At 47.1% G+C, this 285,443-nt stretch overlaps 7 protein-coding genes across 26 annotated transcripts; 3 read left to right on the top strand and 4 right to left on the bottom strand.

The window, feature by feature from the left end:
* The first annotated feature begins 7,443 nt into the window (after positions 1 to 7,443).
* Positions 7,444 to 23,189, top strand: LOC128332655 (tektin-2-like). 9 transcript variants are annotated; one of them, XM_053267224.1, is made up of 12 exons: positions 7,444 to 7,632; positions 7,963 to 8,114; positions 8,277 to 8,334; positions 9,953 to 10,120; positions 14,545 to 14,670; positions 15,839 to 16,044; positions 16,861 to 17,004; positions 18,139 to 18,253; positions 19,265 to 19,372; positions 20,922 to 21,065; positions 22,131 to 22,210; positions 22,749 to 23,189. In XM_053267224.1, the coding sequence occupies exons 4-12, from the start codon at positions 9,965 to 9,967 to the stop codon at positions 22,960 to 22,962; spliced, it is 1,293 nt and encodes a 430-aa protein (XP_053123199.1). In that variant the 5' UTR covers positions 7,444 to 7,632; positions 7,963 to 8,114; positions 8,277 to 8,334; positions 9,953 to 9,964; the 3' UTR covers positions 22,963 to 23,189. The 9 variants fall into 9 exon arrangements, with proteins under 9 accessions (XP_053123199.1, XP_053123203.1, XP_053123202.1 ...); XM_053267228.1 differs by lacking the exon at positions 7,444 to 7,632 and having other exon boundaries at positions 7,861 to 8,114; positions 9,956 to 10,120; XM_053267223.1 differs by lacking the exon at positions 7,444 to 7,632 and having other exon boundaries at positions 7,862 to 8,114.
* Positions 23,190 to 25,356: 2,167 nt separating this feature from the next.
* ADPRS (ADP-ribosylserine hydrolase) lies at positions 25,357 to 33,396 on the top strand. 2 transcript variants are annotated; one of them, XM_053267231.1, is made up of 6 exons: positions 25,357 to 25,882; positions 26,709 to 26,805; positions 28,290 to 28,497; positions 30,005 to 30,189; positions 30,302 to 30,402; positions 31,747 to 33,396. In XM_053267231.1, exons 1-6 carry the CDS (start codon positions 25,645 to 25,647, stop codon positions 32,037 to 32,039), a joined length of 1,122 nt encoding a protein of 373 aa, XP_053123206.1. In that variant the 5' UTR covers positions 25,357 to 25,644; the 3' UTR covers positions 32,040 to 33,396. The 2 variants fall into 2 exon arrangements, with proteins under 2 accessions (XP_053123206.1, XP_053123207.1); XM_053267232.1 differs by lacking the exon at positions 25,357 to 25,882 and adding an exon at positions 26,005 to 26,225.
* Positions 33,397 to 33,750: 354 nt separating this feature from the next.
* TMEM35B (transmembrane protein 35B) lies at positions 33,751 to 46,512 on the bottom strand. The gene is made up of 3 exons (XM_053267233.1): positions 45,828 to 46,512; positions 38,808 to 38,988; positions 33,751 to 37,221 (listed from the first exon to the last, which is right to left on the bottom strand). The coding sequence occupies exons 1-3, from the start codon at positions 45,933 to 45,935 to the stop codon at positions 37,091 to 37,093; spliced, it is 420 nt and encodes a 139-aa protein (XP_053123208.1). The 5' UTR covers positions 45,936 to 46,512; the 3' UTR covers positions 33,751 to 37,090.
* A 2,673-nt stretch (positions 46,513 to 49,185) lies between these two features.
* On the bottom strand, positions 49,186 to 58,112 carry LOC128332554 (uncharacterized). Its single transcript, XM_053266935.1, has 2 exons — positions 57,868 to 58,112; positions 49,186 to 51,329 (listed from the first exon to the last, which is right to left on the bottom strand). The coding sequence occupies exons 1-2, from the start codon at positions 58,012 to 58,014 to the stop codon at positions 50,841 to 50,843; spliced, it is 636 nt and encodes a 211-aa protein (XP_053122910.1). The 5' UTR covers positions 58,015 to 58,112; the 3' UTR covers positions 49,186 to 50,840.
* Positions 58,113 to 58,949: 837 nt separating this feature from the next.
* On the bottom strand, positions 58,950 to 77,515 carry SFPQ (splicing factor proline and glutamine rich). 4 transcript variants are annotated; one of them, XM_053267130.1, is made up of 13 exons: positions 76,502 to 77,513; positions 71,997 to 72,185; positions 71,576 to 71,877; positions 71,354 to 71,449; positions 70,634 to 70,830; positions 69,979 to 70,063; positions 69,576 to 69,735; positions 69,282 to 69,330; positions 69,083 to 69,204; positions 63,667 to 66,547; positions 60,922 to 60,969; positions 59,532 to 59,598; positions 58,950 to 59,046 (listed from the first exon to the last, which is right to left on the bottom strand). In XM_053267130.1, exons 1-10 carry the CDS (start codon positions 77,234 to 77,236, stop codon positions 66,410 to 66,412), a joined length of 2,073 nt encoding a protein of 690 aa, XP_053123105.1. In that variant the 5' UTR covers positions 77,237 to 77,513; the 3' UTR covers positions 58,950 to 59,046; positions 59,532 to 59,598; positions 60,922 to 60,969; positions 63,667 to 66,409. The 4 variants fall into 4 exon arrangements, with proteins under 4 accessions (XP_053123105.1, XP_053123107.1, XP_053123104.1 ...); XM_053267132.1 differs by lacking the exon at positions 63,667 to 66,547 and having other exon boundaries at positions 76,502 to 77,515; XM_053267129.1 differs by having other exon boundaries at positions 60,922 to 66,547.
* Positions 77,516 to 103,390: 25,875 nt separating this feature from the next.
* Positions 103,391 to 177,645, top strand: ZMYM4 (zinc finger MYM-type containing 4). Of its 5 annotated transcripts, XM_053268028.1 has the most exons (31): positions 103,391 to 103,705; positions 109,637 to 109,807; positions 131,730 to 131,775; positions 133,983 to 134,184; positions 135,347 to 135,874; positions 136,360 to 136,427; positions 138,826 to 138,996; positions 140,495 to 140,573; positions 140,705 to 140,957; positions 142,705 to 142,879; positions 144,911 to 145,123; positions 145,961 to 146,111; positions 146,329 to 146,444; positions 148,543 to 148,818; positions 149,977 to 150,127; positions 151,371 to 151,543; positions 153,814 to 153,997; positions 154,689 to 154,835; positions 155,416 to 155,453; positions 156,199 to 156,343; positions 156,791 to 156,912; positions 159,928 to 160,096; positions 161,113 to 161,166; positions 162,257 to 162,436; positions 162,643 to 162,737; positions 165,143 to 165,314; positions 166,650 to 166,801; positions 167,694 to 167,805; positions 169,288 to 169,536; positions 171,622 to 171,748; positions 174,932 to 177,645. In XM_053268028.1, the coding sequence occupies exons 4-31, from the start codon at positions 134,178 to 134,180 to the stop codon at positions 175,137 to 175,139; spliced, it is 4,515 nt and encodes a 1,504-aa protein (XP_053124003.1). In that variant the 5' UTR covers positions 103,391 to 103,705; positions 109,637 to 109,807; positions 131,730 to 131,775; positions 133,983 to 134,177; the 3' UTR covers positions 175,140 to 177,645. The 5 variants fall into 5 exon arrangements, with proteins under 5 accessions (XP_053124003.1, XP_053124005.1, XP_053124002.1 ...); XM_053268030.1 differs by lacking the exon at positions 133,983 to 134,184; XM_053268029.1 differs by lacking the exons at positions 103,391 to 103,705; positions 109,637 to 109,807 and adding an exon at positions 128,202 to 128,300.
* Positions 177,646 to 192,049: 14,404 nt separating this feature from the next.
* MAP7D1 (MAP7 domain containing 1) lies at positions 192,050 to 278,983 on the bottom strand. Of its 4 annotated transcripts, none has more exons than XM_053268351.1 (18): positions 278,257 to 278,983; positions 227,724 to 228,188; positions 222,439 to 222,507; positions 219,851 to 220,014; positions 216,901 to 217,015; positions 213,568 to 213,678; positions 207,693 to 207,815; positions 206,051 to 206,193; positions 205,079 to 205,200; positions 203,736 to 203,992; positions 202,406 to 202,595; positions 200,462 to 200,642; positions 199,529 to 199,633; positions 198,477 to 198,530; positions 197,774 to 197,837; positions 196,078 to 196,186; positions 193,642 to 193,844; positions 192,050 to 192,871 (listed from the first exon to the last, which is right to left on the bottom strand). In XM_053268351.1, exons 1-18 carry the CDS (start codon positions 278,321 to 278,323, stop codon positions 192,861 to 192,863), a joined length of 2,553 nt encoding a protein of 850 aa, XP_053124326.1. In that variant the 5' UTR covers positions 278,324 to 278,983; the 3' UTR covers positions 192,050 to 192,860. The 4 variants fall into 4 exon arrangements, with proteins under 4 accessions (XP_053124326.1, XP_053124325.1, XP_053124328.1 ...); XM_053268350.1 differs by having other exon boundaries at positions 206,051 to 206,196; positions 278,257 to 278,982; XM_053268353.1 differs by lacking the exon at positions 213,568 to 213,678 and having other exon boundaries at positions 278,257 to 278,982.
* Between the last annotated feature and the right edge of the window lie 6,460 nt (positions 278,984 to 285,443).

The following is a 285,443-nucleotide window of genomic DNA, read 5'->3' as shown; positions in this document are numbered from 1 at the left end:
GAACTGTTCATTTAATCCCCCAAATTAAACATCTTGCAAATCTGCTGAGAAGCAGATTCACTCTTCAGATACCCCGTGGTATGAAGGCGTGTGTGAATAACTCCCAGGGCATTTTTCACACAGGGCTTTTAGCTCACATCTCATCACAGATTTTCCCTGAAGTCCTTGCGAGCTATCAGGGAGCATTTCACACATGATTTGGGTTTTTCACTGTGTGTTAGAGTATAGCCCAATTTATATCCAGGGTAATATATCTGGGTCCACTTTTTGTGTCGTTTTTGGGGGGCAACTTTGAATTTGCAGTAAAGCCTTGCAATAAACTTGTGGTAAAGCCTGCTGTGTGAAAATATGCCCAGATAGTGGTCTGGGAGAAGTATTTTGCCTGACCAACTCACTCATTGGTGATCAGCTTCATAATAAATTCTCAATTAAAGCAAAATACCTGGTTGACAGGGATAGTCATTGGTGTGGCAGCTCCAACTGAACTGCAGAAAGTGAGGAAATTTGAAGGCCCATGATGTGCACATCATGTGAGCATATGAAAACCTGACATTAACATAGAAGCTAATAAAAGCGGTTTTCTTAATCTGTAGAAATTCAAAACTCAATCATTTATTTTGACAAATCTGTGGAAGGCCCTCATACAGAAGACAAATGATCAAAAGAGACCTTTCCCAAAGAAATTGAGTCCATGTGGGCTTCGCTATTAGTTAGCAAATCTCCAATTGTAAATATGGGTTCGGGAGAAGACTCAACCGTGTGTTAACGATTTTATGTGCACTTTTCAGCTTCTGCTCCTCATAACATAGCCATTTCCCCACAGATTCGTTTTTTTTAAAATGACACACTTGTTGAGCAGGCAATTCTGCATCTTAAAATGCCTATTCTAGCACAAATGATGCAAAAGGAAATCCTTGAGAAACCATGGGAGGTCAGTGGTGGGGAGGTGGGGTGAAGTAACATGACATGACATGCAGTTTTTCCTCTCCACCCATAATGCACAGGCAATCCCATGCCTGTGTAATTCGCCGCCACCTAACAACAGGGATTTCACAGCTGGAAGCTCCAGTTCCCCATGAGGCCAGGTGAGGCAACCCACCTTAGGTGGAAACTGCCCCAGGGGGGTGGCGAGTGGAGGCACCTCGTCCCACTCTCTGCCCTGGGTGTTGCCTCCCTTGCCTGCCCCCACTGCTCCCCCCTCTCAACTCTGCTCTGCCATCCCTGGGCCCATTGGCCCCCTCTGCACCCTCATTGGAACCACTCCCACCTCACAGCCACTGCCCTCTTGGCCTTCGTTGCCAGGCTCAGTAGGTGGGGCGTGCTGGCATCTCCATTGCCGCAACAAGATGACACATTAAAAGTTCTTCGCTGCGTATAGGCTAAGTGTGCCTCCATATGAACTGTGTTTTGACACCATTGTGGGTGCGGTGACAGCAAGGTTCCGTGCATACAGCTACAGCCTGCTCCCAGGTTTTATCTTTGTGTTTCTGTCTTTCGATGTGGTATGTCTGTTAGAAAACAGATAGCTGTATTTTCCCCTTTTAGGAGGGCTGTCCTGCTGTTTCTGAGGTGTAATGTGGAGGGTTCATCCAGCAATTCGACATTTCAGTATCTTACTCTCTTCTCAGCTTTTGAAATGATCCTTTAAAAAAAAATTCCTTGGGATTCTTGCACAACAGTGCAGTGGTGCAATTTCCTTTTTATTTGCTTTTCCTCTTCCTCCTCCTCTGTTAAGGTTATATCCATTGAATAATATTTCTTTTTATATTTCTGTGATTATATTACTTTCTGTAGAGCTGTAGTCTTCCTTTCCTCTTTCAGTCTCCACCACTGATTTAAATAAAATAAAATAAAATCCTAGCTACTCTTGTGCAAAGTTGTCAGGGATACCAGTGAGTGTATCAAAATTGCCTCCATAGCCACTGAGCTGATCAGGCAGCAGCAGCTCTTTCTCAGAGGAACATAGGAAGCTGCCATATACTGAGTCAGACCCTTGGTCCATCTAGCTCAGTACTGTCTGCACAGACTGGCAGCAGCTTCTCCAAAGTTGCAGGCAGGAGTCTCTCTCAGCCCTATCCTGGAGATGCTGCCAGGGAGGGGACTTAGAACCTAGATGCTCTTCCCAGAGCGGCTCCATCCTCTGAGGCGAATATCTTTCAGTATCCTATTCAAATGCAAACCAGAATGGACTCTGCTTAGCAAAGGGGACAATTCATGCTTGATATCACAAGACCAGCTCTCCTCCCCTTCTCTCTTTTTCTCCCCTCCAGCAGTGAAGTTGTGAGATGACAAGTGTAGCGTATTGTGGGTAGTGGAAAATTCCTTTCCTGACTCAGGCCAGGTTACCAAACAATCTCCATGACCAGTTCTGCAGCACAAGGGAAGACTCTAGTTCTGAGTCTTCCCTTTCCTCTGCTTGAGAAGCAGACTGGCTGGCTTAAAAATTTTCAACTTTCCAAAACCCAGAAAGAACGATATATGAATATTCTGGTAGGGTAACTCTCACTGCCACCAAGTCACCTCTATAGAATGTCTTTCCCAACGGGGTTTGGGGTGACTAGCAATCCCCGTTTCATTTTTTGTCCCTTGCCAGTAGGCAAGAATAAAACCTCTCTCTCCCATGTGTCTGCCTGCACGTGGAGTTAATTCTTAATTGTCAATTTGGCCAAACTATCTTTGAGAAATCCCCCTTATCTTTGAGAAATCACGCCCCCTTGCTGGGTTAATAACCAACTGTGTTAATAATCCTCTGAGGCTTGTAAAAAGAACAGAGGGGGGGAACTTTTATTCAATTACTACAGACTGGTTCTGTCTGAGGCTTTTGGCTTTTTTAGAAACACTTCACAAATAATTAGTTGGTTACAAGAATACTTCAAAAGCACCTTGATGATGCTGGGGTGGCACACTAAAATTTAGTAACTTAGTTGCAAATAACATATATTTAGGAAATGTGAAGCACACACACAAATCAATATAAATTTCCTGACATAAAGTCTGACTACATAAACTGTTCCCGAAGCTGGATTCCCAAAGCCACAAAGTCCTGGCTTCTCTCGTTGACTCACCAAACTCCTGATGAGAATCAAGCCTCCTGCAGATCTCTCACCCTGAGAGATTATCCTGCAGCCTCCAGCCATGAGGCATCCAACCTCATGCTAGTCTGCACTCTCTGTCCCGACTTCCTTTCTTGTTCCCAGAATTTCCCCGTGCGCTCTCATGCCCCACCCACCTGTTGGACTGATTGATCAAGCCCTCGAGGTCACCAGCCTGTCAGTCAAGACAGGGATTCACTTCCTACTAACTCTTTAGAGGGAGGGGGAGACTGGTCACTACAGGAGGGTGGGGCCAACAAAGGAGTGTGACAGTATGAACCCTGTGTCCTGCCTAGGGGTGGGGCCAACAAGTGGGGCAGTGTGGTTTGCTGCTGTTCACCCCACGTGGCAAATGACAACAAGCTGGCACTGACAGTCTATCAGCCATCCTGTGAGGAATGGTGAGAGAAACTGGGTGTGTTTAGCCTGGAGAGAAGAGAAAGCCCAAGAGAAGCCTGGGAGCCATCTCCAGTTATCTGTCAGGCTGTTTCATAGGAGGACAAGCGGGTTTTGCCTCGCACGCGGGTTTGCCCTGCTCTCCTGCCTGGAAAAATCCCTGTGGACATCCATGCTCGGGGCAGGACTAGAAGCAATGCAATGGGTGGAAATGACAAGGAAGCAGATTTGGGCTAGACATTAGGAGGATTTTCAGGACTTTAAGCGTTATTTGACAGTGGAACAGTCTGCCTCATGAAGTGGTGGGCTCTCCTTTGCCAGAGATTTAGGTTGGATGGCCGTCTGTCAGGCTGGCCTAGAAGACCTCTCAGGTCCACTCCTCTAACATTCTATGAGCTCTTTCTCACGATCGGTGAGAAAGGACTCGAGAGAAAGTGAGGAGGAAGGCTGCTAGCGCTTAGGTCCCCTTAGATGATCCCTCTTCTCTTCCTGTGTGGGCAAATTGCCTGCCCACGGGATTACCAGTATCTGCCGGCAACGCAGAGGGTTGTGGGCTGGGAAGCAGTGCCGAAATGCCCGAAACACAGTGCGCGGTGCATTGTGGGATTCCCCTGACGCCAGCTGGGAATCCCGCAGTCTCCCAGCCCTGGCTGTTTGCCGACGACCAAGAAAAGGAGGTTAAGAGACTTCCACTCATTTTGCAGAAGGTCTCCACAAGCGGGTTTGCTGTGGCAACGGAGGATAGATAGATAGATAACGTTTATTATGGTCATAGACCAGCCAATTACAATTTATATATTACAGCAGCAGTGGCGGCAGTCACTTGCCTCCTGCTTGGCAATACTTGCCATGTAATACCCCAGATTGATAACTGTGTCATCTCTCTCGCAGCTTTTGAAAACCGTCTCAACAATACCATAACCTAAAGTTTCAATAGGATGTTCTTTGCAGAAGACAAATTTGTCTCTGTTATTTTTTAAAAGTTAAGGACACTTGAGCACAACATACATGCACAGCTCCCCCTAGCGTTGAGCTGATCTGGCTTCCCCCACCCTTTAGTTCAACTAAAAACAAGTAAAAAAATATCCATTTCACTAATTACGTAGATGGATGAAAAAGAAAGAAAAGAAAATACAAAAAAGGCAAAGCAAGCTTTAATCATTTGCATAGCTTATAAGAAGTGCTAATTTTAATATTTTTTGCGGCGGGGAGGGGACCTTCCAAAGACATCTCTCTTTAAACCGCCAACAGATTGTTACAATTATACCACATTTCTAAAAACTCTGCCATTCCTTCAAAAGAAAACCAGTTTAAATGCCAACAGTGAATACACATCAGTTATCCAAAGTTGGAGGTCAGGAGTGGGTCCTTACAGGGAAACTCTCTATGCTAACAATAAAGCTAGGTGTGCCGTCGAGTCGGTGTCGACTCCTGGCGACCACAGAGCCCTGTGGTTGTCTTTGGTAGAATCCAGGAGAGGTTGACCATTGCCATCTCCAGTGCAGTACAAGATTATGCCTTTCAGCATCTTCCTCTATCGCTGTTGCCTGATATAGGTGTTTCTCCTAGTCTGAGAAACATACCAGTGGGAATTTGAACTGGCAACCTCTGGCTTGCTAATCAAGACATTTCCCCACTGTGCCATTAGGTGGATTATGCTAAACACACACACACACACACACACACACACACACACACCTCTCATTCATAGATAGATAGATAGATAGATAGATAGATAGATAGATAGATAGATAGAATAGTCCAGAGAGTACTGACCATCAACACTTACTGAAATCCGCTTATAGGAGCATAGGAAGCTGCCTTATACCAAGGCAGACCCTTAGTCCATCTAGCTCAGTACATTGACTGGCAATGGCTCTCCAAGGTTACAGGCAGGAATCTCTCCCAAGCCCAGCCCTACCTGGAGATGCCAGGGGGTGGGTCCTTGTGGATTCTCTTTCACTGAGCTATGGCCCCATCTCCTGGGGGGGGGGGGTAAGCTTAACAGTGCTCACATGTAGTCTCCCATCCAAATGCAAACCGGGCAGACCCTGCTTAGCAAAGGGAACAATTCATGCTCATGATTGGGCTTCACATAGACCTGCATTTCTGGTTCATCCTTGCTTTGGCTCCTGGGACCACACATTATTTAGCCCCAGGAGGACCTAGGAAGGGAGTAGAGAGTGCACCACGAAAACAACTGCTGTTCCATACCTACCAAGGGAGATGACCTGAAGCAGAAGAGCATCTGACTCCTTCTTGCTTTGACTCTAGGGGCATGAGAGAGCTCTTCAGCCCCAGCGAACAGCATCCTTCTGCTGCCTAAGGAAAGGGTCCCATGGGGGACATGCAGGGCACTTTCCAGTTAGCCACTCAACAGCAACATGCTTCTGTTCAGGCAAATCACATTCAAACATAAATAGCAAAGCGCCCACTAGGGGGAGCAGTCTTGTGAAAACTAACAACCCGGAAAAACAGCAACTTGTTTACACAGGATACACGACATCATAGCACTATATTGCAATGTTTAAATTCGAAACAAGGCATTGAAAATATGAACGGCACCCAGCTGTCAGCGTAGGGACTGTGGTATCACAGCACAGGAAGTGGGGAAGCACACTTTAGGGATTCGTCGTAACCCCGTTGCAGGGTCTAATCTGGAACGTGCCTGGCTGTCTTGGCTTCTTTGGAGCCAAGAAGATCATGAAGTGACTGTTTCTTTGATTAAAAACAAAAATGGCATCGAAAGAATAGTTACTATACTGGCACTTTTGTGCCAGTATCATAAAGTGTTGGGAAGGGGTTCGCTATGGCAGAACCATCCCACATAGTGAGGACTAAGGTCCTGGAAACACATACATAATCATCTGATCTCTACCCTACATTCCATTAATTTCCTAGCCAACATGAAGCTGGAACACCTGCATTATCTGATGATGGGCAATGCTCATGGAATGAAGAAGAACTGCGACATGGGTGAAGTTATTTGACCTTGGGGCCCATGAACACTTCTGTACACAACAGCTTCTTCTGCTTAAAGGACAACTGTGCTTATCTGCATTTCTGAAATCTGAACAGTGCATGCACAAACATGCAGTTCTCTTTAGTTTTAAAATTTTTGCAGAAATGCAGTCTCTTCACTATTTTCTCTCCCAGAGTAACTGAGTAGCATCTGTACTAGCACCACAGCAGAAACAGAGGCTGACAGCATATTACAGTTGAAGCAATCCATAGATGTGCTGTCAAATTATTATTTGGGTGGCTGGTTGGAATACTGCCCAATATGTCATGAGGGGCAGCCTGTTATCAAGAGGGGTCTATATGAAGCAGCTCCCTTTGCAGTCCTGAAGGAGCTCAGTATTGTCAACACTGGCTGGCAGCAGCTTTTCCAAGGTTTTGGACAGGGTCTTTCCCAGCCCTACCTGGAAATGCTGACACTGTCAGGGATTAAACCTGGGATGTTCTGTATGCAAAGAGTCACCAAATACAGAGGAAAATGTGAGATAAGTCTTGGATCTTGAATGGGAGGGGAACTATGTAAACTGCTTTGGGAACTTTTTTTTTTTTTAAGCAGGGTATAAATATTCGTCGTCATCGTCATCATCATCTCCCAGCCTTGGGACACAAATGTCATGCCAGGTGAGGAAAGTAGAATGTTTGGGGGATAGTTAGGGGACCACCCCAAGTTGTCCCACTCTTCCAGTTGGTTCATCCTTTAGCCAAGACCAAAGAGCTTATGGGGGCAAGCCATGAAGGCCAAGCATATTTGCCCCGTGGCTTTGTCACTCCTACAGGGGTTCCTGTTAGAGGCAGTTTGCGTATTTTTTGTTTTGTTTATTTTTGTTTGTTTGTTTGTTTGTTTGTTTTGTCAAAGGAAAGGCTAAGGCAGGTGGGAGACGCCTCCCCTCTCATTACTTCTTCAAGTGGGGCTTCTTCCGACCCTGTTTTCTGCCCTGCAGTTTGCAAAGCTGAGTGCAGAGCTGACCCACGCCAACTCCTTGGGCTACAACGGGGCCATCCTGCAGGCCTTGGCCGTTCACTATGCCCTCCAGGGGGAACTGGACCGAGAGAAGTTCCTGCAGCTGCTGATCGGCCACATGGAGGATGTGGAAGCGGACGACAAGTCTGTGGCTGACACACGGCTGTAAGTCACGCCTGGGGCTTAGGCAGGGGTGGGGGGCACGGATGGGAGGAGGGGCGCATGCATGCTTTTATGTGGATGTAACACAAGAGAACTGCCTTGGGGTAGTTTTAATGAAAGGCACTATACAAATTTAACAATAAAAAATAAGAATAAAGGGGGCAGTGAGCATGCTGGAGCAGCTCTCTCATCCGGTCCCCTCCTCTCCAGGCTGGGCCATTCCCAAGCCAGGCGCCCTGATGAGAGCACTGCAGGTCTGCCCTCCATCCGAGCCCTTCTGAGTGGCTGCCTTCCCGTCTGGAGGTCGCCATGGTTTCTCTCCTCCCTCCCTAGGAAACAATGGCAGGAGGATTCCGACCGGCTTCTTCGGCCTAGCACATGGCTGCTTGGCAACGGCATCGAGCGTGCTTAGCAACCAGGCTGATCCCAAACAGCTGCAGGAAGCAGAGCCCAAGCAGGAAGGCTGGCCGGGGAAGAGAGAGCCGGTGAGTCGGTGGAGGGGCGGGAGGTCCGAGCCGGAGGTTTCGCCCTGGTTGTGTCGCAGCGTCCAAGGTGGTCCTGCACTTCCTTCTGCACAGACCTCCTGCTTGGTACCTCGCTCTGACCTGGTTTCTGTGAACCAGCTTTCCTCCCCTCTTGTGTTACAGGTGCAGTGGGAAAAAGCTTGACTAACAAGCAGAAGGTTGCTGGTTCGAATCCCCACTGGTATGTTTCCCAGACTATGGGAAACACTTAACTTACTACACTCTTAACTTATACTAAACTCTTAACTTATACTATATCCACTATGGGAAACACCTATATTGGGCAGCAGCGATATAGGAAGATGCTGAAAGGCATCACCTCATACTGTGCAGGAAGAGGCAATGGTAAACCCCTCCTGTATTCTACCAAAGACAACCACAGGGTTCTGTGGGCACCAGGAATCAAAATCGATTTGATGGCGCCCTTTACTTTTACATTACTCAGCTTCGGTCCTCCAGCTGTCTTTGGACTTCAGCTCCCAGCATGCCCAGCCACAGTGGCCAGTAGTCAGGGATGATGGGAGTTGTAGGCCAACATCTGCAGGAGGGCCAAAGTTTAGTAACCATGCTTTAGGCTTGGCTGTTTTCCTTTTATGTCATCAAATCAGGGCTGGCCCAGGGTGTTTGGGCATCTGAATGGGAAAACCCACCTGTATTTGTGTCTCGTGTTATTTATTTAGAATACACTCCATCTGTTTTTCAGCCCAAATAGCTTTCAAAATGGATCCCAACAGTGTAAAACTGCCAAATCACAATTATAAAATGTGAGGCTCTCTCCAGACCCACTAATCTGAGTGGCGAGAAAATCCAGGGTTGTAGGATGACTTGGAACCGAGAGACTGGAGATGTAAAGTGCATTTGTAATATTTGGTTTAATTCATACAATTCTTACTGGTTGAGCACAGCGGGGAGTTGGAGGACAGCACTTTGTTTACCATTACATGAGTCAGCAGTGCTAGCCATGAAACCCTCTCCTTCCCTGTCTCGTCTCTTTTGGCCCATCCCTCTCTTCCTTTTATCTTTTAACATTCAGTCAGGGTTGCCAGAATTATTTTCACACCTGAGTCAGAAAATCCAAATGTATTTGTGTTTTAATGATTTAGTTACAAAACCTGTCATCCATTTTTTCAGCCAAGCAGCTTTTGAAATGGGTCCCAACAGGGTAAAACAGTCAAGTTACAGTCATAATGTAACAAAAAGCTAAAACAATCAATACATGGATGGTTAAACCCTGTTCTAGTCCAACACTAACCACCATGCAACACTGCCTCTCTACAATCTCCATTGTCTCAGAGGCTGGCAACTGAACAGGGAACCCGACTTGCAAAGGAGTCTCTTGTTTAAGGGATCCTGTGTTTAAAATGTGTGCCCCATTTCAAGGCACTAGCAAGACTCTCCCTAAGGCAGTTCACATGATCCTAATTAGGGTAGGACAAGCGTCCTACCCAATTTCAGGAGCTGTGTGCACTTCGGATTTCTGATCATCTGTGAGTAAAAAGCAAGGTAGGAGCAGGAGGAAGTGATCACCTGCCAAGCAGTGGCTGGGTCAGAGGGCACCGTCCTTCCCAGGAACCGTACCCAGCTCTTTAACAAGGTAGGAAGAAAAGCCCTCGGATCCAACTGCTGCTTAGCAGACAATCACTCCCTCCTCCTCCTCCTCCTCCTTCCTTGCTTTCTACACACAGACAATCTTTCTTGATTGGAGTGCACTCATCTCCCGAACTTGGGCAGGACCCTCGTCCTCCTCCCCTAACCAAAACTGTGAGAACAGCCTTTCTCTCTGCTTCTGCCTTCCGCAGCAGACAGCTGCCATGGCCACTCTGAGCATGAAGCCGGGCCAGAGGTTCACCCTCCCAGACTGGTACACCAACGGGGAACTCCTCTCGACCAACGCCGAGCGCCAGCGCTTCGCTTCCCACCAGATCCGGCAGGAGGCCCGGACCCTCCGCAACGAGACCAATAACCAGGTGGGTGCCCTTGGGGTGCCCACGTGGCACATTTTGGAGTCTGCTCTGGGCAGGGGCGTAACGAGGCTGGAGTGGGCCCAGAGACAAAATTTTAAAATGGGCCCCTCACTGATACACACACACTCACTTCACATGTGGCTTGCCTCTGGGGGGCCCCTTGAGGCATGGGGGCCCCCAGGCAGCCACCTCCCCTTGCCTAATGGTAGTTACGCCCCTGGCTCTGGGGACATATCCAAGACTTCTCACTGGGCAGTTCCTGCCCAATTATGTTGGTGAGGCAGAAGCCAGAAATGTGGGGAGGGCAATTTGAGCAGGGAATCACTGCCGAACAGATGGGACATAATTCAAGCTGAATGTATTTAATATTATTTAAGTGTATTAAATATCTTTATTTTTATTTTTTTTATTAATGTAATAAAAGAATGCAGAGTACAGAATACAGATAAAGAAAAATAATTTCAAATATAGTAGATAGCATCTCATATATTGTTTTGTATATCGAACCAGAAAACAACACATAGATATCTTTATTTCGGTCATTGACCAGCAATAATAAACAGACAGCAGCTACCAACAGTAATCAGAGGGTGAGTTCTTTGCGAATTTTACAAACTACATAACAGAACTTGGCCACATTCCAAGACATTGAGTCTTTAAAATTTGACAACAAATAATCCAAATAAAACTCATCGGTGTGGCCAGGAAATTCCATTAAAAAAGAAGAAATAAAATGAATTCGAATATCCTTGTAAAATGTACAATAGAGTAATACGTGTGCAGTTGTTTCTATACAGTGGTCCCTCGACTTACGTAAATAATCCATTCCGAACGCACGTTCGGAGGTCGAAATTTTCGTAAGTCGAGGAGCGCACCATGGAAGTCTGAAAACATTCGTAATTCGAGGAAGCCGCATCTAAACATTCGTAGGTCGAGTAAGCTGAATCTAAACCGGCAACTACTTCCGGTCTTTTTTGTCGCTCGTAACTCGAAAACAATGTAAGTCGAGTAGTTCGTAGGTCGAGGGATTACTGTATCTCCCGAACCACAAGGACATAAGCGGGCTGAGTATGGTAATTTCTTAAACTTCCCCTCTAAAACTGCAGTGGGAAGTGCATTTAGCCAAGCAAGGGTCATAGCTCTTCTAAATTTTACTGTTGTTAGGTTGATTATTTTTTTTATTATTATTAGTAGTAGTAGTAAGTTTATTACGGTACTTAGACCAGCTTAACATTTAAAATAATACATTTATAATTTACAAAATATTCAAGTTGCTAGTTAGGTTGATTAGGTATTCAGCAGATTTTACATTTGAAAACTGATTACCTATTTAAATCCCTCTAGGCAGCTTGGCTGACTCTTCTTGCATTTCCATATCAAATTCACACTGTTTGATGACCCATATTGCTTGTTCATAACCCATCCTAATAAGCTCCTCCTAGGAAAGGCCATAGGATTGTAGCTTCTGTCTTAACATCACCTTCCAACTTGAAGTGTAACTATCTATAAGGGTTAGGGGAGCCCACTTGGGAAAATAAAAACTTCAGCCAAAATACAAACACACTCAGCCAGAGTCTTATTTCTAATCTAAAAACCTCTGCCTCACATCTGAGAGCTGTAGCCAATCATCTCAAGGTCTCCTCCTAACCACCCGCATTCTAATTAGAACTTTCAACCACCAATCCCAAATGTTCAAACAGAACATCCAACTAAATATCTAGATATCAAAATTAAGCAGTATCCAAAATTAAGCAGTATCCAAATTAAAGCAAACTCGCTCAAGAATTAATTAGCAGGGGAAATCCAAATCTCGGATGAGGTATCCGACCCTGGGACAAATTATAACATATAAAGGGTTCCCAAATAAAGCCAAACTCATCTTCTGATTTATTTTTTATATATGAGGTAATCCTAGCCATTGAAGCATATTCCCAGAGTTTAAGATGCCACTCCTCTAACGTCGGTAACAAATGAGTCTTCCAATAAGAAGCATAAAGAATTCTAGCTACAGTTATCATGTATAAGGACAACTCCGTATATATTCTACAGGTATATAAGGCTTAGTAATATTTAACATAATCTCTGGAGAAAAATGAAAGTCTATTTTTAACATTTGTTGCATCTTACCGTGAATTAACTTCCAAAATTTTAAGTGTATTAAATATCAATACAGTTATAGATATATAAAGTAATAACCTCCTAGTGCTTTCTGTGGGGTATGGCAGAAGCCGATATTCCGTGCAGTCAGGAATGCAGCGTTAGGGACCCACCAGGGTTGCTGTGCAATGTGAAGAAGCACTCAGAGAGAAGCACTCAGGGAGAGTCTCTGCCTTCCACATTGCACAGGAGTGCTGGTGAGTCCCTAACATTGGCGTCCCACTGTGTTGCATCAGGGTCTTCTCATTCATTGGCAGAAGAATGGAAGGCGGGTGCACTGGCTCCCCTGCTTCCATCTTCTGGCCAATAGGAGATCCAAATGTAGAAGCAAAGGTCATGCGAGTGAGCAGAGCTGAACCTTCCTGTAACTTGCCTCCCTGCAGCCTCCCCTACCCGCCCCCCCAAAGTGCTTCTCGCTCACTTCCAGTATCACAGCCCCATTTGGAGGAGAAGCAAGTGAGGGGAGGGGCTGTAAGGAGCAGGTGGGAGGATTCTGCAGTCCTCACCCTCTTTGCTTTTCACATCAGGTACCACCGTTTCCCACACGATGGGGGAAATACCTTTTTTAAACACAGAGAGCAGCACCATCATGTCTCTTTTGGTTCTTACTGAAGTGAAAGATCCAATTCTACTTCCTAACTACTATTTGGGTAGGGATCCGTTTGAGATCATAGTTGGGAGACCCATATCCTCTATGCCACCTTTTGGGGATAGGGCCATAGATTAGTGGTCGAGCATCTCAGGGTCCATGGTCCATGCATTCTGAAGTCACCAGGAGCAGCTCTGTCTGCCTGATTATTTAAAAAATGAATACTACTACTAATAAATAACAACAAGAATGAACCAGAGTGGTACAGTGGTTAGTATACTAGCCTAGAATGGAGAAATCCAAGTTCAAATCTCCATTCAGCCATTAAACTCACTCTGGGACAGTCACTTATCCCTCAGCATAACCTTCCTCACAGGGCTGTTGGGAGGATAAATGTATCCATGTGCACTACTCTGGGCTTCTTGGAGGAAGCAGAGGCTATGCATGTAAACGTAAATACATCTATATTTTATTTATTTATGTATTGTTAAATTTTTATACCACTTTTCATTAAAATGATTTCAAGGCGGTTTACAAAACATTTAAAGCAATATAAAATCATAAAAACTACACAATAAGAATTAAAATGGAATATAAAAATACAAATCTAATTAAAAGTTTTAAAAATATGAACAATATAGCCATAAGATACAAAGCAGCAACAAACTATCAATGATTTTATTACTATCAAAGATCAGTCATAGACACAACCAACTATACAACATCCAGATAAGAGATCTATCATACAGTACACAACAAAGTAAATGTTTTATAGTGGGATCTAGAAAGCAGAAATTAATTGTTGGCAGATCTTAAAAGTGGCTGTGCAAAATTTAGCAACCTTGTGTGTTTGGTACATCTATATCAGTATTGTCTACACCAGGGATTCTCAATGTTGGGTCCCCAGATGTTATTGGACTTCAACTCCCATAATCCCCAACCAAAGGCCACTGGGGCTGGGGATGATGAGAGTTGAAGTCCAACAACATCTGGGGACCCAACGTTGAGAATCCATGGTCTACACAGACTAGCAACGGCTTCTCCAAGGTTGCAGGCAGGATTGTCTCTCAGCCCTATCTGGAGATGCCAGGGAGGAAATTTGGAACCTTCTGCCTGCAAGCATGAGGATGCTCATCCCAGAGCGGCCCCATTCCTTAAGGGGAATATCTTATAGTGCTCATACATATCTTCCATTCAAATGTGAAACAGGACAGACCCTGCTTAGCAAAGGGGACAATTCACACTTGCTACCACAAGACCAGCTCTCCTCCACTGGTCTACAGTGCTTATACATGTCTCCTCACTGCTTGCAAGGAAGGGCTGCAGCCTGCCTGCCTCCCCACGTTTCTCTCCACCCCACAACCAATATCTACTGGTTTAGGCACAGTAAGCAAGAGCTTTGGTGTCTTTATCTAGAGAAAATTATAGAGAACAGTAAAGCTATCCTGTCCTGTAAGAGCTTCTGAACAATAAACAAAAGTGAGGGCCCAAACTCACAAATTATCTCAAAGTCGGGGTGTTTGAGCTGTACATGCTCAAACGACAGAAACTCACCCAGGCAGGGGATGGACAGTCTTGAGAACTTCCTCCTCCTCCTCCCCCATCAGGTTGGGGCTGCCCCATGCCCACCTAGTCTGGAAGCATGATTTGAGTCAATTCCCCCCCACCCTCTGTTTCCCAGACGAAATGGGACGAGCACGACAACCGCACACGTCTGAACGAGCGAATTGACATTGTCAATCGATGTAAGGAGACCCTGGACAAATACCTGACGGACGTCGACACAGAAATCAACGCCTTGACCCAAGTATGAGGGATGACTCTGCACAAGGGGGTTGGGGGTGGAGCCCATACTGCAAACACCCCAACACAACCCCCTCTCTCTAAACAATAGGCAGGTGCTGTGCGGTAAGTGCGGAAGAGTCACCAGATTTGGTACTATAAAAAGAACTCAGCTTTTGGGGAAATCTTAGCTTTTATTTCTCCAACAAAAAAACCAAATTACTTTATGAGCCCTTGTGGCTGAGAAGAAAGAGGCACTGTCTGATTACTGCTCTGAAGCCCGAGTGGGATTTGGTGGGTTTCCCCTGATCAGGTAGTGAGGCATCGATTCTCTGCAACCGCTCATAGTTCCCTTTCTGTGACTTGCAGAACAGATTATGCAAATGAAGGAAGCATATGCAAAACAGTTTGCATACTACGTGATTTATTCAGGCTGAAGAACTGACCTTTTCTTGGTGCAGAATTTCATCTTGGCTGAGAATGTTCAAGCTCTTTTTTCAGCCCATGTAGCCTTTCCTATAATGTCAGAGGCCTGGTCACTTATTCACCTTGTCTGTCCCTTCCAAACTCTGCCACTAAAGGCCAAGCCACACAACCAAATTGGTGTCTTGAGAAACTGAATTCAGTGATGGTCAACAATATTTTTTTAAAAAATGAGAGGCAGAGAAGAAGCAAGGTGCATTACGGAAGGTGCACTTTGCCCCCCCCCCATCCTTGAGAGAGAAATAATGGTGCACAATTAATGTCAAATTAATTAATCCTAAATGATTTTTCTCTAAAGTAATTCCTATTGATTTTTGGTGGAGTTAGCATGCTGCGGATTGCAGCCCCCTTTTAATTCACGGTGACAGGAGTCAGAAATGGGGGGTGAGTTACTTCTCAGGGAGGGGTACCAGTGCCTGCCCTGCCTCAGGCTAGTTGGCAAACTCCCACCCAGTAGTCACCCAGTGGGTTTCCGTGCCACTGAAAAGCTGCTGAAATTAAATTTCAGTGAGCGGCGCAATCGGTCTGGGTTGAGATGTGAGCTGATCTCCTGGTGAAGCCATCACCTGGTTGGTGATGTGCCAAACTCTGCCAAAATCTGTTTGACCTGACTGGCCCACAAGCCCCCGATGCTCAAGGTCTTGTCTCCAGACCCTTAGTGTCCTGGGAGAGGGAGAGGAGGAGATCCCATGTTAGCTCTTCCCCTTCAGATGAAGGAGGCAGCAGAGCGCGCCCTGCAGGCGAAGAACCTGCCCTTGGACGTGGCCATCGAGTGCCTCACCCTCCGGGAGAGCCGCCGAGCCATCGACGTGGTGAAGGACCCTGTGGAGGATGAGCTGCACAAAGAGGTGGAGGTGGTTGATGCGACCAAAAAGGACCTCCAGCAGAAAGTCAGCGAAGCCTTTGAACAGCTCTGGTGAGTCTTCTGCTGTGGTGGTGTTTGAGACACCAAGCTGGGTTAAAAGGTTTCACATTATTTATTTTATTAATTGGTTGATTGGTTGATACCACCTCATGTCATTGTCATATCAAGCTGAAGGAGGTAGGAGGGAAAGCCGTCCAGCCCAGCAGGAGGCAGGCTGATCATCACTGCCTGCGCCACCTCCCTTGTGTTATTACTAGCAGATGATCAGAAAATGGGAGCATGCACAGCTCCTGAACTTGGGTAGGATGCTTCTCCTACCCTTTTTCTCATCGTGTGAATGAGCCTATTATCTGGAGCATTTGCCACTGATGCTGTTCAAGAAGCCAAGTTAAAGGTGTAGAAAGCTGCAAACCAACACCTTGGAACGAAGGTGGAAGAGCTCCCAATCGAGATGCAGGAGCCATGTGCGTTCCCGAACATGGATCGTGTGGGTGGGGGGTAATGTCGGGCAGAGGACCGGGAAGTGATCGGGTGCTAGAAGCAATCCCAGTCGGGTGTCAACATCAACATCAGTGATCTGGGATTTGATGTAGGCCTGCCTGGAATTGCTTGTAGCACACATTTGTGTCCCGGTCCTCCTCCTGACATTGCACCCACTCTCACAATCCTTGTTTGGAAGCGCACACGGCTCCTGTATCTCAGCCGGGAGCTCCTCCACCTTTGCTCCGACCGTGCGTGAGAACCAGCCCCCTGAGTCTTTCTCTCGCTTAGCGTCTGCCTGTTGCACCCTCCCTGCTCCCCCCTCCAATTTAGCATTGGCCTCTAGTTTGACACTGCCCCTTTTAACATTTCTTTTTTTGGTCACAGCCTCTTGCAGGAGGCTCGCCAGCAACTTAACATGGACCATCGCGGGAAAATGGAGGCCCTGGAGATCGACCGGACCTGCGTGTCCCTCAACGTCAACTCTCCCAACATCTCCTACAAAGTCAACCCCACCCGCGTGCCCATCGGGTAAGGCTTGGCCCACATCTGTCCAGGGAGCTTGCCCTCACCTCCCTCCCAGCCTCACCAGAGGGCCGGTTGGCAGGGTGTGAGGGGACCACCTGGCTGGAACGGCTGCTCCGGCAGTGGCGGCAAAAAGAAACCCACCAGGCATGTCCATCCGGCAGAGAACTGGGTGGAAGGTTCATCCCCCCATTACACACGGGAGAGGAAGGCTGGAGACAGACCACAGGGCCATTCACACGATGATTACCAGGGTAAGAGACGCCCTCACTCGGGAGCTGTGCATGCTCCCGTATTTGATCATCTGCGAGGGGAAATCGAGGTCGGAGGTTTCTTCTGTGATCGTGTGGTAAGCAGCAGCTGGGCCGGAGGGCTTTTCCTCCTCCTGCCTGCAACAGTCGGGTATGGCTACGGATAGGAGGGAGCCCCCTGACCGAGGGGGCTGCTGAGCACACGACCACGAAAGGAGCCTCCAACCTTGTTTCCCCCCCCCCCATGGGTGATCAAATATCGGGTGCTCGCACAGCTCCTGAACCAGGGTGGGAGGCGTCTCCCACCCTGGTATTGATCATGTGATCACCCTGCCATCTTTCAAAAGAGCTCAGCAAGGTGGCCCAGCAGAGGCCTCCTTCCCCAGGGTGTGCTTGCCCATGTGTTTTTGCCCCTCTGCCTCTGGTCAGTTTTGCCGGTCCTGTGAACTGAGAATGGTGCCACCCCACAGGCAGTGGCTCTCTTGGGCCGCATTTAGCAATGGTCTGTTTCCAGCCTCAGTGGTCCAAGAGGATAGGCTGGTGCAGGTGAGGGGATGTCAGGGTGGTCATGCCGGTCTGAAGGCCCAAGAGGAGGGGGAAGATCTCCTGCTGCCACCACATGTCTCCTCAATAGGCCCTCCCCCCAGCAAGCTTACTGGGCACTGGCAGGTAGCAGCAGCGGATGCCACCCTCCTCCTCCTCCTCCAGCAACTTGATTTCCCAGATGCCCCCTGACTCAACCTGCCACTCCCACATTCTCCCTCCCTCCCTGAAGAGCTACTCAGGTAGTGCTGAGGTCCCCCCTCCACCTGGCACCAGCCCTGAGGTGCATAGAGAGAGGTTTTGAAAGCAAAACCACCCAAGGCACTAATCCTGCTGGCTATTGCAGATCCATCACTGCAGAGGAATGGGACCAGTGCAGCCAGTACAACAGGGACCGAGCCGAGGCAGAAATGAAAGCAGCGACCGAGTTGCGGGAAGCCATCGCACTCACCATCGCCCAGGTGAGCCGCTCCGACTCCTGCTGGCTCACAATAAGCTGCTGGTGGTGAGGTTAGAATGGCTGCAAGACCACAAGGCGCAGCTGCATAATTCAGGCGGGTTGGTTGTTTAGTGTCCTGCCATTTAAAAACCGGAATGTTCCTCTAGTCAGAAAATCAAGACAACGTGACCTAAAGGCATGGATGTTGATGCGGAGAATCTTCTCAGTGAGGGGCATAATTGGATGGAAATTATTCCAGAGAAATATGATGACGTGTGGATAAAGTATAGCTGTTTAAAGAAATTGCATTAAGGGTACCCTGCTTGCAACCAATTTTCCCCCTTATTGTTCAGAAGCCCAGTTTGCAATATTCTGCCTTGGTCACACTCTAGCAACATCTCTAGGACTGCTGAGAAATGGAGCCCAGGATGGGACAGTGTAGATGAAGTAAACCCCGGAATCAGATTCCCAGAGAGAGCCAATTAATCTCAGAGTGCTTCGCCCTCAGCCAAGTCAAACCTCACTCCCTGTCTCTCTCCAACACCCCCACCCCGAAGCCAGCTGTGGCTGTAGCCTAGCTCTCTCAGAGGTGGTTACCCCCTGTCTGTACTGCTGCTGCTCTGTAGCTGGGAGCTCACATGCAAAGAATTATATTGGTATTTTTAATAATTATTAATAATATATATAATTCATATAAGATATTCTGCTCTGGGCTACTTGGAGGAAGGGTGGGAGAAATGGGTCATCCGCCTTGGGAAGTGGGGTGACTGGAAATGGGGAAACAGGCAACCGAAGGTGGTTTGAAAGAGGGATTCCTGCTTGTGGCATGGACAGCTCTCCTCCTGGTCCAAAGGTTGGTCAGATTTTTGTATGTCAAATATCTACCCGACCTTTTGAACCAGCTGCAAACAGTGAGGCAATAGGAAATGTTCCTAGGCCCTGGGCAGTGATGCCTCTCTCAAGCCCCTTTCAACTGTCTTAGGAACAACTGTCCGTCTCCATCCTGATCTTCTGCACGGCCTTTTCCCTCTAGACCGACAACGAGCTAGAAGCTCAGCGCACGGCCTCAGAGTTTGCCTTCCGGAAGAGGATCCATGAACTGGAAAGAGCCCTTGACGAGCTGAGGTGGCAGGAGAAGAACGTGAGTCTTCGGTTTGCCTTGGAGAGCAGCCAGGAACTGGGCTGGATCAGACCATGAAGCGATTCAGCCTGATTTCGTCCCATCGTGAGAACCACCGGGTCACCCGCTTATGAAGCCTGGCACTTAAACCGGGTTTGCAGAGCGAGCGCTCCACAAACCCGGTTTTTCTGCTCGTGAGTTGCCACGGCGCGGCTTCATGCCGCAGCTACTCACAAGAAGACCCCCGACCAGGAGACTGAAAAGGGGTCTCTCCAGCACGCCCTGCATGCTTGCGGACGGCATGCTGGAGCTTCTGGGGGCCATGAGGCCCCCGAACTCCCCAGCCCCGGCTGGCTCCGTGACGGAGCCGGAAGTCGTGTGGGCGGCCACTGCGGCTGCCCAGAGCAGACTATCTGCTCTCCCCACAAACCCTCCCCATGTGGCTCCCACTGATCGTGGGAACCACTTCCATGTGTGCGGGAGATTTCAGCCAGCCTGGTACTGACCATTCTCCCCATCCCAGTCTTTTCCTGTCACATATCCTTGATCAGGAAAAGACAACTAGCCTGGACTGCAGACCTATGCACACAATTATTTGGGGCTGGGCTAGAGGGCAGGGGAGATCCTGCCCTAGTTGCAGCACACAAGCAGAACCTCTGTTTGGGTCAGCAAACAATCAAACCAGGCATTGTTGAAATCTGGAGTTGCAAGCATGGAAAGTCCTCCAGGCCTTGCAGGCCTTCCCAGCATGCTTTGTGCTGCCAGTAGACTGAAAAGCATCATGACATCAAAATTGCACTCTGATTGGCCACAAAGAGCAGAAGGTGGACCCAGCCCTGCTGAAGCACTCAAGCAGCAGGATCATAGAGTATGCTTTGCAGAGTGGCACATCCATGGTCAACAGCCCTTGAAGTCACAGCTCTCTACGTCCAGGCCTGTTTCCAATGTAGAAAAGGTTCACACAACCAGCAGAGCAAGGTAGGAGGGCTCTCTTTTTTCTCCTACCTTGGTTAAGAGCAGGGTAGAGAATACCTTGGTTTGAGAAACCTGGACTGGAGGGATTTTTGTGAGTTCACACAAGCATTGCGAGCTGTCAAAATGTGGATAGCCCAGCTTTTAATTTACTTTTGATGATTGGCTATTTTCTAAGAGGAATCTGCTCCACTTTCTGAATAAGTTTGAAAATGTCAAGCAAGCTTCATTAATAAGGTAAATAAATTAATGAACACCATTGATTACTTCACCTCTATAAGTACTTAATGTGTTGGTTCACGGAATCATTCAAATCTAGGTTTAATGTGAGTTACTGACAGCGTGACTGTGTGAACCTACACCAAAGTGGTTTATGGCCTGAGGTGAATCTCCCACCTTGGCATGGATTCACACTATCACGCTAATGTTGGCAACCACATTAAACTTAGATTTGAACGATTCTGTGAACCATACCATAGTATGGCAAAATCTTCACTCCTCTAATAACTTTCTTCAGCACTCCTTTACTTTCCCAAAGGAGTCTTCTGGAGTTGCTCCTATTCTGTGCGGCTTCCCATTCTGTCCTTGATTTCTTCAGATCCTGGAAGAAATTGCCGAGATGGAGGAAGACATCCGGCGCCTGGAGGAGGATCTCCGGAGGAAGGTGGCGAACCTGAAGCTGGCCCACACCCGCCTGGAGACCCGGACTTATCGCCCCAACATGGAGCTGTGTCGTGACCAGGTATTGTGAGCCGAAGGGAGGCCGTGAACTAAACTGCTCATGCGTACGCCTTTAAGTGTCTGAAGCGAACCTCAGTCATTGGCCCTGTGAGCACAGGGTTTCTCAACTCACAGGCTGGAAAATGGTTGCTGGGTCTGGGAGAGAAGCACAAGAGGAGGTGGGGGGGATAAAACTCCCCCAAAGCCCCCCCCCCATAATAGCCCAGTTCAGGTATCACCTAAACCAGAGGTTCCCAAGTTTGAGCCCCCAGATGTTGTTGGATGACATCTCCTATCATCCCCAGGCACGAATGGAGAACGGAATATTTTGGCTTTTGTTTGAGAATAAACCATATGAACTTGGAATTAAGCAGAGCTAGACTGAGCCAGAATATTAGCGAGATCCTGGCTTGCTCTTCCTAACTCTAGTTAGTTTACAAACGGCAGTTCCCCAAGTTTGTATGTGATGCAGCACTTCAGATTATTCTAAAGTGAAAGCGACAGCTTCTCGTCCTCTTGCGGAGGGGGAGCGGGGCGGTCCTTTCGTGAGGCGAGGGAAGACGGTCGCCTCAGACAGCAGATTATGGGGGCACCAGCAGGGCAGCGAGGTGCCTCCCCCCGGTCAGAGCAGCTCTTGAGACCAACCCTCACTCGCAAGCTTGTTTGCCAGGAGTGCCTTTCACACTCTTTGCACAACTTGGAAGAGGTGCAGGAGAGAAGAGGAGGCTGCTGGCAACCATCCCTCCTCCCCGCCCCCTGCGCCACTTCCAAGCTTGCAAGGGTCGGTTTGGGAAAGGGGCTGCCCCCCACCAGAGCTACGGGGCAAGGCAGCACATGGTTGCCTGGGCCACACCACCTTGGACCCCTCCCCCCCGAGTGGGGGAGCATGCAAGCCTGAGTCTTGGGCAAATGGCTGGGCCTGGGGCTGCTGCAGCCACTGGGTGGTGCTGGCGGCAGCCAGACGAGGGTAGCAATGGGGGGGGGGGAAGCAGGGCCGGCTTGGGGGCAGCCACATCCAGCCTTTGGGGAGAGAAGCCCCTGGCGCGTCTCCTCCACTCTGATGGCCTCTCCTGTCCTTGGCTCTCAGGCGCAGCACGGCTTGACCGACGAGGTGCATCAGCTGGAAGGCACCATTGCCGCTCTGAAGCAGAAGCTGGCCCAGTCACAGTACGTCCCTCCGTTTCCAGGCGTTTCTTAAAAGGCTGGGCAGCGTTTGCTCCTCTGGCGGCTCAGGGCGATCTTGCCTCAGGGAATGCTCCTATTTCTTCTTGTGACCATTTGTCAGGATCAGCTGGATTGTAAGAATATCTAGGATTTGTACTGGGCTTTTTGAGTGTGCAAAGCATTTCACAGGTATAATAATCCTTACTACTACTACAACCCTGTAAGGTAGGCCAGTAGGATTTCCCCCATATTGCAGCTGAAGATCATGTGTAAGTGGTCCTGGGGTTGATCATTTTAGGGGGAGACCCTGCCACGAGGGGAGAAATCCTTTGCGATTACTGTCTTTATCAATGTAGCTGCATCTGCTGCAAATATGATCCGAGAGACTTCCATTGAAAACTAAGTGCTTTTTTCCATGGCCAACCGCCAGTTCCGGCCACATAAGGGCAGGTTTTTGAACAATACCGATAAGGGGGTCCAAAGCTTTGATTCAGCGATCCCTGGGGTGAGCCCCTGATCCCCTCCTCTTGGCTTCCCACAGGGACGCCCTGGACGCCCTCTACAAGCACCTGCACCGCATCCAGACAGACATCGGCTACAAAACCAACTCCCTGCTGCTGGATAACAAGTGCGTGGACAGCAGACGGAAGCTGACGGTCCCTGCTGAGAAGTATGTGCCCGAGGTGGACACCTTCAACCGGACCACCAACCGCACCCTCTCGCCCCTCAAGTCCCGGCAGCTCGAGCTGGCCTAGCGAAATGGCACCGGCCGTCACCCTGACAAAGGAATTGGTTGGAAGAAGAGGCACTGCTGCCCCCCATTTCCGTGCCAAGGCGAGCGGAAACACCCCGTCCTGGCATGACCGCGGTTCCCGGCCTCCCCTCCTTCCACCCCCTCCCAGAGTTGTAGAACCGCCCCTTGTTTGACTCTCTTTACCGTCTGCAAAGGTGTGATAACGAATAAACCCATCTCCACTTCCGAGTGCTGCTGTCTTCTGGCCACTGCTCTGCATGCAACACCTTCCTGGCACTGCCGGTTTATGTTTAGGTTCCCACCCGGCTTTTCTTCCAGGGTGGAGCTCAGGGTGGGGGGCAGGAGGCTCCCAGGCGACCTCCCATCCGGGGTACTGGCCAGAGCGAGGCCTGCGTAGTTTAAAGCAACTGGATCATGTGAGGCAGAAAATCTGTTTGGCATCCCCTGGCCTACTAATGAGCACGTGGCTAAGACCGCTGGGAAGTGGTGTTCTCGTGCACACCTTTCAAGGAGGAGGAAGTCGAGACGATCCTACTAGATTGCCCCCTGCCCCACAGGACAGTTCTCCGTGGTCTCTCTCATCTTGCTGACACCTAAAATCTATCACTGCAGCGGCTGCTTGTCGTTGAAACCAGGTTTGGGAGGGTGGGAGAGCATCCTTTGATCCTGATGGGTGCCTGTGAAGTAGGGATGTGCACGGAACCGGCGGCGGCTGGTTTGAAGGCGGGGGTGTGTGCAACTTTGAGGGTGGGGAGGATGCACTCCCCCCCCCCCGCCGTGTTTCCCCTGCCAGCATTCGGTTCCTTAAATATCCCCCCGGGGCAGCAGCATACCTTCCTGCCGCCCCCTTCGCTACGTTTACCAGAAGTATCCGGAAGTAGCAGATGCGCCTGCATGCAACATGCGCAAGTGCGCACATCATCAGGAACTGAGTGCTGGTGGTGGAAACAGTGGGAGGGGGGGAGCCCATCCTCCCCCGCCCTTAAAGCTGCAGGCACATACACCTCGCTGTCGAACCAGCAGAACCGGCCGCCATTCGAACCAGTTTGGAGACCCATAAAGTTCAGAGGCCCGTTTAAAATATTTATATCCTGCCCTCCAGTGCAATACTGCTTGGGTTAACCTTCAAAACCAGTAAAACATAAAGGGCCTCTGAACTGGTTCTATGCGCAAACCAACTGTGAAGGGCTTCGATCCACACCACCCAGGACAGACTAAAGAGGTTTGTGGGGGCCCAGAGGCTGTTGAGGCCCTGGAGGAGGAAGAGCACCTCTGAGGGCAGCAGACTCTGACTTGAGCGTCAAGAGCTGCAGCAAAGCGCCAGAGAACCAGCTGCTCTGCCTTATCCGCAAGTGGGAGGCAGTGGAGGCACTTTGAGACCCACAGCAGAGAGAGACGCACTCCTTTACTCATATATATCAGGGCTCCTCAAGCGTGGTGTAGTGGTTAGGGTGCTGGACTAGGACCGAGGACAGCGGAGTTCAAATCCCCATTCAAACATGGAACTAGCTGGGTGACTCTGGGCCAGTCACTTCTCTCTCAGCCTAGCCTACTTCACAGGGTTGTTGTGAAAGAGAAACTCAAGTATGTCGTACACCGCTCTGGGCTCCTTGGAGGAAGGGCGGGATATAAATATAATAATAATAATAACAACTTTGGCCCTCCTGCAAATGTTGGCCTGACTGATTGTTTGATTAAGTGCTTTCAAGTCGATGTCGACTCATGTGGTTTTTTTAGTGACCTTATTTTAGGGTCACTAAAAGTTTTTAGTATTTTAGTGACTCTTAGTGACAGCAAAGATTGATTCTCTCCAGGATGATCTGTCTGCAACTTGGCCTTTACGGTCTCTCAGTGGTGCATCCATTGCTGTCGTAACCGAGTCCGTCCACCTCGCTGCTGGTCGTCCTCTTCTTCTCTTGCCTTCAACTTCCCCCAGCATTATGGACTTCTCAAGGGAGCTGGGTCTTTGCATAATGTGCCCAAAGTATGATAGTTTGAGCCTGGTGGTCACTTGTGCCTCGAGTGAACATTCTGGACTGATTTGTTCTGTGATCCACTTGTTTGTTGGTTTCCCTGGCTGTCCACCATGGTCTCCTCCAAAGTCTTCTCCAGCACCCAAGTTCAAAAGCGCCAATGCTGGCCTACCACTCCAGCGATTGGCCACTGGGGCTGGGGATTATGGGAGTTGTAGTCTATCCAAATATGGTTCATTTTCTAAACAAGAGCTCCGGGGAGTCTCCCGAGCTGCCGCCAGCCACTTTCTGCTGCGGCAACTACTCCAAAGACGCGCAGCAGGGTGGGATGCTTTTCTCTTCCTCCGGCCCGCCCCAGCCATGGGAAGCCGCGCTCCTCCTGCTGCGCAACGGGGCGGCTCCGCCCCAGCCAGCAGGAACCGTGCGCGCGGACTTTGGCGTGGGTGGGGGACGGCCGGGGGTCTCGCTTCCTCCCTCTGAACTGAAAGTTATGCGCAAAAACGCCATTATGAAGACTGCGTGGCACCAGCGCCAGCCCCGTCCCTGCTTCGGCTGCTTTTGCTCTCCCGCGCCGCCCGCATCTGAAGCACCGCTCCGGAGGCCTGAGTGGGGAGGAGCCGCCGCCGCGCCCCTCCCAGGAAGCCGCTCCGTCCTGCCTGCCCAGAGCCGCCCTCTGGCGCCGCCACCACCAGGCACGCGGGCCGGGCAAGATGGCGATGGCGGGGAGCGCGCGGGGTCTGGGCCGGAGCCGGTTCCGCGGCTGCCTGCTCGGGGCGCTGCTGGGCGACTGCCTGGGCGGAGGCTTCGAGGGCATGGAGACGGTGGACCCCGCTGCGCTCTTGCGCTTCGTGCGCGCCCTCCAGCCGGCGGGGGCGGCCGCAGCCGAGGAACAGCAGCAGCAGCAGCAGGAGGAGGAGGAGAAGGAGAAAGAGCCGGAGCGCAGCGACAGTGAGTGGGGCCGCGGGAGGAGAAGGGGCTTGGCGGGGACAGGAGGCGGCGGCGGCGGCCGGGGGCGTGCTTGGCGCGGAGGAGCCTGCGCCGCTTGGCCGGGGCGGCTCCTCCTCCTGGACACGTGCGCGGGGCGGCGCCGGTGGCGCTCTCTGCTTCCCCGCCCTCAGTCCCAACAGCCCTGCGAGGGAGGGCAGGCTGAGCGGGGGCGACCCGCCACTGGCCCCAGAAGGTCCCTGCGGGGCTGCGGAGCCCCTTCCCCGCCAAGGAGGCACCTCCTGGCCTGACACGACTCACCCCACCGCCTGGCGCTGTCTGACTCCTGGCCAAGCCAGGCTTCAGGGTGAGACTCCAGGGCCTTTGACCCAGTGTGTGTCTGCATTGACCTGGCACGCCCGCCTGCACATATCTTGGGAAGGTTGCCGGAAAGGGGGTGTGTGTGTTCATACATGCACTCTACACATAAAAACCTAGATGCTCTTCCCAGAGCGGCTCCATCCCCTGAGGGGAATATCTGATAGTGCTCACACTTCTAGTCTCCCTTTCGTATGCACCCAGGGCAGACCCTGCTTAGCTAAGGGGACAAGTCATGCTTGCGACCACCAGACCAGCTCTCCTCGGCAACGTGTTAAAAATACTGTATTTGTCACGGGGTGTGTGTAAAGGGATGATACTTAACTTGTATTGGGGGGGTTCGCCCTCCAGCAAAGGGGGTGTGTGTGTGCTCCAAAGGCCATTAGGTCTAGGCTCCAAAATTGCCTAGGTGCACCTCTGGCTGAGACAGAAGGATAACCTTAGATCTGGTGGTTTCTTTTTTGCCTTCCAGAAATCCTCTGGTACAGTGATGACACCGCGATGACCCACTCTCTGGTGAGGTCGCTGTTGGCCAAGCAGGATTTTGACGAAGTGGATATGGCCAAGCGGTAAGGAGAGCCCCGTAGCTGCAGCTTGAGGTCCTTGAAGAGGAGGGCTGAGAAGACCTCCACTCCAGGCCTGGGAGGGGTGCTGCCAGTCAGTGGACGGTCTTGGCAGGGGTGTCGGAACACCACCGGTGTTCTCTATAACAGGGCTTCCCAGATGTGGTTGACTACAACTCCCAGAATCCCCAAGCAAAAGCAGCTGGGGATTCTGGGAGTTGTAGTCAACAACAACTGGGAATCCCTGTTAGAGGAAAAACTGGAGCTCACCAGCAGCCGCTGGACAAGCTTCTTGCTGGAGACTCTCTGCTCCCCAAGGCTTGCCTTGTGCGCTCACATGGGTGCATGCCAGCCACAGCCCTATATATGACATCATATGTAGGGGCACGGCCACTGTAGGACCACGCTGCCTTCCTGCCACCTGCATTCGGTGCTTCCTTCCTGCGATGTTTGGGTGCGTTCTTTCTCTGTTCTGAGCAAGGCAGAGGGAAAAGCACCCAGCCAGCATTTGAGCAAAGCCGCAGCTGGCAGAAAGGGCCACGTGGCCACTCCTCCTGCTAGTGGCCTTGGGGAGAGAGGATGGATGAGTCTGGCAGCCTCCACAGAGAGCGAGCCAGGGTGGGGGGAGAGCCTATGGTGTGGCCCCTGGAGGTGTGGGGAGGGGGAGATGAGTCTCTGGTGGCTCCAGTTTCTGGTTGTGTGGAAGCAAGGGAGGAGGAAAACCTGGGTAGCTCCCAAACCCAGGTACAACACAGTTTTTGATTACTACATGGATTTGTTTTGTACAGTCAGACCACCATCCAGCTCAAGGCCCAGGCACGTGGCTACTGGGCGGGGGTGGACGCTGCGGCCACCCTGAGCACTTCTGGGTAGCTTTTCCCTCCTCCCTTGCTTCCACACAATCACTTCTACCCAGGTTTCCCTCCTAACTTGCTTCCACACAACCGAGAATTGGGAGTACACACCGCTCCCAAACCCACGTAGCACACAGTTTTTGATGGTGCGAATGGCCTCTGTGTTCGTCTTCCTCTCTGATTGCTGGTCGAATGGCCGTAACAATCAAGATTTGATTTCTCTCTCTCTGATGATCCCAGCTTCCCTGATTTAAATATTAGTGAAATGGGATCCTGGGGGCATTTTGCTTGGCACGGTGGGAGAAGCAAAGAGAGTTCGATCAGCTCTCAGGGTTTCAGGACTCTCTCCCTTCCTCCACTGACTTTCCCGTGTTCTGCCTCTTGAATAGCAGCAGGGGGAGGAAGGGCTCCAGCAGCTCCAGGCAAGGAGGTGAGGCAGCCAGCACTGATGCACAGAGATAGCCAACGTGCTGCCTTTGCCAGCCTGCCACTGCAGGCAACCGCCTCGCCTCCTAGCCGGGCACTCCTGCCTTCGTGACTGGCCTCTGGGCCAGACAGGCCCGTCACTCTTTTTTCGGTATTAGTAGCTGCCCTTGGCAAACTCTGTCAGCGCTGTAACCAAGTCTCCCCTGGCAGGTTTGCTGAGGAATACAAGAGAGACCCTGAACGAGGCTATGGAGCGGGCGTGACTACTGTGTTCAAGAAACTGCTCAGCCCCAAATGCAAGGATGTTTTGGAGCCAGCCAGGCAGCAGTTTAACGGGAAGGGGTCCTATGGGAACGGCGGCGCCATGAGAGTGGCGGGCATTTCGCTGGCTTACTCCAGCGTCCAAGATGTGAAGAAGGTGCGTCGATTCCTTATCTGCTTCCTGCCAAAAGAAGTCTGTTCTTATCACAACTAACCGAGCCAAGAGGCACCTTTTTAAAGGGGTGGTTCTCTTTATTGAGCGGGCGAGAGCAGCTGGCCCTATCCAGCCCCAGCACAGTATCCCTCCAGTGGCTGTTGCTGGTGTCTTATGTTGCTTTTTAAGATTGTGAACCCTTTGGGGACAGGGAGCCATTTATTTATTTATGTATATCTACCTAAGCCACTTGGGGAACATTTATTGAAAAGTGGTATATAAATATGCATCATTCATTCAGCATACCACAGAGTGATCAAGGGGCTTCACACCCTACCTAAGTAAGGTAAAGTGTGCTGTCAAATCGATTTCGACTCCTGGCGCCCACAGAGCCCTGTGGTTTTCTTTTGGTAGACTACAGGAGGGGTTGACCATTGCCTCCTCCCTCACAGTATGCCTTTCAGCATCTTCCTGTATTGCTGCTGCCCGATATAGTAGCATCTGGGATTTGAACCAGCAACCTTCTACTTGTTAGTCGAGCATTTCCCTTCTGCGCCTCTTAAGGTGGTCTCTTAACTCAGTACTTTGCGACAATTTTGTAAGGGCAGCCCAGGGTTTTAGGGTGTGTGTCTCCCTCACCCCCACTGAGGTCATTTATTGGCTGTAGTGCCTTGAGGGTTGCAGTTCAGTCTGGTGCAACTTGTGCCCCTGGGGAAATTGATGCTCTCATGGCCACCATTCTGGTGATGTTTGGGGTGTTTCAGGGTTGTAGAATTGAGAACATTACCTTACAGCCTACAGCCAGAAGTTGGGCAGAGGACCAGAACTAGGGAGCATGGTTTAAATAGGTTGAAGCAGACTCTTTTGCAGAATAGTAGACAGATTCATTCAATCTGCTGTTGGGGAAAGTTGTGGTACAAGAGAGGCTAAAGTCAGGTTCATCGAGGAGAGATACAGCCAAGCAAAGGCAGTCTTGGCAAAGCCAATTCGAGGTACAGTGTTTCCAGACGAAGGCTGGCTTTGCGCTGGGTTCCTCTCTGAACACACACGCACACACTCGCTCACTTGCCTTGTCTGAACTTTGGCGAAAGCCATTGGTAGTGGGGGGGGGTGCTCCCCCTCTTACGAAATGGATTTGTTATCTGGTCTGCTGGCAACGTCCGTCTAGCACCCTTAGTTGAGATGTGTTCTTAGTGCCTGCCAACGCTTCTAGCTGCGCCTTTGCTGTTCAGCATGACTGAAAGTGAAGATGTGGCCTGAAACAGCGACTTCTGTTTTATTCCTTCATTTTTATCCAGTTTTCCTCATAGACAAGGAAGTCGTAGAGGTCAACACACAGTTCATTAATTAAATCAGTTGGCTGGGAAGGCCAAGCAGGTTTGCCCCGTGGCTTTGTCACTCCTACAGGGATTCCTGTTGCAGGAAGGTGGGACGCCTCCCCACTCGCCGGGCTGGTGACTTTCCCCTCTTCAAGTGGGGCTTCTTCCGACCCTGTTTTCTGCCCCTGCAGTTTGCAAAGCTGAGTGCAGAGCTGACCCACGCCAACTCCTTGGGCTACAACGGGGCCATCCTGCAGGCCTTGGCCGTTCACTATGCCCTCCAGGGGGAACTGGACCGAGAGAAGTTCCTGCAGCAGCTGATCGGCCACATGGAGGATGTGGAGGCGGACGACAAGTCTGTGGCTGACGCACGGCTGTAAGTCACGCCTGGGGCTTAGGCAGGGGTGGGGGGCACGGATGGGATGCGGGGCGCATGCATGCTTCTGTGTGGCTGTACCCACTCTCTCCTCCGGCTCTCTCCTCTCCAGGCTGGGCTATGAGGAATTCCCCTTTTCAAAGCGGCTGAAGAAGATCAAAGAGTTTTTGGAGCAGAGCACCGTCCCCAAGTCGGACGTGGTGTCTGAGCTGGGTGAGTCCATTCCTCGCGGCAATCAGTCATCGTCTCCCCCCACCCCACCCTGCCCCCAATCCTGTGCACAGAAAGCACGGATTCTGTGATTCATAGGACTTTAAATCCTAGTACCTGGTTTACAAAAGAACAAGCTATGAGAAGGAAGTGTAGAGAGAGAATTCATTCTGACTCATCATAAAAGAATGGAGTTTGTGTGCTGGGAGTGCATCTAGTTGGGACTGATGGGCAGAAAAAGTCTGAGACAAAAATGGAGTCTCTCCACACAGGGCCCATGGAACTCATTGCCATGGGATGTTTGGTGGTATGTAAGTGGCTTAACAAAGAGACAGAAAGAACGAGTCCCTTGGGGTTAGCTCTGTTAATAGGCATGAGAGGTGACAGCCAGGAATGCAGGTTCTGGTTTTAGAGACAGCACACACTTCCCAGTATTGGGAACAGTAAAGATAATCTCATAACATGTTTGTGGATTTATCTGGGACATTGAGCTGGTTTGTTGTCTGAAGACAGACAGCAGTGCTCGGTGGACCACGGATGTGACTTGGCATGGCAGTTCTCTCTGGGCCCACCCCATGGCTTGGCCGTTCCCTCTGCCCCTGCTGTGAGGGGTGAAGCCATGGCCATCTCCCTTGCTTCTCCCCCAGCCCAGCTTTGTTCACCTCCCTCAGCCAGGCCTGGAGAACCTGCTGCTTCTGCTCGTCTCTTGGTCGCGCTGGAAGGAGACCCAGACCCTAACAGCATTCCCAAGCATAGGATTTGAAGTGTGGTTAATGTTATTTTCACTATTATTGCAGCTAAATGTGCTGGATAGTGTACAAAAGTTAGAAATAACTCATTCTTTCGGTTTGCAATCCAAAGAAAGGCCATTCATCCCTTCATCGTATATTTATACCGCCCCATTTTATAGCTCTGGGTAGTTTACAAGACATGTCACACTAGGGGGGAAAGGAGAAGAGCATTACCAGCATTAGATCATTGAACTTGGGAGCTCCTCTGCGGAGTGCATCGTGTAAATTCCTGTTATGCACTTGGGAGAACGGAGAGAAGACAAGTGGGCCCCACAGGGTGTCTGGACCGACTTGGGCCTTGAAGCCCAGCCCCCCGGTGGCCAGTCTGCACTCTGCCCAGATAGAGTTCAGGGTCATGGCTTCCCGGGTCGGGGTAGTACCCTCAGTGGCGCTGCAGGAACAAAGCCGAGGGTCACCTTCCGAAATATCCGCCCGTGCCTCAGCTCCACACAGTTAAATCCCGGCAGGCTGTCAATCCTGAATGCCGCCGGAGCGTAGGGCAGAGGGCCGGACACATCTGCCGGCCCCAGCTAAAGGGAGGCGCCTCTCTTGGCAGGCAACGGCATTGCTGCTCTGCACTCGGTCCCCACGGCCATCTACTCCTTCCTGCGCTGCCTGGAGCCTCAGCCGGACATCCCCGAGGCCTTCAACAGCCTGCAGCGGACCATCTTCTACTGCATCTCGCTGGGTGGGGACACAGACACCATTGCGACCATGGCTGGGGCCGTTGCCGGGGCTTACTGTGGGGAAGAGCAGGTGCCTCCCGGCTGGAAGCAGAGCTGCGAAGCCTTCGAGGAGGCGGAGAAGCTGGCCGACAGCTTGTATGAACTCTACAGCCAGCGGCACTGACCCCTGGAGCGGTCAGAGCAGCCTCCCTGGCGAAAGCCGTCTGAATGAGGGACTGGTTCTTCGAGGGCAGCATGCCTAGGGAGTCCTGTGTGGCCAAGAAAGGCTCCTGCTGTCTCCAAGCGCTCAGAAGGACCCCCCGGCCACCTGCATCGTCTCTTATTTTCTGCTACTCTCTCTGACTTCCAAGATTTCTGTTATTAACTCTTGGCTGCAGGTAACCCTCTTTGTGTTGGGCATCTCGGCGTCTCAGGCTGCTGGGCCCAAAATGGGCTTTGTGGGGTTTGGCCGGCATGTTCTCGGCAGAGTGGTCGGGACCCTCTGGGGCTGGTCTCTGCTGGTAAGGGCAGAATGAAGAGCCGCAGCTTGGAAGGGTCTCCAAGGTTGGAGACGTTGCACTCCAAGCAACGTTGGGGCGGAAGTTCATTGTAGGGAAGCTGCATTCTTTGTGAAAAGCCAAACCTCGTTACTAGTGGGGTTTCCATTTCTCCCTTACCACCGTGAGTAATGGAACTGCAAGTATTGAGGCATTATACCTTTGGGAAAAGAAGGATTAGGTTCCAGAATGGGGGAAAAGGATGAAAACACAAAAATAATGTCGACTGCCAACTGTAAAGTGCTCTCATGTGCTCAGGAATGCCCCCCAAAACTGCAAAAAAATTGTGGGGGAAAGAGTGGTTTTTATTTTTTAATTTTTTTTTAAAAAAAAAGTCACAAAATGGCTCCTCCTGTCTCTGGGCTCCTGCAGACAAAATGGCAGCCACAGTCACTTCCAGGCCTCAAGGAACCACGGACACATAGATTTTAATCATTTAGTATCCACGGATACTGGAAATAGGTGTCAATTAGACATCCGTAAATACATGGAACTACCAGTCACAGTTCCACCAACAACAAGGTTCTACTGTAATGATCTTTCCCCTCTCTAATTCCTGCAGAGGGTTAGGGGCACCAAATTAGGAAACTGACCCCAATCAGCTTATGTTGACAAATCCCAGTTCTCCCTCTCTATCCCAGGCTATTCTCTCTCCACTCAACCCCACATTTATGATACACTGATATGAAGGAGTTAACACCCTTTTGGAATGGCTTTGGTGCAATGTCTCCTCAGGAGTCCCCAGCGCCACTGAGTAAATTCAAACCAGTTACTGGGGGAATTAAAATCAGCTGCAGTACAGATCCTGCCCAGTAAACTTAAAAAACAAAAAAAAGTGTATGCCAGATAGCACCCAGCTAACTAGTGGTGGTAGACTAGCTGGCACTGTATTTTCCTATTTACGTTATATTGTTTCTTTTCTGTGCCTGAATCTTGCTCACTCCTTGTTCCGGTTACATGAATAAAACCTTGGTGTTTCTTGCAGCTTACTGGTGTTGAATATGCTCTGGGAAGGGAGAATTTTTTCTACTCAGGGGCTTGTTCCTTAGTAGGGCTATAGAGTTAATTCTTATTGTTGCAAGAGGGAAAACCTGGGCCAGATCTCACCCTGTGAGAAGAGCAGTGATGACAGGCTCTGTGTCAAGGACAGCGCCAAACGGATGTTCTCAGTTCCCTGCCACTGAAAACCGAGACTTCATTCAAAAACAAGTGGAGAAAGAGAGTCAGCTCTTTCAGTCTTCAAAGTCTGTGAATAGACCGCCAAACCAGTTCGTGCAACCCCTGTTGTGAACCCCTTCAGCACAGAATTGTTTCCTATGTAAATCGCTCGGGGAACCCTTTTGTCTAAATAATCAATTTTCCATTTATTTATCTGTTAATTACATTGTAATCCCATCCTTTCCTTAAGGAGCTCAGGGCAGTGTACAAAGTTATTTCTACCACCACTTTACCCTCACAACAACCCTGTGAGGTAGGTTTGGCCAAAAGATGGTAACTTCCTCAAGGTTACCAAATGAGCTTCGTGCTGAGTGGGAATTTGAACCTGGCTTCTGAGTCCAACCATTTCACCACAATGGCATTCATTCCATGTAGTCTTTTGCTGCCAGTTTTTTGGCAGAACTGGCCTCGACTGCTGTAGGGTTCACCTGCATCAGCTGCAATTTGATGTCAAGTTCCAAGCATGCCAAGGTCACTGAACAGCCAAGTACGGATGTCCTTGGAATTGAGAGTGAATTATTCTGTTCTCCCAAGCAGAGGTTGCTGAGTGTGGTGTCCACTTCAACAGCTGCCTCTTCGTCGTCAACTTATTTTCATTCTTCTCGGAGACTGGACAGATCCCAAAGGGGCCTGTGGCACTATATATAGAATTCACTTTCTAGGGAATCTCCAAGTTCAGTTGTGTTTGAGAAAAATCACATTTCTAGCCCCTGGGACACCTGAAGCACATGGAGAACCAATTTGCATTATTTATACAGGCCACAGAATTCTATTTGGGGGCAGTGATGGTGGAATTTTTATTTTTTAGCTCTAAAGTACACACAGAGTTTAATCCTCACAGGAATGGCAAAGTCCTTCCAGTGAGGGCTTTGTGCAGGTACTGTGGAAGTAGACTTATTGTGGTTTTAAAGGTAAATCCAAACATTCCCAAAGGTTTCTGCCACATTCCCTCTACTCTTTTTTAGTGCTGCAGTGAATATTCCACTCATTCTGCAAACATGCTAGTGGTGACACAGTTACTTATCCCAAGGAACTCAAGGCACATAAAAGCCCCATATTTCTAAGAGGTCATTTCCCTTACTTTTGCTGTGGTTCAAGCTCAAACTTCTTGATGGTGTTTTTTTTTTTTTTTTAAACAACCTCAGAAGCTAAGGGGTCACATTGTGTCAAGACACATTCCTATATCAAAGTTTTAGAGAAAATCCAGATGGAATGGGTCTCCTAGTATAGGGTAGAATAATATGGCTGCTTTGAATTAAGTTTTGTTTGGCCCAGATACATAATATATGCCCCACATAATTTCTTAACATGTTCCAATACTAATTGTCAAAAGTTCTAGTATCTGAGAGGTATATCTGTCCATTGAAATACTACATACCCAGATCTATATAAACTTTATTCATATACATATTCGTAGTATAAGGGTGCTGTTGCAGATTAGGAAATGGCTACTAGTCTCTTGGCTCTTTTGTCAGGCTGGTAGTCCAAGGGGGCAGTGCATGTCTCAGAAGGAAAAGTTAATTGCCCTGAAATATTCCGAGTGGAGAATAACTAATCCTCCTAATTTGTTTAGATTGTGAACCCTTCTGGGATAGAGAACAAGCCCAAAAGCATTTTAAAAAATAGCAAGCCCTTTTAGGATAGGGAGCCTTCTTATTTATTTTTCTGTTTAAACTCCTTTGAGAACTTTTGTCGAAAAGTAATATATAAATATTGGTAATAGCAGCAGAGTCTTGCAAGACAGCATGTACTCACCTCCACCTGATTAGTGAGAAGAGAGAACAAAAGAGACTCAGTTGCTGACTTGAGTGGAAGAGACAAACGGGGGCCTCTTCTTCTCTTGGATAAGAGGGATCTCTCCTTCCCTTGTCACGGTAATGGGCTTTAGGAGCCATATAATATCATGACACAAGCTGTGTCCCCTCTAACCTTTTTCATCAGTGTACGGAATGAGTTTTGTTCTGGGCGGCAGTATCAAGGCAGTGTGTGCATACCTGCATTCAGAATGGAGCCTTCCTGATTCAACCTGAGCGGGATCTAAAATGAACTGAATGGACATCAAACAAATGTTAGAGGGAATATTGGACACAAGCCTAGACACACCCACCAGTGGCCAGCTCTGATACACATGGTATTTCAAAGGCTTCAACCTTGCTCTTCCACACCCGTTAGCCTTCAGGGCGGCTTACACAGCCCACAAAAGCAAGAGACGCTTGAAACCATATCGAAATCAACAGATTAAAACACCATGGAAACCATCAGCATTAATCGCCAAGAAGATTCCAACAAAAGTGACAAAATACTGTACAAGGTATACATCAGCCAATCAAAACAGCAGAAAAGCCAGCAATAAAATACTTCACTGAACAGGCAGAAATACCACCCAAAGCTCGGGCAAACATAATGCGACTAAATCTCACAGAAATGGCACCAAGTGAGAAGATACTTAGGGAATTCACAATTGGGGTGCAACCACAAAAAAGGCTTCATGCCAGTTGCCACCTGCCTAATCTCTAGAGGCAAGGGACTCTGACTACTGCCAGCTGGCTGGAAAGTTCATTCGGGAGAAGGTGCTGCTGACCAGTTAGCCACTGTTAACTTATACCATCACATTGCAAAGGTTGGTTCCACATAGCTGCTTGCCCCAGATAACAAGCCCTGTCTACACAGCCAAGATAGTTGAAGGTCAAGATGTTTTTCTACAGAGCTCTGAACACCTACCCAAGATCACAACACCTGCTGCCACTCACTTAAGCAAGGTAATGGAAGAGAGGCGAGTCGAGAGCTAAGGAGCTCACAAGGGTTTACTGACTCCTCTTAGACCTCAACTGTGCATACAAAAAGCAGAGCTTGGAATGAATTCAGAAGTTCTTATCCTGGGATAACAAGCTGTGTAAAACCCAGTGCTTCTTAGAGAACATTTTCTAGGAATCCTTCAGGGAGGCTACAATACTTTTACAGTTTTGTTTTGTTTTTTAAAACTTCCATATACCTGAAATGTAAAAAAATACGAGGCATTTTAAAGGGTAGAAGAGGTTGAAATTTAGGCTGCCAAAATTCTTGGGCACCTACCAACAAACCCCACAGAAATGGCTCACTCTAGGTTGGTCCAAGGAGCAATTATCTTGTGCAGTTGTTGTTTTCAGAGTTCTGTTTTGGAGGACTGGTCCTCTGGGTTGGAAAAGGAAAATGATCCCCTGTTTCCTCTTGACCCATACTGTGAAACAGGCTGATCTGGTTGGGTTAGCGTGGTATGCAATGCCTCTCTATAGGCCAAGAAATGGCAACTTGATAGACAGAATGGGTAATTTGGACACATCATTTTGATTGACCACCACAAGAAATCTCACCAGCCAAAAGCCCTCCTGGATCACTGATCAGTCATCCCTGGACCCAATTTATCCCATCAGCAAGTGTTAAGGGGCTGGGAAAGAAGGAGGAAGAACTCTAGGTGCTCCTCTCACTCAAATTTGGACTTGGCAGATCTCTCCCTTCCTCGGATGTTGAGGAGAAGCAAGAGGCCCAGGCACACGGTTGCCGGAGCACACATAGCTATGGGCTCTTTCAGAACCAAGAGGGTGTAGATTGCACCTGCAGAGAGAATGGGGGAAAGAGAGAACAAGCAGCAGGTCAGGGGCAAAGAGAAATAATAAACTGCAAGCAAAACTCCACCAATCTCTAGTTTGCATCCGTTCCTACTCGCACGCCTCAGCTATCCTTGCATCACCCTTCACTATCTTTCTCAAAGCTACAGCTGAAACTTATTCTGTGTGCACCTCAAGGCAGGGACTGTGTAGAACACCACATACGGTCATGGCCCTATATGTGGCTCGCGGATTTCAAGCAAGTTCATTCCAACGCGTCAATGTCTTAAAAGCAACATGCCTTATACCAAGTCGGACCATTGGTCTATCTAGCTCAGTACAGTCTACTGGCAGTGACCCTCCAAGGCTGCAGCAGGAATCTCTCCCAACCCTACCAGTGTTCCCTCTAACTGGGATTCCCAGATGTTGTTGACTACAACTCCCATAATCCCCAAGCAACAGCCCATTGTAGCTGGGGATCCTGGGAGTTGTAGTCAACAACATCTGGGAATCCTCCGTTAGATGCTGCCAGGGAGTGAACCTGAGACCTTCTGCATGCAAGCAGATGCTCCGTCACTGACAGATCAATAATATGAAGCTGCCAGACAGAGTCAGACCACTGGTCCATCTATCTTACTATTGTCTACACTGACTGGCAATGGCTCTCCAAGGTTTCAGGCAGGAATCTCTCCCAGCCCCACCTGGAGGTGCCAATGACCTTCTGCATGTGTGTGTTTCTCTTTATTGAGCACGGGGAGAGCAACGGGCCCTATCCATCTTCAGCACAGCATCCCTCCAGTGGCTGTTGCTAGGGTTTATCTTATGTTTCTTTTTTAGATTGTGAGCCCTTTGGGGACAGGGAGCCATTTTATTTTTTTTACTTATTTACTTTATTTCTATGTAAACTGCTTTGGGAAACTGTTGTTGAAAAGCAGTATATAAATATTTGTCGTATTCATTCCAGTGAACCCCGGTCCCATCCCCTAAGGGGAATATCTCACAGCAGACAGCGCTCATATACAGTCACCCATCTCAATGCCAACCAAGGCAGACCCTGCTTAGCAAAGGGGAAAATTCATTTTGCTAACTCAAGACCAGCTCTCTTCCCTAACCCCTGGGAGGCAAGAGGAACCAGATGACCCCCAAACTCAAACTGCTTTGGTTGTCTCTTGTCCTATGAATTCCACCCCCCACCCCCCAAAAAATTCCTCTTCAGCACTGATCCACCTTAACCTGAAATTTAGAACAGGCCCTGGCTGGGTTTAGAACTGGGGCCTTTCAGGCAGAGCTGCTTTCTAGAAATTAACCACTGGATACCCCTTACGTAAGCTACCTAATGGCGCAGTGGGGAAAGGACTAACAAGCCAGAGGTTGCCGGTTCGACTCCCCGCTGGTATGTTTCCCAGACTATGGGAAACACCTATATGAGGCAGCAGCGATATAGGAAGGTGCTGAAAGGCATCATCTCATACTGCGTGGGAGGAGGCAATCATAAACCCCGCCTGTATTCTACCAAAGACAACCACAGGGCTCTGTAGTCGCCAGGAGTCAACACCAGCTCGATGGCACACTTAACTTTTCTTTACCCCTTACCTATCATGATGATTGTGAGAACAAAATTGCTGATTTCCTGTAGGAGCTGAGGTCCAAAGGCTAAGAGCAAACCGGCCACCACTTCTATCCAACCCATTGTCTCCAGGTACCGCCCTGGCTCTGGCTTGTAGCCGAACTCCTTCAGGGGGAAAGCATCAGCAAACTGGACAAACTGGGATTTCTGGAACAAAGAGGGAAAAGAGGCTTGTGAAAAATGTCTTTTCTTCAACCACTCACTTGATCAGCACTGGCAATCTGGAATGCATTTAGAGGCAAGTGTCTTCCTCAAAGCTACACCTGAAATTTAATCTGTATGTGCTTCAGGGCAGAGACGATCTAGAACCCCATCTACTTTGATGGCCCTGTATGCAAACATCAGAAATTTCAAACAAGGTTATCCCAGCTCATCAGTAGCTTAAAACCAACCCCTGGGTTATTCCCCCTAAGATAGAAGAAGCAGCAAACCTCAAGCTCACCCTGCTTTTCTTGTTTCTTTCCTCCTCCTTGTTTCTTTTTAGAATACCCTCTCCTGCTAACTGAGCAAAGAGGCACCTTTGAAAGTGGAGATTATCTTATGTTTAGCAGGGGAAGAGCAATGGTCCCTAACCAGCCCTAATACAGACCACATCCCTCTGTAAAGGTAAAGTGTGCCGTCAAGTCGATTTTGACTCCTGGCACCCACAAAGCCCTGTGGTTTTCTTTGGTAGAATACAGGGGCACCCCCTGCCTTTGAACTGGCAGATCCACCTGCCATTCGTACCGGTTCGGAGGCCCATAAAGTGCCTCCAAACCAGTTCCATGCACATCCGTAATTTGAATTCTTTATTGGAATTTAGGAGCCCTAAAGACCTACCTGTTCGGCCTGGCCTTCCAGTGTTCATAAATTGTTTTAAAGGGTCTTTAATGTATCGGGTTTTTATAAGTTTTTAAGTTGTTTGACTTTTAAGCTGTTTTATTGTATTTTTAAATTTTTATGCCCGGTCATTGATTGATTTTAATTGTTTTATGATGTCTGTGAACTGCCCTGAGCTATTGTGTAAGGGAGTTCTAAAAATCAAACAAACAAACAAATAATCCCTAGATACCATCCCAAATATTTGTAAAACCATACACATTAGATTCCCATAGCCAAAAATTATAGCCAACTTAATCTACAAGAGTTAGCACACAATAAACCTCGCCTATCCTATACAGATTTTGCCCACCGTGGCCATTTTAAGTGTTTCTGGTCAATGACAATAATTGTTTTTATAGTGGATTTGTGTTCTGACAAACTAGTTGAAGATTGATCCCAACACCCATCTCCCACAGATTAAAATCAACTTTTTTGACATTCTGATTTGTGATTGCTGAACTAGTTTTAGTGTTTGCTGAACTGGTCCAACGTGAATCCAGATTCCCACTCAACACAATCAGATGAAACACACCTTTTGGACATTGTTCAGCACATCGCAAGAGCAGAGGTCACAGGAAGCCATATCAATTTACTTCCACTTTGAACCCACAACTGCAGAGTATTCCTAGCATGTCGCCCAGCCCCACCCACCCCAGCCAAGACTCATAGATCAACCTAGGATTCATTAGATCAATGAAAGAAAGCTTGAATTTGGATTCACTCTGGGAGCCAATTTTGATAAGAGAAGTTCCCCCCAGCTTAATTTGGGGAGAACGTGTAGGTCAGAGGCAGAATACCTGCTCTGCACACAGAAGGTCCCAAATTTGATCCTTAGCACCTCCAGGCAGGGCTGAGAGAGACACCCCCCCCACACACACCCCATCTGAAACCTGGGAGAGCTGCTGAACTAGATGAACCATGGGTCTGACTTGATAGTACAGGTAGACCTTAGTATCTGTGGGGGTTCTGTTCCCCGCTAATACCACGGATGACAAAACCACGGATACCGAGGCAATAAAGTCTATGGGATTGGGGGGATTAGGTTCCCGGAGGGTTGAAAATCACAGGGGGAAACAGACAAAAACCGATTAAAAGGGCAAAATCAAGTGCCCTACTGTGTTCTGTGGGCCTCCAGCTAACCAGCAATGACCCCCAGAAGTCCACATTCTTCAATTTTTCTGTGATTCTTCACCGGGGGGTCACCTAAATGAGCCACAAAATGGCAAATCTGCCTCCAAACTACAGATATGCGAAATTAACCCCTTTTTGGTCAGGTTTTTCCACATATGTCAAGGTCAATTACCCAACCGTGGATATGCAAAACCACGGATGACAAATCCACATATAGCGAGGTCCACCTGTATAAGGCAGCTCCCTATATACTGCTAGGTTCAGAGGCATTATACTTCTCTGTACCAACAGTGGAAAGCAACAGCAAGAGAGGTCTACAACTTTTGTGGCCTACTTGTGGCCTTCCTGGAGGCTAGGGATTAACTACAGTGGGGAACAGTGCGGAGGCAGGTGGACCTTTGGTCTGGGGGTTCCTCTGGTTATCTTAGCCCAGAACGCTAAATGGAACCTCCACGTTCAAAGGCAGTCTACCCCTGAATACCCATTGCAGGGGAGGGCTATTGCCTGGGGGGGGGCTTCCTGGAGGCAACTGTGGGAGTTGGGATGTTGGACTAGATAGACCTTTGCTTTGATTCAGTAGAATATTTCTTATGGTAGCTTTCCTTTGTTAAACCAGAAGGTTGTTTTATTCTTGTTCTAATATTATATCATCATCATCATCTAGAATATGTACATGCTGCTTTTTCTCAGAGCTGTCAGTGTTGGCAGTACTAAGCAAAATGGAACAGTGGTCTAACCCAGTATAAAGGTAAAGTGTGCCGTCGAGTCAGTGTCGACTCCTGGCGACCACAGAGCCCTGTGGTTGTCTTTGGTAGACTACAGGAGGGGTTGACCATTGCCTCCTCCTGCACAGTATGAGATGATGCCTTTTAGCATCTTCCTATATCGCTGCTGTATACCAGTTGCAGGGGAGTAACAGCAGGAGAGAGGGCATGCCCTCAACTCCTGCCTGTGGCTTCCAGCGGCATCTGGTGGGTCACTGTGCGAAACGGGATGCTGGACTAGATGGGACTTGGGCCTGATCCAGCAGGGCTATTCTTATGTTGCCCGAAACAGGGGTTTCCCATAGTCTGGGAAACATACCAGCAGGGATTCAAACCAGCAACCTCTGGCTTAGTAGTCAAATCATTTCCCCACTGCACCGTTAGGTGTAAGGGAGCTATATTTGGGCCATAGCTCAGTGGTGGAACATCTACTTTGCATGCAGAAGGTCCTAGGTTCAGTGCCTAGAAGCATCTCCAAGTAGGGCTGGGAGAGACTCCTGCCTGAAACCGCTGCCAGTCAGTGTAGACAACGCTGAGCTAGATTGAACAAGGATATGACTCAGTATAAGACAGCTTCCTACATTCCATAGCAGAAGGCACCTACATTTTGCTTTTGCTGGTATTTAAATTTAAATACTCGCACATTAAATCTACAAGTGTTGTACACTAAATTTAATGTCAGAAGGTTGCTGATTAATCAGCTAAACCTCTGCTAACCGGCAAAGAGGTGCCATTTAAAGTGGCAGTTCTCATTTAGCGGAAGCAAAACCCTCCCTGTCCAGCCCAGGCTTGCATCTCTGGAGCGGATATTTCTGGGGTCTTCCTTTTGCGTTTCCTTTTCTGACTGTGAGCCCCTTTGGGACAGGGCAGGGGTGTAACTACCATTAGGCAAGGGGAGGCGGCTGCCTGGGGGCCCCCACGCCACGAGGGGCCCCCCAGAGGCAAGTCATATGACTATATATTGTGAAGTGTGTGTGTGTGTGTGTGTGTGTGTGTGTGTATCAGCAAGGGGCCCATTTTAACATTTTTGTCTCTGGGCCCGCTCCAGCCTTGTTACGCCCCTGGGACAGGGGACCATCTTCAGGCCCTCTTGTGACACACAGTTTGGGAATCACCCCTGCTAACTGGGCCAAGAGGCAGTTTTTCCAAGTGTGGCTTGCCTATGCCTAGCAGGAGAGCAAGACATTGTTGTAAACCGCCCAGAGACGTAAGTTTTGGGTGGTATAAAAATGTTTTAATAAATAAACAAACAAACAAACCACCCCTCCGGGTCCAACAACACAGCATCTCTCTCCCCCACTCTCCAGTGGCTGTTGCTGATATTCCCACCTCCACCCCACCTGCCTTTTTATTTCTTAAATTGTGAGCTGCTTACAGGTTCACTCCCTGGCAGCATCTCCAAGTAGGGCTGGAAGAGACTCCTGCTTGGAACCTTGGAGAGCCACTGCCAGTCAGTGTAGACTAGGGATTCTCAACGCTGGGTCCCCAGATGTTATTGGACTTCAACTCCCATAATCCCCAGCCCCAGTGGCCTTTGGTTAGGGATTATGGGAGTTGAAGTCCAATATCATCTGGGGACCCAACGTTGAGAATCCCTGAGCTAGAGGGAACAAGGCAGGGTCTGAACAAGGAAACATCGAGGCTATTCCCACGATCACCCAAAAGTGGGCTAAGGGAGCCCAGCCCACTTTTGGGCGATCGTGTGCTGCAACGGGAGCGGCACGGCTCCTAGAAGCTGGCCACAATAAATCCCCCTCTCCTTAAACGAAGTTAACGGAGCGATCACTCTGTTAACCTTGTTTTTGGGCTCGGGTGTGGCTGCAGTGCACAGCGACACAGGAGCAGAGCCCCGGCCGGGAGGCTGCAAGCAGCCTCCTGGGCTCAGGGGTCTCTCCAGGATGCCCCCGCACACTCATGCAGGGCATCCTGGGGCCCACGCGGGCCCCCGATCCCCACCAGCTCCGTGACGGAGCTGGCAACCGATCCGGCCACCCAGCTACAAGCGGCTGCTCATCTGTGGGGAGAGCAGGCTAAGCCCACTCTCCCCACAGCACCCCATCAGGCATTTCACACATGTTGTGAGAAGCGCGTTGTCTCTCTCCCCACCCCCATGGACACAATCATTTGGCCTTTTTGTTTAAAAGCAACATATACAAAGACGATGAATATTTATATACTGCTTTTCACCCAAAGCGGTTTACATAGATAAATAGATAATAAACAAATAAAGATGGCTCCCCTGTCCCCAAAGTGTTTACCATCTAACAAAGAAATATAAGGCAGAAACCAGCAACAGCCACTGGAGGAACATAGGAAGCTGCCATCTACTGAGTCAGACCATTGGTCTATCTAGCTCAGTATTGTCTTCACAGACTGGCAGCGGCTTCTCCAAGGTTGCAGGCAGGAATCTCTCTCAGCCCTCTCTTGGAGATGCTTCCAGGGAGGGAACTTGGAACCTTCTGCTCTTCCCAGAGCAGCTCCATCCCCTGAGGGGAATCTCTTACAGCGCTCACACATCAAGTCTCCCATTCATATGCAACCAGGGCAGACCCTGCTTAGCTATGGGGACAAGTCATGCTTGCTACCACAAGACCAGCTCTCCTCTCCGTTGAGGATGCTGTGCTGCGGGTGGATAGGGCCAGTTGCTCTCCCCCGTAGGTGCCCCCTTTGCTCAGTTAGCAGGGGGGAGTTATTATATACACAATAATATTCATTAAGCCAACAAGCCTATTTTGCTCATGGAGTTCCACCCCAATGCTTTTTTTTTACTAGAATGCGGGGGGGGGGAGAGCAGGGGGGAGGTAATTTGTTCAGTGGGGAATGTTGTGAGCCGCCCAGAAAGCAATTTGTTATGGGAAACTAACAGATAAAGTTCAAATCAATCTTTATTACGGTCACAGACCAGCATAAAGTAAAAAGGGTGGTCATTACAAAAACCAAAGTAGCAATAGATATTATACTCTAACACACTACTAGCATAAAATGATTTAAAATATAGACTATAACTATGGCGAAAAGAGACATGTTAAAAAAAAAAGGCAGAAGGATGCACTAAAACCAAGTAGCAATAGATATTGCACTGCATGCATATAACACAATAAAGGATTTAAAATGTGTCTATTACTGACAACGTTTCTTCTTCTTATTTCATGGCCAATTATTCTATCTTCTTGCTTTCCCTCTCTGGCTCTGCCTAATGGGGATCCTGCTGCAACAGTCCTCTTGCTGGCCGGCCCGGGCGGGGCGATTCCCGCCAGCCCGATGACATCTGTGCAAGTGAACCCGACAAGCAGTTTCCTTCCTGGCGCGACTCGACACCCGCTCCCAAGATTCAAACGCGCGCCTGATTCGCGCCGAAACGGCTTAAAGGCGGGCGGAGAAAAGGCGGCCGAGAAAGCGAAACACAGCGGAGGCAGCCAGCCACCCCCAAACCCATTTCCTAGGGAGTAAGCGCTGTGCAGCGAGGCGGCCTCCTTCCGAGTAAAAGAGGCAGCGAATTGCAGTGCACCAAGACATTCAGAAATCCCGCCCCAGCCCAGCAACCTGCTGGAGGCCTAGCTTAATTCGGAGCGATTCCGAAGCCGTTTAAACAAGAACCAAGCGCCGCTGAAACCGAATCCTGCAAAGATAAGATTCTTTTTTTAAAAAGAAAAAAAAAATCTCCACCCCACAAAATGCGCATTGGAGACCCAGAGAAATAGTCACGAATTTCGGCTTTCACGTGTTTCAATTTCGGTTTCAACAACCGTATGAAAAATGAGATCCGAGAGCGCGGCCCGATCCTCACACGTGGTTACTAGGGCAAACCCTACGGTGCTCCAAGGTGCTTGCCTCCGAGGAGCAAATGTGCTCGGGAGCTCGGCCTGCCTCGCGGTCGTGCGATCATCCCCGGCACAGCAGGTCTCCTCCTTGGGAGGAGAGGAAAGCGGCCCCCCTCCCTCCGAGGAGACCTGCACGCAGGCTCGGGCGGCGCGGCCCCAGCTGGAGCGCGCGGCGCTTCTGGCCACTAGCGAGGGGTGCTTCCTCGCAAATGCGCCCGCGAGACTCTGCGCGCGCCCTGTGGCAATGCAAGCTGCGAAGCGAGGACGGCGCCGGGGAGAGGTCTTGGCTCGCAGGCTCCCCTCCGGCACTGCTTCGGCGGGGGTTGGCGATGGCCGAGCCCACGCGAGCGAGCACCCACCCACCCCGCGCGCGCGCGCCGCCGCCTGCCCGCCCCCCCCGGCCGCTCACCAGCTGCTGATGAGCTTCTCCCGAAATGCGATCGGTGAGCTTGATCGCCCCGCAGACACAGAAGAAAAGGCCCAGGAGCACGCGGAGGGCGGAGAAGAGGAACGCCATGGCTGGCTGGCTGGGTCTGGTGCTGGCTGGAGGAGGAGGAGGAGGAGGAAGAAGAAACAAGCGCCTGAAAAGGGGGAGGAGAGAGAGAGAGAGCCGTGCCGGCCCCGCCAGGCAAATCCGAGCCCCCACCCGCGATTATCGGCTGCTGCCCAGTTGGAAGGAACCAAAATAGTAGCAAGCCGAGCTAAGAGGAAAAGGGGCTCCGGCAGCCCGCCTTGGGCGTTGCCTGGCTTCTCTGCCAAAGGTTAGCCACAGCCAGCAGCAGCCGCAGCACGCCAATTGTGGCGCCTCGCAGCAGCAAAGCCTTGGGAGGGGTCTTGAAGGCCGCCCAGTCCAGCCCCCTCGGCGGGGCAGGAAAAAAGCCGCAGCATCCCCAACAGAGAGGGCCGCTGTCCGGCTTCTGCCTGGGGGGCTCTCCATTCCATGGTCTCTGAAGGCAGGGGGACTCCCCACCAAAAGGGCAGCAGCTGGTTTCCTCCAGGTGAGGCCTTGCGTGCTGTGGTTGCTTTCAAAGGTTCGCCTTGCAGCTGGCGCTTCCAAGGCAGATCAGACTCCATAAGAGCACCGCTAAGAACACCAGTCCAGCCAAATCAGACGCAGACCCCAGAAGCAACAGTGATAACTTGCTCCTTCCCAATTGTATCCATCAAAACTATCCAGGAGGACAGGCTGGACCTAGCTCCAAAATGCAACCCAGGAAGCTACCTTCTACTGAGCCATCTAGCTCAGTTCAGTTTAGTCTATTTCAGTCAATAACCAGTAATCACAACAATACAACAGAACATCAGATAATACATTTTATTGTATTTATTTATTGTTGCTTTATACTGCCCTTAGGGCAGTATAATTTTAAGGCAGATTGCAATTTGAACCAAACCACTAAAACCTAAAAATGATGTAAAAAATTTAATATTACGATCAATAAAACCTTTAACACATCATAAATGGAAAGTCTGGTGAAACAGGTGTGTTTTCAAAAGTCATTTTAAAAACAACCAGACCAGAGATGGGGAGGTTTTGATTTCATTTGGGACAGGGTTCCACTCCACAATCCTGGGGCAACTCAAGAGAAGGCCCAATTTTGGGTCACGACCAAATCAACTGGTGGTAATCACAACCAGCCCTCCGCTGATGATCTTAATAGGCAGCAGGGTTCATGAAGAAGATATAATATAAATACCCAATATCCAACCAGCTATAATCAATTACATATAACTAACCACTGTAACCCCAAACATTATTATTATTTATTATTATTACATTTATATCCTGCTCTTCCTCCAAGGAGCCCAGTACTACATACTTGAGTTTCTCCTCACAACAACCCTGTGAAGTAGGTTAGGCTGAGAGAGAAGTGACTGGCCCAGAGTCACCCAGCTAGTCTCATGGCTGAATGGGGATTTGAACTCGGGTCTCCCCGGTCCTAGTCCAGCACTCTAACCACTACACCACACTGGCTTAAAACTTAATAACATTAACCAGTTTATATCCCAACACTTAGTAATTATCAGTGTCACCGCTCATGAATGAATAATTCTACCTAAGAACATAAGAACAGCCCTGCTGGATCAGGCCCAAGGACCATATAGTCCAGCATCCTGTTTTGCACAGTGGCCCACCAGATGCCTCTGGGAGCCCACAGGCAAGAGGTATGTGTATGCCCTCTCTCCTGCTGTTGCTCCCCCACAACTGGTACTCAGAGCATCCTGCCTTTGAGGCTGGAGGTGGCCCACAGCCCTCCGCCTCTCCTCCATGAAGTTACCCAAACCCCTTTTAAAGCCATCCAGGTTGTTGGCTGTCACCACAAATTGTGGCAGAGAATTCCACAAGTGGATCACGCGTTGTGTGAAAAAGTACTTTCGTTTGTTGGTCCTAGATTTCCTGGCAATCAATTTCATGGGATGACCCCTGGTTCTAGTGTTATGTGTGAGAGAGAAGAATTTCTCCCTATCCACTTTCTCCACACCATGCATGATTTTATAGACCTCTATCATATCTCCCTGTAGTCGTCTTTTTTCTAAACTAAAAAGCCCCAAGTGTAGTAGTCTTGCCTCATAAGAAAGGTGCTCTAGGCCTCTGATCATCTTGGTTGCCCTCTTCTGCACCTTTTCTAGTTCTACAATGTCCTTTTTAAGATGTGACCAGAATTGTATGCGGTACTCCAAGTGTGGTCGCACCATAGTTTTGTATAAGGGCGTTATAATAGCCGTTTTATTTTCAATCCCATTCCTAATGATCCCTAGCATGGAATTGGCCTTTTTCACAGCTGCTGCACATTGAGTCGACACTTTCAACGAGCTGTCCACCACAACCCCAAGATCCCTCTCCTGGTCCATCACCGACAGCTCGGTGACTGACTAATTGTATTAAACTGCTGCACAAAATTTAGCCACCGTTGAGATAAATCTTTGGATTCTGCCCTTCCAACATCTATAACATGAAATGATTCAGAGTGTCCTGGAAAAAAGCAAGCAGGGGAGGGGTGGGTTATAAACGAGTTCCAACTTTCACAATAAAATTCATTCACACACACACACACACACGTTCACTTGATTCCACCTCACCTGATCCACAGGGACAAACCCTTTCCTCATATGGTATTTTAGAAAAGGCTCCTCCAAGATAGGGCTGAGACAGATTCCTGCCTGCAACCTTGGAGAAGCCGCTGCCAGTCTGTGAAGACAATACAGAGCTAGATAGACCGATGGTCTGACTCAGTAGATGGCAGCTTCCTATGTTCCTATGTACCAAATAAAACCACTGAAGGCAAGGCATTACACCATGCCAAGGTAAAAGTTCTTCTATGGTTATGAAGTGTTGAAGTAAGAAGGTTGTGTTTGTGTTGAGGTCAAGAATAATGTTATGTATGTTTAGGGTTGCCATATTCTGGCTTTCCAAATCTGGGTGCCTAATTTGCATATTATGTAAATTGGCTTGAAAATAATTTCTGAGCAGAATAGAGACTGCACGTTTTTCTCCTTAATGCCGCTTCTACAAGGGCTAGAGCTTAGCTTTCTTTTCCTTTTCCTTTTTAATGAAAGCTGAAATTCGGTCGAATCTGGATGGGCTAATCAATCTGGGTGAGATGTTTAAAATCCGGGTGAAACCTGGAATTCCGGGGCATGGCCACTCTATGTATGTTAAATGTTCTAGGACAGGGGTTCCCAACCTGTGGTCCTCCAGATGTTGCTGAACTACAACTCCCATCAGGGCATTGTAGTTCAGCAACATCTGGAGGACAGGTCGGGAACTATGGCTGCCAGTGAGGGTGGGGCAGGGGGAGAGGTACCTTTAAAACTCCTTACCATCTATACTGCTGTCATCTGCAAGCCGTGGGGAACAGTGTCTGCCCCACCGACTGTACTCACCTGACCCCTGTGTGTGGGGTGGTGGTGACCATTTGCATGGTCAGCAACAGCCAAAGGGACTAGTGGTCCCACCCAGCATGGGTACTGCAGACCACGCAAATGGCCACCATGGTTGCGAAGAGACCAAGTGATTGCCAATAGGCTGGACAGCCACCACTCGTGATGCTGGTGGCACACCGCAGTTCCTCACGGCTTGCAGGTGCCAGCGGTACGGCCAGTAAGGAGCTTTTAAGGCGCCTCTTGTTGCACTGGCTGCCACAGGTTGGGAACCTGTCTTCTAGGACAGCACTTGCTACTTTGAATGTTTTTATCATTATTATTGTTGTCATTCATTCATTCATTCAATTTCTATACCGCCCTTCCAAAAATGGCTCAGGGTGGTTTACACAGAGAAATAATAAATAAGTAAGATGGATCCCTGTCCCCAAAGGGCTCACAATCTAAAAAGAAACTTCAGATAGATAGACCCCAGCAACAGTCACTAGAGGTACAGTGCGGGGGATTTCTATCCCACCTTTTATTAAAATTAAAATTTTAATTTTAAAAATTAAAATTTAGAATTTAATTTTTTAAAAAAATTAAAATTAATTTTTTTTATTAAAAGGTGGGATAGAAAAATAGCAAGTGCCTTCTTCTGTATGATCCCCATCACACATTGAGGTCATCTGGAGAGGTCCATCTCCAGTTACCACCGGTATGACTGGTGGCGACTCGGAACCTTCTCTGCCTAAGATGATCCTGGCCTACAGAATGCACTCCCAGCAGATATCCATAGTCTCTGGGATCATTGTTGGGTTTTAAGAGAGCCCTAAGAACTTACTAGTTTGGCCTGGCCTTCCAAGGTTTTTTAAATTGTTCTTAAGTATTTTTAATTGGTTTAAAATGGCTCTGAGCTGTTTTATATTTTGTTTTTATATTGTTTCAAACAGTTTGTTTTAAATGGTGTTTGGTTTTTTTACTTGCTGTGCACCATCCAGAGACTTTAGATGGGGGTGGTATAAACATGTAATAAATAAATATGAATGAATGAATCTTTATTACGGTCAATGACACAGAACAGAAATAATAAATAAATGTAATATGGGATGAACTGAACATTGGCTTTTGTCTGGAGCGCATTACCTACCATAAGGAAAGTGCTTACAGAGCAAGAACAGGGGAAGACGGATGGTGGATTAAGGGGAAATCGAACTACTATTATTACTAAAAAATATATTTATACACTTCTTTTCAACTAAGTGCTCAAGCAGTTCACACAGAATACTCAACAAACAAACTTGCTTTGTCCCAAAAGTGCTCACAATCTAAAAAGAAACATAAGATGGACAGCAGCAGCCGGCACTGGAAGGATGCTGTGTTGAGTTGAGGACGGGCAATTCTTCCATAACTGACCAATCTGACAGTGACATTCCCCTCTCGCTCACTCACACACACCCGCCTTAGTTGCTAAACATGATCAAGATTCCTAAAGAGAGACATTGCGGCGGGTTCCTCTTCTCACCTCACCCTAGCCCTCCCGTCCCTGGTAGCTATGGATTCAGAGGTTGGAGTCCTCCTTCAATCGGAGTGTGCTGAACCGGTTGTCCATCTCTTCCAGAAACCCTTCATCCGATGATTCGGCAGCTATACTCTCTTTCCCGTTGGGAATATAAACGTGGATTTCCAACTTTGGTCTTCTCATCTGGGGCAAAGATGGATCTGTTCTTGGCAGTGGTCTATAGGTCATTCCACTGACCCGTAAGTCCTGCATTGCAGGGTCAAAGGGCTTGAGGGCGGCCAGCCGGACACGCTGTAGATCACACCTGCTGTTGCGCAAAGAGGGCTTCACAGTGAGCCGGACGGGGCTGGTAAAGTGAAAATAGCTATATTTTCCCTTCAAGCGGCTGCTTGCCCTTACGTTGGAAGAGGGGTTGTCCCACCGTCTGCCACCTCTCAGATGAACTGGTCCAGCAGGAAGCTTCAGGAAAGGCAGGTTTCGGTTCTTGCAAATGCCTAGCCATCCAGGTTGCTTGCTTTTATACCTGTTCTGTTTTTAATAACAGTGTTTAAAGTGTGGATCGTTGAAGTATTTGGCACAGCAGCACACAGTCTGAAGCCAGAAAACTACTTAGGCTGGGTTCACACAACCACAAGGATCCTGGTGAAGAAACTAATCCAGATTAGTGAGCCCAGCGGAGTGATTGTTTAAACCCAGAATTTCAGGGCAGTCCTGGCCAAACTGCTTATGTTAATCAGTATTTAGCCAGGATAGATAAGAAGGATCAGTCCTGGTTGGTTTGACCAGGAGTGCCCTGAAATGCGAGGTTTAAACAATCAGCTCCACTGGGCTCACTGATCCGGATTAAACTTCTTAACCAAGGTCCTTATGATTGTGTGAACCCAGGTTTGTTTGGATGATCAAAGCCCTCTTCACACATTTCATTTTAAATTTTTAATTGCTGTAATCTTTGAATGTTTAAAAAAAAAATAGTTGGTTTTATTCTGTTTCTATTGTGTTTATTTTTGTGAACTGCTTAGAGCCTTTGGAGTCAGGTGGTATATAAATTACACACGTGGACAAATTCGTTGGTACTCTTATAGCTCATTGAAAAAGTGTTTTATGCCTCCTGAAAAGCGATTAAATGAAAAGCAATTGCCCCGTTTATACCTGCATGCCTTTGATATGTCATCGAGTAAAACAAAGCAAGTGTGAAAAGAGATAAAGTATTGCTTACTCTACAAAGATATTCTAAAGTGGCCTGGACACATTTGTTGGTACCCCTAGAAAAGATCATAAATAACTGGATTAGAGTGATTTTTCAAATTAGCTGTTTTCTTTAATTAGTATCACACATGTCTCCCCTCATGCAATCAGTCATTCAGCCTATTTAAATGGAGAAAAGTAGGCACGCTGCTGTTTGGTATCATCGTCATGTGTCCCACAATGAACATGGACCAGAGAAAGCAAAGGAGAGAGTTGTCTGAGGAGATCAGAAAGAAAATTATAGACAAGCATGTTAAAGGCAAAGGCTATAAGACCATCTCCAAGCAGCTTGATGTTCCTGTGACAAGAGTTGCAAATATTATTAAGAAGTTCAAGGTCCATGGGACTGTAGCCAATCTCCCTGGATGCGGCTGCAAGAGGAAAATCGACCCCAGAATGGGCAGAGAGAGAATGGTAGACAAAAAGCCAAGGACAACTTCCAAAGAGATACAAGCTGAACTCCAAGGTCAAGTTCAATCAGTGTCCGATCGCACCATCCATTGCTTTTTGAGTGATAGTAGGCTCAATGGAAGAAGACCCAGGAGGACTCCACTGTTGAAAGAAAAAGCCAGACTGGAATTTGCTAAAATGCATATTGACAAGCCACAATGCTTCTGGGAGAATGTCCTTTGGAAAGAAGAGACAAAACTGGAGCTTTTGGGCAAGTCACATCAGCTCTATATCCACAGACGAAAAAATGAAGCTTTCAAAGAAAAGAACACTATACCTACTGTGAAACATGGAGGAGGCTCGGTTATGTTTGGGGGCTGCTTTGCTGTGTCTGGCATGGGGTGCCTTGAGTCTGTGCAGGAAACAATAAAATCTCAAGACTATCAAGACATTCTAGAGCGAAATGTATTGCCCAGTGTCAGAAAGCTCTGTCTCAGTCACAGGTCATGGATCCTCCAACAGGATAATGACCCAAAACACACAGCTAAAAGCACCCAAGAATGGCTAAGGACAAAACATTGGACTATTCTGAAGTGGCCTTCTATGAGCCCTGATTGGGATCCTATCAAACATCTATGGAAAGAACTGAAACATGCATTCTGGAGAAGGCACCCTTCGAAACTGACACAGCTGGAGCAGTTTGCTCAGGAAGAGTGGGCCAAACTGCCTGTTGACAGGTGCAGAAGTCTCATTGAGAGCTACAGGAATCGTTTCTTTGCAGTGATTGCCTCTAAAGCAACATTGTGCAACAAAATATATTGTGCAACAAAATATTAGGTTGAGGGTGGTGTAGTGGTTAGAGTGCTGGACTAGGACCGGGGAGACCTGAGTTCAAACCCCCATTCAGCCATGAGACTGGCTGGGTGACTCTGGGCCAGTCACTTCTCTCTCAGCCTAACCTACCTCACAGGGTTGTTGTGAAGAGAAACTTAAGTATGTAGTACACCACTCTGGGCTCCTTGGAGGAAGAGCGGGATATAAATGTAACAATAATAATAATAATTTCTGTCCATGCCATTTTCATTTGTGTTATTTGAAATATTTTGTTGCATCAAAACTCTAAAGCAAAGTCTGTTCTTTGTTAAATGCAGAACAAACAATGATGGGTGCCAATTACTTTTGTCAGTTTCAAGTTATTTCAGAGACAATTGTGGGTTCTTCTTTTTTCGTGGAGGGGTACCAACACATTTGTCCACGTGTGTAAATATATTCCCTTGTGCAAGCTGTATGCCTCATAGACAGGTGCAGCATTTGAGGGAGTCTGTACCCAGGTTCACTTTTAAAACACAGGCACAGTCATTCACACAGAAGTATCTGAGCAGAGGTACAAGCATCTGAATAAGGCACAGGACCAGGACGCAAAGCTTGCAATGTTTCTGGAGACCAGCCTACAGGCCCACCTACGTCTATCATGGTACAGAGCCCCTGGTGGCGCAGTGGTAAAACTGCCGCCCTGTAACCAGAAGGTTACAAGTTCGATCCTGACCAGGGGCTCAAGGTTGACTCAGCCTTCCATCCTTCCGAGGTCGGTAAAATGAGTACCCAGAAATGTTGGGGGCAATATGCTAAAATCATTGTAAACCGCTTAGAGAGCTCCGGCTATAGAGCGGTATATAAATGTAAGTGCTATTGCTATTGCTATTGCTATTGCTACATTGCTGTCTGGGCTCTGACTTGGTCGGGCTCAAACCCAGGAGAGACTGTATGGTGTAGACAGCGCTAGAGGACTGGATTCTGATTTCCACTCAGCAGCCAAGCTGACTAGGCGATCTTGAGACAGTAACTTGTTTCTCAGTGTAGCCTTTTATAGGGTTTGTTGCAAAGATAAAGTTGAAGTACACTACCCCATCTTTGAAGGAAAGTGAGGGGAAACCACCTCATGCCATTGGAGTTGTGTGTTCATGCTGCATAAATCATTCACTTCAGCCACTGCTATTTTAAACTATGCACATTTTAATTGTACACATGGCAAGTGGTCACTCTTTAGTTTTGAACAGAGGTAAGATGCAGCAGCCAGGCTGGTCTCTGGGTCATCCAAGACAGACCATTACTCCCATATTGAAGGAGCTACACTGGCTGCCAATATGTTTCCGGGCAAAATACAAGGTGCTGGTCATAACCTATAAAGCCCTAAACAGCTTGGGTCCTGGGTATTTAAGAGAACGTCTTCTTCGTTATGAACCCCGCCGCCCATTGAGATCATCAGGAGAGGTCTGTCTGCAGTTGCCACCGGCTCATCTGGTGGCTACTCAGGGACTGGCCTTCTCTGTTGCTGTCCCGAGGCTTTGGAATGCACTCCCTAGTGAAATAAGAGCCACCCCATCTGACATATTTTAAAAAGTCACTAAAGAGGCATTTCTTCACCCAGACTTTTAACTGATATTGTTTTGATTGTTTTAATGTTTTTAGAATATTGTTTTAAAATTTTAAATTGTGTTTTAAATTTCTTGCTTTTAAATTTTTTTGTTTTTGTTTTTAATTAATGTTTTACTTTTAATCTTGTTGTAAGCCACCCTTTTAATCTTGTTGTAAGTTTTGGGCGGTGTAAAAATATGATAAAATAAATAAATAAATAAAGATTGGAGTGGTATTGCATTTAAATACAGATTAAAGGGGAGTTTGTGCACAGTATAAAAGGAGACCTGGTCTTGTGACAGCAAGCATGAATTGTCCCCTTTGCTGAGCAGGGTCCACCCTGATTTGCATTTGAATGGGAGACTACATGTGTGAACACTGTAAGAGATTCCCCTTAGGGGATGGGGCCACTCTGGGAAAAGCATCTACATGCTTGCATCAAGCAGGTTCCACGTTCCTTCCCTGGCATCTCCAGATGGGGCTGATACTCCTGCCTGCAACCTTGGAGAAGCCACTGCCAGTCTGTGAAGACAATACTGAGCTAGACAGGCCAGTGGTCTGACTCTGTATATGGCAGCTTCCTATGTACTGATGCAGCCATTTCACCCAAGGAATTTCCAAACTAGCATTAAATCCTTCATTAAACATGAGAACCTAGACCCAGTTTATCTACTACACTAACAGCTTCAAAGCTCATCTCTTACTGTCTACTCTCAGCTCATGTCTTGGGCAGAAGTCTCTCCCACTCTAGCACCTGCTTCACTATAGGAGACAAGAGTCTAACCTAGGACAGCCTGCATGCAGAACAGAGACTGCTGCAGGCTACAGTCTCTTCATTTGCAATGCTTTGGCCTTTGGTTTTGAAAAGGTAAAGTGTACCAGCAAGTCAGGTGCGACTCCTGGCACCCACAGAGCCCGTGTCTTTGGCAGAATACAGGAAGGGTTGTCCACTGCCTCCTCCCGCACAGCATGAGATGAGGCCTTTCAGCATCTTCCTATGTCACCACTGCACAGTATAGTACCAGCAGGGTTTCAAACCGGCAACCTTCTGCTTGTTAGTCAAGCATTTCCCCACTGTGCCACTTAAGGTGGTCTGGTTATGTAAGTAAATTAAAATGTGCCTTCAAGTCGATTTCGACTCCTGGTGCCCACAGAGCCCTGTGGTTTTTCTTTGGTAGAATGCAGGAGGATTTTACCATTGCCTCCTCCCGCACAGTACGAGATGCCTTTCAGCATCTTCCTATATCGCTGCTGCCCGATATAGGTGTTCCCCAAAATCTGGGAGACATACCCGTGGGGATTTGAACCGTCAAATCTTCTGCTTGTTTGTCAAGCATTTCCCCACTGTGTCTGGTTGTGTAGGTGTCTGGAATCAGCAGCAGTAGAGATGGGTGGTGGGCATTAAGGATTGTGTGACTGGACATTAAGCAGGCTCATACAGAAAAGGCTGTCTGCATAGCGCAGGAGTCTTTTGCAAAACTACTTTTAATTTATTTCTTAAAGATAAAACGGTAGCATCAAAAGCAGTCTATGCCTGTCAGTCACTAAAGTTAAAGCGAAAACCTTATTGTTAAACTAAAAACTATGGGGCTGTGTTAATTAAAATATAAAATAAATGGAGAGAGATCAGGGAGTTATAGACTGAACTAAAATCTTATGAAAAGTTGTAAAACAGTTAAGACTAGCTGAACCCACACCGGGCACCTGTGCACTGGGTTTTTGCTTTCCTTCTCCTCCTATCCCCCACCACAGCCCCTTTATTGCTCAGTGTCAGCCCCACACAGAACTTCGCAACATTGTTATGAAAGGGTTACAAGAGTCATAGAACTAGCTTGTGTGACCTTGCAACCTTGGAGAATGAGGGTGCTGCAGATGTCTCTGTAGAATACAGTGTAGGACAATACGCTTGGTAGTTTCAACCTGCCCAGTGTCACAAAGACACAGGGGTTCTTGCATCTTCCAACTAAAGCCGCCAAAGGGAGAGTGCTGCTAGGGTGAAGCCTCTTCTGTGGCTAGGGACGTCTAACTGCATTCGATATGCAGCAGATGCCATTTTGTGCTTTCAGCGATAGGGAGATTTGGAGCCCTGCCTAGGCCAGTTTGACAGTCTGCAACCACTATGCAGTTTAAGAAATGTCCTGGCCTACTCAGAATTCAGGGCAAGGGAGTGGGGGAGCCCAGGAGATGTTGGTTACCAACCCTGGGGGCAAAATAATCTCCCACTGTTAAGGGGGCTAAGCCCATTGGGAATAGCCAAAAATTGAGTATGGACAATCATACTTTGACCTCCTTTCACCAGGCCTGCCTCCAAGCATAGACCAGTGGGGCACCTGGAATACTGCTCTTAGGAATTTGGACTGGACAAATGCCAGAGGAGTGATGTGGGGGAAGGAGTCCAGCTGGACTCCATACAGCAGTTGTTGCAGAACAACATGCATTTCCCTGTGCACTCAATATGGACTAGAAACGTCTATGTTGATTGGAGGCATTCAGATTCACCAAGTGACCCATGGGTGAAATACAAGCTGTGCCAATGCCTAGGTGTTTTCTTGGCAATGTTTCCCAAAGCAAGTGTTAATGGACATAAATTAGTTCCATAAAAAAGCTTGTATGGTATGTTGTTGCTAGTAACACGTTTCAGTCATTCAGTCCACTGCTTTTTCCCCTTGCAAATTCTGAACTAGGATAGGAGATTCTGATCTCTTGTGGCAAAGTAGATTAGCTGCTGCAGTGCCATAATCTTAAATGAGTGCGCCAAACATGGAATATTTAACTCCTCTCAATTTCCATTCTTATAATAGTCTGAGACCTAACTTTCAGGAACTTTCTTCCAAAAATATTTTTGTTATATCCTAGTTTATATTAGTTTGATTAGGGAAAACAAACAGTCTTTTAGTCTCAATTCCCCTCTTGTAAAATAAGATTTAAAATCTATATTCCACCTTTGTCAAATTCAAAACTGCTTACAATCTCTAAACTTTAGAACAGGCTCCTGAAAGTATATTAAAAGACTCACCTGGGAAAGAACGCTAGTATGTCCTTCTAATCTCCAATTGTAAGATTGATAGCCATTAAAATGGGAGAAAGAAACAGGCTGACAAGGCACCGCAGGGGCCCTCTCTGTGGCCAGAGGAGAAGCAGCGGTGTTGTGTCCTCTCTTCATTTTCACCTCTGAACAGACAGGCCCCTCCACAAAAGCAACTGGTGTTGCTTTTCAAAGCTTGGCCTTGCCTGATTCGTGAACAGCTCTCAGCTGCTTCCCTCCCCCAAACCATCACTCTCTTGACAAAATTCTAAGCTTACAGATATGAATAATGCAACTTGAACTCTACTTAGTATCCATTAGCAATAGGGCTGGGGTTAATTAGCAACATGCAAGGGAGTAAACTTGCTGACAGGTTTTGTAATAAGAGACCTTCCCTTGTAGGGAAATGGCAGTCGCACTAAGAGAGATAAATGAGATGTGAAGGGGCAGAAGGGGCCTCATATACTCATGGGTTGTGCAAGGAGGTATATGAGAGAATCAGGTGGACCCTTTGTTCCCATTCTGTGGTTCACTGTAAGGATTGGAGCAACTCCTGAGTTTGGAAAACAGATACAAATCCCAATGCAATAGGATCCAAGAATAACTACTCCTACATTACTGGTGGTATAAGAACTTAGTGAATATCAGCATGAGCGGGGCAGGGGAGGACATAATACATGTAAATCTTGCTTCCCCCCTCACCAGTTTTAGGAGCAGGCATCAGCCTGAAGTACTGCAGATCTGTAAAAGCAATTCCAGGTTTCATTTCATTCTCTTGCTCCACACATACATGCTCATGAGACTTTCAATTTACCCACTGATATTGTCTATGTGTTATAGCAACTAGCCCTCCAATTAGACATCCTTGCATCTCAGTTCCAGGGCTGACATCCTAGACACGTTTACAATTATTTTTAATGGTAGTGAATTCAGTGGGACTATATTTTAGGTGCAGGCAGGTCAGAAGGGACATAAGACTTAATTGCTTATGCATTATGCAGACCTATTTTCTAAGCTGTTCCAGTTTCAGGACACTGTATTTGCTCTTTAAAAAAAAGAGAGAGAGAGAGACATCAGATTTAAGGTGTTTCTGAATTTATTGAAGTTAAAGGATGCTGCTATTTAATGCCTGGACACCTCTCCTCTGTATTCTGGATCAGCTGCTACCTCCTGCAGAAGCAATGAACAAAGTTAAGAACTCTAACAAGGAATATGTATTCATCTGTTGAAACATATCTTAAACACAACCTACATGGTAACAGGATTTCCATTTGTTTCATTGTACTCATGAGTCAGAAAATAATCCTTTGCTCCTTTGACACATCAGATCGAAGTAATACTGCTGGTGCATTAACAGGAATGTCCAAGATACAGAAACTTCTATTTTAAAAGGAATTCCTCTCTGGAGTAACAGATTATAGCAGGTATTAGAATTGTTTGTTCATGACCAGGACCTTGCTAGCCTGAACAAAATCACGCAAGCACTATTAAAATATTTACCAAATTTTAATATACAATAAGTGACTTTATATTATGTACATACAATTTCTCTCAATGCTTGGAGATTGAAACTTTTTGTTACTGTAGAGCTAAGTATCAGATTAGCTTAGAAAAACTGTTTGCAAATACAAGTTACTACAATCCTAGCTACTCACCCGATCAGCGTATAGGGGGCTCTCACATGCTTCCACCATTCAACGGCTGACATTACTGGCTTGAGTTCTATTAAGGGGAAAGACTGAATTATCACTTGACAAAATGATTTTGAGCATGTTTAGAGTTGGAGGTGCTTTAAGGGCAAATGGCTTTTATTGTTCCAAATGGTTTATTGTGGAACAAGTTTAGGAGAGGAGTCACACTTCATCTTGCTTAAGCCAATGGACAGTGAATCCATAAAACCTCTAAGTGATTATATCAGAATCATTTATATAGAGAAATGTCAATATGAAACATGACAAACAATCTGACCTGCCACTTCTATCTAGTCCCATTTCTGCAAAGTTTGATTTTCATGGAGCAAGGCTATTTTGTGACCTGTAGGAGTGAGACAGGGCAAAAAACTGAGGCTGAGGAGATTGCTCCTCCCTCCTGGCTATAAGAAAAGCTCTGTGATTGGCCCTGTCTGGAGCAGGAGGTCGAGACAACCCATCCTATTGGTGGAGACAACCCTCTTCTGAGGGAGAATTACTATAATATGGAATTTTAAAAATATTTTTTAGTTCACATTTTTTTATAATCTTGTTTTTAAATTTTATTGTGACCCACCTTGGGATTTTCTTAATGAAAGGCAAGGTATAAACTTAACAATCAATCAATCTTAATTTTCCCTATATAGAAACACCAACGCACCCGCTAATCAAGTAGTTATTTAAATGCAGTAACACATGCTTTAGGGAGGAGAAATTATTTCCCACCATTTACTAACTTAGCCTGGGTCCTGCACAAAGCCAGTCAGTCATCACTAACCACCACTGAAATAAATCTGATTTCAACTGGACTTAGTCTGGATCCTACCGTCAATTTCCAGTTAGTGTCAGGGGCTGCTGGCAAGTTTGATTTTTGTCAAATATTTACGAATTCCTCACATACCAACATCTACTATGTCCCAGTAAAGCCATTAATGGGATGTTCCTTGATTTGTTCACAGTAATTTCCAAGATTCTGGTCCAAAGTCTATAAAGCTGGTGGCACACACAGCTCTTTCAATTAAAGATGCAAGGGCACAAGTAGTTTTATTCAATCCTTTCAAGTCTAGAAGTTAGCTCTCTCAGGTATAAATAACTTTGACAAGTTAAGACTTGCAGAAAGCTTCAAACTTTCAATTATAACAAACCTGTTAGATCAGGTCAATGAAAGAGGCCCTGCTCTCTAAATCACCAAAAAGGTTGTAAAAAATGTTTAAGGAGCACAGAGTCCCAGACACACTTTATCTCTGAAACATTTATAACTGCCCAGGGTGTTTAGCTCAGCAGTTAAGGCATTCCCTCCACAAGTACCTGGTCATAAAGTAGTCAACACTTGACTATTGTGCAACAGGATTCTTACCTTATGTAGAACAGCACTCTAGTTTCATCCTGCTGGTATTGCCTTCACCTAAAGAATAAGAACTAAAGTTAGTAAGGGAATGCAGATTACAGTGTTTCTGAAAATGAAATAAATTTAAACAAGAGTTAACCTATGGATTGGTAAACTGAGGGGAGTTTACAAATTCTGCAAATACAGTTGTTGGGAAGTCGAATGGGGCACAAGTAGGAGAAGCTGAATGCTTTATAGCAAAAAAAAAAAAAAAAAGACTGAAACGCAGGATAGTGAACCAATGCAGCTAGTCTTAATGTCTTCTTAATCCTCAACTTCCAAGCTAAACATAAGGATATTTGCAGCCAGAGGCATATTATACCTTATGTGCATTCAACTACTCGATTGCCTCTCTGAATTGCTGTCACACACCCCTCCCACTGAAGCAAATCAACCTGTGAACTAATTGAAGGTCAGTCCCCTGAACTTTTTACAATACAGACAGGAGGTTGTGTTAGCCACTAAGTTTTGTCCCTCTGTGCTCCAAGTTCCTTTCCTGAAAGCCTCATTAAGGGCAGAGAGTGAGGGAAAGGACCACCTTTCCACTTGCAACTCTTAATGGCCCTCCAGTTAAAGATACTGCCAAGGCAGCCAATGTGCCAGTTTCCTGAAGTCCACATCTTGGCTTAGTACTTTTGCCAACGGAAAGAATAGGATATAACAGCACAAATTATGTTTTTCCATCACTAGCTATTCACTTGCAGCCATCCCTTCCCACATCTTATATTGTACTGATGTTCAATGCCGTAATCATCAGATGGGGATTTGTATATATCACCATGGGCTTCCAAAGGCACATGCTACGATAACAATCCCTCATCTATTTGCAGTGACAGAGGGAGAGAAGGTCGATCCTCCCATTTCTCCACTCCCACCCAGCCCATCAAGTGGCATAGAGACAGATCTGCAACTGACCTGTAATTCCAACCTTGCTAGCTGTGATGGTGGAAAACAACCAAAGGTCCAAACAAACCTAAAAAAGCACAATCTCTTCATGTTGGGCTTTGTTTAAAGTGACCACAGGCCTTCCTGATCAGCTGGCAAACATTAGCAGACATTCAGCCCCCTTGTTGCTTGGGTACAGAGCTAGTCTCAGGACTTTGTTAAGCCATTTTTTGGGAGGAAACTGCAGCCAATAGAAGCTTTGCACACTCAGTGTATTCATGCCTCCCTCCCCCACAAAGTTATGAAGTGCTTCTCTCCTGACAGCACCAGTTATCGGAACCGAGAGCCTAGCAGATTACGCATAATGTATTCTGGCACCACACTTCTGAGCTTTTGAAGTCAGCTTTTACAAGAAATCCAAATATTCATAGGACAAAAATATACACAGTAAAAAATGGAACACAATGCAAGCACTTAAGTTATTTCTCATGCCACTTACACAAAGTGGTGTTTAAGCAGACAAGAGTTATTGCCTTTGAGATTATCTACTATATTCCTGTTTATCACTGCAGTTAAGTATATAGCCCCATGGCCTTATTCCAACTCATCTGCTCTTAAGTGAAAAATAACTTATGCAGAGAAAGAAGCTTGCCATAATCCCACACATCAAGTAAATCCTTAGTATATTGGTCAAAACTGAATACTGTGATTGGGACGTATTTGTAAATGTAGTTGCACAGCAACCATATAGCTATTATTCCCCACACCACACCACCCCATCCCCAAGGTCATGGCAGAGCTGTTTTCACTAGCTTTATCACTGGCTTATGTTTGGGCATTGACTAGACTTACAGTGCACATGCTGTTCATACCAACAGGATTTCAAACACACATCTCTTGCAAATTAAAATACAAAGGATAGAACTGGTTTATCCAGTAATTATTCATAAGATTCACTTTTGAATCCTGCTCATTAGTAAACCCCTTTGCATGAAATACAGCATCCTACTTTGACAGAAGTACACTTCAGCCCTAAGTATACAAAGTAAAATATTGCTAATACCATCAGAAAAACCTTTCCCACTGAACCAGTTTCTTGTGCAATGGCCAAGACCCAGATCAGATGAAACATCAAGACGTGAAATGCTGAACTAACTAGCACAATACAGCCAACAGACCTGGAGGGCAATACACATTAGGTATGTAACCCCATTATGTATTTTCACCAGCAAGAATAAGATACACCTTTTGGTAAGATTTCTCATGGAACATGAGAAGTAGGAGCTCTTGATTCTTCGGTGTACCATTTGAACAAGTGTCACAGCCATCATCCCACAACCACCCAAGCACATTGTATCACTGACCACTAAAGTTACAAGAACTACTCCCCAGCCTTCAAGCTTAGCACAGCCATCACCCAGGGCAAATTACCAATGAATTTGTTTAGCCAAGAAAGGGCTATGAAGTTTTTTGCCAGTCTAATATATATATTTGAGTACTTATTTCTATGATCAAACAGCACTTTGAGCAGTTATTTACAGATTGCACTCCCTTTCCCTTCCCACCAAGCTCTAAGGATGTCTTTGGCACACAGTAAAGATTGAAGTCAGTCATATGTATGAAGAAATCACGGGTCTGAGGCACACATCTCAGCATCATCGTTAGTTTGCCTAATGCTGACTGCAGGTTAGGCCTCAAAATCTAAGTATCATACACAGTATGAATAGTGCTGCACTGAAATTCCATGGTCAGGAGTGTGATGCCAGAGTACCCCCACAGCAAGTTTACACAGAAAGTCACCAAGTTAGATTTATAGTGCTTTTTACCTACCTGTATGCAGGCGACAATGAGAATCTCGGAGCAAGCAGGAATACTACATCCGGGTCCTAATGTCCATTGCCACTTGTGGTACTACGTTCCTCACAGTTATGCACTGCGGAAATGCTGTCTAAGTGCCGTTACGTAGCAGGCCACTACTTTTAAACAGTGTCAAATTGCAGTCGCAAAACTCCAGAAAAAAGCATGCCACCTTAAAGTGGTTGCCACAGAGATGCCCATATTTTTTAAAGACAAGATGCCACAAAATACGCACAGAACAAATTCAGTTTTTCATTATCACTGACAAAGATGAGTTTATAACATGCTGGGGAGTAGCAATTGCTAATTATAAAGTTGTGTGAAAACATGGGGGAAATGCTGGCATTTGTACAGAAGGGGGCTTTTAGAGGGGTGCTAAATAGCTTAGTGGGCACGCAGAAGTGGAGTAGACCCTTTTCTGCTCGACACGCACCAGCACATAGCCTAAACTTGCTTGGGAACAAACATTGATAATCCAGTTGGAAAAAGCTACCAACTAAACATCCAAATTCAGTGAAAGCCCTTCAAACCACAGTACTGGGATCAGAAAGTTTGCCACCCATCTCAATTTTAACCTATATGAATGTGCGAATACCTGGGGACTAGCCTTCTTATTGTGCTTTATAGTCAGACAACTATATAGGTGTTTTAAGTGTGTGCAGCTAATCGCACTGGACAGAAGAGACATATGACTCTACTGAAACTCTCACTATTTCTTCCAGATTTAAAGTCAGCCTAGTTTTAAACGGAATGAAACCAGAGATGAACCTTAGGAAGGTAATGGGTCCATCAGCCTCCTTCACTCTTCAAGATTACAGTACTACAAAAGAGCATGGTTTAGGATAAGTGCCAGCATCCTAAGGAAAAATGGCATGTAATCTGAAAAATAAACTGAAAATTAGTGTCCATGTCCGTAGGCCCCACCCCTGTCAATCTCAGAAGTCCCTACAGTAGGTGTTCTATGAACACCCCTTTAAAATGATCCAGTTTTCTGGATTTTATACAAGGGATTCTTTACAGATTTTCAGTGAACACACAATTGCATTTTCCCTATAATTCAAATAGCAGCTGGTTGCAAGTCTAGCTTCTTGAAAGATTCTGTGAATGTAGCTCAAATTACAACACCAAATTATAAGTAATTGCCCAGCAGCCTTGACCAATCAACGGCTTACCAGCATTCTTGCACTTAAGCTGTTCATTTAGCACAGAGTTTTGTGCTATGAGTTTGCATCACCAGAGTGCTTAATGACAACCTAGTACCTAGGTTTTGTCCACACAAGTTGCAAACTATTTACAAACAGTCCAATTCATCCCCAAAACAAAAAAATATTTCAAGGATTAGAAGCTATGTAATATAGAATAGTGAAAATGCATCTAGAATTAAATGCAAACAATCTCCAAACAGGTTGATTTAAGTCATCAACCCACACCTTTTACACTGGGAAACTCTGCTCCCAGAAGTTCAGGTGCCCATTATGGTAGAATCCAAGACACCTTTAATTCATACATGTGTTTTGAAGTTAAGAAAAGTCCACCCCCACCCCCACACCAGTTTAAATGCAAGTTTGTGCTATGTGGCCCTAGGTACAAAATTTACACAAATTTAGCTGTATTTAGGCTTTCAAGTGTCAGGTTTATCAGGCAAGCTACTACAGCACAGAACACTACACATTTTTCTTTTAGTCCCAAAAGTTTCAAAGGATACTTCCATTTCTGCACTTCATTTTCCAAATGATGATACAGTTATAAAATACAAGTTCCCTTCTGTAAATGGTGCTTTTTGCCAAATCATTTTGGTTAAGTGTCAACTCTGAACTAGGCCAAGCAGGTCTTTTATGTTGAGCCATTTTAGGGGAAATATCACACTGAGCAATCCTTTAAAAGGAGTCCAGCTATGCTATGACTTGTAGAACTCAAAATAGAGATGCTCTTTAAGATACCCAGCAACCAACACTGCCAGGTGTTTGCCAACACATTCCCCATCTCCCACCATCTTACTGCAGGGCTGAAGACTAACTCATTCAACCACATCAACTGAATGTTGCCCCACTGAACCATTTTGTAAGGCAAGTAAAGTTTGTGTTTTCAACTTTAATATACAAGGCAATTAAAGCCAGAAAGTCCTAACATCAAGATCATGGAATAAGTATCCTACAACTTCTGGACAACTAATACTAGAGGAATATTGTGAGGGAGAGACTTAAACCTGTAATGTTTGTGCACCATCAGACCTAATTAGGTACCAATATTGCATGTTGATAGGCAAATACTTCAATTAGACCTTTTATGACATGGCAGCCTTTAAGCCACATTGTGCCATATAGAAGTCATTTTCAAGCACTGCATTGAATGTTGGAAGGTGCGGCATCGTCACCTTGTATACTTGGAACCGCAAACAGCAAGTTTAGGATAAGAATCATTACTACATTTAGTCTATTTATTTTAAGCACAGTAAAAAAAGTTTACACTTGGGAATTCAAATGGCACATGGTACACTGCCATCAAGGTAGGGATGTTATACATCAAAAAGCTAAGTTTTGAACACTGCATTACATAATTAGATTTTTTTTGCCCAGACCACTTACAAATCCTAGGTCATTAAGTTTCTAACATTAATAAAAACGTAGCTTTCTTACTAAAATGCAAGAATTAAAAAAAGTAGTGTCTAAACAAGACAAAACAAAAACAAACTGGAATGAAAGTCTACAGGTCACATCTAAAATCGGGGCTTTTTGTTTGGGCCTTCATATTCTTCTCTCCCTCTCCCATAAGCTGCTGGAGTTCCAGGCCCCATTCCTCTAGGGCCCTGGCCACCTACAGGCCCCGCACCTCCCTGCCCAAATCGCTCAGGGCGCTATTAGAACAGTATTAACAGTTCATTATGTGTAGTTGATGTCCATGTGTGTTAAGTATATATTTTAGAAGGTTCCGTAGTCAACGTTCGTCGATACAATCACCATTGTCGATCCACAGGTACCGGGAACATAGAAAGGAAAAAAGGGTAATTTAATAATTAGTTTATTTTAATACATGCCTTGAGGTATGTTCCCAACTTGATCCATTCTCAAAAACCTGTTCAGCAAACAGATACTCCCTGAGGTGCTAAAAATGCAAGCATTAGTATAGGCTTGAACCAAGAATCCTCAGAAATGAATTCTGGTGATTTGCCACAATTACTTGCTCTGTACTGCATCCAGAGTAGTCAATCAACAAGGCCCAAGTAAACATAGCCAGGGTTCAGATCACTGAAGCACAAGCCATCTCATGTAAAGCAGATGCCTACTCACCAGTTAAATGGCATGAGACCATCTCTTTTCGTGATGACTCAAGACTACGATCTGCTTACTTAAACGCAAAAATCTTTGAGAGCAAAGTTGTTAACACTAATTATGAAGTACAAGGAATAACATGAACCTAATGAAATATTTACTTAGCCAAGACAAAATCAATATGATTTGCACGGAACTGCACTTTTTAAGTAGTTCCATTGCAATGAAGAGCCCTTAGAGGCCCCTAACCATCATGGTATTTTTTTTTTTTTTAAAGTAGTCCACTATGATTTGCAGTTACTGAACACCATCAGCTACTCTCCCATTGACCCATTAAAAGCTGGACTAGGCTGCAGTAAGACAGATTTCAGTTAACTTGCCAATTTATTTACCTCCTTTTATTGACCTATTAGACACGAAGTCAGGAGTAATGGATCACACATTTTCATATTTGTGCTGTGAGATCTGCTTAAAGCTATAATTTTATACACAAAGCTTTCAAAATGGCCTATCACTACAGAGCCAATTCACTCTGACTTGCTCAACAACCTAATTGTATAAATGAGTCCCTTAACCAGATACACATGCAAATGTGTTATGTGAAAGGCTCATACATTTCACTTTTCTCCCCAATAATCCAAGAACCAGAACCCTAGATTGCTGGGAGTGTCAGTCACAAAGCTACTGATGATCAGGATTGCATGCATGAGCCCTTCATTGATTTGCATAGGTATCCAATCACGGAATCACCATCAATTCCTGATGTGTAAACAGGCCTAGTCAATTTCCACTAGCAACTGGCTTACAGTTTTTATTAAACTGCCAATTCAAGCTACCAAAAGGCCAAGTGGCAAGAATCTCTACACAGGATTTAAGACTGCTTACAGACCTTTAACTTATGTGCTTTAGAAGCTAAGGCAATACATAGTTATATGTAAGTACAGTCTGTTAAGAAGTATTTCATATGCCCTATGTGTACTATGAAATTTGAAAACATTTACCAACTATCCATCTTGTTAAAAACCTACAATTAATTGCAGACTCCCTTAACAGATTACAGGGTCACTTAGGTATAGGGCACCATCTCAAATATTAGTACCTGGGGAAAGTGAGATTTGGTTCTACAAAAAAAGACATGTGAGCTACAAAGTAGCTCACCTAAGTAAGCAAAGTTTCAATGCACATATTAGCCTCACCACCCCACCCCTGGCCATATGATCTCATGTTAGAGTGCACCCATACGGTGAATGCGTACCACCACCACACAAGCACTGACTACACTTGGATTGCAGAAGAGAAATTTACAAGTTATCAGCACTGCTGCAGTGCCTTTACATTACTCCAAGAAGGCCCAGAGACCATGCCACACTTGTAGTGTGAATACAGATGTTTCTCCAAAGCCAGATTATCAAGTGAGGTAGTTTAAGCAGCACCTAGACATCACGACCAACGAATTATAAGTTATCCTTTGAAAGTCAACAAGTGACTTTATCAAGGACTACAGAACATCAGAACCTGTCTAGAGTGAGAACTGCTTCTCCACTCCTCTCATACTATGGCAAAAGCAGACGTATACAAGACAGTATACCATTTGCCTACTCACCACTGTCTGCCTGTGACTAATCTGCTGCATTAGCAAGAAGTAAAAGTATGGGTTTTTCAAGTTGCATTGATCTTATAGTTAGGCTTAGAAGATAATGTGTTAAGTTTCGTTTTCATTGCTATATGCCACAGTTAATGCAAGTTCAGAAAGTGACATCAGAAACCACTTTTCATCACCAATTACAAAAACGTGTGCTTTTTCCAAACACATATTTAATCATAATGAAATCAATAAGAGTTCCTTCCAAGCCTAACCAAAGAGCTCCAAACCCAAGTAGCCACAGAAAGACTGCTAGTATCCAGAGCAAAAGTGTCTGAGCAGACCTGTCACCATCTTGGCAAAGATGAGGCTCAGTTTTACATTGCCCGGCAAGCCCTTTCTACTGCATGAGGCACATTGATGTAAGAGGGAAGCTTAACTCAGAATGTAGGTCATCTGCGATCAAAACAGGTTAAAGGGGTTTCATATATGGAAAAACTGTTTGGAACTTAAGTCAAGCTGCCACAGGATACATTACCATATCGCTTCCCATCATCGAGCCACTCATAGATGCTTGTCCAACTCCAGGACTGGTTTCATAGCCAAGGCCTGTCCCACCCCCTATAGGTGGAAATTTCTGAGCAGTTGTACCATAGGGATCTATAAAAGAAATCCAAGCAGTTACACAGAGAAGACTAAATGTTCACACAATAATGGCTATAACTGAAAAAGCTTACCTCCCATGTTCATTGTGCTGGTTCCACCCATTCTCATGTCTCTCTCCCTCTGCAAAGGCAAAAGCACAGATTTCAAAAGAAGTAAACCACTTCAGGCTCCTGCGCTCCTGATTTACAAGTAAAAGCAAAGTACAGAGACTCCACACACACACACACACACACACACACACACACACACACACCCCCGTCACCAGTTCATTATACACACAGTATAAATGGAAAACATCTTAAGACTCCAAGGATAGAACTTGAAAGTAGTTTGAATTCTAAGAGAGCAACATGAGATTCAGGCACCTGGGCAGCTAGATTACTGGGATTCTTCCAGCCCTGACTTACAGGGTCCATGTAACCCATTCTACTGTAACTTTCTTCCCTCTGCCTTCTCATTTGTTCTTCCATCTCACGCTGACGGATCATCATTTCCTCTTCTCGCCTACGGCGCTCTTCTTCCTGCCTGGAAATTCACAATATCTCATTAGAATTCAGAGTATCAAACTGCTGCAACTCTAAAGAGAGGAGCACAGCACTGGTTCACCTTTGCTAAGCCATTATTAGATTGTAGTATGTTGCCAAGACCAGGAGCTGACTACACCTTTACACTAATTATACAAGAAGTATTGCTAATCAAACCACGAAACAAGTTAAACACAGCACTCAGGACATAAACAAAATAAAGACATGCAAGGTCAGAACTTACCTCAGCTGTATTTCCTTGCGTTTCTGCATTTCTTGATTGTGAAGTTCTTCCATACGCCTCAGTTCTTCTTGTCGCCTCATGAGATCTGAAAAATTGTTTAAGCACCATTGTTTTAAGCTTTTTTCATTGTCATAATATAAAATGATCAAACACTATCTATTATCCAAAACAGCAAGACCCTTTAAAGTAGCATATTTGCAGTTTCATAACTGTGGTCAAACAGAGAAGAGATGTTAAGATCATGGAAATTAGTTCCAGCAGGTAAATCCCATAAATACACTAAACCAGCTGCCAATTGCCATAGGTCTTTATACTTAAAATGATAATTGATATTTTCTCCTTTTATTGACTAGCAATGGCCTAGCTTCTGAGCAGAGTATCTGAAAGGTGAACAGCACTCTCACCTCTTCAGCCATTAAGCACCACATATTGAGTTGTGATATCTTCTTTGGGAGCTACCCAGAGAAACCCAATTAACACAATTATGCCCATTAAACAGGATGGGCATCATTGTCACACAATGTAATGTAGATGAAACTGATGTTTCAGAATGGGAAGGAAGTATGGAAACACTAGGACAGGCTTAAGAATGATTTGGGAAAAATCAAAGCAAAGGATGAATAGCATGAGAACAGTTAAGGATGTATGTCAATACCTTGACGTAAGAGGTTTGCTTGATGCTCATGATAAGCATCTTCCATTTCGCTTTCCAGCTTGTCCTTGGCATCTTTCATATTCTTCTCCACCTGATCTCTCTGCTGTTTCTCCATTTCATCCAAAGATTTCCACCGCTGAGAGTATTCATATTCAAAACTTCCAGGCTGGGCAAAGCGTGGAGGAGTCTCTCGCTCCCTAGAAATCCAATTTAACATGTGATCAGCATGGATAGTACATCTACTTTGTTAAAATGGGCAAGCAACAATATAGAATTAACTCTGGAAGTTTCAGGAGTACATTAAACACTCACACAAACCCCAAAACTCATATCTATAGAATATTACCATATTCTACAGGGATGAACAGGGATGCCAAACTACAGCCCTCCAACTCTCATCATTCCTGGTGTGGCTGGAGTAATAGGAATTGTAGGCCAACAACAGCTGGAGGATCACAGTTGGATACCCCTGCCCTAAAAGATTACCTTTCATTTCTCATTGCTCTTAGATACAGAATCACCTCTTATTTTAAGTCAGCCATAGAGTTAAAATTAAAGGATTAAATGAAGATTTAAGTAACTTCCCAGTATTACAAAAAATATTATAAATAATCCATGATATATCTTAATGGGGAAGGATGTTTGCTTAAACAAATGTACTTTATTACAGACTTCCAATAAACATTGTTTTCATGATGAAACAAATGTAAATCTGCTTACTTCTGATACATCGGATTCTTCTGAGCTAGCTTTTCTGGAAGACCATCTTCATCATCCAGTTGTTCAAGTGGCTCCACAATAACTGGCCTGGGGGTACTAAAAATAATAGAAGAAATCCCACTCACTTTAAATACTGGCTTATAAAATGAGGTTTCATAACATTAAATCTGCCACATAACTAAACTCAGTTAAATTATATTTACTCTAAATAAATCTACTTACGTTGTCAGCAAAAAGACTCCTTCGGTGCAACGTTCAAAGGCTTTTCGTGCTGCAGGCTTGGATGCAAATTCAACAATCCCTTTTCCTGTTGATCTGCCACGATCATCTACAATCACAATAGCTCTTTCAATCGGGCCAAATTGAGAGAAGGCTTCCTCAAGCAATTCGTTGGATACATACGGGGAAAGATTACGCACAGAAAGTGCAGCAGCATGTGTGGCAAAACGCACACGGAGCTGCCTTCCTCTCATAGGAGTATCATCAAGTTCTGCTTTTGCAATCTCAGCCAGAGCTCGGGATTCCTGTGGACAGTTTAACAGCAGCAGAATTATTAAAACTGCCAATTATACACAGTCCTAAGCAAGAATTCTCTTTTCAGTACAAGAGTATATACTGAAAAATCTATTGAAAAAATACACACCAGTTTAATAAAGCCAAAGCCTTTCCCCTTGTTGATAAAAACTTCACCGGGTTCACCATATTTAGCAAATAACCTCTTAAATTCCTCCTCTGTGATATCAGCAGGCAGGTTCCCAACAAAGAGACGGCAACGCTGAGTGTAGGTCTTCTCTCCAGGACGCCTCAAAAGCGACAGATTGGCTTTAAAGCCCTAAAAAAGAAATGAACTTCAGTTTAAGAGTTCAAGAGCTATGCAGCACACAATATATTCCAGCTACTTTGCAAATACATGACAAATATGACACTTATGCTCTAAAAGGCATTCATATGGTTTGCCTCTACACGTGTGTGTACACACAAGCCATTTTGTAGCACTTCATGACATATAAATCAACCATGCAGGCGAGTGCACCAACCATATTTACCCCTGCTCACTTGGCAAAGAGGCACCTTTTAACGTGGTGATTCTCTTTATTTAGAAGGAGAATAACTGTCCCTATCCACCCACAGCACAGTACCTCCAGTGACTGTTGCTGGTGTCTATCTCAAGTTTCTTTTTAGATTGTGAGCCCTTTGGGGACAGGGATCCATCTTATTTATTTATTAATTCTCTGTGTAAACTGCCCTGAGCTATTTTTTGAAGGGCGGTATAGAAATCAAATAAAAATAATAATAACCAGGGACAAACAGTTCTACTCATTCTTCTGCTCGCTGAAAGGGAAAACTCCTCAAATATGTTAACAGCGCACCATTTGACTCATTCCCCCCTCCAGTTGGACTTGACTGTGAAATCACCTCTACCCCAAGAGCTACTGTATTACGGGGTCTGCACCAGGAATGGTCTGTTGCCAACATCCATTTTTAGAGTCACTGATGTGTTGGACAACAGCAATATTTTAATACTTCCAGGTTTTATAGCCCTGACCCTTTCCCCCACACCTGTCCCCAAATCATGCCTCTATGTGCAGTCCTTATCTTAAATTACTACAGAAGACTTTCTAATCAGTCAATAATTAATCAAACACAAAGGATTTTAACAATTTCTCTCTAGTAGAATACCCACAAGAAACCATATTTGCAACCACTCAGTCTTGCTTAATCCTCAGTCACAAACTGGACTCCCACTGAGTCACATCTACCCCATGTAGTTCCATCTTGATGGAAAGTACTACCATTGTTATGCAATACCCAACTATAAGGTACATTTTTACCCTGCATTCTATGAACGTAGGCTTTCATTAAAAACTAGCTTAAGCACAAAGGTTTCTGCCTTGGACACACCTCAGTCTTAAAGGCACTATCACTGTTACAACTCCAACATTTAGTGCATGGCCACAGAACATTCCAATATGCAATTTACCACATCATCCAGTGTTATGTCCGAACAATCTTAACTGGTAAAAACCAAACGTACAAACATTCTCTATAAGAGTTGCCACAGAAGTGTGAAATCATCTATATACCAACCTCAGGATCAGTCAGTCATTTGGAACAAGTACATGTTACCAGATTAGCAGGTTTCCAGGCCTACTGCTCTGCATGCATAAATATGCACACAGATAAGCATTCTGACCACTATGCTGCAAGGCTGTCATAATAGTCACCTACCATACTTTCCCTGCCCCAGAGAAGTTGCGCACTATGATTGCTGACACCTCACATTTCCCCCTCCCCCAGATCTCTACCCTGGAGATAAAGCCCATGAATACTGCAGTCTTCCTTTATTGGACATTTCTAAACAATTTCTCAACAGGCACCACTTGCCAAAATAACTACCATTCACACCCCACCTGGGGTGGTCTCTCCTCTCCCCCACCTAAGCCACACAATCCTTAGATAAAAGACTATGCACTTTGGCATTCAACCCCATTTACTGGAAACTAACAGAAATAGCTGCATTAGTCTGTTACAACAAACAAATCTTGTTCCATGTTAAGAGACCAATAAATTTATTGTTGACTAAAACATTGCGGAACTAACCAAAAATGATGAAAGGGGATCTAGTCCACAAAAGCTCTGGCAATTAAAAAAAAAAAAAAAAAACCACCTGAAAACCCATCTTTTCACCCAAGCTTTCTCAGCTTCCTAATATTTTTGGGTTTTAATTTCTGGTTGTTTTTAAATTGTTAAATTGTTTTAAAGTATGTTTTAAACTGGTTTTTTGTTATTGTAAACCACCCAGAGACGAGAGTTTGGGGCGGTGTACAAATTTGATAAATATATACATACATACAAATTTAACCTACAGTCAGTCTAGGCCACCTAATGGCGCAGCAGGGAAGTAACTTGCTAGGGAGCAAGAGGATGATGGTTCGAATCCCCGCTGGTATGTTTCCCAGACTATAGGAAGATGCTGAAAGGCATCATCTCATACTGCGCGGGAGATGGCAATGGTAAACCCCTCCTGTATTCTACCAAAGACAACCACATGAATCTGTGGTTGCCATCAATCTGCTATTTCAAGTATCGTAAGACTGAATAGAAACTATTACTTTCCACTTAAGATGTCACCCTCATCAGCCCTAGAGTCCACAAAAGCTTGTGTCACAATAACAGAACCAGCATGGTGTAGTTAGAATGTCAAACAAGGGCCAGAAGACGAGAGTTTAAAACCCCAACTACTATTAAGCTCAGAGGGACCTTGGGCTCTTCACTCTCTCAACCTATCTCATGTGTCCTGCTGCAAACATAAAGTAGAGTGGAAAGGAAAGACAAAATCATATACACTACCTTCCAATCCCTTGGAAGAAAAGCACATAAATGTGTAATTATGCATAGATCAAGTTATACACATTGAAAGTTCTTCAGGACAGAGGCCTCTTATTTTGTAAAGAACTACATACAATTCAGGAGGAACAACAGACTTCTGGAGTCATTTAACACACTACAAGGCTCTCTGGTAGCTTCTTTTGCAACCAGAAAAATGGCAGGAAAAGTTTCCTCCCCCTCCTCCTCCCTGAGGCCCAGGAGTCATGTTACTTCGCTTAGGTCCCCCCCTCAACAAGGCTGCATTTTACATGGGTAACCTAGGTTTTAAACTTTCTCACACACTGCAAAATATCGCCCTTAGGGGCATAGGTTTACACAGGCCAGATGTAGATGCCTTCCCTCTGCTGTCCTTGAAGGTCGCTACAGAGGGACTCCTTATGCGGAGCATCTATGCCCCTGTGGTGATGGGGAAGTTGAAACAATCGAACATGTTTTGCTTTATTGCTCCTTTTATAGGGACTTACATTTAGAACTAATATCTCCACTGTTGGCTCATTTCCCAGGAAATTCGCCTAGCCAACAAGCGGCTTTCCTGCTTGAGGACATCATACCTGCCATTACTCGGAAAGTGGCAGGCTTTTGTGCAGCAGCTCGAAGAGTGCGCCAGTTTTTAACAGTCCTAGTGCTGCTCTATAACCTTTCAGTTATAATATTGTTGATGGGTTAGACTGTTGACTTGTTTTTTGTTTTTAAATTATTTATATTTTAATTGTATTCTCCCCCCCCCCGCCTTGTTGTGCTGGTCATAGACCGTAATAAACTTTGAATGAATGAATGAATGCCCTTAGGGGGTGGGGCTGTAGCTCAGTGGAACAGCATCTGCAAGCATTCATGCAGAAGGTTCCAGGTTCAATTCCTGGCAGCATCTTCACGTGGAGCTGGGAAAGATCAGTGTAGACAATACTGAGCTAGATGGTCCATATCTGCCTTGGAATAGGGTAGCTTCCGATGTTCCTAGTCCACTAGGTTGACACCATGTATCTGACCATGTAGATTCTAGGGAGTGCACTAAAATGCATGACAGGGAATGCCCACTGAAATGCACTGGCCATGGGAATACATTAGATCTCCGAAAAGCTGGCCATTCAGAAATTCCATACGTCACTATGGCCATCTGGAAGGAAGCAGTGTATTTCAGTGGGCAGCATTCCCTATCATTTACTTTAGGCTGTCATGACACTAGTCTACTGCAGGACTTGGCACACTGCCCTCCCCAGTTCCACTCCCTGGCAGCATCTCCAGGAAAGCCTTGGAAAGGGCTCCTGCCTGAAGCCTTGGGAGAGCTGCTGCCACTCAATGTAGACAATACTGAGCTAGATGGACCAAGATGATTGGCATCAGGCAGATTCTTATGCCATGATTAAATGGCTGCACCACCTAATGGGAAACACCTATATCGGGCAGCAGCAATATAGGAAGATGCTGAAAGGCATCATCTCATACTGTACAGGAGGCAACAATAGTAAATCGCTCCTATACGCTACCAAAGAAAACCACAGGGCTCTGTGGGCGCCAGGAGTCGACCGCACACTTTACCTTTAAGATTTCATGGGCCAGCGCCCACCTCACCAGAGGAAATTGCCTTCACTCGTGTCTCTCCCTCCCCCAACAGCCTCATCTCTTGCGCATGCGCGCTTTGAGACACCAAGATGGCGCGGAAGAACGCCGCACAGGCCGAAGGAGCGTGAGCGCCGCCGCCATCTTGTCCCGGCCGCCTGCCATGACGGGGCTCTGAGGCCTTGCGGGGGCTGCACTCACCTCTGCGTCGGACATCTTCTCCCCGCCCGAGCCTTGTTGTTGTTGCTGCTGCTGTTGCTTCTGCTGTTGCAGTTGTTGCTGCTGCTGCTGTTGCGAAGGGTGCTGATGCTGGCCTTGCCCGCTCCGCCTGTCGCCGCCGCGGTGCTGCCCGGGGCCCCCTCCGCCTTTGGGGCCCCCTCCTGGCTGGGAGCCTCCGGGTCCTCCTTTTAGGCCACCTCCTCCTCCTCCAGGCGACTGGCCGGGTCCTTTCTTGGAGCCCCCCAAGCTGGGGCTTTGGCTTGGCGGCGGAAGCGGCGGCGGCGGCGGCTGCTGCTCCACGCTCCGAACGCCGCTCTGGAGCCCAGAAGAGGCCGCCGGAGCAGAGGCCGAGCTGGGCGTGGTGGCGACGGAGGAGGCTGCGGAAGAGGCCGGAGGCGGCGCGGCGACCTGGTTCTGGACCGGACCCACCACAGAAGGCGGCGGTCCGGTTTGGACGGAAGGGGCCGCGGAGGAGGGCGGGGTGGAGGCCGAGCTGGGCGGCTTGGCGGGCTCCGGCTTGGGGGGGCCTCCCAGGCCGCCGCCGAGGTGGTGATGGCCGCCGCCGCCGCGGGGCTGGCCCATCGCGCCACCGATGGCTGGCGGCGGGGAACGGAAGTCATGGTTGCCCGGGAGGCCTCCCCGGCCTCCGACGCCCCCGCGCCGGTGAAAGCCTCCGCCTCCGCCGCCTCCGCGGCTACGGAAGCGGTCTCTCGACATGGCAAAAATGGTGGCGGTTGGGGATAGAACCGGGCAGCGCCGCCGCTTTTCTTCGCCTCAGGGCGTCCGAAGGAACAAGATGGCGGCAGGCGCTGAGGTAAAAACGGCCTCGCTGCTGCCTTTGTCCGGCTTTTATATAGCCTCTCCTCGGACGCGCAATTCCCGCCTTAAGCTTTTTTCCCCTGCCCGGCGAGCCCAATAGAGAGTGGCTTTGGCTGGGATTGATAGAGAAGGGCACCTATCGCCTTCCGAACACTGCATCTCCCCACCCTCTTTGTTAACTATGAAGCCAATAGCGAACCGCAGGACGAGGAACAGAGTGACAGGAACAGGACCCAATAGGCGTGCAAGCAGGCGGGCCGAAGCCCTGACAGGTCCGTTAATTTAGCAGGGCGCTCATTGGGTGGTTTGGTGAGCAGAAGGCTGGGCTTGCCGCTAGATCTGGCTAACCAGAGGGACGCAAATTGTGCGCATATATAGTCTTGCCGCAAAGCAACTCGTGGGGGACGGGTGCCACGTGGTTTGCCATGGGTGTGACCCCGTTTGCTTCTCATGCGTCTTATACCTGCCAACATGATCCTGTTTCCCCGTTATGTTATATAGCTCTGCTGATTAGCCTTATGAAGTTATCTCTGTGGGCCATTACGTGGCATGTGCTAGTAAAACAGTAACCCACAAAAGCTGTAGAATCAAGGGATTTATATCTTAATTTCAAGATTAAGAATTAATTATATTAATTAATTATATCTTAATTTTCAAGGTCCTGCCTTTTAATACAGGAAGAGCCCTAAGGCTGTTTGTTTGTTTATCTATCTATCTATCTATCTATCTATCTCAATACAATACAGTTAAGCTGTCCAAACTAGTAAGACGCTTAATTCTGAAATACACAGCCAAAACCATGGACATGCTTCTCCCCTCTTTTAGAAAATATTTGGTAAATGACTGTAATAAAGATTGACTTGACTTTTAGAAAATATGATGCTCTTTCAGAGGCCTGAAATATAATTGTTTCATTTTGCTTCTACCCAGTCAGCCCATTGGTCTGTCTACCTCAGTATCCTCTGCTCACATTCCAGCCAAACTTACCCTGAAGTCCCCTTGAGATCCTTGGACCCACTCCACACACAAATCGGGCTTTGTCTTGTGAATTCTAGCTTATTTCGGTGTATTTCCGGTTTTTAAAATGCTAGTTTTGAGCTACTTTTTCTGAAAACGCCAGAGCAAATCGGGAGAGGCACTTTCAGATTTTAAATCTGAAAGTTAAAAAATAGAAAATAAAAACCCACCACAAATACCAAGGCTGAGTTATGGTGTTGAACAAGTTCTGGGGTGAAGAAGCCAATGGATTCCAGGACGAAATACCAGTGAGCCTTAGCTCAGATTAAATTGTGTATAAAGCCCAAGGTTGTGTTTATGCCTTTGCTTGCTTTCCTCTATCAGTATGTTTTCACAGCTGTCTGAGTTAAATAGCTGCTGTATTCTCAAGGCTCTTGCAGATTAAGCTTTGCACCTATCCTGAATCAGAGCACCTGACATCCTCATGGAAGAGACTGTGCTGAGGTCCACACAGATTGCCTTCTTGGACATGGCTGGCTCAATGTGGGTAGCACAGCAACCATGGCACAAAAACAATCACAGGAGTCCCCTTGGCTAGTTGTTGTTGTTTTCTTTTAAGCACATAAGACAAGCTCTGCTGGATCAGATCAAAGACTAGTCAAGCCCAGCATGCCACCCCATCCTCACTCACCACTTGAGGCCATAGCCTCACCGTGCCTTATGAAACGACTGCCCCAGCTGTGGAAGGGGGAATTCAGATTGGTACCATGGAAGGAGCAAAGGGTTAATATCCTTCTCCCTCTGTTGGTAGTCCCACTCCAAGATCAGCTGCTATCCATCTATCTATCTATCTATCTATCATATTTTTATATCGCCTATGTACATCTCAAGGCGGTGTACAAAATTTAAAACACAATATAAAACAACGTATTGAAAAATTCACAAAATAAAGTTAAAAAACCAATCTCATAAGATTAAAAAAAGATTAAACAGTTTAAAATTAATTTCAGTTAAAAGCCTGAGAAAACAGGTGCGTCTTGAGGGTCTTCCTAAAAGCAAGCAGAGAAGGAGATGCTCTTATTTCAACAGGGAGCATATTCCAAAGCCCTGGGGCATAGGAGTGTGCACGGAACCGCCAAACTGCGGTCCGGCACTGAGGTGGGGGGTGGCTTTAAGAGCAGGTGGAGGGTTTACTTACCCCTCCCGCCTCTTTCCTGTTCTAGCGCCGTAAGTTTAGTAGTAATTGGGGCAGCGAGATACCACTGCAAAACTCCCAAAAATTGGGGCGGCAGGATACCGCTGCAAAACTCCCAGAAGTCCTTTGAGCGCGTGCACATCGTGCGCACGATTTACGTCTCTGTGACGTGCGCATGCGCAAAGGACTTCTGGGAGGTTTGCAGTGCAGCAGCGGGGAAGGGGCAGCAGGGAGATATCCTGCCGCCCCAATTACTACTAAACTTACAGCGCCAGAACGGGAAAGAGGTGGGTGGGGTAAGTAAACCCTCCACCCGCTCTTAAAGCCCCCACCCACCCAAACCGGACCACCCAGGTCCAGACCGGTCCAGAACCGTTCCGGAGGCCTTTAGAATGGCCTCCGGACCGGTCCGGGCCCATCCCTACTGGGGCAGCCACAGAGAAGGCCCAGTTCCGAGTCACCAACTAATGAGCCAGCGGCAACCATGCACGGACCTCTCCAGATGATTTTAACAGGCAACAGAGTACATGACAAAGAAGACGTTCTCTTATGTACTCTGGACCCAAACCATTTAGGGCTTTACTAGCCGACCCCACACAGAGCATCTGTGCGCTATTTGGGGCTGGCGGTTACCTCTCCTCCCCCCCCATCTCCACTTCTGGGCCCAGCCGCCTCTCCTCCCCACTGCCACTTCTGCCCCCGCTTTCTTTCCCCCCTCCTGGGCCTTGCCTCTGTGGCCAGGCCAGGCCAGTGCAGTTCTTTAAAATTGATGCTAAATGATCACTTCGGGTTGTCCCAGAGACCAGTCTGGCTGCCGCATTCTGTACCAATTGTAGTTTCTGTACTATGTACAAAGGCAGACCCACGTAGAATGCATTACCATAGTCAAGCCTGGAGGTTACCAGCATATGCAGCACTCTTTTAAGGTAATTTACCTCCAGAAATGGATGTAGCTGGTGTAATTTAGGAGTGTGTTATCAAGGAAACATCCCCTGTCTCTGATCACAGAGAAGAACAGGAAGGCCCAACACTTTTATGATTGTTTCTGATTACAAGATACAAGAGTAACATGATGAAAGTGTGAAAGGAATGTGTGAGAATGCTGACAATACACTAGCCAGATGTTCTTTACTTGCTGATAAAGAGATCAGGTCATGGCAGAGGAATATGGCCCTGTATTAAGGAATCTAAAATGGCGTGGCTCATGTCAACTACAGCAGAGGCATATTATATAATTATTTTACAGCTATCAAGGGAAAAGCCATTTAGGAGGGGAAACTATTTAAAACTATTGGGCGGGGGGACAAACACCCAGTTGCCAAGCAGGTGCTTTGTGTCATGTGAATTTGGCTCTCAGCTGCCTCTTCTCGACAGAACCCCATCCCTCTTAACTTTTCCTTGTGGACAACATGCTCAGAAGCCCTGATCATTTTAACTGGCCATCATTTTTTCCAGCTCTACTCTGTCTTTTTTGAGATGTGGCAACCAGAAGTTCCAACCCACTTTTGGCGCCTTTTACCCAAGGCACTTTTTTCTTGAGTTAAGCTGCAAGCTATGATAACCTGATGAATCACCAGGAGCTTTGCAGACCCTTTACCATGGGGTTTCTGCGAGGCTTTACCGCAAGTTCGAAGTTGCCCCAAAAAACCAACGCAAAAAGTGGGGTGTTTTTTTTTACCCTGGATATAAGGGTAAAAAAAACCCTACACACTAACGTGGAATTAAAAGACTGAATTGTGTGAAGTGCTCCTCAATAGCTTGCAGGGACTTTGGGGTAAATCTGGCCGATATGTGAATGCACACCCTCCATTCCGGAGGAGAACGAAAAGCTGGGTTGTGAGAAACTTCCAGCGAGCAACTTGCCTCCAAGGTTTGTGACTGGTGACGAGCCTTTGGAATCTGTGCTCAAAGCTCAGCCTGCCGCTGGCTAAGGGGGCTCCCTTTGCTTGCTGTCAGTGTGCTAGGAATAGAAGGGGCCTGATGGCTGTGTGCTTTAACAAAATGGACGCTCCTTCGAGAAGCGAGGTTGCAGTTTCCAGCAGCTCCTGCGCAAACATTCCCACCACTAGGTGGCCCAGAGCACAGGAGCAGGGAGCGGTGCTTAGCTAATCCTCTGGAGACCCCTGATATACAAGGAACTTGTGGCATGATTCTTTTTTGCCGTTGGTGGTTTGAGGCAAAAGCGACCCGTACCGGAGAGGGGAGTTGCTGTCCCTCACTTCTTTAGCTAAAAGCTTTGTTGCAACCAAACTAGCTAGGTAGGCTTTCAGAGCAAAGGCCGATCCTCCTCTAGGTCTGTGGTTTCCTAACTAAAGAAACCTTGCCATGCAGATAATTCTGCTGTGGAGGGCAGAGGTGCACCTAGGTAATTCTGGAACCTGGTCCTGGAGGCCTTTGGAAACCTGCACCCGGCCCCCTGCAAATTAAGCATCATCATGCTCGTCTGGGTGACCATACCGTCCAGGACAGACTAAACGGGATTCGGGGGGGGGGCCTGGGACGGTGAAGGCCCTGGACTTCAGCCTGGAAGTCCAGGGGTAAGAGTGCCTCTGTGTGGAGGAGCCTCACCATAGGAAGCTGGCTACTTTATACCGAGCCAGACCCTTGGTCCATCTAGCTCACGACTGCCTACACTGACCGGCAGCAGCTTCTCAAAGATTTCAGGCAGTGTCTTACCTGGAGATGCTGCCAGGGATTCAGAAGATAGATAGATAAACTTTATTACAGACTTTGACCAGCATGAAGAAAGGGACACATTGTCATACACATACAACAATATAGCAACAGGATAGTTTTACGAATATATAGTGACACGGTAAATTATTCCACTACATTAGTCATTCGGTGTGTGGTCGTAATTTCATTGCTATGCCCGGGATTGAACCGGGGACCTTCTGCATTCAAAGCAGCTATTCAGCCACTGAGCTATGGCCTTGTCGTCTAAGGTGGCATACCTGGGTCTCCCAACCAGGCACTGGCCACACCAAAACCTGCTTTGCTTCACCCAGGTGGCTGTATAGTCTAGTTCCCTTAGACCACGCTCTGGATACATGTTTTTTAAAGCCTGGATACCATGCTTTAATTTTTGAAATATAAAATGTCAAATTCTTATATAGTGTATTGTTTCAATGTGGTATAAAGAGGTATGGAAATGTGATGTTAATTATTAGAAACACTCACACACACCTCTGGTTCGGTTCAGTCTGCGGGGTGTGTGTGTGTGTTCATGGACCAAATAGTAAAAAACCACCAAGTTTTTAATTTTTTCCCTTCAACTTACCCCCTTCAGGGGGCTTCTCCAAGGCGGTCGGGGGTGTGTGTCTGCAGAGGTCCCCCCCTCCCCCCCACTGGCCGTTACTGCACCCATTGCCCAGTTCAGGCGTTCTTTGGCCCTTTCCGGGCCTTTCTTCTGGCACAGCAGCCATTTTGGAGGCTGCCGCGCATGCGCAAATGAAATGACCCCCGCAGGTAAGTTGGGGGAAAAGGCCCCCGCAAGTAAGTTGGAATAAAATTTAGAATTTTCTTTTTTTACTATTTAGTCTGAGAACCCCCCGGGCGGCTGGGGGAGGTTCAGTCCAGGGTCGAGCCAAACTGGGGATGGTTTGGCTCATCCCCAAACTATCGAACCAAAGAGGCTTGAAGTCAAACGGGTTCTGTTCCAAACCTGTTCGCACACCCCTAGCATGCACTTCCAGCACAAACTGTGTTGTGGCCCTTTAATGACATCTGAATCCACCAACGTTGGGTTCACTGTGTTGGGTTCCCTCCACCACTCAACATTCTCCGCCCAACTTCAAATCTTGGTTTACAAATGTTGGGTGAATTTGTCCAAGAGTTAGAAATGTCAGGAAATTGTTTTTTTATTTATTTTATGTTTTTAAACATTTTATAACAATTTATATTTTGCAAGACAGTTTACTGGAGGAAAGGAGGCTAATTAGTTCTTACTAGAACAACTTGTAACTGTATTGTAATGGTGTCTGGTGATTTTAAATAAAATTTAAAAACACACACATAAAAAACAAATGGGTGACTGTTAGGTGGCAGAACCTGGCTTTGGCAGCCCTGGGTTCAGATGACACAGAAACAGCTGGAAGAAGCTGCTCTTGCCAGGCGCATCCGTTCCCGGGAACCTCCACGTCCCTCCTATTTCCTCACCTCCATTACATGTGAAGCCTATATCAGTGTGTCTGTGGATTAACAGATATTATGGATATGGGCAAGATGTTTCAGCTTCTGCCTTCTAATGCCTACTCTGATTCATTTGTTTGTTTGTTTTTAGACTTGTATCCTGCTGTTCCTCAACAAATGTTAATCAACACATAAATGTAGACTTTTAAATAAACAGGAATATAACGAATATGTATGTATCGCTTTTCAACAAAATGTTCCCAGAGCGGTTTACATAGATATAAATAAATAAATAAAGCGGCTTGCTTTCTCCAAAAGGACCACAATCTAAAAAAGAAACCTAAGATAGACACCAGTAACAGCCACTGGAGGGATGTTATGCCGGGGATGGATAGGGCCAGTTGCTCTCCCCCTGATAAAAAAGAGAAAGCGAGAATCACCACTTTAAAAAGGTGTCTCTTTGCGCAGTTAGCAGGGAACAGAAATAAACCCATGAACTACATCCTTCCAGGATCCAGATAATACTTCTATTGAGTGCAACGTAGGAAGCTGTCTTATACTGAGTCAGATCACAGGTCTCTCTAGCTCAGTATTGTCTACACCTGGGGTGCACAAATGCCTGGTGGCCCGGAACCAGACATGACTTGGTGTGTGGGGGCCCAGGTCAATTTTCAGCATATTAGTACATTAAAATTAATTAACAATATTAATGAAAGCAATTATTAGCCACTCATGGACTTCCCCCCCATCATGGAACCCGCAATTTTAACCAAAGACAGTGGCCAGAAAATTGGCCCTGTCCCTGCTTTGCCAGTGGGCCATCTGGAGTGCATGCCAGCTCCCAAACAAATGCCAAATCCTCTCCTCTTCCTAAATCCCTGTTGCATTCAGGCTGTAATCCTAGGCCTGTTTACTTGACAGTAAACCATGCTTGGTGCACCATGGGATGTATTTCCGAGTAAAGAGGCACAGGATGGTATTGTAAGGCAGCTTCCAAAGAGGATAGGAGATGGCCGCCTTCAGAGAAGAGGGAATTGACCAAAAGAGTGACCCTCTGCCTTTCTTGGGGGCACTTTGCCTGTGCTGGCCAGATGTTGCTGCTGTTGCAGTTTCAGCCCACACTCCATCCATTATTGCTGCTGCTGCAATAAAGCATGGTTCCACACAGCTCTACCTGATGAATGGCCAGCCTGCAGGCAGCGTGGGGCAGGAGAGAGAGGAGCAGTCCAAGCTGCCTCCTTTGGAACCCACCCCCACCCCCGGTTTGTTAAGACGGAGGTCTCTTTTATGCAGAATCTGGTTTCTCTGCGGCTATCAGACCCTGCTGCTCACTTCCATGCACGAAGGCATAGGGTGGAGAGAAGGAACACTCACCCTTCTTTGAGTTCAGTTTCCTCCTTTTGTCCCACCCATGGGTAGAGATTTCCTGGACTCCCTCCAACTGGGAGCATATGGAGAGAGAGAGAGAGAGAGAGAGAGAGAGAGAGAGAGCAGCTGCAGGCGAATGTGAGAGGAGAATGTAAATGTTAACCTGAGCACTGATCCTGTGAGCAACTGCCTAGCGTGTTCAGAGTACTTTGAAGCTAAAGAGCATGCAGGGGAATGGAGTTCCTTCCTGGCAGAAAGGTGGCTGGACCCGATCCACCACTTGCCCAAGCCATACTGAAGTGAATGGGAACTATGCAAGATCAGGATAGCAGCTGCTCCCATTAACCTCATTGGGAATTGTATGCAAGGGATCACAGTAATAAACAGTGTTCTGGCACTTTACCTCTTCTCCCGGAATTATCAAAGATGACAGATAACGGCTCTGACATCACCTCTGCAAATTCCTTCAGTACCCAGGAATAAAAACAGCCCTGCTGGACCAGGCCCAAGGAAGCCCATCTAGTCCAGCATCCTGTTTCCCACAGTGGCCCACCAGATATGCCTGTAAGAAGCCCACAGGCAAGAAGTGAGGGTGTGTGCCTTCTCTCCTGTTGCTGCCCTGCAACTGGTGCTTAGAGGCATCCTGCCTTTGAGGCTGGAGGTGGCCTATAGCCCTCAGACTAGTAGCCATTGATAGACCTTTTAAAGCCATCCAAGCTAGTGTCCATCCCCACATCTCGTGGCAGAGAATCCCATAGATTAATTATGTGCTGTGTGGATGCCATTTACCTAGCTACTTTACATTTCTCTATTTATTTATTTAAAATATTTATACCCTGCCCTTCCAGGGCACTACTGCTTGGGATGCTTTCTTCTTCTTAACAATTAATCAATCCATTAATTAATTAATATTTATACCCCACCCCTTCAGTGCACTACTCTCAGGTGGCTTTCAACATTAATAGGTACAATATAGAATAAAATTCAACATAAAATACAATGTGAAATTAAAAAATAATAAGGTTACAAAATTAAAAGACCAGGCTAAAACCACAATTAAAATAACAAGTTTTACAAATGGAAAATTACAAGTTAGAAATTAAACCAAAGAACTAAACACTAAAAAACCTACCAGTTAAAAGCAGAGGTTAACATTTTAAAAAGCCTCTCTAAAAAGATGCATCTTCTGCTGTGTTTTTAAAAACACTGAGGGAGGGAGCATGGAAAAGCCCTTCTGGGAGGGCATTCCAAAGTTGAGGTGCCACAACCAAAAAGGCCCTGTCTCTAGTTCCTGCCAGCCAGATCTCCGTTAGTGGTAGGGCCATAAGCAGGTCCTGAGATGCTGAATGGAGGGATACCTGGCAGGTATCCTGGCCCCTGGCCCCTGGCCCCACGGCTGTAGCATCTGTTATATTATTGGAATGAGTCTTTTATTTTACCATCTCTTTACCTATCTTAAGTGCAATTCCCTCCTTTCTTTGCTGGTGCATCTGTCCCCAGTTGGACCACATTTCCATTGTGGGAGCAGAGCAGACAGATGCAAAATTTGAGTTAAGCCAGGGTTTCTCAAACTTAGGCCCCCAGATGACAACTCCCATCATCCCTCACCACAGTGACCAAAGTCCACTGTGGTGGGAGATGATGGCAGTTGTAGTCCAACAACATCTTGGACCCAAGTTTGGGAACCTCTGAGTTAAGCAGCTCTGCCTTTTCTCCACCACCTGCTACCATTTCACCGTCTTCTTTTACAGAGGCTGAAAATCTTTCCTCTAGAAAGCAGGATTCTGCATGGCTTTTTGTATAATCTTTCTTTTCTTCTGGAGCAGTGGAGCATGGGAAACAATACCCATTCAAAACAGGGCTGTCACTCTGTTAAAGACTTCTTAATCAATTAGTCATATGAGTTTTAATAAATGGGTTAATGAATCTGGATACATTTGCGTATGAATAAACTCAGTAGCTGACGTGAGGAGGGAAACCATTCAAAGAAATCCCAATGACATTAAAAAGTCTTACTTGTCATTTTAATTTTTTTGAATAATTTTCCAAACCCTCTCAGTCATTGTCCTGAACAAAAAGATATCCTTCCTTTCTTGGCGAATATATGTGGAGTGGTAGGCACCATCTCAAAAGAGGCATCCATATCTGTGTAAGGGAGACAGAATTCCTTTTCATTCCTTTGCTAACAAAACCCACAGGGACCTAAGAAGGGGTATCCTTTACTGCAGGGGTTCTCAGTCTGGGGTCCCCAGATATTGTTGGGCTACAACACCCATCACCCACAGGTATGATGGTGAATGGCCAGGGGAAGCCTAAAGTATTGTGGTGCCTAAGGTGGGGCACCAAATGCTTTCTTGCCCCATGCCCTTGCTGGGGGCCAGCTTCCTTTCAAAACCAACCCTGGTAAACTTTGAAAGTTACGTCCCCGGGTGCCTCCAAGAAGAGGAGCCCCCGAGGGCCCACCCCAGCTCACCTGCCACCTCCACAGAAGCCTTATATGTCCTGATGCCAACTATGTAGCACATCGGCATCACATGATGCCGATGTGCTGAGTGATTGACCAACATTGGCACATGCATGCCTGCCATTTCCCAGCTGGATCATGGGCTGAGAAGTGCCTGGATGAGTTGATTCCAGCTCATTCTTCTGCTTACAGCCCTGTGACCCAGCTGGGAGGATGAGCCTCAGCAAGGAAGGGGGTGGCACCAAGAGGGCTAGCACGAGACAGCAGTGTGTGTGTGTGGGGGGGGAGTTGCCCCTCAAATTCTCCCCAGTTGCCTGACTACCAATATTGAGAAGGAGACGCCAATATGTTGGATTTATTTCCCGAACCCAGCGTAATCACAACACAAAACAGTTTATCCCTGATCCAAAAGATAAACCAGAACAATACAAAAGATCAGGAAAAAGACCAATATAATACTAGGCTGTAATCTATATTTCTAAAAACTATGGATATGGATACGAATGGGTATTTTAATCATAAAAATTAGAAGTTCTACACAGAACAGCTTAAAACACAAGAGCATTATATAAAAATAAAACATTAAACATATACCAATAAAATACTGTAGAAGTGTTACTTTAACATGGACACTTTAACAGTATTTTATTGGTATATCTATGTTTACTATTTTTATATAATGATTTTAATGGTGTTTTAAGCTGTTCTATGTAGAACTTCTAATCTTTATTATTAACATACTCATTCTTATCCACATTCATAATTTTTAGAGAGAGATTTTACAGCCTAGTATTCTAGTAGTCTTTTTCCTGATCTTTTGTATTGTCCTTCTTATTGTCCGAACCCACCAATGTTGGCATATTCTGCCCTACTTGTGGTTCTGAACCTGACATATGTAACCTAGATTTGTTGAAGTCGGTTACAAACGTTGCGATCAAAACTGCAAATATGGCAGATTATGCCAATGCTGGCGTGTTTGGACGACACCTCCGATGTCGGCATAGCCATACTGATACCAGACGTTGGGTTTTATATCCTCCAGGGAGCCCAGAGTAGTATACATGGTTATGTTTATCCTCACAACAACCCTATAAGGCAGGTTAGGCTGAGAGATAAGTGACTGGCCCAGAGTGAGTTTCATGGAAATAATAATAATAATAATAATAATAATAATAATAATACCACCAAATTTGTACCAAATAGTACCAAATTTGGAAAGAGAAGCATTCAGATACAGAAATAACAGAACAAAGGCTAGCAGACCAGAGAAGATTCAGAATAAGAAATAAAGTATTCACAGGAGTTGAGCTGGAAGAACTGCAAAGAGCAACACAGGCTCAAGATATGGAAGAAGAATTACCACCCACTGAAGCAGTTGCTCAGGCGCAGATGGAGGAGGTGTTGGAAATAGAGGATACCACCGTTGCTGAACTGTTTCAAAATCAAAACCAGGCAACCTCCCCTTTGCCTTCACCTCAAAAACCCAAATGCCGTTTAACAGAAAAGCAACAAGAACTAAAGCAAAAAATAACTGAGCGCATGAACCAAACAACCAACAGGGTTCGACTTCCCGCTCTAAAAACAGTTGCCAAAAACAACTTGCTCAGGCATTAAAAGATGTCAATGCTGCACTTGCAGAAATAACAACCAATAATTTGCAAGAAACAAACCAACTCATGTACAGTGCAGCAACAATAACAACACAAGAGCTCGAATATAAGTTCAGTGGACCTGTAAAAAAAGAAAGCAGTACATCACCTAAATGGAAGATTCGATTAGAAAATAAAATCTCCAGGCTTAGATCAGATGCTAGTAAATTGAAAGATATGACAGACAAGAAGCTGAAGAATGAAAACACCAAACAGTATCTGATCCAAAAATACCACCTCGATTCAAGGAAAATTAGAGAAGTCCTGGAAATAATAAAGCAGCAAATAACAGCAGTGTCAAAGAAGATTAGCAGATATGAAGCCAGAATTACACAACACAGGCAGAATCTCCAATTCCAGTCGAATCAGAGACGTTTCTACCAAAGCATAGAAGGAGAAACTACAAGAAACGTAGAAACGCCAAATAAAGAAGAAACAGTGCAATTCTGGGGGAAATTACGGGACAATCCAATAGATTATAATAAAAAAGCAGGCTGGATGAAAGAGGTCAAAAAATGTAACCAACAAATGCAAGAACTAATAATAACACCAGAATTAATAAGTGAAAGAGCAAAGAAAATTAAAAATTGGACTGCGCCAGGCGACGATGAACTGCATGGCTTCTGGCTTAAACACCTAACAAGCCTTCATAAACAACTATCAAAACAGTTCAATCACATTATGAAAGGCGGTGATATTGAACAATGGCTAACAACTGGGAAAACTCATCTCATTATGAAAGACCCAGCAAAAGGTGCAGTCCCAAGTAATTATAGACCGATAACCTGCCTGCCAACCATGTTCAAATTATTAACTGGAATAATAGCAGATGAAGTGATGCAACACTTATTAACTAACAAACAGCTTCCAGTTGAACAGAAAGGAAATTGCCCGAACACCAGAGGCACAAAAGACCAGCTGCTGATTGACAAAATGATTTTAGAAAACTGCAAGAGAAGAAAAACCAATCTAAGTGTTGCATGGATTGACTACAAGAAAGCCTTCGCTTCATTGCCTCACACATGGATACTAAAATGTTTAGAAACAACTGGTGTCAGCAAAAACATTCAGATATTTATTTTAAAAAGCAATGAGCAAGTGGAGTACACAGTTAACAGTCAATGGCAAGACACCTGGACAGGTTAGCATTAGAAGAGGCATTTTCCAAGGGGACTCACTATCCCCTCTATTGTTTGTAATCGCCATGACCCCACTTTCACAAATACTAAGCAAAACAAGCCTTGGATACCAAGCATCTAAAACATCCAGTAAAATCAACCATCTGCTGTACATGGACGATCTGAAGTTGTATGGAAAGTCCCAGTCAGAAATTGAATCACTGCTAAACACTGTCCGTATATTCAGTAGTGATATAGCAATGGAGTTTGGACTAGACAAGTGTGCTGCATTAATAATGAACAGAGGGAAAATAACAAAAACAGAAGGACTAGAACTGCCCAATGGAAGCAACATCAAGAACCTGGAAGAGAAAGAACCTTACAAATACTTGGACATTCTCCAGGCTGATAACATCGCACACACTGAAGTTAAAAGAAAAATTGGAAGTGAATACATCAGGAGAGTCAGAAAAATCCTCAAGTCCAAACTCAATGGCGGGAACATCATACAAGCCATAAACACCTGGGCTATACCTGTTATTAGATACACTGCAGGAATAATAGACTGGACCCAGGCAGAGCTAGAGACTCTGGATCGTAAGACCAGGAAAATCATGACCATCAATCATGCTCTGCACCCCCGCAGTGATGTAGATAGGCTCTACCTCCCTCGCAGCTCAGGTGGAAGAGGAATGCTGCAAGTCCATCAAACAGTAGAGGAGGAGAAAAGAGGCCTTGAAGAATATATCAAGGACAGTGAAGAAAATGCACTTCAAATGGTCAATAACGTGAAACTATTCAACATCAATGAAACAAAGCAGGCCTACAAGAAAGAACAAGTCAAGAACCAAGCAGAAAAATGGATAAATAAGCTTCTGCATGGTCAATATTTACAAAATATAAGTGGAAAATCAGACATCACCAAGACCTGGCAATGGCTTAAGAATGGCAACTTGAAGAAAGAAACAGAGGGTTTAATACTGGCTGCACAAGAACAGGCACTAAGAATAAATGCAATAAGAGCAAAAGTAGAAAAATCAACAACAAACAGCAAGTGCCGCCTTTGTAAAGAAGCAGATGAAACAGTGGACCACCTGATCAGCTGTTGTAAGAAGATCGCACAGACTGACTACAAACAAAGGCATGACAAGGTAGCAGGGATGATACACTGGAACATCTGCAAAAAATACAAGCTACCTGTAGCCAAGAATTGGTGGGACCATAAAATTGAAAAAGTGGTAGAAAATGAAGATGTAAAAATATTATGGGACTTCCGACTACAAACAGACAAACACCTGCCACACAATACACCAGATATCACTGTAGTCGAGAAGAAAGAAAAACAAGTGAAAATAATCGACATAGCAATACCAGGGGATAGCAGAATAGAAGAAAAAGAAATAGAAAAAATCACCAAATACAAAGATCTACAAATTGAAATTGAAAGGCTGTGGCAGAAGAAGACCAAAATAATCCCAGTGGTAATTGGCACCCTGGGTGCAGTTCCAAAAGACCTTGAAGAGCACCTCAACACCATAGGGGCCACAGAAATCACCATCAGCCAATTACAAAAAGCAGCTTTACTGGGAACAGCCTATATTCTGCGACGATATCTATAACAATTGACAATAAAATTCTGGCATCCCAGGTCCTTGGGAAGGACTCGATGTCTGGATAAAACAAACCAGTCAATAACACCTGTCTGACTGTGTAAACAAGAAATAATTCGATTTCTATACCACCCTTCAAAAAATGGCTCAGGGCAGTTTACAAAGAGAAATAACAAATAAGATGGATCCCTGTCCCCAAAGGGCTCACATTCTAAAAAGAAACATAAGACAAACACCACCAACAGTCACTGGAAGTACTGTGCTGGGGGTGGATAGGGCCAGTTACTCTCCCCCTGTTAAATAAAGAGAATCACCACGGTAATAGGTGCCTCTTTGCCCAGTTAGCAGGGGATAAGAGCTGCATGGCCCTCAGGGACAAATTTTTGGATGGAACAAGGAGATTCCCTGGGGAAGAGGAGGGCATTAAAAATAGTCGCTTCCCTACTGCACTGGTATAGATAGTTGGAAGGTTCGGCCAGGCTGCGCTCTCGCTGTACCAGTTGATCCTTGCTCTGTATTTCCTCTTTGTATTTTTGTTTTAATTAAACAAAAAATAAAAAAAATAAAAGCCGCTTTAAACAAACACACAAAATGTAATCAATTAGACTTAAACGTACACCGCTTTAGCAGGATTATGTCTTAATTATCCACTTTAAACTGCCTGTTTAAACAAATGTATTTTTGCTGCTCTTGGCAGACCATAGAGGGCTTCCACAGAGGAGAATTTCTTTTGGCCAAGTGTTTCACAACTGCAGAGCCATTATTAGGAAGGGCCTGGCACTGAGATATTATTACAGGCTGCTGTTGGCAGCCCAGCTAGGATCATTATGGGGAAATAGCATGCTTGCCTTGTGGGTTTTTATCAGGAATGGCTCATCCTAAGGAACCAGGGTGGCGGCGGGAGGAGGAAGCGGAGGACCAAAGGAGGCACAGCTGCCTCTCCTTCCTGGAGCTCTGTTTGCTCCCATCTCGCCCTGCCCCAGCATTAAGGGTTGGCCATTCAACCTGCAGAGCTGCACAGTTAACTGCAAAGCTCTACATGATGAATAGCGAACCTGCAGGCTGCATAGCAGGATGTGGGAGAGAGAAGGAAAGTGTTAATTGTGCAGCTCTACCTGAAGAATGACCAGCCTGCAGGAAGCACTGCTCTCATTGATCCTGGGGCAGGATGAGAGAGAGAGAGGAGCAAGCGGAGCTCCGGGCAGGAGAGGCAGCTGCCTCCTTTGGTCCCTCCCTCCGACCCCCATGTTGTTATGACAACCCATTCCTGGTTTTCATAGATGCCTGCCTTGACTCCAGAAAAGTCCTCCGTTGGAATGGAAAGAGCCCTTGTAAAGTTTTTTTAAAAAAAGGTTTATGACCACATCCGGGTTGCTAATAGGACAGTCCACAATTTTACAATGTGTATGTGTACAGGGGTGTAGCTCTAATTGAACAAGGGGGAACAAGTGTCCCGGGTTGGGAGGGGGGCATACCGCCTAGGTGACAGCTTGATATTCACTCTTCACTGTCCTTGTATGGATACAACATGGGTACAAGAAACCTGGATCTAAGACTAGGCTTTCTCCAAGTTATTTGATATTATAAACTGGGGTGGGAGTGGGGGTATCTTAAATTCAGATAACTTTTCCTTTGGGGTAAATACAGCTAACCTCTATTTTTTAAGGGGGTTGTCTTAAATTCAGGGTCATCTTCTGTTTAGGTAAATATGGGTGTATAAGGTGACTGTAATAGGTATGTTCATATATATAATTCTCTAAGGCACACCTGTGGCTAATCCCATGCGTGGCAACTCTCATGAGAATTTGCGAGCAGAAGCACCTGATTGGGCAGTGAGGATTCCATATGCAGATAGGGGGGAGGAGCCTGTGAGAGCAGAAGCACCATGGTGATTGGACAGTGGGGATTTCATATGCAGATAGGGAGGAGGAGCCTGTGATAGTTAATGTGAGTTGGAATGCAACTGTTACTGGTCGGAAGATGTTCTTGTTGTAGAGAAGAGGAATCTCTCTATATAAAAGGATAGTGGGCAGGGGTCTGTGAAGAGAGGAGTCATGAGGGAGGAAATAACCCCTTTAGGAGAAGGAGGCTGCCGTTATGTGAATTAGATGAGGAAACAAGATGAACAAGATCTGTTTACTCAAGAAGGGAAAAATAGAAAGAGAGAGAGGGAGAGAAAGGAAGGAAGGAAGGATGGAAGGAGGGGAAGAGAGAAAGAAGGAAGGGCGAGGGACTGGTCCAAGCCTGTCAGCGGCCTCAGAGGAACAAGTGACCATGGCAGTGGCAACAGCGAGGAAGGGCCTGGTTAACTGCTGCTGCTCCTGTGGGGAGGAGCAGGAGTGGGGCTTGGGTAAGGTTGGGGAGGTCTCTGGGGATAGGGGGCTGCAACTTGGCCAATAGGCGCCAGCAATGGTGCAGCCGTGACCACGAGGGGTGAGGGGGATGGAAGCAACGGGATGGAGGAGGAGGAACAGGAGTGAGGCTCGGGTGAGGATGAAGAGATCTCTGAGGTGAGGGGGGCTGTGTCAGGGGGTGAGGGGAGCAATAAAGTACTAGTGTGCAGATGCTCTGCGCAGGTTAAGCTAAGATAGATAGATAGATAGATAGATAGATAGATAGATAGATAGATAGCGTGTTTCTGAGCCAAGGGGATGCACATGTGCAAGTGTGTGTGTTAACATGTCTGCCTGTGTAGAAGGCATGGAGTATTATTTGCTTTAGAGCTAGAAAAAAGGTCATGTTGAGAACCTCCCAAAGGTTGCTGCCCACTTGATGAGGTCATCTGACAGGGCTCTGCTCCAGGTGCTGACAATGAGGGAGGCTCGGATGTCATGCACTTGGGACAGGGCCTTCTCAGTTGTTGCCCCCAGACTCTGGAATGCTCTCCCGTTGGCCATCCACTCCTCAGCCTCCATCAGTTTTTAGAAAGCTTGTGAAATCTTGGCTTTTTACCCAAGCTTTTATATATTTGTTTCTATTGCTGCTGCTTTGTATCTTTTGTGGTTATAGTATGCTTGTGTTTTTAATCTTTTAATCAGATCTGTATTTTGATATTCTAGCTGATATTTTCATTGTATAATTTTTATAGTCTTATTTTAACTTTTGTGTGAACTGTCTTGAGATTGTGTTAATGAAAGGCGTTATAGAAACTTAACAATCAATAAAAATAAATAAAATAAAATAAATGTTTTGGTTTTCACCATGGAGTTCTTCACACAGCAGGCTTTACCACGGGTTTTTGGGAGGCTTTACTGCGAACTCGAAGTTGTCCCTAAAAAATTACACAAATAGTGGTTTTTTTTTAGCCCGGATATAAATCAAACTACACTCTAATGCACAGTGAAAAACCTGAATTGTATGTGAACTGCTCCCTGATAACTTGCAGGGACTTCGGGGTAAATCTGCCGGATATGTGAACGCACCTCCTCCATTATGGAGGCGATGCAAGTTAAAAGGCTTCAAAAGCCCTGTGTGAAAAAACGCCCATGTCCTTGCAGTTCTCCGGTCTTTGCTGCAGGAGGCAGGGGGAGAGGAGATGAAGGGGGCGGGGGCATATTCACTTCTTGTTCCAGAGCCTGCTCCAACCTTGCTATATCCCTGTGTATGTGTGTCAATTTATACATTTATAATTTTAGACAATGTAATACAGCATAAGGAGAGCTTCCAACGAGATCAACAATACTTGCTTGATCACTGGAAGCCCCACATTTCCCTTGGCCTGATTTCAGCTTCCTGTGAGTCTTTGAGTCCGTCCCAATGACATCACCAGTGCCATGGAAATGCAAATCACCCCTCTGCAGCCTGAACTCCTGCTAACCCCCCCTCCCCACTCACTCGTTTCCTTTATTCCCCCTCCTGTTTGCTGGGCCTTGCACAGGGAGGAGGAATTATGCACCAAGCCCTGCGGACTACATGAAGAGAAAAGACAGGGAGGGACAGATTGCTCTTTTGGCCAGTCCTCCATCCCCTCTTAGGCTATCAGGAAAGTGTCTTCTTTTGATTGTTGTAATGGCCACTGCAGAGTCTCTTCCGCAGCAAACTGGATAGATCTATCTATCTAGCTAGCTAGCTATCAAATTTGTAGATTGCCCCAAACTTCCGTATCTGGGCGGTTTACAACATAAAGCAAATTAAGACAAAAAAATGTTTTTTTTAAGACCTTAAAACAATTTAAAACCACAATCAAGTTCAAGTCAAAAAGCTTGGGTGAAAAACTGAGTGTTTAAGCACTTGTAAAAAGTTGTCAGAGATAAGAAAGCTCTTATTTCAACAGGGAGCACATTCCAAAGCCTTGGGGCAGCAACAGAGAAGGCCTGTCCCTATGTAGCCACCAGAGGAACTGGTGGCAACTGCTGGTGAACCTCTCCAGATGATCTCAATGGGCGATGGGGATTATGAAGATATTATCTTAAATATCCAGGGCCTAAGCTGTTTAAGGCTTAATAGGTTATAACCAGCACCTTGTATTTTGATTGAAAACTTATTGGGAGACAGTGTAGCTCTTTTCGTATGGTTTATCTGAGATGACCCAGAGGGCCTGGCTGCCGCAATCTGTACCAACTGCAGTTTCCGCACTATGTACAAAGGCAGCCCCACATAGAGTGTGTAGCAGTAGTCAGATCTGGAGGTTACCAGCATTTGTACCACTGTTCTGAGATAATTTATCTACAGAAAAGGATGCAGCTGGCGTATCAGCTGAAACTGATAGAAAGCACCTCTGGCCACTGCCTCAACCTGTGATACTAGGGAGAGATTTGGATCCAGAAGCACCCCCCCTCCCCAGACTGCTTACCTGTTCCATCTGGGAAAGAGTGACTCCATCCAGAACCAGCAGATCGAAACTGTCTCCCGAGTTCTGACCCTGCACAACAAGTACCTCTGTCTTATCTAGATGCAGTAAGTTTGTTATCCCTCATCCAGCCCATCACTGCCTCCAGGCAGGCATTTAGGGAGGTGATGCCTTCACCTGATGATGTTGACATGGATAAATAGATTCGGGTGTCATCAGCATATTAATAACACCCTGCACCAAATCTCCTGATGATCTCTCCTGCAGTTTCATGCAGATATTAAAAAGCATTGGAGACAGAATAGAGCCCTGAAGGATGCCATATAAAAGTTCACATTTTGAACAGCAACCGTCTCCAAGAGACACCAGCTGGAATCTGCCCAAGAGGAAAGAGTGGAACTTCTGCAAAGCAGTGCCTCCCACCCTCATCCCCCTCAGACGATCCAGAAGGATACCAGGGTCAATAGTATCGAAAGCTGCTAAGAGCTCCAAAAGGACCCACAGAGTCACACTTCCTCCATCAATTTCCCATTGGAGATCATCTAACCAAGGCACGCCCCATCCCGTAGCCCACCCGAAAACCAGTTTGAAATGGGTCTAGATAATCAGTTTGCTCCACGACTGTTTGGAGTTGGGAGGCCACTACCCTCTCAATTACCTTGCCCAGCCATGGAAATTTGGAGACGGGCCTATAGTTGCTTAACCCTGAGGGATCCAATGCAGGCTTCTTCAGAAGAGGTCTAATCATTGCCTCCTTAAGACAGGAAGGCAAGGGTAGAGCCACCGTTGATGGACAGGTTCAAAGAATTCAGGCTGCTGCCTGTCAGGAGCACCCCAGACACACATCCCACGTCTGACAGTCAGACTCAGGGGGCGTGATTTAGCTCAAAAACAAGGCTGTGCGGCCCCATTTTTGAGCTAAAAACCAACCAGCACTGCATTCGCAGCACGGCCGGAGCAACTCTCCCTGCCTTGAGAGCTGTTCCGGCCACGCTGTGAACACAGCACTGGCTGATCTAACTCCCAAACGGGGCTGCGCGGCCAGAGCTGCTCTCCCTGCCTTTAAAAGAGGCATGATTGGGAGGTAAACCACGCCCCCGCGCCTGATGTCAGATGTGGTGTGTGTGGCTAAAAGCTTCCTGCGTCTGACATCAGACGCAGGGGGCGGGGCTAGGGGGGCCATGGCTGCAGCAGAACCCGGGCCGCTGCTGGCCTCTCTCTGCCCCTGCAGGAAAGCATCATGTCCTCTCTCAAAGAAGCATTTACCATCTCTTCCAGGCCCCTGCCAAACAGTCTAAGCCATGTTGGGCAAGGGTCAAGAGAACAGGTGGTAAGCACACCATTCCAAGCAGCTTGTCCACATCATCAGGAGTCACAAACTGAAACAAATCCAGCCTAACCACACAAGAGGAGTTGCTGGACACCTCTGCATTGGATTCTGCAGTAATTGTGGGGTCTGAGTCTAAGCTTGAATACGAGATATTTTATCACAAACCAGCTGAATACTTAGATCATATGTTTTTACCTAAGTTTAGGAGAGCACTGACCCTTGCTTGTTTGAATGCCCTTCTCTCTGCACTCCTAGACGGGAAATATATATATATATATATATTTCAAATTTTATTGATTTTAACAATAGTAATATTATCATTAACAAATAAACAAACGTGGACTTCCCGCACACATCTCTTCGTGAATCATCAGCTATAAAATTTACCCTTGCTAATCTAGACGGGAAATATAAACAAGTTCCATATGTATTGTGTCATTGCCCTTGTGGCTCAGGGGATATAGAGTCAGTTCTTCATGTTTTCTGTATTGTCAATTTTATAGGGATGCTCATATTAAATTTATTGCTCCTCTCTTAAAGAACCATCCTGGTCATACAGATTAATTTTACTTGGACTTTTTACTGTCAAATTTTAAACTTGTTACTTCTATAAATGTGGCCAAGTTCTGTTTTGTTGCGTCCAAACTTCGTAGAACTTGTATTCTTTCTTTATTGTTACAATCATTCAACCAGCAAAACACAAAGTACAAAGCTTTACGTAAAAGCGAGCTTTACATAAAAGTGAACTTGGTCAAATGAAATAATAAACTGATGAAACATAAAACAGAACCATAACACCCGAGTTCATCCATTACATAAAACAGAGGGCTCCTTGCACAGTAATAATCTAAAATTTAATTCAATCCAACCCCATATCTCGCTTCTCAACATTTCTTATCCTTAGCCATAAAACAATACTTCACTACATTATAAGATACTACATCCCAATGGTCTGTCAAAAGTAATTCCAGATAGAACTGTACAGAACAACTGGGGTATGCTGTTAAAAAAGGACTTCTATATCTCTCCCGCAAAGTTTGATAAAACTGACAATTCAAGATAACATGGGCCGTTGACTCCACTTCCCCAGAACCACAAGGGCACATATGTAACCTAGATCCTTTTCTCATGTTCTGCTGCCAAGCCAGATCTCCTCCATATTCCCCATCCTACAGTTGTGCATTTGATTCTTCTTATTTAAATGCAAGACTTTGCACTTATCTTCATGAAAAACCATCTTGTTGGTTTTGGCTATTTGCTAGACTGCAAGTTTATTTCTTCTTGCTTCTTGCTCAGAATAGACATTCTGGGGAAGAAAGGAATAGGCTAGGACTGTCACCTAATTAGTTAACAATTATTAATTTTAATTGATTAAATAATAAATTTAATTATTAAAGAATAAATGGATATAAACTAAAGAATAAACGGATGTTCTGGGAAAGGAAGGACTAAGCTAGGTCTGCCACCCAATTAAATGCTTCTTTCTTAATAATCACATTAGTTTTAATTGATTAGTTAATCAGTACAAAGAGAATGTACACAAATTATTACATAAAGAGAATATGAGGAAAAATAATAATTCTGAAGGAAAAGCATACTTCCTTTTTGTGCAGGATTCAGACAAAGATACATGTGGGAGTGGAATGTTTCCATTCATACATGAGGAGGGAGGGGTGCGTTTAGCAAATTCCACTCTCCTTTTGCATCCCCTCATACCCACTGCAAATACGTCCCCTAAGGTCCCCTGAGTCTCAACAATCAGGAACATATTTTAGATGGGCACAGAGGGCTGCAGAGGAAAAGTGGCAAAAGCACCTGCCTTCCCTGTGTGTGAACAGAAGCATTCCTCTCCCACAAATCTTAGTCAGGATTTTGCCCTTTGTTTTAATATGATGTATACATGCCATATTCATAATCTTAGAGGATGAATTTTCCAGTGTGATCACACATGAGGAAATGCCTCTTTTATCATGGCATTTGCTGTCAGTAAGTTCTTTAATATAAGGACTTGTATTAAAAATAACACACACACACACACACACACACACACACACACACACACACACGGAGGTGTGGACTGTTATTGGCCAGGCAAAGTTATTTTGCATAGATTACACCTATATGAAAGTTCAATAAATTAAATATATGTCATATATCTTTTTGTTAATGTGCTTGCAAAAGGGAAATAAAATAACAGTTTAAAATTGGAAGTATGTCAACTTCAAACATTATTAATTTTATTGAATAATTACCATATTATTTAACCATAAGAAACGTTACTGATTCCTTATGGTAATAATACCATAAGGAAATGGCATTAGTCCCTTAAATGCCCGCCTACAGGCAGTAATGGGTTGGGTAAAGGATAATAAACTGAAGCTGAATCCAACCAAGATGGAGGTGCTCATTGATTGTTGAGGATCGTAATCTGCAGGAAAGGATAAAACCAGGGGCGTAACTACTATTAGGCAAGGGGAGGCAGCTGCCTGAGGGCCCCCACACCTCGAGGGGCTCCCCAGAGGCAAGTCACATGGCTATATATTGTGAAGTGTGTGTGTGTGTGTGTGTGTGTGTGTGTGTGTGTGTATCAGCGAGGGGCCCATTTTAAAATTTTGTCTCTGGGCCCACTCCAGCCTTGTTACGCCCCTGGATAAAACATCCTGCTGGATGAGGTTACACTCCCCCAGAATGAACAGATTTGTAGCTTGGGGGTGCTCTTGGACCCAGGTCTCACCCTGGTGCCTCAAGTTGAGGATGTGGCCAGGAATGCTTTTTACCAGCTGCGACTGGTTCGCCAACTCCCAGTTTTTTTAAGAGAATGACCTGAAAACAGTGGTATACCAGCTGGTAACCTCCAGGTTCAACTACTGCAATGTGCTCTATTTAGGGCTGCCTTTGTACATAGTTTGGAAATTTCAATTAGTTCAAAATGCGGCAGCCAGATTGGTCTCTGGAGTGTCCCGGAGAGACCACATTATGCCTGTTCTTAAACAGTTGTACTGTTTCCAGGCAAAGTACAAAGTGCTGGTTGTTACCGTTAAAGTCTCCCTGAATGGCTTAAGTCCGGGTTACCTGAGAGAGCGCCTTTCTTTACAAGATCCCCACCACTCATTATCAGGAGGGGTCTATTTTCAGGTGCCTCAGTGGGGGGAGGCAGGATAAGTATGCCTTGGGAGCCCTTCAAGTACCTCTAGGAGTACTAGTACCCCTCGTTAGGAACCCCTGCTCTAGCTGAAGTTGGTAAGTCCACCAGTTCAGACAACACACCCGCCAGGAGTACACACACTAGCTGGAAACTGGAGGTTCCTGGTTTACTGACTTGGCAGGTTGTCTGAACCCACCTTGTGTGTTGCAGACTAAATGCAAGGTAAAGTGGGTGGATAGACACTAGTAGCTAGACCATTAGGGGAGTATGGTCAATATTACAGTCAAATCACATATGGAATAGAGTCTAATAGCATATTATTTAATAAATTGAAATTAATTATTGTAAACACAAGGTAGGAAATGTAATAACATATTTGTTAAAATAACATTACAAAAGGTGACAGCCTATTCGGAATGTGACAGGCCATAGTTTGTGTTTGGAATGTGACAAGCCATAGTTTGCAGGAATCATGTCAAAGAAATTGGTGTTGGTTACCCAGGGTGTATAATAGGAGCATTGTGGTCATAGATTGGAAGCAGCAGAAGTGCCATTTTGAAAACAAACAAACAAACAAACAAACAAACAAACAAACAAACATCATGTGGTGGAATGTTTACATCTGTGACCTAAAGGAGGAAAAGTTTCACCCACTTAGGTTTGCCAACACTGACTGAAGTCTTCCTGGAAACCTCCCCCACCTCCCGCATTTTTTCACAATATCATGCCATTAACATCTCCAAGATGGCTTTCTATAATCACCTGGAGATTGTTTCTTGCTGACTCCAGGCCAGTCCTAGAGGGCGGCTAACTCTATGCTTTCCTGAGCCATTTTGGCATATAAAAATCAAATAAATAAATAAATAATATGCCCCTGCCTCTGTCATCTGCTGCTAGGTTCTTTCCAGTAGCCATTTTCTTGGTGATTATTTACATCAGGCCTCTTCCAACATGACGAACCACCAGCTGCTGCTGCTGGAACCTTGAGCATTGTGGTTCTTGAACTGTATGAGAGAACTTGGCCTGAAAGAAGATATATAAGGAAAAGAAATGTGGGGTGAAGTACGAGTTCAAAGCACTGTAACATGTGATACCTCCAATCACAGGAGCTGAAGGGACAGTGATGTGAGGCCTAATTTGGAAATGAGGCAGGGAGGCCTCACCAGGTGCAGTTCATGCGACGCTGCAAAGCACGTGCACTGTGGCATACAGGTGAGTTATGAGACGTGTGTAGGCCTCTGTGAGGTGTAGTGGAGATGATGCAATCCAAGGTTCAGCTACTGCTGCCCATGCAACTAGTATGCAGCTTGTGTCACTTGTGAGCAGGGTTGTCATATTCTAGCTTTCCAAGTCCGGGTGCCTAATTTGCATATTATGTAAACTGGCTTGAAAATAATTTTTGAGCAGAACAGTGACTGCACGTTTTGCTCCATAACGCCACATCTAAAAGGGCTAGAGCTTAGCTTTTGTATTTTAAATGAAAGCTGAAATCCAGGCAAATCTGGGTGCACTAAGCAATCTGGCTGGGTGAGATGCTTAAACTCCAGGTGAAACTCAGAATTTCGGGGGCATGGCAACTCTACCTGTGAGGCATATGGTGTTTTGCCATAAGGTACGCCGTGACCTTCAGGCACATGGATGTGCCTGAAGGTCACGGCGTACCTTGTGGCAAAGCACCATATGCCTCACAAGTGACACAAGCTGCATACAGGTTGCAGGGGTGGCAGTACCTGAACCTTGGATCGCATCATCCACTGGTGCACTTATTAAGAGCCATCTTATTTATTTACTTATTTCTCTATGTAAACCGCTTTGGAAACTTTTGTTGACAAGCGGTATATACATATTTATTGTTGTTTGTGTCCATCACGTCCAGACACACCTTGGGCGGCTGACAGTAAGGGACATGATGGACACAATCGTGGCATGAGGTGCGCCACTGTGTGCCATGAGGCGTGAGCCTCAGAGCATGATGGGACTTCTGTCTCCACATGGTGACTGGCTCCTAATGCAAATCCCCTCAGTTTTCATACCACCTCTCTCTTGCATTTGTCAAAAATATCAAAACTTGACTCCATTGCCCCTTGACAGGCTTGGGAGCTTTCGCCCCCACCCACTCCTCTTGCTTATTCTCCACATCAAATAAGAGCTGCCCCTTTAAGAGGGAGCCATGCTGGGACCCGTCCTAACGAATTCCTACCAGCGAGAGGTGGACTATCTAGTGCGCCTGCGCGGAGGGGTGGGGAAAAAGGCAGGGCATCTGAGTGGAGAGGGTGCGCGTGCGCGGAGCGCAGGCGCAGTCGCATCCTCCCCGCCCCTCGCTGCTTGGGCTGGTCTTTGCAGCTTTAAGAGCCTCGCGCGGCCTGCAGGGTCCGGCCCGGTCGTCGCCTCATGTTTTTTGCCTTTTTGCGGGGCTCGAGAGCTTCTGAGAGAGGCGCCTTGCCTCCATTGCCCCCCGCTTTGCCTGCCCCCCTTGAAGTTAAAGCCTCCTTCTGCCCTATCTCGGCCAGGGGGCAAGCGAGAGCGACTGCCCCTTCCCCCCCTTCTGAGGCGGTGGGGGGCCCCCAACATGGCGGCGGCCAAGGAGGAGGGGCCAGGAGCGCGAGCCAGAGTGAGTGAGTGGGCGGGGCCAGGTCCGGAGTGGGCGGGGATGGAGGCGGGCCAAAGGGACTGGGGGGCTTGGGCGGACTTCTAGGTATGAGGATGGAGGGCATCGGGGCCCCCAGAAGTGTTGGGAGGGTAGCTACAGCATGGGTAGGTGTGTGTGAGTGGGACTTCCAATTTGGGTCCTCAGATTTTGGGCTGCAACTCCCATCATCCCATGCCACAGGAAGTGATGGGAGCTGTAGTCCCAGCAATATCTGGGACCCAACTTTGAGCACCCTTGAATTAAGGGACTGAGGGTCAGGTTTGGCACTTGGGGTTCAGTGGGCTGGGCAGAGAGGGGAGAGCTTGTTTGGTGAGGGTGGGATCTGGAGAGGCATGGGAAGAAGAGGGATGGGTTTCAGGAGTGGGTATTTGTGGAAGGAGGTGATGGAGATCTTTATTTCTTTAAGGGGGGAAATTGCTGCTTTCCTGAAGATACTGGAGTAGATGGGAAACCTAATGGGGTTGGATTGGTGTAAATTATTTATACTGGTGCACAAGTTAAAAGTGGTGGGTGTACTAGGGAGCTAGAGGTTCTATGTATATGTGTGAAAAATGAGGAAGTTTAGGTACCAAGGTGAGAGATTTGAAAATGTTATTAGTGGTGTGATCAGTGTTCCTTCTAATTTTTTTCATCTGTGCGTGCAATGAGTTTTGTTCCGGGCGGCAGTATCAAGGTAGTGTGTATGCATGCACATTAAGAGTGGGGCCTTTCTGATTCAACCTGAGTGGGATCTTAAATTAATTTAGTGGACATTAAAAAAAACTTGTGTGCACATGTGCATGCCTTAGAGGGAGCACTGGTGGGGATAATCAGACCAGTGCTTAACCCTAACCTAATGTTATCCTAAAAGTGGTGGTTGGGCTTTTGTGCTGATGGTAGCAGTAGGGTTATGAGAGGTAAAATAGTTGTAAAACAAAGCATGTGTCTCTTGGGAACCTAGGAAGCTGCCTTATACCGAGTCACACTATTGGTCCAGCTAGCTCAGTATTGTCTAGCAGCGGCTTCTCTAGGGTTTTGAGCAGGAGTCTTTCCCAGCCCTACCTGTAAATGCTGCCAGGTATTGAACCTGGGACCCTCTGCATGCAAAAGCAGATGCTCTACCACTACGGACCCATTTATGTCTCCCCTCTTACACAAATGTCTTGGAAAGGATGTGATAGACTATTAGTGGCCAATGGACATGGTTGATCTCAAGTTATTTTCATTACCAGCCTTTGCAAACTGCAAATGATTAAAGTGTTGAGAGGAGGCCTGCGTAAGTTGTAGCCCACCAAGCTGAATGCAGCTCACTTATCATGTATAGTGGCTTGCCTAAGGTAAAGTGTGCTGTCAAGTCGATTTTGACTCCTGGCGCCCACAGAGCCCTGTGGTTTTCTTGGGTAGAACACAGGAGGGATTTACCATTGCCTCCTCCCATGCAGTATGAGATTATGCCTTTCAACATCTTTTTATAGTGCTGCTGCCCGGTATAGTACCAGCGGGGATTCAAACCGGCAACCTTCTGCTTGTTAGGCAAGCATTTCCCCACTGCACCACTTAAGGTGACTTGCCACTAAACACTTTAAACACTTCCTTAGTTCTGTACAGGACTGATCACTAACAACATGATGGTGGGACATAGGAATTAGAATATTTTTCCAGTCTCGTTCCAGAGAGATGGTTCTCAGTAAATAGGTGTTAGTTCTAAAAACTTACCCATACTTACATAGACAATTAGAAAACATCCCAAAGGTGCATGTTGTTGAAATGGTTGGACACGAATCTGATACAGACAGCAATTTTTTTAAAAATTTATTTGATTTATATACCACCCTTCCAAAAATGGCTCAAGGCAGTCAATGACAATTCAGCTTTGAGCAACTGGTTTAGAAGAGCAGGGGGTGGGAATCCTATATTAGAGGGAAAGCAAATATATTTATTATCAATAGTAAAGTCATTCATAGTTAACAGCCTTGTAGTCCAAAGCTACTTTGCTTCCTGTAGTTTCAAGGCGCTGGTGTGTTGGCAACTTCTGGCCATATCCGGAAGACAAGGGTGGCAGGGAGGTATGCTGCCGCCCCGATGGGTATTAATAAACATGGATGCCTGTGGGGGGAAAGCGGCGGGAGGGGTAAGTGCACCTTCCCCTGCTCTTAAAGGGAGATCCCCACCACCTTCGAACCGGCTGAACCGCCAGTTCTTCGAACCGATTTGGAGGCCCTCTGTGCACATCCATATTGATAACTGCTCTGTTATGGCCCATTTATGACTATGAATATTTGTATACTGTATCAACATTTCACAAAAGTTCTCAAAGTGGTTTACATAGAAAATAATAATAAATAAATATGGTTCCCTATCCCAAAAGGGCTCACAATTTAAAAAGAAACATAAGGTGGACACCAGCAACAACCATTGGAGGAATGCTGTGCTGGGCTTGGATTGGGACAGTTTTAGCACTCCGGAAGCATTACTTATATTGTCTTGAAATAGAATTAAAATTATGGTTCATGGCACAATAAAAGCACTTTTAAAATATATTCTTCTGCTATGTAAGTCACTTTGTGAACTGATTGCTGAAAAGTGGTGTCTTCTAAACTGAACTTAACATTATATTTCTGATTATAGTCCCTGCAGTATGCATTGCCCATGGGTAAAATCCTAATACGTGTTTTTTCAGAAAACATAAGTACTCTGCAACAAAATTCCCAGTTCTCCCAGCTTATTAGTAAGTTCATCCCCCATCATCTGTTTCATTTTAAAGTGGCTCTCATTTTCCCCTGCTGCTGGCTCTTTAATTAGTAATTTCCTGGTACCTTCAGGTCATGGGTTTTATAAACTGACCCTTTAATTAGTTGTATCACATTTGCAATCTGAGCAGTTTCACTGTGTGCTTGTTTTTTTAGTTTACTTTTATGAGTTCAATTACACTTTATAAAAATAGCAGCCAGTATTTCCCCTAATTGTGTGGAGGTGTTACATGCAAACCACTTCTGCAGCGTTTAGTAATCCAAAGTCCTGCTGTGTGGGCAGGATGGCGATTTTTACTGATAACTTTTTCTCCTGGAAGCTTTTCTATATATATGAAAATATGTCCCTGAGGGCTGGACAACCTTCAAGCTCATAGTTTTGGGCATTCAAGAGCGCTTCTATGGGAAGGGCAGCAAAAATTGCTCCTGCCCTTGCAATGGGGGTCTAGATTACTTAACTCTGTGGAAGTAGTTTGCACAGAGTTTCTCTGTATGGTTAGTGAGGATGTGGACCAGTGACAAAATGTAAGCTTTATTTTGTGCTTCATTACAATAATTAGATTCTTTTTAAAAAGCTAGGAACTCTGGTTATGGGAGAAGGGGACTACATGGGACATCAATAGCAGTAGAGCCAGGAAATGCAGGGAAAAGGATTCAGAAAAGTGATCTGCCATGGACAACTTTCTCTTGCTCAATATATCAGTAATGCTTTGCCAGTTCACAGTTGCATTTGAAGTCAGAAAAATTGCCACAAACCAGCTCTTAAAAAAAGTTGGGGTGGCGGGGAGAACAATACGGAGAATATGCAGTCTTTTAATAACAATGTTAATCTGGATTTTCTTAATGTATGTGGAGAAATGAAAAGAAAATATTGCAAATATGCAAATTCTTGGAATGGTCAGACACATCTATTTTTGTGGTCTGACAGCACTGAAAGATCACTTTTGAGCAACTGGTTTAGAAGAGGAACAGTCCAACATTAAAGAGAAATTAAAGATTATGATCATTATCTGTAGTAAGTCATTTGTAGTGATAAGTCTTGTAATGAAAACCTCCTCATTATTGCAGAATTGTATTGATGATTAGCCACTTTGAGATGTTAATTGTAGGTAAAGCATGGTAAAAATGTTTTAAAATAAAATTTCTGCAATTAAACGGAGAAAGACAATTCCAGAGAAGGTCTGCCAGGGTCAAAGTAACAGTGGCTTCCAGATGAGCATCCAGCTTTAAACTTCCCCTCCTGATGGTCAAACCATATGTTGTGTCAGCCCAAATTTTGCTGTAGCCCTGCCCATGTTTTGTGATATCACAGCATGGAATGGGTAAGGCTTGCTGTGTAAAACAGATGGCATGTATGGTGACATGCATATTGTTCTCAGCTGAAGGTGAGGACACAGACTTTGTGCATGTGAATGGGTCTAGGAGAGGAGAGTTGGTTTTCTGGTAGCAAGCATGACTTGTCTCCTTAGCTAAGCAGGGTCCGCCCTGGTTGCATATGAATGAGAGACTAGAAGTGTGAGCACTGTAAGACATTCCCCTCCGGGGATGGAGCTGCTTTGGGAAGAGCAGAAGGTTTCAGGTTCCCTCCCTGGCATCTCCAGGATAGGGCGGAGAGAGATTCCTGCCTGCAACCTTGGAGAAGCTGCTGTCAGTCTGTGAAGACAATACTGAGCTAGATAGACCAATGGTCTGACTCAGTTATGGCAGCTTCCTATGTTCCTATGGCAGGCCTTTACAAATTTTCTTTGGATCTAGGAGCCAGCCCAAAAACCTGGAAGTCAGACAATGGACACTTGACAGAATTGCCAGACTTAATTATAAACATTGTGGAGGGGGAGGATAGATGGATATACTTACAAATAACATATTTAAAACAGCAACAGGACTGCCTGGAACAAATACAGATTTTATTAGATACTATCTTTTAATATTGTAGTCTAGGCCTGTGTTTCCTCTAACAGGGTTTCCCAGATGTTGTTGACTACAACTCCCAGAATCCCCAGCTTCAATGGCTTTTGCTTGGGGATTATGATAGTTGTAGTCAACAACATCTGGGAAACCCTGTTAGAGGGAACACTGGTGTAGGCACCACAATTCAATTCTTAGGTGCTCTGGCTCCTGGGATTTACCAAATCCTGGTTTATGTATACTTTTCTCTTTTGTGGGGTGAAGAGTAGGGATGTGCTGAAATGTGATCCCAACTGTCCAAATCGTGGGCACCTCCCTTTAAAATTAAGGGCTTATACAGCCCCTTTAAAGCGGAGGAGAGCAGGTCTGTACCTGCTCTTCCTCCACTTGCCATCATCCTGGAGCTCCCCCCAGCTATGTCTGCACGCCGGTGGAATGTCTCCCAGCTGCCCCTCCATGGTGTCAGAACACACATGACCTCAGTGCCAGCGTGCGGGCATAGCTGGGGGGAGTTCTAGGATGGTGGTGAGCAGAGGAGGAGCAGGTACGGACCTGCTCTCCTCCGCTTTAAAAGGGCTGTGTAAGCCCTTGATTTTAAAGGTAGGTCCCTGCAATTTGGACAGCCAGATTGCTTTTCGGCCCATCCCTAGTGAAGAGCCAGTCTGGCGGTAGCAAGCATTAATTGTCTCATTTGCTAAACAGGTTTTGCCTTGGTTTGTATTTGGATGGGTGACTACATGTGAGCGCTGTCTCCTGTAAGATATTCCCCTTAGGGGATGGGGCTGTAGTTCAGTGGTAGAGCATCTGTTTGCATGCAAAAGGTCCCAGGTTCAGTCCCTGGTGGCGCTGTCCTTAGATAGCCTTGGCAGGGTGTGAGGCTCAGGGCAAATCAGCCGGTGTGGGGCCCCCTACCAGTTAATTCTAATGGGGGTTAAAAGAGTGGGACCTGGGGTGGTTGCCCTGCTTGCCATGCCCTAAGGACAGCCCTGGTCCCTGGCATCTCCAGGTAGGGCTGGGAAAGACTCTTGCCTGAAACCTTAGAGAGTCGCTGCTAAGCGTAGACAAAACTGAGCTAAGTGGACCAATGGTCTGATTTGGTATAAGGCAGCTTCCTATGTTTCTATGTTCCCTTTTTCTACAAAAGAGAGCATAACTTTTGTGGAAGTAGCTTTCTACAAAAAGTCTACTGCAACCTTCTGCAGGTGGTGGACAAGGTACAGTTATTACCTTTAAAACTAAATGACTTGGGCTCCAGGTACCTTAAGGACCACTTGCTGCAGTGCCTGCTGAGTCTACTCACCTGACTAGGTCAGCCAGGACAGGAGGGCCCTGTTCTTCGTGCCGACACCTGCTGAAGTTCATTTGTTGAGTGTGCCAAACGGGACTTTTTCGGTGATTGCTTTCAGACTGTGGAATTCGCTCTCAGGTGAGATCTACAGGTTCTTATCTTTTTTACTCAGGCTAGTGAGTAGCTCTTTGACTGCCTTTTACTTGTTTTGTAGGTGTATCTGCTGTTTGTTGTTGTTTTTGTTATGGTTGTTTAGTAGTTACTAATTTATTCTCTGGGGTCCCACTTCTCTGGGTTCCCAGAATAAAGGATGGCATATAGATGTAATACATAAATGATAGGCTAATTCTGTGCATATTTACTTGAAAATACATCTGACTGTGTTCAGTGGGACTTACTCCCAGGCTAATTGTAGATAGGGTTGGAGTTTAATTGGTCTAACTTCTCTTGTGGAAGAAGCTTTTAGGAGCTTCACAGAAGTCTTAAACTCAAATGCTTTCTTATCTGTACAGAAGCTAAATAAAGTATACTCTTAGGTGTTTTGTATCACTAACAAGTTAGATAATTTATCTTTTAAATAATGCAGCTCATAAGAAGTAGACTTTTCCAGGTATAGTTTAATCTTTTGCCACCTACCATGTATAAGTAATAGTTACATGCTTTCAAGGAAAACCTTTAAATAAACATTACTACTACTACAACAAATATTTATATACTGCTTTTCAACAAAAGTTCCAAAAGCAGTTTAAACAGATATAAATTAAATAAGTTTATAAATAAAATGGATCCCTGTCCCCAAAGGACTCTTAATCGGAAAAAGAAACATAAGATAGATACCAGCAACAGCCACTGGAGGGAGGCTGTGCTGGGTTTGGAAAGGGCCAGTTGCTCTCCCCTGGTAAATACAGTGAATTGCGACTTTAAAAAGGTGCTTCTGCTCAGTTAGCAGGGGACCCTGATAGCTACTAGCATTTATTGTGATGATAGGTTAGCTGAACTGAAGTAACTTCTCAGTATGGCCATGTCTTCTGGTTCTTAGAAATTTCTTTTGCCCCCCAAAAGCTGCCAAGTTCAGATCTGGGTGCTCTGAGCTATAATTCTAAGCACATTAATATTTATGCAAATTAAACTAAAATGATGGAATCTTCATCAATGTATTTAGGATCTCGGTAGCAGTTTGAAATGAATTTGAAGATGAATTTTGGGCAGATGGCTTCTTAAAATTTTATTTCTTTGTTTCTTATTAGATTTATATACTGTTTTTCATTTAAAATAATCCCAAGATAGTTCACAACAATCAAACAGAACAAATCTATTAAACAACTAAAATGTACAAATATTAAATTCAAATATCGCTTTTGAATATTCAAAGTGCTGCTTTGCATATGTTGGCAAACACATTGCACAGTGAAATGTGGGTGGTTCTGATATCTTGTTGTAATATTTAAAATATTTTAAGGTAAGTGAGTATTGTAGATGTGGTGGTTGGGGGAGGGGCTGCGACAAGGAGAGCCACCTAGTAAATTTACGGTGGAGGTGAGACTTGCACCTGAAACTTCCTGATTTATAACTGAGCCTTAGTCACTTGCTCCATCAGCTATTTTCCTACTATAATAATGAAGTTTATAGTAGACTCGTTATTCCTTAAGGCAGCACTGCGGAAACATGGAGAAGTAATCCCCTAAGTACACTTGCAAAAACTTTCATTGAAAAATAAAACAGTGAGTTTGAATACTGAGAACTGAGATTGTACTTCAGGTTCAAGCCCTCAGACCACTACTGCCAGCCACTTAATCGTGGCTTACACTTTGTAGTGAGGGAAGGCTTTGATGGAGGACTAGGCCTCACTTAGAGCAACTGCTGGGAGGGTGGGACTTTCCTAATAAGGGGGAAAGCCTGGGAAAATCAAAACAGAAGGACCAGTCCAGAGGACTGGGTGGGAACTACATTCACAGCCAGCAGCAGGAGAAGAGAAAGTTGCTTCTTTAGTTTGTTCTGTCCCAAGAGTGCCCTGTGGAAGCAGCTGGCTGAGAAGCTGCTGGGGAAATGGGAGGCCAAGATCCCTGCCTATGTGTAATAAGATAGGGACCAGTTCAGTTAGAAGTGTGAGGGAAGTTATTTCCCTTTATTGTATTCAGGGTGGATTTGATTTAAATCAAACTGATTTAAATCACGATTTAAATCACGATTTAAATCACTAGCAGGGTGGATAAAAATAAAAAAAATCCGATTTAAATCAAAAAAATCAGATTTTTTTGATTTAAATCGGATTTTTTTGATTTTTATCCACCCTGCTAGTGATTTAAATCATGATTTAAATCAGTTTGATTTAAATCAAATCCACCCTGATTGTATTGCTTGAATCTGAGTTGCCAGGTTAATGAAAGCTCTCTCTCCTACAATCTGTTTTATGAAAAGACAATTGTTGTTATTGCATACCTTTTTCTTTTAATCTAATCCTTGTTGCTGAAGAGTGCAACTCTTCATTTTGGGTCTGCCTTAGTCACACACTTTTTGGAGGCCTAGGACTGTTCAGCCCTACTAGGGAGGCTTTGCCACTTTACACCCCCCCCCTGGAATTTTATGTGGAAAGAGTGGTTTGCCCCACATTAAAATAAAGTGGATGGTGGCAGCCTACTTTGAATCCCTTACAGTCAAGGATTCACCCCAGTGACACACTTGCTCGGCTCTTATTGAGCCTCTTGTAGCACTTGGAGTCTAAATTGTTTTTTTCATTTTTTTGTGCCGAGTTCTAAAAATATCTGACGAGAGTAAAATATCTGACCAGAGTACACAAGGTGAATTGTTGTTTGCTGAAAGAGGCAGCCCAAGTATTGTAGATCAGGCTAAAAGAGCTTGAGCATTGCAACAGAATGGACAGAGTGATACCAACAGAAATAAAGGTTTTGTTTTGCCATTTTCTTCTTTAATTTTCTTTATGCCTCTCCAGGGTCCCTCCCTGTAATGTGTGTGTCCCTCCAATTTTGTGTAATGCTGCAACCCTGCAAGAGTTACAGACCCCATTTTAACAAACATTTTTTATTTTGGTATTTCCCCCCTTCTTCTAAAATGCTGGGAAGTGTAATAATATGATTGATTAAGTGCTGTCAAGTCGATGTTGACTCTTAGTGACCACGTAGATAGATTCTCTCCAGGATGATCTTTCTTCAGCTCGGCCTTTAAGGTCTCTCAGTGGTGCCTTCATTGCTGTCATGATCGTGTCCATCAACCTTGCTGCTGGTCATCCTCTTCTTCTCTTTCCTTCAGCTTCTCCCAGCATTATGGATTTCTCAAGGGAGCTGGGTCTTCGCATAATGTGTCTAAAGTATGATAGTTTGAGCCTGGTCATTTGTGCCTTGAGTGAAAATTTTGGATTGATCTGTTCTATGATCCATTTGTTTGTTTTCCTGGCTGTCCATGGTATTCTCAAAAGTCTTCTCCAGCACCAAAATTCAAAAGCATCAATACTTTTTCTACCTTGCTTCTTCAAAGTACAGCTTTCACATCCATAGAGTGTCACGGGAAAAACCATGGCCAAAGATTCTAATCTTTGTAGGTATAGACACGTCATGGCATCTAAATATCCTTTCCAAGGCCTTCATGGCAACCCTACCAAGTGCTAGTCTGCGGCGTATTTCTTGACTGCTGCATCCTTTACTCTTGACAGTCAGTCCTAAAAGGAAGAAGCCATCCACCATTTCAGTGTCTTCATTATCAATTCTGAGGCTGAATTCTGGCAAAGTGTCTGCTGGTCACTCAGGCATATGTCTTCTAGGAATGTGCGTGAGCTGTTCATGCAAGCATGGGTGGGTTGGGGAGCAGTTACCTTAAGGATTGGGTAAGCAGGTCCTTACCTGCTCTGTGTTGTCCCCCCGCTTTTCTGGGCATGGCACTCGCCTGAGCAAAGGCATCGTGCAGCTGTGGTGCTGTTCCCTGAAGGCTGTGTGCGGTGTCAGCGCGCATGCAAACCATGTGCTGGCCATGTGCATGCCGATGCCACACGCAGCCTGCAGGACATAGCGCCACAGCTGCGCGCTACCCTTGCGTGAGCGCCATGCCTGGAAAAGTGGCGAGGTGGCAGTGGAGCAGGTAAGGACCTGCTTCCCTGCACCTTAAGGGAAACACTCCCCACTCACTGAACTGGTTTGGCGCTTCCCAAAGTAGGCGCCGAACCTGCTCGTGCACATCCCTAATGCCTTCTCTGTTCTCACTCTGAGCCTTTGGAATGCACTCCCCACCGAAATAAGAGTCTCCTCATTTTGGACAGCTTTAAAAAGACTCTTAAGAGACACTTAGAGCATATCTAGACGGACAGTTGTGCCACCTTGAATGTTAATTTCCACGAGGGATGTTGCTGGCTGTATAAATAATGTACATGCCATTCCATATTTTTAGGCGTCAAATCCATGGAAAGGTTAGAATAAAACAAAAACAAAAACAACACCTTGGGTTTTGCTGTGTAGAATGCACGTGTAGTTCATGTGCACATTCTGCATGAAGACACTTAAGAAGGGATTTCTGTGGGAAGTGCAGATGGGGCGAAGACCTTCTCTAGGCGGGGAGGGCTGGGTTAGCTCTCCCTCCCCCTCCTCCTCCCATTTCTAAGCTTTCTGCAGCTGCTGCCAGGGCCACCTAAATTGCTCTCCCTCTTCCGCAATCACGGTGCTCCCCAGGTGCCTGCATGTTGTCTTTCTTCCCTCCCCCTACTCCTGCCGAAGCCACACTCCCTGGTCTCTCTCTTTTCTGTCCTCCTCCTCCTCTCTCTCCCAAGAAAGAACAAGAGATGCAGCCAGGGACCGGGGCTGGCCGTGATGGGTATAGAACCAAACCAGATTGCACAACAGCAGGGGTGCACGTGGAGACAAGAAAACTGTGCAAAAGCAGTAGACCAAACCAAAGTGTGTATACAGCCCACGCTCACTCTGAATTAAATAAAATGCAGGGATCCACTGACCCTGCTGCAAACACTGCTCCAGTCTAGAGGAGCTCTGATTCATCCAAGCTTTTAATTAGATTTGTAAACTGTGAATTTGTTTTTAAACTGTGTTTATGGTTGTTGTTTTTTAATGTTGTAAACCACCCAGATATGTGAGTTTGGAGCAGTATACAAACACAATAAACAAACAAACAAACAAACAAATAAATGCTTTCTCCTGTCCATAAGCCAAAGGCTTAGTTCTGAGAGAGCCTTCTGGACCTCTGCAGTCTACTTTGGACTTTATTATACAGAGTATCTTGGTATTATTTGCCTTTTTGGCTGCATCACCATGTCTAGTTTGCCTAAAAAGTTAAACCCTGGTACCAGGGCAGATTTCTGTAGCATCCATTTATGCTTCTTTGTGGTGTTTCTTTCTATGAATTTTAACGCATCCTTCCAGGCGACTGGGGCATCAAAACATCTTATGACACCTTATTCCTTATATTAATTCTACATTGTGTGAATAACTATTTTCTTCCATCTGTCCAAAACTGATTGCCAATCAATTTCATTGGATGGCCAGAGTTCTAGTATTATGAGACAGGGATAAAAACCTTTTCTCTCTTCACTCTCTACACACTGTGCATAAGTTACTCTCTTGGCTAGTAGGGTTTATTTACCCAAAGCTACCTTGGCTAGTAGGGTTTATTTACCCAAGGAAAGGTGAGACAAGTATTTTCAATAACCTAATCTTCCCAAGTCCTAACAGATGGACCAAACACAATGGGAGGGAATCGGGAGGTTGTATATTGTTGGGGCATCACAGTTTCCTCACTTGCAGGTCAGGCACAATCGAGGCAAAAAGTGAGAGGATAGCTATTAGTGAGTGGGGAAAGATGCATCTGAACACTCAACTGCACACCTAAAAGGAATTGCTTCTGTAACTCTTTGTTGTTTTTGTTTTGATTGGCTTTATTTATATCTTGCTTTTCTGCCAAGGTGTTTCACAGTTTAAAATATTGGCTTACAGTTTAATAGATATGATACAAAGTGGCAGGGAGGAATGAGGGAAAGCATACTTGAAGCATATTATATGTGTTTGAGATGGGGAAACAGTGGTGTTTTGCCACTATTTATCGGAAATGACTGCTAGTACTTGCATAAGTTGTTAATGAAACTCTAAAAACTGTCCTTCAATGAGAGTTCAATGAAGTAAGAAAGTGTATTTTGCAATTTAAACACATTCTGTAAAATAGATCTGCTTATCCACATTTTCACTGTTGGAGAAATCCTAACTGCCTTGGTGCCAAAGGATTTGAAATATTTCTTTTCCAGTCCTGCCCATTTTTCATTTTCAGTAAAATGTTTGCAGCAGGACTGAGTCCTCACAGGGTCTCAGCAACTGTGGCCACTGGTGAATAGTTGATAGGGTGAAGGCCTGCGAAAAACCAGGTTTGAGCAGAGATGAAAGTTTGGAGCGGTGTACAAATTTGAGAAATAAAATAAATAAATAGATATGCTGGAAGTGACATGCGATATCCTTAATCCAGCAAGTTTTATCTATAGCATGGATAAGGTACATCATTATGCTTTGAAGTATGGGCATACAATTTTAGCCTATCTGATTGGATGCAGGATACATTTTAGTTAATTAGTAAACTGTAGGTTTGTCCTCCCAAGCAGCCCTTCACAAATTTTCTTTGGCTCTAGGGGCCAGCCTAAAAAATTTGGAGCCAGACAGTGGACACAACAAAATTACCAGACTTGGAGATGGATATTGTGAAGGGGGAGGGCTCAACTTAGGGCCCCCCCCAGCTGTTTTTGGACCACAACTCCCATCATCCCCAGCCACAGTGGCCAATAGCCAGGGATTATGGGAGTTGTAGGCCAACATCTGCAGGAGGGCCAAAGTTGAGCAGCCCTGCTGTAGAGAGTGTGGAGGAGGAGTCGGGAAGGAGAAAATGGAGTTTTTGCTGAATAAACCTTTAGTTACCTTATTACATAATATTTCTTTGTGTGAATGAGGGAAGCAACTATCAAACATTTGGCAATGCGATTTTGAACCAGTTAAGCATGTGAGCCTGCAAAGCTTGTGAATGTTCCTGCAACCTCATTTCATTGCATTACTGGGCCTTCATCCCTGAACTGCTTTCTGCTGTTGCTGCTGTTGATTGCTTCTCTAACTTCCTGACCTGCACAACTCCTGAAGGTACTTTTCCCTTATCGGTCCTGGACTCTGTTGTTCACTGGATGCCCACTGCAGCATGGCTCAGATCCCACCACCACCTTTTTTTCTTGTCCACCCCAGGATAACCTGCTCTTCCCTGGAAACAATGGAGGTCCTATTTCTGCAATTACCTCCTCGCCATACAGAGCCCTGATTTTACGCCAGCCAAGCAGAAGGCTATATTGCTTAACTGCCTGGGCACTGAAGGCCAGAGAATGTATAATCATTTGTCCTTTCCTGCCAATTTGGAAGGGGATGCCAACCCTTATGAAGCTGCTCTTCAAGTCTTAGATGATCATTTCAACCCTACTTTGAATGTGGTTGCTGAAAGTTACAAGTTCCCAACCCGTAGATCCCAAGTTCTAGATCCCAACTGCCTGGTGAATCTATCTTATCAGTATATCACAGCATTGTGTGCCTTAAGTGGAATCTGTGAGTTTTGTCAACTTTTTACTGATATTAGGAGTTTGAAAACAAACTGCTCCAAACTGCCTGAAAAACTGCTATTGGAGTGGACTCTTACCTTGGAAAATAGTTATAGAGATGGCTAGGAGGGTGGAAAATGCTCTTCACTTGCCAGTTTGCTCTCTTTGGTACCCAGACCCAATCTCCTGAAATCCAGGCTGTTCCATCTAAATCCTTCCAAATCCAATCTTCTCATATGGCACTGTCCCAGAATGTGGCAGCACAAGAAAGGAGGAGCTACCAGTGCTACTGATGGCTTTGTGGATTCTGCCCACAACGCCAGTTCTACTCACTGTCCTGCATGGAAGGTCACTTGCAGCAGGTACAAGAAAAGGGGACACTTTGCTAAGATTTGCAAGTTTGCTGTCCACTCCTTTATCGATTCACCATATGATAAGGATGAGGCAGATGAACCACTTCCTGACAGCATTTTAAATATGGCAGAATCAGAGCCTGCATCTCTTCCATTGTCAGGTAAAACTTAATGGCCATAAAGTGTGGATGCTGGCTGATTCTGGTTCTCCTTACACTATCATTTCCCATCCACTTTACAAGATACTCCTTACTACATTTGATCTGCACTTGCAGCCTTAAGACATCTACCCATTAGAGAGATGGAGGTTCCTCTGTTGCCATAAATGGATATTTTACTGCTGTCTTGGAATACAAAGGATGTACTACAGAAGGGAAAGTTTGTGTGTCACAAAAAAGAGGCTCAATATTGGGCTGGAGACATCAGAAAAATCTACGGATAGTGTTAGACCCTAAAAGCACGGAACCCATATTACAGACGATGGAGCATCCATATGCTGATTTCTGACTTTTTTGCTGATACTCCTGGCACTGCCATACATATCAGACATCAAATTCACAAAGTGAGGAATGTACAGCCTATCATCAAATTCCTCTGCTCAGATGTTCTCGCAAATACACAGCCTTTATTACCCCAGAGGGTTTTTTTCAATACAAGCTGCAGAGGCTTTGGATTAGCCTCTGCAGCTTCGATATTTCAACAAATGGTACATGCAATTTTTGGGACTACGGATCGCATCTCTTACTTTCAGGATGATGTTTTAGTGTATGGCAAAACCATTGAGGAGCATGATGACAGAAGGAGGACTGACAGAAATCTTAAGGAAACTCAATCAGAGGAGCACTGACAGAAATCTTAAGGAAACTCCAACATGGACTTACTGTATCTGCAAAGAAACATCAGTTTTGCACACACTTGGTGATGTACTTGGGACACACAATATCTGAGTGGCGTATATCCCAAAACAGACTTGGTGAAAGTTATTTGGGAAGCACCAGAGCCACACAACAAGGATGCTCTTTGCTCATTTTTAGGACTCTGTGAGTATTACACTAAATTTGTTAGACAGTTTACCTCCAAAGTTGCTCCATTGCATCTTCTTTTAAAAAAAGAATGTAGCATTTAATTGGGATGCATCCTACAAGGCTAGTTGTCAGACTGTAAAATCGGCCATTACTGAAAGCCCTCCTCTCATTTCTTTTGACACCAACAGGCACACTATTATAACCACTGATGCTTCTGAATATGGTTTGGGTGTTGCCTTCACCCAGCAAAAAGAAGACAGGGAGGTTACAGTTGCCTTTGCTTCCAGAGAAGATGTGTTCTATCATTGAAAAAGAAGCTCTAGCAAGTTTCTGGGTGGTGAGGCACTTCAGGACTTACTTGTGGGGCAGAACATTCACTTTATGGTCAAACCATAAACCCATATCTGCTTTATTTATTTCTTGAGGATCCGGTCAAGCAACCCCAAGAATAGCCAGATGGATCACCAGACTTAAGGATTTTGATTTCCGGTGGAATATCTTCCAGGTCTTTGGAATACAACTGCAGATTCTTTATCTCGACTTCTGCTTCCAGGCCAAGAGGAGATCCCAGAAGATGAGGATTTGTTTGTTTGTTTATTTATTTATTTAAAACATTTATATACCGCCCAAAACGCAAGTCTCTGGGAGGTTTACAACAGACAATAAAAACAGATAAAAAGATTAAAACATTACAACAATAAAAATTTAAAATGTTAAAACTGTTACAAACACAATTAAAACAATATCTAATTAAAACCCTGGGTGAACAAATATGTCTTGAATGCCTTTTTAAAAGTTGTAAGAGATGGGGAGGCTCTTATTTCAACAGGAAGTGTGTTCCAAAGCCTCAGGGCAGCAACGGAGGAGGCCCATCCCTGAGTAGCCACCAGACGAGCTGGTGGCAACTGCAGATGAACCTCTTCAGATGATCTCAATGGGTGGTATGGTTCATAGCGAAGAAGGCATTCTCTTAAATACCCAGGGCCCAAGCTGTTTTGGGGCTTAGAGGATGAAGGTGTAGTAACTGTGCAAAGAGCTTCATCCACTCATGGAGTGATCACATCCTCTGAGTGGAAAGTGGCCCTCAGTGCTGATCTGAACTTAAAACTTACGTAACTAATGGATGGCCACGCAAAAAAAAAGGTACCTGAATATCTTCAACCATACTTGCATGTAATGAATGAGCTGTCCCTTCTCAATGAGTTGGTTCTGAGGACCGATTGTTGGGTGGTGCCAACCTCCTTACAAGCAAAGGTGATCAAAATTGCCTGCAAAGGTCACCTGGGCATGAGCTTGACTAAAAGACAAATTAGAGAAAGTTTTTGGTGACTAGGTATGGACAAACACTTTGAAAATGTAATCCAACGCGGTATGGCTTGGGCTGTATCTGACAAATAACAAGACTTTTACCACCCCCTTGATTCCAGTAGAGTATCCCAATGGTCCCTGGGGAAAACTTGCTCTGTGTATAATGGGGCCTTTTGATAAACAACCCATAAAACAAAGATTTGTAATATTGAGGGTGGATTATTATTCCAGGTGGCCAGAAATTTCATTTGCTGACAACATTACCACAAACAAGTTCATGGTTGTAGGTTTTGCGAGGGAAAGTCTTCCTGAAGAACTAATGAATGACAGTGGAACACAGCTTACCTCATTTGAAATGGAGCAATACTTGCATCACCATTGGATAAAACACAAGACACGTTCCTTGTACCATCCTCGAGGGAATGGCTTAGTGGAAAGAATGAATAGATTAGTGAAAGGAAATTTACAATTGATTACTATGCAACAACAAGAATCTTATTTGCTTATTGAACTACTCCTCATTCTACTACAGGAACCAATTACCTTTTTAAATTACTGAGAGGATGCAAAGCTACAAGAGCTGGTCTTGTGGTAGCAAGCATGACTTGTCCCCTTAGCTATGCAGGGTCTGCCCTGGTTGCATATGAATGGGAGACTAGAAGTGTGAGCACTGTAAGATATTCCCCTCAGGGGATGGAGCCGCTCTGGGAAGAGCATCTAGGTTCCAAGTTCCCTCCCTGGCATCTCGAAGATAGGGCTGAGAGAGATTCCTGCCTGCAACCTTGGAGAAGCCACTGCCAGTCTGGGTAGACAATTCTGAGATAGCTGGACTCAGTATAAGGCAGCTTCCTATGTGCCTATGTTCCTACCATGAAACTTACCCAGTGGCAACCATTGATAGGATTTTCCATGCCATTTTTCCTGAGGATGCAGAGATTTGTGATTGGGCAAGAGAGAAGCAACGAAAATATAAATTGTATGTAGATCAGAAACAGGGTGCAAAACAGTGAATATTTCAGGTGTGGGACTTTGTTCAAGTATGGCTGCCTTGTAAAGTGAGAAAGGGATGTTTCCAATATTCTGGACCAAAACAAATAATCGAAATCTGAAGAGATTCTGTAGCACTGGATGATGGAATGAAATGGAACAGTTCAAGACTTTACAGCATGCATACTATGAGAAAAGAGGGAAGGGAGTCTGATCTCCAGAGAGGAACTGGAGAGGAACGATTTTGCCTCCAGTTTTGACCTCACAGATGAGGTTGATAAAAGTGATGGACAGTCCTTGGTACCAGAAGAACAAACAACTCTTGTGCCAGAGAACTCAAGACTTGGGAGAAGTGGGTGACAGGAGACTACCTAAAAGACTTCAAGACTTGGTCACTAAATTTTAAATTAATTCAAATTTTGGTGGTTATAAAGGGGGATGATATAAGGATGTGTTATATCAAGTAATCTTTTGTATTTAGTTGTTTGGACACTTGTCCCAATGGGGATCTCATAGAGAGAGTGGGGAAGGAGTCAGATGGTAAAAGGAAGGGCAAGGAGAAAATGGAGTTATTCCATTTTGTTTAGTTAAATCTACATAAGATTTCTTTGTGTGAATGAGGGAAGCCGCTATAAAACAAACAACAGAACAGGGCTGCCTGGGACAAATAAGGAGCTTATTAAGTAATGCTACCTCTGAATATCCTAGCCTTGGATCCATATTTAAATTCCTAGGCTTCATAGCTCCCTTACACCTGGAATTAGCCCTGCTCCAAAGAGTCCCTTTGTCCTCTGAAATGGGAAATACTTCTGGCCTGGTTCTCGTTTGCATCTAGAACAGGGCTGCACAACTTTGGCCCTTCTGCAGATGTTGGACTACAGCTCCCATAATCCCTGACTATTGACCATTATAGCTGAAGATGATGGGAATTGCAGTCCAAAAACAGCTGGAGAGCAAAGTTGTGCAGCCCTGATCTAGAACATCACTTGATGACTGTCTGTAGAATGTGGAAATAACATCTATAGTGCAATTGAAGGTCCATTTAGACACGGAGGTCAGAGCCAAACACGATGTGACACAAGAGATCCATAAATAAGATCCCCCACCCCACCCTGTATTTTTAAATGAATTAATATCCATCCTTCCTCCCTCTCTCTGGATTGCTTCTCCAATCAGGGTTGGTGCTGAGGGTGGTTGATTCAACCTGTTTTCCTCTGTCATTTCCCCAATTTCAAAATACATGTGCTCCCATGCATCATTTCTGAAGCCACTGATGCACCCGGCTCCTGAGAAGTTGGTAGAATCTTGGGAAAAGCTGCCTGGGAGCATCCATGCTGTGGACAGCTCCAGTTCCCTCTATGAACTGATCGTGTGAAGCGCGTTTTAAGCTGCAGAGTTCTGAGAATGGAGTATTGAAGTTACAATAACTTTGTTGCGTAACTGCACACCGTTACAGCATCATTGTAGGGTTGCTATGACATCACTGGCAGTTATGCCAGGACATACACTTGGGTTGAAGCTTCAGGTCACAGATCCCATGTGGGGTTGATTTGATTTAAATCAAATTGATTCAGATCATTATGTAGAAAGGGCTCGATTTTAATGATGTAAACTACTAGTCAGGAAGATTCTATTTAATCATCATTTTCTAGTAAAAGTACATTCCTGTTGTCTAATATAACCTTAATACATACTCAGAGATAGACGTAGGTTTCATTTTAAGAAGGTAGGAACCAGCTATAAGAAGTACACACTTCTCATAATGCTGTTTCATTTGTGAAACCAGGCTTTGTATTTCTTTGTTGCATTGTTTGCATTTCACATTCATGCCTGTCTTACCCACAGGTACAGGAACTTTCCTGCAATATTCCCGAATGGGGTCTCTTTTACGACCTACTGCCGTGATAGGTGTTTTCCTTCTACAATGGAGGATACAGTTGAAAAACATTTCCCAGGACTGCAGAAATACGTTCTGTTCACTTTTGGTTTAACTTTCTATTCCCCTCCCCTGTCCCTTGCATTTTTATTCCTTTATTGACCTTCTTTGTCTTTGCACTTTTCCAGGGTGGCAGCAAGGACTTGAATATGTGTGTGCATGCGTTACACGCTCATGCTGCATGTACAGCACCTGCAAAATAGGACTGATCAGACTTGTTATTTCTCAGCCCCTATACTGCTGTTAACATGTTCACAGAACAACATGTTCACAGAATTCAAGTAATGATTAATATTCATAATGATATATTTGCCCTAGGTTCTTTATCAATTTTTTAAAAAATTAAAATCTGATTTGAATAAAAATATGATTTTAAAATTATTTTTTAAAATTGATTTTTATCAACTTGGCTCCCATGTCTTAGAGGTCCGGTACCTGTACTGCTTGGCAGGGTGTGTGTGAGAGAGAGACCGTGTTTGTTGGGGACCAGGTGAAAGGCTTCTCCCCACCGCTTGAAGTATTTTGAGGGAGTCACTTAGGAATGTTTTCCTCTATTTTGTATTGAAGACAGATTAGAAATATCAATTGATTTGTAAAGAAATTTTTAAACTTATGGCTGGGAGCTAAAGAACCGCACAGTTAGTTTTTTGCATGCATCCAAGGGGATTTTCAACATTGTTTGTTGTGTATTAGCAACCCTCCACGGTTACCCAAGTGGTGTAATTGCCAACCATTTTTGAAACTGAGGGGGCTTTCAAAAGCCATCTGTGATATGGCGTGGAGCGGAGGCGGTGCTGCTGTTTAAAGAAAAAGTTTTTCAAACCCCACCATACTGACCATGCCCAAATCCTTAAAGTAGCTCTTTGGATTTTGGCCAGTATTTTTGCGTTTGATTCTGTGAGCCACCTGGAAGAAGGAGGATAAAGGTTTATCAGTAAAATAACATCGGTAAATAATATATACTCGCTTGTGGTATGTGGCATAGGAAACCCTTAGTCTACTCACTTCTGAAACATTGATTGCAATTCACACTTTGCTCAGGGCAGGGGCAGGGGCTCCCATGCTGGGAATGTAATTGGACATGTTGCCTGTTTAAAACTGTGATCTTCACTATTTTTTCAAGTGGGGCCCACTTTGGCAAAACAACTTCCTTGCGGGGTCCATTTCCTATGGTCCTGACCTCCACATAGTACTGCGCTTTTCTCAGTGCTTGGAGGGTCCTTTAAGAGAGAGAGAAAGCCTCCTCTCAAGAGCTTTCCCTTTAAGAGAGTTGGAGTTTGTAGCCTAGGAGGTAAGCTCTGTGAAGGACTACCCTTCCCAGCACCCCATGCATGCCTTCTGAGATGGTAAAGGGGTTTAGAGGGCTCAATTTCCCTTAAAGGAGCCGCCCCCCCCCCCAGCACTGGGTAAATCTTAGCACTGCACCGTGAGAATGGTCATCTCTGCATGGTGCCTGGGGACTGTGCAGAGTATTCAGCTTCAGCCAAAGCTTCACAAACCCCTAGTCTGCTCACTTCTGAAACACTGATTGCAATTCACGCTTTGCTCTGTGCGGGGGTGGGGGGGGGGCAGGGGCTCCCACTCTGGGAATATAATCAATCAGACATGTTCCTTCACAATTGTGTGAAGCTTTGGCTGAAACAGAATAGTCTGCTCATTCCCAGTTAATCAGGGAGCGAGCCTTAGGGTTGATGGGGGCCACCACTGGCCCCTGGGCCTTAGGATGAAAAACCCTGGTTTAAAACAACAACAAGGCTGGAAATGGTCCTGAAATTGTGTGCATTATACTCTGTATATCTGTATTGTGTTATGTATGCTAATGGAACATTTTAAAGGGAGACCATTTAAAAAGTATTCTGCAAAGTCTGATCTAAGTTTATTTGTCAAATGTTGGCCAGAATGAGTTAGTTGCCTTTCAGTGGTCCCTCTAATTTTTTCCATCTCTTTGAATGACTTTGGTTCTGGGCGGCAATATCAAGGCACTGTGTGTGCACATGCATTCAGAATGGGGCCTAATTTAACCTGAGTGGGATCTAAAATTAACTGAGTGGACATCAGAAAACTTGTGAGCACGCACATGCGTGCACGCCTTAGAGGGAACAGTGTTGCCATTACCTTCAACTTAATTACATTTATTTCAGTGATATTCTGTAATAGTGACTTGAACACAAGAAAGATTTAAGAGTTGCTTGACTGGTTTCTGTCTACTGTCTCAACCAAAGTGTGTGGCCTTTCCCATTTAAATATGTCCCCTAATGTACTTTTTTCACATTTTACTTAGTAATAAATCTAAATGTTAGGAGATGAGAGCTGGTCTTGTGGTAGCAAGCATGACTTGTCCCCATAGCTAAGCAGGGTCTGCCCTGGTTGCATATGAATGGGAGACTTGATGTGTGAGCACTGCAAGATATTCCCCTCAGGGGATGGAGCCGCTCTGGGAAGAGCAGAAGAAGGTCCCAAGTCCCCTCCCTGGCAGCATCTCCAAGATCGGGCTGAGAGAGATTCCTGCCTGCAACCTTGGAGAAGCCGCTGCCAGTCTGTGAAGGCAATACTGAGCTAGATAGACCAATGGTCTGACTCAGTATATGGCAGTTTCCTATGTTCCTGTGTTCCTATGTTTTGCACGTTCTCTATGTGTAACAATGTAGGTAGAACTCTGTGGTAGGTTTCTCTGTGATATGAGTATGGCGTCTTGTTCGCTTGATCCTTGTCCCTCCTGGTTGATTTGTTCAGCCGGGGAGGGTGTGAGGTCCTGGGTCCAGGAGCTAATGAATTCATCACTCAGGGAGGGAGAGGTTCCTCTAGCTTTGAAAGAAGCAGTGTTCCGCCCTCTCCTGAAGTCTTTCCTGGACCCAGAGATATTAGATAATTTTAGACCTATCTCCAACTTTCCCTTTTGGGGGAATGTTTTGGAGAAAGTTATTTCTGCTCAACTACAGAGAATCCTAGGTGAAGTGGATTTCCTTGACCCATTTCAGTCAGGTTTTAGGCCACGACACAGCATGGAAACAACACTGGTCGCTCTGGTGGATTACCTCAATCGGAGCCTCAGTGAGTGAAGCATACCTCTGTTGGTTCTGTTAGATCTCTCAGCGGCTTTTGGTACCATCGACCATGATATCCTTCTGGATTGTCTGCGGGGCTTGGGAATTGGGAGCACAGTGTTGCGCTGGTTGCGTTCCTACTTTAGTGGACAGTTTCAGACAGTTTGCACTGGAGGTGACTGCTCTAGCCTATGGCCTCTCTTGCGGATTGCCGCAGGGCTCAGTCCTCGCTCCCAAGCTTTTTAACATCTATATGAAACTGCTGGATGAGGTCATCCATCGATTTGGGGTGAGGTACCATCAGTATGCTGATGATACCCAATTGTACATCTCTGCCCTGGGCCGATCTGGGGATGCTGTGAATGTGTTGACCCAGTGTTTGGAGGCTGTAAGGGTTTGGATGGGCCAAAACAAGCTCAGGCGTAATCCCTCCAAGACAGAGTTGCTCTTGTTCAGTTCTTGATCTGGCCAGGTTCCAGTTTGGAGTGTTTCCCTTGATGAGGCTGCGCTACCCTTGAAAGAGCAGGCTCACGATTTGGGGGTTATCCTGGACTCATGGCTCCTGCTGGAACAGCAGGTGGAAGCTGTGGCCAGGGGAGGCTTTGCCCAGCTTCATGTGGTGCGCCAACTACGGCCTTACCTCAACCGGCAGGCTCTGGCAACTGTAACTCATGCCCTCGTCACCTCTTGGTTGGATTATTGCAATGCGCTCTACCTGGGGTTGCCTTTGAAGACGATTCGGAAGCTTCAGCTGGCCCAAAATGCTGTGGCCTGGCTGCTTATGGGCAGCAGAAAATATGATCATGTTTCACCTTTGCTGAGGTTGCTGCATTGACTGCCAGTTCGCTTCTGGGTACAATTCAAAGTGCTGGTTATCACCTATAAAACCTTTCAGGGTTTGGCGCCTGTGTACCTTCAGGACCGCCTCTCCCATCCAACTTCGACCCACCCTGTGAGGTCATCTCAGGTGGGCCTTCTCAGAGTTCTGGGCCCAGGGAGGTACGTGGGGTCCAGGCTCATGGGAGGGCCTTCTCTGTGGCAGCCCCCTCCTTATGGAACACTCTGCCTCCTGAGATTCGTAAGGTCCCCTCCCTTCTGTCTCTCAAGAAGCTTCTAAAAACTTATCTATTTTGCCAGGCGTTTAGTTTTTAACATGTTTGTGTGTGGGGGGGGACATTTTCTTTTTCTCTTTTTCTCCCCCCCCTTCTCTTGTCTTTGTTGTTGTTGTTGTGTTAATTTATGTAAACCGCCTCAAGACGAAGGAAGTCAGGTGGTCAATAAATTTGCTAAATAAAAGTAAAATAAAACAAAACTATGAATGCCACTGACAATATGATGGCAATCCCCTCCCCTTTGGTGCCTTTTAACAACTTCCCAACCTGCAAAAATTAAATAAGTTAAGTTTCACCAGCATAATTTCTGCATGCCAGACAACTGTTAAAGGTGCAGGAGCAGAGCTGGTAGAAATGTAGGTAACCTCATACTTCCCACATTTATCTGCATATTACAATAATAGTGGTTTTTTGCTGTTCTCTCCTTAATCACATCCTCTTCTACTCACAATGGATTAATTTTGGTTAAGCATTCCCAACTATCAAAATTTAAAGGGGACAGGGAGAGCTGGTCTTAAGGTAGCAAGCATGAATTGCCTCCTTTGCTAAGCAGGGTACACCTTGGTTTGCATTGAAATGGGAGACTACATGTGAGCGCTCTAAGATATCCTCTTTAGGGGATGGGGCCATAGCTCGGTGGAAGAGCACCTGCCTGCTTGCATGCAGGAGGTCCCAGGTTCAATCCCTGGCAGCGTCTCCAGGTAGGGCTGGGAGAGACTCCTGCCTGCAACCTTAGAGAGCTGCTGCCAGTCAGTGTAGACAATACTGAGCTAGATGGACTATTAGTCTGACTTGGTGTAAAGCAGCGTTTAACTCTTAAGCTGAAAAGAACAATATATTTTGCACAACAGTGTTTTAGTGTTTAAAAAGGGCAGAAAACAGGGAGAAAAGGTGTTCTTTCTCTTTAACAAGTGGGAAGACATGAGAATATTGTCTGAGCTGAGTGTTGCATGCTTTCTCTTTCCCAACATGCTGATAATGTTGTTGAAAATGCATCCTGAGGAGGACTGTCCAACTTTACTGAGCTGGAACAGGGCACACGCACCCCTCCCTCTGCTGTCTCCGGCACCGGCAGGCGGCTGCAACAGCTGAGGCTGCTAGGGGGCTCTGCAGTTCCAGCAGAGCTCTTCTGAGTTCACAACTCCTGCAAGCGCTCTCCTCAGCCGCTCTCTATGGCTCTCCTGACCTCTAGGGGTTCGCTTCCTGTTGGAAGTGCTTCTTTTCCTGCAGCAGGTATATGCAGCAGGCTGGCTCTTTGTTACCCACTGCACTCCTCTCTCCTTAGATGCTGCGAAGGTAGGAATTAATGGGTTGCTTTTGTGAGCCTGCAAACACAACCCTGGAAAGGGGGCTCACAGATGGAGGGCTACTATGTTTCTGCTGAAGGAGCTTTCACAGAGCTGGGAGGGGCATTGGCATTGGCCTGGGTGTCTTAACAGTCCCTCCTCCCCCACCATCAGTGTGTCCAAATGGTAATGGGGCATTTCCTTCACTTTATTCCTCCAGGACTCAGGAGTATCGGAAATGTTAATGCTTCTGCAGAAAATCATTTGAGCACACACCTCCCCCCCCCAAAGGGATGATGTAGTTGGAGGGATTTTACCCCAAAGTTGCAAACATTATAAAATGTTTTGTTACAATTTTCCAGTTTCCCTAAAAGCCATCTTCCCGTCCTGAAAAAACAAAACCTTGTAATATAATGGGCAGCAGAAAACGAATCCAGAAACGCATAGGGCTCTTTAAAAGTTTGGAGAAGTTGCTATAGTAATGTTCATTGACAACAATTGTGGACTGATTTTTTTAAAAGTTGCGCATTATGCTTTTTTGCGTTATAAGTTGAAACGTGCCACTTATCTATACCATATTGTAGCAAGTGAGAAAATTGAATTAAATATGTGATGTCTGAATGTTGTAACTATATAGCAGTTTACTTACTGATTTTAAAATTTGTATCCCATCCTGAATTTATGAGGTTTCAGGTAGGTCGCTTTTAAAAAATCAAATAAATGTATTTGATTTTATATAAATAATAATAATATTAATAATAAAATTAAAAGATTCAGTACTGGTGAGAAGTCATACTATTGCTGATAATATTAATGCTTAATGTTTACATAACATTTTTTCCTAGGAACTTAAGAGTATTATCTCAGTAATCTATAGAACAACCCTTTAAAGTGGGCTAGTATTCTGTTATCCCCATATTGCAGATAGGCAGCTGAGGCGGAGAGATAGTAGGCATCACACAATCATATCAGTGTTGGTGACCCATATTAAACCTAGATTTGACCAATTGTGTGCACCAGGCCAGCAGTTTGCTTAAGTTTTAAGACCAACTAGTGAGTTTATGGTTGAGGTGAGATTTGAACTGGGTACTTGAGCCCTCAGTTCATTCTTTTAACTGCTACAGCATACCTCCTCTTAGCCACCTTGCTTAATCTTCACCTGTCAAAGATTTGGTTCAGAGCTATTCAGAGATAACTATAAACCATGGTTTTAGCACATGAGGCGCTTTAAAGCTCTCTGCCGACATTCTGACTAACGCTGTGCTTGCACAACGAACACAGTTGCGCTAGTACAAGAAGATTGTGTGGCTGCACAAAGTTATGGGGATTTTCGAAAGTGCGCTCTAGTGCATACCTTCCCTGAAAAACAAAGAGGCATGCCACAGGTTGTGCATCCTGTAGCACAACTGCAAACATATTTGAGCTAGCGCAACACTAGTCTGGAACACAAGATTTAGTGCAGCTAGCTAGCACAACAGCCTTGTGGTACCATAACATCCTTGGACCAGAACAGCATTAGTCAGAATGTCGCCCTCGATTTGAAGTGTAGAACAAACCACGGATTCCTGTTCCATCAGAATACAGGAAACTCTGGTTTATTCAAACTACAAATAGTTACGCCAGGATATGGTTTGAATATATCACAGTTTCCTGTATTTGCACAAAATAAGAAATTGTGGCTTGTTCTAAACCACAAACCTTAAATTTCCTCTGCTCACTCACAAGGGAGGGAGGAGAGAGAGCTTTAGGCTTGTGCCTGCTCATGCATATAACCATGGTTTAGCATTCTATCTGAACCGGGTTATTAAATAGCACAAGGTGAAAAGGCATACACTGCCCAGGGGAAATGATCAAATTTAGACTTAGAAGAAGAACTTTTTGGAAAGCAGGCCCTATCATGGGGGGCCACCACTGAGCTTACCTTGCTGGGGAGGGTGGCTTGCTGTGTCAGCTTGATACTCAGATGGTGTTATAAAGGAATAGACTTTAATGCTGGTTATGGGACATTGGGAAGGGACAGCCTCTGAGGCATAGTGGCTTTATAGCAGCTCCAGGCTGCCATTGCAAACTGAGCTCAGAAGGCTAGTAAGAGCAGATCCTGGGGCAGAAAGTCCTACTGCTGATCTCCCAACCTTTTTAAAGATAAGACACCATGTTCTCCCATGTTGTAGAAATGGTCTTTCTAGGACACTGGTGGTGGTAGTTCTGTCATAACCAGTGATCAGGACAAATAAATGTTGATTATTATTTAACAGTGGTCATACTTAGCATCCATACGGTGTTGTAGAGTGTCTAAAGCTTCACAATATATTATCTCAATTATCCTTTTGGATTTCACAGCAAATTTAATGTCGGTTATGAGGAAAAGGTACTTTCTTGCGAAGCTTTCTAGAGATTGTTCTCTCACTCTGTATCTTTGTTAGGGTACCTCTGCTGTGATTGCTTGTTCTACACTGAAACTTGGTATCTCCTCTCCAATTCCTTCCTTCCTGTTTTCTCCTCTGCTATCACAACTTTGGCCTGAAACAGATATATGGGAAATCTGTGTTCATGAAAAAGCAGGTATATGGAGAAAAGAAGTATATGGGAAATTTTCCTCATGAAAAGCAGCTTGGGGGGCGGGTGGGTTCCAATTTCAATCAGAGCAGTGGTGCTTGGGTAGAGGGAGTTAGCCCTTCACTTCTGCAGCATTTTCTTGATTCAAATCTACACACACACACACACACTTGCTATTAGTTATGTGATGGAAAAAATACAGGCACAATATGAGCAGTTGGGGTTCATGGCAGCTTTGGGAAGGCAAAATAATGTGGGGAAAAGGAATAACTTCCCCGTCCCCCCTCCCACCACCAATGCTCCAGTCAAATTTGGAACCCTCCTTCAGCTGCTTTTAAGTGTGGGGATGATCACTACTACTACAGATAGTTGTACACTGCTTTTCAACAAAAGTTCCCAAAGTGGTTTACATAGAGAAATTAGCATAAATAAAGATGGCTCCCTGTCCCCAAAGGTCTCACAATAAATAGAGATAAAAATAAAAATAAATAAAGAGAGACACCAGCAACAGCCACTGAAGGGATGCTGTGTTGGGATTGGATAGGGCCAGTTGCTCTCCCGCTGCTCAATGAAGATAATAACCACTTTAAAAAGATGCCTCTTTGCTCAGTTAGGATAAAGAAAGATGGAGGTTGTATGTTAGTGGGCAGAGAATGTCTACATTTATTTCAGTTGCATAACAGGTTGTGTGTAGCCTGAAACCTTATGGCTGCAGTCCTGATGGAGTTAGTTACTTAGGAGTTAGTCCCATTGAACACAAATCCCATCTGAGTTGCATGAGATCGGGCTCTGTATCAAAAAGTTTTGGGGAGGGGGGAAAGGAGAGCGAGATTCTCTTCTGACATACAGTAACCAGAATAATGATTCTTTTTTCTGTTTGCAGTTTGAAGACAAAACTGATGCCGTTTTTGGTACCATTGCAGAAAAACGTAAGCCCTTGTTTTGCTCACAAAAGATTCCCCTCTCCCCCCGCAAAAACCTGTGTGTGTGTGAGACTTGAAATGCTGTCCCCATGTTAAACAATTCCAAAATACCAATTGCAGCTGGCTCCAAAAAGTGAGATGGACCACATGCTGCAGAATAACTAGAAACCTTCCAGGATCATTTACCAATCTCAAGATACCTTCTTAACCCAAATATAGTGATCTATTAGACATTTTGTGTGTGTATTGAAGCCCATCTACTGTGTCTATGCAAAAGGAATTCTTATTGGGATACAATTCCAGCCCATTTTTACTCCTGCACAACAGGGCTGCACAACTTTGGCCCTCCAGCAAATGTCAGCCTACAGTTCCCATCATCCTCGACTATTGGCCACTGTGGCTGGGGATATTGGGAGTTGTAGTCCAGCAACAGCTGGAGGGCTGAAGTTGTGCAGCCCTGTACTACAGGAAGATCTACAATTAAGGCACAATGCAAGCGGTGGATGTATGTGTGTGTGTGTGTGTGCGGCACACTGTCTTCAGAAAAAATAACAGACAAAGCAAATGTCTTTGATCAGACAGCATGGCGAAGCAAAATAGCAAAGACATAATCAACAAAGTGTCAGTCATGGCAAATAGTTGAATTTCAGTTTGATGCTAGGATAGGAGTCCACAGCTGCTGACCCAGTGTGTCCTGCTTTCTAAGCAGCAAATGTCTCCATCCTTTTCCAGCAAAAAGCTGGAATTCTGTCTTTAGATGTTGCACACCAGTCCTGTAGCAGGCATTATCTTAGAAAAAGAATTCTCTCGAGTGTGCGAAAGGAGTGGGAGGCAGAGGCACCTCTTGGAAAAAGGTGACTGCCACTACACAGTTTTGGAAAATACTTGTTTTAAAAATAACGGCTCACATGCACAGTGATGCCAGCAGAAGACGATACTTAGTGGTAGCAACACTCGACATATCTGTGGCCCTCTGAGCCTGCTGAAAAGGATTTTCTGAGGGCCAAGGGACTCCCACTGGGCTGCATCATGTGTGGCTGCAGGTGAAGAACCTAGAACCTCCACCCAGTTTCTGGGTTCTCTCCTTTCCCCTGGAGAGTTGTAATAATTTTACTAGTATGCAGATTTTAGGACCATAGGAAGCTGCCTTATACTGAGTCAGACCCTTGGTACATCTGGCTCAATCTTGTCTACACTGCTTGGCAGCAGCTCTCCCAAGGTTTCAGGCAGGAGTCTTTTCCAGCTTTACCTATTGAACCTTTTACAGGGCCTCCGAACAGGTTTGAACACTGGCTGGTTCGAACATTTGGCGGGGTGGGGGGTAGGACTTTAAGGGTGGGAGAGGGTGCACTTACCCCTCCCCTCGCTTTCCCCCCTGCTGGAGTTTTGTAAAATCTCTCAGGGCGGCAGCATACCTCTCTGCCACCCCTTCTTCTTCGGCTGGAAGTACAGGGCATGCGCACATATGTTGCGATCGTGCACGCACCCATCTGGCGTGCACAAGCTCGTGTGCAACATGTGCCTGACGTGCACATGCGTGCCCGGTACTTCTGGCTGAAGAAGAAGAGGCGGCAGGAAGGTACGCTGCCGCCCCGAGGGATTTTACAAAACTTCAGCGCCAGCGGGGGGAAGGTTAAGTGCACCCTCCCCTGCCCTTAAAGTCTTATCCCCCACCCCTTCGAGCCACCCCCGCCAGGTTCCGGGCACATCCCTACCTGGGACTTCCCATATGCAAAGCAGATGCTCTGTCACTGAGCTGTGGTTCCATCCCCTTAGGGGAATATCTTACAGCAGACAGTACTCAAGTGTAGTCACACATCTAAATGCAAACCAGGGCAGAGCCTGCGTACCAAAGCAGACAATTCATGCTCGCTAGCTCAAGACCAGCTCTCCTCCCCTCAGTTGAGTAATTGATTTTATGAGTTTTAATCAATGAAGATTCCTTTAATTGGGTGACACCCTCCCCAGATAATAGGGTTAGCTCCTCATATGGATCAACAACTAGTTAAAATAGAAGAGTGAACAGTTCAGCAATGTAGGGAACTAAGCAGTGAGGTCTCTTGAATCTGTATTGGGACGTGTGCTATTTAAGTTAGTTATTAATGATCTGGAATGATGGGTAAGCAGCCCAAAAGCCAAGTTTGCTGATGACGCTCTTATGGTCAGTGGGCCGGCATTCAGGTTGACTTGACTGATGACACCAAATTATTCAGGATGGTGATGTGAAGTGCTCCAAAGGATCTCTCCAGATTGGGCAGAGCGGCAGATGAGCCAGTGTGTGATTGAGTTCTTTGGGACAAAGAAAGCCTCGCCATATTATACATCAAAGGCGTCTCAGTTGGCTGTGACTACTCGGGAAAGTGACTTTGGGGTCCTAGTGGAAAGCTCACTGAGAACGTCAAATCGACATGCAACGTAAGTCTAAAAAGCCAACAAAATGTTGGAAATTACTAGGAAAGAGGTAGAACCCCGAATTGCAAGTATTATGCTGTTCTGTAAGCAAACTTGACTCTCAAACTTGGATCCCCAGATGCTGCATTCCCATCACGGCATTTGGCCATTGTGGCTGGAGGGAGTTGTAGTCCAACATTATCTCAGTGCTCGTAGCTTATAACTCCTGCTATAAGCTTTAGTGCAGTCGTGTTTAGAATACTATGTAGCATTCTGGTTGCACATGTGCTGGAAAAGACCGGGGGGGGGGAGATGTTATCAAAGGGTTGGAACATCTTTGAGGAAAAACAAGAGCAATTGTGTCTTTTTCTTTAAAAAATTTTTTTAATGAAACCAAACTTGAATGGTCTAGGAAGGGGAGACATAATAGACCTAATTGACATAATTATTTAGGGAAGGGTTCCTAACCTTTTTAAAGTAAGTGTACCCCTTCTGCCACAAATGTTCAGCTCAGGTACCCCATAAATTTGAATGTTACAGTCATGAGGCAGGCTACTCCACTCACTGGCTTGCATCCAGACTAAGTTACTCATGAGTGCTCCCGTTGAAACTAATGGAGCAAGCTTACTTGTCCTGTTAATTTCAGTGGACGTGCTCAGTACTAATTTTCTGAAGCCTATCAGTCAGGCTTGAGGGAGGGGTGCGCTGAGCTTCAGCATTTAAGGCTTCACCCAGTCTTCACCCTCCTCCCTCCCCTTCTGCAGTGGACACATTATTGAGGATGGGTTGGCTTCAAGAGACCTGCGTTTTGAGTGGTATACAAATACGTTAAATAAATAAATAAAGTCAGGCAAGCCATAGATCGGGACCTTGCCACGTGGGGAGGCAGGAGGGCTCGGACTGCCCCTGGGGAGAACCTCTGGGGTACTATTACTCCCTGCTGGGAACCCCTGACTTAGGCTATAAATACTGTCTAATTTCCTTTTTTAAACACTGGGACTTGGACCTTCCAATGAACTGGATTGGCACTCTATTCAGGACAAGTAAAAGGAAGAATTGATTGCACAATACATAAAAAAATGCTTTTGCGCACAGAAATATTCTCCCCCCCTGCTGTTTTGAATATATAAAGTGTTGTCTTTGCTTCCAGAAAGCAAATGAAGGCATTCAATTCTCCCCTCTCCAGGTGGTGACCTTGTCTGTTCAGATATGTCTGAGAAAACGGTCCACAACCTAACCCCTGCCTTTGATAGCATCCCCTACAGAATGCAGAACCGCACAGGATCCACAAACTCACTGCTGGATGACAGTGATTACTTCCTGAACTCTGGGGATCTTACAGGGATTCCTGTTGTTGGGAGTGACAATGAGGACGAGCAGACCTTTGCGCCAAAGGATGGTCTTGCTACTACCATTCGCCCCGAGGATAGCCGGGCAGATGTGAGGCGAGTTCGGGATCACGCAGCAGACAGTGAGAAAGACCTGCAGATGCAAAATGTGATCCAGAAGGACCTTGCTTCCCCCTTTGACAAGGGACCCCCTGTATTTAAGTCAATTCGGAAAGATTTTAGCATAGCCAGAGATGATGGCAAAGAGACTTTTTTGACAAAGGAGAAAAGCAGAGAAGGACCTTTTCAAGAGCGTGACAAACGTTTGGAAAAAAAGCCGAAGGAGTTGGATTCCAGATTGAAAAGCAGTTTCCACGATAAATCAGGTAACCGGTTGATCACTCAGACTAGGGAGCAAGCAGACCAAAGTGCTTTTGAATAATCTTTGGCTGTTTCTGGTCAGTTCTGTGAGGCTTATACAGGGAAACATCCTGGTGGATTGTGTCCCATGGATCTGATCTGTCTGCCTCTCCCACCTTAATGGCACCCAGAATTTGCCACGTCAGCTTGCACATGGTAGGGCTCTGCCTCTGATTGATATGCTTAGCTTTGTCCACTTTTGAGAAACTGAAGAAGAAGGGTTTAACTCACTGATCACTGCAGCATAACTTTCAGTCATTTCAAAAGGGCAATTGCAGAAAACCTACACAAGCCTAACTGAAATCAGTGAAGGATGCTCAGCTTGGTGAATTTTGCACGCCCTATTGAATGAGTTCCTTGAAAGGGGTTGATGTGTATTATTCAGGAGGGTCATTTGAAGACAGGGAATTTGTCTCTCAGATGTTATTAATTTAAACTATGTTTCCCCCAGTTACTAATCAAGTAGAAGAAACGTTGCGGACACAGTTAGCACCACAAGCGCCAGAAACTAACTTCAGGGTAAGTTGTGGGCCTTGCATTTTTCTGTGTAGCAAAGTGTATTTCATTTGCAGCAGTAGTAGAAGTGTTGTAGGAGTGTGATTGTGTTGGTGATGAAATCTCTGACAGTGAATGGTTAAACTGTCCTAATAGATGGTTCAGTCGGAAGTGGGAATGTCAGATGATATGGGCCTTTTGGAAAATGTTGTTTTGGGTCCTGTTCCCTCTCCCCCCCCCCACCGAAACCTGTACAATCCCACACACACCACCACCCCTTGCATGATATTTGCAAATAACTTTCCTCAGAATATTTTACCATGCAGATGTTTTCAACACGAAATATATTGTGATCGGATTTGACATGTTGTTTGCAGTGATTTGGGGTGGAAAAAATCCCGTGAAAAAATCATGTCGTGGAAAACTTTCTACCCCACATTGCTGTAGGTGCCTGAGATGGGAAATGGGACCGGGGAATGGTGGGGAGGTGGGTTAGAAGAGGGATGGAGGAAGTGACCAAGGATGAGACTCAGGGACATATATTCCAGCCAGGCCAGCCTATTCTGGGCCAGTCACTTACCTCCCAGCCTAACCTACCTCACAGGGTTGTGCTGAGGATAAACATACCCAAATACACCACTCTGGGCTCCTTGGACGCCAAATGGCTCTCCACCAGCACCACCCCAGGATGCGTGCAAAACACTTCATGCACATCCTTACAAGTTAAACACACAGTCTCACACCTTGTTCTCCTTCCAACACAGCAAGCTTAAGCATTTCAAAATTCACCCAAAGCCTATTCCTCCTTAGTTACTTACAGAAGCCAGACTTCTCTTTCACCACAGTCACACACATTGGATTGGATTGGAAAGGGGAACCAAAAGTATTTCGTCCAAAGTCAATTCCAGTGTTACAGAAGTGGTCAGACTTAATTTGCTTGCATTGGATTTGGATTCTCGAAGCTAATATGTATTCCAGTGCAAGCATCCACCTTTGCAGTTGCTTAAGCATTTCACCCAAAGCCAGGAGTCTCCCCCACCCCCCTGCTTCCAATACAGCAAACTCAAGCATTTCACCTAAAGCCAATTCCTTAGTTGGACAAGAAGTCAGACATACTGGCAATGCCTGTGCTCCCCCCTCTGCCCGCCCCAGTCACTCCCTTTCTTACTTGTCGTCATTGTTGCCCTTCTCCTCCTCTTCCTCACCCAGCACTGGCTCACTGGGGCTTTGTTCACTGTCTCCCCGTTTTGCTGCAGATGATGGTGAGGCTTGCTAGGCTGTGGTCCGCGTGGGGCAGGCATCCAAGAGCCAGCAGTAAACAAATGCTGCCTGCCCCCCTAGCCCGCTGACCTGCCTCTTCCTCCCTTCTGTGATAGGCACCTCTGGGGAAGAGGCAACGCTGGGGCAAGGCACAAGAGACCGCAAGAAAGAGGGCAGTGTGTGGAAGCAGACTGCCCAGAGATTTGCATTGGGGGCAGTAAAGAAATGTGCTCAGTAAACAAACAATGCTGTGCTGCTGTCCGCATGTGGCCCCCAGCCCTGCCTGCCTCTTCCCTTCTGTGGTAGGTGCCCAGAAGGGGAAAGGGGTCAAGGGCCACCGTGCACAGCTGGAAAGCAAAGGTGTGTGCCCCGCTGCTCTTTCGGAACAGCACTGGTGGTGGCATCGTGAGGTGGGGGCGAGCTGGCCCTTTCAGCTTGGCGGCTCTTTGGCAGCCGCCTCACTCCAGCTTGCCCACGATACTGTGTGCCTGCTCGCTGGGGCCAGCGGGAGGGGTGGGCAGGTGAAAACAGAGCCATTTGGCAGGGTGGGTCTGCGACTCTGTGTGTGTGTGTGTGTGTGAGAGAGAGTGTGTGTGCGCGTGCACATGGACCACAAGAAGTGCTGGGACGCCGGCCCTGCCTGACCCAGCTCAACCACACCCCTGTATAAAGGTCTGCTGTAGTTACAGAGGCGTGGATTAAAAAAGGGGTGTTGGGGTGGGGGAGGTTTCTCCACTTGTACTCCGCAAGTGTAGCCACCTAATGGCACAGCGGGGAAATGCTTGACTAACCAGCAGAAGGTTGCTGGTTCGAATCCCCACTGGTATGTTTCCCAGGCTATGGGAAACACCTCTATCGGGCAGCAGCGATATAGGAAGATGCTGAAAGGCATCATCTCATACTGCGTGGGAGGAGGCAATGGCAAACCCCTCCTGTATTCTGCCAAAGAAAACCACAGGGCTCTGTGGGCGCCAGGAGTCGACACCGACTTAATGGCACACTTTACCTTACCTTACGCCGCAAGCAGAACTAGACTGTGAGCCTCTGAAGCAGTTTTGACAATATTTGAAAAAGGAGCAGAGACCCAAGTTCTGAATATACGAGGCAGCTGTTTCCTACCTGTGTACACTAATGAAATCCTGCTGTCACTTTTGTGTGCTAGGAGTCCAGCTACCTGTTTCCTAATAAGGAATCTGTTGGTCAAGAGTTAGGGAATTCCTATGCGCCAAATATTAGAATCAAGGAAGAACCTTTGGACAACGACTATGATAAAGCGATGGCACCTCAGCAGGGACTGCTGAACAAAATTAAGGACGAGCCAGATAATACTGAGGTAAGACGCGATGTGGAGCTGGAGCTGCCTAACCTGGCCTTGCATCCTTGTAACTGCTGCATCAGCGGAGACCTGGCCCACGGAGCTGACGTATGGGGAGGTGGCTGTGATGAGGCCGTGTGTCTCCATTCCTGGTTTCCTGGTGGTTTTGTGTTCTCTCACACGGCTCCTTACATTTTCCCAGATCAGTCTGGGCAGCTTGGGGACCTCTGTATGCAGGACAAAAAAGCTGGGAGGGACTGTGGCGAGCCATTGCCATCCAGCACGGCTGATATTTGCACACGATAGGCTCATTCACGCGACTGGAAACGGGGTTGGAGGAGCCTCATCCCTCCAGGGCAGGGCTGCTCAACTTAGGCCCTCCTGCAGATGTTGGCCTGCAACTCCCATAATCCCTGGCTATTGGCCACGGTGGCTGGGGATTATGGGAGTTGCAGTCCAAAAACAGCTGGGGGGCCTCAGTTGAGCAGGCCTGCTCCAGGGTGAGAGGGCTGTGCATGCTCCTCATCCATTGCCATGTGAACTCACAAAGCAAGGTAGAAGGAGGGGAGAGTGATTGCATGGGAGACAGGAGCTGGGTAGGACAGGTGTGCCCGGCTCACCCTCCATCCCCAGCATTGTATCAAGGGTGGACAAAAAGTGGCCCTACCCAGGCCTCGTCTCCCACGTGATCACTCTCCCCTCCTCCTTCCTTGCTTTTTGAGGTCACATGACTGTGGATCTAGAGCACGCCTGGCTCTCCTACCCTGACTGGATGCTTCTTTTGCCCTGGTTGGGGTTGTGTCAACAGACAGCCCTGGACAGGAGCACTTGTCTCTGTGCACACACTAGGAATAAGGTACAAGTATTCTGGAGTAGGCGTGCCTTAGAGATTTTCTTGCATTGTTAAGGAAGCCTCTGGTGACGATTGGCTAAGCTGGCCTAATGCCACGGAAGGGTAAGCAAGTAGATGGGTTCCTGGTTGGCATTGGCTGAGCTGCTCTCACCTTAGAGTGGCCAGGCAAGGCCTATGAAAGGAAGCAGCAGCAGCAAGGGTCTAGGGAAGCGGTATGCCGATGCAGTTGAGGGAGAGGGATTCTAGGAGAACATAGGAAGCTGCCTTATACTGAGTCAGACTGTTGGTCTGTCTAGCTCAGTATTGTCTACACATACTGGCAGCAGCTCCTCCAAGGCAGCAGGCAGGAGTCCGCTCTCAGCCCTATCTTGGAGTGCCAGAGAGAGAACTTTGGAACCTTCCGCATGCAGGTGCTCTTCCCAAAGTGGCCCCATCTGCTATGGGGATTATCTTACAGTGCTTATATGTGGTCTCCCATTCAAATGCAAACCAGGGTGGACCCTGCTTAGCAAAGGGGACAGTTCATGCTTGCTACCACAAGACGAGCTCTCTCCATTCTCTCCAAAGAGGACTGGAAGTGACCCAGTATCTAAAATGGACTGGATGCCTCTGATCACAGTGGCTGGAATTTCACCTGTAGCTGGTTTTGTTTTCCCCCTTCAGGAATATGGCCAGCAGCCAAAAACTCAGGAAGGGGAACTGAAGATCAGTGCTGTATTTTCGGTCAGCGGCAGCCCTCTCGGTAAGGAAACAGGATCCTGGAGGAGGGGTGGATTGGAGGCAGGGCACACACAGGCTGCATTGGGAAGGGACAGTCCTTCTCTGTCTTTCCTCTTTGACTTGTGTATTTCCTCCCCTTCTCTTTTTGGTAAGCTCCACAGCTGACGTCCAGTTTCCCGCCTAACGCACCATCCTCTGGTATGAACAAGTTGCTTCCTTCGGTCCCAAGCACGGCTGTTCGCGTTTCTTGTTCGGGCTGCAAGAAGATCCTCCAGAAAGGGCAAACGGCCTATCAGAGGAAGGGTTCCACTCAGCTCTTCTGTTCCACACTGTGCCTCACGGGATATACTGTACCGGCCACCCGACCACCAGCTTCTACCAAGAAAACCTGCTCCAGCTGCTCGAAGTAAGGCTGGTGGCTTTGCATTGGTGACAGCAATGGAAAGAAATAAAAATCTGTCAGCCTGGCCTAGACCAAATCAGTTTGGCAGAAAGAGAGGGAGAAATCATCAAGGAGCACAAATTTAGGCTTAATTCACTTGCCAGCTGTTATTTGAGGTCGCCACCAATCCCCCCTCCTACCTCAGTTCCTTTCCTGGCACTAAGGCCAAAAGAGAGAAGGCTTAGGAGAGAAGTGAGTCTTCCATCACTTTGCACTGGGAGATGGAGAGGGTAAGAAGCCGTGGGAGCTCTCTCCTACAGCTCAGAAAGGATTCCTGCTGTTCCTTGCCTTCTCAATAATGGCAGTGGAAATGAGACTTCTGAGGAAGAGAAGCTGTGTGTGGTACTTACTGCATGTTCTGCTTGCCAGGGGGTTTTGAAGAACCTGGAAATGATGGAAGTTGCGCTTCATCCTTAGTAGAGGACAATCCAGATTTGTGTGCTGGTTGAGATGCAGCATGCAGGCTGCTCTGGGGGGTTTAAAGTGTTAAACATCTAACCTCTTGCTGCTTCTCAGCTGGTGCTTGGGGTGAATATTTTAACTTTAAACCTCCCGGAGCAGCCCGGGCACTGCTGCTCAGAAACCTATCCCAGTTTTTCGGGTTAGTTTTAGTATTTGAATATTGTAGTTTTAACATTTGCAGAACTTTCCTAGAACCTTACCACTGCAATATTCAAGGCTTTCCTGCTCTTGGCTTTCATTGGTGATTTGTTGTAGTGGTGATAGATTTGGTTTGAATATTTTTGGGTTTTGAAAAAAAGTCGTAACCCTTTGAGCTTTCTGCTTCACCTAATCGCAGAACATATGAACATGATGATAAAATGAATTAATGTCCTGTCCTAGAGGCTCAGGATGGGTAACAGCATGCTAGTTACAGGTAAACCACCTACTTGTAAGTATTGTGGGAAGCCCTTAATAGTCTTGTCAGGCATTCTAAAAAGCATGGACTCTTTACTTGCACACAGTGTCCCTAAGAGCATGGTGTGAAGAGGGGACACACACACACACACACACACACACACACACACACACACACACACACACACACACAATGACCTGCTCAGAAGCTCTGGCCCACCCCCTTCTGTCCATGGTTTCAGGGTTTGTCTGCAGAGACAAACACTGTACTTGTGGTCAGTCTCCCCATGATCAGAATGCCCATGTGTTGTGCCTGGAGAGAATGTCATTGCTACGTTTGACTGTAGCAGAGAACCTGGTTGCTCTGTGCAATGGGCTTTATTTAATTTACAGCATTGGTATATTGCTCTTCAGATTAAATTTACAAAGCAACTTACAAAAGGAAAAAGTAACCCAAGAAGCTAAGCCCAATCAAAACACCAAAGTTAAAAATGTAAGAATTGAGCCAAGCCAGTTGGCAAGCTGGTTATCAAATATTCCCAGAAGACAGCCAGTGATCGGGCTGAGTGTACTTCTCGCAAGAGGGCATTCCACATTGTTGAAGCGACTACTGAGAAAATCAGCAGATACATCTACCATCACTGAAGGATGGATCCTCTGAGAAGGGCCTGTCTGGGGAATCCCAAAGCAAGTGTGGGGATAGGAGGGTCAAATAGGAGAGGGTATTCTCTGGGATATGTTGAGGCTGAGACAGCTGAAAACCTTTGTGCTCTCTCTCTCTCTCTCTCTCTCTCTCTCTCTCTCTCTCTCTCTCTCTCTCTCTCTCTCTCTCTCTTCTCTTTAAATCATTTAGAGACATTCTCAATCCAAAGGATGTGATCACCGCTCAGTTTGACAACACAAACTCCAGTAAAGATTTCTGCAGCCAGTCGTGTCTTTCCCTGTATGAGCTGAAAAGGAAGCCTGTTGTCACCATCCACACAAACAGTATTTCCACCAAGTGCAGCATGTGCCAGAAGAATGCAGTGGTAACTCAGTCTGCGAGCTCTTTCTTGTTTTGAGTGTTGGGTGGACCAGTTGTTGGTGTGGTTGAAGGGCTGGGTTTGGGTATGGACAACTCCGCATTCAGATCCCCAATCAACTCCCTGAATTCTGCCCCAGCCTCCGCAACTTCATTAGTTCCTGAGATAAGAATGGCGAAGTGCTTTATACAGTCACAAGTGCTGAAGAAATGGCAAATTTGTACCCAGTATGGAATCCTCTCCAAATGTAAAGAAAAACTTCATTGGCTATATGAGGGCAATGGTAATGTGTTCCTTTTGACTGTGTTCCTTTTAAAAGCAGACTCCTACTACAAATATTCATATAGTGCATTCTATATACTTTGAGAACAAAGGTTCTCAAAGTAGTCTGCTTAGAAAAATAAATAGTAAATAAATGAGATTCCTGTCCCCAAAGGGCAGTCTTGAAAAGAAACATAAAGTAGAAACCAGCAACAACCACCAGAGGGATGTTGTGCTGGGGTTGGATAGGGGTCATTGCTCTCTCCCTGCCAGTAGCAGCTTGTCCTAATGAGCCAGGGGGGCGCCAAAGAAGGCAAAGCTCAGGTTGCTCCTCTCTCTCCTGCCCCACCGGGGAACTCTGCTGCCTGCCTACTGGCTGGCCATTCATCAATCAGAGCTGCTCAGTTAACCACACAGCCCTACCAAGTCTTTATTTCGGTCTTTGACTAGTATAACTTCCAGGGTTTTTAAATGATTGACAAATTGTTTTAAATTGCTGTCCTGATTTTCCAGGGTTTTTAGCTGTTTGAATTGTTTAATTGGTTTTATTCTGTTTTTATAGTTTGATTTTAACTGTTAACTTGCTTTAATTGTTTTTATTGTGTTGTAAACCGCCCTGAGCGATTTTGGAAGGGCGGTATATAAATCAGATACATACATACATACATACATACAGTTAAAACAATCTACTCCTACAGGGTAATAGGGGATCTCTATAAAATTACCTAAAACATAATATAGTGAGTAGAAGAAGCTAAAAGTTAAGACTATGAGTATAGAATTATATGTAAAAATTAATCAACACTGGTATCAGAATGATACTGAATATAAAGGTGGCAAGACAGCAAAATTATGTGCCGAATACAGAACAGTGTTAAATCTCATACCATATTGTATTCTATACTATGTATGGCAACAGCATATCCGACAAGTGGATGCAACATACATACAGGCTCTAAAATGTTTAGCTCTTATTAAATTCTAAACGAATTTTGCTAGCTATAAGGCAGAACTTGGCCACATTATAGGATCTAAAGTCATTCTGATCTGTCAAGAGGAAATTAAGATAAAAATAATCAGTACAGTCTGGATATGAGCTAATATATGGGGAAATAAGCTTATGCCAAATGTCACGGTAGTACTGACAGTACAAGAGTACCTGAGTCATTGTTTCAGTCTCACCGGAGCCACAGGGGCAAATACGCTCTCCGTATGGAATTTTTTGATATCTTCCTTCCATCACAGCACAGCCCTACCGGATGAATGGCCAGCCTGCAGCCCGTGTGGGAGGGGCTACCCCTCAGTGTGGGAGGGGCTACCCCCTCGGTCTCCAGTTTTCGCTATGTCTCGCTCAGAGCAGGAGCTTCTCTTGTCAGCTCGGTGCTTGACTATTTTTCCTCCCCCTGCATGCCTTTCCTTGTGTGGCTTAGCAGCGAGTTGGGGTGGGGGGTGGGGAGACAGAGGCACAGCGGCACAGCTCTTTGGTTGCTGGGGAGCCATAATTCTGACTCTGCTGCGTCGCCGCTTCAGCGATATGAAAGACAACTCTTCCCCACCTGAAGAAGCTGGGGATTGCATCCGAGATCTTCTACATGTGCTCTGCTGCTGGACTATGGGCCTTCCTCATTAAAGTGGGAGAGGAGCCTGTGTCTCTTGCAGCATTTGAGAGCTGCCCATGTAGAGCAGAGGTGGCCACTGTGAGGGGTCTTCTAATGCATAACTACTTTCAGGGCAGAAAAGCCTCGGGCACAATTCTTTGATCTCTTTGGTGTTCAGATTCGGCATGAAGTGAATTACCAGAATGTCGTGCACAAGCTCTGCAGCGATGCCTGCTTCTCCAAGTTCCGCTCAGCAAACAACTTGACCATGAACTGCTGTGAAAACTGTGGGGGTTACTGCTACAGCGCCTCGGGCCAGTGCCACATGCTTCAGATAGAGGGCCAGTCCAAAAAGTTTTGCAGCTCAACATGCGTCACTGCATACAAGCAGGTCTGTGTGTGTTTGTGTTTTCCTTCCCCCTCCCCATTTTAAAATACGAATTTGCATATAATAGACTGTATTAGACTATCGCTACAAGAACAGGGAATAGAGCCTCAAGGCTACCTAAGTGTATACAGGAGGACCTCGATATCCACAGATTCGTTATCCTTGGATTTGCATATCTGTGGTCAGGTAAAAGACACCTTACCTCGGCATATGTGGAGGGCAAGCGGGGGGGATATTGCATATCCGCTGGTCGGTGGTGGCCGGGAATGACCACAGACATCATTTGGGCTGCCGTTTTTGTGTTTTGGAGCCTAAAAATAACTCCGTTTTTTAAAAGAAAAGAGAAAACCAGTGATTTTCGGCTGATTTGGGGGCATTCTGGGGCACAGTGTGACTCGGGGAGCAGCAAAGCATGGTAGGGAGGTTCCCCCCAACATTTGGCCAATTTTCAGGATTTTTAAATCATTTCACCTGTCGACCCGGAACCTAACCTCAGCAATCACGTGACCCCCAGTGACTCAATATTCACAGTTTCCTTATTGGGGTCCTCCTGTATATATAAACATGTGAAACTGTTTTATACTGAAACAGATCATTGGTCCATCTAGCTCAATAATGAAGTTGGCAGACTTCAGTTTCGTTGACATCGTATTTTGGGGTGGAAACAGGTGGAGGGGAAAGTGGGGGGAGTTTTCTATATCTGTTGTAAAGGATACATTTGGAAGCATTGAGTGTGCCATGTCCACTCTTCGTGACATGCCTGAAATGAAAAGTGTGGTCATTTGTGGGTTTAGAAAACTGTTTCTGCTCCCAGACCCCATATCATTCCTCTCTCTGCAGAAGTCTGCAAAAATCACTCCCTGCGCACTGTGTAAATCTCTGAGATCTTCCGCTGAGATGATTGAAAGCACAAATAATGTGGGGAAAACAGAGCTCTTTTGCTCTGTGAACTGCCTGTCAGCACACAGAGTTAAAATGGTCACATCTTCAGGTAACTGTAGATTTTGCCTTTCTTTCACATACATTCATTCATTCATTTATTTGTTTGTTTAGCTAGCATATTTTTATACTGCCCCAAACTTACGTCTCTGGGCAGTTTTTACGTCTCTAGGCGGTATGTTCTGAAAGAAGAATGTTTAAAATACAATATACTCTTTTGTTTGCTATTCATTCTCTCTCCATTTGCCCTTCGTTTTTTTCTCCACCAGGTGCTCAGGTCCAGTGTAACAGCTGTAAAACCTCAGCTATCCCTCAATATCACCTAGCTATGTCTGATGGGAGCATACGTAATTTTTGCAGCTATAGCTGTGTGGTAGCTTTCCAGGTATGTTTTAATTCTTTTATTTGTTTAAAATATTGCTACTATGCCTTCTGATGTGACAGGGTCCTCAAGGTGACTTCCAACACAATTTTTAAAATAGTACAATTGTCCCTCGCCAATCGTGGGGGTTCTGTTCCTGGAAACCCTCGCAGTTGGCGAATTCGCGGTAGATGAGCCATTCATTTTTCAATGGCAAACAGGGGGTTAGGGGAATTGTAGTCTCAAAGCAGCCAAAGAAAAAGGTAAAAAATTGAAAGAATCCCCCCTGACCCCTGGAAATGTTCCCTTGACCTCTGAAATTAAACCCCACCCCCCCCCACCCCATATATCTATCTATATGAATGAGGGTGGTCACAAATCTGCTACTGGGAAAACCGTGATCGGCGAGGGACGACTGTAATAAAAACTATATTGTATATAAATAAACCCCAAATTAAACAACTGGCTGCACAAAGCAGATAATCTGCAAGATCCCCATCTTTTAATAATCTGCAAAATCCACTGGGCAGTACACAATATACAAGCTTCAAAGTCCTTTGGAACAGAACCATTTTAACTTGCTGTCTGAACGCTAATGAGGATAGAACAGAGCTCTATCTGGGAAGGGAGATCCACAACCTTGGTGCTGCCAGTGCTTACATTGTTAGATGGGCCAGTCTCATCCTTTGCCCCATGTACGGGGCCTACCATAGGTCCCACTTGCTTTGCCTTGGAACCGCTGACTTCTGAGTCCCACCTGCTGTGTTTCATCGGGGCAGAATGATATTGTGCAAAATGTGTGGCCAACTTTTGTTCATGGATGCAAGGGTACCTAAGGATATTTTTTGTATTGCATGTGATAGCTGTTTCCTGCAGTGACCATGTGCTGTAACATCAGAAAGGTGCCAGTGGATATTTGGGAGCTGGCAGCAACCAGAGCTGGGTTGGGACAATGGGAGAATAAGAGGAGGAGCAGAAGTAGAACTTGAGTGGTTTGTGGCCTGCCTGTATGAGAGCTGAGACTGGCCACATGTGGTATCCTTGAATGGTTCCAGACACATAGCCCTCCCCAGTATGTCTCAGGCCTTGTGTCTTCTCACTCTAATGCATCTTCAGTCCATGTTAAAAAGCCTATAATCTGTCCAAGATTCTAGATTTAAAGCAAAAAAAATTGAAGTGGGAAGCCTCCCATGTCAATCCTGGCAATTTCTTGTCTTGCCAGGCAGTTTCCTATATTCCTTAAGGACCATTCTCTCTGAGAGGGCTGTATAAGTGGTGGGATGTCTCAAAGGGACCAGCAGGTCCTAGCAACCAAACAGTTGGCAAGAAATATTGACCTCTTCTCAAGATGTTGGAACATGGCACCTCCATTACGCTTAAGGCCTCCACTCTCCCCTCCTTCAACCAGGCTGCAGTTGATGGCTACTCCTGGCCACTGCTTACAGTAGGGCTCCTATCTTGCCTCTGCCCCTCTTCCAATCACCAAAGGTTTGGGCTCCTGACAGAGTGCTCTTGAAGGTGGCATGGAGCCTTTCCCCCCTCCTTTCAGAACAAACAAAAGGAAGCAGTTATTTACACAACGTGTGGAATAGGTGTCTTTGGCTGCTAGCTGGATAGCCTTAAAAAGGGATTAGGCAAGTTCATGGAGGGAGGGTCTTCTCAACAGCTATTTGCCGTGATGGGTAAACATCAAACTTCTATGTTCTACTTCTGATTACTGATGCTGAGTCAGCCAGTGGAGAATAGATGTGCCCAGCACAGCTTTCCAGGAAAAAGAATCTCCCAAAGCAAAGCAATGAGGCTGCACTAGAAGATCCCTACATCCTGTAGCGTTGAGTGCTTTCACATCTTCCCTCACTGTCATTAGCCGCTTCTTTGTTTGTTAGTTATATAGCCGTAGTTGCTTTTCTGCTGCAAGTATTTCCAGCAGCACACACTGTTTAAACTTGTTCCTGGCAAGTGCATCTGTACAGGTCAATTTGCGTTTTCTGGTGTGCTAATTTAGGGGCAGAGTGTGGTGGTGAACAGTCAAAGTCAATCAGTGTGGTGGTGATAACAGGGACAGGTGTGTTTTTGCAGACTCTTACTTCTGGGTTCTCCTCTCCCTGCTGCTTTCTAACAGAACCTGTTCAACAAGCCCACTGGCATGAACTCCTCCGTGGTGCCCTTGTCGCAGGGCCAGGTGATTGTCAGCATCCCCTCGGGAGCGACGGTCTCGGCAGCTGGCAGCACTACCTCGACAGTCTCCCCCAGCTCCGTGAGCAGCTCGGCCGCGGCCGGTCTCCAGAGGCTGGCTGCGCAGTCCCAGCAAGTTACTTTTGCCCGCACAGTTGTCAAGCTCAAGTGTCAACACTGTAACCGCCTCTTTGCAACCAAGCCCGAACTGCTTGATTACCGGGTAATTTGTGCCAGCTGCTGTTTATTTTATTTTAATTGGTTATTCACAAGCCTGTTGAAGCTGGACACAGGGATGCTGTAGCTGTGGACCAGAAGTCCATTTCCTTGAGGTCTGTGTGCACTCCAGGCTAAAACGAAGAAGAAGGTGGAGTATGCGTAACATATTTTGGTTTTGCAAGGCATGGGAGGGGTAAGGACACTGAAATTCCATCTCAGTCCTTGAAAATCTTATTCTCACTACTTGGTCGCACTCTGGTGGTCCAATACTCTGGTGGGTGGTCTCCATTCTGCCCACTAGGAGGCAGGTTCATTGAAGCAAGACTTCATTTTTATTTTATTTTACTTATTACATTTCTATACCACCCCATATGCAAATCTCTGGGCAGTTCATAATCTAAATGCACCACAGGAATTAAACACCAGCACAATTAAAACATAGATAAAAAGGTCTCAAACTCGAAACTTTAAAACTATGAATGAGAAGCTTGATTAAACAGGTTTTTTCCCCCCAGATTTTTCTTAAAAACACCCAGAGAAGGGGAGGCTCTAAATTTGTTAGAAAGCACGTTCCAAAGTCCCGGGGCAACCCTAGAAAAGGCCCAGTTTTGAGTCACCCCCAACTAAGCCGGTGGCAACGGGACCTCTCCTGATGCTCTTAATAGATGCCGGGGTCCATGAAGAAGAAGGCATTCTCTTAAATACTTTGGACCCAAGCCATTCATTTGCTGAGATGTGGCCTAGAAGGCAGCTCCCACTTCCTTTCAGAGCCAGTTTCTTTATACTCTGGCTTTTGAGGCTTCAGCAGGCATTGGCCACACACTTCCATGCTTTTCTGTACAGCTTTAAAGGCAGACATTTTCAGGAAAGAGGATGGATAATGTGCCATCTGCCACACTCGGGACGTGTACCTGCACCACACAGTCAGCCTTAGGTTTCAGCAGATTGTTGTCACGACCCTCTTACCAGCCTTGAGTGGAAGTGGGTGAATTTGCATCTCTCTCGAAGGATGGGGAGAAATTTAATTGCATTTTCAATTTTATAAATATACCGCTGTCCATACCATATTACATAGTGTTTTAGAAGTTTGAAAACCCCATCCTCTTCCTCACTCATCCAGGCACTGGACTGCTCAAGTTGACCCATTTCTGCTTCCTTGCAGGGCAAAATGTTCCAGTTCTGTGGGAAGACCTGCTGCGACGAGTACAAGAAGATAAATAGTGTCATGTCGATGTGTGAATACTGCAAGATTGATAAGATTATCAAAGAGACAGTGCGGTTCTCAGGCATCGACAAGTCATTCTGCAGCGAAGGTAAGAAAGGGCTGGATTGTGTATTGGGTGAATGCTCATCCCCAAGAAGTCTTGTGTTTGGGAACAGCGTCCAGGGTGCACTTGGACTCTTATTTCCAAACACAGTTGGGGATGGGATGCAGCTCAGTGGTAGAGCATCTGCTTGAATCTGAAGTTCAGTCCCCGGCATCATCTCCAAGCAGGGTTGGGAATGACTCCTGCCTGAAACCTCGGAGGCCCTCTGCCAGTCGATGCAGACAGTACTGAGATAGGTGGATCAATGGTCTGCCTCGGTAGAAATCAGCTTAAGAACGTAGGAAGCTGCCTTATAGGGAGTCAGACCATTGGTCCATCTTGCTCAGTATTGTCTACACAGACTGGCAGCAGCTTCTCCAAGGTTGCACACAGGGATCTCTCTCAGCCCTATCTTGGGGAAGCCAGGGAGGAAACCTGGAAGCTTCTGCATGCAAACAGGCAGGTGCTCTTCCCAGAGCATCCCCATCCCCCAAGGGAAATATTTTACAGTGTTCACACATGTAGTCGCCCATCTAAATGCAAACCAGGGTGGACCCTGTTTAGCAAAGGGGACTATTCATGCTTGCTGCCACAAGGCCTGTTCTCCCTATGTTCACAGCTTCTTGGGTTCCTGTGAACAGTGCTAAGGAGTGTATTGTCGCAGGAATGGATCTGTACTAAGAATATAGTAGAGCTCCAGGAAGGAGATGGCATTGATATGGCTGCCAAGAACTTCAGCACTGTCAGATTTGGATAAGAACAGTAAATCATCTTGTCTCAGGTCCTAAATAAAGCCATCTTTTTAAGGAATTTTAAGACAGTGATCTTCAAGACCAAAAACAACAACAATAATAAATAAAAATAAAAATCCAGCAACAGATTCTTCTGTTGCTAATTTGTCCTCTGAAATTTCCATGCTGGCTGCTCTTTCTGATACTGATAACCATCGTCATCTTATTCTGAAAATAACGTACTGACATTAAAAAAGACACAAGTCAACCTTTTGACAAAATCTCAGTACTGCAGTCCATGGAAGTTGCAATTTCAAAGCATACTGAATTTTCTCTTCCTCCTGACGCCACCTGCTATTCATAGGACCTATTTCAGCTGTTTTAAAAAAATGCAGATGGAAAGAAATATAGATAGGTAGATCTCCTTTATGTTGCAGGATAACTTGCTCCTGAAATCACATTGTCCTAAGAAAACTCTCCCTCAGCTGCTGTTTGTCCTTCTCCTGATGCTCTTTCAGGCTGCAAGCTGCTGTATAAGCATGACTTAGCCAAACGCTGGGGAAACCACTGTAAGATGTGCAGCTACTGTTTGCAGACATCGCCCAAGCTGGTTCAGAATCACTTTGGGGGCAAAGTGGAGGAGTTTTGCTCCGAAGACTGCATGTCCAAGTTCACAGTTTTGTTCTATCAGGTATGCTGCTGTGTGTCTGGTCTTTGCAATAGAGAAGGCTAGAATCAACAGAAGGGCACTGGGGAGGCTTGTGATCTGGTATTTAGAAGTCTGGACTAGGAACTGGGGTCTTTGGCTTCAATTCCTATTTCATTTTTGTTGTGGTGGGATGGGGGGCAGGCAGCCTTGGACAATGCAATCTCTTTCCTTCAGCATCGCATTTGTAAGTAGCAACAAGAAGAATGGACTCCCAACAAGACAGGCATCCCTCCTCTAATGGGTCTTATTTCATGTGCAAATTTCATTGGGGAGGGTTGTGGGGAGTCGGGCCCTGGTGCTCCATCCCAGCTCCATTTCATCCAGCCCTGAAGCTTCAAGAGTTAATCTTGAGAAGCAGGGTTCTGCAGTTCTGTGTAACTAACTGCTACAGAGCAAGCTACAGGATGTTTCTCTTGTTCTATTCTGGCTATGTGTCTTATTGTAGTTAATGGAACTTCCAGAGTCTTCCCATGAGGCTGGGGAGTTTATGAGGAAATGCCCTCAAAACCTGCCCACCAGCACTGGTGAGGGCGGTACTTGATAACACCAAGAAATTAACTGGGTCAAATTCCTTCCCCTTCAGAAAAAGAATAGAGTTACCTGACTGGTGAGGGCGCCTCAGAGTTTCAGCATTTTCTTCTGTGGAGATTATTAGACAGCTTTTCCCATCGGAAGCAGAAGGGGTGACTGCCTTGAGAAATCTCCCATTCTTTTCCCTCAAGCCCTAGTTCCTCCCCCACTCCACTGAGTTCCATTAGGACTGCATACCCACTGACTAACTGGAAGGCAATTTTGGAATTGGTGTTTTTTCTTCTTCCCCTTCCCCTTCAGATTTTTTAAACACTAACATACCTGCAGGTCACCTCAAGTCTGCCAAGTCGAGTCTGCACCTACTCGCCTGCAGGTGCTCCAGTTCTCCGTCCATAACGATCAGCACTTTTGGAAATAGTACAGGAAAACCTCGGTATTCGTGGAGATTTCGTTCCCTAACATTGCCAAGGATAAGGAATCCATGAATACCGGGACATTATGGGCAGTATAATCATGGGGGTTAGGTTCCTGGAGGCTGGGAAACTGCGGTAAAAACAGGGCCAAAACAGGAAACTCAAAATAAACTGCCCTACCATGGTCCTCAGGTCTCCAGCAATGGCCACTCCTCCCACCCCCGGCACCAAAATCCATTCCCCACCCCCACAAAAAATCGTGATTTTAAAACTTTAAAAACCCCATACGAAATGAGTCACAAAATGGCAGCTGGAAATGACCTCCATGGTCATTTCCAGCTGCCTCCAATCCACAGATATAGCAATAGCAATAGCACTTACATTTATATACCGCTCTATAGCTGGAAGCTCTCTAAGCGGTTACTCATTTTACCGACCTCGGAAGGATGGAAGGCTGAGTCAACCTTGAGCCCCTGGTCAGGATCGAACTTGTAACCTTCTGGTTACAGGGCGGCAGTTTTACCACTGCGCCACCAGGGTAGAATATGCAGATTCTACCCATTTTTTGCTGGTTTAACATCACATATACCCTGGTTGGGTGCTAATTACCTGACTGCATATACGCGAAACTGCCAGTACTGGACCTATGATTAACAAGGTCCTCCTGTATATAGATGTGAACTGCTAAGCTCCTGTCATCCCCAGCCACAATGGCTAAAGTTCTCTGTTGGACATTTAATGTTCTCTTTAGGGTTCTTTTTTGGATGCTGTTGGACATCAGAATCTAACAGCACCTGCGGATCCAAGTTTGAGTAGCCCTGTCTTACCTTGCTCCATTCCCCGCCTAATCATTTTACTTTCCCCTTCCTGTACCTTCTGTGATTTAAATGTGAGAAACTTGGGAGCATGGCTTTCAGTGCAGCCTGCGAAGTAAGTGAAAGGTGGTTTGGATCTGTTCAGTACCACAACCTGCATTTAATATCAGAATTTGCTGAAGTTCAGCTGGGCCTTTTTAATGTCAAACTCCCTCTTTACCGGCTTGGCCATGGCTCCAAACATTGCTCAGTTCAATATGATCGCTCTTTTAGAGAGGCATACTGTATATAACGTGGGAACAGGCTGTTTAGTAGGGTGGAGGTATGTGATGTGCCCCAGTACATGTCCGCCAAATGTTGTGTCCCGTCCCCCCCAGGAGCGGGGAAGCAACCACCTCTGAGCACAAGATCTCTCAACTCTGTATCAAAGTTTCTTTTTCAATCTCCTGTCCACTCCCCTCACCCCTATCCTTCTCCTCCTCCTCCTTCACAGATGTCCAAATGTGATGGGTGCAAAAGGCAGGGTAAACTCAGCGAATCCCTGAAGTGGCGAGGGGAAATCAAGCATTTTTGCAACTTGCTTTGCATTTTAATGTTTTGTAACCAGCAGTGTGCATCGGATCCACCACCGCCCCCACCCCCGCCACCCCCGCCCCCACCAACTCAGAACAATACAGGTAAAAGAAGACTTGACGAAGCACTGCCCTCATTACGGGTCGGGGGTTGGTGGGGAGAACAGCTGCAGAGCAAATGGCACACTAGTGGGCATGCTGCACACGGGTGTGTGTGTGTGTGTGTGTACGACATTCCCAGCTGCCCTTAGGCTCGTCCACATAACTGAGTAGTGATCGTCTACGAGGTGCATGTTGAATAGGAGGGCTCCGTCCTACCCAGCAGCTGTATCTAGCTGCTAATTGAAGTAGGAGGGAAAAGCCCTCCAACCCAGCACAAGCCTCGCAAATTACTTCTGCTCGTTTCTCCTACCCTGTTTTTCACTAGCACATGATCAAAAAGCAGGAGCATGGACAGGAGTCCTACCCTACTTCTCATTGTGTGAACAAGCCTACTGTGTATTGGAGATGGTTCACACATTCGTGTGTCCTTTTGACCAGTGGAATATCATGTGATGGGGTGTGTGTGTGAGAGAGAGAGAGAGAGAGAGCGAGAGAGAACCAGCCATGGCAGAGCTAACACTAGAGAGGAAGCGTTTGGCTTGCATCACTTCAGATGCTGCACTTTTCTGTGTTCTCAGTTTGCATGCGCAGTGTTGCGAAATCAAGCAATGATGTGCATGTCTAAACCGGCACTAGGTCTCATTAACATTCACACCACTCTTGTTTCCTGCTTCTTCCCTCACCCCCCCCCCAGCAAATCTTTTACCCATGACACCAACCTCTTCAGCAGGCCCTCCTCCGTCTCTCAGGAAGGATTCCACTCCCGTTATTGCAAATGTGGTGTCCCTTGCCAGTGCTCCTGCTGCCCAGCCCACAGCTAATTCCAATAATGTTTTGCAAGGTAAGGCAGTCATAACTGCACTGTGTGTGTGTTCGCGTGTGTGCATGTATCTTTACCATCTAGTAGGCCCAGGTTTTTAATTCTGTTGGCTCTTGGGATAGGAACATTGGCAGCTGCCTATTTACTGAGTCAGACCCTTGGTCCACTAGCTCAGTATTGCCTACCCGGACTGGCAGCAGCTCTCCAAGGTTTCAGGCAGGAGTCTCTCCCAGCCCTACCTGGAGGTGCCGGAGTGAACCTGGGACCTCAGATGCTCCTCCACTAAGCAATGGCCCCATCCCCTAAGGGGAATATCTTACCGTGCTCATGTAGTAACCCATCCAAATGCAAACCAAGGTAGAACCTGCTTAGCAAAGGGTTCGTGCTCACTACCGCTACCAACCTTCTCCCAAAACTGGCATTTTTGTTGTTGCTGAAGGCAATAGTAGGCACAACCTAGGAGTGTTGCTTTGTGGCGTCTTTGTAGGGGGGTGGGTGTGTGTGTGTGTGTGTGTGTGTGTGTGTGTGTGTGTGTGTGTGTGTGTGTACAGAGAACCATCCATTTGGGTAAACATCACTTCCCCTCTTTCTCTGCTTTCAGGTGCAGTTCCTACTGTGACAGCAAAAATAATTGGAGATGTAAGTTTCCCCTCAGGAGAATCCCAGGGATTTTAATAAAGAGCTTTAATAAAAATTCTGTGCTCAAGATAGAGTTCTTTATCACATTCTTTTTAAAAAAAAAAGTTTTTCAATTTTTTATTATTTTTAAAAATTGATCTATATTACAATATGTCCTTTTTAAAAAAAATGTTATAAGCCGCACCGAGCAGTAGTGTACTGGAGGGGCAAGGTATAAATATTTTAAATAAATAAATAAATTCTTACATCTTTTGAGAGATATTTATGTATTTTGAGGGGAAATAGTTTATAGTCTGCCTTCATAGTCCAAAAATGGTTGCTTAATGCAGTTGACAAAATAGCCAAAGAGAGTAAAACTATGAGCTACATGCAGAGTAAAAGCAAAAGCGGCTGCAGTTTTACTACAACCAGCAGTTCACCCCAGGCAGATCATGTTTAGGTTGCAGACATCTTGCCTAAAGCAGGAAAAACTTCACCAGCTCTGACCATTGGGAAAGAAGGAGCTGGTGGGAGGAGGGCAGGTTGGCTTCCCTGGGCAGGGCGTTTTTCAGAGTTCTGCATAAAATCTTACATATAATTTCCCAGCTTAATCTTAAAGCAAAGAGAGCCGTAGGGGCTCAATAATGAGAGAGGAGGTGGTGGAGATTTGGTGGCCAGTGAGACAGGCTGGTGGCTTGTATAGGTGGCACCTGTTTAGGAAATCTGGCTAGCTGCTACTGAACATTGTTTCCTGCCTTTAAACCAGGCGAGTACTCAGACAGATGCTCTGAAGCTGCCTCCTTCACAGCCGCCTCGGCTCCTAAAGAACAAAGCCTTGCTGTGCAAGCCCATCACGCAGACCAAGGCTACCTCTTGCAAGCCTCATACACAGCACAAGGAATGCCAGACAGGTATGTGAACACAAGTTGCAGGTAGCAAAAATAAAAAATAAATATCCAAGCATAATGTGGTCAGTAGGACCAACTAAAGCAACGATTTTCTCTATTGTTTGAGCAGGGGCCACTTGGGCAAAAAAAACCCCAAGGCCTCTTGCAACAGGCGGAGGTCCCAACATAGCAGCAAGTTGGCATCAGGAGAGAGAGACCTGATAATCTGTTGTATTCGGGTAATCTGTTGTATTCCCTGGCCCCTAGTTACCTCCTAATCGCATGTGCAGCGCATAGAATAAATAAATAAAAATAAATAAATCCATGCAGAAAAACTTAGTGAGTTCAGAACGGCAGGTGTGATGAGCAAAGGAAAGCTGGCGGCTTGTTAAGGGGGTGGGGGGTGGAGTGGAATGGCATGGCATCTGCTCTTCTCCAAGGTCCTCACACAATGATTTCTTAACCTGACAGAGGAAGAAGAAGAGGTTCCGCCCAAAGTCCTCATGGTGCCTGTCCCGATTCCGGTCTTTGTGCCAGTCCCTCTTCATCTCTTCACCCAGTACACCCCAGTTCCTCTCGGAATGCCAGTACCCGTAAGTGATGTCTTTGGCGCCCTGCCAGCATGCAGTGGGCTAGCCAAAGAGAGCGAGCACATTGGGTTGCCTTGTGGTCTACCTTGGCCATACCAAATGCCTCTGTGTGTCTGTGATCCCACGGAGAGGGCCCCAAATCCCCTGTGCCAGGGGGTGCATGCTAGCGAGCAAGCTCTGAAAATCTTAAGACGTGTGGGGTCCAGTGTCCTCTCTCATTTTTTCCATCTGTGTGCAGAATGAGTTTTGTTCTGGGCGGCAGTATCAAGGCAGTGTGTGCGCACCTGCATTCAGAGTGGGGCCTTCTTTATTCAAGCTGAGTGGGATTGAAAATCAACTGAGTGGACATCAGAAAATGTGTGAGCGTGCACATATGCGCACGCCTTGGAACAGTGGTTGGGTCCCCAGATGTTGGGAGTACAACTCCAGCCATTCTGGTTGGGGCTGATGGGAGTTGTAGTCCAGCAGCATCTGGGGACCCCGCTTGGAGAACCCCTGTCAAGAGCTAAGGTGTGACTGGTTTGTGTTTAGCTAGCATCACTGAACCTGCGCTCTTTCTGAAGCGTCTGACTCGAGCCGACCAAAGTCAGCCTCGCCCAGCATTCTTTGCAAGAATCCCAGCAGGCACCAGAAATTGGCTGGCGAGTGGACCCTGAACTCTCTTTTCCCTACCTCTGCCTTCAGAGGCTTGAGGAGCTGGGAAAACCAGCTTGGGCCATGTGGCAAGCCTTAAATAAATTCAAGTTTGCATTCTACATGAGTCTGATGTTACAAGAGTTGGCTATGCTTCAGGGCTAGGGTTCTCACATGAGTGGTGTGGCTGCAAGGTCCAGGCCTGCAGGGGTTTCTTCTCCTCCCCCTTCCTTGGGAGGAGAGAGAGCTCATCTTGCAGCAGCGAGCATGCCTTGTTTCCTTTGCTAGGCAGGGTCTGCCCTAGTTTGCATTTGGATTGGAGACTGCATGTGAGTGCTGTGAACATATTCCCCCTAGGGGATGGGGCCATAACTCAGTGGTACAGCATCTGCTCTGCATGCAGAAGGTCCCAAGTTCAGTCGCTGGCGGCATCTCCAGGTAGGGCTGGGAGAGATGTCTGCCTGAAACCTTAGAGAGCTGCTGCCAGTCAGAGTAGTCAGTGTTGAACTAGATAGACCAAGGATCTGACTCATTATGTGGCAGCTTCCTGTATCCGTATATATTCCAGTTTGAGAACTACTTGTCACTGGGGAAGGATGTGTGTGGTGTCCTCGGCCAAGCCAGCCTGCTCTTTATGATGCATTGCCACAGTATGTTGTATTGGGACTCGGGCCTGGATTGTGTCAAGTGTGTCTCTGTGAGAAAGAAGCTCTTACTTTCTCACCTGGGCTCTTTCTGCCCCGAACACAGTCCTGCCTTGTAAAGATGTTTAGGAAATGTGGAGCATAGACAGTGAGTAACCATCTTCCTATCATTTTTAAAAAAACTGTTAGCATTACTTGCAGGCCATTTTTTTTAAAGGGGATGGGAAGGAATCTGTCAGCTCCCTAGATCTGTGGCCTGAAAACCAACCCAGCTACCGCAACTTGCCCTGAGTCTCTCCACACCTCCTCTCCACACTGCAAGAATCTTGCCATTGCTTAAGGCAGGGGTTCCCAGCAGGTGGTTCTCTCTGATGTTGCTTAACTACCACTCTCACCACGCAAATCGTGTGGTGATGCAAATGGCCTCTGCGCATGCGTGGAAGTAACAGAAATGGCATCTGTGCATGCACAGAGGCCTGAACCGGGCTGGCATTTGGTAGGCTGGCAGTGGTGTTGGAGGAATCCCCACCGATGTCTCCATCGGTTACGGTTAGGCTTAGACTTAGACGGCTTCTTCTGTCTGAAATTTAAAGGTAAAAAGTACTCCCCACCCCCCGCCTTACTGTAATGAATGCCCTGTATTTGTAAAGGGGATTCCTTGCTGGATTCCCCTTTACAAGTATACCCACCGAGCTGAACTGGTTCGGCTGAACTGGTTCAATGGCCAAAGCCAGACTGGGCTGGGTTGGTTTGAATCTGGTCCAGATTCAAACCAAATTGGCCAAATCAGTTCCATATACATCCCTAATCCCTAGCCAAGGTGGCCAGTAGAGATGATGGGAGTTGTAGTCCAAAGCCACCTGAAGACTGGAGTTGTGCAGCCCTGCTGTACATGAACATAAAATACACCAGCTCAATCCCTACGTACCGCCAAGCCAGAGGCTCATTTCTCTCTCTAGCGCTCTCTCTAGTTCTTGGATTCCCTAAGCAAGACACTAGTTTGCTGTTACCACTGGAGTGGCAACCTTCAGTGTACACAGGGCATGTAAGTCAGGGAGGATGGAACACATAAGCCTGAGGATCACTCATGTAACGCCAAATCATAGCTTGATGATGCATCTGAGCTGAGCCATTATCTCTTGGTTAACAATAAACCAGTGCAGTATGTGTTAAAAGGTTTCAGAGCTGCTCATAGTCCTGATCCTGTTTGGAAAGTGGAGGGTATTGCAGTCTATGAACATGGGAAGCTGCCTTATACCGAGTCACACCATTGATCCATCTAGCTCAATATTGCCAACACAGACTGGCAGCAGCTTCTCCAAGGTTGCAGGCAGGAGTTTCTCTCAGCTCTGACTTGCAGGTGCCAGGGAGGGAACTTGGGACCTTCTGCATGCAAGTATGCAGGTGCTCTTCCCAGAGTGGCCTCATCCCCTGAGGGGAATATCTTACACTGCTCACATGTAGACTCCCCTACAAATGCAAACCAGATTGGGCCCTGCTTAGCAAAGAGGACAATTCATTCTTGCTACCACAAGACCATGATTGAGGTTATTTCTTTCACTTGCTTTCCTCATAGAGAACAAAAGGAAAACCAATTGCTCATTTTGAATTGCTCAGAAGTGCATTCACCAGTTGCTCAGAAGTGCATTTTCTGCTTGCCAATTTCTCTCTTTCTCCCCCCTTCGCTCCCTGCCCTTTGCTCCCGAACCTTCCTTCTGTACAAATCAAATCTCCTGTGTAGGTGCCAGTTCCCATGTTCATCCCACCTGCCCCAGAGAACACTGGCAAGACAGTAGAAACTATTCCCGACATCAGGGAGAAGAACTCTGCTAATGCCTTTGAGGCAGATCTTCTCCAGATGGCAGAAATGATAGCAGAAGACGAGAAGGATAAAGAACACTCTCGAGGAGGTACGTGGCCTTTCTTCTGAGGAAACCTGAGGAGTTGGGGGCAGTGGGTAGGGTAACCCTTCCTAGGTGAGTTGAATGTTTTCATGGGCGTTTAGTTTGTGGTCTTCCATTGTGGTTCCCTTGTTTCTCTTTGAAAGGAGGCTCATTCACACGACCCAACCAGGGTAGAAGAACTGTTTGTACTCCTGATCCACCACTGTGTGAACTCAAAAGGCAAGGTAGAAGGAGAGGAGAGTGATCATGTGGGAGGTAGGAGCTGGTTTGGACGGGCGAACCCTAGCCATGTTCCATCCCCAGCTGGATGAAAAGCTGTCCTACCCAGCTGCCGCCTTGCATACAATCCCTCTCCCCTACTCCTACTTGCTTTGGCGTTCATACCAAAGTGGATCGGGTACACACACAGCTCTCCTCCCTGGGCTAGCGGCTCCTCCAACCCTGTTTCGGGGGTGATGAGAACAGCCCCATAGTATTGATCTACCTGAGGTGTTGTGCATCTTTTTCCACTTAATTGCCAAATTCTGCTAACCTCCAGCAATTCTGAAATCAAGCAATGTTTCATGTAACTGCAACTGGGGGTGGAGTTGCTGAGAGGGGAGGAGGGACCTCTTGCAAAACTCCCCCACCCACGAAACTTCACAGACCTTTTCACTAGTAACCTCTTTATAAAGCTGCAGGGTGAGCCCTTGCAAAACTCTGCCCTATAGAGGCTTGAGCTGGAACAGGGCAAGGGCCATAGGCCAGTGACAGAGCACAGGCTTTGCACATAGAAGCTCCCAGGTTCGATTCCTGGCACAACTAGACTGTGGGCATCTAGACAGGGAAAGACTTTTCCTGGAGTCACTGGAGGACCACTGCCTGGTAGAGGAACAGGGCCAGACGCACCAACAGTCTTATTTGGCATAGGGCGGCTTTCTGTATCCATATGGAATTGTTTAAACGTGTGGATTGTGTCTTCTCTGCATTCAGTGGTGCTTCCTTATTTCTTTCTCTCCCCCCCCCCCCCCGCCCACCACCAGGTTCCCAAACATCTGAGCATGAGCTGTTCCTGGACCCTAAAATATTTGAAAAAGGTTGGTGCTTAACTTGACTTAACGAACAATTCAACAGAAGGTTTTATTAGACCCTGCTGCCATGTGCATCTCTCAGTAATTAGGGATGTGCACCAAACCAGATTTACCAGTTCAGTTCGAGTCTGAAATGGTCTTGAACCGAACCGGGCATGTTCGTCTTTGGCACACCAAACAAGGGGTCTGGCTCGGCTCGAGTTCAGGCATGGCGGACTTACATGGCAGACTTACTGCCTTTGAGGCCTCGGAGAGTGTTATTGGGGGCCACAGGGGCTCCAGCAATTCCCCCTCCCACCCCAACCTCCCACTGGTCTCCCCGGGGCTGTTCTGGCCATTGCGGCCCTTTCTGAGGTGGCAGCGGCCATTTTGGAGGCCACCACACCTGCTCATGGGCCATTTGTGTGGCCGGGTCATGACCAAGCCACACAAATGGTCTGGGGGCGCATGCTTGGCGACCTCCAAAATGGTGCTGCCACCTCAGAAAGGGATGGAGCAGTTGGGAAACAGCCCTTTAGAAGACCGGGAGGAGGCCGGTGGGGGAAGGCGATACTGCTGGAGATTCTCCCCCCCCCTCCCCACCACGGGAGCATGTCCTGAGGCCCCAGAATCCAGCAGTGAGTAATTCTTTTAAACAACAATTTTTAACTGTAGAACCCCCCGAGCCACGCGGGGGGTGGGGCAGGGTTCAGCTCGACCTTGAGCCAGACCGGTTCAATATTGAACCAGCTCGAGGGCGAGCCAGCTCACACATATCTATCAGTAATGTGTGGCTTAAAAAAATAAATGTGGAGGGTACCAAAAAACCAATGCTGCATTTTGTTATGCTTCCCTGCCTGGTCACCAACGTTCCCTGTAACGGGTTCCCAGCTGTTCCCCAGCCAAAACCCATTGCAGCTGGGGATGATGGGAGTTGTAGTCAATAACACCTGGGAATCCCTGTTACAGGGAGCTGCGATGGTCTTCCAGCAATGACTCCTTTTTGCCACAAGTGACCAGGCAGCTGACAGGCTTGGCTTGCAGGCTTGGCTCCGCCTCCTCCCACTGGGCTTCTCTTCCTGCTTGCTCCGCCCTTCATTGCCCCTCTCCATTTCAGACCAAGGCAGCACATACAGCGGCGACCTGGAGTCCGAAGCCGTGTCGACCCCTCACAGCTGGGAGGATGAGCTGAACCACTATGCCTTACGCTCCAACACGCTGCCAGAGCCCGAACCGGAGCCGAGGCAGTTCTCGAAAAGCGAGCTGGAGCAGGACTTGGAGGCTGACTTCCCTTCAGGTTGGTCAGCTCTAGAAGGAAACACACTCAAGTAGGGGATGTGCCGCTTTTCCAGGGGTGTGTTTCCTGCACTCACGTCCCGAGCAGCATTGAACTTGATTAAATGTGGTGGCCGCTCCAGACTCCTGCTGCTCTTGGACAGCGGCTGGCCCCACCCTTCCGGCTGCCACATTTCCACTAAGTCGCTGCTTTTGTTTTGCCACTAGATTCCTTTGACCCCATCAGCAAGGGGCTGGGTCTTCACTCACGTGCGCGAGCAAGGCGGAGACACAGAGATGGTTTTCCACAGCCAAAAAGACGGGTAAGGAGGAGCGATCCCTTACTTGTAGTGGTCCAGGTCTCTGGGGCGTGCTCTCCAGCCCGTCCACTAGGGACGTTCTTTGAAGAGAGACTCTACATCATCATCATCTACATTTTATATCCCACTTTTCCTCCAAGGAGCCCAGAGCGGTGTACTACATACTTAAGTTTCTCCTCACAACAACCCTGTGAAGTAGGTTAGGCTGAGAGAGAAGTGACTGGCCCAGAGTCACCCAGCAAGTCTCATGGCTGAATGGGGATTTGAACTCGGGTCTCCCTGGTCTTAGTCCGGCACTCTAACCACTACACCATGCCGGCTCGTGGGGATGTGGCCTAGGAGACTCCTCCCACTTCCGCTCCGAGCCAGTCTCCTTCCTGCCTCTGCTGTGATTGGACGCAGATTAAAAGTCTGTCTGGAAGGCAGGGCTAAAGCCGGCTATTTGAGTAAGGGGGGCTGTTTCTTTCTTTCCTTTGGGGGGCTCCTTTATTACTTTAAGGGGAAAGCCTGTGACATTTCACAGGGCAGCATTGGTGTTCATGGGTGGGGGGTGGGGAGGTGATGGCTGCAGCCCCCCTCCCTTCTTGGCTCTCTCTTAGCACAAGTAGCCTCCCTTCTTTTGCTCCTTCTCTGAGCAAAGTCTTAGGTTGCAGACAGGAGTGTGAGAAATACATCTGTTGTCTTTGCCTGCCACAAAATTAGGTCCCAGTTAAGTGTGGGGGGAAGAGGCAGTGCATCAAAGATCTTCTCTCCCTCCCCCTGGCAATTTCCCACACTTTGTCTCTTGGTTACACTCAGCAGGACACCATAAGAACAGCGGAAACTGGCATTAGTATTTATAGCCTGTCTCGTTCTCCCAGAGCATAGGAGGGCATCCATGATGTGGATTGTGCTTGCCACTTGCTCCCATTAGACAGGGCCTGTTAAAATTAGAGCTCTTCCCATGATCCCTGGCAATAGGCCACTCCCCATTCCAGTCCTGTCTGGCCTCACAGAATGGACTTTTTCAGTCTCTTCCTAACTCCTTTAGATTTTCTTACCTTTCTAATTGGATCTGTCTCACTTACAGTTGGTCAGGAGATTGATAAAGATCAGGGCTACACAGCTTCAGCCCTCCTGCAGATGTTAGCCTACAACTTCCATCATCCCTGACTATTGGGCACTCTGGCTGGGGACTATGGGAGTTCTAGTCCAAAAACAGCTGGAGAGCTGAAGATGTACATCCCTGATAATAGATCCATAGTCAGCAACTAGTTTGGGATGGGGGGGTCATAGCAGTGCTAGAGCATCTCCCTTGCATGCAGAAGGTCCCGGGTTCAATCCCTGCCAGCATCTCCAGGTAGGGGTGGGAAAGACCCCTGTCTGAAACCCTGGAGAGCCACTGCCAGTCAGTGTAGAACAGTGGTTCCTAACCTGTAGTTCAGCAACGTCTGGGAGCACCACAACTCCCATCATCCACATCATAATAAATTGTAGCTGGGACTGATGGGGAAGTTCAGCAACATCTGGAGTATCACAGGTTTGGAGCCCCTGGTGTAGACAGTAGTGAGCTAAGTGGACCAATGGTTTAAGGCAGCTTCCCAAGTTCCTATGGGAAAACCACTTTGAGAAGGTAACAGCTTGCGTCCAGGCTACTTAAGAGAGCGCCGCCTCTGTCATAAACCCTGCTGCCTGTTACAATCTTCTGGAGAGGTCCGGTTACAGTTGCCACCGGCTCGTTTGGTGGCAACCCAGGACCGGGCTTTCTCTGTGGCTGCTCCAGGGCTTTTTAATATGCTCCCTGCTGAAATAAGAGCATCTCCTTCTCTGTTTATTTTCAGGAAGACCCTCAAGACTCTCCTGTTTTTGCAGGCTTTGAATTAGAATTAATTTTAATAATTTTAAAAACTTGTTTTAATAACTATCTTATTCTATTGTTTTTATTGTGTCATGTATTTTAGTCTGTGACTTTAAAATATTTTAAATTTTCTACACTGCCTAGAACTGTACATATCAGGTGGTGCAAAAATATGATAAATAAATAGAGTAGCTAGTAAGAGTCCCCATCCTCCAAAGTCCCACATTTACAGCTACTGCTTCCTCCACATACATTCTCTTGACACAGTGGACTGCTAGAGAAAGAAGAGCTGGCTGTGGGGCTGCAAATCTCTAATCCAGGAGGCTAATGGCCTTTGGTGTATGTGAGCCACAAAGCCACCTGTGGCTAGGGATGCCCTTTGTTGGCAGATCTCGTGGGACCCTCACACAGGAGTTTATTTATTTCTGTTTCTGTTTCTATTTCTATACTGCCCTTCATCCCAAGACCACAGGGTGGTTAACAAGATAGAACAATAAAATTAAACAAAACAAATATAAAAGCAAGATAGAACAATAAACATCAATAATAAAAGATATACACTTTCCCTTAGGGGCGGAAGAAGTCCATAGTGTCTGTGGAGCCCCGGATGCTCGTGCAGAGCTCTTACCCGGGCTGTTCTGTCTCTGGAATGAGTCTCAAGTACATGTACGGCGTGAATGCCTGGAAGAACTGGGTCCAGTGGAAGAACTCACAAGAAGACCAAGGAGACCTGAAATTTGGAGGTGATGTCTTCCTTCCTTCCTTCCTTCCTTCCTTCCTTCCTTCCTTCCTTCCTTCCTTCCTTCCTTCCTTCCTTCCTTTGTCTGTGTTGAGCTGGGGAGGCGGAAGAGGCCAGCCTGTGTGGAGATGCAGATTGTCAGGCAGCAGCTCCAGCCTGGTATACTCCCTGTGGTGTGGCCTCTGAGTTAGGGGAGGGGGTAGCCTTCACCCAGTTCCTCGATGGCCCTTCACTGGAGGCTCCCTGGTTCCACCTGCCTCTCATTCCCAGCCTGCCCCTCTTTAAATCGGAAGCCATCGGTCAGACGTCTCGTTGCCACCCCCACCCCCTGAACCCTTTATTAGCTCCCTGCCTCTGCGCTGCCTTTGTCCACTCACCCCCCTCCCGCCTCCCTTTCCCTGTGGCTCCACCGGCTCCCTTGCCCGCTGACATCATCTGAGGGTGCCGCAGCTCTGTCGCCATGCCTCTCCTTAAGGCTGCGGGATAGGTGCTGGCTCCCAGCCTGCTGCAGCAAGGTCCACCGGCACTGCCTCTCCAGGATTTCTGGCAGGAGTCTTTTCCTGCCCTACCTGGAGATGCCTGGGATTCAACCCGGGACCTTCTGTATGCAAAGCAGGTGTTACACCACTAAACCAGAGGTGTCCTCAGCAAGGGCGGCCGCTCCTCCCCGGACCCTTTCAGCGGGTGCGGTGGGTGGCAGGGCGCTAACGGCCCAACAACCCTGTTGTGAAATCTGGTAGCACTTCCACCCTTGAAACTTGTGGAATGTTTTGCTGCCAACTTACTTTTCTAAAAATCATGTTTTTAGTCCTTGAGATTCCAAATTTAGAAAACAGAATATGAAAGCATGCCTTGGCAACTTGGCAACTGATAATTAAAGAATGGGAAACCAGAAGTGTCTTCAATTGTTTTCTTTGCCTCGCAATACCTCTTGAATTCCTCCCTCCGTGTTCTCACCTCCTGTCTAAATTGCTGGCTGAATTTTGTCCTCCCAACCCTCCAAATCTCCCAAGCGCAGTATTAAAGGTGCATATATAGGCTGATCAGCGGCCTACATAAGGAAAATTACTCCAGGTAATCCCATTGAAATTAAAGTTAAGCAATGCCTCATCATGTCAGCCAATGTATTTTTGTTGCAGAATTCCCATTGTTGAATTCGGACTTTCTGAAATAGAAGAAAAGATTTGTATTTCTTTTCCCTCTTTAGCAAGGTAGATCCTGATGTTTTCCCTACCTCCATAAACGAATAATGTTGCATTGCTCATGGGATTCAAAGGGCATTTCTTTCTTATTAGCAAACTGGGCCCTCAGTTACTCAAGTGCTTTGTGTTCCCTGCAGTTCGGCCTGTGAAACTCAAAGAGGACATCCTCTCTTGTTCCTTTTCGGAGCTGAGTTTCGGCTTGTGCCAGTTTATCCAGGAGGTGCGGCGACCAAACGGTGAAAAGTACGATCCAGACAGCATCTTATACCTGTGCCTTGGAATTCAGCAGGTAATTGTCCTCCTCCAGGCAACTCTCTAATGTGACATCTGTGTGTGCTTTGAGGAGTGATCAGCAAATAAGATTGCTTGTGTGGCCATGGATGTCTGTGGGGATCCTTTCATCCTAGGGATATTTCCCTGAAGCACTGTGCCCATGAAAACATTTCAGAGACTTGCTTTATATTAATTAGATCTCTAGCTTGCACCATCCTAACGATCCTGGGCAGGGCAACAACATGCTCACAATTCTACCCTATTTTTGGCCACCAAAGCTGGTTTCGATAAAAATGTCTTGCAGCATTTCGGGAAGGTGCAGAATCTCGTCCTTTTGAGTCTGAAGGGGAAAATAATTCCGACACGAAGAGGCAGCCACTGAGAAGCCTCCTCTGTGTGCTCCTATGGGCCTGACTTCCTATATAGATGTTCTAATTAAGGCAGCATTTATAGACCAACCTTCAAAGCTGTGTGGTGGAGCATGGAGTCTAAGTGCCTATAAACAGTCCCGCTTCCTGCCCCATTTCCCAAATCAAACTGCTTTCTCGGCAACACAACTGCCTCTGTGAATGCAGAAGGTGGCTGCCTCTGTGTTAAGAGTAGAGAACAGAAGGAAGGACACGGGGAACGGCCTTCTGCTGTGTCAGACCATTGGTCCACCTGCCTCCATATTGCCTGCACTGATGGGCAGTGCCTTTCCAGGAATCTGCCAGGAGTCTTTCCCTGCCCTACCTGGAGATGCTTGGGATTCAACCCGGGACCTTCTGTATGCAAAGCAGATGCTCCACCACTAAACCACAGCCCCATCCCATCAAAGTCTGAAGCCAACAGCCTTTGTCAGCATACTTCCACATAAACCATGTGGTACACCCTCATCTGACTTTCTCCCCACTTTCTTTCTCTTGCAGTACCTGTTTGAGAATGGTAGAATAGACAACATTTTTACCGAGCCCTACTCCAGGTTTATGATTGAGCTTACAAAACTGTTGAAAATCTGGGAGCCCACAATACTTCCAAACGGTAAGAGGGCACTTTGCCTTGTCCGCAGTGTTGCTTAAGTACCTATGAGAATGTGATCTTTGGAGGAAGGTTGATGGTGCCTGCTAAATCAGAGGTGGACTGACTTCAGTCTTGCATAGTCCTTGAAAAAATGAAAAAATAAAAAAATAAATAATAATAATCTAGAGTCCCCATGATCCAAAAATATATTTTTAAAGTAAAGATGTCATTCTCAGGCTCTCTAAACCAGTACTAAAGACTCCCATATAGAATATTAGAGTTGGAAGGGACCTTCGAAGGTCTTCTAGTCCAACCCCCTGCTCAGTGCAGGAAACGGCTGCAGCATCCCTGAGATATGGTCGCCCAGCCTGTAAAGAAAGAGCCCACCATTGCACAAGGCAGTTTGTTCCTCTGTCTCACTGCTCTTGAGATTGTGCCATCAAGTCGGTGTCGACTCCTAGTGACCACAGAGCCCTGTGGTTTCTTTTGGTAGAATATAGGAGAGGTTTACCATTGCCTCCTCCCGCGCAGGATGAGATGATGCCTTTCCATATTTTCCTATATCGTTGCCGCCCAATGTAGGTGTTTCCCATAATCTGAGAAACATACCAGCAGGGATTCGAACCAACAGCCTCCTCCTCTCTAAGCTGGTTGCTTCCCTGCTGCGCCATTAGGTGGCTCTCATTGCTCTTACAGTTAGGACATTCCCTCCTAACGTCATCTTTGGATCTACTTCCATGTAATTTCAAAAAAACCCCAGCCCCCCGGTTCTAGTCCTCAGGGACCACAGAGAACAAGTCGGCTCCTCCTTCTGCGTGGCAGCTCTTCGGATTCTTGAAGACTGCCATCGCATCTGTTCTCCAGGCTAAACATCCCCAGCTCTTTTAACAGTTCCTCATAAGGCTGTTTCCAGACCCCTTCGCCATCTTTACTGCTCTCCTCTTCAAAATTCTTCTGAAAATGTGGGGCCCAGAACGGGGCCGGCCTCTTCCTTAAGGTTCACTTTGGAAGCCCTGCTCCAAGCACCTTGCCTTCAGAAGTCAGGCATTGGGGAACAACCCCCTTTCTGCACTGACACCCTTCTCTGTTGGTGGAAGGACGGCATCTCCTCCAGCTTGCTTCAAAGGCAGGGCCTGTGCTAATTAGCCAAGGTTTTAAGAGCTGAGGAATGAGCCTAGTTTTCCTGCGCTGACTGCTCCATCTCTTACCTTTTTAGAGTTCCATTTTTGTTTCCCCCAGATGTTGAACTACAAATCCCAGCCACAAATGGCCAGAGGAGGAGCTCAGGACTGGGTTTCTCACACTTGGATCCCCACAGGTTATTGGACAACAACTCCTCCCATCATTCGGCCAAAGGGGGTGGTGGGAGTTGTGAGAATGCCTGCTCTAGAAGAATCCCCCAGAACCAGCAGGTCCAAGTTGTCCCACCACAAATGGGCCCATGGTAAACATCCGCCTGTTTCTATCTCCCTCTCCCCCTTGCCCCACCCCTGCTCCTCCCAGGTTACATGTTCTCAAGAATCGAAGAGGAGCACTTATGGGAGTGCAAGCAGCTGGGTGCCTACTCCCCCATTGTCCTCCTGAACACGCTGCTTTTCTTCAACACCAAATACTTCCAGCTCAAGAACGTCAGCGAGCACATGAAGCTGTCCTTTGCCCACGTCATGAGACGCACCCGGACTCTGAAGTACAACACCAAGCTGACTTATTTACGCTTTTTCCCTCCTTTCCAAAAGCAGGAGGTAGAATCAGGTGAGCGGACTGTTTGTTTTGCCCTTCTCCTGCTATGGCAACCCATGGCTTGCTTACTTGCTTGAACCAATATGTTTCTGGGCAAAATACAAGGTGTTCATTATGGCCCTAAACGGCTTGGGCCCTTAGGCGTCTTCTTCGTCATGCACCCCACCGCCCATTGAGATCATCAGGAGAGGGTCTGTCTGCAGTTGCCACCGGCTCATCTGGTGGCTACTCGGGGATGGGCCTTCTCCACTGCTGCCCCAAAGCTTTGGACCACACTCCCTGCTGAAATAAGAGCCTCCCCATCTCTGACAGCTATTTAAAAGTCTTTAAAGACTCATCTGTTCACCCAGGTTTTTAATTAATATTGTTTTAATGGTTTTAATGCTGTTTTAAAATATTCTTTTAAAAAATTTAAATTGTTGTAATGTGTTAAACTTTTTGTTTTTGTTTTTTAAATAATGTTTTTCTTCTTCTGTTTTTATTTTGTTGTAAAACGCCCAGAGACGTAGGTTTTGGACGGTATAAAATATGTCAAACAAACAAACTGTCTGCTGGGCTGGGCATCTTCCCTGAACCTGTAGAGCAGGCTTCCCCAAACTGTGGCCCTCCAGATGTTGCTGAACTACAACCCCCAGCATACCCAGCCACAATAAATTGTGGCTCGGGATGCTGGGAGTTGTAATTCAGCAACATCTGGAGGGCCGCAGTTTGGGGACGCCTGCTGTAGAGGGTCAATAGTCCCTAGAGCAGGAGTGGGCAACCTTTGTTCTCTAGCTGCTGAACTACAGCTCCCATTGATTGTGTCCGGGGATGATGGGAGTTGTAGTTCATCCACAGCTGGAGAGCCAGGGTTGCCTACCCCTACCCTAGAATATGACACTGAGCAGAGAATTCAGCTTCCTGAGAATCTTGGCTTCCTTTTTAAAAAGCAAAACCAAAGGTTAAAACCTTTGTGGTTTAAATACAGTTTGTGCTTACAAACTGGAACCTCAGTCAAAAACCAGGATGCAAACACATTGATACTACAAACAACTACAAGTACAAATAACAGCCAATACATACATATTATGATTTTTCCAGGTAGTAACTTGTTTCAATACCTTATTAAACATAAGAATTTTTATGTGAATTGATAGTCCCAAAGGTACACAAGCTGTAGCAAAAAAGTGACTGCATGGATCTGCAGTTCCAAAATGGAGAATATATAGGGCTGGATTCCTCAGCTTAATGAAGAAACATCTAATTAGATCCCTAGAAATATGTTTCCAGACTTATTTTCAACTCTCCCCACAATCCAGTAAAGATTAACTGTTTACCAGAGTCAACCAAAACATTCTTGTGACAAATTCTCACTAGGAACTCTAGCTCTTGAATGCAGTCAATCGTACAACCACAAGAAGGGAGGGGAGAATATATACAGCACGAAGAGTCAGCTGATCTCTCACAAGAGGAATGTAAGAAAATCTGTCTCGGCTGAGGATATTTTACTCACAAGCAGTCACATACAGAATTCAATGTGTTTGTAAAGCAAGGCTATAGAACCACGTTTAAATCCCTTCTATCTTTCATTCCCAGTGGATACTTGGTGTGCAGAGTAGTAATCCAAGATGCTTCTCATTGTGCTAGTAACAGATCCAAAGATTGTCTTTTTATAAGGATGAGGCTTGATTCATTCCAAAGTGGGGCAGGGTGGGTGGGGAGAGAAAGAGGGGGGGAGAAGCAAGCCCAAAATGTGGTGGTTTCTTTTTTTAAAAGCAGCTTTCTAGTCCTTATGGTTAGAAAGAAACTCTTGAAAGAAAGGCAGATTTTGGCCTGATGAAGCCTCAAAGCCAGAGTAAGAGTGGCTGAATTAGATTACCACGGGTGTGAGAGTGTGGGGCTTCCGTCCCTCCTGCATTCTGCTTTGTCCATCATAATTAGCAGAAACAGAATCCATTGTGTAAAACAAAAGAAGGCCTGAAAGTATTCTGAATTTGCATAATCTATAACTATTGCAGAATCTGGGTAACAGTGTGTGTGCTCAGGCATACACAAAACTAATTATTTTTTCCTTTGCATCATTACCCCCTTTCCTATCCCTCTTTGCCCATCTTCCAGAAAAATTAGTGGGCAAAAGAAAACGCCATGAGGGTGATGAAGTCCCAACAGCAGTGGAGATGGTCGAGAACACTGACAACCCTTTGCGGTGCCCAGTTCGGCTCTATGAATTCTACTTATCAAAGTGGTAAGTGATGCCACCTCCCTTTGTTTCATTCCCTTCCATTCCTCAAACAAATCTGTGGTTGGAAGACCCTCTTACAGAGGGACGCTTTGTAGCTGACGACAGAGAAGGAGGCCAGTCCTCACCCCCATCTCTCCATAGATATTCCCCTCAGCCAAGTTCATGAATCCTCCCCCAATCCAAGTCCAAAATTAGAGTTGCAGACTGATTAGTTGGGTGGGAGAAGAATGTGCACCTCATGCCCTAGAGATAGCCCTAATCCCAGTCAGTAGCACAAATCCAAGAACCACAGTTTCTCAAACTTGGGTCCTCAGATAATCTTGGACAACCCCCCAAATCTCCATTATGGCTATGGAGGATGAGAATCCCAACAACATCTGGGGACCCGTGTTTCCCTCCAAAGCGTGTGTGCGTGTTCACACTTTTTTTTTTTTTTTAAATGTCCACTCAGTTAATTTTAGATCCCATTCAGGTTGAATCAGGAAGGCCCCACTCTGAATGCAGGTGCGCACACACTGCCTTGATCCTGCTACCCCGAACAAAACTTATTCCGCAGACAGATGAAAAAAATTAGAGAGAACACTGCTGGAGACCCAAGTTGGAGAACCCGTGATGTAAACACTGCTGGAAACCCAGTGGAGGAGTTTTTACAAAACACTGAAAAAGAAGGGCCCGCCTTGGGTTAAGCAACTGGCTACCCGAAAGCTCAATCTGGTCCTCAAGAGCTTCTGTTAAAAATTAACAAAAAACTAGCTACTGGTCGCCACCTAATGGTGCAGCGGGGAAGCAACCTGCCTAGAGAGCAGGAGGCTGTTGGCTTGAATTCCCGCTGGTGCAATTCCCAGAACATGGGAAACTTCTATATCGGGCAGCAGCAATATAGGAAGGTTTCATACTGCGCAGGAGAAGGCAATGGTAAACCACTCCTGTATTCTACCAAGAAAACCACAGGGCTCTGCGGTTGCCAGGAGTCGACACTCACTCGATGGCACAATCTCTAGCTACTGGTCAGCCCTGCAAAAAATAAAATTAAACTAAAAATGGAGGTCCAAAGTTAGTGTAGTGGTCAGAACTGTTTGAGTGTCGGACTAAGACCAGGGAGGCCCGCGTTCCAGTCCCCATTATTCAGCTAGTCACTTTGCTCTCAGCCTAACTTACCTCACATGGTGGTTGCAAGGGTAAACATAGCCATGTCCTCTACTCTGGGCTCCCTGGAGGAAGAGCGGAATATGAATGGAAGTAAGTAAATGAATAAATATACTGCAGAGGCGAAGAGACGGTGCTGTGAATCCCAAAGGGCTGTGTTCAGATTGGCTCCTTCAGAAACTGCTCAGGTGGCCTTCAGCAAGGCGCTGCCCTCTCGGCTTCATTGCCTGCCCACATCTGCTGCACTGGGATAACAATTGCTTGTCCATGCTTTACAGTGTATTTGCATTCATGCTGTATGTACAAGTCATCCTAAGCATGTGTGTGTTTGATGGCTCTAGGCCACCTCCAGCCTCAGAGGCACGATGCCTCTCAATACCAGTGACAATGGAGTAACAACAGGAGAGAGGGCATGCACATACCTCCTGCCTGTGGGCTTCCCAGAGGCATCTGGTGGGCCACTGTGGGAAAGAGGATGCTGGTCTAGATGGGCCCTGGGCCTGATCCAGCAGGGCTGTTCTTATGAACCCGGTAAACCCAAGGCCGTTTTTGCACATTCACTTGTACACTGTCATGGCTGTGTGAGCTGTTAACTACATGTCTGTGTACAAAGTTCTCCCCCACTGCAGTAGTTGCAATGCAGAATATGCAGTTCTATGCACCTAGCATATATTATCATTAGCATTTCCTGCATACCTATTTTCTACTTCATCCCTGCTATCATACTGACCGGGATACCATCTGGGAGTTTGCTTATATCTGCATACATAATCAGTTGGCCTAAACACACGAGCAGAAAAAAATAAATCCAGAGACACTGGAACGTGAGAATTCTGCACATGCAAGGAAGCAAGCAAACATATGTCTAACATAGGAAGCTGCCCTATATTGAGTCAGACCATTGGTCTATCTAGCTCAGTATTGTCTTCACAGACTGGCAGCAGCTTCTCCAAGGTTGCAGGCAGGAATCTCTCTTAGCCCTATCTTGGAGATGCTGCCAGGGAGGGAACGTGAAACCTTCTTCTCTTCCCAGAGCGGCTCCATCCCCTGAGGGGAATATCTTACAGTGCTCACATGATCTCCACTGTTCTCTCTAAGGCATGCACATATTTGCACACTCACAAGTTTTTGGATGTCCGCTCAGGTCATTTTAGATCCTGCTCAGGTTGAATCAGGAAGGCCTCATACTGAATGCAGGTGCGCACACACTGCCTTGATACTGCTCTGCACAGAGATGGAAAAAATTAGAGGGACCACTGGTGGTCTCCTATTCAAATGCAACCAGGATGGACCCTGCTTAGTTTTGGGAGCAAGTCATGCTTGCTACCACAAGACCAGCTCTCCTCTCCTGTATGCTGATTGTATATATTTTTTATTTTATTCGATTTCTGTACCACCCTTCCAAAAATGGCCCAGGGTGGTTTACACAGAGAAATAATAAATAAGATGGATCCCTGTCCCCAAAGTGCTCACAATCTAAAAAGAAACATCAGATAGACACCCGCAACAGTCACTGGAGGTACTGTGCTGGGGGTGGATAGGGCCAGTTACTCTCCCCCTGCTCAATAAAGAGAATCACTGCGTTAAAAGATGCCTCTTTGCCAAGTTAGCAGGGTTGGTATATGTACCCAACGTGACCTATGAACAGGTTAAGCCTTCTGTACAAGATTGTTGCCACACACACACAAAAGTTGAGTTAATGCATGGGAAGCATTTTGGCCACCCTAAAACATTAAGAAATCCCAAGTATTATTCAGTGATTACTTCGAGTGGAAGAGAGTTGTGGGGGTCTGCTGCCACCACTGATTAATTTCTTTGGCTACCGCCGGTTCTGTACTGCGTGACAGGATTAGCTATTGTTCAGTATCGCACCAATACCCCTTGCATTTTTGCATCACTTCCCGCAATCCTCTCCTCTCCTTCCCATTCTGCTCACCACACAGTGTCCTCCTCCAGTACTTTTTTGCCTCTCTGAAGCTTGAGCTCTAAGTTGGATCTCCTGCCACCTTACACAACCCCCTTGTTTGTTCCCACAAACAGTTCTGAAAGCGTGAAGCAGAGAAGCGACGTCTTTTACCTCCAGCCGGAGCGTTCGTGCGTCCCCAATAGCCCTATGTGGTATTCCACGATGCCAATAGATCCTGGGACTTTGGACATCATGTTAACGCGAATCCTTATGGTAAGGGAGGTGCACGAAGAACTTGCCAAAGTCAAAGCAGAGGACTCTGACCCTGAGCTTTCAGACTAAAAGTTGGGAGAAGGGGGGCTCGTTCTCGCTTTCTCTTTCTCTCTCTTTCTCTCTCTCTCTCTCTTTTGGTTGGTTGTTTTGTTTCTTCCCCTTTCCAATACACCTTGGCAAAAGCACCAAACTGTGAACACATCCAGCCTTTGGAAAATATTCTCTGTCCCGTCATGCCAGCTCTCAGGAGTGGACTGCAAGCTAGAATCCAAGGACAGAAAACAGCAGAAGGCGCCAGAAATGAAGTCTCCCATGACTATGACGGAATCCTGAAAAACACTCTCTCAAGATGAACTCAGTAATTTTCTCCCCCTCCCCTTTCCCAAGTGGTGCTTTGTTGTGGGATTAAAAAAAAAACCAATTATGGATTTTTTTTTTCTTCTTAAAAGGAAAAACCTGTTGTGTATATGCTCCCCTTGGAACCATGGAAGCAAAGAGAGCTAGAGAAAACCCTGGGATGCTTTTGTGGTGTAGCTGCTGCCCACAGATATGTGGGGTTTCCTAACACTTTCCGTAGGATGCAGAGCAGAGCGTAGTAAGGTGGAAACCCAGTGGAAATGCCGCCTGTAACATACATACCAATTTCCCTCCCTGATTCTCTCCCCTTTGTTTTCTATAATTACTATTTTTTTTAAAACTCAGATCAGATGCTTTAATCAGGCTGATTCAACCAGAAGCTGGGGACGAAGGAGGACAAGGCAGTTGCCAGAGGCAAAAATTTAGTGGTGGTGCTGTGAAATCCCCTCCCTTTTGGAATTATGGCTATGTTGCATCCCTCACGGGGCAGCTGATGCAACCTCTCTTAGCAGATCACTACAGGAGACCACTAATTACAGAACATGATGCACACAGAGACACACACAGGTGCTCAGACTTGGACAAATAGGGTTTGATGTAAACATCTGCCATTGGCCTACTATCAAATGCCAAGATGCACAGAAATGGTTCTACAGAAGTTGTGCTTCCCTGGTCCCCCATTAGTTTTTCTTTACTCTTTCCCAGCAGCAGCTTCTCCATTCCTGTCCTCATTCTTGGTGGTTTTTGTATTTCCTGCAATCTGGAGGAAGTAGTCTCTTGGTTTCTGAAAAATTGCAGTTCATCTACCCACCCCCACCCCACCCCATTCCACTTTTATCTTTTTAAAAAGCCCAATAGCATTCCGATTCTTGGGTGAGCTTTGACTCTCTACTCGCCCTTTCCTTGCTGGGAAGAGCCTGAAGAGGTGCAGAAATAATGTCTGAAGTTGAAAGCAAACATTTGATGATTTGGCTAGAACTGCCATCTCCTCCCTGCCCCCATAAAGGGGAGGTCCAACTCTCTAAAAGGCAGGGAACGAATACCTTGCTTAGTCAAATCTAGTTCATTATGTTCTCAAATGAAAGACTATTTCTCCATGTCGCTGAGCACCTAGAAATCCAACGTATTTTTTAAAAAGCGGATAATTGTATGTTTTTATTGGCAGTTTAGTCCAGGCACCAAATTTCTAAAGTAGAGTTCTGGTTTGTTGGGTGGTTTGTGTTTTTTTTTAAAAATTAAGGCTCTGGCCGAAACTTTACAGCATTGAACAAAACCTCCTTGTGTGTGTCTTTGGGGTATTTTTAACAGTAACAAAGGTGACAATAAAATCAGAAAGTACTCTCTCTTTCTCTCTTTCTCTCTCTCCTCTCTCTCGCTGCATTGTGTATTTGGGTAGTCCTGTCCCTCCCACTTGTAATGAAGTTTACTAATGTATTTTGAAAAGACAGAAAACTGTGTGAAATGTTTTTTTTAAGTACTTGCTCCCACACTTTGATTTCTGTACAATCTATGCCTCCCTCCCTCTCCTGTTAATTCTGAACATAAATTCCCACCACTTAATTTTATAGCCTGAGGCAAAGTTGGAAAGCAGAGGGGAGCAGTAATTCTAACTGGGCAATGATCTTTCCAGTAAACTTCCCACAGTTTTGAAGTACATAAACTTTTCTAAGTGTTTTAAAATTCTAATCCCCTTTCTCCTTCCCCCTTGCCCGAACCCTTGTAGCACTATGAATAAGTAGTTGAATAGCAGACACACTGTTATGGGTTTCAACAGCAAATATGTTTTTTCTGGAACTTAAAAAAAAAATAATAAAGTCCCTCACATTTTTTAAAAAAATTGAGCCTTTTTTCCCCCTCCCAAACTTATACAATCCATTTACTGTATGGCTGTAAAAGAAAAAGGAAAAAAAGAGAATTTAAAATGTGGTGTCTTGGTTGCATGTGATTCTGCCCAGAGTCCTCTACTAATCTGTAATTGAGAAGTCCACATTAGGTAGGAACTTTTCAGAAGTGCAGCTATTTATGTCTGTCAGACTTTTATTTTATTTTTTCTTAGGAATTGTGTGATTTTTTTTCCTTCAGGGAATAATGAGCAAGGGAAATACCCAGACCATCTTATTGAATTCTTATGAGGAAAAAACAAAATCTTTCCCCAAGTTTTCCCTTGATAGGAGTTAACAAAGATTCCCGTAGAATAAAACAGTATATTTGTATATGACTGTTGAGTTCAGTTTTCTTTCTGCTTCTAAAACGCATCAGATAAATTCTTTGTGCCTGTTCAGTACAGCTTAGCTAAGAAATCATGAGGGGATTAATAACTCCTTGGGGTGGGTAGGGTGGTAGATGAGAAACTCTGTATTTAGGCTGCTGCCTCACGTTCAGGCTGTGCCTGGGACAGTCTCTTCGGGATGGTAAAACGGGCAAGAGGAAGTATTGGTGCAGGAATGTGCTGGCTTTTCGCAGCTAACAGACCTCCAGGATCCAACCCAAAGGTCTCAATTTAGCTCCGCATCCCGTTTCCAACAGTAGGGAAGCTAGTACTGCTGGGAAGCCCACAAGCAAGCATGAAAGAATTGGCCTCCCTACTTATTTTGCTGCAGTGTCTAGTATTCCATTGGACTACACACAGGAGACGCCATTGAGCTATCCTGTCAGTGGGCACATTTCCTGAAGACAAAAAGTCAGGCATTGTCGTGATACCGTGGGACGTCCTTCCGCGTACAAAGGCAGGTTGCTCATAGCCAATGAAAAGAGCAAAAGAATTATATACCTACAAACCACCACCTATCCAGACCATAACACTTGGACTGCACCCCATCATCCCCAGACACAACAGCCATTGTGGCTGGGAATGATGGGAATTGTATTCCAGTATCTGGCAACCCAAGTTTAGGAAGGCTTACTATAAGTTTAGGAAGCTATCATGGGCCATCACCACATCTTATGGCAGCGAATTGCCACAAGTTGCCACTGCCTTGTGCAAGAGTGTTTTCTGTTCTCTTGTTTGGCTACCTCTGGTCCCGTCTCCTGGTACCACACTGGGAGCTGCATTTGGCTTGGGGCCCAAGTGGTGCCATTTGCTTTGTCCAGCCCTGTATTGTTGTGGGGGAAGGAGTTCTCCCAATATGGCACAAAAACTTTCAGGACCAACATCAAGGAGAAATTTGCTTTGACACCCCCTTTCCAGAAGAGGGTGAAATTAAGACGCTTCAGGGCAGAGGAAGGGTTTTCTTGTTGCCCGCGTGTAATTTGTGTTGCTGCTGTTCTTAACACAGCCAGTGCTACTATTGACCAAACTTTTATTGGGGTCTGCATATCTAAACCAGCATGGGAAAATCACAGGATGAGATATAGGGTAGGACAAGCGACCTACCCAACTATGGGAGTTGTGTGTACTCCCATTTTCTGATCTAAACAAGGTAGGAGGCACTGGCAGTGTTGAGCAGCTAGCCTGGCGTGCGTGTGTGTGTCTGTCTAATTTTTATACCACCTGAGATATACATCTCTAGGCGACGCACAAAACGTAAAGCACAATATAGAACACAGTAAAAACAGTTAAAACTTTTACAAAATACAGTAAAAATCTGATAAAACAAATTAAACAGTATAAAAATGACTGAGAAAACAAGTGCAGCTTGAGGGCTTTCCTAAAAGCAAGTGGAGGAGGAGATGCTCCTTATTCCAGCAGGGAGCATATTCCAAAGCCCTGGGGCAAGCACCAAGAAGGCTACTTTCTTCCTCATTAAACAGCTGGGTACCACTGCTGGGTAGGCCGGAGCTCTCTTACCCAGCAGGACACTCGCACGCTATCACTGCCGGAACCGCTTGCTTTATTTAATAACTCACAATCGCCAAACGAGCATGCACATCTCCCTAGCTTCTGAAGGACACTTCGACTCTATTTCTCATGGGGTGAGCAAGCCTAGCATTTCCCCCCCATGCTAGTTTAGGTGTGCAGACCCCAGTAAGGCTTTAGTCAATCATGCCTGCTATCAATCTGCATCTTGCTAGTGTCTACAGAAGCTGCTGGTAAGTACATACAGACCACCCTTGAAATGTGTTTTAACAACAGAGCAGTTTTATTGATTAAGAATGTGCAACCATACAATAATCACAGTGGCAAGCAGCTGATAAGTGACTAGAGATCTGCTAGGTAGTTTCTTTATACTGGACATACTGTTCCTAAAACATATGGCTCAATATAGGGACGATCAAAATGGCTATAATAGTATGCGATAATGTTGTCATGGGATGGTTTCTTTTCTACTTGGCAGAAAAGGTTTTAGAATCAGTATGCATTTCACAAAACACACACACACACACACACACACGGTCAGCAACAATCCAGGTACTAAGTTAGTTGAACTACATGATTTTCCTAAATTTTGCATTTGTACAGGTGGCCCTTGTTATTCACAGGGGTCTAGGGAGGAGAGCCAGTCTTGGAGCAAGCATGGCTTGTCCCCTTAGCTAAGCATGGTCTTCCCTGGTTGCATATGAAAGGGAGACTAGAAGTGTGAGCACTGTAAGATATTCCCCTTAGGGGATGGAGCCGCCACTCTGGGAAGAGCATTTTGGTTTTCAAATTCCCTTCCTGACAGCATCTCCAAGATAGGGCTGAGAGAGATTCCTGCCTGCAACTTTGGAGAAGCCGCTGCCAGTCTGGGTAGACAATACTGAGCTAGATGGGCCTATGGTCTGACTCTGTATATGGCAGCTTCCTATGTTCCGTTCTCACCTATCTGCACAAATACGGAAACCGTAAATAACGGGTCTTCCCTGCTGCTGAAAGAGGACATCTCGCACGTTATAGTTCCTCTGCTGCTCCGAAGGCAGCACTATTGCAAATTAACATGGAAAGATTGAATAGGCCTGGGCCGGATAACCGCACCCTGTTCTCATAGTCCTGCGTCTGCTCAGAGACCGCATTTTTTGTCCTCCTAAAGGCTTTCTCTCTTGCTTCCTATACCTAATCTTTCTCATTCTTCCCATTATTTTTATCTTGCAGCTATTTTCTCCCTCAATGCATATCTTTTTAAAAAATAAGCAGAAACCCCTTTTGTTCCCTCTGTATTTCCCTCTAGTCTACTCTTCCTTCTTACCTCTTCTCAGGAGTAAACAGCCACAATGCAGAGTGGCCCTAGAGTCCGTGGTGTTTCTAGGGTCCGAGACGTCTTTGCTCCTTTCAGGTAATCAGGTAAAGTGTGCTGTCAAGCTGGTGTCGACTCCTGGAAACCACAAAGCCCTGTGGTTGTCTTTGGTAGAATGCAGGAGGGGTTTACCATTGCCTCCTCCTGCGCAGTCTGAGATGATGCCTTTCAGTTCAGCACCTTCTTATATCACTGCTGCACAATATAGAAGTTTCCCGTAGTCTGGGGAACATACCAGCGGGGATTTGAACTGGCAACCTCTGGCTTGCTAATCAAGTCATTTCCCCGCTGCGCTATTAGGCAATCAGAGCAATGTTAATTTTCCTACAGGGAGGTCCCCCAGCAGTCCACTGAGCACCAGAAGGCCCTCATCATTGCCTACTGCCCCAGCCACCAGGCACATTGAGGATTTGGGGAAAGGGCCATCCTGCCTCCCACCACCAGGCTGCGAGTCTCGCCTGGCCCAGAGGGATAGAAAGACAACTCCTCCCCAACCCACCCAGGAACCAGGGAAGTGGCATGTATCCTGCCATGAGCACTGTGGAATCCGAAGTCCCTCTGCTAGTATCACATTTACTTGTGCCTCCTCCTAGGCCCCAGCGGCTGGCCTGGGAACCAGGCTTCATGTGCCACGTGGATTCCCCGCTCGCCACGAGAGAAACACGGCCAGCAAATCTTTGATGGGGCAGCTGGAGTCAAGGTGTATCTTTACACCTAAGCCTAAGGGGTTTAGATTTGTTAGGCACTGGCATACATTTTGGGGCAAACAGCCTGTACAAAAAGGACAGCCTCCGCTTGAACCAAGATGGAACCAGACTGCTGGTGCTTAAAATCAAAAAGGTCACAGAGCAACTTTTAAAATGATGCCTGGAGGATTGCCGACAGGAATTAGGTGGTATCTGGTTCGGCAAGAAAAATCCCCTAAGATGTGAGGGTGCAAACGTATCAGATAAACCGAACGGGACAGAGTAGAACCAGCAGTAGAGCAGAAACACATGACAGCTGATCAAAAAGGTCAAATAACAGTAAGGGAGATAGTACATGTCAACACCAGGTAAGAGACTCGGCATATAGGTGTTAATATACCAATGCTAGAAGCCTCCGTGCCAAGATTGGTGAGCTGGAGTGCTTGGTTGCTAATGAAAACATAGGTATAGTGGGCATAATGGAAACCTGGTGGAATGGTAAGAACTAGTGGGACACTGTTGTTCTTGGATACAAACTCTACAGAAAGGATGGGGCATGTGGATTGGGGGTAGGGTAGCACTGTATATGAAAGAAGGGATAGAACAGTCTATAAAACCTAGGAGGACTGGAGTCCTCTACAGAATCATTCTGGGTGACAATACAAGGACGGAAAGGAAATGTATTCCTAGGGACATGCTATCGCCCTCTGTAATAATGGGTGACTTCAATTACTCTCATATAGACTGGGCAAATTCATGTGTATGTATTAACAGGCCATATTTCTAGACATGCTAAATGGTTGCGGAACCAACCAAAAAGAAGGTGACCTTGGACTTAATCCTGAGTGGTGCCCAGGACCTGGTGCGAGATGTCAGAGTTGTAGAACCATTGAGGAACAGTGACCATAGTGTGATCCAATTCAGCTTTGGATCTCTCCAATTCAACTTGGAGTGGAGCATTGCCAAGGAAGTCCAACGCAGATGTGTTGGACTGCAGAAGAGGAAACTTCTAAAAAAAAGGGGGGGGGGACTGGTAAAAAGGAAGCTGAAAGAAAAAGTCAGGAGGGTCAAATCACTCCAGAAAGCAGGGAACTTATTTAAAACCACAATACCAGAAGCTCAGTTGGGATGTATACCAAGAAGGAAGAAAGTTACCACCAAGTTCATGAGGATGCTATTTGGCTAACAGGTAGAGTCAGGGAAGCTATAAAAGGGAAGAAGACTTCCTTCAGAAAATGGAAGTCCCACCCAAATGAAGAGAACAGAAAGAAACATAAACTCTGGTAAAAGAAATGCAAGGAGACAATAAGGCTTGCAAAAAGAGAACCTGAGGAGCATATAGCTAGAAGTGTCAAAGGGAATAACAATGTCAGAAGAAGAAAACCTGCCAGGGAGATGGTTGGACCCTTAGATGATGAAGGCATGAAAGGGATTATTAAGGAAGGTTAGGAGATTGTAGAAAAGCTGTGTGAGTTCTTTGCATCTGTCTTCACCGTGAAGGATACTGACCATATATACACACGCTCCGGAACTGAGCTTTTCTCAGGCTTGAAGGCTGAAGAACTGGGCCAATTTGAGGTTATGAGAGGATGTTCTAAACTGTCTTGAAAAACTAAACAAATTGCCAGGGCCAGATGGCATCCACCCAAGAATTCTGAAGGAACGTAAATGTGAAATTGTTGATCTCCTAACAAAAATATATAACTTGTCCCTACAATTGGGCTCTGTACCAAAGGACTGGAAAGTAGCTAATGTAACTCTGATTTTCAAAAAGGCATCTGGAAAATTACAGGCCTATTGGCTTCTGTGCCGGATAAATTGATGGAAAGCATACTTAAGGACAAAATTGTTAGAGGCCTTGCTGAAGGAGAACCAGCATGGCTTCTGCAAGGGCAGGTCTTGCCTCACAAACCTTTTGGAGATCTTTGAGAGTGTCAACAGGCATGTGGATAAAGGTGATCCAGTTGACATTAATACTTGGACTTCCAAAAAGCTTTTGCCAATGTCCCCCACCAAAGACTCTTGACTTAGCATGGGATAAAGGGACAGCTTCTTGTGTGGATTGGTAACTGGTTGAAGGACAGGAAACAGAGCAGGAATAATGGACAGTTCTCTAAATGGAGGGAAGTAAGAAGTGGGATACCTCAGGTATCTGTACTAGGACCAATGCTCTTTAACTTGTTCAAAAATGATCTAGAAGTTAGGGTAACCAACGAAATGGCCAAATTTGCAAGTCATTAAACTATTTAGAATAGTGAAATCCAAACAGATTGTGAGAAGCTCCAAAAGGATATCTCCAAACTGCATGAGTGGGTGACAAAATGGCAATTTTGTGGCTCAGTGTAAGCAAGTGTAAAGTGTTGAATATTGGAGCAAAAAGCCCTATGTACACTGATGGGAGTCTGAGTTGTTAGTGACTGACCAGGAGAGAGATCTCGGGGTCGTGGTGGACAGTTCTTTGAAAGTGTCAAATCAGTGTGCGGCAGCTGTGAAAAAGGCAAATTCCCTGCTAGGGATCATTAGGAAGGGGATTTGAGGGGAAATGCTAATATTATAATGGCCCTGATGGCCCTTATACAAATCTATGATGTAGCCATATTTGGAGTACTATGCACAGTTCTGTTCACTGCATCTTAAGAAGGACATTATAGTACTGGAAAAGGTGCAGAAGAGGGCAATCAAGTTGATTAGGGGCCTGGAGCACCTTCCTTATGAGACAAGGCTACAGAATCTGGGACCTTTTAGTTTGGAAAAGAGGCAACTACAGGGAGACATGATAGAGGTATATAAAATTATGCATGGAGTAGAGAAAATGGACAGAAAGAAATTTTTTCCCCACTCTCACAGCACTAGTACCAGAGGTCATCCCATGAAACTGATGGCCATGAAATTTAGGACTGACAAAAGAAAGTACTTCTTTCATACAACACATGATTCATCTGTGGAATTATCTGCCATGGGATGTGGTGATGACCACTAGCTTGGATGGCTTTAAAAGGGGCTTAGACAAATTCATGGAGGACAGGGCTATCCATCGCTTCTAGTCTGATTACTATAGGCCACCTCCAACCTCAGAGGCAAGATGCTTCTAAATACTAGCTACAGTTTGCAAAACTGGTAGGAGAGGCCCAAAGGTGCTTCTGCCAGCAGCCAATCCAGAAAGTCAAAGAGAAGCACTGGAATCCTCAGCAGTGATGTCATCACTAGTAACAGCCTCTATAGCCACACCCAGCCCGACAGCCATCCTTCATGCCCTGGATTGGTCCATCCCAATGGCCACACCCCTCCCTTAGGTCGATGCATAACTTGCGGGGTTCTCCCAGTTCTGTTACAAGAAGTCAAGGGTCATGTAGACTCAAGGGAATGTATTAGAATGAACGACAGTGAATGCCCACTGAAATGCACTGGTTCCTTCCAAATGGCCATGGGAATGCATGGAATTCCCGAATGCCTGTTGGCCATTCAGAAATTCCATCCATTCCATGGTCATTTGACTGGGCACCTAGTGAAGCAAGAATCTGATCACTAGAGTTGTGGTTTTGGGTCCCAGGGCCATGTGTGTCCACCTGGTTATAGGGATGTGCACGGAACCAGCTGGCCCAGTTCAGGTCTGGACTCGAACCTGACCAGACCAGTTTGGCCGGAACACTATGCGCTGTGCTTGTGCATAGATGCATGTATTGTGTGAATGACTGTACATGTGTTCATCTTAAAAGTGAACTGGGCTATAGGCCCCTTTGAATGCAGTGTACAGATAGTAACAACACACTATGTGCATTGAACATCATAGCACCCTTCAATGTTCAATGTGCATTGAACATAGCACATCGTGACACCCTTCATTTGTAGCTGGATCTAACTGGGCACAAAGTCAAAGTGATGTAGCGTCTTGAACAGGAGACTTGAGTTCAAATCCTTTCTCAGCCATAACACTCACTGGGCCAGCCTCTCTTAGCTTAGCCTACTTCACAGGGTTGTTGTGATGGTGAACAATTGGGTAATTATATTTGCACCACCTGAGCTCCATGGAGGAAAAGTAGAATACGGATGTGACAAATGTACTAGTTCCCTTGGGACAGACTTGGTTGTTCACCTTAGCCCTGGCTGGCTTGTATTGTTTACATGGTGGCTCGTGGGCTGGATTGGGCAAAGCAGTTTCACATTGGGCCCAGTGCCTTCTCACACTTTAATCAAGGATATGGTCAAAGGCGGGCCACAGTATTGCTTGCTAGCCAAAGAAGAAGAAAAATCAAGGTTGTATAAGCAACATGTAATCATGTAATGTTTCTTCTGGATTTTTTTTAAAACAACTAGTCTATCTCTTCTGGATTTTCAAATCTCTTCTGGATTTTGCATGCAGGCTGTCAATGCTCACACATTTGTGAGCAGTCCTGTAGCGGAATTCCAGAACTGTGAAAGTTCCTAAGGAAGAGTGCACCAGCCAGAACCCTGTGCTGTGCACGATGGGAGTTATCCTCCATTATCCTGAAAGCGAGAGCACCACGTCCACAGCATCCACCGGACCTGCCCTTCCCCAGTTCCCTAGTCCTGTCTAGCCCAGGAGAAATGAGCACTTTGCACCCCAACTCCCCTGTGGGGATGTAACTGGGAAACCCTTTGAACTAGGGACAAGTGGCAGCCTCCAAGTCGCCTCTGCCCACCAGGACATCTCATCCTCCCACTGGCTGAGGAGCTGTCAATCTGAGCTCTCGTGGCCTACCTCTGATTGGTGAAGGTGCGCAGCACCCTTCCAGGTGCTTACCTAAGAAACGCTTTAAGAAGTTGTGTGTTGCCTGTGCAAAGTGCTCAGCTACTTTCCATCTATTTGCTGGACCAAGGTATGTAAGTGTTTTGCTTAGACTGTAAAGCAAGGAGCTAGAAATGACTTTTGCCTTATTTTACTAATGCCTACATATTCCCCACTAAGCCACCTAATGGCACAGCGGGGAAATGGCCTGCCTGCCTGCCTGCCTGCCTGCCTGCCTGCCTGCCTATCTGTCTATCTATCTATCTATCTATCTATCTATCTATCTATCTATCTATCTATCTATCTATCTATCTATCTATCTATCTATCTATCTATCTATCTATCTAACACAGTAATAGAGCCCCAAAGGCAAGTCTCTTGACTACCAAGCCAGAGGTTACCGGTTCAAATCCCCGCTGGTATGTTTCCCAGACGATGGGAAACACCTCTATCGGGCAGCAGTGATATAGGAAGATGCTGAAAGGCATCATCTCATCCTGCGCGGGAGGAGGCAATGGTCAACCCCTCCTGTATTCTACCAAAGGCAACCACAGGGCTCTGTGAGCACCAGGCGTCGACACCAACTCGACGGCACACCTTTACCTTTAACTCTTCCCCTACCCACCTTGGTTCCTGTCAATTAATAAAGGAAGCTATTAGACAGAACAAGCTCACCTCTTGTGTGTGCATACTCAGAGACTCTGAAGTTGGCATCCCATGAGCTGGCTGCTCAGTTGAACTAAGTTTAAAAGGGAAATGTAACAGAAGGGGTGAACCGAGCCAGTCTCCCACTCTGTGAACATAGAGGGGATCCTCCAAAGTCTGGTTCAGACCCAAATTTAAGTTCTCTGGAAGCAGAGAGTGGTGGCAGTGACTACTGGACCTGCACTGGAGCAGGGTTGAGTGAGTAAAATTGCCTAAACTCCAGCGGGGTCTCTTTTATAAAGAGGGTCTCAAATGTGGGCCCGATGTTGTTGGACCACTACTGCTGCAGCAGCAGCAGCTGCTGCTGCTGCTACTACTACTACTACTAATTATATACCGCTTTTCTCACAAAGTCCCCAAAGCAGTTTACATAGAAAAATAATAAATGAATGAATAAAATGGCTCCCTGTCCCCAAAGGGTCCACACACGAAAAACAAATTTAAGATAGACACCAGCAACAGCCACTGGAGGGATGCTGTGCTGGGGATGGATAGGGCCAGTTGCTCTCCCCCTGCTAAATAAAGAGAATCACTACTTTAAAAGGGCACCTCTTTGCTCAGTTAGCAGAGGTAGTTGGACTCCAACTCCCATAGTCCATCAGCTGAAGGTTATTGTGGCCAAGGATGATGAGAGTTGTAGTCCAATAACATCTGGGGACTCATGGTTGTGAATCCCTGACCTAGGAAAAGGATGCATTGATTTTGAAGGACTGTGGCTTTGGTGCAATAATTCAAGGTTGGTGGCGGAAGCCAGAGGTGGGGTGGGAAGGGGCGGAGTATCAAAGATGCTTTGTAACAGTTCTTAATTCACTGATAAAACCTCTTTCCTGATGCATTTTGAGCCTTCTTTGAGGACTTCTCCCACGCCAGCATGTCGGGAGTAACCCCTTTTTGTTTGATATGCCCAAATGATATGCTTCTGGGTCTTCCAAGCGCAATATTGGACCAAGACTTGTTCAGGTCCAATACTGGCAACACCAGAGACCAAACAGAACAGAATGATGCGTTACAAAGCATCTTAGGGATTCCCCCCCCCCTCAGCCCGCCCCGCCTCAATTTTCTCTCAGCTTTGTGAGAGGAAGTTTTGTCAGCAGCGTCCTTCTCTATTGTTGATTTTCACTGTCAAACAGGACTGAACAAGTCTCTGAGTAAATTGGATGGCTTGGGAAGACTCTTGGAGAACAGTAACTAAACTGGCGCATGCGGGAATGGATGGAGCCACCTCAGGAAATTCAAACTGTTGGGCATCCTATCTGAGTGATGATACCCATTTCCCCCACTAACTGAGTAAAGTTGTGCCCTCGAGTCAGTGTCGACTCCTGGCGACCACAGAGCCCTGTGGTTGTCTTGGGTAGCATACAGGAGAGGTTGACCATTGCCTCCTCCATTGTCTTTGGTAGAATACAGGAGAGGTTGACCATTGCCTCCTCCATTGTCTTTGGTAGAATACAGGAGAGGTTGACCATTGCCTCCTCCATTGTCTTTGGTAGAATACAGGAGAGGTTGACCATTGCCTTCTCCATTGTCTTTGGTAGAATACAGGAGAGGTTGACCATTGCCTCCTTCATTGTCTTTGGTAGAATACAGGAGAGGTTGACCATTGCCTCCTCCATTGTCTTTGGTAGAATACAGGAGAGGTTGACCATTGCCTCCTCCATTGTCTTTGGTAGAATACAGGAGAGGTTGACCATTGCCTCCTCCTCCAGTGTGAGATGATGCCTTTCAGCATCTTCCTAGATCGCTGCTGCCCAATAGAGGAGTTTCCCATATTCTAATTATCCAAAATCAACTCTTGAGAGGTCAAGCCTCGCCTCCATGGTGAGGTCGCCACCCTTCAGCAGTTCATCTTATCTGAACCCTAAGCTCCATTGCCAACATTCAACAGAAACAATAGACTGGCAGATTGAACCAGGAATAAGCAGTTGCTAGAGTAAAATTCTAGAAAGGCGGATAACACCAAACTCCACCACCCAAAAACGGTATTAAAAACCCCCCTCTTAGAACTAGTTGTGGTTCAGCTTTTCATCATTTGACTCGTGTGGACTCCACATTGCCCATCACACTGTTCCTGAGGCTGCCTATGTCTTGTGACCCTGACTATCCTCCCCACTGCTGCCCAGAGAGTATTTTCCGTGGATAAATCATAGAGATTTTCACACTAAGAGCCTCTAAGTTGAATCACTATCTGAAATCACTTTGCTTTGGGGTTCCTTGATCCCTCGCCAACCGCACATCCTAGCTGCCCGGAGTCCTCCTGCACCAGCAGAGTATTTCATTTCAGTGCTCTGATCCCAGGAAGAGCTGCCAGACAGGTAGCTATGGGGCTTGGGGCCGGGGTACCTGTTGGACCGCATTCGCCCATATGAATCTGCCAGGGTCCTCTGCTCATCATCTCAGGCCCTGCTCCTGACCCCGCCACTAACAGAGAGCTGGATGGCAGGGACTAGAGACAGGGCCTTTTCGGTTGTGGCCCCTTGGCTTTGGAACGCCCTCCCTGAAAAGCTTCACCATGCTCCCTCCCCGTGTTTTTTAAATCCTCCCCCAGTGTTTTAAAAATCTTAAAATGAACATTTTTAAGGCGGCTTTTTAATGCTCCATTTTTTGTTATTATATCTAGTAGGCTCTTTAGCTTTTTATAGTTTTCAGTTTTTAGCTTTTAAAATAACTTTTAATTTGAACCTAATAATGATTGTGGTTTTTAATCTGACAACTTTTTAAAATTTAGTTCATTTTATTACTTTTATTGTATCTTGTCTGTCTGTCTTAACCCCGTAACCCCTGCTAGCAGTAATCCCTGCTAACTTGGCAAAGAGGCATCTTTTAATGTGGTGATTCTCTTTATTTTGCAGGGGGAGAGTAACTGGCCCTATCCACCCCAGCACAGTACCTCCAGTGACTGTTGCTGGTGTCTATCGTGTGTTTCTTTTTAGATTGTGAGCCCTTTGGGGACAGGGATCCATCTTATTTATGTATTATTTCTCTGTGTAAACCGCCCTGAGCCATTTTTGGAAGGGTGGTATAGAAATTGAATATCATCATCATCATCATCATCATCATCATCATCATCATCCCCCAGTGAGGCACTACCTTGGCATGGTTGTGGGGCTTGCATGCTCTCAGGAAGGTGAGAGCTATGCCAGAGGTCCAACCATACTGGACAGGTCTCACCAGAGGAGCCAGACAAAGAGTGACTCTCCTATCAACAATATGGTGAGACGTAACTTTAATAAATCTATACCGGATCGGTCGTCGCCCTGGTCAACAAGGACTGCACCAGGTGCTGCAGTCCCTGGACATCTGGTGGCAAGTGGGCAACAGGACTCAGGATCTTCAGCTGAGTAACCAGGGCTGGAGACTGCAAAGTTACTGGAAGAAACGTTGCTTAACCGAAAAACAAATTGAAATTGAAAGGCTGTGGCAGAAAAAGACCAAAATAATCCCAGTGGTAATTGGCGCCCTGGGTGCAGTTCCAAAAGACCTTGAAGAGCACCTCAACACCATAGGGGTCACAGAAATCACCACCAGCCAATTACAAAAAGCAGCTTTACTGGGAACAGCCTATATTCTGCGACGATATCTATAACAACTGACAATAAAATTCAGCCATCCCAGGTCCTTGGGAAGGACTCGATGTCTGGATAAAACAAACCAGTCAATAACACCTGTCTGACTGTGTAAATAAATAAATAAATAAATAAATGTTGTGAGCCGCCCTGAGCATTAGTGCACTGGAAGGGTGGGGTATAGTTTAGATAGATAGATAATAGCTAGAAACCCCCTCCCTGTAGTCACTCGCTCTAGGCTAGACCTCTTTCCCTCTTAGTTCTCCTTTCTGTCTTTTAACAAAAATGGTGGGACCCCCCCAGACCTTCCTGGGAACCTTTGCCTACTTAAATGAAACCGTGAGTCTATCCCTTTTGCACTTTTCCTTTGATGAGGTCTAGCTTACCCTCAGTCTTTCTGCACTCAGAGGCGCTCTTAGCCTCGGACTTCTGGGCTGAAGTCCAGGGCCTCTACCACCCCCCCAGCCCCCCAACCCTCTTTAGTCTGTCCTGGGTGATGTTGTCACTGTGCTGTGCCACTCTCACACTGCACCAGGTGGTCGAGTGTTAGTCAGGGAGGAGTGGGGAAAGAAATAGGTGGGATGGGAATATGTTGTGTGTTGAATGTGTCTCCTAATGCCTATTTGCGTAGCTAGACTTGTTTTATATTCTAACATTCTTGTGAGCTCAGTTGCCGTTTGTACCCTCAAGAACCCATGTGTTTAAAATACTGCGTGTGTCACTGTGTGTGTAGGGGGATGATGCTTAACTTGCAGTGGTGGTCGTGGGGGGGCTCCACTGGGTGGCTGGGGGCTCCAAAGCCCTTTATGTCCAGGCTCCAAAATTACCTAGGTGTATCTCTGTCCACAGCGGGTGCAGCTGCTACCTGAAACACAGTTGCTGGGCATTAATGCCTTTTGCCTCTCTCTGCCTTTTCTAAACCATCTATTCCTGAGATTCGTTATTCCCTGTGCCCCTCAACCCTCCACCTGTCTTCGCACCACCCCCACCATAGTGTGGCTACGTTAAGACACTTGTGTAACACGAAGGGCATTTCTTCCCCGACAGTCCCAACAGTCTCCAAGTGTTGTGATCTCCGTCACTCTAGAGTGGGTCCCATTCATTTCATGGGTCCCCAACCTGTGGTCCTCCCAGATTTGCTCAACTACAACTCCCATCACCCCCGGAAACAAGTTATTAAGGCTGGGAGCCCTGGTGTAATTGAATGCATTGCGTTTCTATGTCCTTTTGTATGCAAGCAATTTTAGCCTATTGAAATCCTCCACATTACCAACTGGATTTCCTAGCAGTACAGCTAGGCACACATTTGCAATGATTCCCCCAACAAAAATGTATGTTTTGATTATGAGTCAATGAATATCTGTGATTTTGCATTAGAAGTTGGTGGTCTCCCTTCTGGGTTGTTCCCACATGCACGCTCAGGCTAGCCCGGGCTGCCAAGAACCCACAGCGTACAAGGTGTGTGTCTCCCGTATCGTAACAAGCATCACAGATATTCCTCCTGAGGTGGGAAAAAGATGCTGAAGGATTCTGAAGAAGAGCTCTCCTAAGCTCATCTTTGGGATTCTGCCTCCACTTCCCCTACCCACTAACTCGTTTTGCAAAGGTTCAGTCCCAAATAATTTGTGTATGCGTATGTATCTTTGTACTTTTGGATGGCGCAGTTTTGAACGACTGTTTTGAATGGTTTTTTACGATGTTTGTACCTGTAAGAGTTTTTTCCTAATAAAAATAATACAAAATTGTAGATCCCAAAGAAGAGACGGCCACAGCCCTTTTATCCATTTTATTGTCCACAAAAGTTGTTCAGATGCGTAATACTGTCACAATGACACCGAGCGCAAAACGGTCCCAACCGCCTCTCTTCTTCTCTCACTCACACGTGCAAGAACAGCAGCACCCAAAAAAAGCACAGTGTGTGGGACAATGGCAGTTGTTGAGTGGCTAACAGTGCACATACACACACACGCACGCACACACACGCACACATCCTGCAGGTCTGCTTCTGGCTGAGACCCATGTGAGAGTTTAAATTAAAGTCCTAGCTTCCTTGGTTTCCGTTGGCTGTCACAGACACGCACGCACACAGACCCCACCCATGTACAGGGATCCGATTTCTCCTGCCATGACCCCAACCCATGTCCAAATAATAAAAAAGGGGGGGGAAAAACCCAAAGGAGCTTCCCATGAACACATGTGGCCTGTGGGGGGTGGGCAGTGCCGCCTCAAGGGCAGCTACTGGCCCACCCCAGGCTAACACTGATGTTTATGTACATTTATTCACATCCATTGAACCCAGCCAGTTAAATAACTATGTGATTATTTAGTCTTGTGGGAGGAGCTATGGGTTGGGGGTCAGTCTGATAAGGTGCATATTAAAAATCATCATCATCATCATCGTCAGAAAATGAGAACAGGAAGAGGAAGAGGAAATCCGTGGGGCTGGGCTGCCCCCTAGCCAGGCTCCCTGTGCCTCCTTGATCAAGGCGGTGTGGGGAGTATCCGGACGATCTTCTGGTTACAGTTGGCCTGGAGTTGGCACATGGTCGTACCCATCTTTTGGCGGAGGGTAGGACCGCTATCTACAGAACCTCTGGAGAAGCAAGAGAGAAACGAAAAGGGTCTGAAGCGATCTATCAAGCCTCCTCCTCTCCCCCAAAGATACTTTGGTCCCAGCCAGCTACAGAGATCTTCCCTTTGCTTACTGCAAACCTTGCAAAGTAGTGGCTTCCTTGCATTTAGCAGGGGCAGAGCAACAGTCCTTGCTGCACCTTAGCAGTATCCCTCCAGTGGCTGGTCTTGTGGTAGCAAGCATGACTTGTCCCCTTAGCTAAGCAGGGTCTGCCCTGGTTGCATATGAAAGGGAGACTAGAAGTGTGAGCACTGGAAGAGATTCCCCTCAGGGGATGGAGCGGCTCTGGGAAGAGAATCTAGGTTCCAAGTTCCCTCCCTGGCAGCATCTCCAAGATTGGGTTGAGAGAGATTCCTGCCTGCAACCTTGGAGAAGCCGCTGCCAGTCTGTGAAGACAATACTGAGCTAGATAGACCAATGGTCTGACTCAGTATATGGCAGCTTCCTATGTTCCTATGAACGTCGGAAGCTGCTTTCTGACCCATGCAGGCCATTGGTCCAGCTGGGTAGTGGGTCAACTCCAAGGTCTGGGGTAGGAGTCTCCCCCAGCCCTGCCTCAAACCCAGCGAGTGAACCTGTGACTTTCTGCAGCCACTGAACTATGGCCCCATCCCCTCAGAGGACTCCTTAACCCTGATCCCCGGCTACCCCAAGACCGGCTCTCCTCCTTGTTCCAGCGGATGGAGGCTGAATCTTATTGGCATGGAGGCTTGGGTGGCACCACGTTTTACCTGTGACCTGTGGGGCCTTGGCCACGGCCTTGGTGAGAAAGGGCTCCTTGTTGGCGAAGGGCAGGATGGCCTCTCCAGGGATGCCCAGCCCAGAGCTGGCCAAGCGTTCCTGCCTGCTGGGCTCCTTCGGGGAGGAGAAGCCATTCTCATGCTTGCCCGGCTGCAGGCCGTTCACCAGGGACAGGGCGGGGGTCACGGAGGAGCTGTAGTGGGAATCAGGGGGTAGGGGGAGAAGATGTGTCACACCCGAGACATTTTGAATGCGGGACAAAGAATGCAGGACCAAGAAGAGCGGAGGATGCGATGATCATTATAGACTCCCCACATTTGCACTCCATTTGGCTAATGTGCTCTGCTTCTGGTAGCCATCGCTGGGAACCAATCGCTGGAAATCTTCTACTAGGGCCTGAGATTCTGCCAAGCGTTGGCCAGACAGAGCCAAGCCAAGCTGTAGCCCTAAGGTCTACTAACCATTTTTGTGTTTGTTTTTTAAAGATTGTCAGTGAAGTACAGTAGTTAAAGAGTGTTGGACTGGGACTGGGGAAACTCCCGTTTGACTCCCCATTCAGCCGCAGAACTCCCTGGGTGACTCTGGTCACTTTTCTCTCAGCCTGGCCTACCCCACCGGGCTGTTGTGAGGAGAAACACAACAAAACCTGTACACTGGTTATGGAGTTGACCTCCTTGGAGGAAGTGTGGATTATACAAATGGAGTAAATAAAATAAATAATGAGGTCATTCACACATTCGAAAACTGTGTTCTACCCAGGTTTGGGAACTGTGTGTACTCCCAATTTTTGATTGTGTGGAAGCAAGGTTAGAGGAAAACCTGGGTAGCTTTTTCTCCTACCTTGCTTCCACACAATCACTTCTACCCAGGTTTTCCTCTAACCTTGCTCCCATACAATCAAAAATTGGGAGTACACACAGTTCCCAAACCCAGGTAGAACACAGTTTTTGATTGTGTAAATGACCTCAATAAATTCTAGATTCTGTGTGTCCGCAGTGATTAAAAAAAGCTTGTGCAGGATACACACAGCCCTGGGAAAGGAGGCACAGGAAAGCCCACCGACTCTTGCAGACTCCTTGTCTTCCCCACTGAAATAAAATCTAGTTCCACATTTCCGATATGAATTTTGTTTTCTTTTGGAGAGTAGAAATTAGCTTGCAGCCTCGATCAGCTTTCAGCTGAGCACCCTTCCTCCCAGGAGCCAGCTGGGGTGGTCACTATCATCTGGGGGGAAACAAAGTGCATTGTAGTTTTTGACAAGGTCTACACCCCAGGAGCCACCTAATGGCGCAGTGGAGAAATGACTTGCCTAGGGAGCAAGAGGGTGCTGGTTCGAATCCACTGGTGTGTTTCCCAGACAATGGGAAATACCTGTATCTGGCAGCAGCGATCTAGGAAGATGCTGAAAGGCATCATCTCCTACTGCGCGGGAGGAGGCAATGGTACACCCCTCCTGTATTCTACCAAAGAGAACCACAGGGCTCTGTGGTCGCCAGGAGTCGAAACCGACTTGAGGGCACAACTTTAACATCACTAGAGACGGAACCCATTGCAATACTTGCAGCATTCAGTGTGTTTTCATGGTTTGATTGTCCTGACCATCGGGCCTGCGGTGGCCAAATTTGCCGTGGCCTTTTAAAAGCTTTTAGAAGCTTTAAAAACGCAAAAAACTACTTTAAAATCTCATCAGTGTTGTTAGAGGAATGGAAACAAAAACCGGCAGCAACGTCCTCCAAAGGTTACTCCATGGAGAGAGGACAACCATTTGTTCACTGTTAACCTTAATGCTACCCCAACCTTTGCTCTGCGCAAAAATGGCTGCCATTTCACCCTAATTGTTTGGGGGGGGGGTAGAGATAAAGGAGGTGTGCTAACCCGGAGGAAGTTCTAAGCGCAACGATGCTATCATCTATTTCCCATGTAGATGATGCCAAAAAACCATTACGAGCATTTGTCCTGAGATGTTACTGCTGGCCAGAATGGGGGGCCTGGCTGATGGACTACCAGGCATCACATTTCTACTAGCCAGCCTCTCTCTTACGATGCTTTGACAATAATGACCCTGCATACGGAAGCGGGCTCAGAGGGAACAAAGGCCTGCTTTCTATGCTGCGTACAGCAGGGGTTCCCAACCTGTGACACTCCAGATGGTGCTGAACTACGAAGCCCATCATCCTCAGCTACAATGTACTGCAAGAAAATTATCCTTTAGGAAAGACGGAGCCCTCTCTTAAGAGCTCTAGGAGGAAGGCGATTGTGACTGGGGATGATGGGAGTTGTAGTCCAAGAGCATCTGGGGACCCACGTCCGAGAAGCCATGCCAACACGCTGAGACGGATGTGGGAGGAAGCCACGTGGAGGGAGCAGTTGTGTTGGAATCAGCCATGGTTTGAGCCGAATACGTGGCACCCCACAGCCAGCAGTACCTGTGCTGGGTCCCATCGGGCGCTGGCACCTTGTGGCCAGCTGGACTTGAGGCCTGCATCTCCGGGAGTTCTTCTTCCTTGGGGAGGCTTCCGGAACGCTTTTCGCCACCTGGAAACAGGGATTTCATTTAGTCATTTATGCATTACTTGTATATAACAATTAATACATTTCTTTTACCTGAACCCCATTATCTTTCATGTCTCCAAAGTATGGGCTGGACCAGCATAGTGTAGTGGTTAGAGTGTTGGACTAGGACTAGGAAGACCCGAGTTCGAATCCCCATTCAACCATAAAACTCGCGGGGTGACTCTGGGCCAGTCATGTATCCCTCAGCCTAACTTACCTCACTGGGTTGTTGTGAGGATAAAGAATAACCATGTACCTCAGCTCCTTGGAGGAAGAGTGGGATATAAATGTAAAAATAAATAAATAAAATATCTTGCTGACCCCAAGGTGTGGGTCTGATAGTGCCTGTATGGGTGAACCTCTGGGAACAAACTGCATGGGTGTCCCAGAGGTATAGGCACCACCAAACCCACACCTTAGTGACAGTGAGATATCAGATGGGTTCTCATGATCAATCAAGGTAGCCTGAAGAGTGCCCAGCTAAGATTCAGAGCCATTTGTGTCCCCCAAATCATGCAGGCGGTGGGGGAAACCCCAGCCATCGTGTACGAGAGGGAATCAAACCTGGCTGCTGTACCGAGCTGGCATCCGGAGATCTTAGACCTACGTTATAGTGGCCGGGCACCAAACTAGGACCACCCTCCTTCACACACAATCGCTTCCCAGTCCTCCAACGGGGATTTCTACTGCTGCACACAGTTGGGTCTTGGGAATGTGGATGGCTCTGAATCTTAGCTGGATGCTTGTCAGACTACCTTTTCCCCCCCTTTAAAACCCTTTTAAATTAAAAATATAACATTACATTAGTAGTAGTAGTAGTAGTATCACAAATCACACAGTACATATCACATAATGACCCGGGTCTCATGATCAGTAAGACCCGGTTCTGGAGAGTGCGCGGGGAGAGCAGGGAGGGAGCCCCGGGCGACCAGATCGGCCGTCCACACGATTGCTCCCCAGAAGCCCCAGCATGCCCTGCGCGAGTGCACAAGGCATGCTGGCGAGACCCCCGGAGACGGGAGGCGGCTTTTCGCCTCCCCTCTGGGGGGTCTCCTTGTGAGTAGCCATGGCGCAGAGCTGCACCGCGGCTACTCATGATTAAAAAAAATGTGTTTGCATAGTGTTCGCTCTGCACTACTAGTTTTAAACCCTGTTTAAAACTAAGCTTCAAATCCTCATAATTATTACATGTTCCTCCTGCTGAATAATAACACAGTAGATGGTAGCAGACAACCGACTTACAGTTTGTCAGATTTACTCTCAGTAGTCTTGCTGGAGGAGTTTACATCCCATCTAACCCAGTTTACCAACGGCCTTCCCCTGAGATGCTACTGTAAGGCGTGGAATAAAGACCACCCACAGGGATGCTGTGCGCCCCCAAAGCTGAAGCTGGCTGTGATGCCAGGGATGGGTGGGACGCCTCAAAATGCAATGGAGAGAATCTTGTGCTGATGAAGGGGAGATTTTATTCTTCTGATCTCAAACTTCAGGTTGCGGGATTCCCACCCTGCCTGTGAATCCTGCTTTTTAGAGCCGCAGAGCACCCACTGGGATGAGAGCCGTTCTCACCTATGCCTGTCTCGGTGTCTTGTTTTCCTTCCTTCCCATTCACCAATTTCTTGTCGTCTTTCTTCTGCAAGAAACACAAACTGCTGGTTAGTACATCTGACCTACTTAGCACCCAGCATCCACTTTAACAGGGATTCCCAGATGTTGTTGACTACCACTCCCAGCATTCCCAGCTGCAGTGGCCTTTGGCTGAGGATTATGGGAGACGAGTCAACATCTGGAAATCCTTGTTACAGGGAACAGTAATGGCATCCAACCCCAGAGGCCACGGGAGGGAGCAGGTTTGGAACCACCGAAGCTAAAGCATGGCTCCGACCACTTTCTTTATTGTCACCGTCCTGTTCCCCCTGAGGTCCTGCAGATGTTCCAGAGAGGCAGAACCGACGGGCTCAGAGGTGCCTTTAACCACAGGATGAGCTGCTGCCTCTGGCAGTGAACTCGGGAGTCCATGAAGGGTGGCGGCAGAGAGGGGAACAAACAAGCCTGACCTGCTACGAGACCCAATCTAGCAAGAAGACCTTCTGGGTAAGCCCCACAAAAGGAGGGATGCCCTTTTTATACTCTTGTTTCAGGCACCCAAAGGTCTTGGGCCCAGCAAATGGGGGCTCTTCACCCCACACCTCAGTAGCAAAAACCTGGCAAGGACAAGTCAGATCAAATCACTCCTCTGCCTTCTGGGGAAGAGAACAGGGGAAATGCTCACCTTGGCTTCAGCTCCGTCGGCTTTCCGTGTCCTCTTCATGATTTCTTCCAGCCGCTGCAGAGAGGAGGAGAGGGAGGTCACTCTTTGCTTCTGGGAGCCGCCCAGAGAACTATTGTTATGGGGCAGCTAGATGCATAAAGTAGTAGTAGTATTAAGTAGTACTACTCTGCTAACTGAGCAGAGAGACACCTTTTAAAGTGGCGATTCTCTTATCTTCAGCAGGGGGAGAGCAACTGGCCCCATCCAACCCCAGCGCTGGTGTCTGTCTTACATTTCTTTTTAGATGGTGAGCCCTTTGGGTACAGGGGACCAGTGTTCTCTCTCATTTTTCTCGTCTGTGTGTGGAATGGGTTTTGTTCTGGGCGGCAGTATCAAGGCAGTGTTTGCACATACATGCATTCAGAGTGGGACCTTCCTGATTCAACCTGAGCGGGATCTAAAATTAGCTGAGCAGACATCAAAAAAGCGTGAACGCGCACACACCTTAGAGGAAACACTGCAGGCGACCATCTTAATTAATGATATTTTTATTTTTATTATATATAAAAATAAAAATTATTATTGTATTGTATTGTATTGTATTGTATTGTAAACCACCCAGAGTTAATTGTAAACCACCCAGAGATGCAAGTTCTGGACGGTACAGAAATATTTTAAATAAAAAAAATAAAAAAAAATTTCCCCTATATAAACCGCTTGGAGAACTCGAATCCCTGCTGGTATGTTTCCCAGACTATGGGAAACACCTATATTGGGCAGCAGCGATCTAGGAAAGGCATCATCTCACACTGCGTGGGAGGAGGCAGTGGACAACCCCTCCTGTATTCTACCCAAGACAACCACAGGGCTCTGCGGGAGCCAGGAGTCGACACCGACTCAACGGCACAACTGTACCTTTACTCCCCACATATTTTGCTCTCTTGGTCTTCGTTTCTCCGGATGTGTCTTTAATCCACCAAGAACACGCTCCTTGATTCTTGACCGCATACCCCCACCCCCGCCCCACTCCCCCCTCTGCATCCAGTCGCCTCCGCGGCAAGGGACACGCTCACCTTCTTCCGCTCCAGTCGCTCCTGCTCCTCCCGCTGGAAATGCTTCTCCCGTTCCACCCGCTGGCGCTCGGCCTCTTCTCGTGCGCGCACCTCGGCTTCCTCCCTCTGCAGCCAACAGGAGGAGAGATTAATGCTGCCGCTTGGGCAAAGCTGCCCACCCAGCCTCTCCAGCGCCAGCTGAGAAGGGGAGGGAAATCTGCAGAAGTGTTCATCTGGGGCTTGTCAGCCCTGGCTGCATGGGGTTCACGGTCCAGTTCTGAAACTAAACCGCTCAGTGATCTGACCACGTGCTAACCTGGAGAGAGGGGGAGAGCTGGAGCACCCAGAAGTCTTAAGGAGAAATTTCAGGGTTCAGAAAGTAGCAGGCCTTCGCTGCCCCTCCCCAAAATTTATCGGGAGTTGAGTATAAATCATTTCCATCGAAAAATGCATCACCACTTCCTGCCACCAGGTGGCAGTGATTCTCCATCATCCAGTCCACCGCCTCCTGAGAGCTTTTCACACGGGGCTTTTGAAGCCCTTTAATCCGCATAACCTCCAGGATGGAGGGGGTACGTTCACACATATCGGCCAGATTTACCCCAAAGTCCCTGCTCCCTGTTGGGGAGCACTTCACACACAATCCGGGTTTTTCACTGCACGTTAAGTGTGTAGCCCGATTTATATCTGGGGTAAAAAAATCCACTCTTTGCAGCGGGTTTTTGGAGGGACAGCTTCGGGTTGGCAGTAAAGCCTCCCCGTAAACTGGTGGTAAAACCTGCTTTGCGTAAAAGTCCTGACTGACACTGACTGGCAGCAGCGTTTCAGGCGGGTTTTTCCGGAGACGCCAGGGACTGAACCCGGGACCTTCTGCATGGAATGCAGATGCTCTTACACTGGGCAGGGGCTCTTCCCCTCCCCTCTCGCTTTCCATCCCGCCCGCAGTAAACGCACTTGTTTCTGCAGCCGCTCTTGCTCCTCCAGCTCAGCTCGGGCCCGCTCCTGGGCTGCCAGCTCTTCTTGTCGGGCCTGCTCTTCCTCCTGCTGCCGACGCTCCTCCTCCAGGCGGGCCAACTCGGCCTGCTGCTGGATGCGCTGCTTGACCTCCTGTTGGGCTCGCTCCTCAGCGATACGCCTGCCGGGGACAAGCACCATTGACGCACAAGCAGTATTTGGCCCTCCCCGCCTCTTCTTGCAAGGAGAGAGAAGGGACGTTCTGTCGGGGTGGAGGGAGGGATCCAGGATCGGGGCAGATGAATGAGGGGGCCCGAAACCTCCTCCGTCCCAATCCCAGAGGCCAAACTGGGGCTTCTCATGGACACCCTGCACACCCACATAGGAAGCTGCCTTATACTGAGTCAGACCCTTGGTCCATCTAGCTCTGCATTGTCCACACTGACTGGCAGCAGTGCTCTGATGTTTCAGGCAGGCTCCATTTGCAGCCCTGCCTGGAGAGGTTGTCAGGGCGTGGACCTGTGACCGTCAGTGTGCAAGTCCGGCAGTGGACTAGTGTCAGGAGGACATCCGAAAATGAATGGCACGGGATGCCCACTGAAATGAAATGGTTCCTTCCAACTGGCCATGGAATGCATGGGGTTTCCAAATGGCTAATGGCCATTTGGAAATCCCATGCATTTCCAGGGCCATTTGGAAGGAACCCCAGAACAGGAGTGTGACCCAGGGCCTGAAAACAGGTTCCCAAAATAAACTCTGGGGAACCCTAAACTCAGATTAAGCCCCACCTACTACTGTTTCCTAGTTGCCTGTGTCCTGTACTGAAGTGAATCCAAATTCACCCCCAAATTGAGTCCCATACAGCACACCAAGAGAAAACACATTCTGCAAACACAGGAACATAGGAAGATGCCATATACTGAGTCAGACCATTGGTCCATCTAGCTCAGTATTGTCTACCCAGACTGGCAGCGGCTTCTCCAAGGTTGCAGGCAGGAATCTCTCTCAGCCCTATCTTGGAGATGCTTCCAGGGAGGGAAATTGGAACCTTCTGCTCTTCCCAGAGCAGCTCCATCCCCTGAGGGGAATCTCTTACAGTGCTCACACATCAAGTCTCCCATTCATATGCAACCAGGGCAGACCCTGCTTAGCTATGGGGACAAGTCATGCTTGCTACACAAGACCAGCTCTCCTCTCTGAGTAAGACATCTGAATCCTTGTTCTGCTAAAAACTGAATTCTCTAAAAAAAGAATTTGGAGTCTTTGGACAATGATTTGGGAGAAAAGGAAGTGTGTGTGTGTGTGTGGGGGGGTCAGTGTTGAGTCTTGGGAGCGGAGGGGCGTAGCAACCAATGGCCAGCTAACACTGGCCATGGGGAAAGGAAAACCCTGGATCAGTGGGGTGCACACCAGTGTTGTGTAGTAGTCGGACTAGGACCAGGGAGATGCGAGTTCAAATCCCCCTTCAGTCACTGGGTCACTCTGAGCCAGTTAGTTATCTCTCAGCCTAATCTACTTCACATAACCTACCTCACACTTGAGGATAAATATAACCACGTACACTGCGCCGAGCTCCTTGAAGGAAACATGGGATGTAAATGTTTTAAAAGGTGTAGTGGGGAATCCCACGTAGACTCACTTTGGCTTCTGAAATTCAGCAGCCCCTAATTATAGGTTTTCAAGGTGTGACGGGGGCAGGGTTCCCTGTAACTGGAATCCCCAGATGTTGTGGACTACAACTCCCATAATCCCCAGCCAAAGGCCATTGCACCTGAGGATGCTGGGAGTTGTAGTGAACAACGTCTGGGAATCCCTGTTAGAAGGAACACTGGTGTGTGTGTGTGTGTGTGTGTGTGTGTGTGTGTGATGTTTCTTGTTTTGCTTCCTCCAGTGCCAGGAGGACTAGAAACTTGTGCAACATTGCATCTCTGCTCCAAGACTTACCGCTCCTGCTCCTCACGCTCCCTGCGCTCCTGCTCCTCGCGCTCTCGCTGCTCCCTTGCTTGGCGCCGTTTCTCAGAGAGGAGCCGAGCAGCCTCCTCCCGGTCTGTGGTGCCCGCCATGGGTTTGCTCGGAGTGGAGGGAGGAGGCGTCGGAACAGGGCTGGCAGCGGCGCTGGAGGGAGCCACAGCATCTGCAGAACCCCAAACAGGAGTGTGAGAAGACCACCTCGCCCAGGAGAGAAGACTGTGACGAGACTGTGAGCGGGGCGTCCCGTTGGAACACAGAAATGTTTTTTCATTCTTTTTGGGATGTAAACCACTTCGAGGACCCTTTTTTTGTGTGTGTGGGGGGGAGTTGAAAAGTAGTATATAAATAATAATTAGAATTAGAAAACCCATTGGCTGACAGAGCCCTTGGGTGCCACTTGTCTAAGAGAGTCCAGTGTGGTGCAGTGGTTAGAGTCCTGGGCTAGGATTTGGGAGACTCGAGTTCAAATCCCCATTCAGCCATGCAGCTCACTGGGTGACTCTGGGGCAGGCACTTCTCTCTCAGCCTACCCTACCTCACAGGGTTGTTGTGAGGATAAATATAACCATGTAAACCTCTCTGGGCTCCTCAGAGGAAGAGCGGGATATAAACATGAAATAAAATAAAATAAAGAATATAGACTTGGCATTCATTCTGCAGCCTCCAAGAGAAACAGACCCTCCCAACCAGGCGTCACTGGACATTATTAGACTACAACCCCCATCTCCCCACCACCAGCCACAACGGGGATGATGGGGGTTGTGTAGTTCGACAACATCAAGGGACCCTGTCCTAGGGACCGCTCTTCTCCTTGAAAAGACACTCCTCCTGGTGCCGACAATGAGGGAGGCTCAGCTGTCATGGACGTGGGGCAGGGCCTTCTCAGTTGTTGCCCCCAGACTCTGGAATGCTCTCCCGGTGGCCACCTGCTCCTCTGTCCCCAACACCGTTTTTAGGAAATGTTTGAAATCTCGGCTTTTTACCCAAGCCTTTATATGATGGTTTCTATTGCTGCTGCTTTGTATATTTTTATGGTTCTATTGTTTTTTTAAAAAATCTTTTTAATCAGATCTGGATTTTCACATTCTAGCTTAATATTTCAATTGTGTAATTTTTATAGTCTTGCTTTAACTTTTGTGTGAACTGCCTTGAGACGGTTTTAATGAAAGGTGGTAGAGAAATTACGCCCAGAGACTTAAGTTTCGGGTGGTATAAAAATATGTTAAACAAACAAACAAACAAACACACACATACATATATAAACTGCAAAAGGTCTGCCCCCCACCAGCCCATAAGACCTCACCTGGGGCTGCTTCGCTGCCCCCCGTGACCTTGGGGGTCTCGCCTGGGGCAGGGGAGGCTGCTCCTCGATCCTTCTCGTCATCTTTGCGCTCGCGGACCTTGGGCTGGCCGTCGTGCTCCCTGCGGGGCCGCACCTTGGGCGAGGAGTGGGCACTGCGGTTCAGGCCTGGCCGGTGTGGCGAACCGGGCCCTGTGCTTGGCGAGGCTGGGCGTTGCTTAGCAACAGCTGGCGAGGCAGGCCTGGGCTTGGGGCCTGGGCTGTCCAATGACAAAGACGACACGGGCGTTAGGAGCGGGCGAGGCTGCGCTCTGGGCTGCGGCTCCAACAACTGAACGAGGCTGAGATTACGAGGAGCGACTCGGAGGAAACCAGAGGCCATTCCAGACCCTGCAGCATGTAACTGGCTAAAAGGGTCGCCATAGCTTAGAACGGCCCACAAGGTGCCATTGACATTCCCGATGCCTTCTTTCGGGTTTTATCTTTGCGTTAATAGTGCTACAACGTTTCACAAATTAAAATAAACAAATCGCTGTCTGTTCCCATTGTAGGTGGTTTGTGCAAGCTAGAAAAGACTGCTCCCCCTGCTGGCGGCTTTGTGCAATACCCTTTATTTGCGTTTTCAGGACAATCCTACTAAGCCAAAGTAAACTCCCGCTGCCGTAGCGTGTGATCTGGAAAGCGCCCTGGGGAGAAACTGCAGATTTGAATGCACGGGGCCAAATCTGAGGGAATTTAGCTGATCTTCCAGTTTTCATAGGAACCCAGGAAGCTGCCATATACCAAGTCAGACCATAGGTCCATCTCACACTCAGTATTGTCTACCCAGACTGGCAGCGGCTTCTCCAGGGTTGCAGGCAGGAATCTCTCTCAGCCCTGTCTTGGAGATGCTGCCAGGGAGGAGACTTGGAGCCTAGATGCTCTTCCCAGAGCGGCTCCATCCCCTGAGGGGAATATCTTCCAGTGCTCACACTTCTAGTCTCCCATTCAAATGCAAATCAAGGCAGACCCTGCTTAGCAAAGGGGACAGTTCATGCTTGCTACCACAAGACCAGCTCTCCTCCCTACAGGAACAGAGGAAGCTACCATATATGGAGTCAGACCCTTGGTCCATCTGGCTCAGTATCGTCTACCCAGACTGGCAGCGGCTTCTCCAAGGCTGCAGGCAGGAATCTCTCTCAGCCCTCTCTTGGAGACGCTGCCAGGGAGGGAACTTGGAGCCTAGATGCTCTTCCCAGAGCAGCTCCATCCCCTGATGGGGAATATCTCACAGTGCTCACACTTCTAGTCTCCCATTCATATTCACTCAAGGTGAGGTGGGAAAGGGGGGCAGGTGATTGTCCTACCTCCTCTCAGGTGTGTGCAGCTGGCGTGCCTGGCCGGTCGGCATCGACTGGCGCTTGCGCAGGGCTATCGCACTCTTCTCTTGGGCATTCTCCCGCTCCTTGTCCTTCTTCTCTTTCTTTTTCTGAGGAGGTGGGGTGGGGATTGGGGAGAAGTTGGGAGAAAGAAACAGCCGTCAGACCTACATGCAAAGAACTGTAGGAAGAGCAAGGCCAAGAGCACAAGGCCATCGTATTTTAGAGCTGGAAGGGATCTGGGGGAGTTTTCTAGACCACCTCCCTGCTCCGTGCAAGAAACTGGTTCAGCACCCCTGAGAGATGCACTCGGCACACATTGCTGAAATTTAACATGGCCTTCGAAAGGGTCGAGACTAAGAGGCGACAGCTGTCAAGACTAATAGGCACTGAGTCCCAAATGGAACCTCCATGTTACGAGGCAGTATACCTTAGAATGCCAGGTGGTGGGCTCAAATGAACTGAGATGGGTTTTGTCTTTGTGCCCTGCCTGGAGGAATCCCAGAGGCCTCCAGCTGGCCTGGACCATGCTGGATCATTCTAGTCCAGCATTCTGTTTCCTCTGAGAACCCCAGAAGCAAACCCCGCAAACCCCAGAAGTGCCTCTGAACACAGAAATTCCATTTAGCTGCCATGGCTCCAGGCCGTTGAGAGCACGATCCATTAATTCGTCTCATTCCTTTAAAAAAAACCAACAACTTGAAACTTGCAAAAATGGCCTTTTGGCCTGATTAAGTGAGGTGCTCCTAATGAGAACGAGGTTAGTTCTCAAACTTGGGTCCCCGGGGCACTGGACTACAATCCCCATCATCCCCTTTCACAATGACTAAAGGCATGGAAAATGGGAGTTGTAGTCCAACCATGTCTAGAGACCCAAGTCTGAGAGCCTCTAATCTGGAAGGGAGGAGTTTCGGAGGCCTCTCGGCCACGGGGAAGGAGAAAGGGCACAGAGGGTCTTACCGGTGAAGCTTCTGCTCTGTGTCGGGGTGTCGTGTCAGGACTGCTGGTTGCGGGCCGTCGTCGCTCTGAGCAGCGGTGGTGCAGGCGTTGGTTTTTGCAGGGGCTGAGGGGGCTGGCAGAGGCGGAGCGAGGGCACACAGGTGCTGCTGGGGGGCGGGGAGGCAACAAAGAAATTAGGGCTCTCAGCAGGGCCTCCACTAAGCCTGGGTGTTGGCGGCCATAAGGAAATTGGGGGATGAAACTCAGCAAGGAAGAGTTGAGTTCAGTGGGAACATCTGGAGGCTGGTTCCAAATTTCAATCATGGTGGATTATTTTCCTTGGCTGGGGATCACACAACCACCAGGATCCTGGTTAAAAAGCGAATCCAGATTAGTGAGCCCAGCAGAGTCGATTGGGTGAACTAGGATTTCAGAGCAATCCTGGTCAAACCAGTTAACCAGAATTTAACCAGAGAAGAGAGCCAGGTGGTTCTCTAAGCAGGTTAAATGCTGGTTAACTGGAGAGGTTTGACCAGGATTGCCTTGAAATTCTGTGTTCTCACAATCAGCTCCACTACTCCCAATTAACTTTTTAACCATGTGCCTTGTGATTGTGTGAACTCAGCCCTTTTAAACACACTTTAAACACTGGGAGAGGAAAGCTGGTTACTGCCTGCAACCTTGGAGAAGATGCTGCCAGTCTAGGAAGACAATATTGAGCTAGATGGACCAAGGGTCTGACTCAGTAGAAGGCAGCTTCCTATGTTCCTAAACACCATATCATATTCATAACTGTTAAACTACTCACCAGACTGGTCCAAACAATAACTCCCCCCTGTGCCAAACTGGCCCATGTGATTAAAATGGGAGACTGAGAACCCACATGTCCTGACATCTTTCCCAGGTGCAGTGATATCCTCCTGGTGTCCCCTTTATTGTGGCGGGGGCGGGGGGAAGGAGGCCAAAGCTTCATCCAATCTGGCACTCTCCACGTGATCCAAACACTAGTTTAAAGTAGTATTAGAAGTGCCTGTAGGTTTGAATTACACCCTTTCACACACAATAAAGGAATGCACCAAGAGGGCATCAGGATGTCCGGGAAAGCTGTCAGGACAGGTACGCTCTTGGAAGCGGCCTTCAACTGAGTCTGACCATTGGTCCATCTAGCTCAGGATTGTCTACACAGACTGGCAGCAGCTTCTCCAGGGTTACGGGCACGAGTCTCTCTCTTGGAGATGCCGCCAGGGAGGGAACTTGGAACCTTCGGCATGCAGGTGTTCTTCCCAGAGCGGCTCCATCCCCTATGGGGAATCTCTTATGGTATTCACATGTAGTCTCCCCTTCAAATGCAAACCAGGACAGACCCTGCTTAGCAAAGGGAACAATTAACGCTCGCTACTGCAAGACCAGCTCTCTTGACAAGACGACGATGACTACGAATCTTTGCAAACTGCTTATCAACAAAGGATTTCAAAGCGGTTTGCACGGAAAATGAAAAAAATGAATAGATACGATGGCTCCCTGGCCGAATCGGACAGAGCGATGGTTTTGCACACGAGTGACCAGGACTGAAATCCCCACTGGGTCGCCACTGTGGCCGTGCAGAGGCGGTGCAGCCCTTCTCTCCGCCATTGTTTCGGCCCCCTCAAGCGTTCGTGCTTACCTTGGTCTTTCCCGTTGCCGGCAAGCGTCACGGCACTCCGGCTACGGGCCAAGAAGGACAGTGTCGGCGTCATGAGGCGGTCCACGATGCTGCTCTCCCAGGGGCTGAGCTGCAGGCTGCGATCTGGGGAGGGAAGGACAGACAAGGAGATCGAGCGAGAGGCCAAGATCCGGGGCCCAGTGCCAAGGTCTGCTGAGCTGCTCCCTCTAGCCCTCAGTTATGCGGAGTCTTTGCTCAGCTTGAGCTGCCATTTTCCAAACAGGGTCCGACCACCCAAGCCGCGGTCTCCTCAGCGGCAGGCCAAGGGACAAACCTATTTCTTCATGCCTCTCATTTTCAAATGGCTCTCCGCAAAGCATTTTGTCTCCTGACTACCATCCACACAAGGCTAATGGCAGAGGAACAGAGGCCTCGAGGTTCATGGGGAGGCTGTTAGCATTGGATGTTAGACCCCACCTGGGTCTTCATTTTGTCCTCTAGAGCAGGGATTCTCAACGTTGGGTCCCCAGATGTTATTGGACTTCAACTCCCATAATCCCCAACCAAAGGCCACTGGGGCAGGGGATTATGGGAGTTGAAGTCCAATAACATCTGGGGACCCAACGTTGAGAATCCCTGCTCTAGAACACACAGATTCCCAACCTTGGGTCCAGCATTCCCTCTAACAGGGATTCCCAGATGTTGCTGACTACAACTCCCACAATCCCCAAACAAAAGCCATTGCAAGGATGATGGGAGTTGTAGTCCACCAACATCTGGGGCAAGCTTCCCTGTATGTAACAGGGATTCTCAGAGGTTGCTGATTATCTTTCATCGTCAGTAGCTGCAATGGCCTTTGGTTGGGATTATGGGAGTTGTAGTCAACAAATCATCCTGGAGAGAATCTATCTATGTGGTCACTAAGAGTCGACACTGACTTGATGGCACTTAATCAATCAGTCAACAAAATCTGGGAATCCTTGTTAACAAGTGGCACCGATATGGGGACCCAGAGAGCCAGCATGGTGTAGTGGTTAGAGTGCTGGACTAGGACTGGGGAGACTGGAGTTGAACTGAAATTCCCATTCATGCATGAAACGTACTGGGTGATTCTGGGCCAGTAGTCACTCATCTCTCAGCCTAACCTACCTCACAGGGTTGTTGTGGGGATAAATATAACTACATATACCAGTGTTCCCTGTAACAAGGATTCCCAGATGTTGTTGACTACAACTCCCTTCATTCCTAGCTTCAATGGCTGTTTGCTGGGGATTATGGGAGTGGTAGTCAACAGCATCTGGGAATCCCTATTTCAGGGGGTCATTGAAATACACCATTCTGGGCTCCTTGGAGGAAAAGTGGGATATAAATGTAAAAGTTAAAAAATAAACAAACAAGTGTGATAACCCCTGAGTTAAATCAATGGACAGACAGATTTGTCTTGAGTGAATGGGTTGGGAAATTTAGGACCGACAAGAGGATTTTTTCACACAGCACATAATTAATCTATGGAATTCTCTGCCACATGATGTGGTGATGGCCACTAGCTTGGATGGCTTTAAAAGCGGCTTAGACAAATTCATGGAGGACAGGTCTATCAGTGGCTACTAGTCTGGTGGCTATAGGCCACCTCCAGTCTCAGAGGCAAGATGCCTCTGAATACCAGTTGCAAGGGAGCAATAGCAGGAGAGAGGGCATGCCCTCAGCTCTTGCCTGCGGGCTTCCCAGAGGCATCTTGTGGGCCACTGTGTGAAACAGGATACTGGACTAGATGGGTTGTGGGCCTGATCCAGCAGGCTGTTCTTATGGTGACAGGGCAAACACAAGTGTAAGGCATCACAAAGATATATAGGGCAATGTTACAGAACTGTATTTATCCATTAATAAACCGCCCAGAGACATGAGTTCTGGGTGGTATAAAAATATGTCAAATAAAATAAAATAATAATAATAACATAATAAAAAAGGTTGTTTCAATCAAATCTTATCTCTCAGCCTTAAAGATATGGAATATTGCTTTTTCCCTAGGAAAACTTCTGCCCCACCATGTGGGGCATTTATATATTGAAAACATCTTCACACTGCTCTTTTATAAGCCAGGGCTGCACAACTTTGGCCGTCCAGCCGTGGTTAGACTACAATTCCCATCACCCTCCACAACAGTGGTCGATAGTCATGGATGTTGGGAGTTGTAGTCCAACAGCAGTCAGAGCTGAACAGCCCTGCTAGAAATACATTTATACAAAGGGGGTCCCTATAAAACCTTTTTAAAAATCCAGTCACAAAAGAAAGAAAAACAGCAGATAACAAGAGAACCGGAAGCAGCAGAATACCATAAAACTAGTTGAAAATGTTTTTCCCGTCAAAAAGCTACAAGGCATCTGCCTTGCTGACCCTGCCTCGGGGCCCCACCCAACTCCCATTAACAACCCCGGTGGGTCCAAACAGACTCTCCTCTGGTCCCGCTTAGCTCAGACACCAGCCTCTCTCTGCTCAGCCGTTCCCTTTATCTCTTCCGGCGTCTCGCTCAGATGCTCGGGGTATTTTTAATCATCGCTAAGCAACGGGAAACAAAATATGAAGGGGCGGAAATACTATCCTTGGCAGCAGAGAGAGATTTGGCGAGGGGAGGGGTGGGAAGAGGAGTCCGTCGATCCCGACATGGCCTCATCTGCTTTGGAGAGTCAGCGTCTGAGATCTCACACCAAGCTCAAGCAGGTTTCCAGCAGAACGGAGAGCCGGCTGACCTTGCAGATCGGGGTGGCCACATTCCTACGGATGTTCCTAGATCCAGTTCCTAACACGTCCAGTTAAAAAGTTCTCAGGGCTGAGAAACAGACAAGGCTTAATCCAGATAAGGTCGGCACTTGAGAGGTGATTTTGATCTGCCTCTTCTGAATGGGGCCACACTTCCCCAGAGGGAACAGGTACTCAGTCTGGGGGCGCTTCTGGATCCCAACCTCCTTCTGGTGCCCCAGGTTGAGGTGGTGGCCAGAGGTGCCTTCTATGAGCTTCGGCTGATACACCAGCTGTGGCCATTTCTTGAGATAAATGACGCCAAAACAGGGGTACGTCTGCTGGTAACCACCAGACTTGACTACTGCAATGCACTCTATGTGGGGCTGACTTTTTATGTAGTCCAGAAACTGCAGTTGGTCCAGAATGCGGCAGCCACGTTCTGGGTCATCTTGGAGACACCATATTATAAGTTTCCAGGCAAAATATAAGGTGCTGGTTATAATCTCTAAAGTCCTAAACAGCTTAGGCCCTGGGTATTTAAGAGAGTGTCTTCTTCGCCATGATTTCCACTGCCCATTAAGATCATCTGGAGAGGTCCGTCTATAGTTGCCACTGGCTATAGTTGCCACTGGCTATAATTTGGTGGCTACTCAGGGACGGACCTTCTCTGTTGCTGCCCCGAGGCTTTGAGATGCGCTCCCTGTTGAAATAAGAGCTTCCCCATTTCTGGCAACTTTTAAAAAGGCACTGAAGACACATTTATTCATTCAAGCTTTTAATTAGATTTATGGTTTTAAATTTTTAATATTGGTTTTAAATCATTGCAATGTTAATGATTTTAATGTTTAAATGATTTTAACTGTTTTTATTTTAATGTAAACCGCCCTGAGACATTTTTGGAAGGACAGTATATAATTAAATTAAATTAAATTAATAAATAAGAACTTCCCCATCTCTGACAACTTTAAAAAAGTCAACCAAGACACATCTGTTCACCAAGGCTTAGATTGACTGTTTTAATACTTTCAACATATTTTAAGTTTTAATTTGTTTAAAACTTGTTGGAGTTTTAACACGATCCATTTTAGGGTAGGAGAATCCTCCTATGCCAATTCAGGAGATCTGTGTGCTCCCGTTTGCTGGTTGTGTGTCAAGGTCAGAGGCGGGAGGCTTGATCACGAGCAAAGCCCCAGCTGGGTAGAATGGTTTTCCGTCCTACTTCGTTCTAAAGCTGGGGATGGAATCTGAGTAGGGTGTGTTCATCCTACTCAGCTGGGCTCACAATCCAGCTCCCTGTCTCCAACCTTGTTTTTAACTGACACAGGGTTGAAAATCGGGAGCGCATAGAGCTCCTGCGGTAGGGTAGGAGGCTTCTCCTACCCTATGTTTGATCATGTGAACTGCCCTATTGTGTGGGAGCCAGAGAGGACAGCTTTTCACCTCCCCTTGATAAAATACTGGGGACAGAATGTGGGTTGGCCACACTCTTCCGACCAGTTCCCGGCTCCCACACAATCACTCTCCCCTTCTGGAAGTATTCTGGGATGGATACCATCATGACCCGGACTGACTCTTCTGGGTTTAGCATGCCTGGCTCTCCTACCCCGGCTGGGCACTCCTTCTACCCTGCTTCATGTGAACTAGCTTAATAAGTGTGAAGCAGTTGAGGATTCCGAAATATGATGATTATTCCCCCACCCACACACTTACCCACAAGCAAGTGGGAATGGCTACGGGAGATGTTCTCAGCTGTGGCGAGAGGACCACAGAACCATCTGGCTGGAGGCCAGACGAGATCACCACCCAGATCAGCACCAGCAGCTCCATTTCCACACCCACTGTCAACCCTAACCTCTCTCCCACGCATAGCCATTTTTCTTGTCTGATTTAGATCCCAACATTCCTGCCTCACATATGTGTGCAGACACACACACACACACACACACAGAACTTCCAACGCTCACAAAAATTTAAAAGCAGCATAAAGCAGCTTTGCACATTGTTAGTAGGAGCCGAAACGACAGCAGTATGGAGTTCCTATACTGTGGCAAGGAGTTCCCTGTAGCAAGAAAGACTTCCTCTCTGTACACGGCTGATGTAGATTTCCTGTCTTCATGCGCACCTCCTGGCATGAATGGGGAAGGATGCAGAAGCCTTCTCCCAAAGAAACCTACCTTAGGGTCAGCGACACTGGCCTCAGATATTCAGCAGGCCGGGGCCAGGCGCAAGAACTGACATCCAGACTAATGCTGCACGGGTGCAAGGATGGGGTCGCAGCTCAGCGGCAGAGTCCCGCTCCGCACGCAGGTTCCGTCCCTGGCAGCAGTTCCAGGTCGGGCTGGGAGAGACCCCTGCCTGAAACCCTGAAGAGCTGCTGCCGGTCAGAGCCGACAAGACTGAGCTAGACGGAAAAACTGGAAACTCGCCATTCGCCAGGGCCGGACGGCATCCATGCTCTGCTGGCCGCATCCTGCTCTGCTATCCTTTCCGCACAGGGCTATGAGAGCAGGAGAGCGTGAGCCACTCCGAGTACCCCAAACGACTCCGCACAGCAAGGTGACCTTCTTGCCCCGGAGCAACTCTGCCCGCTGCGCTCGTGCAGGGTAAGTCCGGGTGACTCAGGTTTGGCTCGTGAGAATCCTTTTCACATGCCGGGGCAGTTCTTCCCCACCTCTAGGAAGATAGGAAGCTGCGAGCCAGACCCTTGGTCTATCAAGCTCAGGATTGTCTTCACAGACTGGCAGCGGCTTCTCCAAGGTTGCAGGCAGGAATCTCTCTCAGCCCGATCTTGGAGATGCTGCCAGGGAGGGAACTTGGAGCCTAGATGCTCTTCCCAGAGTGGCTCCATCCCCGGAGGGGAATCTCTTGCTGCTCACACTTCTAGTCTCCCATTCAAATGCAACCAGGGTGGAACCTGGTTGGACAAGTCATGTTTACTACCACAACACCAGCTCTCCTCTCCCAAAGACTTCTGCATCTGATGGTGCCATCTGCGGCAAACTGCCCCCACCGTAGGCTGGTATATTATTTTGCCTCATGCGTTTTTAAACATGTCACCCAGCCTGAACTTGTGGGATAGGAAGGGACCCATGTTTAAAGAATCGGCATTGCCCCCTCCCCTCCCTCTCCCTGCCGGGCGCCCCCTGGGGTCTCTTACTTCTACTGGGTGAGTTCCAGAGGGTGGCGGAGGATTTGGAGAGGCGTTTGTTGATTATAGAGTCCACATGTTTGGGGAGATTTACGGCAGAGAGGGAGCACCTGCTTGCACCTACGAGAGGGAAAAGACACATGGGCATTAGGGGCGGTGGGTTGGGATCCGACCGGCATGCGGGCATGCAGTGGCAAAGGTCATGCAGTGGGGGAAGCAGGAAAGGCGGGGCCGGGGGGGTGGTCTTGGCGGGTGCAGATTTGCCAGCACTAGTGCAAAACTGTGTCCCTGCCAATGCGCTGATTCCGATGTGGCTCAACTGGAGGTGCCAGCGGTGACCGAAGGGCAGCCGTGCCTGGGCAGGAAGCAGCCTGGCAGGACCAGGGGTCTGCAGGGCTTCAGGGAGTGCACTGGCTCTCCTCTGTGCCCCCACACAATGCCCCATCTGGAGAGATAGGAAGACCTTCGGGCAATCCCAAGGGTAACGGAATCAGGCATCATGTTGCCACTTTCCCCATAACTGTAGCCATAAGCAAATTTTCACGTTGATATTATATATGCCCGCTGGCTATCTTTTTATACAAAACCCTTAAATGTTAGAGATAGTGTCTAATATGTGGCAAAGGGATGAAATGGAAGCAATGTCCAAAAATTCTGATTCTGTTACTGATGTATTTTGCATGGTTCAGGCACTATCGGTAACGGTGTTCTTCATTATAAGGGCCAGTGGCCAGAGGTGGCCCTCATCAACCATAAGCCCGGCTTCCTGACTAATTGTGCATGAAGATTTGGATGAAGCGGACTCCTTGGCACATTCCGCCTGGCACCATGCAGAGGTGACCATTCCCACCATGCAGTGCTGTGCCCTGCCCTGCACTGGGGCCCGGGGCTTCTGTAAGGGGAATGGAACCCCCTTGAGCCCCTGCATCACCTTGGAAAGCGTGCAAAGAGTCCTGGGAAGTGTAGACCATCCCCCTGCTTTTCTCCTAGAGCTCTTGAGAGAGGGCTCTCTGCCTCTCTTAAAGGGCCCTCCCAGCACAGAGAAAAGCCCAGTACTGTGCAGAGGTCAGCACAGTGGGAAATACCGCTCACATTAAAGGTCTTTTTTTGCCAAAGTGCCTCCCCCCCCAAAAAATAGCAAAGATCACTGGTCTATAAGGGTGTTGTATGGCCTTATAGTAGGAGATGTGATTGTTAGAAGTGAGAATTCTAAAGTGTTGCTCTCAGCTCCGCAGTAACCTCTTCTGGCCACTAGAGGCATGATGAGTCATGTTAACAGGTCTCTCTTGGTCATTCAGAGTCAGTTAGAACTGTTCAGCTGTTGCTGAAGGTAGTGCCTGTTTGAGTCTGTTGTTCAATGGCTCTCTCTCTCAGTATGTGATGTTTGAGTTTCTTAATAAATGTTTATTTGTTTTGTGAACTCAACCTACAGTCTCCAGATAATCTCTTGGGCTGAACGTCTCTACCACCAGAGCATACTCTGCTGTGCGAGGATTTTAATGTTTCTCCTCACGCCTCTCAACAGTGGCTATGTATAATACCAACCTGAAAATCCACTAATGACTATAGTAATGGAAAAAGCAATAACATGCCTGATTCCGTAACCCTTGGAATTGCCCCTTCTGCATCCCAGCAGCAGTAGAAGAAGGTTTAAGTCCAAACTGACAGCCCAATCCTGTTCCAGGTTTACTCAGAAGTAAGCCACGCTGAATTCCATTTTATTTACTTCCATGGCAGGTGTGTGTAAGACTGCAGGCTTAATAGGAAATTTTAAACAACAGGTCCCAGAATCCCAAGACACGTTCTTGAAATCTTGATGTCCAGGCTGAATACAAGTTGGAGGCCAGACAGTAAGACAGGAAACAGACCCAGGAGGCTGGAGCACCTTCCTTACGAGGCAAGGCTACAACATCTGGGGCTTTTTTGTTTAGAAAAAAGGTGGGTTAGGACGGACATGATAGACGTTTTAAAAAGTATGCATGGTGTCTTACCCAGCGAGTTGCTAGCTGATGATCACTGTTGGCACCTCCCACCTCGTTCTTCCCTCGCAGACAGTAAAAAATCGGGAGTGTGAACATCTCCCACTTTCCCTACCCAATTAATGACTGTGTGACCAAGCCAAAATGTATGTGGAGTGCTTTGGATATTCTAAAAAGTACCATATAAATACTAAGCATGTATTATTTTTAATTTTTATTATTATTATTAATTATCATCATCATCATCATTCAGTCTGGGAACTTATTTTTGAACTACAATGCCCAGCACCCCCAGCCTTTGGCCATTGTGGCTGGGGATGAGGGGAGATGTAGTCCAAAAACAACGTGTTACTCAAGGCTGTTTTAAGGTCTTTAAAGATCAGCACCAAAGATCAGCCTTGTAAATGCGTCCAAAAGTTACTAGTCCACAAACTTTTTTCTAACTTGCTGCTTCCACATACTAGCTATGTGCAAAGCTAGCACATCCTGGCCATGCCAGTCATTTGTGTTCTAAAAGAAAATAAAGGCACCTGCTGTCAAGCATCCTCGCCTGGTCGCCTGGAGGAAACTGCAACTCACCACAGACGACAGGAAATGATTCAATAAGCCTACATTACTGCCTTGTCCTTATCTACTGGACAACTTTCCCTGCTCGTGCACTTCCAGGCCTGTCCCATAAACTGCATATAGATTTCCAAACGTTTCTCTAAAACAATGAGAGCTAGAAACCCTCTGAAAACAAACAGGATCTCAGACGCTTGGGATGTAACATTCCATGCTGGATACTGAGCCGCTCTCTGATTGCGCCCTGGATTTGCAGATGCTCTCACAGACATCGAGGCTGCGAAGGCAGCGCCTGCGAATGGAATCAGTTGTCTACTGATCACTTCCCAACTGTGCCCAAGTGGGGTCACCCTCTTGAAGGCTCCAGCGTCCCACCTAGCATGACCGCAGAAGCAAACGGTGGAGAAAAGTAGCTACAGAAAGCAGGGAAAAGAGAGCACCACGGAGTCACCACACCGGAGAATCCAACAGACAGCAGCCTGCTCACACTGGATTACGTTTCGGGCAGCCCATCCAAAACAGGAAACTACACAGGAAAGCTCCCCCATCCCCATGCAAACAGGTTGGTCTGCAATTGGTCTCCGCTTGCAGATCAGGGTGCGAATGCTGCTCCTTAGCCGGATGCATGCACGTGCGAAACTGCCCAACCGTGCCAAAGCACCAAGTTCCCTCATGCCCCCCGCCACCATGCGCAACTCCTGAGCTCGCCCTGGCCCACATGCGCACACTAGCAACGCCCCAATGCACACAGACGCACCAAATGTACCAGAGAGAGCCCATGCAAGTGTTCAAAACTCACCATCCTTGTGAGCGGGAGAGCCCTGGTGCAATGCACCAGCCCAAGACCACCGCTGCTGCCGGATTTCAGCCCAAGTTTTCTTTGCTGAACGCTGAATGGCAGCTTCGTAGCGCTCCTGAAGGGGAAGAGAAGAGGACAAGTCAGGAAGGAGAAAGTGGTGGGGACGGCAGAGATACTAAACTCCCATCAGCCATCCCGGAACCTTGGAGGTGAAGAGAGTCTAGAAAAGGGTTGAGGTTCAGTCTGCGAGAAGATCACAGGAACATCTTGGAGTTGCCAGGGAGGGAACTTGGAACCTTCTGCTCTTCCCAGAGCGGCTCCATCCCCTGAGGGGAATCTCTTACAGCGCTCACACTTCTTGTCTCCCATTCATATGCAAACCAGGGCAGACCCTGCTTAGCTAAGGGGACAAGTCGTCATGCTTGCTACCACCAGACCAGCTCTCCTCTCAAAAAGGACATCTGTTCTTTGTTTTAGATCCCAAATTCAACCCATTCCAAAGGCTGGGAGGAGAACTGCCTTTTCCTATAACAATCTGCCTGGACACAGACGTCTCCAACTCAGGGCAGAGCCATCCACTAGCAGACCTAAGTAGTCGCCTAGGACGCCAATTCTTTGGGGGCACCACAGCATCCTGGGTGGAGTGCGTAGTGGAGTGCGTAGGGCCCACCTCCCAGCTGATCTCTGGCCTTCTTCCTCCTCCACCCTCAGGATGCTCTGTCCTCACCTCCTCCCTGCCTCACTCCGCTGCTGCTCAGGAGGGAGCCTCCCTCCTGGCTTTTCAAGTAAGTAAAAGTGTGCCGTCAAGTCGATTCCGACTCCTGGTGCCCACGGAGCCCTGTGGTTTTCTTTTGGTAGAATACAGGAGGGGTTGACCATTGCCTCCTCCCATGCAGTATGAAATGAGATGCCTTTCAGCATCTCCCTATATCGCTGCTGCCCAATATAGGTCTTTCCCCTAGTCTGGGAAACATACCAGCGGGGAGTTGAACCAGCAACCTTCTGCTTTTTAGTAGGGATGTGCACGGAACCACATCGGGTGGCTCAATGGTGGCGTGGGGGTTGCCCTTTAAGGGCGGGGGAGGGTGCACTTACCTCTCCCTCCGCGTATCCCCCGCCGACGCCCAGTTTTTCTCAAGTCCTACGGGCGGGGGGCGTACTTCCCTGCCGCCCCGTTCACTCTTCGGCGGGAAGTAGCTGGTGCGTGTGCGCCCGGTGAGCACACACACGTCGCAAGCGCCCGCACGCCCACCCGCTGGGCGCATGCACGCCAGCTACTTCTGGCCACTTCCGGCCGAAGAGTGAACGGGGCGGCTGGGAATTACGCTGCCACCCCGTAGGACTTGAGGAAAACCGGGTGTTGGCGGGGGGGAAGCGGAGGGAGGGGTAAGTGCACCCTCCCCTGCCCTTAAAGTGCAACCCCCCCCCTGCATTCGAACTTCGAACCGCCCACTTCTTGAACCTCTTCGCACCCACACAGGGGATCCTGGGACTATGAGTGCGATGATCTGTGGGGAGAATGGGCTAAGCCCTCTCTCCCTGCAGACCCTCCTCACTGATCTTGAGGAGAGCTTCAAGAGGTCCATAGCCTCAATCACAGCAATAAAACCACAACTCAAACAAAACCCAGAGAAGTAAAAGAGCCTGTAAAGGAGAACGCCAGGAATGTCCATCAAATCACTGGTTTCTTTTCACTGATTTACAATTTAGCTTGTACATTTTTATTATTATTTATGAGTTCTCTAGCTAGCACATTCAAAGTGTTTAATAGCCTGAGGTTTGCTCCTTAACAGCACAACCATCCTAGGAATCAGCCAACCCAGTTCTTCAACACACTAATTTTTTCATGTCAAGGCTCTGAGGCTGTGACATGCTGACCGGTTCAAAACTGAGCAAGGAATGGAGCTCAGATCTCCAGGGTGCAGACCACAACAGAAAAGGCTAGAATTTGACCACACACACACACACACACACACACACACACACACACACACTAGAAAAACCATTGATTTTCAAGAATGCACATTTGGTACTGTATAACCAGGCTCCAGAAGAAACCACTACGGACAAACCCCTCTGCACATTCTGTGCTCTTTTTTCCGCTGTGCCGGGGTGGCTCTCCATCTATTGTTGGACTACAACTCCCACCATGCTCTGCCGCAATAAATCACATACAGCAGCGGTGGCCTACCTGAGGCTCTCCATCTTTGGATGGACTACAGCTCCCGTCATCCCCTGCTGCAATAAATGGCACAGAGTGGAGGAGGCCCGCCTCCCATCTGTTGATGGACTACAAATCCCATCATCCCCCGCTGTATTAAAAATTTATAGAGCAGGAGTGACCAACCTGAAGCTCTCCATCTGTTGTTGGACTAAAACCCCCATCATACTCTGCTGCAATAAATCACATAGAGCAGCGGTGGCCAGCCTGAGGATCTCCATTTGTCAGTCGGCTTACAACTCCCATCATCCCAAGCTGCAATAAATGGCATGGAGTGAAGGAGGCCAACCCTCCAGTGGTTGATTGACTACAACTCCCATCACCCCCCTGCTGCATTAAACTGCATAGGGTGAGAGAGACCAACCAGAGGCTCTCCATCTGTTGTTGGACTACAACTCCCACCCACCCCCGCTGTGGTAAAGTGCAGCAGGGGGTGATGGGAGTTGTAGTCCAACAACAGATGGCGAGCCTCCAGTTGGCTATGCCCGCTCTGTGCGATCCAGTTTTCTGGTGACTGGCATTTGCCTCCCCATCTGCCCCACTGCGCCCCGGCCTTCCTCTTGGCATACCCTACTCCCGGCTCCCGATTACCTATCTTCCCTGTCTGCTTGCATCCAGTGCTCCTTGTCACAGGGAGTCCCAGATGTGGTTGATGCCAACTCCCGCAATTCCCAGCTTTGGGCCATCATAGCTGGGGATGCTGGGAGCTGTCATCCCGTCCCAACGCACCTTGTTCCTCTCCAACTTTTGCCGCTGGCGCTCTTCCAGGGCAGCGCGGCGCTTCTCGGTCCGGACCCGCTGCTCTTCCAGCCGCCGCCGCCGCTCCTCCAACTGCTTCTCGCGGAGCACGCGGGCCTTCTCCTCCTTCTCCAGCCATAGGGCCCGCTTGGCAGCTGGGGAAGGAAACCGGGGAGGAAAAGGAAGACGCGGGTTGGGCCGAGCGCACACCCTTGCTCCTGGGTCACATTACATCGCAACGGAGAGGAGGTAAAGGGCGCCGTCGAGTCGGTGTCGACTCCTGGCGACCACGGAGTCATGTGGTTGTCTTGGGTAGAATACAGGAGGGGCTTGCCATTGCCTCCTCCCACGCAGCATGAGATGATGCCTTTCAGCACCTTCCTAGATCTCTGCTGCCTGATAGAGGTGTTTCCCATAGTCTGGGAAACATACCAGTGGGGATTCGAACCGGCAACCTCTGGCTTGCTAGTCAAGTTAATTGGCACTGTTGTGTGCATGGCTGCGCATTTTAGACGGGAACCCGGACACGCCATCCCCGAAACACAGGCTACAGAGAGGAAGTGTCCTGCTGTAAGAACGTTCAATGTCACGAGTGCACAACTAGAAGTGTGTACAGATTTGTACGTGCATACACCGTACACCAGGCCTACTCAGCTTAGCGCCCCCCCCTGCAGATGTTGACCTACAACTCCCATAACCCCCAGCCATAGTGGCCACTAGCCAGGGATGATGGGAGTTGTAGGTCAACATCTGCAGGAGGGCCGAAGCTAAGCAGCCCTGCTCTTCACAGATGGTGCATGTGTTGACCATCCCCAAATGTCGGACTACAACTCCCATCATTCCCAACCACAACAGCCGAAGGGAGCTGTAGTCCAACAACATCTGGGGACCCCATTTGGAGAACCCTTGCTCTCAGGACTTTGCTTGCCACCTGGAAAATTAATTGGGAGCCTCTTTTTAGCCAGGTCCTTGAATCGACACACCCAACAGATGTACTGATTTAACACCTCTTGCCTGTGGGCTTCTCGGAGGCATCTGGTGGGCCACTGTGTGAAACAGGATGCTGGACTAGACAGGCCTCCTTGGGCCTGATCCAGCAGGGCTGTTCTTATGTCTTTATAGCCCGATGTGTGGGTTGCATTAACTGAACCTCCAGCTTCAGGAACAGACCCCATAGCTGCCGACAGCAGGCAGGGGGAGGGGGAGACCCAAAACAACTTTGTGGGGCAGGATACGAGCAGGGGAAAGGCGGGGGGGGGGGGGGAGATGCAGGCCGGTCCAGGCACAAAAGGAGCGGGAGGCTGGCCTAAAAACACATTCAGGCCAAACAATGGAGGAATGAGGGTGGAAAGTGATTTAGCAGCAGCCACAGGGTGGGGGTGGATCAAGGCTGGAGAGAGGCGCCCAGCAAAAGGAGGGGCTGCCGCCAATGTCCTGCGAGGGGGAGGGATCTTCTCAGGCAGGAAACCAGGAACGTAGGAAGCTGCCTTCCGTCAAGTCAGACCATTGGTCCTTCTAGCTCAGTCTTGTCTACCCAGACTGGCAGCAATTCTCCCATTCAAATGCAAACCAGGGCAGGCTCTGCTTAGCCAAGGGGGCAATCCATGCTTGCCACCCCAGGGCCAATTCTCCTCCCATAACGATCACCATGCATTTTACCAAAACGCATATACATGTACCATATTTTCTGTTACCATTAGTTGTGTCTGTTTTAAGTGGCCAGTTGTGGTTATTTTATTTTATTTTTATTGTAAGTTGTGGCTGAGGTCACGCACAACATTAAAGATCTAGAACAGGGTTTCTTGACCTTGGGCCTCCAGATGTTGTGGGACTACAACTCCCATCATCCCCAGACATGGCCTTTGTGGCGGAGGATGACAGGAGTTGTAGTCCAACAACATCTGAGGGCCCAAGGTTAAGAAACCCTGATCTAGAACGCTGAGCCCTGGGTCTGACGCAGACTCAGAAAGCAGTCCCAGCGCTGTTAAGAACGGGCAATTGTGCTAGCAGTGCCTCGGCGGATTTCCTGACTTTGTAGCAGCCAAGGGGTGCTGCATTACACAACCGAAATGCTGCGCATCGTGTCAGCTTGTAACTTTAACACCCTGGTGGTTTGGGTTGCAAGCCACCTTGAGTTCAGATTTTGGAAGAAAGCTGCTATACATCACAAACCAAACCTAAAACACCTGTGCACCCAATCACATGAAGATGATGATCTCCTTCCATCGCACAATTTTGTAAACATAAAAGGAATTTCCTCACAGGAGCCGCCTCACTCTGCCTCAAGACAGGGCTGGCTTGGTCCCATCATCTCCTCAGTGACTCGGGGAAGTGCCAAGATGCAGGCAGAAGACAAGGAGACACACTTTCCCCATCAAGAATGGAACCCAGGCCTTCTTTTAACCAAGTTCCTTTGTTTGGGGCGTGGTCTTCTAGGAACTGGGGTGAGGTTTCTTGCTCCTTCAGAGGGGGAGGACGTTAGACCCCCTCTAGTGGGACATACATGCTGCTGACCAAAGACCAGCATCTTTTTCAAGCTCTGTCTGCCAAGCCAGAGGCATGTCCTCTGTGCTCCTTACCTAGATGCTTGGCACGTTCCTCCCGCCTCTCCCGGGCCAACTTGTGCCTGGCTTGAGCCTTCTGCGTATCTGCAGGGAAGAGAGAAAAGGAGAAAGTCCGTCTGAGAAACTCACGGCCATCCTGCAATGCTAGCAAAAAACAGCCGTGCCGGGCTTTTGAATCAGTGGTCCTCAGCCGGTGGGTCCTCCGCAACCCTGACCTTAAGTGAGTTTATTTTTAGAATATTTCTATACGGGTTTTCAACAGAAAGTTCACAAAGTGGTTCAGCCAGCAGAGGAATGCTATCCTTGGCATCACGGAACACTGCCACCATCACCTAATTAATTTAAGGCAAAGAAAGAGAATATAAATATGGTGAATATTTATATACTGCTTTTCAACAAGAGTTCCCAAAGCGACTTATAAATGAATGAATGAATGAAGCTCCCTATCTCCAAAGGGCTCAACATCTCAAAAGAAACATAAGATAGACACCAGCAACAGCCATTGGAGGGATGCTGTGCCAGGGATGGAGAGGGCCAGTTGCTCTCCCCCTGCTCAATAAAGAGAATCACCACTGTAAAAGGTGACTCTTTTGTTCAGTTAATAGAGAGAAAGAGAAAAATAGCACATGGACCACAACTACATAAGAACGCACACTGCTCTGAGCTCCTTGGAGGAAGAGTGGATTATAAATGCAAACATAAATAAAATTCATCTGGTGCTGTGAAAGGCATGGCAGAGCCGTGCAGTGGGGGAGTTCGAAGTATGCTGTTTAACATGAGATTGTGAGCATGCCCAGCACCACACCTTCTCTGCAGTACCAAATCAGTGGGGCCAGCCCTCTTTATTTTTTTATTATATTCATATCTAGCCTTTCTTCGTCATGGGGCTCCTAGGCAGTCTCTTCTCCAGGCACTGACCAGACTAGACCGGCTTACCTTCAGCTTGGTGGCTGCAACATGTGCCCCAGATCATGCCCTACGGCACTGTGCCCCCTCAGCTGCAGGCCGTGGGGCAATCCCCCTACAGTTCCCTATAACTCTGGCTTGGGCTTCCCTGGAAGGTCAGGGAATCAGTCCTAGGTTAGCCTTTGCTTTGACATTCTCTCTGCCTCCTTTTAAACGCTGGTCAGTTTCCATTTTTTCATTTAAGACACACAAAGCAATCATATAAACAATGCGTCGACATAAAACTAGCAAACAAAATACAAACAACATTCAGCACTATTAATATCAAAGAGGGCACAGAAAATATCCATATATTTTAAACTTAAACGTTTCACATAACAAACAACTGCTCTGGCCTAGTCTAAGTGGGCTTAGAATGGTCAATGAAAAGAAGAAAAGGAATCCACCTTTCTAAAAACTAACTTTTCTAAATTACACTCAAAGCTGCTTTAATATGTAAGGATAATTTGTGCTGTGTTAAGATTTTCCATTCTTTTGAAACCATGTTCATATACTCTGTCTTTCATATGTCCTTCTTGGTTGCTGCCCTGAGATTGTGGAATGCACTCCCATCTCTGGCAATTTTTAAAAAGCATTTGAAAACCCACCTCTTCACCCAAGTTTTTTCGGCTTTTTAAATTTTTAGGTTTTAATCTGTTTTGACTTTTTAAATTGTTTAAATTGTTTTGGGGTTTTATGTATGTTTTAACTTGTTGTGTTATTGTTAACTGCCCAGAGAGGAAAGTTTGGGGCGGTGTGCAAATCTGATTGATTGATTGATTGACTGATTCACCAGCAGCAGCCCAGAAATTGCTAACCTTGCACTGTGCCTCAGAATTTCAGCGTGAGGTCCAGAACAATCCCTTGTTCCCCTCTCCAGCTCCAGGATAGGATTCAGGCGTGGTGTAGTGGTTAGAGTGCTGGACTAGGACCAGGGAGACCCGAGTTCAAATCCCCATTCAGCCATAAAAACTAGCTGGGTGACTCTGGGCCAGTCACTTCTCTCTCAGCCTCATCTACTTCACAGGATTGTTGTTAAAGAGAAACTCAAGTATGTAGTACACCGCTCTGGGCTCCTTGGAGGAAGAGCGGGATATAAATGTAATAATAATAATAAATAATCTTTTCTTGAACCAAATTTCTTGACCCCAATCGCCCCACAAAGTGCAATCTGCTATTTTTCTTGCTTATGGTTGTTATTCACCACTAGGCAAGGACAGCATCAAAACAAGCCCAACCTTTCTCCTGACCTTGGAGGTGGTGAAGGGGCCCTTGTGTTCTCCTTCAGAGCGGCTCCAAGCACCTCTGAAGACAGAGAGAGGACAGTCCACATGCCTCCACTCCAGGACTGAGACGAAGGCTGGGAACGCATCGTGCTCTCCAGAGACCAGCAGAAGGCTCGCCATGGTAAGCAGAACTGTGGATTCCTGGCTGCCAGTGTTTCATACAGGGGGACTGTCAAACATTGGTGGAGAGCTGGTCTTGTGGTAGCAAGCATGAACTGTCCCCTTTGCTAAGCAGGGTCCACCCTGATTTGCATTTGAAGGAGAGACTACATGAGAGCACTGTAAGAGATTCCGCTTAGGGGATGAGGCCGCTCTGGGAAGAGCATTTGCATGCTTGATTGCCGAAGGTTCCAAGTTCCCTCCCTGGCAGCAGCTCCAAGGTAGGGGTGAGAGAGAGAGAGAGACTCCTGCCTGCAACCTTGGAGAAGCCGCTGCCAGTCTGGGTAGACAATACTGAGCTAGATGGACCAAGGGTCAGACTCAGTATAAGGCAGCTTCCTGTGTTCCTACGTTGCTGACTACAACTCCCATCAACCCCAGCTGCAATGGTCTTTGGCTGGGGATTATGGGGGCTGTAGTCAAGGACATCTGGGAATCCCTCTTACAGAGAACAGTGGCGTAGTGATGTTGGGAGCTAGATTTCTGGCACTGTCTCCCCGCCTGCCGCTGGCCTCCATGGCCCCCACTCACTGCCACTGCTACCACAGCCTAATGATGCCGCCACCCCATCGTGAGCCCATCCCAGCGAGAACAGGGGCCAGTGTAGGGACATCATTAGACTGTGTTGTGGACGGCAAAAGGAGGCAGATTGCTGGCGGTGGCGGCAGCTGAGAGCAGCTGATAAGCCTGCGAGGTTAGGCGGCGAGAGACATGACTGGCCCAGAGTCACCCAGAGTGAGTTTCAGGGTTGAATGGGGATTCGAACTTGGGTCTTCCCGGTCCTAGTCCAGCACTCTAACCACTACGCTATGCTGGATGCCCTGTCCTCTGTGCACACCCCAGCCATCACACTGGTGAGCATTTTGCTTGTTTTTAGAGATAAAAGCTTGGCAGATAACCGGCCGGTCAGACATTGCCAAATATTCCTTGAAGCCAAAAGGGTGGGTGGCCGTGCACCTTTAAAAAAAACCTTTATTATGGCATTATTTGTTAGTAAGGGTAGGGGTGAAGAGTCGTCTCAAAGGCATATAAAGACTTCTCCCTTCGGTGCGATTGCAGACACCTCCAAAGAGGAACAGGAATGAATGCAAGGCATCAACATTTGTTTAGACCCACCCATGACGACTTTCTTTCTGGCTAAAAGGACCAGGAAGTTCCCTTCCACTCCATGTTCTGGCTGCCCGTAGAAGATCAATGTGCTGGCTGAAATCTCAAGCTGGGCTAGTGCAAGAGAACTGCGTGGCTGCCCTAAATTATGGGGATTTCTGGAAATGCACGCTTGAACAGGAGAACAACAGAACTTCTATTGCACAGAATTTCCTTGCAGAACAGAGGAAGTGGGTCACAGGCTGCAGAGCTCTCCCCTGTACGGCCTAGGGGCCCATCGGGGTTCCTGTCAATCCTCAGTTCAGTTCCTCGGCCGATTTTTTTATTGGGCCTGTGTCAAAGGAGGAGAGCTGGTCCTGTCTTAGCCAGCACGAACTGTTGCCTTTGCTAAGCAGAGTCTGCCCTGGTTTGCATCTGAATGGGAGACTACAAGTGAGCACTGGAAGATGTTCCCCTTAGGGCAGGCCTGCTCAACCCCCCCCCCCCCAGCTGTTTTGGACGACAACTCCCACAATCCCCAGTCACAGTGGCCAACAGCCAGGGAATTGGGATTATGGGAATTGCAGGCCAAAATCTGCAGGAGGGCCGAAGTGGAGCAGGCCTGCCTTAGGGGATCGGACTGCTCTGGGAAGAGCAGAAGGTTCCCAGTTCCCTCCCTGGCTGAGAGAGATTCCTGCCTGCAACCTTGGAGAAGCTGCTGCCAGTCTGGGAAGACAGTACTGAGCTAGATGGAGAAATGGTCTGACTCAGTTTGGCACCTTCCTATGTCCCTAGGAATCCTCTCCACAGTCCCCCTGGCATCATGCAAAGGCAACTGTTCTGGCTGTGCAATGCTGCACTTGCCCAGTGCCTTCAAGGGAAATGGAGCCCATTTGAATCCCTGAACCATCTTGGAAGGCATGTGCCACCGAGTGCTGGGAAGTGTAGCCCTTCCCAGTTCTTCCCTCTTGAGAGCTCGGTCTCTCTTAAAGGGCCCGCCCAGCACAGAGAAAAGCGCAGTCCTGTGCATTGGTCAGCATGATGAGAAATGGCTCTCCACACGGAAGAGTTTTTGCCCAAGTGGCCCCTGCTTGAAAAATCATGAAGGTCCTTGTCTTAGCGCAAAATCCTGGCGTAACTGCAGCATTAGTCAGGACCTCAGCCCTTGTTTTCACAATAACAGCTAGCTAATTTGTTTTGTAATTAGCATAAGCATCAGACCTGCTCATTAGCAAAATACTTTCTTTATTGCGCAAAGAAAAGTAATGTTTTCAAAGCACTTCCGGAGGTACACAGGAAGCTGCTTTCTACCGAGTCAGACCCTTGGTCCATCTAGATCAGGATGGTCTCCACAGACTGGCAGCGGCTTCTCCGAGGTTGCAGGCAGGCGTCTCTCTCAGCCCTATCTTGGAGCTGCTGCCAGGGAGGGAACTTGGAACCTTCTGCATGCAAGCAAGCAGGTGCTTACTTCTTAGAGTGGGCCCATCCCTTAAAGGGAGCATCTTACAGTGCTCACACATGTAGCCTCCCATTCCAATGCAAACCAGGGCAGACCCTGCTTAGCAAAGGGGACAATTCATGCTTGCCGCCTCCAGACCAGCTCTCCTCTCCTTGACCATTCTTTGACAATATCTGACTGGTCAATTGCCACAACCCATTTTTGTTACACGCCAGCCCTCGCAGAAACTTAATCTGCCCCCTCCCCGCTGGAAGAAAAAGTTCAGAGAAGTCACGCACGGCTAGGATTGTTACCTGGCCGGTTTCCCCCCATCAACCGGCCCAGTCTTGAGCATTTTGGGCACCACACAAGGACCACAAACCTACCTTGTTTGGTCCGGGGGCTCGTAGGCCCTGGTCCACCAGAGGGAGGCTGCTCACTCTTCGGGGGCGGCCGGGCACTTTCTTGGTGACTTGTGGCTTCTGTGGGAGGCGTGGTGGGGGCCCCTATCGGCGGGGGGCGGTCGCTCTTAGGGGGCAGTGTCTCCACCGCAGGAAGTGCGGGGGCAGAGAGGGGGCTGGCCCGGTCAGGATGAGGGGCAGGCTTCGCTTCAGCTGAGGGCACGGTGGCTGTCTCGACACTTGGGTGGCCCTTCTGGGTGGGCCGGGTTGCTTCCGTCGGAGGAGCAGCAGGCAGAGGAGGGGTGGCCGCTGACGGGTGGGCAGGGGGGCACTGGTCACTCCGGCGAGTGGGCATCTCCCCTCCGAGGGGCACTGCAGCAGGCGAGGGGCTAGTCCTTTCACTTGTGGGGGGCTGAGTCACTTCCGGGAGGGTCCCCTTTGGCTTTGGGGCTGGAAGAGAGAAGGCGGCAAAAATGTTTGTCAGGGCCAGAGAGTGATCGGTCACATTTATTTATTTATTTGACATATTTCTATACCGCCCAAAACGTACGTCTACGACCAAGATAAAAACCAAAGTAAAACATTAGTTAAAAACAAAAACAAGACATTTAAAACACAACAATTTAAAAAAATTTAAAACAATATTCTAAAAACAACATTAAAACAATCGAAACAATTTCATTGGTATGCTGCCTGACTCCAAAGGCTCTTGGCAGTTCACAAAAAATAAACACCAAAGCCACAACCAAACACACCCCAAACTGTGACAACAGCAATTGAAAAGATGAAAACATCCAGAGATTACTAAAAGCTTGGCTTAAAAAAATGCGTCTTGAGTGCTCTTTTGAAGGCTGGAAAATATGTTAAGCCACGAATGTCTATAGGGAGTGTGTTCCACAGGCCAGGAGTGGAATGAAGGAGAAGGCCGGCTTCTGAGTCACCGCCAAATGAGCTGGGATCCTGCAGAAGGAGGCGCTTTAGCAGGTAACCCGGTCCTAGGCCATTTAGGGCTTTAAAAGTAATCCAGAACTTTGCATTTTGCCCAGAGACCTATTGGTAGCCAATGCAATTGCTTTAAAATAGGCATAATATGGTCTCTCCGAGACATCCTGGAGACCAATCTAGCTGCTGCATTCTGAACCAAATGAAGTTTCCTAACTACATGCAAAGGCAGCCCCATGTAGAGCGCATTGCAGTAGTCAAGCCTAGAGGTTACCAGAGAATGTACCACAGTTCTGAGATCACTATCTTCAAGTAACCTCAAGATGTGGGTTTGCTGGGAAATTCTGAATGGGGAAAACTGCTGGAAGATTTACTTGGAAAAAATTCTCATGCAAGATATTCTCATTTGCATAAAAATAACATTAATTTTTATCAGAAAATTGTACTATGATCTGATCTGGCATGTTATTTGACCTATATCTTTAGTATATGTGTTACTCTCACAGGGATGTTGTGAGGAATGGAATGGAATCTTTATTATAGTCATTGACCAGACAGAAATATAACACGATAAGTAATAAACTTCAGCCATCGTGGTTTTGCTAATACTTTCTTACAGAACACAGTTTAGAATACACAATACAGCCGACATGCATGATTTTACCAACTGCTTCTTTACATAACTTGTGATGTAACAAAATTTTGCCACCTTGATAGAAACATTAATATTATGGTTGGACAAAAGAAGAGACACATAAAAGGCCAATAAACTACTACGGAAACTAGCACAAATATTTATATACCACGTTTCAACAAAGTACTCAGAGTACACAGAAAACTGAACTGGAAAAGGTGCAGAAGAGGGCAACCAAGACGATCAGGGGCCTAGAGCACCTTCCCTATGAGGCAAGGCTACAACACCGGGGGCTTTTTAGTTTAGAAAAAAGACAACTGCAGGGAGACATGATAGAGGTCTATAAAATCATGCACCATGTGGAGAAGGTGGATAGGGAGAAATTCTTCTCCCTCTCCCATAAGACTAGAACCAGGGGTCATTCCACGAAATTGATTGCCGGGAAATCTAGGACCAACAAACAGAAGTACTTTTTCACACAACACATAATCGACTTGAGGAATTCTCTGCCACAAGATGTGGTGACAGCCAACAACCTGGATGGCTTCAAGAGGGGTTTGGATAACTTCATGGAGGAGAGGTCTATCCATGGCTACTAGTCGGAGGGCTATAGACCAGCCTCAGAGGCAGGATGCCTCCGAGTACCAGTTGCAGGGGAGTAACAGCAGGAGGGAGGGCCTGCCCTCAACTCCTGCCTGTAGGCTCCCAGCAGCATCTGGTGGGCCACTGTTTGAAACAGGACACTGGACTAGATGGGCCTTGGGCCTGATCCAGCAGGGCTGTTCTTACATTCTTCTACACACACACGGAAAAAATGTACATTGAAAAACAAACAAGGTGCTTTCCTGACTCCAAGGTTCTCACAAATCAAAGACAAGTCAGATACCAGCAACAGCCATGGGAGGGATGCTGTGCTGGGGTTGGACAGAGACAGTTGCTCTCCCCCTGCTAAAAATGAGAGAGTCGCCACTTTAAAAGGTGCCCCTTGGCTCACTTAGCCAGGGTATAAACATAACCATGTACACGGCTCAGGACTTTTGAATGCAAACAAACGAACTAGAGACAGTGCAGAAGAAAGGTACTGTGGCAGATACTTGGCCTTGGGCAGATTTTATTTCCATGCTTAAAAGGAGTCACCTGTTGGGCTTTGGGAATGAATGTTCCCTAGTTGAGCTCAGTAGGGTGACTAAGTTGTTATGCTGGTGTTTTCTCCCCCCCCCCCCCCCCCCCCCGCCGCCAGGATGTGGCCACACTAATTTGCTTGAGGTGGCTTCAGAGCAATTTGCTTGGCTGGCTTCTTGCCTTGCAGGTCCTCCTGGTTTGAGTCACCTTTGTGCCTCCATCTCTCCGGCACAGCCTGTGATGGGAGGAGAGCTGGTCTGGTGGCAGCAAGCATGAATGGCCCCCATTGCCAAGCAGAGTCTGCCCTGGTTTGCATTTGAATGGGGGACTACATATGAGCACTAAGATATTCCCCTTAGGGGATGGGGCTGCTCTGGGAAAAGCACCTTCATGTTTGCATGCAGAAGGCTCCAAGTTCCCTCCCTGGCAGCATCTCCAAGAGAGGGCTGAGAGAGATTCCCGCCTGCAGCCTTGGAGAAGCCGCTGCCAGTCTGGGTAGACAATACTGAGCCAGATGGACCAAGGGTCTGACTCAGTGTATGGCAGCTTCCTATGTTCATCTCTATGGCCTCCACTCTTTGATTATAAGCATAACAGTGGCCGGCTACAGATAATCCTTCCTCAATGCAAAAAGTCATCCTGCAGCCACAATGGTCTCATTCACTGCCTGTTTTCCTTGGTGCTTCCAAGCCCGTGATCTGGGGTGCATAATCTGGGAGACCTGACTGCAGTTGCCACCAGCTCCTCTGCTGACTACTCAGGGAGGGGCTTTCTCTGCTGCCACCCCAGGCTTTGGAATGTGCTTGCTTGCTGTCAAAATGAACTAAGAGCCTTCCTGCCTCTGACAGCCTTTTCCAGAATTTGAAGCTCTGCAGGGCTGTGGATTTGTTTTTAAACGGACCCGATATGTTTTAACTGTCTTAACTTTATGTTCTATTTGCTGTAAAGCACCCCAGGATGTGAGTTTGGGGTGGTATACAACTATACTAAACAGATACAATAATAAACAAACAATAAATAAGTCTGCAATGAATGCACCACTGAGAGACCTTAAAGGCCAAGCTGAAGACCGATCATCCTGGAGAGAATCTATCTATGTAGTCCCTAAGAGTCGACACCGACTTGACGGCACTCAATCAATCCACAAAAGCTGGAGGGCCAACCCCCTGCTAACTGAGCAAAGAGGCACCTTTTAAAGTGGTGATTCTCTTATATTTAGCAGGGGGAGAGCAACTGGCCCTATCCATCCCCAGCACAGCATCCCTCCAGTGGCTGTTGCTGGTGTCTATCTACCTTATGTTTCTTTTTCAATTGTGAGCCCTTTGGGGACAGGGATCCATCTTTAGTTGTTGTTATTTTTCTGTGTAAACCGCTTTGTGAACTTTTGTTGAAAAGTGGTATATAAATATTTCTCGTTGCTGTAGGCGTTGTGCAGCCCTGGTCTACAGTGAAACAAAGCTGACACACGCAGAACTGCCTTTCGCTCCCGGTAACTTCTTGTGACCCTCAACTCTCTCATCCCTTCTATCGCTCTGCTTTCTCCTCCAAAACGAAATGTAGACTGTAAGCTTTTGGAGCCGGGATCTGCCTTGTGTCTTGTTTTGCTTATGGAAATGCTGTCAAGAACGAGGCGCATTCATGGCCCTGCGTGCAATCCTAGAGAGGTTGCGAAACCGCCTTCCGATTCGAAGACCGAAACAAGCTCCAGAGAGGAGGCTGCCTGCCAGAGGATGTTTTCTGTTCGCCCAGCCTCCTCACCTCTAAAGCTTTAGCCGTCTCCACATCGTGCAATTATACGGTACAAGTTGCACAGTCAACAATATCACTCTGTTGGGTAATGACGGATGATGTTTATCCATGAAGGACCTTAGAAGTTTGAAAGCAAAGGAGGAGGAAGTGGAAATGGGTGATGGAGAGGAACCGAGGGTAGTGTTTTGGACAGGGATGGAGCCTGGGAAAGACCCTTTCCCCAAAGCTGATATGATAGAAGTCGATAAAATCATGCATGGTGTGGAGAAAGTGGATAGAAATCCTTCTCCCTCTCACATAACACTAGAACCATGAAATTGATTGCCAGGAAATCTAGGACCAACAAATGGAAGTTTGCTGCTTAATTGGTTTTGTTGTGTTTTAATAGTTTGATTTTGATTGTTAGCTTGTTTTAATCGTTTTTATCATGCTGTGAACCGCCCTGAGCCATTTTGGGAAGGGCGGTATACAAATCAAATCAAATCAAATCAAATCAAATCAAATCAAATCAAATCATAAATAAATAAATAAATAAATAAATAAATAAAATAAAATAAAATAAGAAGTACTTTTTCATGCAACGCATAATCAACCTGTGGAATTCTCTGCCACAAGAGGTGGTGACAGCCAACAACCTGGATGGCTTTAAGAAGGGTTTGGATAACTTCATGGAGGAGAAGTCTATCAACGACTACTAGCTGGAGGGCTACAGGCCACCTCCAGCCTCAGAGGTAGGATGCCTCTGAGTACCAGTTGCAGGGGAGTAAAGAGCAGGAGAGAGGGCATGCCCTCAATACTTGCCTGTAGTGGCATCTGGTGGGCCGCTGTGTGAAACAGGATGCTGGACTAGATGGGCCTCCTTGGGCCTGATCCAGCAGGGCTCTTCTTATGTTCTTAAAACAAGCTTCCAAACAGCATCTCAAAATCAAGAGGGAGCTGCAGGTCAGTGGCAAACCACCTGCTTTGCATGCTGAAGGTCCCGGGTTCAATCCCCGGCATCTCCAAGTAAGGCTGAGGAAGCCTGCCCGAAATCCTGAAGAGGTTCTGCCAGTCACTGCAGACAATACAGAGCCAGATGATCTGACTCAGTAGAAAGCTGGTTCCTATGTTCCTAAAAGATCTTCACAATGGAAGAGCATGTGCTTTGTGTGCAGAAGGTTCGATCCCTGCCATCTCTAAGTAGGGCTGGGGAAGACCCCCTCTCTGAAACCTTGGGGGGATCTACTTCCAGCTGGTGTAATACTGAGCAGCATCGTCGACACAGACTGCCAGCAGCTTCTCCAAGGCTGCAAGCAGGATTCTCTTTGAGACCTACAGTATCTTGGAGATGCTTCCAGGGAGCGAACTTAGAACCTTCTATGCTCTTCCCAGAGTGGCCTCATCCCCTAAGGGGAATATTTCACAGTGCTTACATGTTGTCTCCCATACAAATGCAAACCAGGGCAGACCCTGCTTTGCAAAGGGGACAAATCAAGCTTGCTACCTGAAGATCAACCACCTTAAGTGGCTCAGTGGGGAAATGCTTGACTAACAAGCAGAAGGTTGCTGGTCCAAATCCCCGCTGGAAACACCTCTATCGGGCAGCAGCAATATAGGAAGATGCTGAAAGGCACCATCTCATATTGAATGGGAGGAGGCAACGGTCCACCCCTCCTGTATTCTACCAAAGACAACCACAGGGCTCTGTGGGTGCCAGGAGTCGAAATCAACTTGACGGCACACTTTAACTTACCAGAAGACCAGCTCTCCTCCAATGGCCTGACTCAGTATAAGGCAGCTTCTATAGCCCTAATTCAGACATTATGTTGTACGAGTGTACAGATGTTTGTACACTCATACCTGTTATTGTGTGAATGACGGTACCTGCATTCATTTAAAAAGTGAACCTGGATACAGGCCCTTCAGATGCACCGTATGGATAGGAACTGTCCTGCTGAACCTGCATTCAACATAACGTGTGAAGAACTGAGGTTGTGTACAGATCTGCACCTGGGTCCCCTGTACACCCGTTGTATGAGTGTTGAACACAATGTGTAAATCAGGCTTACGTTCCTAATGGTTCGCTTCATTTGGTTTCCTGGACACAGTGTTATCTTTCACAAGCACTAACACTTTGTGGCTTCCCTTCCTGCGTGCCCCTTTCCTCACCTGCAGGACTTTTACCAATTCCGACGCTTGATCCATCTAGCTCTGTCTTGTCCACTCTGACTGGCAGCAGCTCTCCAAGGTTCCAGGCCCTACCTGGAAACACCAGAGATCAGGGTGGATTTGATTTAAATCAAACTGATTTAAATCACGATTTAAATCACGATTTAAATCACTAGCAGGATGGATAAAAATCAAAAAAATCCGATTTAAATAAAAAAATCCGATTTAAATTTTAAAAATCGAATTTTTTTGATTTAAATCGGATTTTTTTTATTTTTATCCACCCTGCTAGTGATTTAAATCAAATCCACCCTGCCAGAGATGGAATCTAGGACCTTCTGTATGCCAAGCAGAAGCCCTTCCACTGGGTTATGGCCTCGCCCCACAAAACCGCACAGGTACAGAGGAAGCTGCATTTTACTGAGTCGGGCCTTTGTTCATCTAGCTCAGCATTATCTACTCTGACCGGTAGCAGCTCTTCGAGATCTCAGGCAAGGATCTTTCCCAGCACTAGCTGGAGATGCCAGGAATTGAACCTGGTCCATCTAGTTCGGTGACTGGCAGCAGCTTCCCACGATTTCAAGCAAAAGTCTCTCCCAGTCCTACTTGGAGATGCTGTCAGGGATTGAACCTGGGACCTTCTGCATCAAAACCAGATGCTCTGCCACCGAGTCCCATCCCCTCTGCCTTTGTGGTCGAGGAGGAAGTCAACCCCTGTAAGAGCAGATTCGATTAAAGGCCTCCAGTGCAAGATTCACCGGCACGCTGCCCTTTGCTGCGTTTGCTGACACTGCAGGCCCATGAGGAAAGCTGGCTTCCTTCTCTGGCACATGCCGTCCCTCAGGCTGTGTGTGTGGGCACGCTGCCGGTGAGATCAAAGCGGAGTCCATTTGCACGCCCAAACAGGAACAACATGCAGATGTGCCTGCGTGGGTGCGTGTCCACACACACACACGCCCCTCACGTGGCCTGGCACATGGCTCCCAAATTCCGACACAAAGACACAAATGCACATTGCTGGAGCAGCCGGCCACAGCTCCTCCCCCAAATTCTGCATTGCAGTTTCCGAATTCTGCAATTAGGGTGACAACACACGGAAATGGCTTTCTTTAGCACCAAGGATTCAGACTGCAAAAACAGCAGAGCTCGATTCAGACATTAATTATGCTGTACGAGTGTACAGATGCCTGTACACCCGGACATGTGTTTGTGTGAATGACTGTACCTGGGCTCATTTTAAAAATGAACCCGGATACAGGCCCTTCAAAGGCATGGTACAGACAGGAAGTGGCCTTTTGTACCTGTATCCAACATAACATGTGAATGACTGTATCGGTGTACATTGTGCACCCGTCATACGAGTGTTGAACATAACATGTGAACGGGCCTCAGGCTGCCGAGAGTTATTATTTGGAATGTTTTCTTAGATGCTGTAATAACGAATTATAAAGTTATATATGCTATTATTTATTATTATTATTTATTTACACAGTCAGACAGGTGTTATTGACTGGTTTGTTTTATCCAGACATCGAGTCCTTCCCAAGGATGGCTGAATTTTATTGTCAATTGTTATAGATATCGTCGCAGAATATAGGCTGTTCTTCTTCTTCTTCTTCTTATTATTAATATTTTTATATCCCGCTCTTCCTCCCAGGAGCCCAGAGCGGTGTACTACATACTTAAGTTTCTCCTCACCACAACCCTGTGAAGTAGGTTAGGCTGAGAGAGAAGCGACTGGCCCAGAGTCACCCAGCAAGTCTCATGGCTGAATGGGGATTTGAATTCGGGTCACCCTGGTCCTAGTCCAGCACTCTAACCACTACACCACAGCTAATTCCCTTTGGGCTAAAGAGTGGGGAGGTTGTCAGCACCTTGATCCTTCAGCTGCTCCTCTGCCTCAGCTAAGCTGGCAACAATCTAGAACAAAAGAAAGGGAACGTGCCTCATTTTCATGGCTGGGGTCATCCAATCAAGCTGATTGGCAGGAGGTTGAGGATGCAGAAAAGGAAGGACTGTCTTTCACACGGTGTATCATTAATCTAAGGAATTTGGTGTGCAGAACATACACTTTGCATTCAAAAGGTCCTAGGTTTAATTTCTAGCTACAAGATTCTCGGGCAGCAGAGCTGGGGAGGAGCTTCGGGAGCTGCTGCCAGCCAGGGTAGGCGATAGTGGGCTAGGTGGGCCAAAGTCCTGACAGTGCAAGGCAGCTTCCTATGTCTAGGGAAAACTTATGAAAAAGAGCCCCTGCTCTGCATGCAGAAAGTGCCAGGTCCGTCAACTCTCCATGGGTGGAGTCATCGTCGTCTGCCTTACGGCTCCTACCTCTCCTCTTCTCTCAGTAAGGGCCAGCCTGTCTGAAATCCTGTCTTGCCAGAGGATGGCTTCCCTCTTTCATTCCCTCCCGCCTGTTGCTGTTCTTCTGCACAGACCGCAGCCCACTATGACGCCTTCCGCAAATGCTGTGGCCCCCAGCAGCTGCAATAATTGAGGGAGGCTCAAACTGGCCCCGACTACCAATACTGTACGTAGTCTTTGTACGTAGAAACTGCCGCTGGTACAGAATGCAGCAGCCAGGTTGGTCTCTGGGTCATCTCCTGTGTTGAAAGAGCTATGTTGGCTGTCTGCCGAGAAGTTTCCGGGCAAAATACAAGGTGCTGGTTGTAACCTATAAAGCCCTAAACAGATCAGGCCCTGGGTATTTGAGAGACGGAGGCTATTCTCACGATGGATGAAGACCATCCATTGTGAGAACCACCGGGCTTGCGGGCCAGCCCGGTGGTTCTCTGGTGGCTAGCCTGCCAAAGAAGCCCCCTCCTGAACCCAGGTTAGCAGAGTGAGTGCTCCACTAGCCTGGGGTTTTCTGGTTGTGTGCCGCTGCGGTGGGGCTCCGTGGCGCGGCGACACACAATGAGACCCCCGCGGGGAGGCTGAAACAAGACTCCCGGTCCTGGGGGGTCTCTCCAGAATGCCCCAGAGCATCCTGGAACTTCCGGGGCCACGTGGCCCCCGATCCCTGCAGCCTCCGCTGGCCCCATGACGGAGCTGGCAGTCGTCTGGGTGGCTGATCCGGCCATCCAAGACTTGGAGGCTGCTTGTCTGCGGGTAGAGAGGGCTAAGCCCGTCCTCCTTGTAGACCCGCCGGAAGCTCATCTCTCTGATGGTGAGAAGAGCTTCAATGTCTTCCTCGCTAGGACCCCCTTTGAGATCATCTGGAGAAGTTTGTCTACACTTGCCACCGGCCCGTCTGGTGGTGGCTATTCGGGGACCGTTGCTGCCCCAAGGCTTTGGAATGTGCTCCCTGTGGAAAGAAGAGCCTCCCTATCTCTGACAACTGCTTAAAAGGCAGTCAAGACACATTTGTTCACCCAGGCTTTTAATCAGATTTACAGTTTTTAATAGTTTTAACATTGTGTTAGATTTCAAATTGTTTTAATGTTTTGGTTCTGTTTTAAATCTGTACCGTTTTATTGTAAAACACCCAAAATTTTGGGCAGTACATAGATTTGTTCAACAAACAGATGAATAGATTTATATACCGCTTTTCAACCAGAACAAATATTTATTTAATAGGAAAAACATAACAATATAAAATAAATGGTTCCTTGCCCCCAAAGGGCTCACAACCTGAAAAGATAGATCGGATAAAATATAACTTATGTCACCTTCTCGCTTTCATCTGAGGAAGGAACCACTGAGCTTGTCCAACTGGGGTGGGAGAAAGGGAGGGGAAGAGAGGCAGGGAAGAGGTGACATTCACAGCCCAAGGGAGAAAGGGATTGTCAGTCGAGGAAACAAGATTTCCTGAACCACCAGCCTGATAACGTCTAAAAAAAGGATGTGCCTGGAGAAGGGTGGGGTAGGAGTAGGGGCTCAGGAAGCCGGTATGATTTGTGTTGAATGAAGACATCCTACCATCTGGAAGCCCTATGCCGGCTGAGTGTTTTCCAGGCTTTTGCGTGGAAAAACCACCTACATGTGGGGAGGAGCGCTAGTCTTGTGGTACCAAGCATGAATGGTCCCTCCTGCTAAGCAGGGTTTGCCTTGGTTTGCATTTGGATGGGTCACTACAGGTGAAGGCTGTAAGAACTTTCGCTAAGCGGATGGGGACACCGTTCCGTGGTCGAGCGTATGCATGCTTGTATGGAGAAGGTCCCAGGTTCAATCCCTGGCATTTCAAGGTAGGGCTGGGGAAAACACCTGCCTGAAACCTTGGAGACTCACCACTGCCAGTCAGTGTAGAAAATACTGAGCTCGATGGACCAACGGTCTGACTTGGTATATTTATTTCATTTATTTTTTAATTTATTTTTACATTTGCATCCCATTCTTCCTCCAAGGCACCCAGAATGGTATATATGGCTATGTTTATCCTCACAACAACCCTGTAAGGTAGGTTAGACTCAGAGATAGACTCAGTGACCGGCCCAGAGTCACTCAGTGAGCCCATTCCCACGATCATGAGAAAGCAGGCCAAGGGAGCCTAGCCCACTTTCCAGTGATTGTCGGAACCGTGGACCGTGCCATGGCGGCTAACCCGCCTAACTCCCCCTCTCCTTAAACAAGGTTAACAGAGCAAGCACTCAATTAACCTTGTTGTTTTGATCATGTGCTGCAGCGGCATGCAGCGACACACGAGTAGACCCCCAACCAGGAGGCAACAACAAGCCTCCCGGCCTCGGAGATCCCCCCAGAATGTCCCGTGCACTTGCACGGGGCACCCTGAGGCTTCCAGGCGGCCCCCGATCCCCGCAGCCCCCACCAGCTCTGTAACGGGAGCCGGCAGCCGTGTGGGCAATCTTCACGACTGACCGACTGCAGGGAGAGCAGGCTAAGCCCGCTCTCTCTGCCCAACCCTCCCAGGCTCTGCGCACTGCTCGTGTACAGAGCCTCAGTGAGTTTCATGGCAGAATGGGGATTTGAACTCGGGACTCCCTGGGCCTAGTCCAATACTCTAACCACCACGCAAGGCAGAAAGGAGAGAAATAAAGTCTCCCAGAATATGACCGACTCTGTAGCATGGGGTGAACACAGATGACTCCACACTCTGAGGTCATTCCCACAATCAAAAGCTGTGTTCTACCCGGGTTTGGGAGCTGTGTGCGCTCCCAGTTTTTTGCTCATGTGGAAGCAAGGTGGGAGGGCAACCTGGGCAGAAGTGATTGTGTAGAAGCAAGGGAGGAGGAAAAGCTACCCAGTATATCTTCCTCCCTTGCTTCCACACCATCACTTCTACCCACGTTTTCCTCCTCCCTTGCTTCTACACCATCGAAAATAGGGAGCACACACAGCTCCCAAACCTGGGTAGGACACAGTTTTGGGTCGTGTGAATGACCTCAATGAGTTCTTGCTGATGACAAAGGGCCAGAGGTGGAGTTCTTCCCATCTGACCACACACACTCAGAAGAAGAGACTCACAGGTGGGGTAACTTCCTCCAGTTATTTTTTTTCACCACCATCACACTGCATCCAACCAAAACATCTCTTTAAGCAAGCATGAATGGTTTGGACGTGAAGTTTTCTCCCACCATTGGCACTCCATCGCTGGAGTTTCAAGAGGGTCTCTTTTCTGTCCAAGCACCTCAACGTAGTTGCTCTCCTGAATGGACAGATGTGACTTTTGGGGAAGCTTTCTGGTTTCTGAAGCGGGCAGTGCTTTTAATCGGTCACAAGATCTCCCCTCTTTCACTTTCTGTTCCGCACCCGTGATTCTTTCCAGTTTATGAGCACGGGGGGGAGCCGGGAGGGGAGAGAATAGAAAAGAGGAAAGATCCTAGCTTGTTATTCTGGGCAACACACACATGCGCGCGCCCGCACACACACACAGACGGCAAGCGGCAGCCAAATGAGCCAGATGGGAAAGGCCCAGGGGGGGAAACCAAGGGTGGGGCAGAATGCTGTAAAAGCTGCAGAGAAGTCATGGGAATGGCCAGGGGGCGGAGGGTAAGAAATGACCATGGGGTGGAAACCTATTTGGCATTAGAGAGGCGTTTGCTTTCCTTGCCACTCTGATAAAAGTTACATAAGGTGGTCGACGGATTAAGGCAGTGTGGGTGAATTCAATCAATTGCTTTTCTCGATGGCCAGTGCTTCAAAAGCAGTCTCAGTCCAGGCAGGAACATGATGCCAACGGAAATGCGCATGTGTACAAGAAAAACCCAAGCTCCATGGTCCCTATAATAAGGCTCAGGGGTACAGTATCTGTTTGGCAGGCAGAAGGTCCCCGGTTCAGTCCCTGGCAGCATCTCCAGGATGGGCTGGCTGACTCCTGCCTCAAACCCTGGAGAGCGGCTGCCAGTCAGGGTAGACGGCACTGAAGTGAGATGGACTAGTGGTCTGACTCAGTATAAAGCAGCTTCCTATGTTCCAAAAGGATATACTAGGAGAACATGATCCTCCCAAGAGAGCAAAGTCAACCTTTGCCACTACTAAGTGCAAAACCGCAGGCTTTAGTCTACATAGTATGCATGTGCATTTTCACACAGGTGCACTAGAGACAAAGTATATTTCCTCCCACTCCTACTCAGAGATTTGACGGCAGGGAGAAGATGCCGATGTTCCCTAAAGAATGACAACTCTGGTAACTCACACTGACAACATGTTAAGAAGACATTCTCAAAAGGCAAAAACAAGGACAGACACTTGAGCAAGGAGGAGTACCAGAAAATAGGGTAAGCTGGGATGTACGACATAGGCCTGGTTCACACAACAGGTCAAATCTAGGTTTAATATGGGTTACCAATGATTGTGTGAACCCATGCCAAGGTGGTCTATGGCCCAACATGACTCTGTGATTCCCACCTTGGCATGGGTTCACACAGTCACACTAATGTTGGCAGCCCACATTAAACCTAGATTTAAACAATTGTGTGAACTGGGCCATAATAAGCCCATTTTGCTTATGTGACTCTAAAATGCAATGGTTACTAAAATGCATTGGTAATAACCCCGCTTCACTCCAAGGAGCTCAAAACAATGCTTTCATTTATTTATTGTTAAATTTGTATACTGCCTTTCATTACAACAATCCCAAGGCTTTGGGTCTCACAACAGCCTTGCAAGATCGGTCAGGCTGGGAAAGGCAGCGCAGTTTGCTCAAGGCCTCCCGGTGAACTGTTCGTGGCGGAGCAGGAATTTGAACCCGAGCCTCCCAGTCACTGTTGAACTTTACACCCACAGCACTACACTGATCCCAGCAGATCCACTGATGGTGCTGTATAAAATAAGCACATCACTAATGATGAGCAGCAATGTCCCCTCTCCCTTCCTCCTCTACCATGCTAGAAAAGGGTGGAAAACATTATGGGAACGGAACATAGATTGCACATTCCTCTATGAACTTACTGATCCGAAATGCATGTGCATACGCACACACAGGTGATGGGCAAACACAACAGATGAAGGAGCAAAAACAAAACACCAAACCAAACCTGTGGGAAACAATTAAGAAGACAAATAAAAGTGTGGGAATATTCCCACACTGCAAAACCGGCAGCACTTAATCCCCAATAATTGAGCTCATTTTTCTTTAACAAGTATGGACCCGCAGCGAAATGTTGCAGTATATCCCTGGTGTGCATGTGCAACACCAGGGATTTACTGGTGAGCTTGTGGTTGAGCACGGGGGGGGGGGGGGGGACAGGGGACCAAAAGTTAACAACAAAAACAGGAGGGTCTGTAAAGGTCTTGCTCTCTATGCAAATCTGACCCCCCCACCCTGTTTTCTGTGTTTTTGTGGGAGGGGGTCACGGTGCTCAGTCCCAGCTCTACAGCTTCAAGAGTTAATTTTAAGAAGCAGGACCAGTGTTCCCTCTGACAGGGATTCCCAGATGTTGCGGACTACAACTCCCATAACCCCCAGCAAAAGCCAATGCAGCTGGGGATTCTGGGAGTTGTAGTCCACAACCTCTGGGAATCCCCGTTAGAGGGTACACTGGGCAGGACTCTTCCGTTTTGTGTCACTGCTACAGAGCAAGCCAAGGCACATTTTAAGATGTATTTGTGGTTATCCAAACCTCCAGAGTGTTCCCATAAGGCTGGGGAGTGGTGAGGAAATTCCCTCCAGACCTGCCCACCGCCACTGGGGAGGGCAGTACTTGATAACACCAAGCGATTAACTGGGTCGAACTCCTTCTCCTTCAGAAAAAAGAATGGGGTTCCCTGACTGCAGCTCTTGCCTATAACAGGGATTCCCAGATGTTGTTGACTACAACTCCCATCATACCCATCTACAAGGGCCAAAGACCACTTGAGTTGTAGTCAACCACATCTGGAAATCCCTAGTGAGGGAGCCTCAGAGTTGCAGCATTTCCCCCCTCAGAAGCAGAAAGGGGGAGGGCCTTGAGACATTTCATGCTCTTTCCCCTCAAGCCCTCCTCCCCTGCTCCACAGAGCTCCATTAGGTCTGCATTCAGCCTGCGAACATTCCATCCCACTGGCTACATTGAGTGAAGTTTGGGATGGTTTTGCCCAGCCTTGGGTTTTTTCCTTCAGATTTTCGTGAAACCAGTGTATCCTCAAACGTTCCAGTTCCCTTTCCATAAGGATTGTAATGTTTCCAGCTCTTTTGGAAACAGTAAACAGATAGCTCTGAGACAGGGAGATGATTCACAGGCTCTCTCCGCCTGCATCCTTGCAGGGGTTCCATTTTCAGGCCCAGCTCTCCCTTCGGTGGTCAACTTGTGCCTGGGCTGTGCCATTCCAGGGGCAGGCTCAAATAGTTGACTGCTCCTCTGTACATACACAATTCCCCGTGCCTAGAAACCTAGCATGCACTGATGTGGTAGATGTGGAACAAAAGTATGAATTTTTAAAATTACGCACGTTATGCTGTTTTCAGATGCATGCAACTCTGCAAATAACTCTTATTCGGGAGGGCTGAGGAACAGAAAAAGGGAAGGATGCAGGGATTGTGGGGGTCAGTGGTCAAAAAGGTTTGTTAGGGAGAAACGAAAGCCACCAGAGAATGCCATCAGCAGAAAGAAAAACAAAAGACAAACTGAGCAGAGGGGACATGATGGGTGCATGTCCGCTCTCCAACCCCCCAACCCCGCTCTCATCATTCTAGAACTAGGAATCATTCAGTTAAATGGATGGGCACATTCGAGGCAGACAAAGAAAATACCTTTTCACACAAGGGATTATTAATGTGTGGAACTCATTGCCACAAGATGGGGTGATAATCACTAGATACCAGTTGTATTTGGCCACTGTTCAAAGGAGAATGCTGGACCTTGCTCTGATCCAGCATAGCACTGAATCAGAAAGAGAAGCCGAGTGGCAAAATCTCTATTATTCTCTTCCATGTCCTGATCAACAAATACCTGGCCCACTCCCACGTTGGTTTCTGACCTTTCTCCAAACCCTACCCATCTGCTCCTACGTTTCTATCCACTGTCATAAGGGCCAGAAATTTCCTCCACTTCTAAAATGAAAGCTCTGATTCTCATTAAAATGTGTTTCAGGCCAGATAGGAGAATCCCCGAGGCTGTTCTCATACACAGCCTCACCCAGCCTGGGTGAGGCTGCGCGTGAGAACCTAGCCTGGCTTTTTAGCCCAATTGTTAGCCTGGGTTAATTAGCTGGTCTATGGCTGTAATAAACCATATCTATCTATCTTAGCATGGATTAACAGCTAGCGCGCCGTAGACCCAGGCTCTGGGATCGTGTGTCTCTTCGGACAGCGAGGAGAGACACAGAGATGGACACCTAGAGCCGCCGTCTCCTGTGGGAATCCCCAAGGCACTGCACTCAGTGAGCAGTGCATTGTGGGATACCTGGAGGCTGAGACGCATTGGGCAGTGCATTGTGGATGCATTGAGCAGTGCATTGTGGGATACCTGGAGGCTGGGACGCAGCAGATCATCTGGGAGTGTGGTCCGCGCTCCCAGCAACCTTCCATGGCTCATCTGGATGGGGAGGTAAGCCCCATGCAGCCTTCCCCTTGCCTGCCCACTCGTGTGAATGGCGGCTCTCTAGCCCTCCCCCTTGACCTGAGGCTTGCCCCCTCCCTGTTTAATTTTAAACAAAAATTGAAGACTTTTTTAATTCCAGCAGGCCCCTGCTAACCTGGCAAAGAGGCACCTTTTTAACGTGGCGATTCTCTTTATTGAGCAGGGGGAGAGTAACTGGCCCTCTCCACCCCTAGCACAGTATCTCTCCAGTGGCTGTTGCTGGTGTCTGTGTTACATTTCTATTAGATTGTGAGCCTTTTGGGGACAGGGAGCCATTTTATTTATTTGTTATTTCTCTGCATCAACCGCTTTGGAGACTTTTGTTGAAAAGCGGTATATCAATATTTGTTGTTGTTGTTTCCCTAACTTTATACACACTTCCATTTAACTGCCCTGTTTTAATGATTGCCTTTTATCCTGCAGTTTTATCATTTTAGAGGTAACAGTATTGTGTTTTAAGTTTTTGTTCTAAAAAAACCCAAACATTTTTGGCTGCAAGCCGCCATTCTCCCCCCACCTTTTTTTAAAGAATAGACATCATTTAAATAAATAAATAATCAGAAACTGTCCTTGTGCCGCAAACTTAGGGCATCGTCTAGTTCCTAATTTAGTGCCGCTCCATTAACCTGCGGCACAGGCTGTGGGTTGGTTCTCCACCTGACTGCTTCCGAAATAAGGACTCGCTGCTTAAAATAGAACCGGCCCTTTTGCCCAACTCAATCGTGCAGCCTTCCTCCGGCAAAGTGAGAGGCCATTTCCTGAGTGGCGGGAGGGATGCTGTGCGTGTTCTTGAGAGGCGGGCGACACTCGAGCTGATCTCAGGGGTCCCCGGAGGAATTGTGAATGGAGACACCCTTTCTTCTTAATGGAGTCTCGCAATGCACGATGGTGACCTTGGGAAGCTATGGCAACTGAGAAGCTATGGCAACCAGTGGCAGCTCATGCGACATCCGTCCCTCGACATCCGTCCCTCGCGCCCCCCCCCCAGTCAGAATAATCAGTTCAGCCAAACAGGGCAGGAAAAGATGCTGAGAACCCACAGAAGTAACAGCCAGAGGGGAGCCAATAGAGACAGCTCAGGTTGCTGCTCCGCCCTCTCTCTCTCCCGCCCCTCACAAGAGCCCCACAGCCTGCAGGCCGGCCATTCATCAGACGGAGCTGCGCAGCTCTACCTGATGAATGTCCAGCCTGCAGGCAGTGCGGCTCTCAGGAGGGGTGGAAGGAGAGAGGAGCAACCCAAGCTGTCTCCATTGGACATCCTCTGGCTTGTGAGGACAACCCGCTACTGACCCAAAGGATTTATGATTGAAAATATGTATACCCCACCCGTCCAGCACACTGCTGCTCGGGGCGGCCCACATAGTAAAATCAATAAAATATAAAACAATATAAGATTACTAGAAATAAAAAGACCTTTAAAAGAGATATGTGCTTTTACCCAGGTCTTTTCTCTTTATCTTTATGAGGCAAGGTAGAGGAGAGCTGGTCTTGTGGTAGCAAGCATGACTTGTCCCCTTAGCTAAGCAGGGTCTGCCCTGGTTTGCATATGAATGGGAGACTTAGAAGTGTTAGGACTGTAAGATATTCCCCTCAGCGGGTAGAGCCGCTCTGCGAAGAGCAGAAGGTTCCAAGTTCCCTCCCTGGCAGCATCTCCAAGAGAGGGCTGAGAGATTCCTGCCTGCAACCTTGGAGAAGCTGCTGCCAGTCTTTGAAGACAATACTGAGCTAGATGGACCAATGGTCTGACTCAGTATAAGGCAGCTTCCTATGTTCCTATCACGGATGGTAGTTGGCTGAAACCTCTGGTTGAATGTACACTCAGTGGAAATCTGAGTTTCCCTTTGCATAGGAACACAGGAAGCTGCCTTATACTGAGGCAGACCATTGGTCCATGTAGCTCTGTATTGTCTGCACAGACTGGCAGCAGCTCTCCAAGGTTTCAGGCAGGATGCTCTCCCAGCACTACCTGGAGATGCTGCCAGGGATTGAACTTGGGAACTTCTACATGCAAGCAGATACTCTACCACTAAGCTCCGGTCCCATCCCCTAAGGGGAATATCTTATGCAAACCAAAGCAGACCCTACTTAGCAAGGGGGACAATTCATGCTCGCTACTGCACGACCCGCTTCATCCTTAATGTGGGAAATGCTCCCCAGGGTAATGCCAAGGGTAATGGAATCAGGCATGTTATCGCTTTTTCAATGACTGTAACCATAAGCAGATTTTCAAGTTGATATGATATATACTCATTGGCAAGAGAACATCCACATATTTTTACAAAACCCATAAATATTACAGGTAGTGTCCGAAAGAAGGGAAACATGTTGGTAACGGAATCAAAATTTTTGTACATAGTTTCTGATTCTGTTACTAACATGTTTTGCACATTCCAGACACTAACTGTAATATTTAAGAGTTTTGTTTAAAAAAAAAAGTAGGAGAAGTTCACTTGCTAGTGGGTGTATATATAGTATTAATTTGAAAATTTGCTTATGGCTACAGTCATTGAAAAAGCAGTATTGTGCCTGATTCCATTTACCATTGGAATTGGCCCCCAGTGGTAAACTAGACATGACAGCAACACAAATGACACCTAATTTCCTCCTGCAAATGCACCCAAAAAGGCAGTTTCTAATCTATTTTCCTCCTGAGGGGCTCCAAGACCAGAAATACACCTGACTGGGGGAAAAGATGTGAGAAAGCAGGGGAAAATATTTACAGGGGGGGGGACTATGCAGGTTCAGGGACGTGCATTTGCCAAGGCAATGGGCAAGCCAAGAGTCATCTGCACGATTAGCATTCAAGGGGATCTCTAAATGCTTGCCTGGATGTGCAGAGAAGTTATTTGGAAGAAAACACTGCAAGCACTGTCCAGCCATGCAACACAATTCGAGAAATTTTTGCTCAGCCTCAAGAGTTCTGGCCCTGCTAGGAAGGTTGCTGGGTCAAAGAGACCGCCTGGGCTGGATTTTCAGAAGTCCTACTGTAACTTTCCAGAGCAGGAGAAAAGGATTGAGCAAGCAACAAGTGAAGACCCGACCAACCCACGATAGATGGTGACCTTTCCAGTGTTATGGTCCTCCTCAGGGCTTCTCAAGCTTTTAAAACAAGTGACTTGACTAGGAAGCCAGAGGTTGCAAGTTTGAATCCCTGCTGGAACACCTCTATCGGGCAGCAGCAATATAGAAAGATGCTGAAATGCACCATCTCACACTGCGCGGGAGGAGGCAATGGTCAACCCCTCCTGTATTCTACCATGGCACAACTTTACCTTTACCACTTCTGTTGCAAACCTTCAGCTCAGGTACCCGAGAGAGATATGAGTGTGTGTGTGTGTGTGTTTAAATTTGTGCATATGCACAAACAGAAATAAAAACATACATTTAAGTGTTATAGTTAGGGAGAAGGGCAATTCCAGTGACTAGCTTCCACCCACACTAAGTTTCTCATATGCAGTCTTATTGAAATTAATGGGAAATGTTTACTTGTTTTCTAGTGTGAGTACTGGGAATAGTGTTCCCTCTAATAGCGATTCTACAACTCCCAGAATCCCCAAGCAAAAGCCTGGGATGAGCGAGTACTGGGAGGAGAGCTGGCCTTGTGGCAGCAAGCATGAATGGTCCCCTTTGCGAAGCAGAGTCCACTGTGGTTTGCATTTGAATGGGAAACTACATGTGAATACCATAAGAGATTCCCCTTAGGGGATGGGGCTGCTCTGGGAAGAGCACCTGCATTCTAGCATGCAGAAGGCTCCAAGTTCCCTCCCTGGAAGCAGCTCCAAGATAGGGCGGAGAGAGATTCCTGCCTGCAAGCCTGGAGAAGCCGCTGCCAGTCTGTGAAGACAATACTGAGCTAGATAGACCAATGGTCTGACTCGGTAGAAGGCAGCTTCCTATCTTCCCATCTACTCAGTGCCAATTTTCTGAAGCCTGTCAGTCAGGCTGAGGGGAGGGGTATGCTGAGCTTCCGCACATAGCCAGCCAATCAGGAGGAGAGGAGGAGGACCTTCACCCTCCCCTCCCCCCTTCTGCAGCGGACACCTCACTGAGGATGCCTAGGCTTCAAGCCAGCAAGCCTCAGATAGGGAACAAATAGCACAGCTGCAGTGTGGGGAGGCAGGAGGGTTCTGAGTACCCCTCCCCACAGCAGCCCTTCAGGTATGGCACTTGTATGGAGGTACTAGTCCCCCCTGCTGAGAACCCCTGATCTACCTGGTGCAAAAACGTTCTCTGCTGTCTTGCAGGCAACCTTGGCAGCCCACTGACTGGTCTTGATTTTCTAAGCAACTGTTTGCAACAGTCCCTGTAGCTCCCGTATTTACTCGAATCAAAGACAACTGTGCATTTAAGACGGCCCCCTTTAAAAGTATAGGTTAATTACCTTTTCCGCTGCTGCCCCGAGGCTTTGGAATGCGCTCCCTAGTGAAATAAGAGCCTCCCCATCTCTTGACAATTTTTAAAAAGTCTTTAAAGACGCATCTGTTCACCCAGCCTTTTAACTGATACTGTTTTGATTGTTTTTAATGTCATTTTAGAATATTGTTTTAAAAACTTTAAATTGTTGTGTTTTAAATTTTTGTTTTTGTTTTTAACTAATGTTTTAATGTTGTTTTTAGCTTGTTGTAAACCGCCCAGAGGTGCAAGTTTTTTATAAAAATATGTTAAATAAATAAACAAATAAATAAATAAATACAGTTTATACCTGAATTTACTCAAAAGGAACAAGACTCTGGAATTAAGACGACCTCCTGACTTCTAATATCAAAAAAACCTGGGGAAAACCTTGTCTTGAATTCAGGTAAATACAGCTGACATCCTGATTCAATTTACTAGAGGAAGTCCTACTGAAATTAACTAGTCCTTTGGAGTAACTCCTGAGTAGTAGTACTCCTGAGTAACTTAGTCTGGCTGTCAGCCACTAGGCAGTTCACACAGCTGGAGATTCGGGAGAAGACACGTCCTACCCAAGTTCAGAACATAGGAAGCTGCCTTCTACCGAGTCAGACCCTTGGTCCATCTAGCTCAGTATTGTCTACACAGTCTGGCAGCAGCTCCTCCAAGGTTGTAGGCAGGAGTCTCTCTCACGCACCTGCCCAACCCAATTCCATCCCCAGCTTTGGAATGATGTAGGAAGAAGAAGAAGTTCTGGTACGAACTAATCTGCCTACTTTCCTTTCACTATAATCTTAATTGATAATTACTATTTTCACAAGTTAGGCCACTTCTGCCTCCAGCGTTCATGCATCTGCCATCTTGCACTGGGGTGGATGACATCATCACAAATGACAACGGTGAATTGTCCCTATGTATCCCTGCAACTGTTCCAAATTGATCCAAACCGGTCCAGGTACTGAAAAGTTGATAGGGGGACAGACGGACGGACACAGTGAGATCATTCACATGATCAAAAACTGTGTCCTACCCAGGTTTGGAAAGTGTGTGCGCTCCCAATTTTCAGTGGTGCGGAAGCAAGGTAGGAGGAAAACCTGGGTAGACGTGATTGTGTGGAAGAAAGGGAGGAGGAAAAGCTACCCAGGTTGATCAGTTTTCAAGCCAGCAACCTGGATGGCTTTAAGAGGGGTTTGGATAACTTCATGGAGGAGAGGTCTATCAACGGCTACTAGTCGGAGGGCTGTGGGCCACCTCCAGCAGTAGATGCCTCTAAGTACCAGTTGCAGGGGAGTAACAGAAGGAGCCCTCAACTCCTGCCTGTGGGCTTCCAGCGGAATCTGGTGGGCTACTGTGTGAAACAGGATGCTGGACTGGAAGGATGCTGGATGACTTTTTTATGAGCACATGAGAAAGGCAGGAGAGGCAGAGAAGGCAGAAGAAGCTCGTCTTCCCTGCAGACGATCCGGGTGGGGGGGTGGGGGTCTGGGGGTCTGGGAGCATGGATAGTGCCCCCCAGACGTTCTGCAGCTGCTGCAGTCAGCACAGATATGTGGGGGTTGGGGTGCATTGTCCCGGCCCCCAGAAATGCCACAATGCACTGTGCAAGTGTGTGGTGCATGGTGGGATCTTCTCAGCGATGGATCGGTGCCTGTCAGTGCTTCAGCGCCAGCTGACAGTAGCCAACGCTGACACACAGTCCAGTAAACGGTGTCAGGGAGTGCTTGTTCCCTTAACCTTGTTTAAGAGCCCGGCTTCTTAGCCAGGTTTGCCGCCAAGGCACCGCAGGGAGCCAGTCGGCTGCCAGTGATTCCCACGGGCAGCCAAGCCCGGGCGTAGCTGCTCGCGAGAACAGGCCCAATCACTCCTACCCAGGTTTGCTTACCTTGCTTCCACACAACCGAAAACTGGGGGCACACACAGCTCTCAAACCCGAGTAGAACACAGTTCTTGATTGTGGGAATGACCTCTGCGAGTGAGAGTTATCTCATAAGCTCACTCTTGTTTTGCTTAAGGAGAGTCGGCTAAAAACCGGTCTACCCAGCGGGGGCTTAGCAAATGATCAAGCTCTCTGCCTCCTACCTTGTTTTAGACGCATACACGATCGCAAAATGGTAGTGTGCACAGCTGCTGAACTCAGGTGTGAACAATAAAGAGGAGAAAGGGAAATCCCACTGTGACTACAAAACAAAAAAATGCAGATAATGATGACCAAACACTGAAAATATAGATAAACACTGGAAATGTATATTCAGAAATAATAAGCCAATAATAAATAATCCATAACATTAATAAACAAAAATCATGAATCTAAACTAAATAATTCCACAAGAAAAATAATAATAATGTATGCAGTAATACTCAAACCAACCACAATGCAGAATACATAAATAATAGCATGTGCAATAACAGTAAGTATTACTGCATACATTATTATTATTTTTCTTGTTTCATAGATTCATCATGAATCACAGATTCATGATTTTTGTTTATTAATGTTATGGATTATTTATTATTGGCTTATTATTTCTGGATATACATTTCCAGTGTTTATCTATATTTTCAGTGTTTGGTCATCATTATCTGCATTTTTTTGTTTTGTAGTCACGGTGGGATTTCACTTTCTCTTTACTGTTTGTTTCATTCTGTGACTGCCCCTTCCCATTGTTTTGAACTCGGGTGTGAAGCATCTCCTACCCAAGTACTGATCGTGTGAACTGCCCTACTGTTTTCAGAAGGATGTGTGGGGTAGGCATGATTGGACTAAAACTGCAAGGAGAGAGAGGGGATGCAGCTTGAGAGCTTCATGAAGGTCCCTGCGTTTTTCCACCATGATCAGAACATTGTTTAATGAGGAAAAAACATGCCAGCCCACTACTAGGGTAATGCTACCCAATTGGTCTTTGATTGACCTTATATTTAGGGCATCATCTAAAATTAAATCTCCAGCTCTTCTAATGGACGAAAACCTCTTCTTTTACTCTGCCTCTCTGCCTTGCAGCTAAGCACAGCTCTGAATAACTGTTGGTTTTTATATTTCCAAAGAGAGAGGAGCCTTTGATTCTTTGTCCCAGAACGCTTTGCAACAACCAGGGACCTTTTTGCACCAAGCGCAGACATGCAGCACAATCCTATGCTTGTCGATCCAGAAGTAGAACCCACTGAGTTCAACAGGGCTTACTCCCAAGTAAGCATACACAAAGCTGCAGTCTTAAAGCTGCAGAGCTTCCTAAATTGCCAGGCAAGGCTGTCGAACGTTGAGGATGGGAGCTTCCTTCACCAGCAACATCTTTTCCTCTCCCCCCCACTCCCCACCATCTTTTTTAGTTTAACATCCAAACTGAAGAAGAGTTTTGTGGGACTCAAAAGCTAGCTCACTAATTTGTGACACATGGCAGATTGTAAGGAGGAGGTCCCAGGTTTTATCTCTGGCAGCATCTCCACGTAGGGCTGGGAAAGACCCCTGCCTGAAACCTTGGAGAGCAGCTGCCAGTCAGTGTAGACAATGCTAAGCTAGATGGAACAATGGCCGGGCTGGGTATAAGACAGCCTCCAAAGCTCCTATGAAGGAGCTAGGTTTGAGCAGTCCTGTCTATGGGGTTAAGAGAGAGAGGGGTGGGTGGGGGTGGGCTGTCACTGGGATCAAAACCACTATAACCCTGCTGGCAGCTGACTCCATAAGTATGGCTGTACGTATTGCGCTCTCCCTCAATTAGACTGTGCAACTTGAGGACGAGAGCCTGTTTTGTGGCAGCAAGCATGAATACCCTCACATGAATGAATACCCTAATCTGTTTTGGGATTTCACGACCCAAAAGAGTTTGGTATCATCTGCAAATCTGGCCACCTCGGTTGCTTCCCCCAACTTCTAGATAATTTATGAATGAATTAAAAAGCACTGGTCCCAGGACAGATCCCCGGGGGACCCTCTTCTGCTTCTCTCTCTCTCTCCCTCCTCGCAGGCAGTGGAAAAAAGACCAGCAATGCAAACTATTCAAGGAGTCGTAATCTGAATCATTCGTTCCTATTGCAAAACTAGGCCTGGTTTCTTTTTTTCATGTGTAGCCAGAGTATACACACACAGCCCTAAGCATAAGATATGGACTGTGAAGTTGCATGCAGCCTACGTGAGCATACACAGGAATGCACATTTCAGCTTGGCTGGCTGGACTCCCTTTCCCCCCAGACAGATGTTTGGTTTTGGAATGCCCACCTGAAATCCTGATAACCCACACTAAAGTCCAGTTGATCCGCATGGTAAGAATCACCTCATCTTTTGGAAGTCAGGTTTAAGGAGATGAGAACCACCTTGCGGAATATGGCCAGGGTTCGAGGGGAGGAGAGATACTTCTGTGGTAGCAAGCATGGATTCTCCCCTTTGCTAAGCAGGGTTCACCTTGGTTTGCATTTGGATGGGTGACAACCACCCTTAGGGGGTGGGACCATAGTGCATGCAGAAGGTCCTAGGTTCAATTCCTGCCAGCATTTCCAAGTAGGGCTGGAAGAGACTCCTGCCTGAAACTTTGGAGAGCCGCTGCCAGTCAGAGTAAACAATACTGAACTAGAAGGACGAAAGGTCTGACTCGGTATAAGGCAGCTTCTGATGTTCCTATGTCTCTTTTCAACAGAAGCCACTCAGATGCCTTTGGGTGCCCCCAAACAGGATCCACCCACAGCAATCCTTCCCTGTTGGTCCCTTGCAGCAGATATACAGAGGTATACTGCCTCGAAACATGGAGGTTCTTCCGACTGCATCAGAGTTCAGCAGCTTTCACCACCAAAGGCAGGGCAGTCTGACTCGGTATGAAGCAGCTGCCGATGTTCCTTGTTTGCAACAGACACGTGACTGAGCATGCACAGCTTCCGAATTAGGGCAGGCGGCTTCTCCAGCCCTAGTGCCGACTGTATAAACTGCCCTACTGGGATTCCATTTTTAACCTTAAATCTCAGCTACCCCTGAGAGTCTAACGCTGAGATTCCACAACACAGGCAGGGCAGGAGGCCAAGCTTCTACGCAGAGAAGGGTCCCCGGCTGGGCTCAATTACAGAGCAGGATCGTCAATGGGCCATCATTAAGGGGAGGCTCAGAGAGAGCTGGACTCTGCAATTTGCAAAACCTCAGCTCCGGTGCAGGCCATCCCTGCCCGGGGCCCCCTCACCCACCCCACACAGCCACGTGCAAGACCAGCAGCAGGGCTGTTGCTGTCTCCAGGAAGATCCTCCCCCCAGCACAAGTCCAGCGAGTGAACGTCCTCCATCGCCTTTCTGCACCGACAGCAGCAGAACCAGAGGCTGCGGCCGCATTTGGGATGCAGGCAAGCTTCGCGGCTTTGAAATCAGCCGGACAGGACTTCTCCACCTTGGGTCCCCGGATGATGTTGGACTACAACTCCCAACACCCTGCCACAATCGTGGCAGAGGATGATGGGAGTCGTAGTGCAAGAACATCTGGGGACTCGAAGGGGCAGAACCCCTGGAATAGGGCTCGTGCCAAAGAGTGACTTGCACACTGGCATAAACCCTGTTTCAGTGAAATGAGACTCGCACAAGGTTAGGCCCATATAATTAGCAAACCAGAACCCGTCATGATGAGACTGAGGCATACTTATCCATCTTTCTGCTATTTAGATTTTTAACCCCTGCTAACTGAGCAAGAAGCTCCTTTAAAAAGTGGTGATTCTCTTGTATTTAGCAGGAGGAGAGCAACTGGCTCTCTCCCACCCCAAGCACAGCATCTCTCCAGTGGCTGTTGCTGGTGCCTCTTTTGTGTTTCCTTTTGGATTGTGAGCCCTTGTGAGACAGGGCATAATTTTCTCATACCTTTTGCTGTATTATTTATTATTATTATTATTTTAGATTTATATCCTGCTCTTCCTCCGAGGAGCTCAGAGCGGTGGATGCTTATTTTTATCCTCACAACAACCTTGTGAGGTAGGTTAGGCTGAGAGATACATGACTGGCCCAGTGTCACCCAGTGAGCTTCATGGTTGAATGGGGATTCGAACTTGGGTCTTCCCGGTCCTATCCCAACACTCTAACTACTATGCTATGCTGGTTAGTTAGTTAGTTAGTTATATATTTATATACTGCCTTTCAGCAGGAAAGGTCTCAAAGTGGTTTACAAAGAAAAGATGTATGTGTAAGAATACATTTTTCGATATACTGCTTAGAACTTAGACTAGTATTTTATTTATTTATTGTTACATTTATATCCCGCTCTTCCTCCAAGGAGCCCAGAGAGGTGTACTACATACCTGAGTTTCTCCTCAAAACAACCCTGTGAGGTAGGTTAGGCTGAGAGCGAAGTGACTGGCCCAGAGTCACTCAGCAAGTCTCACGGCTGAATGGGGATTTGAACTCGGGTCTCCCCGGTCCTACTCCAGCACTCTAACCACTACACCACGCTAGCCACTGATAGAGCTGTCCACCTGGAATCTAAGCCCCTCCTGTTCCATCAGGAATCTCTCCTGCACAAGCCAAGTCCTAAGACAGGGCTGCACAACTTTGGCCTTCCAGTTGCTGGACTACAACTTCCACCTTCCCCATTCACAGTGGCCAGTCGTCAAGGATGATGGGAGTTGTAGTCCAACACGGGCAGGCAAGCCAAACTTCTGCAGCCCTGTCCTAAGGAGAGGCAACCTCCGTGGCGCTTCTATATTCCACCCGGCTGCATTTTCATTACGGCAATCTGGGTGCAAAGCAGGTGGGAAGGAGGGAGAGGTGAGGCAAGGAGGGAGGGACGGCGGGCGTATTTCCAGCTGAGCCTGCTAATGGTGTCCTGCCCTTGACAACATCCGGCCAACTTTCCAACTGAGCCATGTGTTGCCTGCAGACAAGCCCTTAAAAAGTGCCAGACTGGAAGTAATTGCACAGGGTGCTGGTCACAGAAGCCAGACTAGCTTTTGGCAAACCGTGTCTCAGGATGGCACATAGGAAGCTGCCATATACTGAGTCAGAACATTGGTCCATCTAGCTCAGTATTGTCTACACAGACTGGCAGCGGCTTCTCCAAGGCTGCAGGAAGGAATCTCTCTCAGCCCTATGTTGTAGTCATCGAGGGACCCAACTTGGGGGACCCCAGGTGTTGCTGAGCTACAGTTCCCATCAGCCCCAGCTACAAATTATTGTCTACGGGGCTGATGTAGTTCAGCAACATCTGGCGGACCCCAGGTTGGGAGCCACAAGTGTGGACAATGCTAGCATCTTTGGACCAATGGTAGGAACATAGGAAGCTGCCATATTCTGAGTCTGACCATTGGTCTATCTAGCTCAGTGTTGTCTTCACAGACTGGCAGTGGCTTCTCCAAGGTTGCAGGCAGGAATCTCTCTCAGCCCTATCTTGGAGATGCTGCCAGGGAGGGAACTTGGAGCTTAGATGCTCTTCCCAGAGCAGCTCCATCCCCTGAGGGGAATATCTCACAGAGCTCACACATCAAGACTCCCATTCATATGCAACCAGGGCAGACCCTGCTTAGCTAAGGGGACAAGTGGTGCTTGCTACCACAAGACCAGCTCTCTTGGCTTTTGGTGCATGTCTAAAGAACAGCCCCATCATCTCTTAAGGTCCTTGGCTCATGGATCCTTGGATCCCCTTGGATGCAAAGGGGATCTTTAAGGATGGCTGGTGTGTGTCTTAGGATGATTCAGATGGACGTAAGTGTGGCTGGGTGAACTCTAGAGTATTTCTGATAATGCAGCTGAAAGGAAAACAGATATGCTTCCAAGCAGCTGAATATGAGAACAAATCAATTTTTGCTGATGCAAAGTAAAACAAAAACAAAAACAGGCATTTAGAAATGGATTAGGCCATTTAGGGTTGAGAAGTCTACCTACAGCTATCAATCATGGTAGTTTAATCAAACTTCCATGTTCAGAAGCAGTGTATCTCTGAATATCAGGTGTTGAGGATAAACAATGCTTGCTTGTTTAAATTTTTTCTACCTGCCCATGCCCCCAGCACATTGCTTCTTGGGGCAGCTTACAACCAAACAAAATAATAAATAGGGATAAAACATAAAAACTAAACAGCAAGAGAAAATAGCACACATGAGTATTGATCAGAAACCCAGTTAAAACCCATTTTAAAACACTCTCTCAAAAAAGAAAGTTTTCAGATTATTTAAAACGAATCAGGGAGGAAGACTAATGAAAACCCACTGGGAAGTGGGTGTACACTCATACATGTGTTTGTGTGAATGACTGTACCCGTGTTCATTTTAAAAGTGAACCTGGATACAGGCCTTTCAAATGCATGGTACAGAGGGAAGTGTACTTCCGTACCAACGTTCAGCATAACATGTGAATGATTGTACCTGTGTACACTGAATACTCATCGTACAAGCGCCGAACATAACATGTGAATGGGCCTCCTCTCTTGCCCCATCTGTTTATGAAATCCCCGCTGCCCAGTCACCACAGAGCTTTTGCTACTTCTCTTACCTGCAGTGCAAAACCTCCAATCTATCTTTAAATCATATCGCAAAAATAAATAAAATTAAACCCAACCTCCCATATTGACATCCCATTTCAATTGCTACAGGACAGGGGTAAAACTAAAGTTGGATGGACGGGTTCCAAGAACATGGGCCACCCAGGAAACCCCACACGACTGGGGCTGCCGAGCCCTGTGCTCAGCCCCCTACCTCCCCAACGGAGGTCGGTGCTAGCTCCTTGCCGCCACCTCCTTCAACCATCCTCAGCTCCTGTCCGTCCTGCCTCCCGCCTCCTCTTCCTGCCCACAGCTGCCACCTTCATTTCCCCACTGGCATTTGCAGCCATTTCTTCTCCCGTGCAGGAAAAGAAAGAGTCCACCAACTCCAACTCAAAAAGTTGGTGGAAAGAGTCCACCAACTGGCACATAAATGGTGGTGACTGCACATGCGCCCTGTTGGCACCCCATTGGGGCGCAGGCACAACCCATACCATTTACTGCTGGTACTCAAGGCTGGAGGGGATCAATGGACCGTTTCCTCTCCCACGGCGGGAGCGGAAGCAGCCCATCTACTCACTCCACACCACAGGACCCAGTGGAGAGGCAGCGTCATTAGGAGGAGGCAGCGTCATCTCCAGGTGGAGGTGGGACGCAGTGAGATGGGGCTAGCACCAGCCCCCACAAAAGTATTGGGGAGTGGGGAGCCTGGCAAGGCATCAGGGGGGTCTATGCCACTGGTGCTAGGTGATCCAGCATGAATTCTGAGCTTTGCAGGGGAACCAACGTCACTGTTCTGGGACCTAAAGGAACCAATCCGGCTCACAAATAGTTCACTAGAAAAACCTCCGGACCCCCTGATCCACTGAAAGGGAGAAGATCATGCCACTTGGAAAGAAAAGTGTAACTGCAGACCAACTATTTGGGTCCACTGTTCGTTACTATTACTACTACTTCTTATATACTGCTTTTCAGTGAAAAAATTCTCACCGCGGCTCACACAGAAAAAGAACAATAAGAAATAATAATAATAATAAAAAGAACGAGACAGCAACTTTTAAAACTGATATTTTAATGCATAAGCTTCCCACTTCCTCAGATGCAAGGTGAAAGCATGGAGGGGTGTATTAAAATATCAGTCCAAAAGGTGTTTGCCTTATTCGGTTTCTGATCTATGTAACTGACAAATGTGGCACATCCCATTCAAGATGGCTCCCTGTCCCCAGGGGCTTCAAATCTTCACACACCAGCAACATCCACACGGAGCAGGGCCGCCCGTGCGGGGGCGCCAGAAGTGTGCTGAAGACAACCTGCTTGGTCGTCTGGGCGGAAGGCAAGTGGAAAGCGGCCTCCCCCCTCCCCGCACCCTCCCTGCCCACCGATCGTGTGAATAGCCTCAAGGTTTCGGTGGTGGTGGTTTTGTTTTGTTGCCGAAAGCTCTAAATCTTTATTTGAAATAGCATTCCCTTGACTTTTGCAGCTCTATTTGCTCTAGTCTAACACAACCTCCTTGTGACTTGTCTGCCCCTCAATTGGCCGTGGGTTCTTATGGCCACTATACCTTCTCTCAAGGTTCTTGATAACAGACTGCTCCAGTGCGAGAAACGGTTATCATGTCTTGCCTCCACAGTTCCAGACAAAACACACACAGTCCTTGCAGTCTTGTGGGCTCCTGCCTTCTCTCCGCCAGTTTTTGCTAGCTTAGTCCCTGGTGACTTGACTGCTGCCCCACATTAGCTAAACCTTCCTTCATTTACCTTTATCTCTGTTACCAGGTGGGGCTACAAAATGAACGTGCTTAACTAAGCGTGGGTTGGGTGGAATACTTTACACCCAGTTCAGTCAAACAGCCCAGGGGTGGCTAACCTGAGGCTGTCCATCAGTTGCTAGACTACAACAAACAGGGGTTTTTAACCCCAAGTTTGCTGAATAATGAGGGAGGGGGCCATTTGGGGGGGGCGGAGCAAGAAGTTGGGGGGGGGGCTTAAGAACCTGCTTCAGTTTCCACCCTGTTCAATTTTCCTCTACGAAGATTCAAGCTTCCTCAGTTGCCACCCCAAAGCTACAGAACACCTTCACAGGGGCTGCGGAAGTTGGCTCCTTCCTGTCCTGGGTTCAGGTTAAGCCATTTCTTGTGTCGACTGCAGGGTGCTGGCCCAGGTTCTGCTGCCATTGCAGCGTTGCTGATCTTTGTAGCTTTGCTATTGTTTCGGAGTTGGGGGGCAGGGGCGGTTACTGCTCTGGCTTGATTTTATTGGGAGACGGCCTTGAAATCCTTGTGGGTTGGAATGCAAGGCCTGTGTACCAAGTCAGTCAACAACAACAAAAAAGCCACTTTGCCCCTGCCTGCCACTCTCCTGACCACTACCCCCCACGGCCAGTTACTTCCCTTCCCCAGTTAGGCTCCGAGACTGGAAATTAGCACAGCTGTGGGGAAGATGATGGGGAGGAGTGAAGGCGTTATGGGGGAACGCTGCGAGTGGAGCGAGATTAAGCACTCCCCGGATTTCCCCTGAAAGTGCCATTTACAGGTCATATCAGCCCAATTCAGACATTATGCTGCACGAGCATACAGATGTCTATACACTCGTACAGATGTTTGTGTGGATGACTGTACCCGGGTTCATTTTAAAAAGTAAACCTGGATCCAAGCCCTTCAAATGCATGATACAGACAGGAAGTGTAGTTCTCTGTACCTGCGCTCAGCACAATGTGTGAATGACTGTACCTGTGTACAGATCTTTACAAGTGTACACTGTACACTTGTTGTACGAGTGTTGAACATAACGTGTGAATGAGGCAGACCGATGGTCTGTCCATCTAACTCAGGACAGTACTATCGACTCTGACTGACACAGCTCTCCAGGGTTTCATGTGAATGGACAGACCAATGTTCTGTCCATTGAAGTAAGCACTGTCTGAACTCAGCACTGTCTACACCAGGCGCCCTCCAGATGTTGCTGAACTACAACTCCCAGCATCCTTAGCCATAATTTATTGTGGCTGGGCATGCTGGGAGTTGTAGTTCAGCAACATCGGGAGGGCCGCAGTTTGGGGGCGCCTGGTCTACACTGACTGGCAGCAGCCTCTCCAAAGTTCCAGGCAGAAGCCCTACCTGGAGATGCCAGGGACGGAACCAGGGCCCTTGTGCAGGCAAAACAGATGCTCCTCCACTGAGCTATGGTTCTTCCCCCAACCCTCACCCTGGAAAGTCAGATAAGAAAACAGCCTTCTACTGCATCAGACCCTTGGTCCATCTTGCTCAGAACTGCCGACTCTGACCGGCAGCAGCTCTCCAGGCACTTCCCAGTTTTAGCTGGAGACGGCAAGGATTGAACCTGGGGCCTTCTGCACAGAAAGCAGAGGACCGTCTGCTGAGCAACAAGGCTTCACGTTACGCAGCAAAGACGAGTTAACCCCATTATGCTGGTCGAGGTCACGCACAGTCTGCCTCCGGCTGAGAGAAGACAGCTTGCCCGAGGGCACCTAAGGGATTGGTGGCTGAGGCAGGATTCGAACTGGGGACTTTTCCTGCACCTATTCTTAGCAGTGACCTGCCACCAGTTCCTTGCCTCGCCCCCTCCTGGCTTTGGGAAGCAGCCTCCTTCTACGATGCTTGCTCACCAGACGGGAAGGGCCGCTGTCTGTGGTTGTTCTGTGCCCATAAAGAGCCTTCTCCGTAGGGCTGGGCTGCTGGGTTTGGAGCGACAGGTGTGCTCAGCCAGGTGTGAAAGGATACACTTGCAGAGCTAATTGGCGAGAACTGTTCGTGCCTGCACCTGTTTAATGGGGCATACAAGCTTCTCTGTGCATGCAGCCCTGTGAGAAGAAAGGCCTAATATAAGCAAGGGGCTCTCCACCGTGGGCACCTGGATGCTGTGGGACTACAACCCCTATCACCCTCCATGAGGATGACCTTCGGCCTTTGTGGCTGTGGATGATGGGAGCTGTAGTCCAACAACCTCCAGGGATCTAAGGTGGGGAACCTCTACCTTATTTTATTTACATACTGCTTTTCAACTAAGATGTTCAAAGTGGTTTACGTAGACAAGTAAGAAGATGGTGATCCTGTCCCTGAAGAGCAATCTAATAACAACTAGTATTTTTCAGCCTGTTAAATTAACGGGCTCTAGTAGCCTTTCTTTCCTTCCTTCCTTCTCTGTCCCTCTCTCTCCTTTCCTTCCTTCCTTCCTTCCTTCCTTCTCCCTCCCTCCCTCCTTTCTTCTTTCTTTCTCTCTTTCCCTCTTTCCTTCTCTCTCTCTCTCTGGGGGAGGCCAAGCCGGGGGAGCGGTCGGGGCACAAAAGCTGGCAATAACCACGATTCTTTATGGGCTCCATAGACTTAATTAAAAACCATATTTTCCACACGAAATGAGTCAGAAAGAGCGAGACCTCCTGTTTTTGCTGCTACATTTTCTCTTTGGTAGTGAACCTACCAACCATAGCTGAATTCATTTCTCCATTGATTTCTATGGGCAACTCTACCTTTGGAGGGGGCTAGAGCCCCCTGGTTTGCGTGCCGAGAGCTCCAGGTTCAGACCTCTGCATCCTCAGTACCGCCGCGTGGAGATGCTTGTCATGTGAACCCAGAAGTTGCCTTTCAAGACATCGGGATGGGCCACTCTGCAGATTTGTGATCTCTGCATGCTTTTCCGAGCATGGCGAGAGAAACCTAGGAGCCGCTGTTCCCGAGTCTCCTCCTTTCCGCCCTCTATGGTATCCACACACTGCGGGCGGGGCTCACGGTAGGCTTGTGCGCTGGCGACCGGGCGAGGGAGGTGAACCGCCGCCATGGACAGGCCCAGGGAAGAAGAGCCGGGAGCGGAGGAAGATGCGCTGGAGCTGCTTGCCAGGCGGCAGCACAAAGAGAAGCGCGAGCTCCAGGGTGAGAGCGCGTGGCGATGTCTCCCCAGGTTGAAGGCTGCCTGCTTGCCTCGGCGGCGGCAGCACCAACAGCAACAGCAAAGCAAAAACTCATCTCTTCCTTTCCCGCGGCTGGGCCGGACCCGCCGCTGCCGCTGCTCCCCTCCCCGCGGCTGTTCTGGACCCGCCGCCGCCTCAGCTTTCCCCGCGGCAGGGCCAGTCCCGCCGCTGCCGGTCCCGCGGCCCCCGCCTCTGGCCTTCCTGCGGCCGGGCCGATCAACCGGCCAACATGGCCGCCTGGTGCCTGCGGCCGTTTCTTCCTCGGCCGAGGGAGACACGGGCGCAGACACAGAAGGACACGGGCGCACACCAAGGGATCTTATTATAGAGGATAATAATACTAACAACAACAACAGCAATGATACACTGGAACATCTGCAAAAAATACAAGCTACCTGCAGCCAAAAATTGGTGGGACAACATTGAAAAAGTTGTAGAAAATGAAGATGTAAAAGTATTATGGGACTTCCGACTACAAACAGACAAACATCTGCAACACAATACACCAGACATAACTGTAGTCGAGAAGAAAGAAAAACAAGTCAAAATAATCGACACAGCAATACCAGGGGATAGCAGAATAGAAGAAAAAGAAACGGAAAAAAATAACAAAATACAAAGATCTACAAATTGAAATTGAAAGGCTGTGGCAGAAGAAGAAGACCAAAATAATCCTAGTGGTGACTGGCACCCTAGGTGCAATTCCAAAACATCTTGAAGAGCACCTCAACACCATAGGGGCCACAGAAATCACCACCAGCCAGTTACAAAAAAACAACTTTACTGGGAACAGTAAAGTTTTGCAGTGATACCTATAACAACATACCTACATTTTGCAGTGATACCTATAACAACAACAACATTGATAACAAAATTCTGGCATCCCAGGTCCTTGGGAAGGACTCGGTGTCTGGATAAAACAAACTAGTCAATAACATCTGTCTGACTGTGCAACAAGAAATAATAATAATTTTTTAAAACCTTGTTAGCTGCCCCGTAACAAATTGTTCTCTGGGTGGCTCACAACAAAAACAGCCAATAAAAACACATGACTTGTGCTTTATAACACAAAACAAAAACACAAAACATTTAAAAACATTTTTTAAAAGGCCAATTTTAAAAAGCCTGGGTGAACAGAAAGGTCTCCACCTGGTGTCTAAAAGAACAAAGTGACGGCACCAGGTGAGCCTCACTGGGGGAAGGCTATTCCATAAACGGGGTGCCACCACTGAAAAGGCCCTCTCCCTAGTAGCCACCCACCCCACCCCGTTTAATCTAAAAAGAAACATATGGCAGACACCACAAAGAGCCACTGGAGGGGCACTATGCAGGGTGAAAAGGGGCCAGTTGCTCTTCCCCTATTAAACAGAAACAAATTGCCAGTTGGTGAGGTGCCTCTTTGCTCAGTTTGCGGGTGGGAAGCTCCTAAGGGCAGAAATGGTGTCAGGAGCGGTTTGGGCTAAAGGGCTGGGGCGCACGCCAAAGGGGGCACAGCAGCTGCCTCTGCTTCCTGGAGCTCCGTTTGCTCCTCTCTCTCCCGCCTCGCATGCTGCCTGCAGGCTGGTCATTCGTCAGGTGGAGCTGCGTGCTTAACTGTGCAGCTCAACTTGATGAATTGCCAGCCTGCGGACAGCGCGGAGGAGACACTCCTGATGAGCTGGCCAGAGGCGAAAAGAGAGGTGGATTCCTGGAAGCTCCCTGTAACTGGGGACCGGATGACTCAAGAAAATCAGAGCATTGTTTGCAAGATTCAGGAAGCAACTAGCCGGCTGTGCTTGACATTGGCAAGGCCACGCCCGGAGTGTGGGCCTCATTTCAGGAAGGATGTTGAGTCCTTAGAAGGGAGCAAAGTCACTTTTGTGGATTTAGCTGCAAAATTCTGCTAACAAACCAGGTTCATGGTCTTCATGCACATATTAAAAGAGGCGGGGGGGTTGTGTACAGCTCCTCCAGTGCTAAATAACCGTGAGGACTAGTAGCTTAGCATGCAAACAGACTCTTGAAAAATGCTGCATTTGAGGCAATGTGATGGGGTAGGTGAATTGCGTTTCTGGTGCTTGATCTCAGTGGCACTCTTAGGACTGGACTTCGGGGATCAAATCTAGTCCTCAGCATAGGGAGGGGGGTCTCCAAACATCGGGGGGGCTCACCAGAAGCATTGGTGCACCTAGGTAATTTTGGAGCCCAGACCTGAAAGGCTTTGGAGCCCCCCTCCCTGCTGCAAAGACCCCCTTAATATTTTTAAGGGAAAAAAGAAAAGAAACCTGCATTTGGGGGGCCTCCAAATGTTCGGGGGGGGGGCTCTCCAGAAGCCTGCCACCACCCCACTCCGAAAATGGCTTAGATCAGTGGGGTGGGTGTAGGGTCACTAAATCCAAAACTAGGGAAGAGTTGGCTGTGAATTCTCTAGGATTTTTTTTAAGGTAAGATTTGAGATTGAATTGCATTGTAAATTTTTACAACGAGATTCAATCTCAGTGGTTTTTTTTAAAATACCATACAGCCTCAACAGTTGGCAGAGCCAAAGGCATAAATTGAAACAGCATCAAAAGCCTATTTTCAGTACTTGCAAAACGTTTTATCACTGAGAACAGAGAAGAAGTGTCAAGCATGTTGGGGAAAGGGACGGGAGTCTGAAGAGTAAAACTCATTTCACTTGTCGCTGGATTTGGTCTGTGTTCATTTAAGAACAAGGAGGAAGTCTGGAAAACAATTCGGCTTTATAAACACCAAGTACGATATTGTCCTCCATCACACATGGGAAAAGGCATCCAGAATTTTAAACCCCTTGTGAGAATTTTATTGACGGCTGTGTATTTTGAGGGCCAGGAAGGATCATTCACTGACCTGAAGATGCAAACAAGGCCTAACTCAGATTGCTTGGTGGTGGTGGGGAGCTTCTCAGTCAAACATTAGACTTATTGACACAATAATTTGAATCTCGGTTTAATGTGGGTTACCAGCATTGCACGAACCCACGCCAAGGTGGTTGATGGCCTAAGATTCCCACCTTGGCATGGGTTCACACCATCACACTAGCATTGGTAACCCACATTAAACCAAATTTCGAATGATTGTGTGAACAAGCCCATCTTCCAAGCGGGGGGGAAACGGAATAACTATCCTTGCTGTTTGTTCCCGGAATCTGGTGTCCAAACAGTACACTGCCTGTGTACATGGAGGCCCCATCTAACTATCGAATGCTATCAGACATTGAAGAATCTATCCTCCTTTTAATAAAAGCCACCAATGTGAGTGTCCATCTTGGCATCTTGCACTAGGGCAAGGGTTCACAACCTTGGCTCCCCTCCCGTGTCCCCTCTAACAGGGATTCCCAGATGTTGTTGACTACAATTCCCATAACCCCCCAGCAAAAGCCATTGCAGCTGGGGGTTCTGGGAGTTGTAGTCCGCAACATCTTGGAATCCCTGTTAGAGGGAACACTTCTCCCCAAATGTGGTTGGACTACAACTCCCATCATCCACAGCCAATAATGGGCCCCTAGCCAGCATGGTAGGGGATGATGGGAGCTGTAGTCCAACCACAACGGGGGAGTCCAGACTGAGAGCCTTTGAGTCAGGGAGTTTCACAAGCTCATGACCTGAAAAGGTACTTCCTTTTGCCAGACCTGAATCAACTTCTGCAAACCATGCTTAAAATGGTCGACTCTGAGATACACTATTATGGAGGGGGGAAAGCTCTCCCAAGCGTCTCCCCCCCCCCTCGCCGCAAGATTTCAGTTCCACAAAGCCTACACACAAAGTGTGTTTCCAGCTGACAGCACTTCTCTGCGCGGAAGTGGTCCAGAGAGCGACGGAGCGGGAGGATAGAATTGCTCCGAAGAAAACAAAAACTCCAACCAGAGTGGTTTGAAGAAAGAGAGGAACTGCCCCGGGGCGAGCCCTGTCCAATTGGACATTTGCCATGCGGCTGAAGCATCCTTTGTGCATTTGTGTGTCCGCACGCGTGTGCGCGCACACACACACGCAAACACAGGCACCCTGGAGACACATCAAGAAGGGACAGGAGCCTGTGGTTGCCTGGTGTGTGTGTGTGTGTGTGTGTGTGTGTGTGTGTGTGTGTGTGTGTGTAAGGGGAAAGCAGGAGCCATTCTGTGCCAATGCCCGGGCACGGAGGAGTGGCCGGCTTCAGCGCCCGGGTGGGAGTCAGGCATTGGCTTACACTGCAGTTAAAATATACATGCGAGAGAGGCAGCCAGGGAACCCGAGATGCCCTGCAAGGCCCGTCACTCCCGATCACAAGTTCTCCGTCAGGCTGCAGCTGGATCCCAGCCGAAAGACCCAGGGCGCCCGAGGAGGACAGTGCCAAGGCACCTGCTACCTCCTCAGTACTGCCAACCAAAAAAGACAGGGCAGCTTTAGGAGGCCCCCCAGGAAGGGGCACTGGCAGGACTCGACTCATCCCAATACTTGTGCTAGGAAGCATGGATTGTCCCCTTTGCTAAGCGGGGCCTGTCCGTGTTTGCATTGGAATGGGAGACTGCATGTGAGGGCGGAAAGATATTCTCCTCACGGGATGGGGCCGCTCTGGGAAGAGCACCTGCTTGCAGAAGGTCCCAGGTTCCCTCCCTGGCAGCATCTCCAAGATAGGGCGGAGAGAGACTCCTGCTTGCAAACCTGGAGAAGACACTTCCAGTCTGTGTTGACAATACTGAGCTTAGATGGACCAAGGGTTTGACTCAGTATAAAGCAGCCTCCCATGTTTCTGGAGTAGGAAGAATATTCTATTGTAAAAATACAGGGCCTAAAACCCATGCCCTCTTGAGGTGGAAATCCTCAGGGAACCCCATTCCCTGAAATGAAAGCCCTTGAATCCACAATGTGAATGGACTCTGGTCTTGTGGTAGCAAGCATGACTTGTCCCCATAGCTAAGCAGGGTCCTCCCTGGTTGCATATGAATGGGAGACTAGAAGTGTGAGCACTGTAAGATATTCCCTTTAGGGGATGGAGCCGCTCTGGGAAGAGCAGAAGGTTTCAAGTTCCCTCCCTGGCAGCATCTCCAAGATAGGGCTGAGAGAGATTCCTGCCTGCAACCTTGGAGAAGCCACTGCCAGTCTGTGAAGGCAATACTGAGCTAGATAGACCAATGGTCTGACTCAGTATATGGCAGTTTCCTATGTTCCTATGAAGGGTACTGCACTCTGAGTATGCACAGAGGCATTTTCCCATCAAGGCTGTAGAGATGCACCTGACAGACTTCAGGTGACCACCACTTGTTTTGAACCAGGGGAGAAGGGTTCCCAGAGTTGAGGAGCTGAGTTTAGGGGTACAGGAAGCTCTCCATCCTAGCTGTCCATCTAGTTCAGTCAAGACACAGCTGTCCTCATCATCTGCAAGGGGTCTGTTGATGCAGATGTGGGTGCAGATCCTTCACATTAGAAATATAGAACACTGCCTTATACTGAGTCTGACCCTTGGTCCATCTAGCTCAGTATTGCCTACACTGACTAGCAGCAGCTCTCCAAGGTTTCAAGACAGGCGTCTTTCCCAGCCCTCTCTGGAGATGCTGCCAGGGATCGAACCTGGGACCTTCTGCAGGCAAAACAGATGCTCTGCCACTGAGCTACAGCCCCATGTCTTAAGACAGGGGTCCTCAAACTTGGGTCCCCAGATGTGGTTAATTTATTTGCTTACTACATTTATATCCCGTTCTTCCTCCAAGGAGCCCAGAGCAGTGTACATGGTTATGTTTATCATCACAACAACCCTGTGAGGTAGGTTGTCAGGCAGAGAAGTGAATGGTCCAGAGCCACCCAGTGAGTTTTATGACTGAAGAGGGATTTGAACTCAGGTCTCCCCCAGTACTAGTCCAACACTCTAACCACTGTGCCGCACTGGCTAACCACAAACAAGTGAGCTAAAAGGAAGCCCAAATCCATTCTGTTTTTAAGCTAAAACTTGTGCAGAACCAGGGTCCTCATCACCGCCCTGGAATACTCAGCATTCCAACAGACTGACTCCCTCACCGTAGCTTTAAACAAAAATCTGGCAGAGACAATCCTGCGTTTTTCATTCACAAACACAAGGGCAAAAAATGGACTTTCGATAATAAAAGTCAACCCAAAACCTTCCAGACCCTCCTGGACACAGAGAAATTACTGAAGTTTGGAGACGACACCACCACCAAACATTGTGTCATTTCCTGGGCCAACATCTGTTTTGAGCCTGCACAGTGTGATCTTCTGAGTGACACAGAAATATTTATCAGCCGGGGAAAAAGCTGGCTAAAGAACTCCGTGTAACTCAAAAACAAGCAAATTCTTCTGTCCTTTTAATAGTTCTGTGCCATTCAAAATCTATGATTCTGGCCAGCAAACCCAGAGGCTATGTATGAATAAGGGCTTAAGCAATGTTGACTCTGGCACTGTTGACCCAAGACCTAGGAACATGGGAGTCAGAACATTGGTCCATTCAGCTCAGCACTGTCTGTCTACAGTGACCAGCAGTGGACCTCCAAGGCCTCAGGCAGGAGCCCTTCTTTCTCACCCGCAGCTGGCAATGCCAGGGACTGAACCTGGGAGCCTCTGCAGGCAAAACAGGGGCTCCTCCGCTGAGCTGCAACTCCCCAGCCACAATATATGGCAGCTGGGGATAATGGGAGTTGTGATTCAGCAACATCTGGAGTCCCACAGGTTGGGAACCCCTGTTCTTGGCCATGTTGCTGCAAAAGCAGAAAGCATGGAGGGTTTGCAGAGCAAAGAGCTCTAAATGAAGCCAACCACACACTAACATAACTCTAGCATGCTCACTAGCCAATATGACCTGGATGAAATATCCTTGCCTTATCTAAGTCATCATAACCAAAGACATTTTACGGACTGTTCTTCAACGCAAAGCATCTCGCTCAGTATTGTCTACACTGACCGGCAGGGGCTCTCCGGGGTTTCAGGCAAACAGCTTTCCCAGCCCTACCTGGGGTTACCGGGGATTGAAACTGGGGCCTTCTGCAAGCAAAGTAAAGGAGAACCTTGTTAATGGCAAACTCCATATCAGTGGTTTCACGCCTCCGTGGTCAGGGAATTGGCATCAGACCTCGGTATACGCACGTTGTGGGGGTGGTGTATCCGCAGGTTGGTCATTTTAACGTATCTGCAGGTTGGCCGGAAATGACCTCTGAGGTCATTTCCGGCTGTCATTTTGAGATCAGGAGACTCAAAATGGCTCCTTTTGAAGAAAAAAGCCTGGGGGGAAACCACAATGTTTGTCCAATTTTTTGTTATTGGGGGCATTGCTGTGCTGCTAGGGACCCACGGATCACGGTAGGCCATTTCCCCCCACATTTTTAGGGCCATTTTGCCCTTTTAAACAACATTTCCCCGACCTCCCGTCCCTGCGATTCCACAGCCCCAAGGGCTCTGTATCTGCAGTTTCCATATCCGCAGTAGCAGCGGAGAACGGAATCCCACAAATACGAGGGTTCTCCTGAATATGCTCTATCTCTGAGCTATGACCCCACCTGTAAAAGGAATCCCAAATTACCTTCTCCTGAGCCACACCATTGGTTAGTGCAGCTTAGTACTGTCTACACTGTCTGGCAGTGGCGCTCCTGAGTTTCAGATGGAGTTTTCCCAGCCCTACCCGGAGATGCCAGCGGTTGAGCTGGGGACCGTCTTCAGGCCACGCTGATGCTCTGACACTAAGCTACAGCCCCATCCCCTACTGCAGAGGAAGAACTGGAGCCCAACTCTTGATGTTAAAAAATCTAGCATCCTAGCTATTGAACCACACTAGATGTACTCAAGACCCTGCCACGACTATATGGCGATGAATATTTACGATGAATATTTGTTTGATTGTTTATGAGGCTATTCATATAACCGCTCAAAAGCAGGCTAAGGGAGCCCAGCCTGCATTTGAGGGGTTGTGAAAACCACTGGGAGCCGTGTGGGAATAAGCCCGCCGGGACCTGTCGGGAATTAGCCCGCTAAATTCCCCCCACTTAAACGAGGGTAGCAGAGCGAGCGCTCAGCTAACCCTGTTTTGGCAATTGTGAGTCGCCAGCTCTCCGCACCGCATCGACTCACATGGAGACACCCGACTGGGAGGCTCCAACAAGCCTTCCGGCCTTGGGGGTCTCTCCAGAATGCCCTACACACTTGCGCGGGGTGTTCTGGGACTCTCGGGAACCGGATGACCCCCGATCCCCGCTGCCCTTACCGGCTCCATGACAGAGCCAGTAGATGTGTGGGCAGTCGATCTGGCTGCCCAGGGCGAGCTCCCTACTCGTCTGTGGGGAGAGCCCGGTTAGGTACTACACACAGATCGTATGTAGAGCCTCTACATCTATGTAAACCACTTTGGGAACACATGGAAAGTTTTGATGTGGAGGCTTTATATACCAGTGTTGACAACACAGCTGCTAGAAAGAGTCTTATACAATTACTACGGACCAATCAAAGACACACAGAATGTTATGGATTATCAGTAGGAGATATTGAAGAAATGATCGTGGTCAGTTTACATTGTAATGTGTTTAAATTCAATGGAAAATTCTACTCCCAGGAGAGAAGTTTGGCCATGGGTAACCGTCTGGCCCTCTGTTTGGCTCTTAGTTATATGAACAACTTGGAAAGTAGGTGTACCCTGTTTCCCCGAAAGTAAGACCTACCCCGAAAGTAAGACCTAGCAGTAATTTCTGATGTACTGCTAATTGCCCTAGTGCATTTTGGGGGGCTAAAATTAATATAAGACACTGTCTTATTTTCGGGGAAACACAGGTATTACCCAGGATGTGATTTTATATTAAGAGGTATATTGATGATAAAATCGTCATCACAAAAACTTAAGAGGCAGATGAGATGTTTGAGAAAATGAGTAAAGGAGGGAGCACACGCCTGACTAGGGAGAGATAGGATAATCAAGGATGGCTACCTTTCCTAAAGACAGAAATTTGTCTCGGGAAGGGTAACTTACAGACTACATGGTATAGGAAATAAATTTACCAAATAAATAAAATGGCTCCCTGTCCCCAAAGGGGTCACAATCTAAAAACAAAAACAAAAGGCAGAGACCAGCAACAGCCCTGGAGGGATGCTGGAGGCCTTGCATTGATCCTGCTTTAATCTGTTCCAGGAGTGGCTGGGAAGTAATCCTTTATAAGAAAGGCTGGCTGCATGACCTCTTGGGATCCCTGCAAACCCGGCTGTGACTCTGCATCAAACCCCCACCAAAGCCGGGTTCCTGGTCGAGACAACCCCTCCCATCTGGGCGACTCTCATCCGCGAAAGCCTGGCTACTGTGAAGATTGCTGCATAGATCTTGCCACTGCTGGTGCCTCCCCATCTGGAGAACATCGGAAGAGGAAGGAAAGGAATGTCCCGCTCCACATCAAACAATGGAGAGCTCAGAATCGATCCTCTGCTTGAGAAAGGAGGCGACTAAGAGAGCAAGGAGGACAGAGCTTCGACTGCTTGCAAACCGTTGAAAAATAAAACCAAGGCATTTTTGGAAAGCGGCATTTTTGGAAAGCATTTTTGGAAAGCGGCAACAGATCCCTGCGATGATCTCGATGATCTCAGGCTAGGGGTGACTCAGCCCCGGCTGCATCAGGGGCAGCCGGCTGCTGGGAGGAGTGAGTCTGTCTTCTTTGTAGCCCTTCATTCCACAAGAGGGGCCACAAAACCACTCCTCGCCACATCCTGTCTGGCAGAGCTGCTGGGTGGAGCTCATGAAACAAAGTGCAAAGACAGCTGCAGTGCAAACACTGGTTTTCTGGGAGAGCGGACAGGCCGCCTGAACAGACTGTGTCCAATTTGTTGGGGGCCTTGTAACCTTTCTGCCAGGCAGGTCATGCAGCTGGAACCAAATTGGGGGGGGGGTGGCTGCAGGGGCCACATCCCTACACGGGAACATAGGAAGCGGTCTTCTACTAAGTAAGACCAGTGGTCCATCTAGCTCATTGTATTGTCTACACTGACTGGCAGCAGCTCCTCCAAGGTTGTAGGTAGGAGTCTCTCTTAACCCTATCTTGGGGATGCCAGGGAGGGAACTTGGAACTTTCTTTTCCCTCTAGAGCAGCCCCATCCCCTCAAGGAAATATCTTACAGTGTTCACATGTAGTCTCCCATTCAAATGCAAACCAGGGCAGGCCCTGCTTAGCAAAGGGGGCAACTTATGCTTGCTACCTCAAAACCAGTTCTCCTCCCTTCAGTGATACTTCCTCCTTTGTGTGAGTGTGTGAGTGAGAGAGAGAGACTGACTCTCTAGCTCAAGGGCCCTCAAACATGGGTTCCCAGATAGACTACAACACCCATCATCCCCAACCACAATGGTCTTTGGCCATTGTGGCCGAGAACGGTGAGAGTTGCAGTCAACAACAGCTGGGGACCCACATTTGAGGGCCCTTGGGGTAGCTAGTCAGAAACCATCCCTGGTCCAAACTGATGGGGTTTCTGATCCTTATTCTTTAGAAGCTGACTAAAGTAAAGTTGTGCCGTCGAGTCGGAGTCAACTCCTGGCGCCTACAGATCCCTGGGGTTGTCTCTGGCAGGTTACAGGAGGGGTTGACCATTGCCTCCTCCGGCGCAGTATGAGATGATGCCTTTCAGCACCTTCCTATATTGCTGCTGCCCGATAGAGGTGTTTCCCATAGTCTGGGAAACACCAGCAGGGACTCAAACCGGCAACCTCTGGGTTGCTAGTCAAGCCATTTCCCTGCTGCGCCATTAGGTGGCTACATAACTTTAAACACAGGTGCGCACAGGTGCTTTGCTGCTTTATACTCATTTAATATATGTCCTCTTTAGCGCCCAGCTCTCTGTTAGGGCCTCTGTGGGGAAAATGTAGAGCAAGGCTACACTTCCCAGCACTCCATGCACACCTTCCAAGATGCCGCAGGGGTTTCAGAGGGCGCCTTCTCCCTTAGAGGAGCCCCCTGGCATTGGGCAAAGTGCAGCCCACTACATGGTGGGAACAGCCCCCTCCAGTGATCCCTCTAAGGCGTGTGCATGCTCACGCATTTCTTAATGTCTGCTCAGTTCATTTTAGATCCCGCTCGGGTTGAATCGGGAAGGCCCCATCCTGGAAGCAATACACACATAAATAAATAAATAAATAATGTATGCAGTCATTCACACATGTACATCTGCACAAGCACCTGTTTGCATGTATAGTGTAACATCGGGAAAGGACTTGTCTCTCTAAAGCAAGTAAACACCCACTTGGATGAACAGGCTTACAGATGAGGGTAGGATGCACAGCCTGAAATTATGGACTAGGAATGGATGGAGGTCAAAGACAAGCTAGAGTCCAGAGGCTAGGCCTGATACAAAAGCTGGTTACTTTGAGGGCTAGGCCCAACTGAGGGCAGACCGCTTCACACCTTTTAATCTTACTTTCCTTAAGCAGAGTAAATTTAGGAGATCACCTTGCATTCCGTGTCTCTGTGTGTGTCCCTATCAACTTCGCAATGCTTAGTCCACTATGAACCCAATTGGGTACTGTTGTAGGAACACATAGGGCACCTCAATGGCATAGCTCATGATGATGTCATCCACCCCGATTCAAAATGGCGGGTGCTTGAATATTTGAGGTGCAAGTGGGCTAACTTGTGGACTTGACAAACCGATTTGAATCAGATTTGGTATAGCTATAGTGAGTGACATCTAGGGACACCTCAATGGTGTAGTTTACGATGATGTCATCCACCCCGATTCAAGATGGCGGACGCATGAACGTTTGAGGTGCAAATGGGCAAACTTGTGAGGATGGTAATTATCAATTAAGATTATAGTGAAAGGAAAATAGGGAGATTAGTTCTTAGCAGAACAACTTGTTTTAGGTAAGATGTTTCTTCAGATATTCACCTACCTAAAGATATTACGTATGGATAACACAGAGCTGACAAATCATACAGGCCAACCTGACAGGGAAGGCAGGATTATCTGTGATGGCTAATCTGGTTTCACATGCCACAAACCATTTCACAAAGCTGTGGGAAGCCAGCATGCAGCAACATGGCTGCCCACCTGAGGGGACAAGTTTGGCCTCATGCTCATTGTACCCTGCCACGGCCGTCCAGTTGCACAGCGGTAGCGAAACCTGCACAGAGCACATGGACACAATTCAAGCCAAGAAAGCGCCGATGCAGCTGCACATGCAGCTGAAGCATGTGCAGTGTTGCTCACTCAGGACACTGTTTGGAACGCCATATGCTGGCTCCACTGGACGAAGCGGTCTCGCCAAGGTCATGTGAACACTCACAGGCACTTGAAAGAGAATCAAATTAGACCTAAGGGGGCCTCCTGTCAAACAGCCTCCCTTGGGCAGCGTGTGTGTGTGTGGGGAGATAAAGCAGTTTTTGAGAGGCATTTTCAATTGGGTTTTTTGACGGGGTCTCCTTGTGGATCGTTGCCTGCCACTTTTGCTGGCCGCCTGGCTGTTTTTATGTTTGTTCTTTCTCATTTATAATTGTATGCCACCCTGAGCAGCAGTGGGTTGGAGAGGCGGACAAGATTTATTTAATAAATGAATAAATACATGCTTAAATAAGAGAAGAGCATCAAGTCTCTTTCCCTAGCTGAGTGTAATGGCCTTTCTCCAAATTCCAGGCCTGCAAGTTTTAATGTTTTAAAGTTTTAAACACACACACACACCATGGAACTCTCCTGAAGGCAGGAGTTCTCAAACGCTGTCGGACTACAATTCCCATCATCCCCAGCCACCATAAATTGCACATCAGAAGCTGAGGAATTTACACGGAACCTAGGAATGCGCTCCCTAGTAAAATAAGAGTCTCCCCATCTCTGGCAGCTTTTAGAAAGTATTTAAAGACACATTTGTTAACCCAGGCTTTTAATTAATATTGTTTTCATGGTTTTAATGTTGTTTTAAAATATTGGTTTAAAGTTTTTAAATTGTTGTAATGTTTTAAACTTTTTGTTTTTGTTTTAACTAATGTATTACTTTCTGTTTTTATTTTGTTGTGAACTGCCCAGAGACATATGGTAAATAAACAAATAAATAGGAAACTGCAGCAAAACCTCCCTAATGTAAATACTGAGGTTATTCACACAATCAAAAACGGCGTTCTTCCTGGGTTTGGGAGCTGTGTGTGGTCCCAATTTTTGGTTTTACGGAAGCAAGGTAGGAGGAAAACTTGGGTAGCTTTTTCTTCTGCCTTGCTTCCACACAACCCCAAACTGGGAGCACACCCAGCTCCCAAACCCAGGTAGAAAACAGCTTTTGACTGTATGAGTGACCTCACTGTCTCCCCATCCAAACAATACTGTTGGCCTAGATTGCGTGTGGACAACCTGAGGCTCTACAGCTGTTGCTGGACTACAACTCCCATTATCCACAGGCACAATTGCCCTCAACTCCCATCATCCCCAGTTGCAATTGTGGCTTGAGGGTGGTGGATGGTAGTCCAGGAGTGTCTCAAGTTGGCCACCCTGGCCTAGATGTATAACGTGGGGTCTTGCTCAGATTTTATTTCAATGAGTGTGTATCCTTCTTTCTGCTTTGATTCTGAGCCACCTTGCCCTTTTAGTTTTACACACACACACACACACACACACACACACTCCCCGTCCCACCCCACCCCATCAAAACAAGCTCACTTGCTGGAGTCTTTATCTCCAACAGAGTCTCCAACAGAGTCTCCAGTGCATTCTCCCTCTCCCTCCCTGTACAGCTGAAGCCAAAATTGGTTGCATCAACTGCCTAACTGGGTTGGTGGCTCCTGTCCTTACTTTTTCCCAATCTGTGCTTGAGAGTCACCGGTTACTTGGCAGAAGCCACTAGGGCCGAAAATAAGACCACTTCAGGAATGTCTCTCCCAAGTGTGTTGCGCACAAGCCAGAAACCAGCTATACTGTACCAATGTAACAGGGATGTTGTTGACTACAACTCCCCGAATTCCCAGCTATCGTGGCTTTTGCTTGTGGATTCTGGGAGTTGTAGTCAACAACATCTGGGAATCCCTGTTAGAGGGAACACTCTACTGTACTTCACTCTTTAACCCATCACTTGTTGCTGTTATCTAGATTATTGGGGTCCAAGACCAGAAAACAAAAAATGGGATGTTATCTAAAGAACAGCCCTTCTCTTTAGCCCAATTTCCACTGGATCATCCCCTAAACTTCACTCTGCATTCAGACAGACACAAGAGAGTCTATGCTAGCTCCTCCTTATTTTGATGTTCAGTTCCGCCTTTATTCTTGAATTAACAAATTTCAATCCCACGTCTCTTGCTTTGTGCCTCTTCTGTAAGCAACCCAAAGCATAAGGCCACCTAAGAGGTAACTACTTCCAAGTAAAGGATTGAAAGATCAAGACCCAGTTATGCCTTAAGCAAATGGGGGGAAAGAATGACAGCCCCATTGTTCCAAAATAAATTGCAAGGCTGGCACTGAAAATCATGAGATTCTTAACACCAGAGTGCGCTTGTTTAGTTTCCATCAAACTGCCATACTTTAAAGCCCATCTCTGCAACCACAGAAAACAAAGCAAAACAAAACAAAAAGCTGGAGTGTTCATAGGCTCTCGAAGCCAAGAACACATCTGAAGTCAGCACACCGGGTTTTAAAGCGGTCTTGAAAACAAGCACAGATCCAAAGTGACCCAGAAAGCAAGAAAAGAAAAGAAAGAAAAAAGGCCACACTGAGACCAAGAAAAAACTGAACCCACACTCCATCGTGCACAGATGAGAAAAAGAATTTGCGGTAGAGAATTCATGCACATACATATAAAAATACACAATTTATGTGGCAGAATACTGTGACAAACTTGACTAGCAAGAGTTCCATGGCCGAACCCTGGAGGGAAGCATCTCCTCTGCCCCACACACCCACCATTACCAGGAGCAAAAGCCAACCCATAAACTTTCACTGAAGAACGAGCCCTCAACTTTTCCCTGCAAGTGGCAAGGAGAGTTTGCCCATCCTGGGATTGGCTCAACCTCTTCCAGTCTGCTCCATCTGTCCATGGAATTCCAACTGTCTGAGCAAAGCAGGCCCTGAAGCCTTTGGCCCATCTTGGGGGCCTCATCCTGAACATCTTCCAGTTAGGCCAGACTGTGAACTTGGACAGTGGTTTCAGAAGCTACCCCAGGCAGCAGGGCTGCCAGCTCTGTTTCTGGAGATGTGCCTTTGTAAAAAAAAAAAAAAAAAATCCCCCCAATGTTTTTCACAAGCTCCAGCCATCCAAATCTCCAAGCTTGGTTTCAAGAGCGACCTAGAGATAGACGCTGAATCCTGCAGACTCCAGGCCAGGCCAGTCTTGGAGCCCTGGCCAAGCAGGAGGGTGACCCCCAAGGTCAGATGAAAGGGGCAGGTGTTCTGAGGGCTGGGTTCTCTCCCCAAGCAGCTGTTGGGAGATGCCAATCTGGGGTTGGGTAGGGTTTGGGATAGAGGGTTATTTATAAATCCCAAAACAGGACTCACGGAAGGCCGAGTAACGGTGTGGGGATGCTCATCTTGGTCCCTAGTTGGAAGGGCAAAACATCATCAGTGGTGGTGGGGCTTTTCCCAACTCCCAGTCCCACTCCAAAAACAAAAACAAACAAACCCAGAAAATGCCTCCTTAGTGGCATGGGGAGACATGGAGGTCATTCGCACAATTAAAAAAAACCGTGTTCTACCCTGTGTGTGCTACCAATTTTCAGTTGTGCAGTAAGCAAGGCAGGAGGAAAACCTGGGAAGAAGGGATTGTGCGGAAGCAAGGGAAGCGGAAAACCTGCTTTCCCTCCTCCCTTGCTTCCACACAGCCGAGAACTGGGAGCACACACAGCTCCCAGACCCGGACAGAAGCCCGCTTTTGACGGCGTGTGAATGCCCTCCCAGAAATACAGAAAAAGTTACGAGCCCCCCCACCCGTCTGGGCCATTCCGCTCTCCAAGCCCAGCCTGCCTCTCTCCCCCCGTCCCTCCCCAAGGCCCCTGCAGATCCCAACAGCTGCCACAACCTTCCACGTCCTCCATCCCCCCACAGCGCAGGCGAAGCCAGCCCCACAGACACACACAATGGCCAGGCGATGAGTTCACGCTCTCTCTCTCTCTCTCTCTCTCTCTCTCTGGGGTGGTGGGGCAGGCGGGGGAGAGGGGGGGGGGAATCAGAGAGGGCTCTTCTCAACTTGCTGCTCTCTCTGCAACACGCATTCCAGATCTGGAGCGCGGAAAGCAGCGAGCAGCCAGGCAGGCAGGCAGACCCACAACGATCTGCAACATCACCCTTGGAAAAAAGGCTTCTTGGCGGAGCAAATATTTACCTTGAGTATCACCCGGCTGTTGCTTCACCCTCTCGGTGGCCTTCCCCATCTCCTCCCTCTTCTCCATGGTGGCTTCTTTTTTTTGGAGGGGCGGGTCGCTGGGGGATCTCTTCTTTCTCGCTTCTCCCGATTACTCGCCCCCGCAATTCTCTTCTGCTTATTTTTTAATAAAACGAATAAATCTTATCTCTATAACTCTTCTTTAAGAAAATAAAATAAAATCCAAATCAAGATCCTTCCTCTTTCCCCACTGCGTTCATTCCTCCTTCGTCGAGATGTTGCCAGCTTCTAGAGGGGGAGGAAATCTCAAGATTCGGGCGGCTCCTCCCAAGAAAAATACACAGCAATAAAATATTTTAAAACAAAAAAACAAAACCAGAATCCCCTTCCTCCAATTCTGGGGAGGGATCCCCCCCACTAGGAATCCTTTGTAGTTTCCTCCAGGGCTGCGGGGAACTGCAAGCAGCAAAACTTTGCAGAGGGAGAATCAAAGCTATATAGCTCTATATGTAATAAAATAGAATTTTAAAAAGCATGCATCTAGCCCCCCCACCGATCTTTCTTCCAGTTGCCTCTTGGCAGCAGCTGACACTGCAAAGCGCTCAGAGAGTCTGAGTATTGTACAGCCTCTCTCTCTCTCTCTGGCTGGCCGGGCCTCTGAAGCTAGGAGCTACCATGACAAGCAAAGGGGGGAAGCCGGGTTCGCCCAAAGGGACTCCCGGTCACGCCGCGCCCAGCCACCCCCATCTTCGGGGACAGAAGAAGAGGCAGGCTGAAGGGCAGTTGTTGTGCCAAGGTTTCCTGGGCTTGAGCAGCAGCGGGAAGGCTGGAGCGCTGGGGAGCCCGGATTGAAGCACCCCCCGCCCGCCCTCCGCCTCTTGGTCGCGCCCATGAACATGTTGAGACTATGTAGGGAAAGTTAGATTCTTTGCTAGCAGCTGAAAGGGTGACTCATTTTAGGAACAAAAAAAAAAAAAAGCGGGGGGGGGTAGGCAAGGCCAAGCCTGCTGGGGAGGGGGTTTCCCTGGTGGGGTGCTTTGCTTTGCCAGAGTTTAGCTTACTGCCTTCTACCCATCATGGAGGCAGCCCATAGTGCAGGGGTCTGCTCCTTCTCCAAGCACACAGCCTCCCGCCCCCAAAGCAGCAACTTTTCAGTCCGGTAGGGTAGCTGGTCTGACTCTATGTGCTCCTCAGCCCTGTATTGCTCATGCTTCCTGGTATGACAAAACAGGCTGTGTCAGATGCTGTGTTCTGAAACTCTGGCACCTAGGACCCAGTGCTTCTAAGCATGTGCAGAGTGCCCTTCTCGGAGGGACGCCGTGAAAAGGAGCTCAGTGTGTCTGATGGGAAGTGCAGAATGTTATTTCTTTGGGAAAGGTTGGTTGTTGTGGGGTTTTGGTTTTTTTTTAGTGCTTTTGGAATCACAGTGCCTCTTTTAGAATCACAGTGCCTCTTAGCATGTGCAGAGAGCACTTAAACTGAGGCAGGAAGCAATTTTTCAAATGTTTATGTAAAGATACAGTACCTCCCTGAGCTTGTGCATTGTGCCACTCCCTCAAATGTGATGCGAGGGTTATCGAGCATAGGACCCCAGTTGTTGTAAGACTACAACTCCCATCATTCCTAGCCACAATGGCCTTCAGCCTCTTCTTGAACTGGCAGACCTAAAGTAGAAGAGCCCACATTTTGCAGGAACAAGATCTCTAGTTCAAAACCCCTAGTTTAGAGGCAGGATGCCTCTGAATACCAGTTGCAGGGGAGTAACAGCAGGAGAGAGGGCATGCTCTTAGCTCCCAGCAGCATCTGGTGGGCCTCTGTATGAAACAGGATGCTGGACTAGATGGGCATTCTTGGGCCTGATCCAGCAGGGCTGTTCTTATGTTCTTAATCTCTAGTATTTCAGATGCAAGGGCCAGGAAAAACCTTCCTCTGCTCAACACCTTGGAGCACTGCTACCAGTCAGAGCAGACAATCCTAGGCTAGATGGACCAATGCTGGGCTCAGCATAAGTCAACTGCATAAGTATAGGTTTTTAAATGGGCCTCTAAGGCTGGTCTTGGACCGTTATAAAGATCTATCTAAAATGGGTCTTATAGAAAGTGAGGAAATAGCAGTTAAAATGCACGAAACACACACACTTCTTTTGTTTGTTTTTGTATCTTTCCACCTATTTCTGTCAACTAGCCAGGAAGATTAACTTGGTCTATTTATAACTTCACCTACCTGAAAAGTGGAAGGCAGGTCACATTAATTAACATTAATTATTGCAAATCATCTCTACAGGGCTTTAATTAACATTAATTATTGCAAATCATTTCTACAGTGCTTTAAATATATAAAGTGCATTATATTTTCTTAAATGATTCCACATTAATTACAGCACCCAGTTATTGCATACACACACACACACACACACACACACACACCCCATGAGCCCTGCGTCCATCTTCCTGTTTCTCGGAAGTCCACAAAGAGGGAATGTGGGCAAAAGAAACGCCTCCTCGTTCGTGTGCTCACTTCTCAGCAACTGGTATCTAGAGAGACCCTGCCTCTGAACATGGAGATGGCACCGAGCAGGGATGGCCTGAGGTGAGGCACCAAAATACCCTGAGGACAGCTGGTCTGGGAGAGGAGAGCTGGTCTTGCGGTAGCAAGCACGAATTGCCCCATTTGCTAAGCAGGGCCCACCTTGGTTTGCATTTGAATGGGAGACCACATGTGACTACTGTAAGATATTCCCCTCAGGGGATGGAGCCGTTCTGGGAAGAGCAGAAGGTTCCAAGTTCCTTCCCTGGCAGCATCTCCAAGATAGGGCTGAGAGAGACTCCTACCTGCAACTTTGGAGGAGCCGCTGCCAGTCTGGGTAGACAATGCTGAGCTAGATGGACCAATGGTCTGACTCAGTAGAAGGCAGCTTCCTATGTTCCCCTCCTGCTCCCTTCCAAAACCAACTCTTGCAAGCTTGAAAATGGCACCGGGACAGAAAGGAGGGAAGGTCGTCAACAGCCTCCTCTTGCTTCTGCTTTGCAAAGAGTGTGAGAAGAGGTCCTCCTTGCAAAGCTTTGCAAAGCTCACATTGTTCCCTAAGCTACCCTGCTGGCACCCCAATAATCTGGCGCCGTAGGTGACTGCCTTACCTTGCCTCCTGAAAGGGCCGCCCTGGTACCTAGTCCCTTCCAACTCAACAATTCTATGTTCTTAATTTAATGGGCAAGTTAGGAACATGGGAACCATGGCTCCATCTAGCTCAGTATTGTCTACACCAGGGATTCTCAACGTTGGGTCCCCAGATGTTATTGGACTTCAACTCCCATAATCCCCAGTCCCAGTGGCCTTTGGTTGGGGATTATGGGAGTTGAAGTCCAATAACATCTGGGGACTCAACTTTGAGAATCCCTGGTCTACACAGACTGGCAGCAGCTCCTCCAAGATTGCAGGCAGGAATCGCTCTCAGCCCTATCTTGGAGATGCTGCCAGGGAGGGAACTTGGAACCTTCTGCATGCAAGCATGCAGATCATCTTCCCAGAACAGCCCCATCCCCTGAGGGGAATCTGTTACAGTGCTCACACGTAGTCTCCCATTCACATGCAAACCAGGACAGGTTCCCTGAGGATTTCCACCTCAGAGAGCATGGGTTTCAGGCCCTGTATTTTTACAATAAAATATTGTTCCTACTCCAGAAACATAGGAACATAGGAAGCTGCTTTATACTGAGTCAAACTATTGATCCATCTTGCTCAGTATTATCTACACAGTCTGGCAGCGGCTTCTCCAAGATTGCAGGCAGGAATCGCTCTCAGCCCTCTCTTGGAGATGCCAGCGAGGGAACTTGGAACCTTCTGCATGCAAGCATGCAGATCATCTTCCCCAAGCGGCTCCATCCCCAGAGGGGAATATCTTACAGTGCTTACATGTAGTCTCCCATTCAAATGCAAACCAGGATGAACCCTGCTTAGCAAAGGGGACCATTCATGCTTGCTACCACAAGACCAGCTCTCCTTATGCGGGAGGAGGAGGTGACCGCAAAGGTATCCTGGTCCCAAGCCATAAAGGGTTAGTTGCAAACATCTTTATATCTTTTAAAAACATTAATGCCAGGAAATCCCCTTCAGTTCACTTTCATCACTTTCCATGTCTGTAAAACTTGAAGATAATATACCCGCTTGTCTCATGTCCCGCTACTGAGTTCTTGGCAGAGGCACCCTTTAAAGAGCATTTTAAAGAACCTTGTAGAATGGTGGGCTCTCCTTCCCTGGCAGGTTCCAAACAGAGATGCTGGAAAAGCCTCCTGCACTGAACAGAAGGGGTGGGGGGACTAGGGACCTTCCCCCCTGCTAACTGAGTAAAGAGACACATTTTTAAGTGGTGATTCTCTTATATTTAGCAGGGAGAGAGCAACTGGCCCTATCCATCCCCAGCACAGCATCCGTCCAGTGGCTGTTGCTTGCTTGTTTCTGTCTTCTGTTTCCTTTTCGATAGTGAGCCCTTTGGGGATAAGGGACCATCTCATATATGTATTATTTATTTTTATATGTAACCACTTTGAGAACTTTGGTTGAAGAGTGGTATATAAATATTATTATTATTTTTGTTTACACAGTTAGACAGGTGTTATTGACTGGTTTGTTTTATCCAGACATCGAGTCCTTCCCAAGGATCTGGGATGGATGAATTTTATTATCAACGTTGTTGCTGTTATTATTATAGATATCGGCACAGAATATAGGCTGTTCCCAGTAAAGTTGCTTTTTTGTAATTGGCTGATGGTGATTTCTGTGGCCCCTATTGTGTCGAGGTGCTCTTCAAGGTGTTTTGGAGTTGCACCTAGAGCGCCAATTACTACTGGGATTATTTGGGTCTTCTTCTGTCACAGCCTTTCAATTTCAATTTGTAGATCTTTGTATTTTGTGATTTTTTCTATATCACCTGGTATTGCTGTCGATTATTCTGACTTGTTTTTCTTTCTTCTCGACTACAGTTATATCTGGTGTATTGTGTGGCAGATGTTTGTCTGTTTGTAGTCGGAAGTCCCATAATATTTTTGCATCTTCATTTTCTACAACTTTTTCAATTTTATGGTCCCACCAATTTTTGGCTTATTATTATTATTATTATTATTAGTAGTAGTAGTAGTAGAGCTCCAACTCTTGTCCAATTCTTTGACAACTCCAAATGCAGATGTTCCAGGTAAGACACTTCCAGCAGGCTGGCTCTTCTTCACCCAGTACACTAGCCTGCCAAACAGGTTTCCGGTACCTCAAGGCCCCTGGATGTGTGGGTGCCCAGAAGTGATTCAGTGGAAGGGCATGGCTGGCCATGGATGAGCTGGCATGCAGGGTGGCTATCCTACGGGCCAAAGCAGAAAGAGATTACATCACACCATCTGCCTGGGACGGAACAGATCCATCTCCAGAGACAGATTCTGCATCACAAAAGAGCCCGCCTCCGTCGGTGAGGCTGCCCAACGGCCTCTGCTAGGATGCGCTGGACCGCAAGGTCTAACCCCGCTTTTCTAGATGCCATCAGCTTCATTTCATTGCTCCCACGTCTATAACAAGTGGCAGCCCGGGATGCCAGCCCACCTGAGGGGCGGAGCAAAAGGGGCGGAAAAAGAGGGGGCAGGAAATCTTTTTGGGGAGCCTCCACGACCTCTTGCTAGCCATTCCTGCCTGCACCCCTTCTGTTTTTGTTTGGGAGTGGCAGGGGGCATCATACTGCCCAGCCCCCCCCCGCAATAATCCACCTCCCTTGCCTCATGAAAGGACCGCCCCGTCCTTAACTGCAGTCCAACATGCACAGATAAAGCAGGACTACTTTTCCCGGCATGAAGTTGATGAGAGAACACACTCCCTTTGGTGAGCCATTCTATTTATCCCTGTTATCAACTGCTCTCAAAAGCACAGGAGAGGGCTTAGGCCTAGAATGCCTTTAAAAACGCTCCCCAGAAGTAGAAGTCCCACAGATGCAGCTTTTGCCACCTCAGCATCTCTGGTTGGATTTTGGCCTGTCCCACGGCTATTAAAGGCCAGAACCCAGGTGGCCATGTGCAGGGTCAGTCTGCCTTGTTCCTCCGCCTCCTCTTCCAGAAGCACACATCCTTCCCACCCATCTCCGCATGGAGCCAAAGGTTTCCTGTGAAACTCTATCCAGCCCTGCCTGCCTGCCTGACTCAGAGCCAGGAGAATGTTGTAGGCAGAGAAGCAGGTCAGGGTGAAACCCAACACCACCGAAAGAGACAGGCCTGTGTCCACATCACATGGCAGCAATGGGTGCGAGGGACCCAGATTCTCCACTGGAGAAAGAAGAAGCGCTACTGAATTAGGAGACCTTTGAGGACAATCAGTCTGACAGTGTTTTCGTTGCATTGAGCTGGCGCGGCGAATGCTCCAGCTTGGATCCAGAGGTGGGGTGGTAATGCAGAGCCACTGAAATTTATTCTCTATAGGAAGATAGGAAGCTGCCATATACTGAGTCATACCCTTGGTCTATCTAGCTCAGTATTGTCAACACTGACTGACAGAGGCTTCTTCAAGGCTGCAGGCAGGATTCCTTCCCAGACCTACCTGGAGATGCCAGGGATGGAATCTGGGACCTTCTGCATGCAGAGACTCTCCTGCTGAGCTACAGCCCCATCCCCTAACAAAAAATATCTTACAATGCTCACATGTAAGATTAGCCAGTCCCCTGATAACTGAGCAAAGAGGCACCTTTTCAAAGCGGCGCTTCTCTTTTATTTAGCAGGTGGAGAGCAACTGGCCCTATCCATCTCCAGCACAGGATCCCTCCAGTGGCTGTTGCTGGTGTCTACCTTATGTTTCTTTTTCTTTTTTAGATTGTGAGCCCTTTGGGGAGCCATTTTATTTATTATTGATATCTACGTAAACAGCTTTGGGGACTTTTGTGGAAAAGTGGTATATACATATTGGCCATGTAGTCACCCATCCAGATGCAAACCAAGGTGGACCCTGCTTAGCAAATGGGACCATTAATGCTTGCTGCCACAGGACCAGCTCTCCTTCCCAAGAGGATTGTCTGTTTGGCTCAGGATTGTCTCCACTGACTGGCAGCAGCTTTTCCTACCAGGAGATGCTGTCAGGGATTGATCCTGGGAGGACCATCTGCATGCAAAACAGATGCTCTACGAAATAAAAAACCTGTAGCCCATGAGTTGGCTTTTTCAGACCAG

This window comes from Hemicordylus capensis, chromosome 7 (assembly GCF_027244095.1).
Source record: "Hemicordylus capensis ecotype Gifberg chromosome 7, rHemCap1.1.pri, whole genome shotgun sequence".
NCBI lineage: Eukaryota > Metazoa > Chordata > Lepidosauria > Squamata > Cordylidae > Hemicordylus > Hemicordylus capensis.
This window is presented reverse-complemented; position numbering and strand designations above follow the sequence as displayed.

What these genes read in the sequence shown, in the direction of transcription:
- TMEM35B (XM_053267233.1), bottom strand. Translation starts at nt 45,935, where the DNA reads ATGGCGTTCCTCTTCTCCGCCCTCCGCGTGCTCCTGGGCCTTTTCTTC. An exon ending in GAGAAGCTCATCAGCAGCTG is followed by an intron (nt 38,989 to 45,827) that starts GTGAGCGGCCGG and finishes TCTTTGTTCCAG; the next exon opens with AAATCCCAGTTTGTCCAGTT. An exon ending in TCTCACAATCATCATGATAG is followed by an intron (nt 37,222 to 38,807) that starts GTAAGGGGTAAA and finishes TTCTCTCTGCAG; the next exon opens with GTGCAATCTACACCCTCTTG.
- ADPRS (XM_053267231.1), top strand. Translation starts at nt 25,645, where the DNA reads ATGGCGATGGCGGGGAGCGCGCGGGGTCTGGGCCGGAGCCGGTTCCGC. An exon ending in GCGTCCAAGATGTGAAGAAG is followed by an intron (nt 28,498 to 30,004) that starts GTGCGTCGATTC and finishes CTGCCCCTGCAG; the next exon opens with TTTGCAAAGCTGAGTGCAGA. An exon ending in TCTGTGGCTGACGCACGGCT is followed by an intron (nt 30,190 to 30,301) that starts GTAAGTCACGCC and finishes TCTCCTCTCCAG; the next exon opens with GCTGGGCTATGAGGAATTCC.
- LOC128332655 (XM_053267221.1), top strand. Translation starts at nt 8,974, where the DNA reads ATGACTTGGAACCGAGAGACTGGAGAT. An exon ending in TCGCACTCACCATCGCCCAG is followed by an intron (nt 18,254 to 19,264) that starts GTGAGCCGCTCC and finishes TTTTCCCTCTAG; the next exon opens with ACCGACAACGAGCTAGAAGC. An exon ending in CAGAAGCTGGCCCAGTCACA is followed by an intron (nt 22,211 to 22,748) that starts GTACGTCCCTCC and finishes GGCTTCCCACAG; the next exon opens with GGACGCCCTGGACGCCCTCT.
- LOC128332554 (XM_053266935.1), bottom strand. Translation starts at nt 58,014, where the DNA reads ATGAAGAGAGGACACAACACCGCTGCTTCTCCTCTGGCCACAGAGAGG. An exon ending in ATACTAGCGTTCTTTCCCAG is followed by an intron (nt 51,330 to 57,867) that starts GTGAGTCTTTTA and finishes TATTAAAAACAG; the next exon opens with AACAGGTATAAAAGCAAGCA.
- MAP7D1 (XM_053268350.1), bottom strand. Translation starts at nt 278,323, where the DNA reads ATGGAGAAGAGGGAGGAGATGGGGAAGGCCACCGAGAGGGTGAAGCAA. An exon ending in ACAGCCGGGTGATACTCAAG is followed by an intron (nt 228,189 to 278,256) that starts GTAAATATTTGC and finishes TCTCTCTTCCAG; the next exon opens with CCCCAAAGCCAAAGGGGACC. An exon ending in CTCTCCCGCTCACAAGGATG is followed by an intron (nt 213,679 to 216,900) that starts GTGAGTTTTGAA and finishes TCCCTCTCGTAG; the next exon opens with GTGCAAGCAGGTGCTCCCTC.
- ZMYM4 (XM_053268027.1), top strand. Translation starts at nt 103,664, where the DNA reads ATGGCGGCGGCCAAGGAGGAGGGGCCAGGAGCGCGAGCCAGA. An exon ending in GGCCAGGAGCGCGAGCCAGA is followed by an intron (nt 103,706 to 131,729) that starts GTGAGTGAGTGG and finishes TTCTGTTTGCAG; the next exon opens with TTTGAAGACAAAACTGATGC. An exon ending in ACGAGCCAGATAATACTGAG is followed by an intron (nt 138,997 to 140,494) that starts GTAAGACGCGAT and finishes TTCCCCCTTCAG; the next exon opens with GAATATGGCCAGCAGCCAAA.
- SFPQ (XM_053267129.1), bottom strand. Translation starts at nt 77,236, where the DNA reads ATGTCGAGAGACCGCTTCCGTAGCCGCGGAGGCGGCGGAGGCGGAGGC. An exon ending in GGAGTCTTTTTGCTGACAAC is followed by an intron (nt 71,450 to 71,575) that starts GTAAGTAGATTT and finishes TATTATTTTTAG; the next exon opens with TACCCCCAGGCCAGTTATTG. An exon ending in AGCAAACCTCTTACGTCAAG is followed by an intron (nt 70,064 to 70,633) that starts GTATTGACATAC and finishes ACAATTTTTCAG; the next exon opens with ATCTCATGAGGCGACAAGAA.